Consider the following 278,388-nt stretch of genomic DNA (forward strand, 5'->3'; position numbering starts at 1 on the left):
TTTGGTATCCGCGGTGGGGTCCCGGAACCAATCCCCCATGGATTAAGGGGGCCGACTGTACAATATACGTCCTGAAATTCTTTTTCTTCACAGACATCCGCGAAAACAGGGGAGTGCCCCAAAGAATGAATAACAGTTTAATGTTAGAACTCTAAAGCCCCCCATCTCCTCCCCCCCACGCGTAAGCAACAGCAAGGCAATGACCCCCTCCCCCACCATCAAAAAAAGCATCGGCACCCCCACCGAGCACTCAAGTGTGCAGCGAAGCATCAATAAAGACACAGACTTGCAGTACCCCAGAAACTACTCGTTCACCCAGTATTTGACATACCACAGGCTCTCTCTCTCCCTAATAAGGGAAAAAGAGATGTCTCCGTTTCACAGTGAGAGGAGAGACATAACAAAACAACTTGCTGTAAAACAGTAACAGAATACAGAATAAAGCCTCACAGATTCAGAGAGAGTACAGTGTAGGTGACAATAAGGTAAGTTGTGAAGATAAGAGTCCATCCATCTGGGTAACAGTGTCTTCCCACAGGCTGGGACACGAATGAATACCCTGCCACCACCACGGTCTCATTATGAGGACAGCGAGCTGTTCACTGGTTACCTGTGCTGCACACTATATGCATTTTGAAATACATTTTATTAACTTATTTATGGTAATAGCTTGAATTGTATTTCATTAATGTATTTGTAGTAATATTTAAATTTATGTGCTGTGTCTGATATATGCATTGTGGGTGCTTGTGGTCCAGAGGAATGTTGTTTCGTTTGGTTGTATTTATGGGTTGTCTGTCATGTCCGACAATGACAGGTAACCCTCTGCAGGAGAGTTTCTACAGTGGAAGAGCCATTGTACTGGGGAAGTTCCACTCTCTCGACCTCAGAAGTCTGGGCTCATCCAGTGGTACGAGTATCTATCAGCACTGGGGTTGCAGAGGATAACCACGACATCCTTTGTGCCTTGTCCAGCTGCCAGAGGAGGTGTTGAAATCAGATGAAGTCACTGTGTGAAGAGGCATTTAGACAGACGCTGAAACAGGCCGCTTGGAATTGAAATTACTGTAACACGTACCGAGATACAGTGACAAGCTTATCTTGTATTCTGTTCATACAGATTATATTAGTGCACGGGGGGGGGGGGAATGGTAAAACAATAACAAGATGAAGTGTTACAGTTACAGAGAAGGTGCAGGCAGACAGTAAAGTGTAAGCCTAGGCTGTGAGGTTGTGACCATCTTATCATACCAGGGAACTATTTAACAGTCTGATAACAGTGGGACTGAAGCTGTCCTTAAGCCTGGGGGTGGGGAGGGGGTGTATGTGCTTTCAGGCTTTTGTATCTTCTGCCGGATGGAAGAGGGGGGGACGAGAGAATGTCCGGGGTGGGTAGGGGCTTTGATTTTGCTGATGGTTCTACTGAGGCAGTGAGGAGAGTAGACAGAGTCCAGGGAGGGGAGGCTGGTTCCTGTGATGTACTGAGCTGTGTCGACAGCTCTCTGCGGTTTCCTGCGGTCACTGGCAGAGTGGTTTCCGCGCCGAGCCGTGATGCGTCGATACAGAATGCTTTCGATGAGAATGGTGAGGGTTGGCGGGGACACGCTGAATTTCCTTAGCCTCCTGAGGAAGTAGAGGTGTGGCTGAGCTTTCTTGTCCCTGACATCAGCATGGTGATGTTCACACCTGGGAACTCGAAGCTCTCAGCCCTCCCAACATGAACACCACTGATGCAGACAGGAGCACCACTCCCACCCCCTTCCTGAGGTCAATAAACAACTCTTTAGTGCTGTTGACACCGAGGGAAAGTTTGCTGACATGACACCAAGTCATTAGACTCCCTGTCTCCTTCCTGTACCCTGGCTCATTGTCACCTGAGATGGGCACACGGCGTCAGTGCTGATGAATAAAAAGATCAGCATGGACGAGATGGTCCGTAGGGCCTATCTCAGTGCTGCACACTCGATGTTCCTCTGGTCTCTGTACTTTGTACCACCCACCTCCTGAAGACGTGCTGGCGTGGTTAGCGTAACAGTATATGTGTTGGTGCATGGCCAAGTGGTTAAGGCGTTCGTCTAGTGATTTGAAGGTCACTAGTTCGAGCCCCAGCTGAGGGAACGTGTTGTGTCCTTGAGCAAGGCACTTAACCACACATTGCTCTGCGACGACACTGGTGCCAAGCTGTATTGGCCCTAGTGCCCTTCCCTTGGACAACATTAGTGTCGTGGAGAGGGGAGACTTGCAGCATGGGCAACTGCTGGTCTTCCATACAACCCTGCCCAGGCCTGCGCCCTGGAAACCTTCCAAGGCGCAAATCCATGGTTTCATGAGACTAACGGATGCCAATAAAAAATGCCTATCACAGCGCTAGCTGTGAGATCGGGTACATTTCCTACCGCTCTCCCCGAGGAGTTTGTACGTCCCCCCTGTGGCTGCGTGCGTTTCCTCCAGGTGCTCCAGCTTCCTCCAAAATCCCAAACATGTATGGGTCAGTAAATTGTCCTGTCATTAGCACTGGCAACCATCGATCAGGCTTCAAATTCAGCCGCTGTCTGTAAGGAGATTTATGTTCTTCCCGGAACAGCGAGGGTTTCCTGCAGGTGCTCTGGTTTCCCCCACAGTCCAAACATGCCAGTGACTAGTGGTGTTCCTCAGGGGTCAGTATTTGGACCGCTGCTTTTCACATTGTCTGTCAATGATTTAGATAATGGAATTGGTGGTTTTGTGTCAAAGTTTGCGGATGATACAAAGATAGGTGGAGGGGTAGGTAGTGCTGAGGAAGCAATGCGATTGCAGCAGGACTTAGGCAAATTGGAAGAATGGGCAAAAAAGTGACAGATGGAATACAGTGTTGGGAAATGTATGATAATGCATTTTGGTAAAAGGAACAATAGTGCAGGCTGTTATCTAAATTGGAAGAAAATTCAAACATCAGAGGTGCAGAGGGACTTGGGAGTCCTCGTGCAAAACTCCCAGAAGGTTAATTTACAGGTTGAGTCTGTGGTGAAGAAGGCAAATGCAATGTTGGCATTTATTTTAAGGGAAACAGAATATAAAAGCAAGGAGATAATGCTGAGCCTTTATAAGACACTAGTCAGGCCACACTTGGAATATTGTCAACAATTTTGGGCCCCATATCTCAGAAAGGATGTGTTGTCGTTGGAGAGAGTCCAGAGGAGGTTCACAATGATGATTCCAGGAATGATGGGGTTAACATATGAGGAATGTTTGGCAGCTTTGGGCCTGTACTCACTGGAATTTAGAAGAATGCTGGGGGATCTCATTGAAACCTACCGGATGTTGAAAGGACTGGATAGGGTGGATGTGGAGAGGGTATTTCCTCTGGTGGGGGTGTCCAAAACTAGAGGATACAACCTCAATATTGAGGAGCCACTCTTTAGAACAGAGGTAAGGAAGATTTTTTTAGCCAGAGAGTAGTGAATCTGTGGAATGCTCTGCCACAGACTGCGGTGGAGGCCAAGGGTGGAGCTAGAGGGTGGTGAATTTGTGAATTTGTTGCCATGTGCAGCTGTGGAGGCCAGGTCGTTGGGTGTATTTAAGGCAGAGATTAATAGGTTCTTGATTGGACGTGGTATCAAAGGTTACGGGGAGAAGGCCAGGAACTGGGGTTGAGGAGGAGATAGAAAAAAGGGATCAGCCATGATTGAATGGTGGAGCAGACTTGACGGGCCAGATGGCCTAATTCTGCTCCTATGCCTTATGGTTTTATGGTCTAAACCCACGGGTATATTTAAGACAGAAGATGATCGTTTCCTGATCAGTCAGGGCATCAAAGGTTATGGAGAGAAGGCAGGTGAATGGAATTGAATGGGATCTGGGATCAGCCATGATGGAATGGCAGAGCAGACTCGATGGGCTGAATGGCCTGATTCTGGTTCTATGTCTCAGGATCTAAGATGTTTGGGTAGGGTTGGTGAGTTGTGGACTGGAAGTGTGGTGACACTTGCAGGCTGCCCCAGTGCTTCCTCGCACTGTGTTTGTCGTTGATGCAAACGACGCATTTCACGGTACACGTGACAAATAAAGCCAATCTCTGAATCTTTATCTTCATGTAGTGTTGTGTTTTCCCGGTGTGAAGGGAGACGTGCTTTGTCCATTTAGCTATGACAAACGGCCTCAGGTGGCAGATAGCCAGTACATTTGCTGCTTGGGCAGTTTCCAGATGAGACAACAGTGGAAAGCAGCAACTCAGTGAAGAATGAATATTAAATTATTACAGAATCAACCTTAATTTAGCTGCAGGGCTGAGGAATGGCAGCTGTAAATGTAATTACTGATGCAAGCAGGTGGGTTGTGTACAAGGTTAATGCTGTTACTTCAATAAAATACCTTCAAACTTCCTCACAGCCTGTGTGCTTTCACTCCTCTCCAGCGAGGACTGGACGGGCAAGTCATAAACACAAGAGTGAGTCTACGGATGCTGGAATTCCAGACTCACACACACAAAATGCTGGAGGGACTTAGAAGGTCAGGCAGCGTCTGTGGAGAGGAATGAAGAGTCGATGTTTCGTGCCGAGTCCCTTCATCACAAACTGGAGTCTGAACTGAGTGACAAGCTGGAGGCAGCAGGAAGCAGAGGAGATTTTCCAGGATGCTGTCTCAATTACAGAGCCTGCTGTATGAGCGAGCTCGGGCTTTTGTCTTTGGAGCGGAGGAGGATGAGAGGTGACTTGATAGAGGTGTACAAGATGATAAGAGGCATAGACAGAGTGGCCAGCCAAAGACTTTTCCCAGGACAGAAATGGCTCATACGAGGGGCCATAAGTTTAATGCGATTGGAGGAAAGTATGGGGGGGATGTCAGAGATTGTTTTTTCACAGAGAGTGATGGGTGTGTGGAACAGGCTGCCGGGGTGGTGGTAAAGGCAGGTACATCGGGGGCATTCAGGAAACCTTTAGATAGGCACACGGATGATAGGAATCATGGAGGGCCATGCGGGAGGGAAGGGTGAGGTTGATGGTGGAGTGGATTAAAGGGTCAGCACAATATCATGAGCCAAAGGGCCTGTTCTATGCTGTAATGAGAATGGAGCGAGCGAGAGAGAGAGAGAGAGAGAGAGGAGAGAGAGAGAGAGAGAGAGGAGATAGAGAGGAGAGAGAGAGAGACATACAGATCAGAGAGTATCAGTTGTGGGGAAGATAAACGTAGAATGTGGAACTAGCCCTTTGGCCATCGTGTCCGAACTGGCCAATGCACCTGCCTACCACTCATCCTAATCCCAGAGAACACACACCAGGCCACATCGAGGTGTCAGCGGGGGAAAGGGTGAGCATTTTCAAGTTCTCAGGCATCAGCATCTCTGAAGATCTATCCTGGGCCCAACATACTGAAGGCATGCCTGTGGTTTGAGAAGGTTCGATGTGTCATCAAGGACATTGGCAGGTTTCTACTGATGTACCGTGGAGAGCTTTCTGTCTGGTTGTATCACCGTCCGGTCTGGAGGGGCCACTGCACAGGATCGGAAAAAGCTGCAGAACATTGTAAACCCAACCAGCTCCATCATGGACACTGGCCTCCCCAGCATCGAGGATATCTTCAAAAAGAAGTATCCATCATCCAGGACGTGCCCTCTTCTCATTGTGACCATCAGGAAGGAGACTGAAGACACACTCAACAATTGAGGAGCAACTTATTCCGCTCGACCATCAGACTTCTGAATGGACAATGAACCCATGAACACTACCTCACTATTTTCCCTCATTTTTTGTTTGTTTATATAATCTTATTTTAATGTACTGTGATTTCATATGTTGCATTGTACAGCTGCTGCAAATGAACAGATTTTATTCTGCTGTCTTCCTCCTTCCCTTCCAGTCCTGATGAAGGGTCTCATCCCAAAACATTGAGAGTTTATACCCCTTAATAGAGCTGCCTGACCTGTTGAGTTCTTCCAGCGTTTTGTGTGTGTTACTCTGGATTTCCAGCATCTGCAGAATCTCTTGTGTTTAAAATTTCGTGACATACCTGTATGTCGGTGATAATAAATTTGATTCTGATTCTGGTCCCTCCACTCGCTCCCTGGTCTAAGTGCATAGTACACATCACTATTTTACCGGCTCACACCGCCTCACCTGGAGGCTGATCCAGACACCCACTGCTCGTGGGTGAACACACTGGCGTAGGAGAGTTCAGTGAGGGGTCGGGCAAAGCCAGCCTGGACTTTATACACGGAGATCACACAGGATAACTTTACAGGAATTGTTTTCAGGAGATTTCTGGGGCATTTACAGTAACGGTAATCATAGGGTAAACACAAGCAGGATTTTCCCACTGAGGGTGGGTGAGACTAGAGCTAGAGGTCATGGGTTAAGAGTGAAAGGTGAAATGCTTAAGGTGAATTTGAGGGGGAACTCCTTCACTCAGAGGGTGGTGTGAGTGTGGAACGAGCTGCCAGTGGAGGTGGTGGACGCAGGGTCGATTTCAACATTTAAGAGAAGTTAGGATGGAGGGAGGATGGAGCACTTGGTCCAGATGCAGATTAATGGTTTAGCGCGGACTAGATGGGCTGAAAGTTCAAAGTGAATTTTTTATCAAATTACATATATGTCTTCATAAAAGACCCTGAGATTAATTTTTGTGGCATACTCAACAATCCAAATTACAATAATAACCATAATAGAATCAATGAAAGATACATCAACTTGGTCACTCAACCAGTGGGCAGAAGGCAACAAACTGCAAATATAAGAAAGAAAGAAATAATAATAATAGTACTAAATAAATAAGCAGTAAACGTCAAGAGCATGAGATGAAGAGTTTTTGAAAATCAGTCCATATGTTGCGGGATCATTTCAGTAGTGGGGCAAGTGGAGTTAAGTAAAGTTAACCCCTTTGGTTCAAGTGCCCGCTGGCTGAGGGCTTAGTAACTGTTGTTGAACCTGGTGTTCTGAGTCCTGAAGCCCCTTGTACCTTCTTTCTGATGGCAGCAGCAAGAAGAGATCATGTCCCTGATGATGGATGCTGCTTTCCTGCAATAATGCTCCATGTAGATGTGCTCAATGGTGGGGAGGGCTTTAGCCGTGATGGTCTGAACTGTATCCATTACCTTTTGTAGGATTTTCCATTCAAGGGCATTGGTGTTTCCATACCGGGCTGTGATGCAGCCAGTCAATATAGTCTCCACTGCACCTCTATAGGAGTTTTGTCAAAGTTTTAGATGTCATGCAAGTATATGTATCTTTGCTGTCCAGATGTCCCAGGGTTGAGTAAAGAGCCAGTCAGATGGCATCTGCTGTGGACCTGTTGTGCTGGTAGGCGAACTGGAGTGGATTCAAGTTGCTTCTCAGGCAGAAGTTGATGTGTTTCATCACCAGCCTCTCAAAACACTTCATCACTGTGGATGGAAGTGGATGATAGTCATCGAAAAATGTAAACACCAGGAATTCTGCAGATGCTGGAAATTCAAGCAACACACATCAAAGTTGCTGGTGAACACAGCAGGCCAGGCAGCATCTATAGGAAGAGGTACAGTCGATGTTTCGGGCCGAGACCTGAAACGTTGACTGTACCTCTTCCTAGAGATGCTGCCTGGCCTGCTGTGTTCACCAGCAACTTTGATGTGTGTTAATAGTCATTGAAAGGCCTGTTTCTGAACTGTACTGCCTCTATAAACCCCAAATGTTCACATGACACTGCGAGAGTCACCATCAACATTATCTACTGTGTCATGTGATGTGGGTGATCATGGTCTCTCTGTGACCATGATTGTTCTAGGAGTTTTTTTCTGCAGAAGTGGTTTGCCATTGCCTGCACTGGGCTGTGTCTTTACAAGACAGGTGACCCTGGCCATTATCAATACTCTCCAGCAATTGTTTATCTGGCATCAGTGGTGCATAACCAGGACTTGCGATAAGCACCAGCTGCTCATATGACCATCCACCACCTGGCTTCACGTGACCCTGATCCAGTTGGGAGGTGAGGGGTTAAGCAGGTGCTACACCTTGCAGGCTAGCGGAGGGAAGGAGTGCCTTACAGCTCCTTTGGTAGCGACATATCTCCACACTGCCACCCTAAGTGTAACACAGTGAAAACACTGGAGGAACTCAGCAGGTCTGGCAGCATATATGGAGAGGAACAAACAGTCATCGTTTCCAGCCAAAACCCCTCACCTGGACTGGAGAGGAAAGGGGGAAGATGCCAGAATAAGAAGGTGGAGGAGGGAGGACCGGGTGGAGGACAAGCTAGAAGTAGCTAGGTGAAACCGGGTGGATGAAGTAAGAAACTGGGAGGTGAGAGGTGGAAAAGGCAAAGGTTTGAAGGAGAAGGAATCTGATAGGAGAGGAGAGTGGACCGTGGGAGAAAGGGAAGGAGGGGATAGGCAGGTGAGGAGAAGAGAAGTGTAAGAGGGGAGCCAGAGTGGAGAATTGAAGAAGAGGGAAGGGGGAATGGGGAATGGGGAATGGAGATCAGTCCCGATTAAGAATCTCAGCCTGAAAGGTTGACTGCTTGTTCATTTCTAGAGATGTTGCCTGACCTCCTGAGTTCCTCCAGCATTTTGTGAGTGTTCCTCCGGATTTGCAGCATCTGCAGAAACTCTTGTGTTTATGGTTTGAGGTAATTTCTGATGTGGTAGTGTGTTGGTATAGTTTACGTGATTGATAAGACACCAGAGGGGAGACTGCTCCGAAAGGTTCGGGCCCATGAGACCCATGGCCAGCTGGTGTAGTGTTTCTCCGACCGAAGCTGTAACTGATACTCTGTTGAGAGGTGCTGCCGGACCCGTGGAGTGTTTCTACATTTGCTGTGTACTTACTCCCAATGGTGACTTAATTTTGTACACCTGTACATCAGCTCGTTAATCTGAATATCTAATCAGCCAATCATGTGGCAGAAACTCAATGTATAAAAGCATGCAGACATGGTCAAGAGGTTCAGTTGTTCAGACCAAACAGCAGAAATGTGATCTAAGTGACTTTGACCGTGGAATAATTATTGGTGCCAGACAGGGTGGTTTGAGTATCTCAGAAAGTGCTGATCTTCTTGGATTTTCACACACAACTGTATTGGAGTTTACAGAGAATGGTGCAAAAACAAAAAACTTCCCGGGAGTGGCAGTTCTGTGAGCAAAAGTGCCTTGTTAATGAGAGAGGTCAGAGGAGAATGGCCAGACTGGTCAAGCTGAAGGAAGGCGACAGTAGCCACGTGTTACGTCAATGATGTACAGACGAGCAAATCTGAATGCACAACACGTCAAATGTTGAGTGGATTAATAAAAGATCACAAAAATATTGTGATCACCACGGTGGGGGAGGGGTGTGATTGTGACTGTACTGTAGTCACCACACTGTGGGTGGTGTGATTGTGATTGTGACTGTACTGTGATTGGAGCAGAGTCGTTGTCTGGCAGGGATGGTGGAGCAGGTTTTGCATCTTTGAACAAGCAGCTGGTGAGATTGCAGCCATAAAGTTTCTCCCTCTCTTTAGGTGTTTCAGTTAATTGCACTGCAGCACTTTCACCATAAACCAAGTAATGGAGAAACTAGTAGAACAATAATGTTAAGGATGTGGTTGTAAATAAAAATGATGCAGTTGACTGTTTCGACGTACTGGTGATAAGTAAGTATGTCTGATCAAGAGCTGAGTACAAAGTCAGGTCCTCAAGCCCTGGCAGCATCCTTGTACAAAGTACATTTTCTCTGCACACTTTCAAACTTGATATCTGTCCTGTAGTAGGTGACCAGAACTGCACACAAGTTCAGCCTCACCAACGTCTTCAACTTCCGATCTGAATACAACTCTGCCAATGTTAGTGTCATCAGCAGACTTACTACTGAAAACACCTACATCTGTGCAAGTTCCTTGCATATGTACAGACAGCAAAGGTTCCAACACTGATCCCTCTACTAGTAGCTGTGTGATCTCTCCACTTGACTGCAATTATTCCCTTCATGGAGAACGTCTGTGTGTGGGGTTGTTTACCGTGGGGAGGCTGGTGCACGGACAGCCACTACACCGTCCTTGACAGATCAGGGTCAGGGACCAGTGCACGGAGCGCAAGGTGACTGAGGACCCTTCACTGCTGCAGCCTTCCTCCTCGTCCACTGTCCTCATCTTCCACCAGCTCCACCACAGATCCCGTTTGGCTTGTCTTTGTCTGGAACCTTCCCTCGAGCTTACCAGCATGGGTGACCCAATCAGGATCTAAGCTCCAGATGGCACCACCCTCAGGGTCTCAGGACCAGATAAGCCTCTCCACCACGACAAGGTGACAATCCTTGAAGAAGACCGCTGAAGTCCACCACTGGTCACAGACTTCCATCTTGTCCGCACTCCCCCACCCCCCGCCTCCTAGGGTGGCTCAGTAACGTGGCGGTTAGCATGTGGCTTTACAGCTTGAGTGATCAGCAACCCGAGTTCAATTCCTGCCACTGTCTGTAAGAAGTTTGCACGTTCTCCATGTGATTGCAGGGTCTCCTCTGAGTGCTCTGGTTTCCTCGCACATCCCAGAGCTGGATAGGTCAGTAAGTCGTAGGCACGGTCTGTGGGTGCCAGAAGCATGGTGATACTCCCAGGCTCCCCTCGGAGTGTGTTGGTTGTTAACGTAACTGACACATATCACCCTATGTTTCAATGTACATGTGACAAATAAAGATAATCTTTGTAATCTATCACCAAGTCAATTTCAGATCCAGTTCGCCAACGTGCCTAGAATATAAGAAGATGTAATGTTGAGGTTCTATAAGGCACTCATGAGACCATAGCAACTTTCCGAATGTTAAAAGGCCTGAACAGATTAGATATGGCAAAGTTATTTCCCATGGTGGGGGATTCTAGGGCAAGAGGGCATGACTTCAGAATTGAAGGATGTCCGCTTAGAACTGAGATACAGAGAAATTACTTTAGTCAGAGGGTGGTAAATCTGTGGAATTTGTTGCCACGAGTGAGGTCAAGTAATTGGGTGTATTTAAGTCAGAGATGGATAGGTTCTTCATTAGCCAGGGCATCAAAGGGTATGGGGAGAAGGCAGGGGAGTGGGGATGACTGGAAGAATTGGATCAGCCCATGATTGAATGGTGGAGCAGAATCAATGGGCCGAATGGCCTACTTCTGCTTCTATATCTTATGGTCTTATGGTATCCTATGCGCCTTCAGTAGGTTGGAAACAGACAGGCAGAGTACATTAGAAATGGCCAGAGATTACTTATTTAAGCGTATTACCCCTACCGAAACAGCAGTTCGCTGGAGTCCTCTCTCCTCGGCCAGACTTTCAAATTGTCCTCAGGTGGAGCCCATCTTCAAAGACCCTTCCTCTCCCAGGGACGGGGTCTTTGGAGCTTCTGTTGGTGTTTCTGTCGCTCTGGGTTTTTACGGGATGGGATTGCTAACCCCATGTACAACCCTCCTCCTCTCACAGCCGGACTTGGCACCGTTCGTGGCAGAGTTGGTGAGAGACTGGCATGTTTGAGCGTGTGTCCACCAGTCACTGCAGATTAACATGTGGCTACAGTGAGCACATGGCCTTGCTTTGTTGTTGTTGCTTGCCTTATTCAGCTGGGCACGGTGGCATGCCGTGCTGTGGTAGAACACGTGGGCTGCCCCCCAGCACATCCTGAGCTGCTAACACAAGCCACACTTTTCACGGTATGTTTTGATGTACCTGATCAATATCTGCATCTGAACCTGAATCGGAATCTGCAGCCTTGCAGACTGGGCCTGGAGGTGGAACTGAGCACAGACTCCCCCGACACACATTAACACCCACCTGGGGTGCCTACATCCCACCATCTGCATCCCACCCTGGTCAGACCAAACAGAGCCATCTGCTCCTCCCTCAGTAACTCCTCCCACAGTGTGACCCTCCCTCAGTACCACCCGTCCCACAGTGTGACCCCCCCCTCAGTACCAACCCTCCCTCAGTGTAACCCTCCCTCAGTACCACCCATCCCACAGTGTGACCCCCCCTCAGTACCACCCCTCCCTCAGTGTGACCCTCCCTCAGTACCACCCATCCCACAGTGTGATCCCCCCTCAGTACCACCCCTCCCTCAGTGTGACCCTCCCTCAGTACCACCCATCCCACAGTGTGACCCCCCCCCTCAGTACCACCCCTCCCACAGTGTGACCCCCCCTCAGTACCACCCATCCCACAGTGTGACCCCCCCCTCAGTACCACCCCTCCCACAGTGTGACCCTCCCTGTTTATCAAGCAGTGTCTCTGAACATTGTGGTGATGTTCCCTCCCTCTTGCTCTCCTCCCCTGCCCTGCGCCTGCATTGATTTACAGAGCCTGGTAGTTCAGTGCCGAGGTGAGTGGTGAGCCGTTGTGGCTGTGAGGATCTGGAACAGAACCGGATGTGTCGGTTATACTCGGTGGCTGGGGAAGGGCTGGAAGCAGAGCTGATGCTGGGGCCTGACCGATGTTAAATACATCACATCGCCTCGTTCATCTGCCCCTCTGCCTCCTTCTCGGAACGCCAGGGCAGTATTACTGATCTCTGTCTCTCTTGTCTTGTAAGGCATGAAAATGCCCGATGCTGGCCTCTCAGGCCTGAGTCAACGTCATTGTCGTCGTCGTCGTCATCATCATCATCATCATCATCATCACCATAAACATCATCATTATCATCATCATAAACATCATCATCATCATCGCATCATTATCATCATCGTCTCTCGTGCTGGATTCCCTAAAGGCTAACTTGTAGGTTGAGTCGATGGTAATGAAGACAAATGCACTGTTAGCATTCATTTCAAAATGACTAGAATATAAAAGCCAGGATGCAATGCTGATGCTCAAAGGCCTTGGCCTGACTGCAGTGTCAGAGTAGAGTTTGCATGTTCTCTCTGAGATTGCAATATGTCTTCTCCAGGGGCTTTGGTCTCATCCCACATCCCAATGGCTGGCTGGGTCTGTGGGTTACTTGGTCACTGTAAATTGCTCCCTCTGTGTGCATGTGGGTATGGAATTTGAGGGGAGTTGGTGGGAATGTGGGGAGAATATGTTTTTAGTGGACAATGAGATTGCATAGTGAACCGGCAGACTCAATGGGACAAATAGCCCATCTCATAAGGAAATATGCTAAAGAAATATGAAACTACTGGGATTTCCTGCAGCCCATTGCTATCCCCCTCTCTATTGCCTTGGTTTATCCACAGTGTTGGGAGATTTAGCCCTGTACTCTCAACATCACAGAGCTCCCCACACTGACCCCCAGATTTTTCCCAGATCCTTTTCCCCTCTCAGCTCCAGTCTCCTGTCTTCTTCCTGTATCCCTTCATGTCCTGACCAATCCAGGATATAAGGTGGGGTCCATCCATCATTGAGACCCATTGTTCACCAGCTGGGGTTACTGAGGTGACCAGACAGAATTGTGAGCACCTCGGTATCCCCACAGGGCAGGTGTGGATGAACACAGAACACAGAACACGTTATAAAACAAAGAACATAGAATGCAACAGCACAGCACAGGCCCTTTAAAGTCCAAAGTAAATTTTATTATCGAAGTACATATATATCACCATATACAAACCTAAGTTTCATTTTCTTGCAAAATAATTTCTATAAAACAATAATAATAACAGAATCAATGAAAGACCACCCAACTTGGGCATTCAACCAGCAGGCAGAAGACAACAAACTGTGCAAATACAAAAAGAAAAAAAAGACAAACATACATACATACATACATACATACATACATACAAACATACATACATACATACATACATACATAAGTAAGTACATATAACCCTTGGGCTCGCCCAGCTCGTGCTCGTCTGGGGGAAATCAGCCTCTGGCCCTGCCAAACTGGGAAATCACGATTGTGTGGATGCTGTGTAATGTACCCTCCAGTTACAAACCCACAACGCAAAATATCAGACAGTACACCATATGCAATTAAATGATTGAACTTTATGAATCTTAATCTGAATATAGGGTTAGTAATGAAAATAAAAAAGGACCCAATTCAAGGAAAAATCCAAAGTTCACGTTGGAGCTCACTCAGTCGTCATTCTTCCACCATCGACCTCCCCCGAGCGTCGCTGACCTTCGGACCCTCAGATCCCAGTCCACTCCATCCGGTGGTCTACCAGCTCTCTCCACACGCACCTTCCCTCTTCATCTCTCCTCGACAAAGACTGCAAAAAAACATCCGTCCAGATTCACAAGACAGAGCAACAATCTCTGATTGGCTAACATGCATAACCACAATCCTGTTATCTCCAGCCATAACCCAAACATTGCTGCTACAGGGAAATCGTTACCTCAGCAGTGAACATTACAAAGAAGCCATTACATTAGCAGTGAAACCTTACAGCGTGTTACATAAGCAATAAATACTTAGGTCATGAGATGAAGAATCCTTGAAAGTGAGTCCATAGGTTGTGGGAACATTTCAATGATGGGGGGAGTAATGTTGAGTGAAGTTATCCCCTCTGGTTCAAGAGCCTGATGGTTGAGGGGTAATACCTGTTCCTGAACCTGGTGGTATGAGCCCTGATGTTCCTATACATTCTTCCTGATGGCAACAACGAGAAGAAAGCATGTCCTGGCTGGTCGATGCTGCTTTCCTGCGACAGTGTTTGGATCATAAAACCATAAGACATAGGAGCAGAATTAGGCCATCTGGCCCATCGAGTCTGCTCCACCATTCAATCATGGCTGATCCTTTTTTCTATCTCCTCCTCAACCCCAATTCCCGGCCTTCTCCCCGTAACCTTTGATGCCACATACAATCAAGAACCTATCAATCTCTGCCTTACAGAGGAGATTTACCAGGATGCTGCCTGGTTTAGAGAGTATGGATTATGATCAGAGATTAAAGGAGCTAGGGCTTTACTCTTTGGAGAGAAGGAGGATGAGAGGAGACATGATAGAGGTGTACAAGATAATAAGAGGAATAGATAGAGTGGATAGCCAGCACCTCTTCCCCAGGGCACCACTGCTCAATACAAGAGGACATGGCTTTAAAGTAAGGGGTGGGAAGTTCAAGAGGGATATTAGAGGAAGGTTTTTTACTCCGAGAGTGGTTGGTGCGTGGAATGCACTGCCTGAGTTAGTGGTGGAGGCAGATACACTAGTGAAGTTTAAGAGACTACTAGACAGGTATATGGAGGAATTTAAGGTGGGGGGTTATATGGGAGGCAGGGTTTGAGGGTCGGCACAACATTGTGGGCCGAAGGGCCTGTACTGTGCTGTACTGTTCTATGTTCTATGTTAAATACACCCAACGACCTGGCCTCCACAGCTGCATGTAGCAATAAATTCCACAAATTCACCACCCTTTGGCTAAAGAAATTTCTCCGCATCTCTGTTTTGAAAGGGTGCCCCTCTATCCTGAGGCTGTGCCCTCTTGTCCCAGACTCTCCCACCATGGGAAACATCCTTTCCACATCTACTCTGTCTAGGCCTTTCAACATTCAAAAGGTTTCGATGAGATCCCCCCTCATCCTTCAGAATTCCAGTGAGTACAGACCCAGAAGCATCAAACATTCCTCGTATGATGACACTTTCAATCCTGGAATCATCCTTGTGAACATCCTCTGGACCCTCTCCAATGCCAGCACATTTCTTCTAAGATGAGCGGCCCAAAACTGTTCACAATACTCAAGGTGAGGCTTCACCAGTGCCTTACAAAGCCTCAACATCACATCCTTGCTCCTGTATTCTAGACCTCTTGAAATGAATGTTAACATGGCATTTGCCTTCCTCACCACCGACTCAACCTGCAAATTGACCCTCAGAGTGTTCTGCACAAGGACTCCCAAGTCCCTTTGCATCTCAGAATCCTGGACTTTCTCTCTATTTAGAAAGTAGTCTGCACATTTATTTCTACTACCAAAGTGCATGACCATGCATTTTCCAACATTGTATTTCATTTGCCACTTCCTTGCCAATTCTCCTAATCTGTCTAAGTCCTTCTGCATCCTGCCTGTTTCCTCAACACTACCTGTCCCTCCAACAGTCTTTGTATCATCTGAAAACCTGTCAACAAAGCCATCTATTCCATCATCTAAATCATTTGTATACAGCATAAAAAGAAGTGGTCTCAACACTGAACCCCGCAGAACACCACTAGTCACTGGCAGCCAACCAGAAAAGGATCCCTTTATTCTCACTCGCTGCCTCCTACCAATCAGCTGATGTTCTAACCATGTTAGTAACTTTCCTGTAATACCATGGGCTCTTAACTTGGTAAGCAACCTCATGTCTGGCACCTTGTTAAAAGCCTTCTGAAAGTCCAAATATACAACATCCACTGCATCCCCTTTATCTGTCCTACTCTTGTAATCTCTTCAAAGAATTTCAATAGGTTTGTTAGGCAGGATTTTCCCTGAAGGAAACCATGCTGACTTTGTACTATCTTCTCCAGTGTCACCAAGTACTCCACCACCTCATACTTAACAATTTCCCAAACACCCAAGTCAGTCTAACTGGTCTATAATTTCCTTTCTGCTGCTTTCCTCCTTTCTTGTACAAAAAGGACGGGTTACACTTGAATCCTAGGGGGACCAATATCCCGGCAGGGAGATTAGCGGGGGCTACTGAGGTGACTTTAAACTAGAATGGTTGGGGGGTGGGAATCAAATTAAAGAGGCTAGGCGTGAGGAGGTTAGTTCACAACAGGAGGATGGGAACCAGTGCAGAGACACAGAGGGGTGTAAAGTGAGGGTAGAAGCAAAAAGTACGAAGGAGAAAAGTAAAAGTGGCAGGCCGACAAATCCAGGGCAAGCTTTAAAAAGGGCCACTTTTCAGCATAATTGTATAAGGGCTAAGAGAGTTGTAAAAGAGCGCCTGAAGGCTTTGTGTGTCAATGCAAGGAGTATTCGTAATAAGGTGGATGAATTGAAAGTGCAGATAGTTATTAATGATTATGATATAGTTGGGATCACAGAGACATGGCTCCAGGGTGACCAGGGATGAGAGCTCAACGTTCAGGGATATTCAATATTCAGGAGGGATAGACATGAAGGAAGGGGAGGTGGGGTGGCGTTGCTGGGTAAAGAAGAGATTAACGCAATAGAAAGGAAGGACATAAGCCGGGAAGATGTGGAATTGATATGGGTAGAGCTGCGTAACACTAAGGGGCAGAAGACGCTGGTGGGAGTTGTGTACAGGCCACCTAACAGTAGTAGTGAGGTCGGAGATGGTATTAAACAGGAAATTAGAAATGTGTGCAATAAAGGAACAGCAGTTATAATGGGTGACTTCAATCTACATGTAGATTGGGTGAACCAAATTGGTAAAGGTGCTGAGGAAGAGGATTTCTTGGAATGTATGCGGGATGGTTTTTTGAACCAACATGTCGAGGAACCAACTAGAGAGCAGGCTATTCTGGACTGGGTTTTGAGCAATGAGGAAGGGTTAATTAGCAATCTTGTCGTGAGAGGCCCCTTGGGTAAGAGTGACCATAATATGGTGGAATTCTTCATTAAGATGGAGAGTGACATAGTTAATTCAGAAACAAAGTTCTGAACTTAAAGAGGGGTAACTTTGAAGGTATGAGACGTGAATTAGCTAAGATAGACTGGCAAATGACACTTAAAGGATTGACGGTGGATATGCAATGGCAAGCATTTAAAGGTTGCATGGATGAACTACAACAATTGTTCATCCCAGTTTGGCAAAAGAATAAATCAGGGAAGGTAGTGCACCCGTGGCTGACAAGAGAAATTAGGGATAGTATCAATTCCAAAGAAGAAGCATACAAATTAGCCAGAGAAAGTGGCTCACCTGAGGACTGGGAGAAATTCAGAGTTCAGCAGAGGAGGACAAAGGGCTTAATTAGGAAGGGGAAAAAAGATTATGAGAGAAAACTGGCAGGGAACATAAAAACGGACTGTAAAAGCTTTTATAGATATGTAAAAAGGAAAAGACTGGTAAAGACAAATGTAGGTCCCCTGCAGACAGAAACAGGTGAATTGATTATGGGGAGCAAGGACATGGCAGACCAATTGAATAATTACTTTGGTTCTGCCTTCACTAAGGAGGACATAAATAACCTTCCAGAAATAGTAGGAGACAGAGGGTCCAGTGAGATGGAGGAACTGAGCGAAATACATGTTAGTAGGGAAGTGGTGTTAGGTAAATTGAAGGGATTGAAGACAGATAAATCCCCAGGGCCAGATGGTCTGCATCCTAGAGTGCTTAAGGAAGTAGCCCAAGAAATAGTGGATGCATTAGTGATAATTTTTCAAAACTCGTTAGATTCTGGACTAGTTCCTGAAGATTGGAGGGTGGCTAATGTAACTCCACTTTTTAAAAAAGGAGGGAGAGAGAAACCGGGGAATTATAGACCGGTTAGCCTAATGTCGGTGGTGGGGAAACTGCTGGAGTCAGTTATCAAAGATGTGATAACAGCACATTTGGAAAGCGGTGAAATGATCGGACAAAGTCAGCATGGATTTGTGAAAAGAAAATCATGTCTGACGAATCTCATAGAATTTTTTGAGGATGTAACTAGTAGAGTGGATAGGGGAGAACCAGTGGATGTGGTATATTTGGATTTTCAAAAGGCTTTTGACAAGGCCCCACACAGGAGATTAGTGTGCAAACTTAAAAGCACACGGTATTGGGGGTAAGGTATTGGTGTGGGTGGAGAATTGGTTAGCAGACAGGAAGCAAAGAGTGGGAATAAACGGGACCTTTTCAGAATGGCAGGCGGTGACTAGTGGGGTACCGCAAGGCTAAGTGCTGGGACCCCAGTTGTTTACAATATATATTAATGACTTGGATGAGGGAATTAAATGCAGCATCTCCAAGTTTGCGGATGACACGAAGCTGGGTGGCAGTGTTAGCTGTGAGGAGGATGCTAAGAGGATGCAGGGTGACTTGGATAGGTTGGGTGAGTGGGCAAATTCATGGCAGATGCAATTTAATGTGGATATATGTGAAGTTGTCCACTTTGGTGGCAAAAATGGGAAAACAGATTATTATCTGAATGGTGGCCGTTTAGGAAAAGGGGAGGTGCAATGAGACCTGGGTGTCATTATACACCAGTCATTGAAAGTGGGCATGCAGGTACAGCAGGCGGTGAAAAAGGTGAATGGTATGCTGGCATTTACAGCGAGAGGATTCGAGTACAGGAGCAGGGAGGTACTACTGCAGTTGTACAAGGCCTTGGTGAGACCACACCTGGAGTATTGTGTGCAGTTTTGGTCCCCTAATCTGAGGAAAGACATCCTTGCCATAGAGGGAGTACAGAGAAGGTTCACCAGATTGATTCCTGGGATGGCAGGACTTTCATATGAAGAAAGACTGGATGAACTGGGCTTGTACTCGTTGGAATTTAGAAGATTGAGGGGGGATCTGATTGAAACGTATAAGATCCTAAAGGGATTGGACAGGCTAGATGCAGGAAGATTGTTCCTGATGTTGGGGAAGTCCAGAACGAGGAGCCACAGTTTGAGGATAGAGGGGAAGCCTTTTAGGACCGAGATTAGGAAAAACTTCTTCACACAGAGTGGTGAATCTGTGGAATTCTCTGCCACAGGAAACAGTTGAGGCCAGTTCATTGGCTATATTTAAGAGGGAGTTAGATATGGCCCTTGTGGCTACGGGGATCAGGGGGTATGGAGGGAAGGCTGGGGCGGGGTTCTGAGTTGGATGATCAGCCATGATCATAATAAATGGCGGTGCAGGCTCAAAGGGCCGAAGGGCCTACTCCTGCACCTATTTTCTATGTTTCTATGTTTCTATGTTTCTTAAAGAGTGCAGTAACATTTGCAATTTTCCAGTCCTCTGGCACCATGCTTTTGATTTTTGAAAGATCATTTGTAATGCCACTACAATCTCTAACACTGCCTCTTTCAGGGTCCGGGTGACTTGTGTACCTTTAGGTCTTTCAGCTTTTTGAACACCTTCTCTCTGATAACAGTAACTGCTCCCACTTCGCTTCCTTCACACACTATAACACCAGGCACACTGCTAGTGAAGACTGATGCAAAATACTCATTTAGCACATCAGCCACCTCCTTGTCCCCCGTTATTATTTCTCCTGCCTCATTTTCTAGTGGTCCTATATCCACTCTCATTTCTCTTTTACTTTTAACATACTTGAAAAAGCTTTTACTATCCACTTTGATATTATTTGCTAGCTTGCTTTCATATTTTATCATTTCCCTTCTAATGATTTTTTTTAGTTGCTCTCTGTAGGTTTTTAAAAGCTTCCCAATCGTCTATCTTCCCACGAATTTTTGCTTTGTGGTTTGCTTGTATCACGTCCTCAATTTTGGTGGACCTGTGCTGAGGAAGATTGTGGAGGAGATATTGTTGCCAATCCAAACTAACTGGGCTCTGCAAGTGAGGAAATCAAGAATCCAAATGCACGAGGAAGTATCAAGGCCAAGGTCTTGGAGCTTATTGATTAGTTTTGAGGGGATGATGGTATTGATAAAGAGCACCCTGATGTGTGTGTCTTTGCCGTCCAGATGTTCCAGGGTTGGGTGAGGAGCCCATGATGATGTGCCAACCCTTTAACATTCTCCAGAATCAATCTAACCTTCCCTCCCACAGAGCCTTCCATCTTTCTGTCATCCCTGTGCCTACCTGGTCTTGAATCAAAGGTTGGCAGGGAGCCATAGGGGGAGGTGAGCAGAGAGAGGGACGATTGGGATGATTTAGGGGAGAGAGAGAGTCTGTGTTTAAAAATCCATCACTCTCTTCATGTGAAACTCTACAGAGGATTCACACTGAGGTCCTGGAAGGTTCTGGAAACAAGGGCCAAGGAGCTGGGACTGAAGGACAATGGGGATGTTCATAAAACCAATCGCTTAGAAACATGAGGAGTACGGATAAGGTGGACAGTCACAGGTTTCCCCCAGAATTGCCAGAGGGCACAGATACGGATGCCGGAGAAGACAGGAGAGAGATCTAGAAGAGAACTGAGTGGTGACATCTTTACACAGAGGGTAGTGAGAACCTGGAATGAGCTGCCACGGGATGCTACTGCAACAGTTAAGGGTATTTAGGTAGGGAAACGGATGGGAGGGACGGGCCGAACGCAGGGAGGATGCTGTGGTCAGCATGGAGCAGTTGGGCCGAAGGGCCTGTTTCTGTCTGTATTGGACATTGGCTGTATGTAGGGGGCAAGGTCTGTGTACCTCCTCCCTTGCCTTCCGCTCCCACCACCCCGCTTGGCGGGACACCGGGTTGACACCTCGGGCTCGCTTCCGGTAAACTCGGTCTCCCCGTTCAGCCACACACAACGCGGGGAGAACAGATTCAACAGTCCGTGCTCAGGCGTGTGACTAACAGAGAGAGAGAGCTCTATCCCTTCTCAATGACATGACTCCTCACTGCAATTTAACAGACAAGCTATCACATTGAACAAATTTATGTTAAGAATAGACGCAAATGGCTGTGTTTAAAAATCCATCACTCTCTTCACGTGGAACTCTACAGAGGAGTCACGCTGAACAGTTGAAAGCCTTTATAAAACAGCTCTTTTATCAGAACCTGTCGAAATAATTTATTTTTAGATTTTTTTTTCCGCTGAAGTGGTATGTAAACGCATTGACTTCAGCGTTAAACACCGTTGTTTCATCTCTGGGCTGGCTCGCCTGCAGATCTGAGAGGCTCCCCTGGTGTCTCCAGCCGCCGGCTGAGACTTTAACACCGTCACGTCCTTTGATCTTCCACGTTGGAATGAATGAACACAGAACAAAGAACAGTACGGCCCTTCGGCCCACGATGATGTGCTGACTCTCAATCTACTCCAAGATCAATCTAACCCTTTCCTCTCACATAACCCTCCATCCTCCCATCATCAATTTGTCTACCTATGTGTCAGTAATCTATAGGATGTCCAGGGAGGGCGAGCATCTCCGGTGAAGGGGCTTGTTGTCTCCGATCTGGGGCAGCTCCTTCACCTTTGGGCTCCACCGGACACTCAGCTGTCACCTGTGGCTCAAGGTGAGCTGTCTGTCACACCCCGGTGGACTGCTTCGACAGGCGGGCTAAGCCGGGTGAGGGTAGCCGGCGGCCTCACACCCCGGTGAGACAGGGACCTGCTTGTCCCAGCATGCGAAGTCAGCTCCGGCAGGCTGGGCGGCTGAGAACTACGAGGATCCAATGGCCAGGAAGACAGTACTCTAACGCCCCGTGGAGAGCCAGGGGCAAGACTAGGCACAGGCGGCGTCACGGTCATCCACTGCAACCAAGGAAGACCACACTGTATGAGGCAACGCACACACAATGCTGGAGGAGCTCAGCAGGCCAGGCAGCGTCTGTGGAAAAGAGGAACAGTCGACGTTGCTCCTGTCTAGTTTGTGACGCTTGTTCGTACCGTGGGCCCGGACTTCTGAGCTCGACAGAGTGTAACTGCCCAAATTTCCAGGTTAAGAACTCTCCCGCACGTTTCCTGTCACTGTCAGACACGACGGGCAATCGCCACTCAGTGTATCTGCCCCTACCACCATCCCTGGCAGCACGCTCCAAACACCCAGCCTCTCAGAGCAAAGAACTTACCTCTGACTTCCTCCCTATACTCTCCTTAAAATCATGCCCCCTCATATTAGCCATCTCTGGCCAGGGAAAAAGTCCCTGACTGTCCACTCCATCATCATCATGTACCCCTCCATCACGTCTCCTCTCATCCTCCATTGCTCAGAAGAGAACAGCCCCAGCTCATTCAACCTTTCCCCACAGTACATGCTCTCTAACCCTGACAATATCCTGTTAAATCCCCTCTGCCCCGTCTCTAAAGCTTTCGCATCCTTCCTATAATTAGGTGACCAGAACTAGAGCTGCAATGTTACCTCATGGCTCCTGAAATCAATCCTCTGAGAAATAAAGGCCAACACACCACATGCCATCTTAATCATCCTATCAACTTGCACGGCAACTTTGAGCCATCTATGGACATGGATCCCAAGATCCCTCTGTTCCTCCACACCGCTGAGTCCTGTCATTTACCCTGTATTCTGCTTTTGAGTTTGACCTTCCAAAGCAAATCACTTCACACTTTCCTGAATTGAACTCCATCTGCCACTTCTCAGCCCAGCTCTGTACCCTATCAAAGTCTATTGTAACCTACGACAATCTTCCATGTGATCCAGCCTTCATGTTACCTGTGGTGTTGCTAACACACCCTTCCACTTCTTCATCCAAGTTTTATAAAAATCACAGAGGAGAGGTCAGACATCACTGACATTTGTCATGAACTTTGTTTGTTTGTGGCAGCAATACAGTATAATGTATCAAAAATTACTATAAATTGCAAAAAAAATAGTAGAAGAGGACTAGTGAGGTAGTGTTGGTGATTTCATGGACCATTCAGAAATCTGATGGTGAAGGGGAAGAAGCTGTTCCTGAAACATTGAGTGTGTGTCTTCAGGCTCCTGTACCTCCTCACTGATGGTAGCAATGAGAAGAGGGCATGTCCTGGGTGACAGGGGTCCTTAATGATGGCTGCTGTCTTCTTGAGGTATTGCCTTTTGAAGATGTCCTGATGGTGGGGAGGGTTGGATGAAGGAACTAGCTCTTTCAGCAGCTTGTTGTGATCCTGTGCATTGGAGCGTCCGTACCAGTCAGTGATGTAATCAGTCAGAACGCGCTCCATGGTACATAGTCGTAGTCATAGTCATACTTTATTGATCCTGGGGGAAATCGGTTTTTGTTACATTTGCACCATAAATAATTCAATAGTAATAAAACCATAAATAATTAAATAGTAATATGTAAATTATGCCAGGAAATAGGTCCAGGACCAGCCTATTGGCTCAGGATGTCTGACCCTCCAAGGGAGGAGTTGTAAAGTTTGATGGCCACAGGCAGGAATGACTTCCTATGACGCTCTGTGTTGCATCTCGGTGGAATGAGTCTCTGGCTGAATGTACTCCTGTGCCCACCCAGTACATTATGTAGTGGATGGGAGACATTGTCCAAGATGGCATGCAACTTGGACAGCATCCTCTTTTCAGACACCACCATGAGAGAGTCCAGTTCCATCCCCACAACATCACTGGCCTTACGAATGAGTTTGTTGATTCTGTTGGTGTCTGCTACCCTCAGCCTGCTGCCCCAGCACACAACAGCAAACATGATAGCACTGGCCACCACAGACTCGTAGAACATCCTCAGCATCGTCCGACAGATGTTAAAGGACCTCAGTCTCCTCAGGAATTAGAGACGGCTCTGACCCTGTAAAGATGTGCTAGAAACTTCGGTAACATACCAAATCTCCTCAAACTCCTAATGAAGTACAGCCACAGTCGTTCCTTCTTCATGCCTGTATCAATATGTTGAGCCAAGGACAGATGTTGACGCTCACCCTTTCCATCACTGACCCCACCTCCCCAATGAGGGCTCTTCCCTCCACTTCCCTTCCTTGGATTGAAATTCCAGCCAATCCATTGGGAGGACTCAGTGGATCAAGCAGTTTCTGGTGAGGGAGATAGACAGTAGATACTTTGGGTCAGAACCTCCATCTGGGCTGGAAGAGCAAGGGGGATGTAGCCAGTGTGGAGAGGTGGGGGAAGGGGTGAGGGGAGAGCTGGCAGGTCACCAGTGGATCAGGGTGAGGAGGGGGGATAGGTCATCAGTGAGGGGAGGGATAGGTCACCATCATCACCTCCTACAAAGAAACAATTGGGTTCAAGACGAAAAAAACGTCAGGATTGGTTTGATGATAACGACAACCTACTCCAACAACTCATCGACGAAAAGAGAAAAGCTTTCATCACCTTACGAAATGACCAACAATTGGCTACCAAAAAGAAACACTATCAGGAATGCAAGGCTGCAGTCCAGAAGAGCACCCGAAACCTGAAAAACCAATGGTGGAGGAAGAAAGCTCAGGAAATCCAACAACTAGCAGACGCCAACGACACTCGAGGCTTTTTCAACGTAACTAAAGCTATTTTTGGCCCATCCACGCACGGTCAAGCCCCTCTCAGAAGCAAAGATGGTTCAACCATCCTGAAGAGCAATGCTGACATCAATTCTAGATGGAGGGAGCACTTTGAACAACTGCCCAAGCCTTTAGCTGAGAAGATCCTTCCGGAGACACAAGCCGGTTTTAGACCATCACGTGGAGCAATCGACATGATCTTCACAGTGTGACAACTACAAGAAAAATGTCGTGAACAACTTCAAGCTTTGTACATGGCATTCATTGACCTCACCAAAGCCTTTAACTTGGTATCAAGGGAACTCCTATGGGATGTCCTATCCACCTATGGATGCCCTGAAAAGTACGTTCGAATCCGGAGACTCCTCCATGATGGCATGCTTGCCACAGTCATGGTCAGCAACAGTAACTGTGAGCCTTTTCAAGTTAGATCAGGAGTAAAACAGGGATGCGTGATTGCCCCAACTTTGTTCACCATCTTCATTGCGACAATCATCCGCATTATCAAGGATGACCTACCCCAAGGAATCGAAATTGTCTACAGAACAGATGGCAGACTTTTCAATCTTGCCCGTCTCAAGTCCAAGACAAAGACATCCACAAGTTCCCTCATCGAGTTCCAATACGCAGATGATAACAGTGTTGCAGCTCTTTCAGAAAACCACCTACAACAGATTCTGACTGCCTTCAACTGTGCATACACGAAACTTGGACTTACCATCAATTCTGAGAAGACTCAGATCATCTACCAACCATCACCAACTGAGACAAATCGGATAGGACCATCATTTCAACTTGGCAAAACAACTCTGGAAAACGTGAACAACAGGAATTCTGCAGATGCTGGAAATTCAAGCAACACACATCGAAGTTGCTGGTGAACGCAGCAGGCCAGGCAGCATCTGTAGGAAGAGGTACAGTCGACGTTTCAGGCCGAGACCCTTCATCAGGACTAACTGAAGGAAGAGTGAGTAAGGGATTTGAAAGTTGGAAGGGGAGGGGGAGATCCAAAATGATAGGAGAAGACAGGAGGGGGAGGGATGGAGCCAAGAGCTGGACAGGTGATTGGCAAAAGGGATACGAGAGGATCATGGGACAGGAGGTCCGGGAAGAAAGACAAGTGGGGGGGGGGGGGAACCCAGAGGATGGGCAAGGGGTATATTCAGAGGGAGAAAAAGGAGAGTTAAAGAAAGAATGTGTGTATAAAAATAAGTAACAGATGGGGTACGAGGGGGAGGTGGGGCATTAGCGGAAGTTAGAGAAGTCGAAGTTCATGCCATCAGGTTGGAGACCTAATCAGTTCCCCTCTACCACCACTCTGCTCCGTCTAGTGGAATTAGTCCTTACTCTTAATAATTTCTCCTTTGGCTCCTCCCACTTCCTCCAAACTAAAGGTGTAGCTATGGTCACCCATATGGGTCCTAGCTATACCTGCCTTTTTATTGGCTTTGTGGAATAATCTATGTTCCATGCCTATTCTGGTATCTGTCCCCCACTTTTCCTTCGCTACATCGACGACTGCATTGGTGCTGCTTCCTGCACGCATGCAGAGCTCGTTGACTTTATTAATTTTGCCTCCAACTTTCACCCTGCCCTCAAGTTTACCTGGTCCATTTTCGACATCTCCCTCCCCTTTCTAGACCTTTCTGTCTCTGTCTCTGGAGACAGCTTATCCACTGATGTCTACTATAAGCCTACTGACTCTCACAGCTATTTGGACTATTCCTCTTCTCACCCTGTCTCTTGCAAAAATGCCATCCTCTTCTCGCAATTCCTCTGTCTCCGCCGCATCTGCTCTCAGGATGAGGCTTTTCATTCTAGGACGAGGGAGATGTCTTCCTTTTTTAAAGAAAGGGGCTTCCCTTCCTCCACTATCAACTCTGCTCTTAAACGCATCTCCCCCATTTCACATACATCTGCTCTCACTCCATCCTCCCGCCACCCCACTAGGAATAGGGATCCCCTGGTCCTCACCTACCACCCCACCAGCCTCCGGGTCCAACATATTATTCTCCGTAACTTCCGCCACCTCCAACGGGGTCCCACCACTAAGCACATCTTTCCCTCCCCCACTCTCTCTGCATTCCGCAGGGATCGCTCCCTACAGAACTCCCTTGTCCATTCGTCCCCCCCATCCCTCCCCACTGATCTCCCTCCTGGCACTTATCCGTGTAAGCGGAACAAGTGCTACACATGCCCTTACACTTCCTCCCTTACCACCATTCAGGGCCCCAAACAGTCCTTCCAGGTGAGGCAACACTTCACCTGTGAGTCGGCTGGGGTGATATACTGCGTCCAGTGCTCCCGATGTGGCCTTTTATATATTGGCGAGACCCAATGCAGACTGGGAGACTGCTTTGCTGAACACCTATGCTCTGTCCGCCAGAGAAAGCAGGATCTCCCAGTGGCCACACATTTTAATTCCACATCCCATTCCCATTCTGACATGTCTATCCACGGCCTCCTCTACTGTAAAGATGAAGCCACACTCAGGTTGGAGGAACAACACCTTATATTCCGTCTGGGTAGCCTCCAACCTGATGGCATGAACACTGACTTCTCTAACTTCCGCTAAGGCCCCACCTCCCCCTCGTACCCCATCTGTTACTGATTTTTATGCACACATTCTTTCTCTCACTCTCCTTTTTCTCCCTCTGTCCCTCTGAATATACCTCTTGCTCATCCTCTGGGTCCCCCCCCCCCTTGTCTTTCTTCCTGGACCTCCTGTCCCATGATCCTCTCGTATCCCTTTTGCCTATCACCTGTCCCACTCTTGGCTATATCCCTCCCCTTCCTGTCTTCTCCTGTCATTTTGGATCTCCCCCTCCCCCTCCAACTTTCAAATCTCTTACTCACTCTTCCTTCAGTTAGTCCTGACGAAGGGTCTTGGCCTGAAACGTCGACTGCACCTCTTCCTAGAGATGTTGCCTGGCCTGCTGCGTTCACCAGCAACTTTTATGTGTGTTCCTGGAAAACGTGGACCACCTTCCGTATCTTGGAAGTCAGCTTTCCTCCAATGTCGACCTTAATGACGAGATCCAACATCATCTTAAATGCGTTGGAACAGCTTTTGGACGTCTCTGAACAAGAGCCTTTCATGATTGTGACATCCGAACAGACACCAAAATGTAGTGTACAAAGCAGTGGTAATCCCAATGCTCCTGTATGCATCAGAAACCTGGACAACATACTGACGACATCTGAAAGCACTTGAAAACTTCCATCAACGGTGTCTTCGAAACATCTTAAATATCAGCTGGGAAGATAGAAGAACCAACGTCAGTGCGCTAAATGAAGCAAAAACAACAAGCATTGAAGCCTATGTCATCAAGAACTAACTAAGATGGAGCGGTCATGTTGTTCGGATGAAAGACGAACGTCTGTCGAAACAAATCTTCTACTCCCAGCTTAAAGAAGACAAACGTAAAAGAGGCGGACAACAGAAGAGATTCAAAGACGTCTTAAAAGCCAACATGAAGAAATGTAACATTGACATCAACAATTGGGAAACCAATGCCAAGGACAGGAAACTCTGGCAAGCCATCATCCGAGAAGGAACAGCAACTTTCGAAGCCAACAGATGTGCAGAATTAGAAGAATAGAGAAGAAAATGGGAAGAGAGGCAGCAACAACCAAAGCCCGATCTGCCATCTGGAACCACCTGTCCTGAATGCGGAAGAACTTTCAAAGCCAAGATTGGACTCATAAGCCACTTGAGAGCCCATAAGCAGATCAACAGAACAAAGACCATCATCCTCGACCTCGAGGGATAGCCACGACGACGATAGGTCACCAGTGGATCAGGGTGATGTCATCAGTGGATCAGGGTGAGCAGGGGGGAAAGGTCATCAGGAGGGGGGATAGGTCATCAATGAGGGGGGATAGGTCATCAGTGAGGGAGGATAGGTCATCAGGAGGGGGGAATAGGTCATCAGGAGGGGTGATAGGTCATCAGTGGGGGGGATAGTTCATCAGGAGGGGAGAATAGGTCATCAGGAGGGGGGATAGGTCATCAGGAGGGGGGATAGGTCATCAGTGAGGGGGATAGTTCATCAGGAGGGGGGATAGGTCATCAGGAGGGGGGATAGGTCATCAGTGGGGGGATAGTTCATCAGTGGGGTGATAGGTCATTAGTGGGGGGGATAGTTCATCAGGAGGGGAGAATAGGTCATCAGTGGGGGGGATAGTTCATCAGGAGGGGAGAATAGGTCATCAGGAGGGGGGATAGGTCATCAGGAGGGGGGATAGGTCATCAGTGGGGGGGATAGGTCATCAGGAGGGGGGATAGGTCATCAGTGGGGGTGATAGGTCATCAGGAGGGGGGATAGGTCACCCGTGGATCAGGGTGAGGGGAGGGGATGGCAGATGGAGGATGGGAGGGTGGGAACAGTGAGAGGCTGGGAAGTGAATGTGCGGGTGACACAGAGTTTTTGTAGCTGCTGGGTGTAGGAGGAACCAAGGTCAACCTAACCCTTCTCTCCCATATAACCCTCCGTTTTTCTATCATCCATGTGCCTATCTAAATGTCCCCAGTGAATATGCTGCTCCCAGCACCCCTGGCAACACATTCCACACACACCCACCACTCTGTGTAAAAACCTACCTTGGACTCCCCTATGTTTTCCTCCAGTCACCTTAAAATGATGTCCCTTCCTATTAACCATTTCCACCCTGGGAAAAAGTTCCTGGTTGTCCATTCTTATCTTTAATACCTCTATCAAGTCACCTCTCATCCTCCTTCACTACAAAGAGAAAGCTCCTATCTCACTCAAACTGTCCTCATAAGATATGTTCTCTAATCTTGGTAGGTCTCCTCTGCACACTCCCTAAAGCTTCCACACCCTTCCTATAATGAGGTGACCAGAACGGAACACAATATTCCAGGTGTGGTCTAACCAGGGCTTTATAGAGCTGCAACATTACCTCCCAGCTCTTGAACTCAATACTTAGACTAATGAAGGTCAACACATCATACGCCTTCTTAACAACCCTATCTGCTTGCGTGGCAGCTTTGAGGGTCCCCATGATCCCTCTGTTCCTCCACACCGCTAAGAATCCTGTCATTAACCCTGTACTCTGCCTTCAGATTAACCTTCCTGAGTGAATCACTTTACACTTTTCCAGGTTGAATTCCATCTGCCACTTCTCAGCCCATCTCTCCATCCTGTTGATGTCTGGTTGTAACCCTCGACAACCTTCGACAGCTCCAGCAGCCTTCCCACCATCTGAACATCTCTCACCATTCCTCCACCGTCTCATGATCTAAACCCTACATCTCCCTCCCCACCTTCAGCAGAAGTGATTTAAGGAGACGGCTCACCCCACCTTCTCAGGGGCAATGGGGAAGACTATAAATGCTAGCCTTCCCAGCGATGTCCCGATCCCCAACTAAAGTGTAAAAGGAGCCTCCTGTAGAGACGCGAAACTAGAGACATCCATCACCACTGAGACTCCAGCACTGCAGTGAGTCAGAGCGGTTTGACAATCAGGATTTAATAGTTTGGGGACTTTGCTGGGCTGGGTTTTGCCCAACAGCCTCAAAACATTGCAAACTCTCAGTAGGCCCCGAACATCTGCTTCCGCTTCAAAGTTTTCAATCTGATGCCCAGATCTCTAGTTTCTGTGGGAATTAAATAGACATGTTACAGCCCAATACTTAATCAATGACCCAGATCTGACAAGAAACTGTAATTCCTTTAAAGGAGATGTGTGTAATTTCTTTTAAATTAGCTATCCACTCAGCCAGCTCAGATCCATATTTAATAACAGCACGATAATTCATCCACAGCCGTAGATTAACAGCTGCTCTCAGAACACTTGCGGCAGTTTAATCTCAGCTAGATTCATGTCAAAGACTCGCTGGTATCGCAGCCAATATTATCCTTCTCCTAATCAAAATATTTGTAGAACTTTAAAGGATTTAGCCTCGATTCCCACTGGGAGCTGCTGGGTTCTGTGTGATGCTTTTACTCGAACCCTCGATTCATGACGGAGTTTGTGATGCACGAGGCCCCTCAGGCCCCTCACACCAGCTTCCTCCCCCACTTACCTGTCCTCCCCTCCCATTCCCTTCCTTTCCCTCCCCTCCCCTCCCCTTACCTCCCTTCCCATTCCCTTCTTCCCCTTTCCCTCCCCTCCCTTTCCCTCCCCTCCCCTTGCCTCCCTTCCCATTCCCTTCCTCCTCTTTCCCTCCCCTCCCCTTGCCTCCCTTTCCCTCCCCTCCCCTCCCCTTGCCTCCCTTCCCATTCCCTTCCTCCCCTTTCCCTCCCCTCCCCTCCCCTTGCCTCCCTTTCCCTCCCCTTGCCTCCCTTCCCATTCCCATCCTCCCCTTTCCCTCCCCTCCCCTTGCCTCCCTTTCCCTCCCCTCCCCTCCCCTTGCCTCCCTTCCCATTCCCTTCCTCCCCTCCAGACCCGGAGAGGAGTGGAGGTGTAAGGAGGCAGAGAGTGAAGTGTGTGATGAGATGGTCAGAGAAAACAGTTCTCCACAGTGTGACAGGTTGCGTAAGCAGAAGGTGAACATAAGAACGTAAGAAATAGGAGCAGGAGTAGGCCATCCGGCCCATCGAGCCTGCTCCGCCAGTCAATAAGATCATGGCTGATCTGTCCGTAAACTCAGCTCCATCTACCTGCTTTTTCCCCATAACCCTTAATTCCCCTACTATGTAAAAACCTATCTAACTGTATCTTAAATATATTTAGTGAGGAAGCCTCAACTGCTTCCCAGGGCAGAGAATTCCACAGATTCACCACTCTCTGGGAAAAACAGTTTCTCCTCATCTCCGTCCTAAATCTTCTCCCCTGAATCTTGAAGCAATATCCCCTAGTTCTAGTCTCACCTACCAATGGAAACAACTTTCCTACTTCTATCTTATCTATCCCTTTCAAAATTTTGTATGTTTCTATAAGATCCCCTCTCATTCTTCTGAACTCCAGAGAGTACAGTCCCAGGCGACTCAATCTCCCCTCATAGGTTAACCCCTTCATCCCTGGAATCAACCTGGTGAACCTCCTCTGCACTGCCTCCAAAGCCACTATATCCTTCCTCAAGCATGGAGACCAGAACTGCACACAGTACTCCAGGTGCGGTCTCACCAGTACCCTGTATAGTCGCAGCATGACCTCCCTGCTCTTGAATTCAGTCCCCCTGGGTGTGTGTGGACACCAGGCACCGAAAGGAAAGCTCCATCCTCAGCAGGAAGACCGGGGGTAAGTGGACCTTTATCGGAAGAGGAGAATGACCGCCTTGCTTCAGCTCAAAGGGAGACACGTCTGTGGGCGGTTTGCTCTCCATGTCTCCGGAACCTTGTCCTTGCTGCAAAGGTTTACCAGCTGAGTCCCTGGAAGTACAAGGAGAGACTGGCCTATATTTTAGAAGACTTGAGATGAGACCTTATGAAAGCTCTTACAGAGGAGGTTACCAGGATGCTCCTGGATCAGAGAGCATGTGCAAAGAACAAGAGGTTGCACAAACTTGTGTTTTCTCTGGAGCGGCAGCGGCTGAGGGGAAATCTGATTGAGGTTTAGAAGGTTATGAAAGGCAGAGATGAACAAACTGTATCTTTTTCAGAGTTGAAATGTCTGATACCAGCGGGCATGCATTAAGGTGAGAGGGCTAATTTCAAAGGAATCAGAATCAGATTTAATATCACTGGCAAATGTCATGAAATTTGTAGTTATGTAACGGCAGAACACTGCAATACATAATAATAAATACTATAAATTACAGTAAATATATGCAGTATGTATAGTGACTATAGCAATTATTCACGCCCCTGGGAATTTTTCATGTTTTATTGTTTTACAACATTGCATCACTGTGGATCTAATTTGGCCTTTTTGACACTGATCAACAGAAAAAGACTTTTTCATGTCAAAGTGGAAACAGATCTCTGCAAAGTGATCTAAATTCATTACAAATATAAAACACACAATAATTGATTGCATAAGTACTCACCCCCTTTAATGTGACACAGCAAATCACCACTGGTGCAGTCAATTGGTTTTGGAAGTCACATAATTAATTAAATGGAGATGACCTGTGTGCAGACAAGGTGTTTCAATTAATTGTAGTAAAAATACACCTGTATCTGGAAGGTTCAACTGCTGGTGAGTCAGTATCCTGGCAAAAACTACATCATGAAGACAAAAGAACACTCCAAGCAACTCTGTGAAAAGATTATTGAAAAGCACAAGTCAGGAGATGGATACAAGAAAATTTCCAAGTCACTGGATATCCCTTGGAGTGGTAAATTCAGAGTGGGGTCAGGGGGTGGGTGGGTGGGTGGTAGATTCATAAGGGGTTAGGTGAGAGGGTGGTAAATTCAGAGGGGGGTTTGGTGGTGGGTGGTAAATTCAGAGGGGGGTTAGGTGGGTGGGTGGTAGATTCAGAGGGGGGTTAGGTGGGTGGGTGGTAGATTTGGGGGGGTTAGGTGGGTGGTTGGTAGATTCGGAGGGGGTTAGGTGGGTGGGTGGTAGATTCGGAGGGGGGTTAGGTGGTGGGTTGTAGATTCAGAGGGGGTTGGTGGGTGGGAGACTCAGTCAGTTCCATCACAGGGACAACCCCCCCCCCCCCACCATCAGAAGATAAGATGAGCTTTAGTTGCAACATATACATTGAAACATACAGTGACGTGGAGCATTTGTGTCAAATCAAATTAAAGATGATGTGCTGGGGGCAGCCCACAAGTGCCCATAAGTGTTTCTGGCGCCAACATAGCCTGCCCACAACTTGCTAACTTTAACCCATACATCTTTGGACGGTGGGAGAAAACCAGAGCACCTGGAGAAAATCCGTGTTGTTACGTGGCAAACATACAGATTCCTTACAGACAGTGGTGGGAATCGAACCCAGATCGGTGATTGTAGTGTGTAAAGTGGTTCTACAAACTGCTACACTACTGTGCTGCCCTTGATGTGATGCCTCAAAAGATGGCAGCCATCATTGAAGATGTTCACCATCCCGGACATGCCCAGGCATTCTGGAGATCTGAGAGAGGTATACAAAATTATGAAGGTATAGAGAGGGTAAATGCAAGCAGACTTTTTCCACTGTTGGGTGAGACTAGAACCAGAGGTCATGGGTTAAGGGTGAAAGGTGTAATGTTTGAGAGGAACATGAGGGTGGTAAGAGTGTGGAACGAGCTGCCAGTGGAAGTGATGGATGCCAGATTGATTTCAACATTTAAGAGAAGTTTGAATAGATACATGGATGGGAGGGGTATGGAGAGCTATATCCAAGTGGGGATCGATGGGCCTCGGCAGAACAACAGTTCAGCATGGACTAGAAGGGCCGAAGGGCCTGTTTCTCTGCTGTTGTGCTCGATGGGACAGTAACCTAAATCCTCTCGTTCTTGATTTTCCAACCATGGGAAAATATCTGGGACCATTCACCCTAACTATGGCCCTCATGATTTTACACACCCCTTATGATGTAGTGCTGAATGATTATATGACTCTAAACCCTGACTTTCAGAATCCCAGCAGCTTGTGGTTCTCTTGTGTCTTCAATAAAGGCCTGCCATCGTCCTTCCGCTCACCTTCCTGTCCAACAACATCATCCCTTGCTTTCCCCAACATCCTAGGACACAACTGGTCACTCCTGGTCACACCTTGTTACACCAGTCACACCTGGTCATAATAGTCACACCTGGTTATACTGGGCACACCTGTCACACTGGTCAAATTCCACCATTTATTCATTTCAGAAACTCCAACACCCTGTCCTTCATACTGTCGATTAGCTCCAAGATATCACTGTTCCTGAACTCACCTCCAACCAGAATTAGAATCACTGACATCTGTTGTGCAATTTAAACACAAGAGATTGTACAGATGCTGGAAATCCAGAGCAGCTCGTGTAGAATGTCAGAGGAACCTTCATATCCCGGCTTCTTCCCTTTTCCTTTCCAGTCCCAATGAAGGATCTCAGCCCGAAATGTCACTGTTTAATTCTCTCCTAGAGGGTGCTGGGCCTGCTGAGTTCCTCCGGCGGTTTCTCTGTCATAATATTTATTACTTTGTGGCAGCAGTACAGTGCAAGACATAAAAAATGACTATAAATTATAATAAGAACATATTTAAAAACAAATAATGGAATCGATGTATAGGGCAAAAATTATGCTGTTCTTTTGGAATCATCAGCTGCGAGGAGAGGGAGAGCCCGCCACATGGGCAGCAACTCACTGTCCATATCGTACTGCCCAGGCTGGCGTATCGTACTGCCCAGGTTCACGTATCGTACTGCCCAGGCTGGCATATCGTACTGCCCAGGCTCCCGTATCGTACTGCCCAGGCTGGCGTATCGTACTGCCCAGGCTGGCGTATCGTACTGCCCAGGTTCACGTATCGTACTGCCCAGGCTGGCATATCGTACCGCCCAGGTTCACGTATCGTACTGCCCAGGCTGGCATATCGTACCGCCCAGGCTCCCGTATCGTACCGCCCAGGCTGGCGTATCATACTGCCCAGGCTGGCATATCGTACCGCCCAGGCTGGCGTATCGTACTGCCCAGGCTCACGTATCGTACTGCCCAGGCTGGCGTATCGTACCGCCCAGGCTGGCGTATCGTACCGCCCAGGCTCACGTATCGTACCGCCCAGGCTGGCGTATCATACTGCCCAGGCTCACGTATCGTACCGCCCAGGCTGGCGTATCGTACTGCCCAGGTTCACGTATCGTACTGCCCAGGCTGGCATATCGTACTGCCCAGGCTCCCGTATCGTACTGCCCAGGCTGGCATATCGTACCGCCCAGGCTCCCGTATCGTACTGCCCAGGCTCCCATATCGTACCGCCCAGGCTGGCGTATCATACTGCCCAGGCTGGCATATCGTACCGCCCAGGCTGGCGTATCGTACTGCCCAGGTTCACGTATCGTACTGCCCAGGCTGGCATATCGTACCGCCCAGGCTCCCGTATCGTACCGCCCAGGCTGGCGTATCATACTGCCCAGGCTCACGTATCGTACTGCCCAGGCTGGCATATCGTACCGCCCAGGCTGGCGTATCGTACCGCCCAGGCTGGCGTATCGTACTGCCCAGGTTCACGTATCGTACTGCCCAGGCTGGCGTATCGTACTGCCCAGGCTGGCGTATCGTACTGCCCAGGCTGGCGTATCGTACTGCCCAGGCTCACATATCACGCAGACAGCTAGGATACAACATCCATGTTGACCCCAACAGAGGGCAAAATAGAGGGGTAGTGTACAAGTGTTCATTGTCTATTCAGAAATCTGATGACAGAGGGGAAGGAACGGTTCCTGAAATGTTGAGTGAGTGTCTTCAGGCTCCTGCACCTCCTCCTTGATGGTAGTAATGAGAGGAGGGCACGTCCCGGGTGGTAAGGGTCTTACACGATGGGTGTGCCTCCTTGAGTCTCCACCTCCTGAGGATGTCCTCCACGCTGGGGAGGCTGGAGCTGGCTGAATTTACAACGTTCAGCAGCTTTTCCCAAACCCCTCCTCAGCAGGCAGTGACACAATCGGTTAGATTGCTCTTCATGGCACCATAAGACACAGGAGCAGAATTAGGCCATTTGGCCCATCAAGTCTGCTTTGCCATTTCATCCTGGGTGATCCAATTTTCCTGTCAGCCCCAGTCTCCTGCCTTTCCCCTGTAACCCTTCATGCCCTGACCAATCAAGAATGTCAGCCTCTTGCCTTAATTATACATAAAGACTTGGCCCCCACAGCTGCCTGTGGCAATGAATTCCACAGATTCACCACTCTGGCTACAGATGGTACGTCTGTTCAAATTGACAGGGGTCTGGTGATGGACCAAATCTCTTCAAACTCTTAATGAAGTGGAGCCGCTGGCATGCCAGATAAATGCAGAGTGTTCCATTTCCCCCGTAGTGACCCAGCGGTCCACGGCTCCCCTTTCACAACCTCCCCATGTAGAGGACAGTCACTCTTCCTTCTGCATTGACATCGGTCCCCTCTCCACGTTTGGACCCAGGCTGTAGTGAGGGCCGGAGCCCGGGGTCCCAGGGAATGGCAAAAGTCCAAAAGCTCTGTCGCTGAGTGGACGACACGATCCAACAGTCAGGTATCTCGGGGGTTGGTGAATGAGGACCGGGAGAGAAAGAAACACTGAAAGAGAGGAGGAGAGAGGGAGAGAAAAGAGGAGAGACATGAGGAGGGAGTGGAGAGAGAGGGGAGAGGTTGAGGTGGGAAGGGGCTGAGTGGGTGGAAGAGAGTGAGGAGAGAAAGTGGAGCGGGACAAAATAGGGTAGAGAGAAAGGAAGGAGAGAGGGAGGTGGGGAGAGAAAGGCTAGGAGTGGTCAGAGGGGGAAGGAGAGGAGGGAAGGGGGTGAGAGGATGTGAGGGGTGACAGAGAGAGGGGAGGGAGTGAGTGAGGGAGAGGGGAGAGGGGAGAGGGGAGGGGGAGAAGGGAGAGGGAAAGACGTGGGAGAGGCCGAGTGGGAAGGAGTGAGGGGGGGAGGGGGAGAGGTGGAGAGAAAGATGCAGGAGAGGCCGAGTGGGAAGGAGTGAGTGAGGGAGAGGGGAGAGGGGAGGGAGTGAGTGAGGGATGGGACAGGGGGGGAGAGGCGAGGGGAGGGAGTGAGTGAGTGAGGGATGGGGCAGAGGGGAGGGGGAGGGGTGGAGAGAAAGATGCGGGAGAGGCCGAGTGGGGAGGGGAGGGGAGGGGGAGAGGTGGAGAGAAAGATGCGGGAGAGGCCGAGTGGGAAGGAGTGAGTGAGGGAGAGGGGAGTGAGTGAGGGATGGGGCAGAGGGGAGGGAGGGGAGAGGGAAAGACGCGGGAGAGGCCGAGTAGGGAGGGGAGGGGAGGGGGAGGGGTGGAGAGAAAGATGCGGGAGAGGCCGATTGGGGAGGAGTGAGTGAGGGAGAGGGGAGTGAGTGAGTGAGGGATGGGGCAGAGGGGAGGGGGAGGGGTGGAGAGAAAGATGCGGGAGAGGCCGAGTGGGGAGGGGAGGGGAGGGGGAGGGGTGGAGAGAAAGATGCGGGAGAGGCCGAGTGGGAAGGAGTGAGTGAGGGAGAGGGGAGAGGGGAGGGAGTGAGTGAGGGATGGGACGGGGGGGAGAGGCGAGGGGAGGGAGTGAGTGAGTGAGGGATGGGGCAGAGGGGTGGGAGGGGAGAGGGAAAGACGCGGGAGAGGCCGAGTGGGAGGGAGTGAGTGAGGAAGAAGATGTGGGTGCACTGAGGAGAGGTGTTCGGGTGTTGATGTTGGCTGAGAGAGAGAGGGTGGGGTGGGGAGTATTCTCTGCCGTCTGCAGCCCAGAACCTGCTGCCGGTCTCATTCACATTCCTGACCAGTGAAACAGCGGCTGCTCCCAACATCATTCCCAGGTAATAAAAACCAAACGGCTGCCATAAAGCACAGAGACTATTTAATCCTAACAACGTGAGATGATGTACTGAACTAAATGAGGAGATAGACAACGACTGGCAAGGACCCAGGGAATGGCGGGGGACTGAATCGCGCTGCCACATACTTTTTCCCAGAGCAGAAATGGCAAAAACGAGGTGATTGGAGGGAAGTTGCGGGTGTCAGAGGCAGATATATTACAGACAGTGCTGACTGCATGGAACACACTGCTGGGGGTGGTGGTACAGACGGATACATTAGGGACGTTTAAGATGCTCTTAGATTGGCACATGGGTAATATCAAAATGGGGGCTAGGTGGGAGGGAAGAGTTTGACTGATGTAGGAACAGGATAAAAGGTCGGCACAACATTGTGGGCTGAAGGGCCTGTAGTGAGCTGGGCAGACCTGTAATCAACTTGTGCTCGAATTAATGCTTATAAAGTGGTATCCTTATCCCTCTGATTGACGAAAGTTTCTTTCAACACCTTATTCACATTGCTGTTGAACACAGACACAGCTCAGGCCCTTCGGCCCACAATGTCGTGCCGACCCTTTAAACCCACTACCCCTTCCCTCCCACATAGCCTCTGCTTCGCTATCATCCATGTGCCCATCTAAGAGTCTGTTAAATGTCCCGAATGTATCTGACTCCACCACCAGCCCTGGCAGTGTGTTTCACACATCCACCGCTCTCTGTGTAAAAAAAATTACCGCTGACATCTAAAATCACCTTAAAATGATTTTAAAATCATGATTTATAAAAAGAATTGGGGTGCAGAGCACACTCATCATTGCCTGTGACAGAGGGTTTCATTTGTATGGAGGGATGGGAGAGGCTGTGTGTCACTCACAAACCCTCCTTCCCTATCTCCATCACTCAATACCCTCCCTCCTACCTCTAGCTAGGCTCCCTGTGTGTCTCCCTATCCCTCTCACAAACCCTCCTTCCCTATCTTCATCACTCAGTACCCTCTCTCCTACCGGGCTCCCTATCTCACTCACAAACTCTCCATCACTCAGTACCCTCTCTTCTACCTCTAGCCGGTCTCCCTGTCCCTCTCACAAACCCTCCTTCCCTATCCCCATCACTCAGTAGCCTCCCTCCCACCTTCAGCCTGACTGCCGCTCGGAGTGTTTATGCAGGGTGCTGTCGGGATGGCTGAGGGACAGACACACACCGATAAGTCTGGAATGTAAACACCAGGCTCATTTATTCCTGGGTCCAATAGCTTAAATCGGAGCCACAACAATATTCCCTCAGGCAGAAATCGCAGACAGATTCCCTTGCCTCGATACAGACAGCACTGGACACACAGGGCAGGGCAAGGGACAGTGAGGGGTCACTGAGGAAGATGAGGGGCCAGTGAGGGAGATTACCTGCCTCCAAGACAGACAGCCAGGCACTTCCCTGGGGCAGAGTCAGGCATGATGTTTCCTGCCTCTCCAGGAGTGAGACCTCCCTCAGTACGCTCCTCACTGTGACCTTCCCTCAGTACCTCCCCTCCAATGGAAAAGTTTAGAAGAATAAGGGGGGATCTCACCGAAACCTATCGCTCATTGAAAGTGAACGTGGAGAGGATGTTTCTTGTAGCGGGGGAAGTCTAAAACCAGGGGGCACAGCCTCAGGATAGAGAGACATCCCTTCAACACAGAGATGAGGAGGAATTTCGTTAGCCAGAGGGTGGGGAATCTGTGGAGTTCACAGCAGTGGAGAGCAAGTCACTGGGTGTGTTTAAAGCTGAGGTTGATAGGTTCTTGATTAGTCAGTTTGTCAAAGGTTACAGGAAGAAGACTGAAGAAAGGGATAATAAATCAGCCATGATGGAAAGGCAGAACAGTGAATGGGCTAAAAAGTCTAATTCCACTGCTAGGCTTTCCGGTTTTAAAATACTGTAACTGTTTTCTGGGCTCTCTCAAACATGGAGAACTGCTGACCACTATTGGAAGGATCTGGAATAGCATGTACCGGTGAAAACCTACGTACTTCGAACCCCCTGTAAATACCGAACACTCCCCGGCAACCCCTGTAAAAATCAACACACTCCCCGGGACCCCCTGTAAAAATCAACACACTCCCCGGGACCTCTGTAAATACCGACTTCCCTGCTATGTTTGATAGAATAGACACACATATCTCACTGGCCCACGGAATAGACAAGGTCACTTTGTGAGAGCATTTTATTGTGTCGCAGATGCAGTTTGCTGTGTCCACCCCATTCTGGATTGTCTGTACCCCAGGACACCCTCTGTACAGGAGTGAAGGCTGCGATGAAACCCTTGCCAGTGTTCGGGCTCCCTGTATGTCCAGGTGGACCAGGCACCGAGTAACCTCCCCCAGCCATCTCGCCCCTAGCCCCAAGACCCTCAGCTCTATCCCAGCCAGGCCTCAGCATGGGGCTGAACTAGTCCTGTGTCCGGCCTCCAATCTGTGCATTGGGTGTCTGGAGCCCGAACCAGCCCCGAGGCTCAGAGCTTGGGTCCGAGAGCTACCTGTGAATTCAGGGCTCTTCCTGAGACTGAGCTTTCGACAATCCCTGCCTCTGGGCCCGGCTTCCCTGCTGAGCTTGAAACTGGGGTGTGAGACCAGCAGCTTCCCATCACCCAGAAAGCGGCCTTGGTCCTGTATGTGGTTGAGGGGCCAAAGCTGCCCATGGTCCAGGGCCTGGCCTGGTGGATCCTGGTGGACCTGGTTTGGAGCCTGAACCTCTGACAAGCCAGGGTTCGGCACCTGGGCCTTGATCTGGAGCTGCTTGTCATCATGGGCTTGGGAATGGACTTGATCCTGGGGCCTGGTCTCCAGCAGGGTTTGTGTCTGGGCCTGTACGTGCCCATGGACTGGGGCCTAGGCCTGAGCCTGGGGCTGGGACTGCGACTCGGCCCTCCCCTCCATTCTCTGGCAGTCCATTGGTGCAGGACAAGGCCTCTGTCTGGACCTGGGCCTGGCTCTGGGATGGAGCCTGGGACTGAGGCTGCTTGTGGGCTGGGCCCTCCCCTCCTTTCTCCAGCAGCAGACTGGTGTGGGGCTGTGCCTGGGTTTGGTCATGGAGCTGGAGCTGGGCCTGGACCTGTATGTGGCTCTGGGACAGAGCCTACTGTTGGGCCTCAGCCTGGCCTGGGTCTGCCCCCCACCTGTTCAATTTGCCCTCCAGCTGACTGAGCCGGACGTTCATCTTGCGGAGGCTGGAATGGTGCTCCGCCATCAGCCGAGCGAGTCGCGTATGCAGCAAGTCCAGTGCAGTCTCCAGGCGTCCGGCCTTCCTCAGCAGCTGGTCCGGGCCCCCGTCCTCCTGGGCTGCCCCCTCCTCCAACATCCCCATCTTCTGTAGCATCACCCGGCCCCTGTCCTCCAGCGCCCTCCTTGCCTCAGGGAACTCCAGCAGCACCTCAGCCAGCTCACCCTTCCCCAGAACAAACAGGTCCGAGTACCCAAGGCTACGGATGCTTGCCGTCCTCCGGTTCCCAAACTTATTCCCTGCCGGAGTGAGGAGAGAAGACAGGGACAGGTCACCAGGGCAGCAACAACAACGGCCTGGAAGGGCAGGGCAGGGCTGAGATCTTGTGCACAGTGACTGGAGCCACCTGCGGCTTCCACTGCAACCCCTCCCCTCCCTCTGCCCCACCCCTCCCTGGCATCTTACTCATCCTCCCTCCACCCTGCCTCTCTATGTGTCTTCACTCCAACCTTCCTCACCATCCCCTCCCAACTCTGCACCTACCTCCTCTCACCCCCCTCAAAACCCCTTCCATCCTCCCCTCCCTCCCTCCCACCCCTTCCCTTCCCTCCCACCCCTTCCCTTCCCCTTCCCCACCCTTCCCTCCCCCTCCCTCACCTCCCCCTCCCCCACCCCTCTCCTCCTTCCCCTCCCACCCCTCCTCCTTCCCCTCCCACCCCTCCTCCTTCCCCTCCCCTCCTCCTTCCTCCCGCTCCCCTCCTTCCCTCCGCGCTCGATTACCCGGGATGTTGAGGATGCTGATCTCTCCGAAGTAACTGCCGTCCTGCAGCCTCGCCAGCTCGGTTCGCCCGTCCTGGGCCAACACGGCGAGCCGGCCCTCCTGCACGATGTACATCTCCCGGCCCACCTCGCCCCGGCGGCACACCAGGTCCCCGGGGCTGAACACCTGCAGCCGGAGCCGCGCCACCAGCTGCCGGAGGAGACCCGCCTCGCAGCTGCTGAACAGCCGCACCTTGCCCAGCGCCCGCAGGTGGACGTCGGCCGCCAGCAGCGCCCGCAGCCGGCCGGGCAGCACCCGCAGCACCTGCTCCTCGTCCGTGCGCTTGGCGTGGAGCCGGAGGTGCTCGGCCCAGCGGCTGACCCTCTGGGCCAGGGCCGGGTTCACGGCCTCCCTGCGCAGGTAGTCGCGCACCCGGCGGTGGTCCGGGAAGCAGCCGCGTTTCGCCCGCTGCATCTCGCTGACGGTGGACTCGACGCTGCCCACGATGCCGGCGAAGGTGAGCACGGCGATGAGTAGGTCGCCCACCATGAACAGGTACCCCGCCTCGCTGCTGGGCTGCGGGCTGTTGCCCATGGTGGTCAGGATCAGCGTGGCGAAGTGGACGCTGTACAGGTACTGGTGAGCGAGGCGGGGGTCGCCCCCGGGCGTCGACACGTTCGGGTAGACCCAGTCGTCGGTGCCGAAGCCCAGGCGAGCGGACAGGGAGAAGTAGGCGCAGGCGTTCCAGTGGATGGCCAGGACCAGGAGACCCATCACCCGGCCGACGCGCAGCGCGTTGGGGCGAGACGTGCGAGTCTCGGCCCGTTCCAGTAGCTCCAGCAGCCGCGGCAGCTGCACCAGCCGGTTGAGGCGGACGGCAGGCGAACAGAGGCCGAGCCACAAGGCCAGTAGGTCGGTGGGCAGCAGAGAGACCGCGTCCAGGCGGAAGGCCGACGAGTGCAGATACCTGCGAGCGATGCCCCGGCGGTCCGTCACCAGCACTCCCTGCTCCAGGTGTCCTGTGGGTGAGAGAGGGGTCTTAGGAAGGTGGGGCAGAACACTCACCCCACCCACTGCCCGGACACAAGAACCCCCCACCCTCATACCACTGACCGCTTCCGGGGTCTCCACACCCACTGACCGTTTCGTGGATCTTCCGTCTGACCGCTCCCGGGGTCTCTGCGGAGCCCTATATCCACTGACCGCTCCTGGGTACCGGGTACTTTGTGGATCCCGACACCCACTGACCGCTTCAGGGGTCTCTCTGGATCCCTTACACCCAGCTCCCATCCCAGTGTCTCGCTGGATCCCTCAGACCCACTGCCCACCCCGGGGGTCTCGCTGGATCCCTCAGACCCACTGCCCACCCTGGGGGTCTCGCTGGAGTCCTCAGGCCCGCTGCCCACCCTGGGGGTCTCGCTGGAGTCCTCAGGCCCGCTGCCCACCCTGGGGGTCTCGCTGGAGTCCTCAGGCCCACTGCCCACCCCGGGGGTCTCGCTGGAGTCCTCAGGCCCGCTGCCCACCCTGGGGGTCTCGCTGGAGCCCTCAGGCCCACTGCCCACCCCGGGGGTCTCGCTGGAGTCCTCAGGCCCGCTGACCACCCCGGGGGTCTCGCTGGAGCCCTCAGGCCCACTGCCCACCCCGGGGGTCCCGCTGGAGTCCTCAGGCCCGCTGACCACCCCGGGGGTCTCGCTGGAGCCCTCAGGCCCACTGCCCACCCCGGGGGTCTCGCTGGAGTCCACAGGCCCGCTGACCACTCCTGGGGTCTCACTGGAGCCCTCAGGCCCACTGCCCACCCCGGGGGTCTCACTGGAATCCTGCTGCTCTTATAGGACAGACTTCCTCTCTCTGAGCAACAAAACTCCCTGGAAATTCTGTGGTCCAGTTACTGTCTCTACCTCTGACAACTCACCCCTTCAGCTCCCAGTCGTACTTTATACTTTATTGTCACCAAGCAATTGATACTAGAATGTACAATCATCACAGCGATATTTGATTCTGCGCTTCCTGCTCCCTGGATTACTAATATTAAATATTAAAAATAGTAAAAATTCATAAATATTAAAAATTTAAATTATAAATCACAAACAGAAAATAGAAAAATGGAAAGTAAGGTAGTGCAAAAAAACTGAGAGGCAGGTCCGGATATTTGGAGGGTACGGCCCAGATCCGGGTCAGGATCCGTTCAGCAGTCTTATCACAGTTGGAAAGAAGCTGTTCCAAAATCTGGCCGTACGAGTCTTCAAGCTCCTGAGCCTTCTCCCGGAGGGAAGAGGGACGAAAAGTGTGTTGGCTGGGTGGGTCGTGTCTTTGATTATCCTGGCAGCACTGCTCCGACAGCGTGCGGTGTGAAGTGAGTTCACGGACGGAAGATTGGTTTGTGTGATGTGCTGCGCCGTGTTCACAATCTTCTGCAGCTTCTTTCGGTCTTGGACAGGACAACTTCCATACCAGGTTGTGATGCGCCCTAGAAGAATGCTTTCTACGGTGCATCTATAAAAATTAGTGAGGGTTTTAGGGGACAGGCCAAATTGCTTTAGTTTTCTCAGGAAGTAAAGGCACTGGTGGGCCTTCTTGGCATACTCACCTCCGTAGCATACCTTTTCTCTCCCACAACCCTCCCCAACAAATATAACATGTTTCACACAGTGACAGTAAACCTGATTCTCTTTCTGTGCTCTCCAAAGCCTCCACATCCCAAAATGAGGTGACCGGAACTACAATACTCCAAGTGTGGCCCAACCAGTTTTATAGAGCAGCAGCGTCACATTCTGACTCTTGTACTCGACAGCCGGACCAAGGAAGGCAAGTGTGCCTTCTGGGGTGGGGGAGATGCCAGAGCTGGGTTGGGGCTGGCTTCTCCGGTCAGTGCTGCCCTCCAGTGCTCGCTCGGTAGAAGGTGCAATACGTCTGTCTGCAGCGGCACTAGCGGCAATGAGAAAACGTTGCACCTTCAATCTACAGGCCACGGCTCTCGGGGACTTGGGCCATGTACACAGCATATCGCCATCCAACACCTCAGCACAGAAACAGGCTGTATGGCCCAGCTTGGCTTCTTCCCATTACACTACCGGTGTTTCAGGTGTCAATGAGGGGCCTCCATCTCTGGCGGTGCTCGGGGCTTCCTTCATCGTGTCAGCAGCCTCCTCGCCACTTCCACCACTGTCAGTCACAGAAGTCCCAGTGGAGACTCAGGAACACCGTCAGACTCAGATGTAGAAGGACTCTTCATTGCTGTTTCTGTAACAGTTTTGTTTTACTGGTCAGGGTTGTTAGCCCTGAGCTGAACCCCCGAACCTGGAGGACCGGTGGACCACTCTCAGTCTGACCTCTACCCTTTGAGCTGTTTAGCATGGGTGCCCAACTGAGAGCCAAAGCATAAAGCCCTGACTCCAGCCAACACAGCTCTCCGGGTCACTGGGGCCCACAAGCCTCCAAACCCAATGACAAGGTTGTGTCCTCTTGGAGGATTCAGCCCATCTAGTCTATGCCAAATTGTTATTTTCTGCCTAGTCCCCCTGACCTTCAGCCAGACCATAGTCCCCCACGCCCCTCCAGTGCATATATTTATTCAAATGTCTCTTAAACCGTCATTCACAGCATGTTTGCCTCTTTGATTTGAGTTCCCAAAGTGTATCTCCTCACATGTTCCATGATTAAACTGTATCTGCCGCTTCTCTGCCCATATCTGTAATGGATCCATACACTGCTGTATCCTATCCACAACACCACTAATCCTTGTGTCATCTGCAAACTTACTAACCCACTCTTCTACATTTTAATCCAGGACATCAGAGATCCCAGTATAGATCCCTGGGGAACACCACTAATCTAGCTATCTACTCTATCCAGAATAATTCTCATTGGTCACGACTCTCTGTCTTCTCGGTCAAGCCAATTTGAACATACAGTATGTTATGGTACAACCTGACCCCTGTGCACATGGGGTTAGAGGTCAACATCTGCCCCAGGACAACACTCCCCCTTCCCCACATGCACCCCAGAATCAGCATGAGTGGTTACTTTCTAACCAACAGGTGTACACACTGACCTGTGTTAAGCCTGACGACCATGTTTAGCAGGTAGATGAAGTCAGACAGGTAATCCAGAGCCAGCCAGCTGGACAGGTACCTGCACTGGAGATCACTGAAGCTGCACCTGAGGGCCAAGCACAGCGAGGGTCCCATCAAGCACGGAATACAGCGAGGGTCCGGCCGACCACAGGGAGAGTCCCTTCAACCACAAAGAGTGTCCCTTCAACCATAGGGAGGGTCCGGTTGACCGCAGTGAGGGTGCTATCAACCACAGAGCCCAGTGTGTAGTGACCCTATGCCTGTCCTCCCTCCTCCCTCCTCCCTCCTGCAGGCATCTCTCTAAGAACTCTCCTCCTGCCCCCACTCCACCTCTGTATACCTCCCCCAAAACACGGGAGTTCTCCCCCTCTCTCTGTACACCCCTTTCTCTCATTACACCTCTCCCTGGAACCCTCCTCCCCTTCCCTCCTTTCCTCCCCATCTCCCTGCACCTCTCTTTGGTCTTGGGCTCCCTTGGTTCCACAAGCCCACTGTGTTCCCAGTGCTGCACTTGCTGAGCTGGGGTTAAACTCACCCTCACACTAAGTGATGAGCAGGAGGCAGAGGCAGGGCTCACTCTCTGGGTCCCCTGCACTAACGTCACACCCCAGACCAGGCCTCAAGCCACAGGGTCACCCCGGGGACGGACACCGAAGGCGGTGTGGAGAGGACAGAGGCAGGGCAGGCATGCTGCAGTCGGTGCTGGTTGGGCCGGCCCCCAGTGGTGGCTCGGTGGATGCCAGCCTGTATTGCGTGTAAACTCTTCTCGGGTACAGGTTACAATTACAACCGACTTTTCCATGACAGACTGCACCACCTTCATGGTGCCTGGGCACGTCTAGTCTATTCTCGACTCCTGTCATCCGTCCCCTGATTGGTTAGTTCTCAACCAATCAGGTTTCCGCTGTCCCACCATGTTTAAAATCGTATTCCTTTGTCTTGTTAAAATTCTTATTCTCTCATCTTCTTTCCATGGCTTCCTCCACCAGGTGGTCCCCAAAGCATTGGCATGACCAATTGAGGACTAATCGAAGAGGAGGGATGGAGGATGACTGAAGTTGAGTATATATACCACCGGGATAGACATGCCAAGGCATCGTGGTGGAGACTGTCGTCAAAACATCAGTTAAGATGGATACTTGTCCTCGGCTGAAAGCCCAACAAGAGTCTATGTCACATACACCAGGACAGCACCGGATCCTGTTTTAACCTGGATTTGTCTGCTGACTGCTGACTGCTGTGGGCTTGTTCTTGCTCATGACATTCAAGCACCATCGGTCCACAGGACGTGACACAGAGGGACTGGGGCTACACTGCAGCTGTTGAATCTGAATGCATGCAGCGTACAGAATAAGGTAGAGGAGCTTGTAGTACGGTTACAGATTGGCAGATATGATGTAGGGATCACTGAATCATGGCTGAAAGAAGATTGTAGCTGGAGATTAATGTCCAAGGATACACATTGTATTGAAAGCACAGGCAGGAAGGCAGAGGGAGTCGCGTTGCTCTGTCGGTAGAAAGTGAAATCGAGTCACTAGAAACATAGAAAACCTACAGCACAATACAGGCCGTTCAGCCCACAGTGCCGTGCGGAACATGTACTTACTTTAGAAATTACCTAGGGTTACCCACAGCCCTCCATTTTTCGAAGCTGCGTTCCAACAGCACTTTGTGTGTGTTGCTTGAATTTCCAGCAACTGCAGATTTCCTCATGTTTAGATGAGGTAGAGTTTGTTAGGTGTGTTCAGGAAGGTACCTTGACACAATATGTAGATAAGCCTACAAGAGGAGAGGCTGTACTTGATCTGGTATTGGGAAATGAACCTGGTCAGGTGTCAGATCTCTCGGTGGGAGAGCATTTTGGAGATAGTGACCATAACTCTATCTCCTTTACCATAGCGCTGGAGAGGGATAGGAACAGCCAAGTTAGGAAAGCGTTTAATTGGAGTAAGGGGAAATATGAGGCTATCAGGCAGGAACTTGGAAGCATAAATTGGAAACCGATATTCTCAGGGAAATGAACGGAAGAAATGTGGCAAATGTTCAAGGGGTACTTGCGTGGGGTTCTGCGTGGATACGTTCCAATGAGACAGGTAAAGGATGGTAGGGTACAGGAACCGTGATGTACAAAGGCTTTTGTAAATCTGGTCAAGAAGAAAAAAAGAGCTTACGAAAGGTTCAGAAAACAAGGTAATGATACAGATCTAGAAGATTATAAACTAGCAGGAAGGAGCTTAAGAATGAAATTAGGAGAGCCAGAAGGGGCCATGAGAAGGCCTTGGTGGACAGGATTAAGGAAAACCCCAAGGCATTCTACAAGTATGTGAAGAGCAAGAGGATAAGACGTGAGAGAATAGGACCAATCAAGTGTGATAGTGGAAAAGTGTGCATGGAACTGGAGGAGGTAGCAGAGGTACTTAATGAATACTTTGCTTCAATATTCACTATGGAAAAGGATCTTGGTGATTGTCGGGATGACTTGCAGAGGACTGAAAAGCTTGAGCATATAGACATTAAGGAAGAAGATGTGCTGGAGATTTTGGAAAGCAAGTCAAGTCGTCACTTTTTATTGTCATTTCAACCATAACTGCTGGTACAGAACATAGTAAAAATGAGACAACGTTTTTCAGGACCATAGTGCTACATGAAACAATACAAAAACTATACTGAACTACATAAGAAAAAAAACACAAAAACTACGCTAGATTACAGACCTACTCAGGACTGCACAAAGCGCACAAAACAGTGCAGGCATTACAATAAATAATAAACAAGACAATAGGCACAGTAGAGGGCAGTAGGTTGGTGTCAGTCCAGGCTCTGGGTATTGAGGAGTCTGATGGCTTGGGGGAAGAAACTGTTACACAGTCTGGTCGTGAGAGCCCAAATGCTTCGGTGCCTTTTTCCAGCTGGCAGGAGGGAGAAGAGTTTGTATGAGGGGTGTGCGGGGTTTTGCTGTTTGCTTTGCGGATGCAGCGTGTGGTGTAAATGTCTGTGATGGCGGGAAGAGAGACCCTGATGATCTTCTCAGCTGACCTCACTATCCGCTGCAGGGTCTTGCGATTCGAGACGGTGCAATTTCCGAACCAGGCAGTGAAGCAGCTGCTCAGGATGCTCTCAATACAACCTCTGTAGAATGTGGTGAGGATGGGGGTGGGAGATGGACTTTTCTCAGCCTTCGCAGAAAGTAGAGATGCTGCTGGGCTTTCTTTGCTATGGAGCTGGTGTTGAGGGACCAGGTGAGATTTTCTGCCAGGTGAACACCAAGAAATTTGGTGCTCTTAACGATCTCTACGGAGGAGTCGTCGATGTTCAGTGGAGAGTGGTCGTTCCGTGTTCTCCTGAAGTCAACAACCATCTCTTTTGTTTTGTTCACATTCAGAGACAGGTTGTTGGCTCTGCACCAGTCAGTTAGCTGCTGAACCTTCTCTCTGTATGCTGACTCATCGTTCTTGTTGAGACCCACCATGGTTGTGTCATCGATGAACTTGTGGTTCAAGCTGTGTGTTGCAGCACAGTCGTGGGTCAGCAGAGTGAACAGCAGTGGACTGAGCACACAGCCCTGGGGAGCCCCTGTGCTCAGTGTGATGGTGTTGGAGATGCTGCTTCCAATCCGGACTGACTGAGGTCTCCCAGTCAGGAAGTCTAGGATCCAGTTGCAGAGGGATGTGTTCAGGCCCGGCAGTTTCAGCTTTCCAATCAGTTTCTGAGGAATGATTGTGTTGAATGCTGAACTGCAGTCTATGAACAGCATTCGAACGTACGTGTCTTTTTTGTCCGGGTGGGTTAGGGCCAGGTGGAGGGTGATGTCAATGGCGTCGTCTGTTGAACGGTTGGGACGGTACGCGAACTGCAGGGGGTCCAGTGAGGGGGGCAGCAGGGTCTTGATGTGCCTCATGACGAGCCTCGACACACTTCATGATGATGGATGTGAGTGCAATGGGACGTTAGTCGTTGAGGCAGGACACTGAAGACTTCTTTGGCACGGGGATGATGGTGGCGGCCTTGAAGCACGTAGGAACGATGGCGCTGCTCAGGGAGACGTTGAAGATGTCAGTGAGAATCTCTGCTAGCTGGTCTGCACATCCTCTAAGCACTCTGCCAGGAATATTGTCTGGTCCAGCAGCCTTCCGTGGGTTGACCCTGCACAGGGTTCTCCTCACATCAGCCACGGTAAGACACAGCACCTGGTCATTTGGAGGAGGGGTAGTCTTCCTCGCCGCCACGTCATTTTGCACCTCAAAATGAGCGTAGAAGTTGTTCAACGCATCTGGGAGGGAAGCATCACCAGCACAGGCAGGTGATTTTGTCCTGTAGTTGGTGATGTCCTGAATGCCCTTCCACATGTGCCGTGTGTCTCCGCTGTTGGATAAGTCACCGGGACCGGACGGGATGTACCCCAGGCTACTGTGGGAGGCGAGGGAGGAGATTACTGAGCCTCTGGCGATGATCTTTGCACCATCAATGAGGACGGGAGAGGTTCCGGAGGATTGGAGGGTTGCAGATGTTGTTCCCTTATTCAAGAAAGGGAATAGAGATAGCTCAGGAAATTATAGATCAGTGAGTCTTACTTCAGTGGTTGGCAAGTTGATGGAGAAGATCCTGAGAGGCAGGATTTATGAACATTTAGAGAGGCATAATATGATTAGGAATAGTCAGCATGGTTTTGTCAAGGGCAGGTCGTGCCTTATGAGCCTGATTGAATTTTTTGAGGATGTGACTAAACACATCGATGAAGGTAGAGCTGTAGATGTAGTGTATATGGATTTCAGCAAGGCATTTGATAAGGTACCCCATGCAAGGTTTATTGAGAAAGTAAGGAGGCATGGGATCCAAGGAGACATTGCTTTGTGGATCCAGAACTGGCTTGCCTACAGAAGGCAAAGAGTGGTTGTAGACGGGTCATATTCTGCATGGAGGTCAGTGACCAATGGTGTGCCTCGATCTGTTCTGGGACCCTTACTCTTTGTGATTTTTATAAATGACCTGGATGAGGAAGTGGAGGGATGGGTTAGTAAATTTGCTGATGACACAAAGGTTGGGGTGTTGTGGATAGTGTGGAGGGCTGTCAGAGGTTACAACGGGACATTGACAGGATGCAAAACTGGGCTGAGAAGTGGCAGATGGAGTTCAACCCAGATGAGTGTGAGGTGGTTCATTTTGGTAGGTCAAATATGATGGCAGAATATAGTATTAATGGTAAGACTCTTGGCAGTGTGGAGGATCAGAGGGATCTTGGGGTTCGAGTCCATAGGACACTCAAAGCTGCTGCGCAGGTTGACTCTGTGGTTAAGAAGGCATACGGTGCATTGGCCTTCATCAATCATGGGATTGAGTTTAAGAGCCAAGAGGTAATGTTACAGCTATATAGGACCTTGGTCAGACCCCACTTGGAGTACTGTGCTCAGTTCTGGTCACCTCACTACAGGAAGGATGCGGAAACCATAGAAAGGGTGCAGAGGAGATTTACAAGGATGTTGCCTGGATTGGGGAGCTTGTCTTATGAAAGCAGGTTGAGTGAACTCTGCCTTTTCTCCTTGGAGTGATGGAGGATGAGGTGACCTGATAGAGGTGTACAAGATAACGAGAGGCATTGATCGTGTGGATAGTCAGAGGCTTTTTCCCAGGACTGAAATGGCTAGCATGAGAGGGCATAGTTTTAAGGTGCTTGGAAGTAGGTACAGAGGAGATGTCAGGGGTAAGTTTTTTTTACACAGAGAGTGGTGAGTGCGTGGAATGGGCTGCCGGCGGTGGTGGTGGAGGAAATGATAGGGTCTTTTAAGAGACTCCTGGTTGGATATATGCAGATTAAAAAAATAGAGGGCTATGGGTAAAACCTAGGTAGTTATTAGGTAAGGACATGCTGGGCACAGCTTTGTGAGCCAAAAGGCCTGTATTGTGCTGCAGGCTTTCTATGTTTCTATGTTTCTAACCCTGTTATTACCTTTCCAGAATCTGTCTCCCTATCTGCTCCTCGATGTCCCTGTAACTATTGGGTGATCTGTTAAAAACACCCAGTAGAGTTATTGATCCCTTCCTGTTTCTAACTTCCACCTACAGAGACTCCGTAGACAGTCCCTCCGTGTCTTCCTCTTTTTCTGCAGCCATGACACTATCTCTGATAAGCAGTGTCACGCCCCCAACTCTTTTGCCCCCCTCCCTGTCCTTTCTGAAAATCTAAAGTCTGGCACTCAAAGTAACCATTCCTGCCTCTGAGCCATCCAAGTCTCTGTAATGGCCACAACATCATAGCTCCAAGCACTGATCCATGCTCTAAGCTCATCAGCTTTGTTCATGATGTTTCTTGCATTAAAATAGACACATCTCAAACCATCAGTCTGAATGCATCTCTTCCCTATCACCTGCCTATCCTCTCTCTCGCACTGTCTCCAAGCTTTCGTGACATAGGATTGGAAGGTGTTGAATCATTGTGGATAAAGCTAAGGAACTACAAGGGTAAAAAGACCTTGATGGGAGTTGTATACAGACCCCTGAAACAGAGGTAAGAATGTGGCCTACAAATTGCAACCGGAGATAGAAAATGCATGCCAAAAGGGCAATATTACAATAGTCTAGGGGAACTTCAATATGCAGGTAGATTGGGAAAATCAGGTTGGTGCTGGATTACAGGAGGGGAAATTTTTCCAGCGTGCCTGTGAAATGGCTTTTTAGAGCAGCTCATGGTTGAGCCCACTCGGGAAGCAGATATTCTGGATTGGGCGTTGTGCAATGAACTGGAATTCATTAACCGAAGGGTATATAAATCACCCAGGCCAGGGGAACTGCACCTTAATGTTCTGAAAGAGGTAGTGGCAGAGTATGTGGTGGCATTTGTAATGATCTTTCAAAAATCATTGAACTCTGGCATGGTGCCAGACGACTGGTAAATTGCAAATGTCACTCCACTCTATAAGAAAGGAGGAAGGCAGCAGAAAGGAAATTATAGACCAGTTAGCCTGACCTCAGTGGTTGGGAAGATGTGGGAGTCAGTTGTTAGGGATGAGATTACGGAGCACAGTGACACAGGACAATATAGGATATAGTCAGCATGGATTCCCAAGGGAAAATCTTGTCTGACAAACCTGTTGGAATATTTTGAGGAGATTACAAGTAGGATAGATAAAGGGGATGTAGTGGATGTTGTATATTTGGACTTTCAGAAGGCCTTTGACAAGGTGCCACACATGAAGCTGCTTACCAAGTTAAAAGCCCATGGTATTACAGGAAAGTTACTAAGATGTTTAGAGCATTGGCTGATTGGAAGGAGGCAGCGAGTGGGGATAAAAGGATCCTTGTGTGGTTGGGTGCCAGTGACTAGTGGTGTTCCACAAGGGTCAGTGTTGGGACCGCTTCTTTTAAGTTGTATATAAATGATTTAGATGATGGAATAGATGGCTTTGTTGCCAAGTTTACAGATGATATGAAGATTGTTGAAGGGGCAGGTAGTGCTGAGGAAACAGGTAGGCTGCAGAAGGTCTTAGACGGATTCGGAGAATGGGCAAGAAAGTAGCAAATAAAATACGATGTTGGAAAATGCATGGTCATGCACTTTGGTAGTAGAAATAAATGTGCAGACTATTTTCTAAACAGGGAAAAAATCCAGGAATCTGAGATGCAAAGGGACTTAGGAGTCCTTGTGCAGAACACCCTGAAGGTGAACTTGCAGGTGGAGTCGGTGGTGAGGAAAGCGATGTTAGCATTCACTTCAAGAGGTCCAGAATACAAGAGCAGGGATGTGATGCTGAGGCTTTATAAGGCACTGGTGAGGCCTTACCTTGAGTATTGTGAACAGTTTTCGACTCTTCGTCTCTAAGAAAATATATGCTGGCATTGGAGAAGGTCCAAAGGAAGTTCACAAGGATGATTCCGGGAATGAAAGGGTTATCATACAAGGATCATTTGATGGCTCTGGGTCTGTACTCGCTGGAATTCAAAACGATGAGGAGGATCTCATTAAAACCTTTTGAATGTTGAAAGGCCTAGAAAGAGTAGATGTGGAAAGGATGTTTTCCATGGTGGGAGAGTCTAGGACAAGAAGGCACAGCCTCAGAATAGAGGGGCACCCTTTCAAAACAGATGTGGAGAAATTTCTTTAGTCAAAGGGTGGTGAATTTGTGGAACTTATTACCACAGGCAGCTGTGGAGGCCGGGTCGTTGGGTGGCTAGATAGGTTCTTGATTGGCTACGGCATCAAAGGTTACGGGGAGAAGGCTGGGGAGTGGGCGGAGGAGGGGAAAAAAATGGGTCAGCCATGATTAACTGGCGGAGCAGACTCGATGGGCCAAAATGGTCTAATTCTGCTCCTATGTCTTATGATTAGAGAGCTTAAGGTAAAAGAACCCTAAGGGGCAAGTGATCATAATACGATCGAATTCACCCTGAAGTTTGAAAAGGGAAGCTAAAGTCAGATGTATCAGTATTTCAGTGGAGTAAAGGGACTTACAGAGACATGAGGAAGGAATGCTCAGAATTGACTGGAACTGATGCTGGCAGGGTAGCAATGGCTGGAATTTCTGGAAGCAATTCGGAAGGCACAGGATATATACATCCTAAAGAGGAAAAAGTATTCTAAAGGCAAGATGACACAATCACGGCTAAAATGAGAAGTCAAAGCCAATATAAAAGCCTAAATGAGAGGGCATATAATAGAGCAAAAATTAGTGGGAAGTTAGAGGATTGGGAAGCTTTTAAAAACCAACAGAAGGCAACTAAAAAATTCATTTAGAAGGTAAAGATGGAATAAGCTGGCCAGTAATATTAAAGAGAATACCAGACGTTTCTTCAGATACATAAAGTGTAAAAAAGTGGCAAGAGTGGATATCGGACTGCTGGCAAACGATGCTGGAGAGGTAGTAATGGACAAGGAAATGTCAGACAAACTGAGTAAGTATTTTGTATCAGTCTTCACTGTGGAAGACACTATCAGTATGGTGGAAGTTCCAGGTGTCAGGGGTCATGAAGTTTGTGATGTTACCATAACTAGGGAGAAGGTTCTTGGGAAACTGAAAGGTCTGGAGGGAGATACGTCACCTGGACCAGATGGTGTACTCCCCAAGATTCTGAAAGAAGTGGCTGAAGAGATCATGGAGGCATTAATAATGATCTTTCAACAATCACCAGGTTCTGGAAAGTTTCTGAAAGACTAGAAAATTGCAAATATCACTCTACTCTTTAAGAAAGGAGAGAGGCAGAAGAAAGGAAACTATAGACCAGTTAGTCTGACCTCAGTGGCCGGGAAGATGTTGGAGTCGATTGTTAAGGATGAGGTCTCAGTATATTTAGAGGCACGTGATAAAATAGGCCGTAGTCGGCATGGTTTCCTCAAGGGAAAATCTTGCCTGAAAAATCTGCTGGAATTCTTTGACGAAATAACAGGCAGGATAGACAAAGGAGAATCGGTTGATTTTCAGAAGGCCTTTGACAAGGTGCCACACATGAGGCTGCTTAACAAGCCACAAGCCCATGTAAATACAGGAAAGATTCTAGCATGGATAAAGCAGTGTCTGATTGGCGGGAGGCAAAGAGTGGGAATAAACGGAGCCTTTTCTGGTTGGCTGCCAGTGACTAGTGGTGTTCCACGAGGGGTCTGGGCTGGACTGATTCTTTTTACAATTTATGTCAATGATTTGGATGATGTCTTTGTGCAGAGTTTGCAGACGATATGAAGATAGTAGGAGGGGCAGGTAATTTTGAGGAAGTAGAGAAGCTACAGAAGGACTTAGATTAGGAGAATGGAATACAGTGTTAGCAGATGGAATACAATGTTGGGAAGTGTATAGTCATGCACTTTGGTAGAAGAAATGAAAGGGTTGACTATTTTCTAAATGGAGAGAAAACACAAAAGAAACTGAGGCAAAGGGACTTGGGAGCCCTTGTGCAGGATTCCCTAAAAGTTAGTTTGCAGGCTGAGTCTGTGGTGAGGAAGGCAAATACAATGTTAGCATTCATTTCAAGAGGACTAGAATATAAAAGCAAGGATGTAATGTTGAAGCTTTATAAAGCACTGGTGAGGTCTCACTTGGAGTATTGTGAGCAGGTTTGGGCCCCTTCTCTCAGAAAGGATGGGCTGAAACTGGAGAGGGTTCAAAAGAGGTTCACAAAAATGATTCCAGGATTGAATGGATAGTGATATGAAGAGTGTTTGATGGCTCTGGGCCTGTATTCATCAGAATTCAGATAATGATTGGGTGTCAGAGGTAGTTTTTTTTACACAGAGAGTGGTGGGTGCATGGAACGCTCTACCAGGTGGTGTTAGAGGACATTAAGGACATTTGAGAGCCTCTAGGTAGGCACATTGATGAAAGAAAAATGGCAGGCTATGTCGGAGGGAAGGTTTAGATTGATCTTAGAGTCGGTTAAATTGTTGGCACAACACTGTGGGCCGAAGAGCCTGCACTGGGCTGTGGTGTTCTGAGTTCTAAAAACAATATCTGACAAACAACTAATGTGTAAGAGGAGACAAACTGTGTGAATTTAAAAAAAGATCTTCACTCCATGACCTTTGGTTGTTGCCTCTGGGGAGACTCCCTGCTTCAGGATCCTTTGTGTCTTTCAATAAAACTCTGCTCACTCTGCTCTGCAGTAGAGTGGACCCCACCACCCACACTCTCAGACTCTGCACAGCCTGGGAGAGTCAGAACTGATCTCCAGGCTGAGGGCCTGCTGCCCTCTCGCTCACTGACCCATGTGATTTCACCTCACCTAGCAACCAGTGCAGTCCAGTTGTAGACGATAGGGACACTGGCGATGACCAGCCAGTAGTAGTAGACATCACCCATGGGGTCCAGAATCGAGGGAGAGCCGGCACTGTGAACACAAAGCCAAGAGTGTCAGAGGGAGAGGACAGCTCGGCTCACACATCCGTGACCACACATCCCTGACCACACATCCGTGACCAAACATCCGTGACCAGATATCCCTGACCACACAACCGTGACCACACATCCCTGACCAGATATCCCTGATCACACATCCCTGATCACACATCCCCGATCACACATCCCCGACCACACATCCCCGATCACACATCCGTGACCACGCATCCCTGACCACGCATCCCTGACCACGCATCCCTGACCACACATCCGTGACCACACATCCGTGACCACACATCTCTGATCACACATCCGTGACCACACATCCGTGACCACACATCCCTGATCACACATCCGTGACCACGCATCCCTGACCACGCATCCCTGACCACGCATCCGTGACCACACATCCCTGATCACACATCCGTGATCACACATACCTGATCACACATACCTGATCACACATACCTGATCACACATCCGTGATCACACATCCATGATCACACATCCCTGATCACACATCCCTGATCACACATCCCTGACCACACATCCCTGACAACATCCATGACCACACATCCCTGACCACTCATCCCTGATCACTCATTCCTGATCACACATCCGTGACCACACATCCGTGACCACACATCCCTGATCACACATCCCTGATCACACATCCCTGACCACACATCCCTGACCACACATCTGTGACCACACATCCTTGATCAGACATCCCTGACCACACAACCGTGACCACGCATCCGTGACCACACATCCGTGACCACACATCCGTGACCACACATCCCTGACCACACATCCCTGATCACACATCCCTGATCACACATCCGTGACCACACATCCCTGATCACACATCCCTGATCACACATCCCTGCCCACACATCCCTGATCACACATCCCTGATCACACATCCCTGATCACACATCCCTGACCACACAACCGTGACCACGCATCCGTGACCACGCATCCGTGACCACGCATCCCTGACCACGCATCCGTGACCACGCATCCGTGACCACACATCAGTGACCACACATCTCTGATCACACACCCGTGACCACACATCCCTGACCACACATCCCTGATCACCCATCCGTGATCACCCATCCGTGATCACCCATCCGTGATCACGCATCCCTGATCACACATCCCTGATCACACATCCCTGATCACACATCCGTGACCACACATCCCTGATCACACATCTGTGACCACACATCTGTGACCACACATTCCTGACCACACATCCCTGACCACACATCCCTGACCACACATCCGTGACCACACATCCCTGATCACACATCTGTGACCACACGTCCCTGATCACACATCTGTGACCACACATCTGTGACCACACATCCGTGACCACACATCCGTGACCACACATCCGTGACCACACATTCCTGACCACACATCCCTGACCACACATCCCTGACCACACATCCGTGACCACACATCCCTGATCACACATCCGTGACCACACATCCCTGACCACACATCCCTGATCACACATCCCTGATCACACATCTGTGACCACACGTCCCTGACCGTACACAGATACAGGAACACGAGACAGCTCTGCTCTCAATCTATGTGGATTGATTATAACATCTTCTCGCTGACAATCAACGCTGGTGCACTTCAGGGGTGTGTGCTTAGCCCACTGCTCTACTCTCTATACCCATGACTGTGTGGCTAGGCATAACTCAAATACCATCTATAAATTTGCTGACGATACAACCATTGTTGGTAGAATCTCAGATAGAGACAAGGGGGCGTACAGGAGTGAGATATGCCAACCAGTGGACTGGTGTCGCAGCAACAACCTGGCACTCAACGTCAGTAAGATGAAAGAGCTGATTGTGGATTTCAGGAAGGGTAAGATGAAGGAACACATACCAATCCTCATAGAGGGATCAGAAGTGGAGAGAGTGAGCGGTTTCAAGTTCCTGGGTGTCAAGACCTCTGAGGACCTAACCTGGTCCCAACATATCGATGAAATTATAAAGAAGGCAAGACAGCGACTATACTTAATTAGGAGTTTGGAGAGATTTGTTTTGTCACCGAAAACACTCAAAAACCTCACAAGTATACCATGGAGAGCATTCTGACAGGCTGCATCACTGAATCATATGGGGGTTGGGGGCTACTGTACTGGACCGAAAGAAGGTACAGAAAGTTGTCAAATTAGTCAGCTCCATCTTGGGTACCAGCCTTCAAGGAGCAGTGCCTCAGAAGGGCAGCGTCCATCATTACGGATCCTCATCAGCCAGAACATACTGCAGGGAACGCTCCCTCCATCATCGTCCGTTCATCCCTCCCCACTAATCTCCCTCTAGGTACTTATCCCTGCAAGTGACAGAAATGCCACACCTGCCCAGTCACCTCCTCCCTCACCTCCATTCAGGGCCCAAGCAATCCTCCAGGTGAGGCACCTCCAGGTGAAGCAACACACATCAAAATTGCTGGTGAACGCAGCAGGCCAGGCAGCATCTCTAGGAAGAGGTGTAGTCGACGCTCTCTACGTGACTCCCTTGTCCATTCGTCCCCCCATCCCTCCCCAATGATCTCCCTCCTGGCACTTATCCTTGTAAGAGGAACTAGTGCTACACATGCCCTTACACTTCCTCCCTTACCACCATTCAGGGCCCCAGACAGTCCTTCCAGGTGAGGCAACACTTCACCTGTGAGTCGGCTGTGGTGATATACTGCGTCCAGTGCTCCCGATGTGGCCTTTTATATATTGGCGAGACCTGACGCAGACTGGGAGACCGCTTTGCTGAACACCTACGCTCTGTCCGCCAGAGAAAGCAGGATTTCCCGGTGGCCACACATTTTAATTCCACATCCCATTCCCATTCTGACATGTCTATCCACTGCCTCCTCTACTGTAAAGATGAAGCCACACTCAGGTTGGAGAAACAACATCTTATATTCCGTCTGGGTAGCCTCCAACCTGATGGCATGAACTTTGACTTCTCTAACTTCCGCTAATGCCCCACCTCTTCCTCGTACCCCATCCGTTATTTATTTTTATACACACATTCTTTCTCTCACTCTCCTTTTTCTCCCTCTGTCCCTCTGACTATACCCCTTGCCCATCCTCTGGGATTCCCCCCCCTTTGTCTTTCTCCCTGGGCCTCCTGTCCCATGATCCTCTCATATCCCCTTTGCCAATCACCTGTCCAGCTCTTGGCTCCATCCCTCCCTCTCCTGTCTTCTCCTATCATTTTGGATCTCCTCCTCCCCCTCCCACTTTCAAATCTCTTACTAGCTCTTCCTTCAGTTAGTCCTGATGAAGGGTCTCGGCCTGAAACGTCAGCTGTACCTCTTCCTAGAGATGCTGCCTGGCTTGCTGCATTCACCAGCAACTTTGATGTGTGTTGCTTGAATTTCCAGCATCTGCAGAACTCTTCGTGTTTGCACAATACAGGCCCTTCGGCCACAATGCTGTGCCAAACATGTACTTACTTTGGAAATTACATAGGGTTACCCATTGCCCTCTAGTTTTCTAAGCTCCATGTACCTATCCAGGAGTCTCTTAAAAGACCCTATCATATTCTCTCCACCATCATTGCCGTCAGCCCATTCCACGCACTCACCACTCTCTGAGTAAAAACTTACCCCTGACATCTCCTCCGTACCTACGTTTGTACTTCCTAGCACCTTAAAATGGTGCCCTCTTGTGCTAGCCATTTCAGCCCTGGGAAAAAGCCTCTGGCTATCCACACGATCAATGCCTCTCATCATCTTATACACCTCTATCAGGTCACCTCTCATCCTCCGTCGCTCCAAGGAGAAAAGGCCGAGTTCACTCAACCTATTCTCATAAGGCATGCTCCCCAATCCAGGCAACATCCTTGTAAATCTCCTCTGCACCCTTTCTATGGTTTCCACATCCTTCCTGTAGTGAGGTGACCAGAATTGAGCACAGTACTCCAAGTGGGGTTTGACCAGGGTCCTATATAGCTGCAACATTACCTCTCGGCCCTTAAACTCAATCCCACGTTCGATGAAGGGCAATGCACCGTATGCCTTCTTAACCACAGAGTCAACCTACGCAGCTGCTTTGAGTGACTCCGACCCCAAGATCCCTCGGATCCTCCACACTGCCAAGAGTCTTACATTAATACTATATTCTGCCATCATATTTGACCTACCAAAATGAACCACCTCACACTTATCTGGGTTGAACTCCATATGCCACTTCTCAGCCCAGTTTTGCATCCTATCAATGTCCCACTATATCTCTGACAGCCCTCCACACTATGCACAACACCCCAAACCTTTGTGTCATCAGCAAATTTGCTAACCCATCCCTCCACTTCCTCATCCAGGTCATTTATAAACATCACGAAGAGAAGGGGTCCGAGAACAGATCCCTGAGGCACACCACTGGTCACTGACCTCCATGCAGAATATGACCCGTCTATAACAACTCTTTCCCTTCTGTGGGCAAGCCAGTTCTGGATCCACAAAGCAATGTCCCCTTGGATCCCATGCCTCCTTACTTTCTCGGTAAGCCTTGCATGGGGTACCTTATCAAATGCCTTGCTGAAATCCATATACACTACATCTACTGCTCTACCTTCATCAATGTGTTTAGTCACATCCTCAGAAAATTCAATCAGGCTCGTAAGGCACAACCTGCTTTTGACAAAGCCATGCTGACTATTCCTAATCATATTATGGCTCTCCAAATGTTCATAAATCCTGCCTCTCAGGATCTTTTCCATCAACTTACCAACCACTGAAGTAACACTCGCTGGTCTATATTTTCCTGGGCTATCCCTACTCCCTTTCTTGAATAAGGGAACAATATTTGCAACCCTCCAATCCTCCGGAACCTCTCCCATCCCCATTGGTGATGCAAAGATCATCACCAGAGGCTCAGCAATCTCCTCCCTCACCTCCCACAGTAGCCTGGGGTACATCTCGTCTGATCCTGGAGACTTATCCAACTTGTTGCTTTCCAAAAGCTCTTGCACATCCTCTTTCTTAATGTCTATATGATCAAGCTTTTCAATCTGCTGTAAGTAATCGCCAAGATCCTTTTCCGTAGTGAATACTGAAGCAAAATATTCATTAAGTACCTCCGCTGTCTCCTCTGGTTCCATACACACTTTCCCACCGTCACACTTGATTAGTCCTATTCTCTCACTTCTTACCTTCTTGTTCTTCACATACTTGTAGAATGCGTTGGGGCTTTCCTTAATCCTACCCGCCAAGGCCTTCTCATGACCCCTTCTGGCTCTCTTAATTTCACTCTTAAGCTCCTTCCTGCTAGCCTTAGAATCTTCTAGATCTCTATCATTACCTAATTTTTTTGAACCTTTCATAAGCTTTCCTTTTCTCCTGGACTGGATTTTCAACAGCCTTTGTACCCCATGGTTCCTGTACCCTACCATCCTTTCCCTGTCTCATTGGAATGTATATATGCAGAACACTACGCAAATATCCCCTGAACATTTGCCACATTTCTGCTGTACGTTTTCCCTGAGAACATCTGTTCCCAATTTATGTTTCCAAGTTCCTGCCTGATAGCTTCATATTTCCCCTTACTCCAATTAAACGCTTTCCTAACTTGTCTGTTCCTATCCCTCTCTAATCTCTAAAGGAGATAGAATTGTGATCACTATCTCCAAAATGCTCTGTCACTGAGAAATCTGACACCTGACCAGGTTCATTTCCCAATACTAGATCAAGTACAGCCTCTCTTCTTGTAGGCTTAACTACATATTGTGTCAGGAAACCTTCCTGAACACACCTAACAAACTTCACCCCATCTAAACCCCTTGCTCTAGGGAGATGCCAATCAATATTTGGGAAATTAAAATCTCCCACCACGACAACCCTGTTATTATTACTCCTTTCCAGAATCTGTCTCCTTATCTGCTCCACGATGTCCCTGTTACTATTGGGTGGTCTATAAAAAACACCCAGTAGAGTTATTGACCCCTTCCTGTTCCACCCATAGAGATTCAGTGGACAATCCCTCTATGACGTCCTCCTTTTCTGCAGCCGTGACACCATCTCTGATCAGCAGTGCCATGCTTTTAGGTCCAGGTTAGGTCCCCAGAGATATTGACACCCTGGAAATTGAAATTGCTCAATCCCTCCACTTCTGATTCCTCGAGGGTTTGTGTTCCCTCGTCTTATCATTCCTGAAGTCCACAATCAGTTCTTTGGTGTTACTGACATTGAGTGTAAGATTGTTGCTGTGACACCACTGAACTAACTGGTAAACCCTGCTTCTGTACGCCCTCTTATCAGCATCTGAGTTTCTACCAGCAATGGTTGTATCGTCAGCAAATTTATAGATGGTATTTGAGCTCTGCCTAGCCCCACAGTCATGGGTACAGAGAGAGTAGAGCAGTGGGCTAAGCACACACCCCTGAGGTGCACCAATGTTGATTGTCAGCGAGGTGGAGATGTTATTTCAAATCCACACAGATTGGAAATAACATGGAGAGCCAGTAAGATCGTATCTGCCGTAGAACCTATTGTGGCGATGGGCAAATTACAGTGTGTCCAGCTCCATGCTGAGGCAGGCGTTTTTTTTAATTTCAAAATATACTTTATTCAAAAATAAATATATACAATAAACCATTCAATAACCTTCCATCCTTTACATACGTTTCCTTTATAGTCAGTACACATCCGTGTTTATAGCCACCCACGTGGCACTACAGTAGTTCAGCTTAGCATCTCATTGTTGAGGGGTATACTCCTCGCCCACCGACCCCTCCCACTCTCCCGGGTGGAGAAACCTATACTGTGGTCCTTCCCCACCGGGCCCTTGCGGTGGCTGCACCGAGTTTCAGTGCGTCCCTCAGCACGTACTCCTGCAGCCGAGAATGTGCCAGTCGGCAGCATTCTCCCACGGACATCTCCATGTGCTGGTAGATCATCAAGTTTCGGGCCGACCAAAGAGCGTCTTTCACCGAGTTGATGATCTGCCAGCAGCACCGGATGTTGGTCTCCGTGTGCGTCCCCGGGAACAGCCCGTAGATCAGAGAGTCCTCTGTTACGCAGCTGCTGGGGATAAAACGTGACACTAGCCCGTCCATCCTCCTCCACACCCTCTCTGCAAACTGACAGTGTGCAAAGAGGTGGGTCACAGACTCCTCACTGCAGTCCTCCCGTGGGCAGTGGGGTGCGGAGACGACGTTCCAGGCGTACAGGAGGGATCTGACTGGAAGGGCCCCTCTCACTGCCAGCCAGGCGAGGTCCTGGTGCCTGTTGGTGAGATCTGGCGATGAGGCATTTTGCCAGATGAACTGGACGGTCTGCTCAGGGAACCACCCCACTGTGTCCATCACGTCCTTCTCCTGCAGTGCCTGCAGGACATTACGTGCCGACCACTGCCTGATGGCCCTGTGGTCAAAGGCGTTCTCCTGGAAGAACTTTGCTACGTAGGACAGGTATGCCGGCAATGACCAGCTGACTGGGGCGTTGCGTGGGAGTCGTGCCAGACCCATCCTTCGTAGCCAGGGCGACAGGTAGAACCTGGGCACATAGTGGTACTTGGTGCCCACATAACTGGGCTCTACACACAACCTGATGCAGCCACATACGAAGCTGGCCATCAGGGTGAGGGCGACATTGGGGACGTTCTTGCCCCTGTTGTCCAGGGACTTGTGCATGACGGTCCGTCTCACCTGCTCCATCTTGGATCTCCAGACGAATCTGAAGACAGCCCGGGTGATTTCCGAGCTGTAGGAGCGGGGGACGGGCCAGACCTGCGTCAAGTACAGCAGCCCTGAGAGCACCTCACACCTGATGACCAGGTTCTTGCCCGTTATCGACAGGGAGCGCCCTCCCCACAGTCCCAGTTTCTGTTTCACCTTGGCAGTCCGCTCCTGCCAGTTCTCGTTGCACGCCTCAGCCCCTCCGAACCAGATCCCCAACACCTTCACGTGGTCAGACCTGATGGTGAAGGGGACGCTGGATCGATCCAGTTGCCGAAGAGCATGGCTTCGCTCTTCGTGCGGTTGACCCTGGCCCCCGACGCTAGCTCAAACTGTTCGCAGATGTCAATCAACCTGCGAACTGACCTCGGATCAGAGCAGAAGACGGTGACGTCGTCCATGTGCAGGGAGGTTTTCACTTGGGTCCCTCCATTGCCTGGCAGCGTCACCCCTCTTATGCCCCCATCCCTCCTGATGGCTTCCGCAAAGGGTTCTATGCAGCAGACAAGACGGGGGGGGGGGGGGAACAGCCCTGCCTGACTCCAGATCTGATGGGGAAGCTGTCTGTTTCCCACCCGTTGACCTGGACTGCACTACGGATGTCTGTGTAATCCAATTCCGGATTCCCTCCCCAAATCCCATTTTGGAGAGCACGTCCGCCATGTACGTGTGCGATATCCTGTCGAAGGCTTTCTCCTGGTCCAAGCTGACCAGGCAGACGTCCACCCCCCTGTCCTGCACGTAGGCGATGGTGTCCCTCAGCAGCGCGAGGCTGTCTGAGATCTTCCTGCCCGGTACAGCACAGGTTTGGTCCGGGTGGATCACCTGTCCCAGAGCAGACTTGACCCTGTTGGCGATCGCCTCGGACAGGATCTTGTAATCCACATTCGGGAGAGAGATGGGTCTCCAATTTCTAATGTCCTCCCTTTCCCCCTTCCGCTTGTAGATGAGGGTGATGATGCCCTTCCTCATGGACTCAGACATACTGCCGGCCAGAAGCATAGCGTTGTACACTTCCAGCAGGTCTGGGTCCATCCAGTTCCACAGAGCCGAGTACAACTCAGCCGGTAAGCCGTTGCTTCCAGGAGCCTTACTGGACTCAAAGGAACGGATGGAGCCTGTCAGCTCGTCCAGGGTCAGTGGCTGATCCAGACTCTCCCGCTTGCCGTCGTCTAAGACCTGCGTGATAGACGACAGGAAGTTGCGGGAGGCTGTGGATTCTGTGGCCTTTTCGTCGTACAGACCGGCATAGAAGGACTTGCAGATCCTCAGTATGTTGGTCTGCGAGGACGTGACTGAGCCGTCCTCTTCCTTAAGGTTGTGGGTCACAGAGCTCCCCCTGTGCACCTTTTGGAAGAAGAAGCGTGAGCACGTCTCGTCCTGCTCCACGGTTTGGACCCTTGATCGGAAGATGATCTTGGAGGATTCAGCGGCGAGGTGCTGGGCTTGCCGGCCCTTCACCTCTCGCAATTCCTCCCTGACATCCACCCCCTTCGACTGCAGAAGGAGAAGTTGCTGCAACTCTGTCTGGAGTTTACGCAGTTCCCTCTGCTCCTGCCTTGCCTTCTGGATACCCTTGCGGATGGAGAACCTCTTAATGTTCTGCTTGGTGGCTTCACACCAGTGAACCGGGGAATTAAAGAAGGCTTTCAAGGTTCTCCAACCTGTGTACTCCCTCTCTCGTTCCTCGATGTTCTCTGGGGTCAGCAGCTTTACGTTCAGCTTCCAAGTCCCCCTGCCTGCCTTCTGGTCCTCCCGTAAGCGACAGGTGGCTCTCAGAAGGCAGTGGTCAGAGAAGAACACCGGCGTGACGTCGGTGGACCTGACCGTGAGGGACTCAGACAGGAAGAGGAAGTCGATCCGGGAGCGGGCTGAGCCGTCCGATCGTGTCCAGGTGGCTTGCGGCTGTGCTCCACCTGTGGGGGTGCCAAAGGCGTCGCGCAGCTTGGCTGTCTTCACCGTTACCCTCAGGAGTCTAGAGGTACTGTCCAACCTGCTGTCGGCACTGCCGGGTCCTCCAGCCGCATCAATGGTGCAGCTGAAGTCTCCAGCCAGAACGACCGGCTGGGACGTCACCAGCAGCTGTGGGAGCCGCTCGAAGACGGCCAACCGCTCGCTCCGCACGGGGGAGGCGTACATGTTGATCAGCCGGAGCGGAGTGCCCCGGTATTTGACGTCTGCTACCAGGAGGCGCCCCGCAACCACCTCTTTAACTTGGGTGATTGAGAAGTTGCCTCCCCGCAGCAGAATCCCCAGGCCGGAAGCGCGACAATCGTTGCCCCTCGACCACACAGACAAACCTTTTTTCCACCACCGTGACCACCTCCGGTAGTTACGGAGATGTGGTAGTCCACACTCCCGGAGGAAGGTCACATCGGCCTTTACAGTGTCCAGGTACTGGAGCGTGCTGACGCATCGCCCAGTACTCTTCAAACTTCGCACGTTCAAGCACACCAATTTAAGGTCTGCCATCGTTGTAAGTCTTTTATTTTGGCTGCTCTCCGTCCTCACCCTTGCCATCCTGAGCCTTCATTCCCACCGCCTTTGTGAAGTTTTCCACCTCCTGTGGGCTCAGGTACTGCTGGTAGTACTCCTCCGTGTGTGGCCGTTCTGGTTCTGGTTCTGGGCCCGGGGGGGTTGTTGACTTCCTGGGCTGCTTCCCCTTCCGGCTGCTGGGTGCCAGCCGTGGCTCTGCTCCCGGATTCCCGGAGCTCTGTGTGTCTGCTGCTCTCCGCCTCCTGTACTTGGGGGGTGGCCAGCAGACTTTCTCCCCTCTCTCTCCTCCTCTCCACCTGTTCTGCCAGCCGCTTCTTCCGCCGGGGCTGCTGGCCTCCCCCAACTCCTTCCTCCTCTGAAGAGGACAGGGTACCAGAGGCTGTGTGGTTCCCTTCCCTTTTCTTGCGTTGCTCCGCCTTCTGTCGCTTGGCCGCCGCCTTTTGGGTCTTTTTGCGTTTCACAACCTTCCATTCGGTTTCCACCTCAGCTCTCCCCTCCTCCATGGACTCCTGCTCGTCGTTTGCCTGGTCCTGGAGGGTCTGCAGTGGGGTGGCAGGTCTTGGGGTGCTTGCACCTTCCTCCCTGGTCTCGTCGGGTGCCTCGTCTGCAGCGCTGGCGGGTACGTCCGAAACTGCCTGGGCCCTTTCAGGGCCAGCACCTCCCCTGGTCGCCTGTGCGTAGGTGCCCCCACGCCTTGGCTAGGCTCTGTACAGGTGGCCAGCCTGTCCGCAGAGGTTGCAGGACTTGGCCTGCGTGCAGTCTTTGGTCAGGTGGCCTTCGTTTTTTCAGTTCTTGCACATCACCACCCTGCACTGGGCTGCGATGTGCCCTTCCTTGTCGGCACACCCTGGGTTGCCCCGCGTACACCGTGTACCCTCGGTTCCCTCCGATGGCGAAGACGGAGGGGGGGGTGGATGATGCCGCCGTTGGAATCCAACCTCAGCTTCACCTTCACCTGCCGTTTGCTGGTCCAGATTCCCAATCTGTCCTTCACGTCCGCTGGTGTTCCTACGCTCTCCACATACCGAGCGAGGAATGTAAGGACATCTACCACTGGCACGTGCGGGTTGAACATGTGCACCGTGATTGTCCGTTCCTGTTGCGTAGCCGTTGCAAAGAGGGGCTGTGCTTTCAGCAGCGACAGCGGCGCCTCTGTCCCCTTCAGCTGAAGCTGCTGGTACAGCTTCTGCCACCCTGCAGCCTGCCGGAAAGTGACATCGAAGAAACCTGCGAAGTCCTGGACGCAGTAGATGTCGTCGGGCGTAAATCCGCAGCATTCCAGCAAGACCTTCTGGATGAAGGTCTCTCGGGTGAAGCCAGTGCCCCCGTTCCGGTCCAGCAGACTTTCTCCCTCCTCTCTCCTCCTCTCCACCTGTTCTGCCAGCCGCTTCTTCCGCCGGGGCTGCTGGCCTCCCCCAACTCCTTCCTCCTCTGAAGAGGACAGGGTACCTGTTGGCGATAGTTTTTTTTTATATTTCAAAATATACTTTATTCAAAAATAAATATATACAATAAACCATTCAATAACTTTTCATCCTTTACATACGTTTCCATTATACTCAGTAAAATACCCGTGTTTATAGCCACCCACGTGGCACTCCAGTAGTTCAGCTTAGCATCTCATTGTTGAGGGGTATACTCCCCGCCCACCGACCCCTCCCACTCCCACGGGTGGAGAAACCTATACTGTGGTCCTTCTCCACCGGGCCCTTGCGGTGGCTGCACCGAGTTTCAGTGCGTCCCTCAGCACGTACTCCTGCAGCCGAGAATGTGCCAGTCGGCAGCATTCTCCCACGGACATCTCCATGTGCTGGTAGATCATCAAGTTTCGGGCCGACCAAAGAGCGTCTTTCACCGAGTTGATGATCTGCCAGCAGCACCGGATGTTGGTCTCCGTGTGCATCCCTGGGAACAGCCCGTAGATCAGAGAGTCCTCTGTTACGCAGCTGCTGGGGATAAAACGTGACACTAGCCCGTCCATCCTCCTCCACACCCTCTCTGCAAACTGACAGTGTGCGAAGAGGTGGGTCACAGACTCCTCCTCACTGCAGTCCTCCCGTGGGCAGTGGGGTGCGGAGATGACGTTCCAGGCGTACAGGAGGGATCTGACTGGGAGGGCCCCTCTCACCGCCAGCCAGGCAGGTCTTGGTGCCTGTCGTTGAGATCTGGCGATGAGGCATTTTGCCAGATGAACTGGACAGTCTGCTCAGGGAACCACCCCACTGTGTCCATCACGTCCTTCTCCTGCAGTGCCTGCAGGACACTTCGTGCCGACCACTGCCTGATGGCCTTGTGGTCAAAGGCGTTCTCCTGGAAGAACTTTGCTACGTAGGACAGGTATGCCGGCAACGACCAGCTGACTGGGGCGTTGCGCGGGAGTGGGGCCAGACCCATCCTTCGTAGCCAGGGCGACAAGTAGAACCTGGGCACATAGTGGTACTTGGTGCCCACATACCTGGGCTCTACACACAACCTGATGCAGCCACATACGAAGCTGGCCATCAGGGTGAGAGCGACATTGGGGACGTTCTTGCCCCCGTTGTCCAGGGACTTGTGCATGACGGTCCGTCTCACCCGCTCCATCTTGGATCTCAAAGTATTTCGTCACCATAGATGTGAGTGATAGTCATTAAGGCAGCTCACACTGCTCTTCTTGGGCACTGGCATAACCGCCACCAGTTGGTTAGCACAGATTCTCAAAGCCCTACTGGGTCCTCCATTGGAAGCAGAACCAAAAATACTAGAGATGATGGGGCAACGTGTTCAGATCTTCTTATAACCCATAGATAAGAAACATAGATAAATTTGCAGATAAGAGATAACCAATCAGATAGCCCATATTCAAATGAAGCTTCAGAATCATAGAAGGAATTGTAACCACTAGGGGGACACACTGAACAATCACTTATACATACTGTGACCACTAGGGGGCACACTGAACAATCACATATACATACTGTGACCACTAGGGGGACACACTGAACAATCACATATACATACTGTGACCACTAGGGGGACACACTGAACAATCACATATACATACTGTGATCACTAGGGGGACACACTGAACAATCACACATACATACTGTGACCACTAGGGGGACACACTGAACAATCACATATACATACTGTGACCACTAGGGGGACACACTGAACAATCACACATACATACTGTGACCACTAGGGGGACACACTGAACAATCACATATACATACTGCGACCACTAGGAGACATACTAAACAGCTACATGTATAAAGGTACAGTAGTTATATAAAATACAACCAGGCATAAATTGTTAAACTGCAAAGAAAATAACATTTAATCAGTCTAATCCAACACAGGAGTGGCCAGTCAAGCTTGGGGCAGAATTGACTTCCCCAACACACCACCGGAGTCAGGTCACTCATCTCTCTCAACTGCTCTGCCATTGAATGAGCTCTTGCTGAAAGCAAATGCATTCCCTCAGCAGCCCCACACCTCTTTGCTTCTCCGGACTTCCTCAGCCTTAAAGATGCCCAAAGCCTCTGCCTCCCCCCAGTCCTCCAAATAGTCCTGGCCCTCTGAGAAAAAAACATTCACAGGGAATGGCCCTCCACCCCTCCAACCACCACTACCTTATCATTTCCTGTCACAGTCACCTTATGGACAGACACTCCTGTGCCTAGTGTCACTTCATGGGCATACAATACAATTAATCTATGTATATAAGCTATCTTGTATTTAGGTTTATTGTGTGTTTTTTATTATTGTGTTCTTTATCTTATTGTGTTGTATCAGATATGGAGTAACGATTATTTCATTCTCCTTTACACTTGTGTACTGTAAATGACATTAAACAATCTTGAACCTTGGGAATCTTGAATCTTGAGTTTAAGAATATTTAGACATCCTCAGCAGATAATCCTTACAGATAACCACTGGCTCCTGTGTCTCCTCCCTCAAGCCCATACACTTTTATACAATACAAACTTAGCCAGTTCAACCTGTCCCCAGCGGCTACACTTCATTGGGAGTTTCAGGAGATTTGGTAGGTAATCAAAGGCTCTAGTCAATTTCTACAGACGTCCCATGGAGAGCATCCTAACTGGATGCTCCACTGTCTGGTGTGGAGGCGTCAGTGCACAGTATCGGAAAAAGCTGCAGAATAGTGTAAACTCAGCCAGCTCCATCACGGGCACTAATCTCCCCAGCACTGAGAACACCATCAAAAAATGATAGCCCAAGAAGATGGTGTCCATCATTAAAGACCCCCACCAACCAGGACATGCTCTCTTCTCATTAGGGAGGAGGTACAGGAGCCTGAACTTAGTGAATAATGAGGTAGTGTTCATGAGTTCATGGACCATTCAGAAATCTGATGAAGAAACGGTTCCTAAAACGTTGAATGTGTGTCTCCAGGATTCTGTAGCTCCTCTCTGCTGGTGGTGATGAGACAGGGGCATGTCCTGGATGGTGAGGGTCCTTAATGATACATGCCACCTTTTCAAGATGCCCCCAAAGGTAGGAGGCTTGTATCCGTGATGGCACTAGCTCAGTCTACAACCCTCTGCAGCCTCTTTCCTTCTTGCCCAGTGAAGCCTCCACACCAGATGATGATCTTGCCCATATTCTTGCCCAGTGAAGCCTCCACACCAGCTGATGATGCAACCATCAGAATGATCTCTGTGTAAATCTGCTAAAGTCTTTGGTGACAAACCAAATCTCAAAAACTCAGAAGTATATCACCAGCATATATTGTGAAACGTGTTCACTTTGTGGAAGTACTACAATACACTACATAGTAATAAAGAATAAAAACTAAATTGCAGTAAGTTTATTTATTAAATAGTTAAATTAAATACGATGTGAAAAAACGTAGAGATAAAAAAGTAGTGAGGTAGTGTTCATGGTATCAATATCCATTCAGAAATCTGATGGTGGAGGGGAAGAGGCTGTTCCTGAATCGTTGAGTGTGTGTCTTCAGGCTCCTGTACCACCTCCTTGATGGTAGCAATGAGAAGAGGGCATGTCCTGAGTGATGGGGTCCTTAATGATGGGTGTCGCTTTTTTGAGGCATCGCTCCTTGAAGATATCCTGGATTTTACAGAAGCTAGTTCTCGAGGAAAGAGGACCGGGTCGAGACAACAGAGACTTATGGAGAAGAGGAGTTCGGTGGGTAATAAAATGGACGAGTTGATGGCACTAGCTGGGCGTCAGAGAAGATCTCGGGAGAGCAGTGTTATGTGTTTCACTGGAACGGGGCTGCACGAGGACATACCCGATCAAAACTTCTCCATGGAGGGCTTCCAGACCGTTCGGGCTGACCGGAAATGCACTGAGAGCAGTAAGCGTAAAGGAATTGGGTGTCTTACTGTTCTGGTTAACAACAGATGGTGCAACCCTGGTCATATTACGATTGAGGAACGTGTTTGTAGACCGGATATTGAACTTTTTACTGTTGGACTTCGGCTACACTCCACCGAGATACAACACTGGGCGGCACGGGAGGTCGTTCCTGCCTGTGACCACCGATTGCAGCTCCTCCCGTGGAGGGTCAGACACCCTGAGCCAATAGGCTGGTCCTGGACCTATTTCCATCTGGCATAGTTTGCATATTGTTGTTTGATTGTTTGTGGTTTTTGTATTTCTATATTTATGCTCTGTACTTGGTTGGTGCGGCTGTAACGAAACCCAATTTCCCTCAGGATCAATAAAGTATATCTATCCGTCTATCTATGATGGACTGACTAATTTTACAACTCTCTGCGGCTTACTTCACTCCTGTGCAGTAACCACCACCCCCCTCCCCTCCCCCCCGCCATATCAGACAGTGATGCAGCCAATTAAAATGCTCTCCACAATACATCTGTAGAAATTTGCGAGTGGTTTTGGTGACAAACCAAATCTCCTCAAACCCCAAATGAAATATAGCCGCTGTCCTGCCTCCTTTATAGCTGCGTTGACATGTTGGGTCCAGGTCAGATCCTCAGTGATGTTGACACCCAGGAACTTCTGATGAGGTATGGGTGCCGGCACACCTTCATCACAATTGCCCCAAAGTTCAAACTAAAGGTTATTATCAAAATACAGATGTGTCACCATATACAACCCTGAGAATCAATGTCGTGGGCCTTTTCAATAAATCCAGTACCAACAATGGAATCAATGAAAGACCGCACCAAACTCTGCAAATACGAAAGGAAGAAATTATATTAATAATAAATAAGCTATAAATATCAAGAACATTCGATGATATGTCTTTGAAAGTGAGTCTATAGGTTGTGGGAATATTTCAATACTGTAATGGGGTAAGTGAAGTTGAATGAAGTTATCCCCTTTGGTTCAAGACTCTGACAGTTGAGGGGTAATAACTGCTCTTGAACCTGGTGGTGAGAGTCCTGAGGCTCCTGTACCTTCTTTCTGAGTGAGAAGAGAGCATGTCCTGGGATGCTGGGTCCCCGATGACGGATGCTGCCTTCCCGTGTAGATGTTCTAATGGTGGGGAGGGCTTTCCCCGTGATGGACAATGTGTTGTGCTGAGGACAGATTTCCCGAGACGTTGATGCCCAGGAATTTTATTTATTCATTTATTGAGATTACAGCATGGAATAGGCCCTTCGAGAAACACCGACCAGCAAACCCCGATTTAATCCTAGCCTAATCATCATGGGACAATTTACAATAATCAATTAACCTGCCAACTGGACTGGACTGGAGGAAACCCACGCGGTCACGGGGAGAACGAACAAACTCTTTACAGGCAGTGGCGGGAATCGAACCCGGGTCGCCCGTGCTGTAAAGCGTCATGCTAACCACGACGCTACCGTGCCGCCCCAACTCGAAGCTGCTCACCTTTTCTCCCACTGATCCCTCGAGGAGGACTGCTGTGCGTTCTCTTGACTTGCCGTTCCCGAAGTCCACGATCAATTCCTCCATCTTGCTCACTCTGAGTGCAAGCTTGCTGTAACAAGACTCAACCAGCCAATCTATCTCGCTCCTGTACACCTCCTTGTCACCATCTGAGATTCTGCCAAAACAGTTGTGTCATCGGCCATTTCGTAGAAGGTGTTTGATCTGTGCCTAGCCACACTGGGCGTAGAGAGAGCTAAGCACACTTCCTTCAGATTGTCTGGTGTTGACTGTCAGCAAGGGAGAGATGGTATTTCCGATGTGCACTGACTCTGGTCTTCCGGTGAGGAGAAAGCCCTTTCAGGAGCTGCAGTGACAGGAAGTACATCAAAGCTACCAGTGGGAGTCTGAGGGTTTGCAGTAGATATGAGTGGTAAGTCTACTCCTGAGATGGTGGAGGGAGCAGTCAGGAAAGACGACGTGAGGGGAGAGCAGGGTGGGAATTGAGAGCAGGACACTTAAGTAAGCTTAAGGAGACGGCCCCGAGTCCTCGGCTTTGCTTGTTGCTCAGCGGCTGGGGCGGGTCAAAGCGCTTGGCAGAGGATGATGCTCAGAGAGGCTGCGTCAGAGGGGCTGGTTGGAGGCTCGAAGTTCTCGGACGGACTCAGAGTCCGCTGCGGTCGGGTGCTTTCAATGGTGCTGCATCGGCAAGTTGGCAGCACTTGGAGGTTCATGGCGGGGAGAGTTCCTCCCTTCTGCCACCTGCGTGAGATGATGAGGGTACTGGAACTTTGAGACCTTTTAAAATCAAATTTCTTTATCAAATTATGGTATTGTTTTGCACTGTTGTAACTATATAGAACATAGAACATAGAATAATACAGCACAGTACAGGCCCTTCGGCCCACAATGTTGTGCCGACCCTCAAACCCTGCCTCCCATATAAGCCCCCACCTTAGATTCCTCCATATACCTGTCTAGTAGTCTCTTAAACTTCACTAGTGTATCTGCCTCCACCACTGACTCAGGCAGTGCATTCCACGCACCAACCACTCTCTGAGTAAAAAACCTTCCTCTAATATCCCCCTTGAACTTCCCACCCCTTACCTTAAAGCCATGTCCTCTTGTATTGAGCAGTGGTGCCCTGGGGAAGAGGTGCTGGCTATCCACTCTATCTATTCCTCTTATTATCTTGTACACCTCTATCATGTCTCCTCTCATCCTCCTTCTCTCCAAAGAGTAAAGCCCTAGCTCCCTTAATCTCTGATCATAATCCATACCCTCTAAACCAGGCAGCATCCTGGTAAATCCCCTCTGTACCCCTTCCAATGCTTCCACATCCTTTCTATAGTGAGGTGACCAGAACTGGACACAATTCTCCAAGTGTGGCCTAACCAGAGTTTTATAGAGCTGCATCATTATATCGCGAGTCTTAAACTCTATCCCTCGATTTATGAAAGCTAACACCCCATAAGCTTTCTTAACTACCCTATCCACCTGTGAGGCAACTTTCAGGGATCTGTGGACATGTACCCCGAGATTCCTCTGCTCCTCCACACTACCAAGTATCCTGCCATTTACTTTGTACTCTGTCTTGGAGTTTGTCCTTCCAAAGTGTACAACCTCACACTTCTCCGGGTTGAATTCCATCTGCCACTTCTCAGCCCACTTCTGCATCCTATCAATGTCTCTCTGCAATCTTTGACAATCCTCTACACTATCTACAACACCACCAACCTTTGTGTCATCTGCAAACTTGCCAACCCACCCTTCTACCCCCACATCCAGGTCGTTAATAAAAATCACGAAAAGTAGAGGTCCCAGAACAGATCCTTGTGGGACACCACTCGTCACAATCCTCCAATCTGAATGTACTCCCTCCACTACCACCTACTCCCTCCACCACCACCCTCTGCCTTCTGCAGGCAAGCCAATTCTGAATCCACCTGGCCAAACTTCCCTGGATCCCATGCCTTCTAACTTTCTGAATAAGCCTACCATGTGGAACCTTGTCAAATGCCTTAGTAAAATCCATGTAGATCACATCCACTGCACTACCCTCATCTATATGCCTGGTCACCTCCTCAAAGAACTCTATCAGGCTTATTAGACACGATCTGCCCTTCACAAAGCCATGCTGACTGTCCCTGATCAGACCATGATTCTCTAAATGCCTATAGATCCTATCTCTAAGAATCCTTTCCAACAGCTTTCCCACCACAGACGTAAGGCTCACTGGTCTATAATGACCCAGACTATCCCTACTACCTTTTTTGAACAAGGGAACAATATTCGCCTCCCTTCAATCCTCCAGTACCATTCCCGTGGACAACGAGGACATAAAGATCCTAGCCAGAGGCTCAGCAATCTCTTCTCTCGCCTCGTGGAGCAGCCTGGGGAATATTCCGTCAGGCCCCGGGGACTTATCTGTCCTAATGTATTTTAACAACTCCAACACCTCCTGTCCCTTAATATCAACATGCTCCAGAACATCAACCTCACTCATATTGTCCTCACCATCATCAAGTTCCCTCTCATTGGTGAATACCGAAGAGAAGTATTCATTGAGGACCTCGCTCACTTCCACAGCCTCCAGGCACATCTTCCCACCTTTATCTCTAATCAGTCCTACCTTCACTCCTGTCATCCTTTTTTTCTTCACATAATTGAAGAATGCCTTGGGGTTTTCCTTTACCCTACTCGCCAAGGCCTTCTCATGCCCCCTTCTTGCTCTTCTCAGCCCCTTCTTAAGCTCCTTTCTTGCTTCCCTATATTCCTCAATAGACCCATCTGATCCTTGCTTCCTAAACCTCATGTATGCTGCTTTCTTCCACCTGACTAGATTTTCCACCTCACTTGTCACCCATGGTTCCTTCACCCTACCATTCTTTATCTTCCTCACCGGGACAAATTTATCCCTAACATCCCGCAAGAGATCTCTAAACATCGACCACATGTCTATAGTACATTTCCCTGCAAAAACATCATCCCAATTCACATCCGCAAGTTCTAGCCTTATAGCCTCATAATTTGCTTTTCCCCAATTAAAAATTTTCCTGTCCTCTTTGATTCTATCCTTTTCCATGATAATTATAAAGGCCAGGGAGCGGTGGTCACTGTCCCCCTGATGCTCACCCACTGAGAGATCTGTGACCTGACCCAGTTCATTACCTAGTACTAGATCTAGTATGGCATTCCCCCTGGTCGGCCTGTCCACATACTGTGACAGGAATCCATCCTGGACACACTTAACAAATTCTGTCCCATCTAAACCCTTGGAACTAATCAGGTGCCAATCAATATTAGGGAAGTTAAAGTCACCCATGAGAACAACCCTGTTATTTTTGCACCTTTCCAAAATCTGCCTCCCAATCTGCTCCTCTGTATCTCTGCTGCTACCAGGGGGCCTATAGAATACCCCCAGTAGAGTAACTGCTCCCTTCCTGTTCCTGACTTCCACCCATACTGACTCAAAAGAGGATCCTGCTACATTACCCACCCTTTCTGTAGCTGTAATAGTATCCCTGACCCGTAATGCCACCCCTCCTCCCCTTTTTCTGCCCTCTCTATCCCTTTCAAAGCACTGAAATCCAGGAATATTGAGAATCCATTACTGCCCTGGTGCCAGCCAAGTCTCTGTAATGGCCACTACATCATAATTCCATGTATGTATCCAAGTTCTCAGTTCATCACCTTTGTTCCTGATGCTTCTTGCATTGAGGTACACACATTGAGGTACACACACATGTTATAATTATGTGGTTTTGTCAGTTTTAGTCTTGGTTTGTCCTGTGTTTCCTTGTGATATCATTCTGGAGGAACGTTGTATCATTTTTTAATGCATGCATTTCTAAATGACAATAAACGAGGACTGAGTGTCCTCATCATGTAAAAAAAAGTACAGGAGGCAGCACCAGTGCGGTCTCCAATGTACTGGAGAACGAGCTGAGGGAGTGGGCCCAAGAAGGAGAGAGATGAGGTGTGTTCCTGATGTCCCACAGAAAGATGGGTGCACCTTGGCCCTACTTGAGAACCTGTAACTACACCTTGGATCTGGAGTGATGGAGCTAACAGAAAGGTAGTGACTATGAATGAAGCAGTGGGGAGCAGAGGTGGGGGAAGGACAAGGTCATCAAAGTGAGAGAGGGCAGTGGGGTCAGGGGTTACCTGGGACCAGAGTTCAACATGGCGTCAGGACTGGTTGGCTGCCTCATTCAATTGTTTATACCCCTCAAAGATGCTGCCGTACTAGCTGAGTTCCTTCAGCATTTTGTGCTTGTTGCTCCAGTTTCAAAAGTTCTGAATGGTCTGATTCAGAGCTGTCTTTTTGATTCACAAACAGGAGAAGATCTGCAGATGCTGGAAATCCAAAGCAACAGACACAAAATGCCGGATGGACTCAGTAGGCCAGGGAGCATCTGTGGAAAAGAGTAAATCGCTGACGTTTTGGGCCAAAACCCTTCATTAGGACTGGAAAAAAAGATGAGAAGTCAGAGAAAGAAGATGGGTGGAGGGGAGGAAGAAGTAGAAGCTGGCGGGTGATGGTTGAAACCAGGAGGGAGGGAGGGGTGAAGTGAAGAGCTGGGACGTTGATTGGTGAAAGAGATACAGGGCTGGAGAAGGGGGAGTCTGATAGAAGAGGACAGAAGGTCATGGAAGAAAGAAAAGGGAGAGGAGCACCAGAGGGAGGTGATGGGCAGGTAAGGAGGTAAGGTGAGACGGGGAAATGGGAAAGGCGAGTGGTGAAGGGGGGGCAATTACCAGAAGTTTGAGAAGTCGATGTTCATGTCATCAGGTTGGTGGCTACCCAGATGGAATATAAGGTGCTGTTCCTCCAACCTTAGTGTGGCCTCATCGTGGCAGTAGAGGAGGCCGTGGACGGATGTGTCGTTATGGGAATGAGAAGTAGATTTGAAACGGGTGCCCACCAGGAGATCCTGCTTTTTCTGGTGGACGGAGCATAGGTGCTTGGCTAAGCGGGTCTCCCAATTACATCAGGGTTTCACCAACACACAGGAGGCCACACCGGGAACACCTGATATGGTAGATGACCCCGACAGGCTCACAGGTGAAGTGTCACCTCACCTGGAAGGACCATTTGGGGCCCTGGATGACAGTGAGGGAGGAGGTGTAGGGGCAGGTGTAGCACTTGCTCCACTTGCAAGGGTAAGTACCAGGAGGGAGATCAGTGCGGAGGGACAAACGGACAAGGGGATTGTGTAAGGAGTGATCCCTGCGGAAAGGGGGAGGGGGGAAAGAGGGAAAGATGTTCTTGGTGAGGGGATCCAGTTGGAGATGCCGGAAGTGACAAAGAATTATGTGCTGGATGTGGAGGCTAGTGGGGTGGTAGGTGAGGACAAGAGGAACCCTATCCCTGGTGGGGTGGCAGGAGGATGGGGTAAGAGCAGATATGAGTGAAATGGAGATGTGGTTGAGGGCAGCATTGATGGTAGATGAAGGGAAGCCCCTTTCTTTGAAGAAGGAGGATATCTGAAACATAGAACATAGAAATCTACAGCACATTACAGGCCCTTCGGCCCACAATGTTGTACCGACCATGTAACCTACTCTAGAAACTGCCTAGAATTTCCCTACCGCATAGCTGCATTACCTATCTAAGAGGATCTTAAAAGACCATATTGTATCTGCCTCTACCACAATCGCTAACAGTGCATTCCACGCACCCACCACTCTCTGTGTGAAAAACTTACCTCTGACATCCCTTTTGTACCTACTTCAAAGCACCTTAAAACTAAGCCCCCTTGTGTTAGCCATTTCAGCCCTGAGAAAAAGCCTCTGTCTATCCACACTATACACATCATCTTATACACCCCTATCAGGTCACCTCTCATCCTCCGTCGCTCCAAGGAGTAAAGGCCAAGTTCACTCAACCTATTCTCATAAGGCATGCTCCCCAATCCAGGCAACATCCTTGTAAATCTCCTCTGCACTCTCTCTATAGCATCCACATCCTTCCTGTAGTAAGGTGACCAGAACTGAACACAGTACTCCAAGCATTGTCTGATCAAGGTCTTATATAGCTGTAACATTACCTCACGGCCCTTGAACTCAATCCCACGGTTGATGAAGGCCAACACACTATAAACTTTCTTAACAACACTGTCAACCTGTACAGCAGCTTTGAGTGTCCTATAGACTCAGACCCCAAGATCCCTCTGATCCTCCACACTGCAAGAGTCTTACCATTAATACTATACTCTGCCATATTTGACCTACCAAAATGAATCACCTCACATTTATCTGGGTTGAACTCCATCTGCCACTTCTCAGCCCAGTTTTGAATCCTATCGATATCCCACTGTAACCTCTGACAACCCTCCAGACAATTGTATTTCTATGTTATATTGACTCTTCTGTTGTACATACTATTTATTATTTATTATAAAGTACTATAAATTGCACATTTAGACAGAGACATAACGCAATGATTTTTACTCCTCGTGTCTATGAAGGATGTAAGAAATAACATCAATTCAATTCACCACAACACCCCCAACTTTTGTATCATCAACAAACTTACTAACCCATCCCTTCTACTTCCTCATCTCGGTCATTTATAAAAATCACAAAGAGGAGGGGTCCCAGAACAGATCCCTGAGGCACACCACAGGTCACTGACCTCCATGTAGAATAGGAACCATCCACAACCACCCTTTGCCTTCTGTGGGCAAGCCAGTTCTGGATCCCGTGCCTCCTTACTTTCTGAATGAGCCTTACATGGGGAACCTTATCAAATGCCTTGCTGAAATCCATACGCATTACGTCACCGCCCTACCTGCATGAAGGTAGATGAAGTCATCTCATTGGTGGGATTTGGAGCCGGGCTCTGATTGGCTGGGTGATGCGCAGCAAATTTGAAAGGTGGGCGCACACGGCTAATCCCCTGACGTATGCGTCGGTGCGTGTTGCGCGATGACGTCACGTGTTGTCAATGGCGGCGCTGCGGCCCGTGGAGACGGAAGGTGAGTGAGAGCAGCGGGAGCGGGTTGGGATCGGTCCTGGTGTGGGTCAGGAGCGACCCCGGAGCGGGTCTGTAATGGGTTCCGGAGTTGGTCTGGAGCGATGCCCGAGTGGGTGATGGAGTGGTGTGGATTGAGTTCGGTCGGGAGCCGGTCCGAAACGGGAGAAGGAGCGATTCCCGAGCAGGTCCAGAGTGATTCCCGGAGCGGTTCCGTAGCGGGACTGGATCAGGTCTGAGTTAGTCTGGAGTGGGTTCACTGGTTCATCGTCCTGGTGCAGTCCCGACCTCGTCCCTGGTCCCTGGTCCCTGGTCCCTGGTCCTCCAGCCTCGGTCCGCAAACAGAGCGGTGCCGGTTCCCTTCCCCGGACCCGGATCCCCGATTGCAGTCCGAGGGAGGCTCCTGCGACAGGACTCCAACCGCGGACGCTGTCCCCTGATCCAATTCCCGATCCCTGCCATTTATCCCAAACCCTGATCCCATTCCCGATTCCTGCTCCTTATCCCAAACCCTGATCCCATTCCCGATCCCTGCTACATTCTAAAGCCTGATCCCATTCCCGATCACTGTAATTTATTTCAAACCCGGATACCATTCCCAATCCCAGACCCTTATCCCAAACCTTGATACCATTCATGATCCCAGTCCCAAACCCTGAACCCATTTTTGATTTCAGTCGCTTGTCCCAAACCCTTATCCCATTCTCGATCCTTGTCCCTTATTCCAAACCCTGATCCCATTCCCGATCCCAGTCATTCATCCTGAACTCTTGATTCCATTTCCCAATGTCAGTTCCTGATCCCATTCCCAATTCCAAACCCTGATCCACTTCCCCAATGTCAAACTTCCAGTCCCTGACCCCAATCCTTTTGCCTGATCCTAATACCCACACCCTGATCTGTGTACTGGTTACCCGTTCCTGATCCCTGTCCTTAATCCCAGTCCTCTGTCCTGGTCTCTGATCCTGAACTCTGTTCCTGATCCTTAACCTTAGCCCAGGATTGCAAACCAAACCGCCATCCACACTCCTCCCCCACCCACCTCAGCTACTTTCCTGGTCCTAAGACCGTAAAATATAGGAGCAGAATTAAACATCTGGCCCATCGAGTCTGCTCTGCCTGGCTAATGGCTGATTTATTATCCCTCTCAACCCCATTCTCCTGCCTTGTCCCCATAACCTGTGACACTCTGACTAATCAAGTACCTATCAACCTCCAACTTAAATATACCCAATGACTTGGTCTCCACAACCATCTATAGCAGTGAGTTCCACAGATTCCCCACCCTCTGGCTAAAGAAATCCCTCCTCATCTTCGTTCTAAATGGATGTCCCTCTATTCTGAGGCTGTGCTCTCAGGTCCTGGACTCCCCCCACTATAGAAAACATCCTCTCCACATCCATTCTACCTTGGCTTTTCAACATTTGATAAGTTTCAGTGAGACTCCCCCCCCAATTCTTCTGAACACCAGTGAGTTCAGGCCCAGAGCCATCAAACGCTCCACATACATTAACACTTTCATTCCTGGAATCACTCTCGTGAACCTCCTCTGGACCCCCTCCAATCCCAGCACATCCTTTCTTAGCTAAAGGGCCCAAAACTGCTCAGACTACTCCAAGTGTGCTCTGACCAATAACTTACAGTGGTGTTAGAAAATTCGTGACCCCTTTAGAATTTCACTATTTCTGCATAAATATGACCTAAAATGTGATCACACAAGTCCTAAAACTAGATAAGGAGAACGCAATTAAATAAATAACACAAAACATTATACTTATTCATTCATTTATTTATTTATTTATTGAGAAAATGATCCAATATTACATGTATTTGTTGGAAGAGTATGTGAACCCTTGCTTTCAGTAACTATTGTGCCCCCCCTTGTACAGTAATAACTTCAACCAAACATTCCCGGTAACTGTTGATCAGTCCTGCACATCGCCTTGGAAGAGTTTTAGGCCATTCCTCCTTACAAAACTGCTTCAACTCTGGGATGCTGGTGAGGTTCCTTGTATCAACTGCTTGCTCCAGGTCCTTCCACAACATTTCTGTAGGAGTAAAGTCAGGACTTTGACTCAGCCATTCCAAAATGTGAAATTCCTTCTGCTTTAACCATTCTTTGGTAGACTGACTTGTGAGTTCAGGGTCGTCGTCTTGCTGCATGACCCACTTACTCTTGAGCTTCAGTTCACAGACAGATACCCTGACATTTTCCTATAGACTTTGCTGGTACAATTCAGAATTTACAGTTCCATCAATGATTGCAAGCTGTCCTGGTCCTGGGAGCAAAGCAGGGTCAAACCATGACACCACCACCACCGTGTTTCACAGTTGAGATGGGGTTCTTATGATGCAATGCAGTTGTTTGCTTTTTGCCAAACATAATGCTTCTCATTTAAGCCAAAAAGCTCCATTTTGGACTCATCCATCCGCAGAACATTCTTCTGGCTTATCCACGTGGTCTTTAGCAAACTTTAGATGGGGTGTAATATGCTTCTTAAAGAGTAGTGGCTTTCTCCTGACAATCTGCCATACACACCATTGTTGTTCAGTGTTTGCCTAACGGTAGACTCATGGACACTGACATTAGCCAATACGAGAGGGGCCTGTCGCTCCTTAGATGTTACCCTGGAGTTCTTTGTGACCTCCTGGAATATTACAGGCCTTGCTCTTGGAGTGATTTTTGTTGGTTGACCACTCCTGGGGAGAATAATAACAGTGTTGGATTTCCTCCATTTGTACACCAACTGGATTGGTGGAGCCCAAACTCTTTACAAATGGTTTGTGTCCTTTTCCAGCCTGGTGAGCATCAACAACTTTTTTTTCTGAGATTCCCAGAAAATTCCTTTGATCGAAGCATGGCATATTTCCAAAAACCTGTGCGATAAAGGTCAGACTGTGATGGTGAAGACCCAGGTTTATGCTCTTTAAATAGGGCAGGGCCTCCCACACTCACACCTGATTGACAATCCATTGATTGAAACACCTGACTGTCATTTCCCCTTTAAATGAACTGATAATCCTAGAGGTTCATATACTTTTTCCAAAAATACATATAATATTCGATCATTTCTCTCAATAAATAAATGAAAGAGTATAATGTTTTTGTGTAATTTATTTAATTAGGTTCTCTTTATCTAGTTTTAGAACTTGTGTGAAGATCTGATCACATTTTAGGTCGTATTTATGCAGAAATAGAGACAATTCTAAAAGGTTCACAAACTTTCCAGCACCACTGTATATAAAGTCCATGATCTCAGCTGCCCTGAATTCACTTCCTGATTCCATCTCCATATCCCAGACTCTGACGTCTGCCGCTGATCCGTGTCCCCGACTGCTGGTTTGTGCTGCAGCTCCCAGTGGGGAATGTGCTTGCCTGTGGTCTGTGAGGAGAGACGGTTTTGTGGTTTTGTGGAGGAGGGTCTTCTGTGTTGGGGTGTGCAGTGATCTGCCTGAAAAAGAATCGATTTCACACACTGACCTTCAGCTGCTCAGGCCTGAGCTCTCTGTGACATCTCTGACCAACTCTCTTTGCAACTTAAACCATGTTTAAGGTGGTAAATTTGCTGATTGTGAAAGGTCACCGACCTGAAGCATAGAGTGTTCGTCAGCACAGAAGCTGACCGACTTGCTGAGTATTTCCAGCACTTTCTAAACACAAGAGATCCCTGTGTATATAAGCTATCTTATGCACCAGACTACCCGCCGTCAAAGACATATATACAGAAAGGTGCTGGAAAAGGGCCAGTAACATCATGAAGGATCCCACCCACCCTGCTCATGGACTGTTTGTCCCACTCCCATCAGGGAGGAGGCTACGTAGCATCCACACCAGGAACACCAGACTCAAAAGCAGTTACTTTCCCCAAGCAGTAAGGCTGATCAACACCTCCACCCACTAACCCAGCCCTCCACACCCCCAAACACCACTACTTTATCATTTCCTGTCAGAGTCACCTCATGTACAAACACTCCTGTGCCTAGCGTCACTTTATGGATATACAATCAATCAGTGTATGTAAGTTATGTATTTATATTTATGGTGTTCTTTTCATTATTGTGTGTTTTTTGTGCTGCATCAGTTCCAGAATAACAATTATTTTATTCTCCTTTACACTGGTGTACCAGGAAATGACATTAAACAATTTTGAATCTTGAATCCTGTAGATGCTGGAAATCGAGAGTAAATGCTGGAAGAACACACACAAGATACTTGAGGATCTCAGCAGGGCAGGCAACATCTGTGAAGGGATTGAAAACAGTCAACATTTCAGTCCAAGACCTGACAAAGTCCTGATGAAGGGTCTCAGCTAGAAATACTGACTGTTAATTCCTCTCCATAGATGCTGCCTGATCTGCTGAGTTCCTCTGGCATTTTCTGTTGTGTTGCTCCACCATTTTAAGTTTTGATTTACAAATCCAATAATGTAAGCTGTCCTGTGTCTGGAATTTCTGAGGGAAGATCCAGGAGATTCCCTGCTTAAACCTTGCTGAAACTGGGAGTTAAAAACATTCCTGGATTTATACAAACTCCAACTGCAAAATGCAGGACTCCCTCACCCTGCTGGACTGCCGCTGTGATGCGGTCATGGGTGCAAGCAGAGTGATAGGGTTGATCACTAACTCAATTGGTTCAGTACAACATTATGGGCTGAAAGACCTATTCCTGTCCTGTACTGTTCTATATTTAATGCTCTTTGAGAGGGAAAATAATTCAGTCACGATTGAATGGAAGAGCAGATTAAATGGGCCGACAGGCCTAACTGTGCTCCTGTATTTTATGGTTAAATGCTGCAGATCTTTCTGAGGAGAGATCATCACCCGAATTTTCATATATTTACGTATTTCCTTACAACTGTAGAGCTGGCCATTCTGCCCTTTGAGCCAGTGCTGGCTCTCAGAGCAATGCTGTCTTTGCCATTTCCCTGTAAGCATCTGTCTCTCGTGTGCCATTTAATACCTACTGCTGGTTCTGCCACCCACCCTCAGAGACGAGAGTCATAGAGAAGCACAGCACAGAAGCAGCCTCTTCAGTCTGTCTAGACAATGCCAAATCCATTTAGACTGTCTACTTCCATCGACCTGCCCTCCATACCCCTGTCCAAACTTCTCTTAAACTTTGAAATTGAGCTGGCTATTTAACCTACTGACCCGCACCTAGCTGGGATGTGGGAGGGAACTGAAGCCGCTAGGAGTGGGTGGGAGAAAGGGACGAGCAGGGGAATCCACATGGTCAGAGAGAGAAAGAGTGCAAACTCCACACAGACAGCGCTGGAGGAGGAGCCTGTCTCTGGGGCACTGTTACGGCTCAGGGCGTGAGAGTTCAATTGTGGCACAGTTTGTACATCCTCCTTGTGAACTGAATGGGTCTTCTCCAGATACCCTGGTTTCCTCCCCCATTCCAAAGGCGTACCGGTTGGTAGGTTAATTGGTCTTTGTAAATTGTCCTGTGATTAGGCTGGGGTTAACTCGGGGGTTGCTGGGCGGTGTGTCCCGAAGGGGGAGGAAGGGCCTGTTTCACGCTGTACTGTATCTGTAAATAAAATAAAGGAAGTGTTTAACAGCTGCACTACCTGTTGCACCGATACTTCTACCTGTAATAGATCAGCTGCTGCCTGACTCGTCCCAGAGAACTTCAGCTTCTCTCTTTATTTCTCATTCCCAGCGTCAGTGATTTTTTTTTTTACCTTTTACTTTATATGCCCTCAAGGTATTCCAGTGCATTTTAATGATTTGAATGTGTGCTTCTGAGGCAAACCAGACAGCAAGCCTCCCAAAGCTGTGATAATCAACATCAGGGAGTGTAGTCGAGCACCGTGCCATCCGCAGAAAGTGGAATTTCCCAGTGGCCAACCCTTTTAATTCCTATCCCCATTCCAGTTCTGACATGTCGGTTCACGGCCTCCTTATCTATAATGATAAGGCCACCCTAAGGGTGGAGCAGCAACACCTCAAATTCTGACTAGTTAGCCTCCAACCTGATGGCATGAACATCGATTTCTCCAACTACCGGTAACTTTCCCCCTTCCCGCTTCCTCATTTCCCCACTCTGGCCTCTTGCCTCTTCTCACCTGTATTCACGTCCCCTGGGACCTCTCCTTTTCCTCTTTCTCCCCTGGTCCACTCTCCTCTCCTATCAGATTCCTTCTTCTCACCCGTTTATCACGTCTCCCGGGACCTCTCCTGTTTCTCTTTCTCCCATGGTCCACTCTCCTCTCCTATCAGATTCCTTCTTCTCCAGCCTTTTCCACCTATCACCTCCCAGCCTCTTACTTCATCCCCACCTCCCCCATCCACCTGGTCTCACCTGTCACCTGCCAGCTTGTCCTTCCCCTTCCCCCACCTTTTTATTCTCCCTTCCTTTCCAGGCCTGATGAAGGGTTCTGGTCGAAAACATTGACTTTTATTCATTTCCATACATGTTGCCTGACCTGCTGAGTTCCTCCAGCATTTTGAGTGTGTTATTTTTATTCAGGGACTGGCAGACCTGCTTTTGTGATGTTGAAAGCTGTCAGTCAAAATTTCAGGGAGATCTTTCCAACCCAGTTGGAGAGCATGCCTTAGAAACGGTACAGTGTCCCACAGTGGGCTCACACGTCAGGCTACAAAGCTATTGCCTGGATTCGAGAGCATGCCTTATGAGGAAAGCTTGGGTGAGCTGGGACTTTTCTCTTTGGAGTGAAGGGTGATGAGAGGTGACTTGATAAAGGTGTACAAGATGATAATTGAATTGATTTAATTTCTTACATCCTTCACTTGAGGAGTAAAAATCTTTACGTTACGTCTCCGTCTAAATGTGTAACATGCAATCATAGTAATTTATAATAAATAGAACAGACAATGTAATATAGAAGTACACTCATATCAGCGTGAGTTAATCAGTCCGATGGCCTGGTGGAAGAAGCTGTCCCGGAGCCTGTTGAGGCTTTTATGCTGTGGTACCGTTTCCTGGATGGTAGCAGCTGGAACAGTTTGTGGTTGGGGTGACTTAGTCCCCAATGATCCTATGGGCCTTTTTTACACACCTGAACCATGCGTTGACAGAGTGGACAGCCTGACACTCCATTTCCCAGGTTGGAAATGGCTAATATGGGGGGGGGGGGGAATTTTAATGTGATTGGAGAAAAGTATGGGGGGGTGTTAGAGGTAGATTTTTTAGGGGTGATTGTAGAGGCAGATACATTTGGGAGCTATAAGAGACAGATAAGCACATGGATGATAGGAAATAGAAGCTATGTATGAGGGAAGGTTATAAGAGTAGGTTAACTTTGTGGGGTGAAGGGCCTGTACGGTGCTGTATTGTTCTGTGCTAACCCATCTCAGGTGTAGAGTGCAGAATGCCACGTCTGAGAACTGAAAGCTCTGCTCATGGAGGTACGAGAGACTCTGCACATTCTGGAATCTGAAGCAACACACAAACTGCTGCAGAAACTCAGTGGGTCAGACAGCCTGCCACCTTGACGTGGGGTTTCAACCTGTAACGTGGACAGTTCCTTTCCTCCAGCAGATTGCTTGTTGCTTCTGATAGTTCAGTCTGTCTGTCCTCCCAGAATCAGGTCTATTATCAGTGACATATGTTGTGAAATGTGTTGTTTTATGGCAGCAGTACAGTGCAATACATAAAAATACTATATATTACAATAAGAAATGTATATTTAAAATTAAGTAAATAGTGCAAAAATAGTGAGGTAGTGTTCACAAGTTTATGAACTATTCAGAAATCTGATGCCAGAGGTGAAGAAGCTGTTCTTACAACATTGAGTGTGTGTCTTCAGGCTCCTGTACCTCCTCCCTAATGGTAGCAGTGAGAAGAGGGCATGTCCTGGGTAATGGGGGCCCTTAATGATCGATGCCGCCTCTTTGAGGCATTGCTTCTTGAAGATGTCCTCAATGGTGATGAGGCTGGTGCCCTTAATGGAGTTGGCTGAGATTACAACCTTCTGCAGCTTTTTCTGATCATTGCAGTAGCTCCCTCAGCACTACACTGCTGGGTGTAGCAGCTCCCCGATATGAACCCTCTGACAGTGCAGCACAGCATTACCACTGTTGCAACTTTAATTCAAGTCCTGATGCGGGGTCTCTGGTTGAAACATCGTTTATTCCCCTCCCCATAGATACCGCCTGACCTGCTGAGTTTCTCCAGCATTTTGTGCGTTGCTCAGGATTTCTAGCGTCTGCAGAGTCTGTTTGTGTCTATGATTATCACTATTGGTGCAGCACTCCCTCCCCATTACTGCCCACCCAGCAGTAGCTCTGTCCCTCTGCACTGCCCTCTGAATGTGTGTGCACATTTCCCGACTGGCAGTGCTACATGTTGAGTTTGCTGGATTTGCACGCTGACGTCAGTGAGGGAGGACATACAACCAGTGTGTTTCAGTTAAACCGGGTTCTGATACAGCCGTGCCTGTACGTGCAGAACACTCCTTCTGTGTACACTACTAGGTCTGTGAGTCATTTCACTGCACAATCCCTCAGTGCCGGAGGGGAGGGAGGCTGAGGCACGCTTTAAAGTGAGAGAGAACAGTGTCAGTTCATCAGCACCTTCCAAACGTTAAAGAACTAATTTTGTACAATTCCCCAAAACTATTTAGTGATTCTTCAGTGGTGCAGTTGAAGAGGCAAGGTTTGCTGTACGGTGAGGGTCATTTGTAGAGTCATACAACATGGAAACAGTTCTACAGCCCAGCACATCCATGCAGACTGTGACGCTTGCTGAGATATCCCAACTGGCCACGTTTGGTCAATAATCCTCTCCTATCCATCTACTTATCAGATAGCTGTTAAACATTGCGAATATGACTACTATACCTCAACCACCATTCCTGGCAGTTCATTCCAAACGCGCACCGCCCTCTGTGTGAAGAAACTGTCTGATGTCCCTTTTAAATCTCTCATCTCTGATGCTAAATCTCTGCCCTCTTGTTTTTAGCACCCCCCCCTTGCTGGGAAAGAGTCTGTCTTCACCCTGTCTGTGCCCCTCGTGATCTTGTATACCTCTATCAGTTCAGCCCTCAATCCCCTACATTCCAGGGAATTGGCTCCAGGGTGACCAAGGATGGGAGCTCAACATTCAGGGATCAATATTCAGGAGGGATAGACATGAAAGAAAAGGAGGTGGGGTGGCATTGCTGGTTAAAGATGAGATTAACGCAATAGAAAGGAAGGACATAAGCCGGGAAGATGTGGAATCGATATGGGTAGAGCTGAATAACACTGAGGGTCAGAAAACGCTGGTGGGAGTTGTGTACAGTCCACCTAACAGTAGTAGTGAGGTCGGGGATGGCATTAAACAGGAAATTAGAAATGTGTACAATAAAGGAACAGCAGTTATAATGGGTGACTTCAATCTACATGTAGATTGGGTGAACCAAATTGGTAAAGGTGCTGAGGAAGAGGATTTCTTGGAATGTATGCGGGATGGTTTTTTGAACCAACATGTCGAGGAACCAACTAGAGAGCAGGCTATTCTGGACTGGGTTTTGAGCAATGAGGAAGGGTTAATTAGCAATCTTGTCGTGAGAGGCCCCTTGGGTAAGAGTGACCATAATATGGTGGAATTCTTCATTAAGATGGAGAGTGACATAGTTAATTCAGAAACAAAGGTTCTGAACTTAAAGAGGGGTAACTTTGAAGGTATGAGACGTGAATTAGCTAAGATAGACTGGCAAATGACACTTAAAGGATTGACGGTGGATATGCAATGGCAAGCATTTAAGGATTGCATGGATGAACTACAACAATTGTTCATCCCAGTTTGGCAAAAGAATAAATCAAGGAAGGTAGTGCACCCGTGGCTGACAAGAGAAATTAGAGATAGTATCAATTCCAAAGAAGAAGCATACAAATTAGCCAGAAAAAGTGGCTCACCTGAGGACTGGGAGAAATTCAGAGTTCAGCAGAGGAGGGCAAAGGGCTTAATTAGGAAGGGGAAAAAAGATTATGAGAGAAAATTGGCAGGGAACATAAAAACTGACTGTAAAAGCTTTTATAGATATGTAAAAAGGAAAAGACTGGTAAAGACAAATGTAGGTCCCCTACAGACAGAAACAGGTGAATTGCTTATGGGGAGCAAGGACATGGCAGACCAATTGAATAATTACTTTGGTTCTGTCTTCAATAAGGAGGACATAAATAATCTTCCAGAAATAGTAGGGGACAGAGGGTCCAGTGAGATGGAGGAACTGAGCGAAATACATGTTAGTAGGGAAGTGGTGTTGGGTAAATTGAAGGGATTAAAGGCAGATAAATCCCCAGGGCCAGATGGTCTGCATCCCAGAGTGCTTAAGGAAGTAGCCCAAGAAATAGTGGATGCATTAGTGATAATTTTTCAAAACTCGTTAGATTCTGGACTAGTTCCTGAGGATTGGAGGGTGGCTAATGTAACCCCACTTTTTAAAAAAGGAGGGAGAGAGAAACCGGGGAACTATAGACCGGTTAGCCTAACGTCGGTGGTGGGGAAACTGCTAGAGTCAGTTATCAAAGATGTGATAACAGCACATTTGGAAAGCGGTGAAATCATCGGACAAAGTCAGCATGGATTTGTGAAAGGAAAATCACGTCTGACGAATCTCATAGAATTTTTTGAGGATGTAACTAGTAGAGTGGATAGGGGAGAACCAGTGGATGTGGTATATTTGGATTTTCAAAAGGCTTTTGACAAGGTCCCACACAGGAGATTAGTGTGCAAACTTAAAGCACATGGTATTGGGGGTAAGGTATTGATGTGGATAGAGAATTGGTTAGCAGACAGGAAGCAAAGAGTGGGAATAAACGGGACCTTTTCAGAATGACAGGCAGTGACTAGTGGGGTACCGCAAGGCTCAGTGCTGGGACCCCAGTTGTTTACAATATATATTAATGACTTGGATGAGGGAATTAAATGCAGCATCTCCAAGTTTGCGGATGACACGAAGCTGGGTGGCAGTGTTAGCTGTGAGGAGGATGCTAAGAGGATGCAGGGTGACTTGGATAGGTTAGGTGAGTGGGCAAATTCATGGCAGATGCAATTTAATTGGATAAATGTGAAGTTATCCACTTTGGTGGCAAAAATAGGAAAACAGATTATTATCTGAATGGTGGCTGATTAGGAAAAGGGGAGGTGCAACGAGACCTGGGTGTCATTATACACCAGTCATTGAAAGTGGGCATGCAGGTACAGCAGGCGGTGAAAAAGGCGAATGGTATGCTGGCATTTATAGCCAGAGGATTTGAGTACAGGAGCAGGGAGGTACTACTGCAGTTGTACAAGGCCTTGGTGAGACCACACCTGGAGTATTGTGTGCAGTTTTGGTCCCCTAATCTGAGGAAAGACATCCTTGCCATAGAGGGAGTACAAAGAAGGTTCACCAGATTGATTCCTGGGATGGCAGGACTTTCATATGAAGAAAGACTGGATGAACTGGGCTTGTACTCGTTGGAATTTAGAAGATTGAGGGGGGATCTGATTGAAACATATAAAATCCTAAAGGGATTGGACAGGCTAGATGCAGGAAGATTGTTCCCGATGTTGGGGAAGTCCAGAACGAGGGGTCACAGTTTGAGGATAAAGGGGAAGCCTTTTAGGACCAAGATTAGGAAAAACTTCTTCACACAGAGAGTGGTGAATCTGTGGAATTCTGTGCCACAGGAAACAGTTGAGGCCAGTTCATTGGCTATATTTAAGAGGGAGTTAGATATGGCCCTTGTGGCTACGGGGATCAGGGGGTATGGAGGGAAGGCTGGTGCAGGGTTCTGAGTTGGATGATCAGCCATGATCATAATAAATGGCGGTGCAGGCTCAAAGGGCCGAATGGCCTACTCCTGCACCTATTTTCTATGTTTCTATGTTTCTAAGTCCTAACCTATGCAACCTTTGCATGTAACTCAGGCCCAAGTCCAGGCAATATCCTGGTAAACCTGTTCTGCACTCGTTTTAGTTTAATAACCTCCTTCCTGGAGCAGGATGACTAAGACTGTACACAGTACACAGACTGTACACAGTACTTCCAGTGCAGCTTCACCAAAATCTTACAAATCTGCAACGTATCTTCCCAACTCCTATACACAATGCCCCAACTAATAAAGGCCAGTGTGCCAAACACCTTGTCTACCTTATCTACCTGTGATATGGTGAAAGTAGTTTACTGTCTGGTTAGGCAGCTTACAGTACAGTGGGGTAGTTTACTATATACTTAAGCCAACTACTCTACTGGGTTTAGGCCAAAAGACAGAGGAGCAGCATTAGGCCATTCAGCCCATCAAGTCTGCTCTGCCATTCTACCATGGCTGATCCCGGATCATTCTCAACCCCATACACCTGCCTTCTTGCCATATCCTTTGATGCCATGACCGATCAGGCAACAATCACCTTCTACCTTAAATATACCCACAGACTTGGCCTCCACCGCAGTCTGAGGCAGAAGATTTCACTGATTCACTACTCGCTGGCTAAAAAAAAATTCCTTCTTACCTCTGTTCTAAAAGGTTGCCCCTCAGTTTTGAGGCTGTGCCCTCCAGTTCTGTATACCCTTACCTCTTCACATCCACCCTACTAGTCCCTTCAACATTCGGTAGGTTTCAATGACATCCCCTCGCTTTCTTCTAAATTCCAGTGAGGACAAGCCCAAAGCTGCCAAATACTCCTCATATGCTAACCCCCATTCCCAGAATCATCCTCATGAAGCTCCTCTGTGCTCTCTCCAATAACAAAACACAGGTGTATAAGATGATGAGGGGCTTTGATTGTGTGGATAGCCAGTGGCTTTTTCCCAGGGCCGAAATGGCTAACAATAGGGGGCATAGTTTCAAGGTGCTTGGAAGTAGGTACAGGGATGTCAGGGGTAAGCTTTTCCACACACAGAGTGGTGGGTGTGTGGAATGCACTGCCAGCAGCAGTGTGGAAGCAGATACAACAGGGTCTTTGAAGAGACCCTTAGATAGGTAAGTGGAGCTCAGAAAAATAGAGGGCTGTGCAGTAGGGTACAGCATAGGGCTATGTCCTAAGTCCCTCTGCACCTCTGATGTTTGAATTTTCTGCCCATTTAGATGATAGTCCGCACTTTCTTTCCATTTACCAAAAATACATTATCAAACATTTCCCAACACTGTATTCCATTTGCCACTTTTTTCAGAATCAGAATCAGGTTTATTATCACCGGCATGTGACATGAAATTTATTAATTTAGCAGCAGCAGTTCAATGCAATAGATAATCTAGCAGAGAGAGAAAAGTAATCATAATAATAATAATAAATAAAATAAAACATAATAATAAATAAACAAGTAAACCAGTTACATATATTGAATAGATTATTTTAAAATGTGCAAAAACAGAAATACAGTATATTAAAAAAGTGAGGTAGTGTCCAAAGCTTCAATGTCCATTCAGGAATCGGATGGCAGAGGGGAAGAAGCTGTTCCTGAATCACTGAGTGTGTGCTTCAGGTTTCTATATCTCCGACCCGATGGTAACAGTGAGAAAGGGACTGCCTTGGGTGCTGGAGGTCCTTTATAATGGACGCTGCCTTTCTGAGACATTGCTCCCTGAAGATATCCTGGGTACTTTGTAGGTTAGTGCCCAAGATGGAGCTGACTAGAATTACAACCCTCTGCAGCTTCTTTCGGTCCTATGCAGTAGTCCCTCCATACCAGACAGTGATGCAGCCTGTCAGAATGCTCTCCATGGTACAACTATAGAAGTTTTTGGGTGTATTTGTTGACAGGCCAAATTGCTTCAAGCTTCTAATGAAATATAGCTGCTGTCTTGCCTTCCTTATGACTACATCGATATGTTAGGACCAGGTAAGATCCTCAGAAATCTTGACACCCAGGAACTTGAAACTGCTCACTCTCTCCACTTCTGATCCCTCTATGAGGATTGGTATGTGTTCCTTCGTCTTACCCTTCCTGAAGTTCACAATCAGCTCTTTTGTCTTACTGATGTTAAGTGCCAGGTTGTTGCTGTGGCACCACTCCACTAGTTGGCATACCTCACTCCTGTACGCCCTCTCGTCACCACCTGAGATTCTACCAACAATGGTTGTATCATCAGCAAGTTTATAGATGGTATTTGAGCTATCCCTAGCCACATTGTCATGTATATAGAGAGTAGAGCAGTGGGCTAAGCACACACCCCTGAATTGCGCCAGTGTTGATCGTCAGTGAGGAGGAGATGTTATCACCAATCTGCACAGATTGTAGTCTTCTGGTTAGGAAGTTGAGGATCCAATTACAGAGGCCCAAGTTCTGCAACTTCTCAGTCAGGATTGTGGGAATGATGGTATTAAATGCTGAGCTATAGTCGATGAACAGCATCCTGATGTAGGTGCTTGTGTTGTCTAGGTGGTCTAAAGCTGTGTGAAGAGCCAAGGAGATTGCATCTGTTGTTGACCTATTGTGACGACAGGCAAATTGCAATGGGTCCAGGTCCTTGCCCGTTCCTTCAATCTATCTGACGCTCTCCCTTCCCTCTCCTAACAGTCACCCGTTTATCTGCCTCCTGTAGCCTTGGGGTGACTACCTCCCTGTAGCTCCTGTCAGTCACTGCCTTACTTTCCCTAACAAGCCGAAAGTCATTGAGCTGTAGCTCCAGTTCCCTAGCACGGTCTCTAAGGAGCTGCATCTTGATATACCTGCTGCAGATGTGGCCATCGGGGAGTTCTGGGAGTCTCCTGGAAATCCCAGATCTGACACCCAGAGCAGAACACTGGCTTTATAGACCTAACCCCTATATCCTCTCAAGATTTAAACAAGGAATAAGGAATGAACTCACCTTCTTACCTTGCCTCCGCCTGTTCTTGCCAAAGTCCCGTTGAGCCAAAGCCTCACTACTGTGCCTCTGACTGCTCCCACGATGACCGCTCCACTAGGTGGTACCTCTCTTTTATAGAGACTGTGGTTTTAAAACTCTTCACCAGACCTGTTTGGGAATACTTCGGTTGTGCCTGTGCAGTACTCAATCACCGACAGTAGCTCATCCTCTGTCCTGTACCAGTCTTTCATGTTGGCCCCAGGTATAGCCCATCTTCTTTGTGAATCCCTCCTCTCCCAGGGATGAGGTCTTTGTGAATCCCTCCTCGCCCAGGGATGAGGCCTTTGGAGCTTCTGTTGGCGTTTCTGTAGCTCTGAGTTTTTACTGGATGAGTTTGTGAGCCCCAGGCCCAACCCTCCTTTCACAGCCAGGTTTGGCACCGTTCATGGTGGAGTTAGTGTACTGCATGGTTTGATAGTTTACGGTATGGTGGGGTGGTTTACTGTGTGGTACGTGAGGGTAATTTCCTCTGCCATATGTGAGGGTACTAATCAGTAGTCACAAGGTCCTTGCCCAGGAATGGAAAATGGTGGATACGATCCAGACCGTCAGAGGGACAGCCCTCCCCACCATTGAGCATCCTCAAGGAGCACTGTTACTGTTACAGGAAAGCAACATCCATCATGAAGGCCCCACCATCCAGACCACGCTCGTTTCTCACTGCTGCCATCAGACGGGAGGTACAAGAGCCCTAGGTCCCACCCCACCAGGTTCAGGAACAGTTATTGCCCTTCACTATCAAGGTTTCATAAATTCTATTGTATTTCTTTATTTTCCTGTAAATGTCTGCAAGAAAATTAATCTTGAGGTACTATATGATAACATATAGAGTACCATGCAAAAGACACTTGCACAGTACTATACTGATTTTATGTATTGCACTATACTGCTGCCGCAAAGAAAAAATTCATCACATGAGTGATGATTCTGATATGGGTCTGTAATGTGGACTGAGAGAGAGAAGAAGGTAGGGAGAGGGGAATCATGGTTGGGAAAAAGGGAAGGGAGAGGGCAGGGAGCGAGAAGCACCAGAGAGACATTCTGTAATGATCAATAAACCAATTGTTTGGAATCAAATTACCTTGCCTGATGTCTCAGGGTTGGGTGTGTCTGCACCCATGCCATGCCCCTGCCCCGGGACTCTTTGTCTGCCACCTGTCCCACACCCCTTCCACGGTGCTCCATCTCACCATACCCGCCATCCTTTGCTCCCACCAGATTTACAAACTTGCTGTCCACTCCACGTTGACAAATACAGTACTGTGCAAAAGTCTTGGGCACACTAGCTATATGTATATGCCTAATATATTTGCAAAGTATTGTACCTACTTTGATAATAAAATCACTTTGACGTTGAGAGGTCATATTTCACGGTAGTAAATCTTCAGAACAACTGATTGTAGAGTTGAGCGGAGGCTTTGAACCCTTTTGCCTTGGAAATGAAACCGGTAAGACAACGTGTGTGGCAGGTTACTGCACAGAATCCGGGCTGCTGGAGGAACCTTTGTTCCTTCAATAGAGCAAGTTGCTCCTTTATCCCAGAGAAGCTGCCGGCGTCGGCCTAATGGATAGTGCATTAGTCAGGAAGTGATACCAAGTCATAAAGTGCCTTTATCCTTAGATCTGGTTCTATGTAGATTGCATATTTAATTACAGTGTCATGTTATGCTTCTAATGTAATGTGGAGTCTAGTCAATGCATGTCTGAACCTCTGTGACTGGCAATCTATTTGGCAGTATTGGGAAAGGGCCAGTTACATCATGTGCACCCACCCTGCTCACGGATTGTTTGTCCCATCAGGGAGGAGGCTACGTAGCATCCACACCAGGACTACCAGACTCAAAAACAGTTACTTTCCCCAAGCAGTAAGGCTGATCAACACCTCCACCCACTGACCCACCCCTCCACACCCCCAACCACCACTCCTGTCAGAATCACCTTATGTACAGACACTCCTGTGCCTAGCGTCACTTTAAGAACATGCAATCAATCTACAGTATTAGAAAGTTTGTGAACCATGTAGAATTTTCTCTATTTCTTTATAACTATGACCTAAAATGTGATCAGATGTTCACGCAAGTCCTAAGACTAGATAAACGGAACCCAATTAAATAGTAAAGGCATCCGTTAGTCTTGCGAGACCATGGATCTGCGCCTGGAAAGTCTTCACTCTCCAGGGCGTAGGCCTGGGCAAGGTTGTATGGAAGACCAGCAGTTGCCCATGCTGCAAGTCTCCCCTCTCCACGACACCAATGTTGTCCAAGTGAAGGGCATTAGGACCCATACAGCTTGGCACCAGCATCGTCGCAGAGCAATGTGTGATTAAGTGCCTTGCTCAAGGACACAACACGTTGCCTCGGCTGGGGCTCGAACTCACGACCTTCAGATCGCTAGTCCAATGCCTTAACCACTTGGCCACGTGCCAAATAACACAAAAACATTATACTTGTTCATTTATTTATTTGGAGAGTAGTGGTTTTCTCCATGAAGCCTTTCCTTAAACACCATTCTTGTTCAGTGCTTTTCTTATAGTGGACACATGAACACAGACTTTAGCAAGCTCTAGAGATTTCTGCAGGTCTTTTGTTATTGTGCTTGGGTTCTTTTTCATCTCCCTTCAGCATTGCACATTGTGCTCTTGGTGTGATCTTTGCAGGATGCCCACTCCTAGGGAGAGTAGCAACAGTACTGGAATTCCTCCATTTGTGGACAATTTCTCTTACTGCGGACTGATGAACACCCAGGTCTTTAAAAATGCTTTTGTAGCCTTTTCCAGATTCATGCAGCTCTACATTTCTTCTAAGGTCCTCTGAAAGTTGTTTTGATCAAGGCATGGTGTAGATAAACAGATTTTGAGAAATGCAGGCTCTGTCAGTAACCTGACTTTATGTGTCTTTTTTATAGGGCAGGACACCTCTCCAACCCACACCTCCATCTCATCTCATTGATAGGAACACCTGACTCCAAATAACTTTTGTAGAAGGCATTGCCCCAGAGGTTCACATACTTCTTCCAAGAAATACATGTAATATTAGATAATTTTTCTCAATAAATAAATGAATACTTATGCAAACACGAGGAAATCTGCAGATGCTGGAATTTCAAGCAACACACATAAAAGTTGCTGGTGAACACAGCAGGCCAGGCAGCATCTCTAGGAAGAGGTACAGTCGACGTTTCGTGTCTCGGCCCGAAACATCGACTGTATCTCTTCCTAGAGATGCTGCCTGGCCTGCTGCGTTCACCAGCAACTTTGATGTGTGTTCAATGAATACTTACAATGTTTTTCATGTTATTTATTTAATTGTGTTCTCGTTATCTAGTTTTGGGACAACGTGAAGACCTGATCACATTTTAGTTCATATTTTTGCAGAAATAGAGAAAATTCTACAGGGTTCACAAACTTTCTAGCACCACTGTATGTATATTTTATGTATTTGTACAATTTTATGTATTTCTATTTATTGTATTTTTTATTATTATGTTCTTTATCTTATTGTGTAACAATAACAATTATTTCATTCTCCTTTACACTTGTGTACTGGAAATGACATTATACAATCTTGAATTGAATTGAAACACCTTTCAAAAATTCCATACAGACACGTTAGGACAGGCATGTCCCTGATAAACTAACCAGTCAGTACTTAAAATGCTACTGAGTTATAGAATCATATTTCTCGTATTTGTTATGAACATGTAATCCTGCTCCCATCACTTTATAATTGTGCACTGGAAATTATATTAAAAAGTCTTGAATGTTTAATCTTGTATAATCTGTTGATTAGGTCTGATTTCACATGACTTTACCTCTGGTTTAATCATCTTCTACAGAAGTGCTTGTGGCCAGGGGCTGGCATCTCTGGTCTCTCGTCAGTTACTGCTGTGTTTAGGAACCAAGACCGAGTTGCAATAACGATGCTGCAAAAATCCCAGGGCTGTTTGATGAGCCAGTGGGACCTTGGGGAAAACAATCAACCAATGAAACTGGGGTTACTCACTTCTCTAGCAGAACTGAGACTAACTAGGAGGGAAGGGTTAGATTGATCTTGGAGTAGATGAAAAGGTTGGCCCAGCATTGTGGGGCCGAAGGGCTTGTACAGTGCTGTAACGTTCTGTTGTAGTTAGCCAAAGGATTGAGGAGAGCCACTTAACCAGCTGAATATCCAGCAGAAGAGATTCTGTAGGCACTGAAAATCCAGAGCAATACACACAAAATGCTGGAGGAACTCAGCAGGTCAGAAAGCACCAATGGAGAGTCCTGAAACGTTGACCCTTTATTCTATATAGGTCATAGGAGCGGAATTAGGCCATCTGGGCCATTGAGTCTGCTCCAGCATTCAATCATGGCTGATCCTTTTTTTTTCTCCTCAGCCCTGGCCTCCTCCCCGTAACCTTTGATGCTGTGGCCAGTCACGAACCTGTCAATACACCCAGCAACCTGGCCTCCACAGCTGCCTGTGGTAACAAATTCCACAAATTCACCACCCTCTGGCTAAAAAAATCTCTCCGCACCTCTGTTTTAAATGGATGCCCCTCAATCTTGAGATTGTGCCCCGTTGTCCCCACCATGGGAAACACCCTTTCCACATCTACTCTGTCTAGGCTTTTAAACATTTGAAAAGTTTCAATGAGATCCTCCTTCATCCTTCTGAGTACAGACCCAGAGCTATTAAATGTTCCTCATATGGCAACCCTTTCATTCTTGGAATCATCCTTGTGAACCTCCTCTGAACCCTCTCCAATATCAGCACATCTTTTCTTAGATGAGGAGCCCAAAACTGTTCACAATACTCAGGTGAGGCCTCACCAGTGCCTTATAAAGCCTCAGCATCACATCCCTGCTTTTGTTTTCCAGACCTCTTGAAATGAATGTTAACAATGTATTTGTCTTCTTCACCACCAACTCTACCACAAGTTAACCTTTAGGATGTTCTGCACAAGGACTCCCAAGTCTCTTTGCATCTCAGATTATTGGATTTTCTCCCTGTTTAGAAAATACTCTGCACACTTACTCTACTATCAAAGTGCACGACCATGCATTTTCCAACATTGCATTTCATTTGCCACTTTCTTGCCCATTATCTTAATCTGTCCAAGTTTTTCTGCAGCCTACCTGTTTCCTCAACAGTACCTGCCCCTCCACCAATCTTCATATCATGCAACAAAGCCATCTATTGCATCATCTAAATCATTGATATACAGCGTAAAAAGAAGCAGTCCCAACACCGACCCTTGCGGAACACCACTAGTCACTGGCACCCAATGAGACAAAGATCCTTTTATTCCCACTCATTGCCTCCTACCAATCAGCCAATGCTCTAATCATGCCAGTAACTTTCCTGTAATACTATGGACTCTTCACCCGGTAAGTAGCCTCATGTGTGGCAGCTTGTCAAAGGCCTTCTGAAAGTCCAAATATACAACATCCACTGTATCCTCTTTATCTATCCTACTTTTAATCTCCTCAAAGAATTCCAACAGGTTCAACAGAATCCCTTAAGATTCCCTTAATTCCTCTCCAAAGATGCTGCCTCACTGGCTGAATTCCTCCAGCATTTTGTGTGTGTTAACTACCTGAGTAACTAGCTAAAGATGAAATCTTTATCTAAGTAAGTAGTTGAGTTCAAAGTTAAAAGTAAATTTGTCATCAAAATACATATATGTCATCATACACAGCCCTGAGATTTATTTTCTTGTGGGCATTCACAGTAATTCAAAGAAACGCAGTAGAATCGATGAAAAACCACACACAACAGAGATGGACAAACAACCAACGTGCAAAAGACAACAATCTGTGCAAATACATAATAAAAAATAATAAACAAAAAGCAAGAAATATCAAAAACGCGGTGTAGAATACTTGAAAATGATTCTATAGGTTGTGGGAATTGTTCACTGTTCAGGTGAGTGAAGTCATCCCCTTTGGTTCAAAACCTGATGGTGGAGGGGTAATAACTGTTCCTGAACCTAATGGCGTGGGTCCTGAGGGTCCTGTACTTCTTCCTGATGGCAGCAGTGAGAAGAAAGCAAGGTCTGGGTGGTGTGGGTCATTGATGGTGGATGCTGCTTTTCTGTGACAACGCTCCGTGTAAATGTGCTCAGTCCTGGGGAGGGTCTTACTTGTGATGGACTGGGCCAAATCCACTTCTTTTTGTAGGATTTTCCGTCCAAGGTGTTTCCATACCAGTCTGTGATGCAACCAGTCAATATACTCTTCGCCACACATTATTAGAGGTTTGTCAGTGTTTTAGATCACTTGCCAAATCTGCGCAAATGTCTAAAATGGTAGAAATTTGCTGTGCCTGAGGGGGCAGGTTAACCAGCTGTAAAACCTATTCCCTTCCACAGAATGGAGGTTCTTGGTTGTAGGACGAGATTATCTCAATTTCACAATCAAGCACACTAATCCCCGCCCCATCTGCCCAAAACCAGGGTGAGGGCAACCTCACGGTCAGCTCCTCCCAACACTCTGACATTATCCAGTCGGAGGTATGAGTGCCGTCAGACCTGGGCAGGGAACGAGGGGCGATTCAAACTTCTACCCGAACCCCACCGTCTCTCGCATTCACTGCTCGATTTCAGCTATTGAAGCAGGTTGTTGCCCCAAGGGCTGCCATGAGTGATGGAAGCCTTCTAGCATCGAGGACACCTTCTAAAGGCAATGCTTCAAAAAGGCAGCATCCATCATTAAGGACCCCCATCACCCTGGACGTGGCCTCTCGCTACCATCAAAGAGGAGGTACGGGAGACTGAAGACACACACTCCATGATTCAGGAACAGCTTCTTCCTCCCCATCATCACTTATTTAATTTATTTTTTAATATATACTTCTTATGATTTATTGTTTTTTAAATTACTGTGTATTGCAATGTACTGCTGCCGCAAGCCAACGTATTTCATGACACGCCGGTGATTAAACGTGAAGGCGAGCAGTCTGCTACTGTACCAGCACTCAGGCGACAGGAAATTCCTATGCAAACTGTGGCAGGGAGGAGTCTGGCTGCACTACTCAAACATTCCCAGTTAATGACAGGAATATGGAAATACCTTGAGCTAGAGAGCTGTTTCACCCGTGTAGGGACTGGGAAAGGGGAATCCCAGGCAGCCTCTCACACTGTGCTGAGGTGGGTTGCTGTCAGTATAAACTGTGATAGTTATTTCTGAATTTAGTCAACATTATTTCATTGGGGTAGCACGCTGTTACAATGCCAGCAACCGGGTTGAATTCCACTGCTGTCTGTATTCTAGTTATCTCTCTCTCTATCTGTCTGTTTATCTGTTGAGAGATGCAGTGTGGAAGATGCACCTACTTCACCCTAGCCTAATCGCAGGACAATTTACGATGACCAATCAACAACCTAGCCAGACTGTGGGAGGAAACCAGAGCACCTGGAGGAAAAACACACACACACACACACACAGAGGAAGAGTTTACAAACTTTCTTACGGAGGACGCAGGAATTTAACTTCAAACTCCAACACCCCAAGCTGGAATAGTGTCGTGCCAATCACTACACCGCCGTGGCACCCAGTGACTGCTAGGGTTTCCTCCGGATGCTTCGGTTTCCTCTCACCGTCCAAAGACGTGTGGGGCAGTAGGTTAATTGGTCACATGGGCAGTGTGGGCTCGTTGGGCTGGAACAGCTTGTTACTGTGCTGTATCTCTAAATCAATAAATAAACACGTGGGAGAATTTCAGCTCAAAATCCTTCTCACTGCTTGGCATATCACGTTGGGAAAGCATGAGAAGAGTTGCCGCAGTTGGAGTGGGATTAGGAAGCGGCCAGAGTTCAGTCCAGACTGGAAGGACAGTGGCCTGTGATGGAAGGGTGGTTTGGTATGAGGCAGGGGCTGGCCGGGCTGCGATCTCAGCCCCTGCAGGGGAAGGTGGCACTGGTTCATCTTCTCAACAAAACCGAAAGAAAGGTGAGGGTAGTGTATTATATGAAGGGCTTCCTGAAGCACTTTAAGGCAGCAAACTACATCTGAGTTGGAATCTGAAGGCCCTTGTTTCTGGGCCATGTTACTCTGTGACTCTGAGTAGGTAATATGATAAGGACCATGTCTTCTATTTTAATGGTGTTAGTTGAGGGAAAAGCACTGGCCCAGGCATGTTGCAAACAAGCTGTTGGATCACTCTTCTTCAGAGCACTGCCAGGGAACTGATTACAGATGACAGAACAACCTTGCTGTAACATTTTGTCCAAAAGACTGTCCCTCTGACAATGCGCTCTCTCCGCAGAACTTTTCCTCTGGCAGTGTAGCACCTCCTCAGGGGTGTGTCTACTACAGAAAGGTGGTCTCTCAGTAACTTTCCTCCCATAGTGCGGTGCTCTCTCACTACAGCCCCTGCCACAGTGTGCTGCTCCCTCAGTGCTGGCCTGTGTGATCCTCCTCAGTAACACCCCTCCCTGATTAACTCCCCTCCCACAAGGTGACCCTCTGTCAATACCACCTCCTACAGAGTCCCTTCCTGAGTACCATCCCTCCTAGTGACCCTCCCATAGTACCTTGCCTCACCAGAACCACATGGGCCTCTCTCATTCCCACCCCCGCAACAGTGAGACCCTCCCTCAGTACCAGCCCTCCTACTGTACAGCCCCTTGTACAGTGTGACCCTCCAACAGGATGGCACTCCCTCAGTACCACCCCTTCCTGAGTACCATCCCTCCTAGTGACCTTCCCTGGGTGCCACTGTGTGGTGTGAGGCTGGAAGCCATGTCCTTCAGGTTTAACATAACACCACTGTGCAGTGCCAGCTCTCTGCAGTGTTAACTGTGGTTCCGCTGTTCTCATGTGGCCTTGAGATATTTTGGTTCAGGCTGAGAGTGTCTCTGAAAACAACACCAGCAGCTGTCTGCTTGTTAAGGCTTGAATTTCGCTGCCATTAACCTGTTATGGTTTATAGCTGTGGGACTGAACAGCCCAATCGCTCTCCCTCTGATGCAGCTGACTCACCCTCTAATTGCAGTGAGTGGGGAGGGGCAGGCACAGATCTGCCGTGAAATGGTGACTGCACCTGCTGCAGTATTGATGAGCACGCAGGGCTGGGCTTTGCACCGAACGCCTTCAGAGACGCTGGTGCAGTCACCACAGAAGCTGCTAGAAATGTTCACGGGGTGAGCCTCAGGCAGACGCATAAACAGCAGGGTCCGTGTTACAGGTGAGGGCTGCCTTGCACTGATAAACACAAGATGCTGGAAATCCAGAGTAACACACACAAAATGCTAGAGGAACTTAGCAGGTCAGCTTTTTTCAATTACCCTCCTAAACTCTGGAATTCAGTATCTTAAAACTATAAGGGACGCAGTTAACACTTTTAAATGCCAGCTCAAAGCCTATTTATTTAACCTTGCTTTTAACTAACGTCTTGTCATTCTTTTCATGTTTGTACTTTATCCCACTCTAAAGCACTTAGAACTACATTGTCTGTATGAAAAGTGCTCTATAAATAAGTGGTTATATTAATCTGTATGGAGGGGAATAAGCAGTTGATGTCTCAGGCCCAGACCCTTTAATAGAACTTGCATCAACGAGTAGCCTCCCCTCTGCCAGGTTGAGAACCGCTTCTGTGACAAGCTCAGATCCGGACACAGTTATTTATCGGTCACTGAGAGATAGCTGCTACCAACTGAGTACTAACTGCTCCTACATCGTGACCAGGCTGTGTCCGGGATTGTCAAGTCAGTGCATTCACTTGCTGCTGTAACTGCGTGCTCCCCTGAGCCACCCCGGTGACCACCTTGGCTTGGATTACGCTGCCAACCTCAGGTCAGAGAGAGGTGTTGTGGAAAGAACAGTCAGGGGTGATTTCAGTGCTTGTCCCAGTGGGTGCACCTCTGAAGGAGCTCAGCTCCTCCCTTTCAGTTTGAGGGTCCTGGCTCCCTAATTAATTAAACCGAGGGAGGGTCACCCTGTGGGAGGGGCAATACAGTGGGAGAGGTGCTACTGAGTGAGGTCACCCTGTGGGAGGGAGGGTCACAGTCTGAGAGGGGTGGTACTGATCGAGTTATTCAGACAATCCCTCAAATCTGCAGATGGATATAAAAGACCGCGTGGTGTTATTTAGAAGAGGAATCAAAGGTCGCTGTAGTGGCCTAGCCCTAGTGCGAGAATCTGATCCCACAACCATTAACCAGGACGTTATCACTTTTGGGTCAAAGTAAACTATGCTTTCTTGATTACAAGTGTTGGTGCATTTGTGAAAGAGAGTGTGTGCACTGTGCCTAAGTTCAACAGAATTCAGGAAAATGCAAAAGTGAAAAGAGGTACAGGTAAATACTTGCAGTGGAACTTCAAGGCATTTGCGGGAGATCCATCTTGTGAGACCACTCGGAAGCATCTTTCCAAGAGCTGGCATAAAATAGCCTGCTCATTAGATGAGGCATTATGAACACAGTGCTTCTTTCATTTTCTATAATTAACTTCTGCAACAGAATGAGGAGAAGATAGAGATCAGGAAGGACGAACCTTATAGACATTATAAACCGACATTCCTCCAGCATTTTGTTGTGTGCTGTTAAACAGGAAGCTGTTGGGGTAATGATAAACTTGCCGAGCTCATAGAGGAAGTTAGATCCCTCATGGCGGGCTGGTCTTGATATTAGGTCACATGGGATCCAAGGGTAGATTGGATTCATAATTGGCTCAGCGGTAGGAAGCAGAGGGTGATGCTCGACCAATGTTTCTCTGATTGGAGGCCTCTGACTAGGTATTCCACAGGGGTCTTGTTGTTTGTCATTTATGTAAAGATTGGGATGTGGTTGTACAAGGCATGGTTCATATGTTAGTAGAGGATACTAAAATAGTTGGTGTTGCAGATGGTGCAAATGTTTAGAATAAACTACAGGGAGTCTTGTTCTTGAGGACTGACAAATGGTTTTCAGAATCATATCACTGGCATATGTCGTGAAATTTGTTGTTTTGCAGCAGCAGTACACTGCAATACGTAAAAATAATACAAATTTCAACAAATATATATAAAAATACAATAAATTAAGTAAGTGTGCAAAAAGAGCAAAGAAATAGTGAGGTAGTGTACATGGGTTCATTGTCCATTCAGAAATCTGATGGTGCAGGGGAAGAAGCTGCTCCTGAAACATTGAGTGTGTGTTTTCAGGCTCCTGTACCTCCTCCATGGTGGTAGTAATGAGAAGAGGGGATGGCCTAGGTGATCCAGATAATTGTGAGGTATTGCATTTTGGGAAATCAGACCAGGGAGCAGGGTAGGAATTGTGCTGTGAATGGTAGGGCTCTGAGGAGTGATATGGCACAGGGGAACCGAAGAGTGTACGTGCATAGTTTGTTGAAAGTGGTGTTACAGGTAGACAGAGTGGTGAGTCTCTGAGGACCTATCCACCTTTATGTTCTTCAAGAGAACCAACCCCTCCTCCTCCTTGACAACAGAAGCAATGTTTAAGAGGTGATTAGTATGGCGTAACATGGTGTACTGTTCTATGTTCTGTGTTCAATCTAGAGAGACAGATGGGACTAGATTGCTGGGACTTGAGCACCTGAGTTACAGGGAAAGGTTGAACTGGTTAGCATTTAGGAGGCATAATTATAAGGTGATTGGAGGAGACTATAGGGGGAGATGCCAGAGGTATGTTCTTTACACAGTGGTGGGTGTGTGGAACACCCTACAAGGGGTGGTGGTAGAGACGGATACATTAGGGACATTTCACATCAACAGTGTGTGAAAAGAGCTGCTTTTTAATCAGGGTGATGATCTAGATTTCAAAGGCAGAGTTTTGCCACAGATTCTCTGAGCTGAGAAATGACCAATCCGCAAGAGGAATTCATTAGAGAGCGCCATTATTGGAGCAGACATTCCTTTGGAGACTGCCAGTCTTTAGAGTGGCTGTGGCTCTTCTGGCTTGGGTGAGGTAGATTGTCCTGTAAGTTACTCTCTCTCTTTTCTTATTTTTTTACTTCTCATCTATTAATGCACAGTATAGTGAGAATGGCTCTCTGGTCAGTGTTTTGTACTGTGTGTGAGATGAGGGAAGTCTGGGAGACCTCCATTCTCCCAGATAAACACATCTGCACCAGGTGCACCGAGCTGCAGCTCCTGAGAGAATGTATTAAGGACCTGGAGCTGCAGCTCGATGACCTTTGACTCATACAGGAGAATGAGGAGGTGACAGACAGGAGCTACCAGGGAGGCAGTCATCCTGAGCTTGCAGGAGACTGGTAACTGGGTGACTGTCAGAAGAAGGAGGGGGAATGCACAGCCAGTACAGAGTACACCTGTGGCATTCCCCCTCAATAATAAGTATATAAATTTAGATTCTATTGAGGGGGATGACTTACTGGGGCGAAGCCACAATGACCTGGTCTCTGGTACTGAGTCTGGTGATGTGGCTCAGAAGAGCAGAGAGGTGAAGAGGACTGCACCTCTACCCCTCTGATTCTCAACACAGGAGCCCCTCACGGCTGTGAACTAAGTCCCCTCCTTTACTCCCTATGTACCCATGACTGTGTCACCACCCACAGCTCTAATCTGCTAATTAAATTTGCCGATGACACTACGTTGATTGGCCTTATCTCAAACAATAACAAGGTGGCCTATAGGGAAGAAGTCATCTCTCTGACCCAGTGGAGTCAAGAAAACAACCTCTCCCTCAATGTCACAAACACAAAGGAGCTGGTTGTGGATTACAGGAGGAATGGAGATGGGCTAACCCCTATTGACATCAATGGATCTGGAGTTGAGAGGGTAAACAGCTTCAAGTTCCTCGGCATCCACATCACCGCGGATCTCACGTGGTCTGTACACACCAGCTGTGTGGTGAAAAAGGCACAACAGCCCCTCTTTCACCTCAGATAGTTGAGGAAGTTTGGTATGGGCCCCCAAATCCTAAGAACTTTCTACAGGGGCACAATTGAGAGCAGCACTTCCTGGTATGGGAACTGTACCTCCCTTAATCACAGGACTCTGCAAAGAGTGGTGCGGACAGCCCAGCACATCTGTAGTTGTGAACTTCCCATGATTCAGGACACTTACAAAGACAGGTGTGTAAAAGGAGCCCGAAGAATCATTGGGGATCCGAGTCACCCCAACCACAAACTGTTCCAGCTGCTACCATCCGGGAAGCGGTACCGCAGCATAAAAGCCAGGACCAACAGGCTCCAGGACAGCTTCTTCCACCAGGCCATCAGACGGATTAACTCACACTGATTTGAGGGCATTTCTATGTTACATTGACTGTTCTATTTATTATAAATTATAAATTACTATGATTACACATTGCACATTTAGACGGAGATGTAACATAAAGATTTTTACTCCTCATGTATGTGAAGGAAGTTAGAAATAAAGTCAATTCAATTCAATTCAGTGAGCATAAGAATGAGGTGACTTGGCAGGTGAATGTGTGGCTAAAGAGCTGATGCAGGGGGCAGCGGTTCAGTTTTATAGATCATTGGGATCTTTTCTGGGCAAGGTATGACTTATACAAAAGGGACAGGTTACACCTGAACAATACACACAAAATGCTGGAGGAACTCAGCAGGCCAGGCAGCATGTAGGAAAAGAGTACAGTCAATGTTTCAGACCAAAACCCTTTGGTGGGGCTGGAGATAAAAGCTGAGAAGTAGATTTAGAAGGTGGAGGGAGAAGGATGAAGTAAAGAGCTGGGAAGTTGGCCATGGAAGAAAGAAAAGGGGAGGAGCACCAGAGGGAGGTGATTGGTGGGCAAGGAGATAGGTGAGAGAGGGAAAAGGGGATGGGAAATGGTGAAGGGGGGGATGGGGGGCATTGCTAGAAGTTTGAGAAGTCAATGTTCATGCCATTAAGTTGGAGGCTACCCAAATGGAATATAAGGTGTTGTTCCTCCAACCTAAGTGTGGCCTCATTATGACAGTGGTGGAGGCCATGGATGGACATAGCGGAATGGGAAAAGGAAGTGGAATTAAAATGGGTGGCCACTGGGAGATCCCACTTTTTCTGGCGGATGGAGCATAGGGCGTGGTGAGGCGGCCTCCCAATTTACGTTGAGTATACAGGAGGCCACATTGGGAGCACCAAGCACAGTATATGATCCCAACAGACTCACAGGTGGAGACTGCAAGGATAAGAGCCGGGAGGGGAGTAACGAATGGACAAGGGAGTCGCGTAGGGAGCGATCTTTGCGAAAAGCAGAAGGGGGGGGAGGGCAATGTGCTTGGTAGTGGGATCCTGTTGGAGATGGCGAGTTACGGAGAATTATGTGCTGCGTCACCTCTAAGTTTCACCTTAGTGTTTCTGTCTCCCCTCCCACCACCTTTTAAATCTACTTCTCAACTTTTTTTTCTCCCGTTCTGCCGAAGAGTTTTGGCCCGAAACATCGACTGTACTCTTTTCCATAGATCCTGCCTGGCCTGCTGAGTTCCTCTAGCATTTTGTGTTGCTCGGATTTCTGACATTTGCAGATTTTCTCTTGTTTTTGATTAGGTTACACCCGAACCCGAGGGGTCCAATATCCTTGGCGGCAGGTTGGCTAGGGTTGTTAGGGTGGGTTTAAACTAATTTGGCAGGGGATTGGGAACTGGAGTGATAGTGCCAAAGATGACATAGTTAGTTTACAGAGGCAAAGTGCAGTGAGACTCCAAGCAAGGAGAGGCTGCTAACAGGGCAAGCTTGCAGTCAACAGGATGAATTGTATTGTAAAAGGCGGACAAATACAGGACTGAAGGTGTTATGCAAACACGAGGAAATCTGCAGATGCTGGAATTTCAAGCAGCACACATAAAAGTTGCTGGTGAACGCAGCAGGCCAGGCAGCATCTCTAGGAAGAGGTACAGTCAATGTCTCAGCCCGAAACGTCGACTGAGGGTGTTATATTTGAATCTGCACAGTATACGAATAAGGTAGATGAACTTGCAGCAGAGTTACAGATTGGCAAGTACGATGCTGTAGGCATCACTGAATCATGGCTGAAAGAAGATTATAGTTGGGAGCTTAATGTCCAAGGACATATATTGTATTGGAATGATAGGCAGGAAGGCAGAAGGGATGGCGTGACTCTGTTGGTAAAAAAATGAAATGAAATTATTTAGAAGAGGTAAATAGGGTCATAAGGTGTTGAATCATTATGAACTGAGCTAAGGAATTGCAAGGGTAAAAAGACTCTGATGGGAGTTCTGTACAGACCCCCCAAACAGTAGAAAGGATGTGGTCTACAAATTACAACGGGAGATGGAAAATGCATGCCAAAAGGGTCATTGGGGATTTCGATATGCAGGTAGATTGGGAAAATCAGATTGGTGCGGGAGTCCAAGAGGGGAAATTTCTAGAGTGCCTACGAGATGGCTTTTTAGAGCAGCTCATGGTTGAGCCCACTAGGGGATCAGCTATTCTGGATTAGGTGTTGTGCAATGAACCTGAATTGATTAGAGAGCTTAGGGACAAGTGATCATAATATGATTGAATTCACCCTTAAATTTGAGAAGGAGAAGCTAAAGTCAGATGTATCAGTATTAAAGTGGAGTAAAGGGAATTACAGAGGCGTGAGAGAGGAGTTGACCAGAATTGGCTGGAAAAGAACACTGGCAGAGATGACAGCAGAGCAGCAATGGCTGGAATTTCTGGAAGCAATTTGGAAGGCACAGGATAATACTGTACATCCCAAAGAGGAAGAGGTATTCTAAAGGCAAGATGACACAATTCTGGTTAACAAGAGAAGTCAAAGCCAACATAAAAGCCAAAGAGGGGGCATATTTAGAGCAGAAATTAGTGAGAAGTTGGAGGATTGGGAAGCGGAGGCCAAGTCTCTGGATGCTTTCAAGAAAGAGATGGGTAGAGCTCTTAAAGATAGCGGAATCAAAGGTTATGGGGATAAGGCAGGAACTGGATACTGAATGTGGATGATCAGCCATGATCACAGTGAATGGCGGTGCTGGCTCGAAGGGCGGAATGACCTACTCCTGCGCCTATTGTCTATTGTCTATTTAGAAGGCAACTAAATAGTCATTAAGAAGATAAAGATAGAATATGAAAGTAAACTAGCTAATAATATTAAAAAGAATTCCAAAAGTTTCTTCAGATGCAAAGTGTAAAAGGGAGGTGAGAGTGGATAACGGACCGCTGGAAAACAATGCAGTAGAGGTAGTAATGAGGGACAAGGAATTGGCAGACAAACTGAGTAAGTATTTTGTATCAGTCTTCACTGTGGAAGATACTAGCAGTATGGTGGAAGTTTCAGGTGTCAGGGGTCATGAAGTGTGTGAAGTTACCATTACTAGGGAGAAGGTCCTTGAACTGAAAGGTCTGAAGGTAGATAAGTCACCTGGACCAGAGTCCTGAGGGAGGAGGCTGAAGAGATTGTGGAGGCATTAGTGATGATCTTTCAAGAATCACTGGATTCTGGAATGGTTCCGGAAGACTGAAAAATTGCAGATGTCACTCCACTCTTCAAGAAGGGAAAGAGGCAGAAAAAAAGGAAATTATGGGCCAGTTAGTCTGACCTCAGTGGTTGGGTAGATATTGGAGTTGTTCGTTAAGTATGTGGCTTCAGGTACTTAATAAAATAGGCCGCAGTCAGCATGGTTTCCTCAAGGGAAAATCCTGTCTGACAAATCTGTTGGAATTATTTGAACAAACAACAAGCAGGGTTGACGAAGGAGAATCAGTTGATGTTGGGTACTTGGATTTTCAGAAGGCCTTTGACAAGGTGCCACACATGATGCTGCTTAACAAGCTATGAGCCCATTTTATTACAGGAAAGATTCTAGCGTGGATAAACCAGTGGCTGATTGGCAGGAGGCAAGGAGTGGGAACCAGCCTTTTCTGCTTGTCTGTGGTGACCAGTGGTGTTCCACAGGGGTCTGTGTTGGGACTGATTCTTATTACATTCTGTGTCAATGAGTTGGATGATAGAATTGATGGCTTTGTTGCAAAGTTTGCAGACAATACAAAGATAAGTGGAGGGGCGAGTAGTTTTGAGGAAGTAGGGAGGCTACAGAAGGACTTAGACAAATTAGGAGAATGGACAAAGAAATGGCAGATGGAATGCAGTGTTGGGAAGTGTATGGTCATTCACTTTGGAAGAAGAAATTAAAGGGTTGACTATTTTGTAAGCGGAGAGAAAATACAAAAATCTGAGGCTCAAAGCGATTTGGGAGTCCTTGTGCAAGATTTCCTAAAGGTTAATTTGCAGATTGAATTTGTGGTGAGGAAGGCAAATACAACGTTAGCATTCATTTCAAAAGGGCTAGGATATAAAATAAAGGATGTAATGTTGAAATTTTATAAAGCACTGGTGAGGTCTCATGTGGAGTATTCTGAGCAGCTTTGGGCCCCTTATTTTAGAAAGGATGTGCTGAAACTAGGGAGGGTTCAAAGGAGGTTCACGAAAATGATTTCAGGATTGAATGGTTTGTCATATGAAGAGCGTTTGATGGCTCTGGGCCTGTATTCACTGGAATAAAGAAGAATGAGGCGTGACCCAATTGAAACCTATCAAATGGTGAAAGGCCTTGACAGAGTGGATGTGGAGAGGATGTTTCCTAAGGTGGGATTGTCTAAGACCAGAGGACACAGCCTCAGAATAGAATGCCGTCCTTTTAGAATGGAGATGAGGCAAAATTTCTTTAGCCAGAGAGTGGTGAATCTGTGGAATTCATTGCCACAGACAGCTGTGGAGGCCACGTCTTTATGAATATTTAAGGCAGAGGTTGATAGGTTCTTGTTTGGTCAGAACATGAAGGGATATGGGGAGAAGGCAGGAGATTGGGCTGAGAGGAAAATTGGAACCGCCATGAAGAAATTGCGGAATAGACTCAATGAGCCAAATGGCCGGGTTCTGCTCCTAGATCCTATGATGGTCTTTAGAGACTTTAGAGATAGGCACATGGATGATGGAAAAATGGAGGGTTATGTGCAAGGGAAGGGTTAGATTGATCTTGGTTAAAAGGCTAGCACTACACTGTGGGCTGAAGGGTCTGTACTATGCTGTACTGCTCTATGTTTATTCCCTGGAGTGTAGGAGAATGAGGGGAGATTTGATAGAGGTATACCAAATTGCAAGAGGCCAATGCAAGCAAGCTTTTTCCATTGAGGCTGGGTGAGACTGGAACTAGAAGTCATAGATTAAGGGGAAAGGTGAAATATTTTAGGGAAACTCAGGAGGAGGGGAGGAATCTTCTTCACTCAGAAGGTGGTGAGAGTGTGGAAGGAGCTGCCAGCAGCAGTGGTGGATGTGGGTTCAACACTTAAGGAAAGTTTGGATAGGTGTATGGATGGGAGGAGCATGGAGGGCTATGGTCCAGGTACTAGGCAGAATAACAGTTCTGCACAGGCTAGATGGACGGAATGGCATGTTTCTCTGCTGTAGTGCTCTCTGACTATGACAATGGCATCATGTTTGGCACAGATATGGTGGGTCGTAGCGCTGGTTCCTGTGCTGTACTGTTCTCTGTTCTGTGAACTGTGGAACCTTTGTTTATTTCAAGCTTGATGAAAAGGTCTCACTTATCCCACCCTGTCATTTAATTATCAGCCGTGCATTGAGGAAAGGCTATTACAGCAGTAAGACGTACCCGACTCATTCACAAAGCATTGCGACAGAGGTTGAGATGCATCTCTGTGATGAGACATGAGAATGAGTCACTAAAAACTTGGTCAGAGAGAGGAACATGGGGAAACAATTAAAAGAGGAAGCAGAGAGGTTTGGGGAGTGTACATAGGTCATAGAACACTATACCAGAGTAACAGGCCCTTTGGCCCATCATGTTGTACCAAACTAACCCTAGTAATTAAATGGCCAACTAAACTAATCCCTTCTGCCCAAACAATGTCCATATTCTTTCATTTCCTGCACTTTCTAGGAGCCTTTGGAATGCCTCTCTCATTTACCTCCACTACCACCCTAGACAATGCATTTCAGATACCCAAAAAGCTTGTTCCTCACAACTCCTTTGAACCTATCCGCTCTCACCTTAAATGCATGTCCTCTGGTATTAGACATTTCAACCCTGGGATGTTTGTACATTCTTCACGTAATCGTGTGGGCTTCCTCTGGGTGTTCTGGTTTCTTCCCACAGTCCAAACACGTACCAGTTGGTAGGTTAATTGGTCAGTATATATTGTCCCATGATTAGGCTAGGGCTAAAATCAGGGTTGCTATGCTTGCAGCTCAAAGGGCCAGAAGGGCCTACTCCGCACTGTATCTCAATAAAATAAGAATAAAATCAAATATCAGTGAGCTGTCTGTCTACTCTATCTTTATTACTTTATTACTTTATACTTTATTGTCGCCAAACAATTGGTACTAGAACATACAATCATCACAGCAATATTTGATTCTGCGCTTCCCACTCCCTGGATTACAAATATTAAATATTATAAATATTAAAAATAGTTAAAATTAGTAAATATTAAAAATTTAAATTATAAATCATAAATAGAAAATAGAAAAATGGAAAGTAAGGTAGTGCAAAAAAACCGAGAGGCAGGTCTGGATATTTGGAGGGTGCGGCCCAGATCTGGGTCAGGATCCGTTCAGCAGTCTTATCACAGTTGGAAAGAAGCTGTTCCCAAATCTGGCCGTACGAGTCTTCAAGCTCCTGAACCTTCTCCCGGAGGGAAGAGGGATGAAAAGTGTGTTGGCTGAGTGGGTCGTGTCCTTGATTATCCTGGCAGCACTGCTCCGACAGCGTGCGGTGTAAAGTGAGTCCACGGACGGAAGATTGGTTTGTGTGATGTGCTGCGCCGTGTTCACGATCTGCAGCTTCTTTCGGTCTTGGACAGGACAACTTCCATACCAGGTTGTGATGCACCCTAGAAGAATGCTTTCTACGGTGCATCTATAAAAATTGGTGAGGATTTTAGGGGACAGGCCAAGTTTCTTTAGTTTTCTCAGGAAGTAAAGGCGCTGGTGGGCCTTCTTGGCAGTGAACTCTGCTTAGTTGGACCAAGTCAGGTCATTTGTGATATTGACCCCGAGGAACTTAAAGCTTTTGACCTGTTCCGCTTGCGCACCACCGATGTAAATTGGGTCGTGCGGTCCGCTACTCCTTCTGAAGTCAACAACCAATTCCTTCATCTTGCTGACGTTGAGGGATAGGTTATTGTCTTCGCACCATGCCACCAGGTTATTAATTTCCTCTCTGTACTCAAACTATCATTACCCGAGATACGGCCTACAATTGTGTCATCAGCAAACTTATATATTGAGTTTGATGGAAACTTGGCTACACAATCATGGGTGTACAGTGAGTACAGCAGGGGTCTAAGTACACAGCCTTGTGAGGCACCGGTGCTCAGAGTGATTGTAGAGGAGAGCTTGTCCCCTATTTTTACAGCCTGGGTCCGGTCTGTGAGGAAGTTGAAGATCCAGCTGCAGATCTGAGTGCTAAGGCCCATGTTCCGGAGCCTAGGAATCAGTTTATTTGGAATGATGGTATATTAAAGGCAGAGCTGTAGTCAATGAAAAGGAGCCTTACGTATGCGTCTTTATTCTCCAGGTGTTCTAAGGAGGAATGTAGGGCCAGAGAGATGGCATCTGCCTTTTATAATTGTATAAACCTCTATCAGATCTCCCCTAAGCTTCCGACACTCTCAGGAGAACAACATGAGATTTTCCAATCTCTCCTTATAGCCTGTGACCTCTAATTCAGGCAGCATCTGGGTAAACCTCTTCTGCATTCTCTCTGAAGCTTCAATTTCTCTCCTATAATGGGTGACCAGATGCAATACTCCCGATGCGGCCAAACTAAAGTAAGATAGAGGCAGGAGAGTTGTTTCCACTGGTAGGTGAGACTAGAACTAGGGGACATGGCCTCAAGAGTCGTGGGGGTAGATTTAGGACGGAGATGAGGAGGAACTACTTTTCCCAGAGAGTGGTGAATCAGTGGAATTCTCTGCCCAATGAAGCAGTGGAGACTACCTCAGAAAAGGTTGGATAGATTTTTGCATAATAGGGGAATTAGGGTTATGGGGAAAAGGCAGGTAGGTAGAGATGAGTCCAAGGCCAGATTGACCATGATCTTATTGAATAGGAGATCAGGCTCGACGGGCCAGGTGGCCGACTCCTGCTCCTATTTCTGATGTTCTTATGTTTATAAAGCTGCAACAGAACTTCCTGACTTTTGAACTCAATACCTTGACTAAAGACAAGCATGCCATATGCTTTCTTGACCACCCTATCAACTGTGTAGCCACTTTCAGGGAGGCATGAACTTGGACCTAAGATCCCACTGTTCATCAACACCATTAAGGTCTTGCCCTCGACAGTGTATTGACTCTTCACATTTGACCTACCAAGGTGCAACATTTCACATTTGGCAGTGATAAACTCCATCTGCCATTTCATCACCCATATCTGCAACTGGTATATATCCCACTGTATTCTTTGCCAGTCTTCTTCGCTATCCACAACACCACCAATCTTCGTATCTTCTGTAAACTTACTAACGCATCCATTTTTGTTTTCATCCAGGTCATTTTTATACATCACAAACAGCAGAGGTTCCAGGACAGGTTCCTGTTGAACTCCACTAATTACAGGTCTCCAGTTAGAATAAGTCCTTTCTACCACTACCCACTGTCTCTATGGGCAAGCCAATTTTTAAATACTCTGCACACGTCATTAGCAGACTTGCCTAAAGACAGCTGTTCCCAATACTCAGAAGAATACGGCTCAGGCAACCAAGGACACAGCAGGCAGTGATGATGGGACCATTAAACTTGGTTAGGAAAAGGCCAGAATTGGAATAAGGTGGAGAACCTGCAATTTGTCGGGTAGGAGGAGGTTAGAGGGATTAGGAAGGCTGAGAGGCATGGAGTGATTTGAAATCTCATTATTACCAAATGGGGAACACACATAAAATACTGAACATTCAACAATATGAGCTGAGACTGGCTGAATAAATATCGTCAGTTTATTCCCTTCCAAAACTTCTGAACCGAGTTTAATATCATCAGCATGTGTCATGAAATTTGTTGTTTTACAGTAGCAGTACATTATAATATATAAGTAAAATACTATAGATTACAGTAAGAAATATATATAGAAAATTAAATTAAGTAGTGCAAAAAGAGAGCAAAAAAAATGAGGTAATGGTCATAGGTTCATTGTCCATTCAGAAATCCATAGAACCTGCCTGACCTACTGAGTTCCTTCCTGAGTTATGTTGTGTGTGTTTCTCAAGATTTCCAACATTTGCAGAATCTCCTGTGTTTATTACCAAATAGGGTGTGAGATTGGGCAGTGATCAGAGATTAAGGGAGCTAGGGCTTTACTCTTTGGAGAGAAGGAGGATGAGAGGAGACATGATAGAGGTGTACAAGATAATAAGAGGAATAGATACAGTAGATAGCCAGCGCCTCTTCCCCAGGGCACCACTGCTCAATACAAGAGGACATTGCTTTAAGGTAAGGGATGGGAAGTTCAAGGGGGATATTAGAGGAAGGTTTTTTACTCAGAGAGTGGTTGGTGCGTGGAATGCACTGCCTGAGTCAGTGGTGGAGGCAGATACACTAGTGAAGTTTAAGAGGCTACTGGACAGGTATATGGAGGAATTTAAGTTGGGGGCTTATATGGGAAGCAGGGTTTCAGGGTCAGCACAACATTGTGGGCCGAAGGGCCTGTACTGTGCTGTACTATTCTATGTTCTATGTTCTGTGAACTTAATGGAAATGGGGATGTAATCCTGAAGCTTTATAAGGCATTTGTCAGACCACATGTGGAGTATTGTGAGCAGTTTTGGGCCCCTTATGTAAGAAAGGATGTACTGGCATTGGAGATGGTCCAGAGGAGGTTCACGAGAATGATTCTGGGAGTGAAAGGGTTAACATATGAGGCGTGTTTGATGGCTCTGGGCCTGTATTTGCTGGGGTTTAGAAGAATGAGGGGGGGATCACATTGAAACCTATTGAATATTGAAAGGCCTAGATAGAGTGGATGTGGAGAGGATGTTTCCTATGGTGGCAGTGGGAGGAGTGGGTTAGGACCAGAGGACACAGTCTCAGGTGAGTAGAAGGAGGGTGAGATGCAGGGAAACGTAGACATGGACGAGTTTCAGAAGCGGAGAAGCTGAGGTGGACAGAAAGGTTCCGTGTTAGGGAAGTGAGAAGAGGTACTCGTGGACTGGAGCTCCTACCATGACTATCAGAGGAGAGCACGGGAGGGGAGGTGGAACTGGTAGCTGGGGACTGGAATGTAGAAGACAATGGATTCAGTCTTCCTGATGTCCCAGTGCAGAACATTCCACGCATGCATGGAACATGAACTCCTACGGGTCACAGGGATGGCAGGCAGCCCTGGAATCCAGGAAGTGGTTTCAAGATTAGCTGCACAGCACTGCTGTATGCCGTGCTGTCCAGCACACGTCTTCAGTGCAGATGGGAGGCACTCCTGCACAGAAAGGCCTCCACTGGCAAGTCCAGTTTCAAACTTACCATCACCTGGCTGTACATGTTTACAACCAAATGAAACGGCGTTCTCTGGACCACAGTGCACCCACAAAACATATATCACACACAAAACAAAATATTACCATAAATAAGTTGAAATATAATTCAAAATATATGCAGTGTGCAGCAGAGGTGAACAGTAAACAGCTTGCTGTCCTAGTGACAAGGTGGCAGGGTATTCATTAGTCTCACACACTGAAAGAAGAAGCTGTTACCCAGTCAGGCAATCCTAGTCCTGATGCTCCTGTACCTCCTTCCTGATGGTAGTGGGTCAAAAGATTGCGGTGATCCTCAAAAGTGCTTCAGGCCCTTCATATACAGCACTCCCGGTAAATGTTACAACCGGGGGAAGGGAGGCACCGGCAATCCTCTCGGTGGTTTTCACTCTGCTCCAGGTTCCCATGGTCTGATGCCTTGCAGCTTCCATAGCACACAGTGATGCAGGGCACTCTAGTCAGACGGCAGAGCAGGCCTTCGAGCTGTGACTGCACGGTAGATGAGAGTGAGGAAGCGAGTCGTGTGCTGGAGCTCTCTGAGCTGTATGAATGGCTCACAGAGATTTTCACTGTACCTTGGTACACGTGACAGGAAAGAAAGATTAGTTTTATTTGTCACATTTATATGGAAACGTACAGTTTGAAGTTTTGTGGGGGCAACCTGTAAGTGTCAGCACACTTCTGGCCCCCACATTGCATGCCCACAGTTTACTGACCCTAACCAGAGCCAGTCTCTGGAATGTGGGAGGAAACCAGAGCACCCGCAGGAAACACGAGGTCAAGTGGAGGACGTGCAGACTCCTTACAGACAGCTACGGGAATCGGCCCGCAGTCGCTGGCACTGTGGAGAACTGTGCTACTGAGCCGCCCTGAGAATAAACCTATCAGTAATTTCTGAGAGCGAGCGTCTGCTGCATGGGACCGGATCGCAACAACTGGACTGCAGTCTGGGTCAGGTGAGCCATTCTGTCCAAGAATGGGTTAGGATCGCCTCACGGCAGCTTCTGTGACAGGACGGCCGAAGGCTTTGGCCGTGAACCGGGCAGCAGAGAGCTCGTTCCTCCACAGTTCAGGCTGTTGCTTCATCCTGACACCTAGCAGCTCACACACAGCCCTTCACTAGTGGGTGAAAATTCCCACTGGACCCAGCCATGTCCCAGACACTGACAGAGCCCCAGTAAAAGACAGGCCCCACCTTAGCATAGTGTGGCTAATGCTTACAGATAGGAGCAGTGTGTCTGATCAATGCCTCTGTCCTGGGGTGTGAATGGGTCAGTACTGAGGGAGTTTCACTCTGTCTCTGACTCTGGGAGTGTGTGATGGGACTGTGTGGTGGGAGCTTCACTCTCTGTCTAACCCCGGGACAGTGTGGCGGAAGCTTCACTCAGTGTCTGACCGGAGGAGTAAGTGAATAGGACAGTATAAAGAGAGCTTTTTTCTCTATCCAACCCTGGAGTATATGATGGGTCAGTGTAGAGGGAGCTTCACTCTGTGTCTGACCCCGGGAGTGTGTGATGGGACAGTGAGGAGGGAGCTACACTCTGTGTCTGACCCTGGGACTGTGTGATGGGACAGTGTGGAGGGAGTTTCACTCTGTGTCTGACCCCGGGAGTGTGTGATGGGACGGTGTGGAGGGAGTTTCACTCTGTGTCTGACCCCGGGAGTGTGTGATGGGACAGTGTGGAGGGAGCTTCACTCTGTGTCTGACCCCGGGAGTGTGTGATGGGACAGTGTGGAGGAAGTCTCACTCTGTGATTGACCCTGGGAGTGTGTGATGGGTTGGTGTGGAGGGAGCTTCACTCTGTGTCTGACCCCGGGAGTGTGTGATGGGACGGTGTGGAGGGAGCTTCACTCTGTGTCTGACCCCGGGAGTGTGTGATGGGACGGTGTGGAGGGAGCTTCACTCTGTGATTGACCCTGGGAGTGTGTGATGGGAGGGTGTGGAGGGAACTTTACTCTATCTGACCTTGGGAGTAGGTGTTCGGACAGTGTGTGGGAGCTCCGCTCTGTGTCTAAACCTGGAACCTGGTTTGATAGTGCCTGTTTTATCTCTGAGTGAAGTATTCTGTGCTGTACTTTTCTGAGACTCTGTTCTGTCTGTAACCTGTGTGAACTCTGTCTTGTGATCCACACCCATTTGGTGACAGCAGTTCTGCGAGTTACTGACGTTGTGCCAGGTAATTGCAAAAATCAATTATAAAGCCGGTCTCCTGATTAATCGCTGCACTTTATAATAAATTTGCCGCGGCGCAGTGTTCCTGTCACTTGGACTGTTTTCAAGGTCATTCCATTCCTGTGCCAGATGAAATCGGCACTGCCTTCTAGTACAGCAGTGAGACAGGCCATTCAGACTATCGTGTGCATTCTAACCCTCATGCCCATGTACACCAATCCAATTTGGATTCAGACTGCATTTTTCAATGCTTTGCCTATTTAATTGTCTGTCTAAATGTCTTTTAATTATATTGATATATCTGTATTCACCATCTTCTCTGGCAGCTCATTGCATATATCAACAACACACAGTATTAAAGCACTTCAGGCTTTTTTAATGTCATTTCCTGTACACAAGTGTAAAGAATTGTAACTACAGATCTGAAGCAGATCAACAAGGTAAAGAACGCAAGAATAAAAAACACAATAAATATAAAAACATAAGGCAGCTTATACTGATTGATTGTACGTCTATAAAGTGACACTAGGCGCAGGAGTGTCTGTACATAAGGTGACTGACAGGAAATGATAAAGTAGTGGTGGTTGGGGGTGTGGAGGGGTGGGTTAGTGAGTGGAGGTGGTGATCAGCTTTGCTGCTTGGGGAAAGTAACTGTTTTTGAGTCTGGTGGTCCTGGTGTGGGTGCTGCATGGCTTCCTCCCTGATGGGAGTGGGACAAACAGTCCACGAGCAGGGTGGGTGGGATCCTTCATGGTGTTACTGGCCCTTTTCCGCAATGTACTTATATATGTCCTTTGATGGCGGGTAAGCTGGTGTCAATAATCCACATACTCTCAGATCCACTTGAAAGCTCCTTTCTCTCACTTTAAACCAGCGGTCTCTAACCACTGGGCCGCACAGCATGTGCTACCGGACCATGAGGAAACTGTGTGAGTCAGCTGCACCTTTCCTCATTCCCTGTCACGCACTGTTGAACTTGAACATAGGGTTGCCAACTGTCCCGTATTTGCCGGGACATCCCGTATACTATATATGTATGTACCTGTATGTCCCATATGGGTCGCCCTTGTCCCATATTTCCCCCGCTAAGGTAGAGTGTTCCTATGAAACCTTTCGTGCCAAAATGACGTAAAGCAAAAAAGCAATTACCATTAATTTATATGGGAAAAATTTTGAGCGTTCCCAGACCCAAAAAATAACCTAACAAATCATACCAAATAACACATAAAACCAAAAATAAATAACACTAACATATAGTAAAAGCAGGAATGATATGATAAGTACACAGCCTGTATAAAGTAGAAATAATGTATGTACAGTATAGTCGGGAAGATGAAGGCCAAACCGATTTGTGAGGGGAAAAAATCGGCATGTACGCGCAGTGCACATCACATGCGCACGTCACGCATGCGCACACAGGTGCCCACGCAAGGCTTCATGGTCATGGTAGTCTTTCCTGGGGTAAAGTGTCCCGGGATTTGACTACTACTTTTGTCCCTTATTTGGGAGTGAGAACGTTGGCAACCCTAACTGTAAAAGACATCTTGAGGTGAGTTTAACCCTACTTGGACGCCCTCCCCCGGTCGGCCAGTCCGTAGGAATATTGTCAATATTAAACCGGTCCGCGGTGCAAAAAAGGTCGGGGACCCCTGCTTTAAACCCATACCCTCAGTTTTATGTTCCCTCACTATGGGGAAACGATTCTGGCTGTCTTCTATCTATGCCTCTTAAAACCTCTATCAGGTCAGCTGTCAGGCACACAGCACAATAAAACTACCAACAGCAGCATGCCCGGACTGAGAGGAAAGAACTCATTGGGTCATCCGAAGATAATAATCATTTAAGATAGTCACTGATGCAATTTCAGGACCCACAGTTTAGCTGACTGTGTTGGAAGTTTGGAAAGATATTGCTTCAGAAATGAAAGAGATTCTGCAGATGCTGAAAATCCAGAGCAATATGGACAGATTATTGGAGGAATTCAGCAGGTCAGGCAGCCACTACAGAGAGGAATAAACCTTTGACATTTCGGGCTGGGACCTTTCATCAAGCCTGCAAGGGAAGGGGGAAAACACCAGAATAAGAGGGAAAGGAGCACAATCTATGGGTGAAGCTAGGTGGGTGGGAGTGGGACAAAGTGAGAAGCTGGGAGGTGATTGGAAGAAAAGCTAAAGGCCTGAAGAGGGGATGTGATAGGAGAAGAGAGTGGATCATGGAGAAAGGAAGGGAGGAAGGGCATTGGAGGAGGTGATAGGCAGGTGAAGAGAAGAGTTAAAAGGCTGGAGTGGAGAATTGAAGAAGAAGGAAAGGGGAGGGAAAAAAATAACTAGAAGGTGGACAAATCGATGTTCATGCCATCAAGTTGGCATGCTTTAGAAATGCTTCACCTTCCTACGTGTAATTTTGGATTTGTCTCTACGCACATCAAGATGATCAGAATCAGGTTTATTATATCACGTGAACATAGAACATGAAATTTTATGTTTTGCGGCAGCAGTCCAATCCAAAGCCATAAAATTACTGTAATTACAAATAAATAAATAGCGCTATCTAAGATATTACAATGTAGTGTTCATGGACTATTCAGGGATCTGATGGTGGGGGGAAGAAGATGATCCTAAAACATTGAGTGTGGGTCTTCAGACTCCTGTACCTCCTCCTCGATGTTTGTAACGAGAAGAGGACATGTCTTGGCTGGTTGAGGGTCTTTTGTGATGCATACCGCCTTCTTGAGGCCCTCAAGTTGAAGCCTTCTGCCTTTCACACTCCAGAACATAGAACAGTACAGCACACTACAGGCCAAAATGTACTATTCAAAAGGTTCAAAGGAACGTCTAAACAAGCCTGATGCATTTTGGAAACGTCCTGTGGACTGACGAAGTTAAAATAGAACTTTTTGGCCGCACTGAGAAAAGGTATGTTTGGAGAAAAAAAGGGTGCAGAATTTCATGAAAAGAACCTCCTCTCCAACTATTAAACACGGGGTTGGATCGATCATGCTTTGGGCTTGTGTTGCAGCCAGTGCTATAGGGAACATTTACTGATAGAGGGAAGAATGAATTCAATTAAATACCAGCAAGTTCTGGAAGCAAACATCACACCATCTGTAAAAAAGTCAAAGATAAAAAGAGATGGCTTCTACAACAGGGTAATGATCCGAAACACACCTCAAAATCCACAATGGACTACCTCAAGAGGCGCAAGCTGAAGGTTTTGCCATGGCCCTCACAGTCTCCCGACCTAAACATCATCGAAAATCTGTGGATAGACCTCAAAAGAGCAGTGCATGCAAGACGGCCCAAGAATCTCACAGAACTAGAAGCCTTTTGCAAGGAAGAATGGGCGAAAATCCCCCATACAAAAATTGAAAGACTCTTAGCTGGCTACAGAGAGTGTTTACAAGCTGTGATACTTGCCAAAGGGGGTTTTACTAAGTACTGACCGTGCAGGGTGCCCAAACTTTTGCTTCAGGCCCTTTTCCTTTTTTGTTATTTTGAAACTGTAAAAGATGGAAATAAAAAAGTTTTCTTGCTTAAAATATTAAAAAAATGTATCATCTTTAACTTTATGCCTTTTGGAAATCAGTTCACCTTTTACTCACAGTAACAGAAATTTTGACCGGGGTGCCCAACTTTTGCTTGCCACTGTATATGTGTCTATCTAAGAGTCTTTTAAGTGTCCCTAATGTCTCTGCTTCTACCACCGTCCCTGGTAGTGTGTTCCATGCATCCACACTCTCTGTGTAAAATGAATCTACCTTGGACACCCTTTATACTTTCTAACAATCACCTTAAAATCATGCCCTCTCATGTTAGCCACCCCATTCCCCACACTCCCACGATGGCCACACTGCTTAAACTGAACTTTTTTTTATTGCTCCTTACCATACACAATCCAATGTCTGCTTCAGACTGTAGTGCACAAAATGTGCCAACTGCCCCGCTCACATCTTTTAAACTCCTTTCTCCTCTATACAATCCAGTGTCTCCTTGGGACGGTGGCACAAAAAATATTAAATTAGTATTCATTTTGCGAGGACTAGAATTCAAAAGCAAGGGTGGAATGCTGAGACTTTGTACAGCACTGATTAAACTGCACCAAGTATTGTGAGCAATTTTGGGCCCCTTAAGAAGAGATGTGCTGGCTTTGGAGAAGGCAGTGAGGAGGTTCATGAGAATGATCTCAGGAATAAAAGGGTTAACATGAAGAGCATTTGATGGCTCTGGGCCTGTACCCACTGAAGTTTTAGAAGAATGAGAGGGAATCTCATAGAAGCCTATTAAATATTGAAAGGTCTAGACAGAGTGGACATGGAGAGATGTTCCCTATAGTGGGGAAGTTGAGGACCAGAGGGCACAGCCTCAAAGTAGAGGGATGTCTAGATGAAGAAGGATTTCTTCAGCCAGAGAGAGGGTGGTGAATCTGTGGAATTCATTGCCACAGACGGCTGTGGAAGCCAAGTCTTTGGGTGTATTTAAAGCAAAGGTTGATAGGCTCTTGATTAATCAGCATGTCAAAGGATACAGGGAGAAATCAGGAGAATGGGGTTAAGAGGGATAATGGATCAGCCACGAAGAAATGGCGGAGCAGACTATATTTATACACTTCTATATATGTGTGTGTGTGTGTGAGTTGTATATATAATTCTAATTTGTAATTTGTATTTTTTAATTTTGTATTGCACTGTACTGTTGCTGCAAAACAGCAGATTCACAACGTATGCCGGTCTTATTAAACCTGCTTCTGATTCCTGCAGCGAATGACCGTTTCCTCCATCGTCCCAGTCCGCCTCCTGCCACAAAACATACCGTTTCTCTACACATTCTTCAGTATAAATGTGTCACCAATTGTGAACAGGTGTGATCGCATGTTACACACCAGCACACACCCCAGCTAGAGAGGAATCTGTTCTCTTGCAGGGTCTGACTCCAGCAGGGAGCCACAAAGCCTTTTACGAAAGTACATCCCTTTTGAGAGAAAATACAATGGCATTCAGGAAATTCTCAGGCTCTCCTGGGACCTCATTCTTTGGAAGTGTTGGTGGGAGGAGGTTATCTCGTGTGTGTGGGATTCCCTCTGGGGGTGTGCGCTGGACACACTGTCGACAAGGAGGGTGTTACGTGGTGCTCAGGAAGGAGAGTGCGGATGGGAGAGGGAATGCAGGGAGATGCAGCTCTGGAAAAGAATGACGTGTGCGTGGTGATTAATACAATCGCTTGTCGCCCCATTCAGAATACCTGGCAGTGGGGCTGCAGTTCTCTGCTCACGGGGGCTCTCACTGCCGTGGGATTCAGCTGCTGCAGACGGGGCTGAGTATCTCCTTGCCGGGCAGCAAGGGGAGACGTGTTTTCTTCTGGGAAGCAGCACAGCTACTGAGAGCCAGCATCAGACCCGTCACAGTGACATAACGGTGCTGTGAATGAAATCCGGCCTCCTTGCACTGACACCGCGGGCCTGTACCTACCGTGAGGCGTAAGCTGTGTCCTCTGGGATGGGGGAGGGTGTGTCGGCATGTGAAAGTGTGTGTTCTTGTGTCTGAGAATGGTTGTGGATGCTGTGTAAGTGTGGGAATGTGTAATGTGTGTTGAGTCCTCAGTCTGCCTGTGCTAATGGGTGTGGGGAGGCAAATGTGTTACTTCATGGATGGTGATATGTGTGTGAGGGTGTTTAGTTTGTGTGTGTGTGTGTGTGAGCGCGCGTGCGTGCGCAATTGGCTTTCTGTGTGCTTGATTGTGTGTGAGAGGGCAATTGGTTTGTGTGTGTCTGCAAGCATGTGGACACGAGATCACAGGTTCCCAGGGAGAGTGTCAGTATTTAAAGAACCCCTGGGAGTTTGTCAGTATTTACAGAGGGTCCCGGGCAGTGTGCCATTACTTATAAGGGGTTCCGGGGAGTTTATCAGTATATAGAGGGGCCCTGGGAGTGTGTCAGTACTTACAGTGGGTCCCGGGGAGTCTGTTGTTATTTATAGGAAATTCCGGGGGGTGTGTCAGTATTTATAGGGAGTTCTGGGGAGTGTGTCATTATTTGCAGTGAGTTCCGGGGAGTATGTCAGTATTTATAGGGAGTTCCAGGGAGTGTGTTGTTATTTATAGGGAGTTCCAGGGAGTGTGTTGTTATTTATAGGGAGTTCCGGGGAGTATGTCAGTATTTATAGGGAGTTCCAGGGAGTGTGTTGTTATTTATAGGGAGTTCCGGGGAGTATGTCAGTATTTATAGGGAGTTCCAGGGAGTGTGTTGTTATTTATAGGGAATTCCGGGGAGTGTGTCGGTATTTATAGGGAGTTCTGAGGAGTGTGTCAGTATTTATAGAGGGTTCCGGGGAGTGTGTTGTTATTTATAGGGAGTTCCGGGGAGTATGTCAGTATTTATGGGGAGTTCCGGGGAGTGTGTTGTTATTTATAGGGAATTCCGGGGAGTGTGTCGGTATTTATAGGGAGTTCTGAGGAGTGTGTCAGTATTTATAGAGGGTTCCGGGGAGTGTGTTGTTATTTATAGGGAATTCCGGGGAGTGTGTTGTTATTTATAGGGGGTTTCGGGGGGATTGTGTTATTAGTTAAGGAGGGTGCACTTAATGTGTTCGTATTTACAGGAACTTCTGGGGATGTGTCAGTGTTTACAGAGATTAACTGGATACGTCAAGGTTCACAGCAGGATGCCAGCGTGTCAGTATTTACGGTACCTGGGTCCACAAGAAATTGCCATGTTTACAGGGTTTTATGACTGAATTGGATAACCATTTCTTTTTAAAATGTTCTCAGTGCGTATCCCCATGGCCCTGACTGTCCTGTTGTGCATTTATAAAGGTTTGTTGGGTTTTGTGGGAAGTTTGCATTTGTTAACAAACTTCTGGTGGTGGGCACATGTCTGTCCTGTCTCCCTACCGGTGAATTAACCCTGCCCTCTCTGTTTCAGTGTGATGTGACTGAGGGGAGATGGAGGGGAGGCACCTACAAACGGGATGATCCTGGCTTCCAAGAGGAATCTGACTGGATAGACAAAGACACGCCTGAGTGGAGTTGACCCTTCACTCCCCCCCTGAACCCACCATCCCCAACCATCCCCCACACCCACCCCACCCCAACCCCGGTCTCTCCCACCCAGTGTCCAGTCTGCGGAGCGTGTGGAAAGAATGAGCTGGCTGAGTAGGCTGAACCCCAGGAGCAGCGGGAACAGGGCGACCCCTTCCACACGACAGCAGAGCCCCGTTACTGCCGACCCTGAGACCTGCTTCATGGTGTTTAGGAATCACTGGGTCCAGGTAAGAAATGGACGTGCAGAGGATGTTTCCAGTGGTGGCAGAGTCCTGGACCAGAGGGTACTGCCTCAGAATACGAGGAGGTGTACAGGTGTTTAGAGAAGAGATGAGGAAGAATCTCTTTAGGCAGAGGGTGGTGAATTGCCCCAGACGGCTGTGGAGGCCAAGTCATTGTGTATATTTAAAGTGGCGATTGATAGGTTCATGATTAGTCAGGGTGTCAGTGGCTATGGAGGGAAGACAGGAGAATAGGGTTGAGGAGGAAAATGATGGAATGGTCGAGTCAATTGGCCTAATTCTGCTCCTATGTCTTATCTCTCAGGCTAGGGCAGGACTCACTCCCAGTCCACTTCTGTGGCCTCTCAGCTGTGCGGGTGTTGGTGAGACCCCACGTGGAGTAGTGTGTACGGTCTTGGTCTTGCCTTGCTGAAAAGACCTCATTAGATCACACCAGTTTGTACGTTCACGTGTGGATTTCCTCCAGGCACTCTGGTTTCCTCCCACGTTCCAAAGACCTACTGGTTAGCAGGTTCATGGATCACATGGGTGTAATTGAGTGACTTGGGCTCGTTGGCCGGAAGGCCCTGTGAACGTGATCTAATCTCTAAATAAATCAAATAAATGAGGCTGGCAAGAGGGCAAAAATTTACCAGGATGTTGCTGGGACCCGATGGCCTGAATTATAGGGAGAGGTTATGCAGCCTGCGATTTTATTGCTTGCCATGTAGGAGACTGAGGGGTGATGCATAGAGCCATGAGGGTGAATGTGCACGTTGTTTTTCCCAGGGAAAAGAAACCAAAAGTGACATGGTCATAAACTAAACTTCTGTCCTTTATAAATCAAAGTATTGAGTGCGGCAGCTGTGATGTCATGTTGATGCTGTAAAAACATTACTGAGGCCTCATTTAGAGTATTGTTTGCAGTTCTGGTCACCTACCTACTGGAAGGATAACAATAAGATTGAAAGAGTACAGAGAAAACTTACAAAGTAGTTGGGACTTGATGACTTGAGTTACACGAAAAGGTTAAATAGGTTCGGGCTTTATTCCCTGGAGCGTAGGAGAATGAGGGGAGATTTGATAGAGATATACAAAATTATGAGGGGTATAGGAGTAAATGAAATCAGGCTTTTCACTGGGGTTGGGTGAGACTAGAACTAGAAGTCATGGGTTAAGGGTAAAAGGTGAAATGTTAAAGGGAAACATGAGAAGGATCTTCAGTCACAGAGTGGGAGAGTGTGGAACGAGCTGCCAGTGGAAGTGGGGGATGCACTTTCAATTCCAACACTTGAGAAATTTGGATAGGCTGATGGAGAGGAGAGGCTAGCGTCCTAGTGTAGGTTGATGGCACAGGCTGGATGAGTCAAGGGCCTGTTTCTGTGCTGTAGTGTTCTTTGACTCTATGGCTCTGTTGAAATATTGTGTTCTGTTCTGGTCACCTCATTATAGGAAGGATGTGGAAGCTTTAGAGAGAGTGCAGAGGAGATTTACCAGGATACTGCCTGAATTGGCGAGCAAGTCTTATGAGGAGATATTGAGCGAGCTGGGGCTTTTCTCTTTGGCGTGAAGGAGGATGAGAGGTGATTTAATAGAGGTGTACAAGATGATAAAAGGCATAGATTGAGTGGACAGTCAGAGACTTTCCCCCGGGATGGAAATGTCTAATATGATGGGGCATAACTTTAATGTGATTGGAGGAAAATATAGGGCGGATATCAGAGGTAAGTTTGTTACACAGAGAGTGGTGGATGTCTGGAATGTGCAGCCAGGGATGGTGGTAGAGGCAGACACATTAGGAGCATTTAAGAGACTCTTAGATAGGGACATGGATGATAGAAAAATGGAGGGCTATGTAGGAGGGAAGGTTCGATTGGTCTTGGAGTAGGTTAAAGGGTCGGCACAACATCATGGGCTGAAGCAGCTGTATTATGCTGTAATGTTTCATGTTCTTTGTTGTGTGTCTTAAAAACTAGAGGGCATCAGGTATGGGTTAAGATGGAGAGATTTAAAAGGAACCTGAGGGTGGTGAGGAAATGGAATAAGCTGCCAGGGGAAGTGTTTGAGGTAGGTACGTACAGTAACAACATTTAAGAGACACCATGAATGCATCGTAGAACAGAGAGACGTAGAGTATAAGTACTTAGTTCTCTAATAACAGGAACACTGGGAGAGAAGGTGGGAGAATGCGTACAGCAAGCCTGCCTTTATCAGCTGAGATACTGAATATAGGAGTTTACGATGTCCTGTTACTGTTGGCTAAATTGTTAAGGATTTTTGGGTTTGATGTTGAACATTCTGTGTGTTATTTGCTCGCTTTTTGTTCCTTTTGTTCATGCTTTGTATGTTTGACGTTTTCTTTCGACGGGTGTATCTGTCTTTCATGGCTGGCGGCAGGAAGACAAATCTCAGAGTTGTATTCTGTATACATACTTCGATAATAAATGTACTTTGAATCTTTGGAAAATATCGCAAGGCAGGGAGTACTAGATGCTTTTCAGGTCACCATACTATGGAAAAGGTGTGTGAACGCAAGAGAGTGCATGAAAGGATTTTGCCTGGTCCTGAGGGCCTGAGTAATAATGAGACCAAATAGACCATATCTATTTTCCCCGGAGTTAAAGAGGCCAAGGGATGAACTTAGAGGTTTATAAATTTATAAGGAGCATAGATGATCTTTTTCCCCAGGGTAAGGGAGTCGAAAACTAGAGGGCACAGCTTTAAGATGAGAGGGAAAAGATTTTGAAGGACCAGTTTTTCACACACAGGGTGATGAGTACATGGAATGAGCTGCCGGAGGAGGTGGGAGAGTAGGTTCCGAAACCAATCAAATGAGGTTAACTTAGGCATCTTGGTCGACGTGGATTAAATACAAAAGCTAGGAGATCCATCGAACAGAGGTTAGGGCATGGTAGTGGGCAGGCTTTGGTGAGCCAGGTGATGTTTGGCTCCATTTTGCCGATTAAGGTTCCCATTGTTCACCAGTTAAAGGGGCGAGGGAGATTGAAGCATTGAAGTGAGTGCAGAGAGTGAGCACTGGCTGCTTACCTCTTGGTCAGTTGCTCAGGGGAGAGCCTGCTGCTGCACCCAGAGAGTGTTGCCCAGGATTTTTCTGCATGTTGGATGTGTGCTTTAGACTAGTCACTCTTCTTTCAGCCTTATCATTTTAATAGTCTTTGTTTACTCACCCTATCTCTTGGTTTTTTTGCATGGGGAGAGGGATTTGGGGGTCGATGTGCCTGTTCCATTTTTGTTTTTTTTGCACAGAGGGGGGATTTGGGGATTGAAGATCATGCTGCCTTTCTTTTCTTTCTTGGTTTCATGGCTTCAGAAAGAGCGGAAGAATTTCAGAACTGTATACTTTAATAATGAATGAACCCTTGAACTTTTGGATCTCAGTTTGGACTGCAGGAGCATGGCCCATCAGTATGCAGAGCACCCTTGGAAGAAGTGCACAGCAGACTCAGCAAATTACCTCATGGCTGAATGGTTAAGCAGGTTCAAACCGTGCGCACATGCTTTGGAGGTTTGAGAGGTGTTCCAATGGACAGCAGGGATAACCTTGTCTGTCCATTAGAGATGGTCTAATGGACAACACGGATGACCCTGTCTGTAGAGTTTTGAGAGGAGTTCTAATATTTAGCAAGGATGTCCTTGTCTGTGGAGAATGGACAGCACAGATGACCATGTCTGTTAAAGTTTGGGCGGTGTTGCAATGGACAACACGGATGACTTCCCTGTGGAGATTTGAGAGGTGTTCCAGTGGATAACATGATTAACCTTGTCTGCGGTGGTTTGAGAGGTGTTCCAGTGGATAACATGATTAACCTTGTCTGTGGAGGTTTGAGAGGTGTTCCAGTGGATAACATGATTAACCTTGTCTGTGGAGGTTTGAAAGGTGTTCTAATGGACAGAACGGATGACAATGCCTGTGAAGTTTTGAGAAGTGTTCCACTGGACCACACGGATGTCCTTGTCTGTGGAGGTTTGAGGTGTGTTCAAATAAGCAGCACAGATGACCATCTCTATGGAGGCTTGAGAGGTGTTCCAATGGACAGCACAGATGACTCTGCAGTGCAAGTGTTTGAGGGCTGTTGTATTAAACAGTACAGATGACCTTGTCTGTGGAGGTTTGCAAGGTGTTACTTGGGCCCACGATGGAGGTGGCTGAGTTTACAACGTTCTGCAGCTTCTTCCAAACCTGTGCAGAGCACCCCCCCCCCGCCCCCATACCAGGCAGGCGGTGATGCAATCAGTTAGAATGCTCTTTGCAATACATCTGTAGACATTTGCACATGCCAAGTCTCCTCAAACTCCTTATGAACTATAGCTGCTGTGCCTTCTTTGTAATTACATCAATATGTTGGACCCAGGGTAGATCCTCAGATACTGTATGTTACCCAGGAACTTGAAGCTGCTCACCCTTTCCACTGTGTGAAGGGCAGCGGGTGAATGCCACCATCTGCAGGTCCCCTCTCCTCCACACCACATGCCCCCTCTCCTCACTGCTGGGTCTGCGTCCCTCCCAGTGGTACCATGAGACCCCCTTCCCCTGATGGACTGGTGTGGAACAAGAAAGGAGCTCATCCCGACCACTTCCAGGGCAGGTAGAATTAGCAGTGACCCCTGCTATGGCTGTGGTGCCCAGCTCCCATCAGTAACAGAGTTCCTGCTTTTGGGGGGGGCGGGGTGCGTAGGCAGGGAGGAGTTCATCTGCAAATATCTCCCCCCACCCCAGAGGGCAATGTCGACCCACAGCTTTGTCCACAGCCCACAGCTTAAACTTCAAGAAGCATTTTCATAGAGAGGGGAGCTGGGGAGTTTTGGGGTGGAAGTGCACACCAGACAGGAGCTGTTGACTGGATGCCAGACTCTCTCCCTCTTTCCCCTCCTGAACCCCTACCACAAATCCTCCACCCTCCAGTCTCCCCACCCCTCTTCTCTCCCCTCCGCTCTCCCTCTCTGCTCCTCCCATCCACTCCTCTCCCTCTCTCCCTCCCTCTCCCTCTGTCACTCTCCTCTCCCCTCTCCCCAGTTCTACAATCCCTTTCACCTCCCACTGCCCTATCTCCCCCTCTTTTCCCTCCTTCGCCATCTCTCTCTCCTGTACCCCTTCTCTCCTTTCTTTCTTCACCCAACCCTCACTCTCTTTTCCCCCCTCTTATTATTTCCCCCGTCTTTTCCCCCTCTCACCTCCCACTCTCCCCTCTCTCCCCTCTCTCCCATTTCCTCCTGTATCTCACCCCTTACCTTTCACTCTCCCCTCTGTCTCCTTCCTCTACCTCTCACTACCCCTTTCCCTGTTCTTCCTCCATCTCCCATTTCCTTTTCCCTCATCCTCCCTCCCCTGCCCCTCTCCTTCCAACCCTTCCTGTCACCTCCCTCCACCTGATCCTCTGCTCCAACTGACGTGCCACCATTTGGTGTTACAGGTGAGCCGTATCTTGGAACAGCGGGACCCACGGATGGCGGATGAGGTGAGCGCCGTGCGCAACCACACTGACCAGATGGTGTACCTGCTGGCGGAGGAGCGGGCGCCCGAGGGGAGAGGAATGGGGCCCATCCTTGAGCTGGTGATACTCGAGGACGTGCTGGACCAGCTACTGTGCTGGACTCTGCGGCGGCAACCTGATGATACCGGCAAGATGGAGCAGCTCAAGCTGTTTGACCTGCTGGTCAGCCAGTCACAGCAGCCCCTCCTGCGGCACAAGCCCATCCTCAACGCCCTGACGAGGCTGTTGGGGGCATGCACAGAGCCACACTCTCCGTCCCTGGAAAACAGCCTCGTGCTCCTCCTCAATCAGGTGTGTGTGTCACTCTCCAAGGAGCCTTCCGTCCTCGAGCTCTTCGTCCACACTGAGGCCAGCCAGCGCCCCGCCAACCTCCTCATCTTCTCCATCCTTGTGCCGTTCATCCATCGCGAGGGCCTAATCGGGCAGCAGGCGCGCGACGCGCTTCTCCTCATCATGGGAATGTCTGCCGGCAGCAGCACCGTGGGCAGCTACATCGCCAACAACTCCTACTTCTGTCCTGTGAGTGAGCGGGTCGGCCTGGTGGGAGGGGAGTGCAGCATGGATGTCGCCTGGGGACAGGGCAGGTCCAACGGTGAGGGGAGGGGGGTCGGTTGGGCAGGAATAGGAGAGAGGGAGATGAAGGGAGCGATGGAGGGAGGCAAGTGAGGGGAAGGAGGCGGAGGGGAGAGGAGCGAGGGTGGCAGGGAGGGTTGGTGCGCGACAGAGTAAAGATGGGGAGGGGCAGTGTTTTCCTCCCATGTGCCCTTCTCCCCTGACCTGCTGTCTCCTCCCCCAGGTGCTTGCCACAGGGCTGAGCGCACTATACTCATCGCTGCCGCGGAAGATCGAGGTGCGGGGGGATGACTGGCACGCACTGCGCCGTGAGGACTGGGTCGGCGTTCCCTCCATTGCTATGTTCATGAACTCGCTGGAATTTTGCAATGCTGTAATCCAGGTAGGAACCGTCAGCACCACACTGTTCACTCGCTACCACGCCAGTGGGCTTTGCAGCATCAGCAACCCGGGTTCAGGGTCTGCTGGTCTCTGTAAGGAGTTTGTGCACGCTCCCCTTGACTGTGAGGATTTCCTCTGAATGCTCTGGTTTCCTCCCACAGTCCAAAGACAGACAGGTGAGGGTTAATGAGTTGTGACACTGGAAGCATGGCGATACTCGCAATCTGCTCCCAGCACATTGTCGGACTGTCTTGGTCATTGACACAGACAACTCATTTCACGGTGTGTTTCAATTCAATTAACATGTAACAAATTCATTCACAGGGTGATGGTTTCATCAGTAGCATAAGAGATCTCAAAATAGGCTCTACAGTGAGTGTATACACTCAGTAGGCACTTTATTGGGTAGACCTGTACACCTGCCCGTTAATGCAAATATCTAATCAGCCAATCCTGTGGTAGCAACTCAGTGCATAAAGCATGCAGGCATGGTCATGAGGTTCAGTTGCTGTTCTGACCAAACATCAGATTGGGGAAGAAATGTGATCAAAGTGGTGCTGACCACGGAATGATTATTGGTGCCAGATGGGGTGGTCTAAGTATCTCAGAAGCTGCTGCTCTCCTGGGATTTCCATGCACAACAGCCCCAAGCATTCATAGAAATAGGTGCAAAAAACATCCGGTGAAATGGCAATTCTGTGGGTGAAAATGACTTGTTAATGAGAGAGCTCAGAGGAGAATGGCCAGACTGTTTCAAGCTGACAGGAAGGTGACACTAACTTGAGTAACAACAGTGGGGTGCAGAAGAGCATCTCTGAATGCACAATATGTTGAACCTTGAAGTGGTTGGCAGCAGAAAACCACACCAGCCACTGAGTGTATATATACACAGATTACCAGATCTTCACAGTAACTAATCCTGACATATAATGAACAACAGATCCCCAGGAGTGGGTTACAGGCTGGGAGCTAATCCAGGGGTTTGGGGTTTATATGTAGAAAACATATCCCCAGGTGTGTGTTACAGGCTGGAATCTAATCCATGGGTTTGGGGTTTATATGTAGAAAAACATATCTCCAGGAATGGATTACGGACTAGGATCTAATCCAGTGGTTTGGAGGTTTAAACTAATTTGACAGGGGGGTGGAAACCGGAGTGATGGGACTCAGGATAGGACAGGTGGTAAAAAAGCAAAGATAGCATGCAGTCAGACTGTCAGGAAGGACAGGCAGGACAAAATTGCAGCCAGCAGGGTGAATATCAGTGCATTGGGGATGCAGAATCAAAAAGGGTAGCAATTACAGTACTCAAAGTGTTATACAGGTTTCCCCCGCCATTCGAAGGTAGAGCGTTCCTATGAAACGGTTCGTAGGCCAAAATGTCGTAAAGCGACGAAGCAATTACTATTTATTTATATGGGAAAATTTTGTGAGCGTTCGCAGACCCAAAAATAACCTACCAATAACACATAAAACCTAAAATAACAGTAACATATAGTAAAAGCAGGAATGATATGATAAGTACACAGCCTATGTAACGTAGAAATACTTCTCTACAACGATTGCCTGCACAGATCTCCGTAGCGAAAATCTCACGCAAGCGCTCTCGACAGAAAACCTCACGTAAGCGCTGTTGGCATAAACGTGCTCTCCAGTAACCTTTAAGCTATGAGGCTGCCAAATCTACCAAATAACACGTAAAAATACGCAGCCTATATAAAGTAGAAGTAATGTATGTACAATGTAGTATCACTTACTGGAATTGGGAAAACAGCGCCGAGCACACTGATGATGGTGTGTTAGACGGAGTCGTCGCAGGTTGGGGTGGTGCAGTGGCCCCCACCGTCCAGGCCGCCGACCGATACACTGGCACGAAGCATGCAGTGGTGCGGTAGCCGGGAGGCACACAGCACATCTTTAAGAAAAAAGCCAAAATAAACATGCTAATTAATTAGGTGCCGCCCGACACGTAATTGTCGGCCCAGATCAGTGCCGATTTCCGATTGCGTCGTCTCTGATCTGGGCTGACATTTACGTGCTAGGTGGCACCTAATTAATTAGCATGTTTATTTCGGCTCTTTTCTTAAAGATGTGCTGTGTGCCTCCCGGCTACCGCTGCATTCTCTGCAAATCAGTATCTGTCCGGGGCCCGGGTGTTGGGGTGGTGGGACACTGGGGTGTCATCTCATCGTCAATCAGGGCAGGCAGCTCACCTTCTCCTATGACTGCCCGCCTCGACGTCGAAGGTCGAGGTTCGTCGTCTGCTGTGGCTGATGTGGAAGGCTTGCTTAACTGCTGAGCCTCGCACATTTTTCTATCATACAGTTCTTTATAAGCACTCAAACCATCCTGTAAATATCCCCTAAACCTACGTACCCTTTCAAAATTAAAGACGTACTTTATCATTGCAGCGAAAATCTCACGCAGTTGCTTCACTTTCTGCATTCGGTTGCATTCGGTTTCGATTGTTATCCTTTCCTCTTCCAATTGCATCAGCTCTTCATCTATCAGTTCTTGGTCATGGGATGCCAAAACCTCTTCAGCATCATCTTTGTCAACTTCCACAAGCCAAACTCACTTTGTCCTTGCTTCGTTCACCACGATCGAAACGCTTAATTATGTCTAGTTTTACGCTACGTGTAACACCCTTACTGTTTCAGGCTTTTCTGACACCTTAGAACTCATCTTGCTAACGGCTGCTCAATGCAACGTGTTAAAGCAATGCCGTTCCTAATCCGGGGGAGAGCGGCTGCTTGGGGCGCACGCTGCCTTTCATCGCGCACTGATTTTTTATCGCGTGCTGTCTTTCTTCATAACAGTGAAAACACCTTCTGAAAGCGAAAACAGGATACTAATGTAGATTTTTTGTAACAGTGAGGTTTCGTAAAGCGAACATTTGAAAAGCGGGGGACACCTGTATCTCAATGCACAGAGTATAAGAAACTTGTTGCACTATTACAGATTGTCAGGTATGATGTTGTGGCCATCACTGAATCGTGGCTGAAGGATGGTTGTAGTTGGGAGCTGACTATCCAAGTTTACATGTATTGGAGGGACAGGAAGGTAGGCAGAGGGGGTGGTGTGGCTCTGCCGGTAAAGAATGGCATCAAATCAATAGAACAATGTGACATAGGATTGGAAGATGTTGAATCCTTTTGGGTTGAGTTAAGAAACTGCAAGGGTAAAAGGCCGCTGATGGCAGTTATATACAGGCCTCCCAACAGTTGCTGGGAGGTGGAACACAGATTACAACAGGAGATGGAAAAGGCAAGTCAAAAGGGCAATGTTACGGTAGTCATGGGAGATTTTAACAGGCAGGTCGATTTGGAAAATCAGGTTGGTAATGGATCTCAAGAGAGTGAGTTTGTTGAATGCCTACGAGGTGGCTTTTTAGAACAGTTTGTCATTGAGCTTACCAGGGGATCAGCTATACTGGATTGGGTGTTATGTAATGTATGAGAGGTGATTAGGGAGCTTAAGGTAAAAGAACCCTTAGGAGCCAGTGAACACAATATGATTGAAACTTGAAATTTGATAAGGAGAAAGTAAAGTCTGACATAGCAGTATTTCAGTGGAGTAAAGGAAATTACAGTGGTATGAGAGAGGAGTTGGTCAAAGTAAATTTGAAGGAACTGCTGGCAGGGATGACAGCAGAGTAGCAATGGCATGAGTTTCTGGGGGAAATGAGGAAGGCACAGGGTATATTCCAAAAACAAAGAAATACTCGAATGGCAAAATAGTACAACAGTGGCTGACAAAAGAATTTCGAGCTAATGTAAAATCAAAAGAGAGGGCATACAGCAAAGCAAAAAATAGTCGGAAGACAGAGGATTGGGAAGCTTTTAAAAGAATCATTAGGAGTGAGAAGAGGAACTATGAAAGCAAGCTAGCAAACAGTATCAAAGTGGACAGTAAAAGCATTTTCGAGCATATAAAATATAAAAGAGAGATGAGAGTGGATATAGGACTGCTAGAAAATGAGGCCGGAGAAATAGTAACTGGGGCCAAGGAGATGGCAGATGAAGTAAATGAGTATTTTGCATCGGTCTTCACCGTGGAAGACGATGGAAAACAGGACAAAGTCAGCATGGTTTCCTTCAGGGAAAACCCTGCCTGACAAACCTGTTGGAATTCTTTGAGGAGATTACAAGTAGGATAGAGAAAGGGGATGCAGTGGATGTTGTATATTTGGACTTTGACAAGGTGCCACACGTGAGACTGCTTACCAAGTTAAGAGCATGTGGTATCACGGGCAAGTTACTGACATGGTTAGAGCGTTGGCTGATTGGTAGGAGGCAGCGAGTGGGAATAAAAGAATCCTTTTCTGGTTGGCGGCCAGTGACTGGTGGTGTTCCACAGGGGTCAGTGTTGGGACCACTCCTTTAATGTTGTTTATGAATGATTTAGATGATGGATTAGATGGCTTTATTGCCAAGTTTTCAGATGTTACGAAGATTGGTGGAGGGGCAGATTGTCTTGAGGAAACACATAGGCTGCAGAAGGATTTAGACAGATTAGGAGAATGGACAAGAAGTACAATGTTGGAATATAAATGTGCAGACTATTTTCTAAACGGGGAGAAAATCCGAAAATTTGAGATGCAAGGGGACTTTAGGAGTGAAAAGAGGAACTATGAAAGCAAGCTAGCAAACAGTATCAAAGTGGATAGTAAAAGCTATCCACTTAATAGTAAAAGTGAGGAAGGCAAATGCAATGTTAGCATTCATTTCAAGAGGTCTAGAATACAAGAGCAAGGATGTGATACTGAGGCTTTATAAGGCACCGGTGAGAACTCACCTTGAGTATTGTGAACAGCTTTGGACCCCTCATCTTAGAAAAGAAGTGCTGATATGGGAGACGGTCACGGGAGGTTCACAAGGTTTTTTTTTCCAGGAATGAAAGGGTTATCTTACGAGGGAAGTTTGATAGCTCTGGGTCTGTACTCGCTGGAATTCAGAAGGATGGGAGGGGGATCTCATTAAAACCTTTGAAATGTTGAAAGGCCTAGACAGAGTAGATGTGGAAAGGATGTTTCCCATGTGGAGGAGTCTAGGACAAGAGTGCACAGCCTCCGGATGGAGGACCATCCATTTAAAACAGAGCTGCAGAGAAATTTGTTTAGCCAGAGGGTGGTGAATTTGTGAAATTTGTTTTGACAGGCAGCTGTGGAGGCCAGGTTGTTGGGTGTATTTAAGCCAGAGATTGATAGGTTCTTGATTGGACACAGCATCAAGGGTAACTGTGAGAAGGCCGGGGAATGGATCTGAGAAGGGGAAAGAAGGATCAGCCATGATTGAATGGCGGAGCAGACTCGATGAACCAGATGGCCTAATTCTCTCCTTTGTCTTATGGTTTATATTTAGAATAACAGGGATTAAGGCTGGGATCTAATGCAGGGGTTTGAGAGGTTTATATATAAAATAAGAGATCCCCAGGAATGGGTTACAGGCTGGGATCTAATCAGTGGATTTGGGGATATATCTGTATGTAATAACAGATCCCCAGGAATGGGTTATAGGCTGGGATCTAATCCATGGGTTTGGGAGGTTTATGTATAGAATAACAGATCCCCATGAGTGGATTACAGACTGGGATCTAACCCGTGGGTTTGGCGATCTTCAATGCCTATTAAAAGTATTCATCCCCCTTGGAAGTTTTCCTGTTTTGTTGTTTTACAACATTGAATCACAATGGATTTAATTTGGGGCTTTTTTGACACCAATCAAGAGAAAAAGACTCTTCTGTGTCAAAGTGAAAACATCACTACAAAGTGATCTAAATTAATTAAAAATATAAAACACATTACATAAGTATTCAGCCCCTTTAACATGACACACCAGATCATCACGGGTGCAGCCAGCTGGTTTTGGAAGTCACATAATTAGTTAAATAGAGGTCTGTTTTTGGAGACCTGTGCGCAGTCAAGGTGTTTCAATTGATTGTAGTAAAAATACACCTGTATCTGTAAGGTCCAACTGCTGGTGAGTCATTATCCTGGTAAAACCTACACCATGAAGACAAGAGAACACTCCAGGCAACTCTGCGAAAAAGTTATTGAAAAGCACAAGTCAGGAGATGGATGCAAGAAAATTTTCAAGTCACTGAATATCCCTTGGAGTACAGATAAGTCAATCATCAAGAAATGGAAAGAATATGGAACAGCTGTAAATCTGCCTCGAGTAGGCTGTCCTCAAAACCTGAGTGACTATGCAAGAAGGGGACTAGTGAGGGAGGCCACCAAGCGATATATGACAGCTCTGGAGGAGTTACAAGCTTCAGTGGCTGAGATAGGAGAGACTGCGACTACAACTGTTGCCTGGGTTCTTCACCAGTCACAACTTTATGGGAGAATGGCAAAGAGAAAGGTACTGTTGAAAAATATCACGTGAAATCTTAGCTAGAGTTTGCCAGAAGGCATATGGAAGACTCTGATGTCAGCTGGAAGAAGGTTCTATAGTCTGATGAAACCAAAATTGAGCTTTTTGGCCATCAGCCAAGCATGACATGTCATCAAAAACACATCTTCTCTACCGTGAAGCATGGTGGTGGCTGCATCATGCTGTGGGGATGCTTCACTGCAGCAGGCCCTGGAAGACTTGTGAAGGTAGAGGGTAAAGTGAATGCAGCAAATACAGGGAAATCCTGGAGGAAAACCTGATGCAGTCTGCAAGAGAACTGCAACTTGGGCAAGATTTGTTTTCCAGCAAGACAATGACAAGCATAAAGCTACAAATGAATGGTTTAAAAGCAACAAAGTTAATGTCCTGGAGTGGGGAAGTCAGACTCCAGACCTCAATCCATTAGAGAATTTGTGACTGGACTTGAAAAGGGCTGTTCACTGACAATCCCCATGCAATCTGACAGAATTTGAGCAGTTTTGTAAAGAAGAATGAGGAAAAATTGCAGTTTTCAGATGTGCAAAGCTGATAGAGATCTATCCACACAGACTGAAGGCTGTAATTGCTGCCAGAGGTGCATCTGCTAAATACCGATTTAAAGGGGGTGAGTAATTAAGCAATCAATTATTTTGTGTCAGTCTGAAATCCCAACTAAAAGTTTGGAGGGTTGATACATAGAGTGGTTACAAGTTGAATACTGTATACAGCAAAGCCTCTTACCAAAGCCTTATTAAGCCTCAGCATTATATCCTTGCTCTTACATTCTAGTCCTCTCAAAGTGAGTGCTAAAATTGCATTTGCCTTCCTTGCCACCAGCTCTACCTGCAAATTAACCTTTAGGGAATCTTGTACGAGTTCTCCCAAGTCCCTTTGCACCACAGTTTTTCAAAAATTATCTCCCCATTTAGAAAGTAGCCCGTGCCTTTATTCCTTCTACGAATGTGCATGACCATACACTTCCCTACACTATATTCCATCTGCTACTTCTTTGTCCATTCTCCCAATCTGTCCCTGCCACTCCATCTACAAACTTGGCCACAAAGCCATCAATTTATCATTCAAACTGATGAAATATAACGTGAAAAGAAGCAGTTCCAATACCACCCCCTGTCGAACACCACTAGTCACCAGCAGCCAATCAGAATAGATGCTCTTTAAACATAGAATAGAAACATAGAAAACCTACAGCACAATAAAGGCCCTACAGCCCACAAATCTGTGCCGAAAATGTCCTTACCTTAGAAATTACCTAGGGTTACCCATAGCCCTTTATTTTTGTAAACTCCATGTACCTATCCAGGAGTCTCTTAAAAGACCCTATCGTATCCGCCTCCACCACCGTCGCCGGCAGCCCTTTCCACGCACTGACCACTCTCTGCGTAAAAAACTTACCCCTGACATCTCCTCTGTACCTACTTCCAAGCACCTTAAAACTGTGCCCTGTTGTGTTAGCCATTTCAGCCCTGGGAAAAAGCCTCTGATTATCCACACGATCAATGCTTCTCATCATCTTATACACCTCTATCAGGTCACCTCTCATCCTCTGTCGCTCCAAGGAGAAAAGGCCGAGTTTATTCTGACTCTTCGTTTCCTGCTAGTCAGCCAATCTTCTATCCATGCTAGTATCTTTCCTGTAATACTATGGGTTCTTTCCTTGTTATGCAGCCTTATATGCAGTGCCTTGTCAAAGGCCTTCTGAAAATCCAAATAAACAACCTCCCAGGTGCCAGGGTACGGGATGTCGCGGATCGGGAGCAGAGTATTCTGAAGGGAGAGGGTGAACAGCCAGAAGTCTTGGTACACGTTGGTACCAGTGACATAGGTAGAAAAAGGGAGGAGGTCCTGAAGAGAGAATTTAGGGAGTTGGGTAGGAAGCTGAAAAGCAGGACCTCCAGGGTAGTAATCTCAGGATTGCTGCCTGTGCCACGTGCTAACGAGTGCAAGAATATCATGATCAGACATGTTAATGCATGGCTGAGAGACTGGTGTGGGGGACAGGGCTTCAGGTTCCTGGATCATTGGGGCCTCTTCTGGGGAGGTACGATCTGTACAAAAAGTACAGGTTACACCGGAACCCAAAGGGGTCCAATATCCTAGCGGGCAGGTTTAATAGAGCTGTTAAGGAGGGTTTAAACTAGTTTTGCAGGGGGATGGGAACCAGAGTGAGAGGGCTGAGCAAGGGGAAAACAGAAATAAATCAAAGATAGCGTGCAACAGAGATGATAGAAAGGATGGGCAGCAGATGAGGCTTAATCACAGCTGTGGGATGAGTTACAGGGCAATAGAGGTGTGGTGCAGTTAAGGCAGAAAGCAACAAATACTGGACTGAAATTGTTGCATTTTAATACACGCAGCGTAAGAAATAAAATGAACAATCTTGAAATTCAGCTACAGATTGGCAAGTCTGACGTTGTGGCCATCTCTGAAACTTGGCTAAAGGATGGCTGCCATTGGGAGTTGAATGTCCAAGGATATACAGTGTATCGGAAAGATGGTTTAGTAGGCAGAGGGGGTGGTGTGGTCCTGTGTATAATATTAAATCATTAGAAAGGGATGACATAGGATCAGAAGGTGTAGAGTCTCTATTGGTTGAGTTAAGAAATGGCAAGGGTAAAAGGACCCTAATGGCAGTTGTATACAGGCCTCCAAACAGCAGCCGGGATGTGCATTACAAATTACACCAGGAGATACAAAAGGCGTGTCAGAAGGGCAATGTCATGATAAACGTTGGGGATTTTATTATGAAAGTGAATTGGAAAAACCAGGCCAGTAGTGGACCTCAAGAGAGAGAATTTGTAGAATGTCTAAGGGAGGGCTTTTTAGAACAGCTTGTTGTTGAGCCCACTGGGGGATTGGCTGTGCTGGATCGGGTGTTGTGTACTGATCAGAGGTGATAAGAGAGCTTAAGGTTAAGGAACCCCTAGGGAACAGTGATCACAATATGATCGAGCTCACTTTGAAATTTGAGAAGGAGAAACTAAATTCCAATGTGTTGGTGTTTCAGTGGAATAAAGGAAATTACAATGGCATGAGAGGGGAACTGGCCAAGGTCGACTCGAAAGGGACATTTGCAGGAAGGACAGCAGAGCAGAAATGACGAGTTTCGGCAAAAATTGAGGGAAGTGCAAGACAGATGTATTCCAAATAAGAAATTTTCGAATGGAAGAAGGACACTACCATGGCTGACAAGTGAAGTCAGAGCCAAAGTAAAAGCAAAAGAGAGGGCATACAAGGAAGCCAAAGTTAGTGGGAAGATAGAGGATTGGGAAGCTTTTAAAAACTTGCAGAAGGAAGCTAAGAAAGTCATTAGGAAGGAAAAGATGAATTATGAAAGGAAGCTGGCCACTAATATCAAAGAAGATACTAAAAGCTTTTTTAAGTATATAAAGGGTAAAAGAGAGTTGAGGGTAGATACAGGACCAATAGAAAATGACACTAGAGATATGTAATGAGAGACACAGAGATGGCAGAGGAACTGAACGCATATTTTGCATCAGTCTTCACAGTGGAAGACGTCTGCAGTATACCGGACATTTAAGAGTGTCAGGGAAGTGAAGTATGTGCAGTGAAAATTACAGCTGAAGAAGGTGCTCAAAAAGCTTAATGGTCTGAGGGTGGATAAATCACCTGGACCTGATGGAATGCACCCTCAGGTTCTGAAGGAAGTAGCTGGAGAGATTGCAGAGGTATTAATAATGATTTTTCAAGAATTGATAGATTCTGGCATTGTACCAGATGACTGGAAAATTGCAAATGTTACTCTGCTATTTAAGAAGGTTGGGAGGCAGCAGAAAGGAAACTATAGACCTGTTAGCTTGACATCAGTGTTTGGGAGGTTGTTGGAATTGATGGTTAGGGATGAGATTACGGAGTACCTGGAGGCACATGACAAGGTAGGCCAGAGCCAGCATGGCTTCCTGAAAGGAAAATCCTGCCTGGCTAACATACTTCAATTTTTGAGGAAATTACTAGCAAGGTAGACAAGAGAGATGTAGTAGATGTGGTGTACTTGGATTTTCAGAAGGCCTTTGACAAGGTGCCGCGCATGAGGCTGCTTAGCAAGATAAGAGCCCATGGAATTACAGGGAAGTTACTAGCATGGGTGGAGCATTGACTGATCAGCAGAAAACAGAGAGTGGGAATAAAGGGATCCTATTCTGGCTGGCTGCTGGTTACCAGTGCATTTCTACAGGGGTTGGTGTTGGGACCGTTGCTTTTTACGATATATGTCAATGATTTGGACTATGGGATAATGGATTTGTGGCTAAATTTGCCGATGATACAAAGATGGGTGGAGGAGCGGGTAGTGTTGAGGAAACAGAGAGCCTGCAGAGAGACTTAGATAGTTTAGGGGAATGGGCAAAGAAGTGGCAAATGAAATACAACATTGGAAAGTGTATGGTCATGCACTTTGGTGGAAGAAGTCAATGGGCAGACTATTATTTAGATGGGGAGAGAATTCAAAATGCAGAGATGCAAAGGGACTTGGGAGTCATTGTGCATGATACCCTAAAGGTTAACCTCCAGGTTGAGTTGGTGGTGAAGAAGGCAAATGTAATGTTGGCATTTATTTCTAGAGGTATAGAATATAAAAGCAGAGATGTGATGTTGAGGCTCTATCAGGCACTAGTGAGACCACACTTGGAGTATTGTGTACAGTTTTGGGCTCCTTATTTTAGAAAGGATATACTGACATTAGAGAGAAGATTCACAAGAATGATTCCAGGAATGAGAGGGTTACCGTATGAGGAACGTCTGGCAGCTCTTGGGCTGTATTCCCTGGAGTTCAGGAGAATGGGGGTGGGGTGGGGCGGAATTTCATAGAAACATTCCGAATGTTAAAAGGCCTGAACAGATTAGATATGACAAAGTTATTTCCCATGGTAGAGGATTCTAGGACAAGAGGGTACAACTTCAGGATTGAAGGACGTCCTTTTAGAACAGAGATGCGGAGAAATTACTTTAGTCAGAGGGTGGTAAATCTGTGGAATTTATTGCCACGAGCGGCTATGGAGGCCAAGTCATTGGGTGCATTTAAGGCAGAGATAGATAGGTTCTGGATTAGCCAGGGCATCAAAGGGTATGGGGAGAAGGCAGGGAAGTGGGGATGACCAGAAGAATTGGATCAGCCCGTGATTGAATGGTGGAGCAGACTCGATGGGCCGAATGGCCCGCTTCTGCTCCTATAGCCTATGGTCTTATGGTCTTACTGACTGTCCTGTGTCTATCCTGCCTGATATTTCTTCAAAAAATTCCAACAGATTTCTCCTTAAGGAAACTATTTTGACTTTGGCCTATTTTATCATGCACCTCCACGATTCCCAAGACCTCATCCTTAATAATGGACTCCAACATCTTTCCAGCCACTGAAGTCAGTTGAACTGGCCTTTCTCCTGCTTTCCAGGGCAACTTGTGTGGCAGCAGAACTCTCTATGGATATGATTAAATATTCTTGTTTCAGCCTGATACAGCTAAAAAACACAACTGCTTTCAAGGTCAGTACAGTTAACAAAGATGTGTTAATGAGATTACATGAACTATCGCTGCCTGAAACTGACGGAAACAAGGCAGATTGTGGACATACTCTTCGCCGGATTCCACAGAGGAAACATGAGTGCAGAGTGGGGTTACAAGTGCGTTTAAGGAAACAGGGATTTAAACTCCCAAAACTGACTATCTTGCTGGCAAATGTGCAGTCTCTGGTGAATAAAGTCAATGATCTCAGAGCCAGGGTGCTGAATCAGAGGGACATTAGGACTGTGTGCGTCTTTTGTTTCACGGAATCCTGGTTAACACCTTCCGCACCGGATGCAGCGATCCATATCAACGGGTTTACTGTACACCGTCAGGATAGATCTACAGAGTCTCTCAAAAGCAGAGGTGGAGGAATATGCCTCATGATCAACTCTTCTTGGTGCACAAATATATCAGTGCTGTCTCAATTCTGCTCACCAGACCCGGAATATCTAGCAGTAAAGTGCCATCCATTTTACCCACCATGGGAGATTTCCGGGATCATTTTGGTAGCAGTATACCTTCTGCCTCAGGCCAATGTCCATCAGGCTTTAGATGATCTGAGCAATGGGATCAACACGCACGAAACAGCGCACCCTAAAGACTTCACCATCGCTTTGGGAGATTTTCTTCTTCTTCAGTCTGAAAAAATCACTAAGCATTTACCATCTACAGATCACTTGCAATACCAGACGAAACTATACACTGGACGATTGTTACACCACCATCAAGAATGCCTACTGTGCTGTTCCACACCCTCACTTTGGGAAGTCTGATCACCTGGCTGTACTTCTACTCCCTGAGTATAGGCAGAGACTGCAGCACCAGTAGTGAGAATCATGAAGGTATGGACAAGGGAAGCACAGGAGCGCCTATAGGACTGCTTTGAATTGGTGGTCTAGACCATATTCAATTATTCATCTTCAAATCTGGATGAGTATGCTGCAGTTGTTACCAACTTCATTAAAACCTGTGTGGATGAGTGTCTGCCCACAAAGGCTTACTGTACATTCTCACCAAAAGCCGTGGATGAACCAGGAGGTACGTCATCTGCTGAAGGCTAGATCTGTGGCATTCAACGCTGGTGACTCGGGTCTGCACCAGAGGGCTATTTCAAGGGCGAAGGGACAATTTCGAATGAGGTTAAAGGCGACATTGGATGTACGACAACTCTGGCAGGGTTTGCAAGACAGTAATTCCTACAAAGCGAAACCCAATAGCATGAATGGCAGTGATGCTTCACTACCAGATGAACTCAATGCCTTCTATGCCCACTTTGAAAGGGAGAATATAACTACAGCTGTGAAGATCCCTGCTGCACCTGATGACTCTGTGATCTCTGTCTCAGAGGCCGATGTTAGGCTGTCTTTAAAGAGGGTGAACCCTCGCAAGGTGGAAAGCCCCAACGGAGTACCTGGTAAGGCTCTGAAAAGTTGTGTTAGCCAACTGGCGGGAGTATTCAAGGACATTTTCAACCTATCACTGCTATGGTGGATGTTCCCACTTGCTTCAAAAAGGAAACAATTATACCAGTGCCTAAGAGGAATAATGTGAGCTGACTTAATGACTATCGCCCAGTAGCACCCACATCAACAGTGATGAAATGCTTTGAGAGGTTGGTCATGACTAGACTGAACTCTTGCCTCAGCAAGGACCTGGACCCATTGCAATTTGCCTATCGCCACAATAGGTCAACAGCAGATGCAATCTCAGTGGTTCTCCACACGGCTTTAGACCACTTGGATAACACAAACACCTACATCAGGATGCTGTTTATCGACTATACCTCAGCATTTAATACCATCATTCCCATGATCCTGATTGATAAGTTATAGTACCTGGGCCTCTGTACCTCCCTCTGCAGTTGGATCCTCAACTTCCAAAACGGAAGACCACGATCTTTGTAGATTGGTGATAATATCTCCTCCTTGCTAACGATCAACACTGGCACACCTCAGGGGTGTGTGCTTAGCCCATTGCTCTACTCTGTCTATACCCATGACTTTGTGGCTCGGCATAGCTCAAATACCATCTATAAATTTGCTGATGATACAATTATTGTTGGTAGAATCTCAGATGGAGACGAGAGGGCGTACAGGAGTGAGATATGCCAACTAGTGGAATGGTGTCACAGCAACAACCTGGTACTCAACGCCAGTAAGACGAAAGAGCTGATTGTGGACTTCAGGAAGGGTAAGACGAAGGAACACATACCAATCCTCAGAGAGGGATCAGAAGTGGAGAGAGTGAGCAGTTTCAAGTTCCTGGGTGTCAAGATCTCTGAGGATCTAACCTGGTCCCAACATATCGATGCAGTTATAAAGAAGGCAAGACAGTGACTGTACTTCATTTGGAGTTTGAGGAGATTTGGTATGTCATCAAAACTACTCAAAGAGTGCTGTAGCTGTATCGTGGAGAGCATTCTCATGGGCTGCATCACTGTCTGATTGGGAGGGGGAGGTGCTACTGCACAGGACCAAAAGAAGCTGCAGAGGGTCATAAATCTAGTCAGCTCCATCTTGGGTACAAGCCTACAAAGTACCCCGGACATCTTCAAGAAGCAGCGTCTCAGAACGGCAGCATCCATTATTAAGGACCTCCAGCACCCAGGGCATGCCCTTTTCTCACTGTTACCATCAGGAAGAAGGTACAGAAGCCTGAAGGCACACACTCAGCGATTCAGGAACAGCTTCTTCCCCTCTGCCATCCAATTCCTAGATGGACATTGAACCTGTGAACACTACCTCACTTTTTTAATATATGTTATTTCTGGTTTTGCACAGTTTTTAATCTATTCAATATATGTGTACCGTAATTGATTTAATTATTTATTAATATTTTTCTTCTATATTATGTATTGCATTGAACTGCCACTGCTAAGTTAACAAATTTCACGACACTTGCCGATGATAATAAACCTGATTCTGATTCTCTGTCCCTTCTTGAAGAGTGGAGTGATGTTTGCAATTTTTCAGTCCTCTGGAACTGTCCCAGAATCTGGTGTTTCTTGAAAGATCGTTACTAATGCCTCCACAATCTCTTCAGCTGCCTCTTTCAGAACCCTGAGGTATCGTCCATCTGGTCCAAGTGGTTTATCTGTCTTCAGCTTCCCAAGCACCTGCTCCTTAGTAATAGCAACTATACTCATTTTTTCAGCCCCCTAACATACTCATGTTCCTGGCATACTGCTAGTGTCTTCCATAGTGAAAACTAACACAAAATACTTGTTCAGTTCATCTGCCATCTCTTTGCCCCCAATTACTACCTCTCCAGCATCATTTTCCTGCGATGAAATATCTACTCTCACCTCTCTTTAACTCTTTGTATATCTGAAAAAATCGTTTGGTATCCTCTTTTATATTATTTATGAGATTAACTTCATATTTAATCTTTATTCTCCTTATGGTTTTTCTCGTTGCCTTTTGTTGGTTTTTAAAAATTTCCCGATCCTCTAACTCCCCACTAATTTTTGCTCAGTCATATGCCCCCTCTATTGCTTTTATGGTATCTTTGACTTTCCTTATCAGCTATGGTTGTGTCATTATCCCTTTAGAATACTTATTTATCTTCTGGATGTATCTATCGTGTGCCTTCCAAATCCCCACCAGAAACTCTGGCGTCGTTTTTCTGCCGTCATCCCTACTAGTATCCCCTTCAAATCAACTTTGGCCAGCTCCGGATGAAGTGCCTCAGCCAGAAGCATAAGAACATTAGAAATAGGAGCGGGAGTAGGCCATCTGGCCTGTCAAGCCTACTCCACCATTCAATAAGATCATGGCTGATCTGACCATGTACTCATCTCCGCAAAAATCTATCCAACCTTGCCTTAAAAATATATTTACGAGGTAGCCTCCACTGCTTCATTGGGCAGAGAATTCCACAGGTTCACCACTCTCTGGGAAAAACAGTTCCTCCTAACCTCCGTCCTAAATCTACTCCCCCAAATCTTGAGGCTATGTCCCCTAGTTCTAGTCTCACCGACCAGTAGAAGCAACTTTCCTGTCTCTACCTTATCTATTCCTTTCTTAATTTTATATGATTCTATAAGATCACCTCTCATTCTTCTGAATTGCAACAAGTGCAGACTCAGGCGACTCAATCTCTCCTCATAGTCTAACCACCTCATCTCTGGAATCAAACCGATGAACCTTCTCTGCACCATCTCCACAGCCGGTATATCCTTCTTCAGGTAAGGAGACCAGAACTGCACGCAGTGCTCCAGGTGCAGCCTCACCAGTACCCTGTACAGTTGCAGCATAACCTCCCTGCTCTTCAATTCAATCCCTCTAACAATGAAGGCCAACATCCCATTAGCCTTCTTGATAGCCTGCTGCACCTGCAAACCAACCTTTTGTGATTCATGCACAACCACTCCCAAGTCCCTCTGTACAGCAGCATGTTGCAGTTTTTTACCATTTAAGTAATAATCTGCTCTTCCATTTTCTCTTCCAAAGTGGATGACCTCGCATTTACCAACATTGTATTCCATCTGTCATACCCCTGCCCACTCACTTAACCTATCTATGTCTCTCTGCAGATTCTCTGTATCTTCTGTACAATTTGTTTTTCCACTCAATTTAATATCATTAGCAAACTTAGATACACTACACACGGTCCCCTCTTCCAGATCGTTAATGTATATTGTGAACAGTTGTGGGCCCAACACCGACCCCTGTGGCACATCACTCACCACTGACTGCCAACCAGAGTAACACCCATGTATCCCAACTCTCCGCTTTCTATTAGTTAATCATTTCTCTATCCATCCTAAAACATCACCCCCAATCCTATGCATCCTTATCTTATGGATAAGTTTTTTATGTAGCACCTTATCGAACACCGTCTGGAAATCCAAGTAAATAACGTTCATCTGTTCCCTTCTATCCACTGCGCTCATTATATCCTCAAATAACTCCAGTAAGTTTGTCAAACAGGACCTGCCTTTGCTGAATCCATGCTGCGTCTGCCTGATGGATCCATTTCTTTCCAGATGCCTCACTATTTCTTCTTTAATGATAGCTTCAAGCATTTTCCCAGCTACAGGTGTTAAACTAACTGGCTTATAGTTACCTGCCTTTTGCCTGCATCCTTTTTTGAACAGTGGTGTGACATTCGCCGTCTTCCAGTCCGTTGGGACCTACCCAAAGTCCAGAGAATTTTGGTAAATCATCACCAAAACCTCTACTATAACTTCTGCTATTTGATAAGGTACCCCATGCAAGGCTTATTGAGAAAGTAAGGAGGCATGGGATCCAAGGGAACATTGCTTTGTGGATCCAGAACTGGCTTGCCCACAGAAGGCAAAGAGTGGTTGTAGACGGGTCATATTCTGCATGGAGGTCGGTGACCAGTGGTGTGCCTCAGGGATCTGTTCTGGGACCCTTACTCTTCATGATTTTTATAAATGACCTGGATGAGGAAGTGGAGGGATGGGTTAGTAAGTTCGCTGATGACACAAAGGTTTAGGGTGTTGTGAATAGTGTGGAGGGCTGTCAGGGGTTATAGCGGGACATTGATAGGATGCAAAACTGGGCTGAGAAGTGGCAGATAGAGTTCAACCCAGATAAGTGTGAGGTGGTTCATTTTGGTAGGTCAAATATGATGGCAGAATATAGTATTAATGGTAAGACTCTTGACAGTGTGGAGGATCAGAGGGATCTTGGGGTCTGAGTCCATAGGACACTCAAAGCTGCTGCGCAGGTTGACTCTGTGGTTAAGAAGTCATATGATGCATTGGCCTTCATCAATCATGGGATTGAGTTTAGGAGCCGAGAGGCAATGTTGCAGCTATATAGGACCCTGGTCAGACCCCACTTGGAGTACTGTGCTCAGTTCTGGTCGCCTCACTATAGGAAGGATGTGGAAACCATAGGAAGGGTGCAGAGGAGATTTACGAGGATGTTGCCTGGATTGGGGAGCATGCCTTAGGTTGACTGAACTTGGCCTTTTCTTCTTGGAGCAACAGAGGATGAGAGGTGATCTGATAGAGGTGTATAAGATGATGAGAGGCATTGGTCGTGTGGATAGTCAGAGACTTTTTCTCAGGGCTGAAATGGCTGCCACAAGAGGGCACAGTTTTAACGAGCTTGGAAGTAGGTACAGAGGAGATGTCAGGGGTAAGTTTTTTACGTGAGTGCGTGGAATAGGCTGCCAGTGATGGTGGTGGAGGCAGATACAATAGGGTCTTTTTAGAGTCTTCTGGATAGGTACATGGAGCTTAGAAAAATAGAGGTCTATGTGTAACCCTAGGTAATTTCTAAGGTAAGGACATGTTTGGCTCAGCTTTGTGGGCCAAAGGGCCTGTATTGTGCTGTAGGTTTTCTATGTTTCTTTCAGTAGCATGGGATGCATTCCATCAGGACAGGGGACTTAACTACCTTCAGGCCCACAGGTTTGCTCAGCAATACCTCTTTAGTGATAGCTATTGTATGGAGGTCCTCACCTCCCATCGCATCGATAATATCTCTCTTTGGCGTGTTTGATGTGTCCTCCACCGTGAAGACCGACACAAAATAGTCATTCAAAGCCTCTGCCTTTTCCTCATTACTCAATATCAATTACCCCTTCTCATCCTCCGAGGGACCTACATTCACCTTAGCCACCCTTTTCCGCTTTATATAATTATAAAACTTTTACTATTCATTTTCATGTTTTGTGCTAGTTTATTTTCATAATCTATCTTCCTTTTCTTTATTGCTTGCTTTGTGGTTCTTTGTTGCTTTTTAAAGTTTTCCCAATCTTTCAGTTTCCTGTTACTCTTGGCAACTTTGTATGCATGAGCTTTTAGTTTGATGCCTTCTTTTATTTCCTTAGTTATCCAAGGCCGGCTCTCCACATCCTTACTGTCCTTGCACAGGACCAGATCTAAGATAGCGTGTTCCCTTGTAGGTGCTGTTCAAGAAAGTCATCACGGATGCACTCTATGGAGCCCTCCTCAAGACTGTCTCAACCAACTTGATTCACCCACTCAGGATCCGAATCAGGTTTATTATCACCGGCGTGTGTCGTGAAATTTGTTAACTTTGCAGTAGCAGTTCAATGCAATACATAATATAGAAGAAGAAGAAGAAGGAGGAAATAAATAAATAAATTGCAGTATACGTATATTGAAGCAAATCAAAATACTTTATACTTTATTGTCGCCAAACAATTGATACTAGAACGTACAATCATCACAGCGATATTTGATTTTGCGCTTCCCGCTCCCTGGAGTACAAATCGATAGTAAATATTAAAAATTTAAATTATAAATCATAAATAGAAAATAGAAAGTAGTGCAAAAAAACCAAGAGGCAGGTCCGGATGTTTGGAGGGTATGGCCCAGATCCGGGTCAGGATCCATTCAGCAGTCTTATCACAGTTGGAAAGAAGCTGTTTCCAAATCTGGCCGTACGAGTCTTCAAGCTCCTGAGCCTTCTGTCAGAGAGAAGAGGGACGAAAAGTGTGTTGGCTGGATGGGTCGTGTCCTTGATTATCCTGGCAGCACTGCTCCGTGCAAAAAACAAATAATATGTATTTAAAAAGTGATGTAGTATTCATGGGATCAATGTCCATTTAGGAATCGGATGGCAGAGGGGAAGAAGCTGTTCCTGAATCACTGAGTGTGTGCTTCAGGCTTCTGGACCTCCTACCTGATGGTAACAGTGAGAAAAGAGCATGCCCTGGGTGCTGGAGGTCCTTAATAATGGACACTGCCTTTCTGAGACACTGCTCCTTGAAGATGTCTTGAATACTTGTAGGGTAGTACCCAAGATGGAGCCAACTAAATTTACAACCCTCTGCAGCTTCTTTCAGTCCTGTGCAGTAGCACCCACCCCCCAATATCAGACAGTGATGCAGCCTGTCAGAATGCTCTCCACAGTACATCTATAGAAGTTTTTGAATGTATTTGGTGACATACCAAATCTCTTCAAACTCCTAATGAAGTATAGTCGCTGTCTGTAACTTCTTTATAACTGCATCAATATGTTGGGACCAGGTTAGATCCTCAGAGATCTTGACACCCAGAAACTTGAAACTGCTCACTCTCTCCACTTCTGATCCCTCTATGAGGATTGGTATGTGTTCCTTTGTCTTACCCTTCCTGAAGTCCATGATCAGCTCTTTCGTCTTACTGACGTTGAGTGCCAGGTTGTTGCTGCGACACCACTCCACTAGTTGGCTTATCTCGCTCCTGTACACCCCCTCGTCTCCTGCTGAGTTCCTCCAGCATTCGTGTACGTTGCTTGGATTTCTAGCATCTGCAGATTTTCTGTAGGTTGTGATTGTCGTTATTACATTCCTTTTCTATCTCCTGTTGTATTTTGTGGCTACTGTTCAGGGGCTTGTGTATAACGTCCTTCAGCGTCTTTTTCTCCTTGCAGTTCTTAACTCTACCCATAAGGATTATACGTCTTCTCATCCTATGTCACCTCTTTATAAGAATTTGATTTCATTTTTTACAAAAATGCCACCCCACCTACTCTGCCTAACTGCCTGTCCTTTCAATACAAAGTGTATTCTTGGACAGTAAGCTGCCAACTATGATCTTACTTCAGCCACGACTCGGTGATGCCTGCCACACCCTAACCGCACTTAAAGATCCTCAGCCTTTCCTCTATCTTCGTATCTATGACGAAGATGCAGGACAGATATATCCCAAAAATGAAGAAATACTCTAATGCAAAATAATACAACCGTCGCTAACAAGGGAAGTCAAAGCTGAGGTAAAAACAAAAGATGGGCATACAACTAAGCAAAAATTAGCGTGAAGATAGAGGATTGGGAAGCTTTTAAAAACCTACAGACAGCAACTGAAAGAATCACTAGAAGGGAGAAGATGATATATGAAGGGAAGCTAGCAAACAATATCAGAGTGGATAGTAAAGGCTTCTTCAAGTATATCAAAAAAATAAAAGAGAGATGAGAGTGAATATAAGACTCCTAGAAAATGAGGCGGGAGAAATAATAATGAGGGACAAGGAAATGGCAGATGAACTAAATAAGTATTTTGCATCCGTCTTCACTGTAGAAGATACTAGCTGTGTGCAGGTGTTGTAGTGTGTGAAGGAAAAGAAGTGTGTGTAGTTACTATTACAAAAGAGAAGGTGCTCAAAAAGCTGAAAGACCTCAGGGTACATAAGTCACCCAGACCAGATGAACTGCACCCTAGGGTTCTGAAAGAGGTAGCGTTCGAGATTGTGGCAGTATTAGAAATGATCTTTCCAAAATCATTGGACTCGGGAATGGTACCAGAGGACTGGAAAATTGCAAATGTCACTCCATTTTTTAAGCAAGGAGGAAGGCAGCAGAAAAGAAATTATAGACCAGTTAGCCTGACCTCAGTGGTTGGGAAGATGTTGGAGTCAATGTTAAGAATGAGATTGGCCTATGTCACCAAGTACTCAAAGTCAGCATGGTTTCCTTCAGGGAAAATATGGCCTGACAAAGCTGTTGGAATTCTTAGAGGAGTTTACAAGTAGGATAGATAAAGAGGATGTAGTGGATGTTGTATATTTGGACTTTCAGAAGGCCTTTGACAAAGTGCCACACATGAGGCTGCTTACCAAGTTATGAGCCCATGATATTACAGAAAAGTTACTAACATGGTCAGAGCATTGGCTGATTGGTAGGAGGCAGCGAGTGGGAGTAAACGAAGGGTCTCGGCCTGAAACTTCGACTGTACCCCTTCCTAGAGATGCTGCCTGGCCTGCTGCGTTCACCAGCAACTTTTATGTGTATTGCATAAAAGGATCCTTGTCTGGTTGGCTATCAGTGACTAGTGGTATTCCACAGGAGTTGGTGTTGGGGCCGCTTCTTTTTATGCTGTATATCAATGCTTTAGATGATGGAAAGGATGGCTTTGTTGCCAAGTTTGCAGATGATATGAAGATGGTGGATGGGGAGGTAGTGTGGAGGAACAGGTAGGATGTAGAAGGTTTTAGACAGATTAGGAAAATGGACAAGAAAGTGGCAAATGAAATACAATGTTGGAAAATGCATGGTCATGCACTTTGCACATTTACTTCTACTACCAGAGTATTTTCTAAATGGGGGAGAAAATCCAAAAATCTGAGATGCAAAGGAACTTGGGAGTCCTTGTGCAGAACACCCTAAAGGTTAACTTGCAGATTGAGTCAGTGGTGAGGAAGGCAAATGCAATGTTAGCATTCATTTCAAGAGGTCTCGAATACAAGAGCAGGGATGTGATGCTGAGGCTTTATAAGGTACTGGTGAGGCCTCACTTGAGTATTGTGAACAGTTTTGGGCCTCTTATCTAAGAAAAGATGTGCTGGCTTTGGAGAGGGTTCAAAGGCGGTTCACAAGGATGATTCCGGGAACAAAGGGTTATCATATAAGGAACACTCGATAGCTGTGGGTTTGTACTTGCTGGAATTTAGGAGGATGAAGGGGGATCTCATTGAAACCTTTCAAATGATGAAAGGCCTAGAAAGAGTAGACGTGGAAAGGATGTTTCCCATGGTGGGGGAGTCTAGGACAAGCGGGCACAGCCTCAGGATAAAGGGGCACCAATTTAAAACAGAGATGCAGGGAAATTTCTTTCGCCAGAGGGTGATGGAATTTGTTACCACAAGCAGCCGTGGAGGCCAGATGATTGGGTGTATTCAAGGCAGTGCTTGATAGGTTCTTGATTGGACACAGCATCAAAAGAGAAGGTGGGGCAGTAGGGCTGAGGAGGGAAGGAAGGATTAGCTGTGATTGAATGGCAGAGCAGAGTTGATGGGGCTAATTCTGCTCTCATGCCTTATGGACTTATTATATACACTGTGCATTCAAGTATAACACCTTCAGTCCTGTGTTCAATGGTTCAATTTAATTATGAGTGTTCAACCTGAAATTCTTACTCTTAGCAGACATTCGCAAAACAGAGAAATAAAACCCCAAAGAATGAATGAAAGAAAAAATGTTAGAACCCCAAAGCCCCCTTCCCCCCACACACAAGAAGCAGCAAAAGCATCAACTCTCCCCGTGTCCTCCCCCACCCCACGTACTCCAGCAAAGACATCAGCTCCCCCCCCCACCCACCAAGCAATAGCAAGCCGAGACCATGATCTAGAGTCCATCAGAATCCATTGTCCATCTCAACACTTTGACCTCACAGCAGGCCCTCGCTCCCAGTAATGAGGGACAGAGAGATGTTGCTCCTGTCTAATCGAGAGCGGGGGCCAACAGCTCTCTGTTTTAATGTTACAATCTGCAGTGTCTTTTATTCAAGTCCCTCTGATTCGAGAATCGGTAAACTCTCTCTCACCATCGAGAGAGCCGCATCCTCTGTCTCGATGTTTCAATTTCTCATGGTGTTTCAGTCGGCAACATCGGCGAGGAATCAGCTCATCCACAGGGCTGCACCCTGAAGGCATATGTCTTCCAGACTGCTCGTGGAGATCCCGGAACACCAGGAGAGTTCCAAAGAGTGCGAACCCACCACCCATGAAGAACATAGTTTGAGCGCAGCTGTAGATCGTGGACTCCAACAGGACCCCAGCCACCTTGGAAACAGGAAAAGAGACATGAAGACAGGAGGTTTAACCTGTTTCGCAGTTGAACTGGAAAATGCCACCCATGTCCGCAGAAACCTCTGGCACCATCTTTAACTCATCACTCTCTTTGAATTTTCCTCCATGTTACGCCACACCTCATTCCACCGGCTGCAGTTTTGTCCTATCATCTTCCTGTCCTTCCTCACAGTCTCACTACACACTGTATTGACTTGTATACCAACTGCCCCACCCTCAGCCCTATTACTGCGGTTCCCAGCCCCCAGCTAGCTTACAACAGCTCCAGCAAACCTGCCCATGGTGGCTGTCACGTGACAGAGTGCTGTGTGTGTTGTCCACCACTGATTTGGGACTTACTGATACACTCCGAAACTGTGGAATTCAGTATCTAAAACTATAAGGGATGCAGACTCAGTTAACACTTTTAAATGCCAGCTCAAAACCGACGTATTTAACTTTGCTTTTAACTAACATCTTTTTTATTTTCTTTATTTCTTTAATTTCAATAGTTTCAATCGTTATATTTATTTACAGACTGTATACAATATACACCCTGAGTTTTTTTTTCTTCGCAGATATCCACAAAACCAGAAATGTCCCAAAGAATGAATGACAGTTAAAACATTAGAACCCCAAAGCCCCCTACTCCCCCCTCCCATGCACAAGCAGCAAAGCGATGACCCTCCTCCCCCACCCCCACAAAAAAGCATCAGCACCTTCCCTCCACCCACCAAGCAAGCAATAGCAGAGCCCCCAGTCAAGACCATGATCTGCAGTACAACAAAAACTAATCGTCCACCCGACAATTCGACATACCACAGGCTCTCTCTTCTTAATAAAGAGCAGGGGTGTCCCCTTTCACAGCGAGAGAGGAGACATAACAAAACAACTCACTGATTTATGGTGTTAACATTTTCATGTTTGCACTTTAAACCCATTGTAAATCAATTTCAACTGCCTTGTCTGTATCAGAAATGCGCTATAATTATTATTAGGGTGCCGTGGTAGTGTAGGGGTCAGCGCAACTACGACAGCTCGGGGCATCAGAGTTCAGAGATCAACTCCAGCTGCATCTGTAAGAAGTTTGTACGTTCTCCTTGTGTGCACGTGGGTTTCCTCAGGGTACTCTGGTCTAAAGATGTACCGGTTAGTAGGTTAATGGATCATTGTAAATTGTCCTGTGAATAGGCTGGGGTTATGTAACTGGGTTACTGGGTGGCACGGCTGAAAGGGCTGGAAGGGCCTGTTTCGTGCTGTATCTCTAAATAAAGTTATTATTATAGTCACTGAGATTTCAAAGGTGTCTGGGAAGTTGAGCTGGTGTGGGGCAGGTGGATGATCTCTGGTGCCTCGTGACATGATGTCTTCCTACTGTTTGCTCTCTCTAGGTTGCTCATCCTCTGGTGCGTAACCAGCTGGTCGAATACGTCCACAATGGGTTCTTGGTGCCTGTCATGGGGCCTGCCCTCCACAAGGTAAACTGAGAACTGCTTCCCCACCACACGGCCGCTTTGTCCCCACAGCCTCACACCTCCCCTACTGCTCCTGCCCTGCTCCGTTCTCCGGCTTCATGTGCGTCCCTCCCCACCGCCCACCACCACATGCTGTGACCTTGCTCCCTAATAAACTGAAGGAGGGATGCTACTGTGGGAGGGAGGATGCTGAGGGAGGGTCACACTGTGGGAGGCGTCGTACTGAGAAAGATTTACACTGTCAGAGCTCTCCAATGGTTTTGGAGTCTGCCAGAGGACTTTGGCAGTGTGGAATATCACTTCGGCAGCGGACTGAAACAGTTTCCTTGCCTGGAAGGATTCTGTTCGGTGATTTTTTTAGTCCGTGTCTCTCGGCGCTGAGCAGTAGGTGTGGCTGGCGGATTGCCAAAGTTTGAGTCTGACTTTGTCGGGAGCGGGGATGGAATACCCCTCCCTTTCGGAATGCCGAGTCCAGGGGGACTGGCTGGAGAGGACTTTGGACTTTGGAGCAGTTAGAGGAACAGCGGACCAGCCTGGAAAAGTGTTCGTTGTTCGCAGCTGCACGGACGGCGCTGATGTTTTTAACATCACACGGACCTCCCTGCCGATCCACCCCTTTTTCTGTTCCGTCCTGTCTGGTGTCTGAGGTGTTTATTTTTGCCTGTTTGCTGGTGTTCCGCTGGGTGTAATATCCCAGTGGCGGTGTTGAACTTTTGAATTCCAACTGCGGCATGGCGGGGTGCGGCTCTAAGATATCTGGGCTGAAGTCTTACGCAGAGTCTGCGGGGTTGGGAGTTGCAGCTGACGAACAGGGCTACCTGTTCAGATTCCTGACTTTAAAGTGCGCTGTACAGTGTACTGTGCCTACTTCAGTCTGTAGGAATGCCAAGCCATGGTGGAGACTGTTGGGGTTTGTGAGGGGATTGTTGCAGCAGTGGTTTTGGATGGGAAGACTATCTTCTATTTGAAGTCGGCGATGGGTATGTTTTTGGCCCTGAGTCAGGGGTTAAGGGTGGGAGGGTTTTTATGTAGGTGGAGCAGGTGCGGGTGATAATACTCCCTGACGTCCACCCCCACTATCCCTGACAAGGCCCTCTTTCCCTATCTGCGCTCCGTCGGCAAGGAGCGATTGAAAATAACCCCAATACGGTACAGAGCACCTCTGCAGGGTTATGACCACCTATTCCCATTTCAACGCTGTCTGCTTGTCTGAATCAGTTTATTATCACTGGCATGTGCCGTGAAATTTGTTCACTGAGCAGCAGCAGTTCAATGCAATACATAAAACAGAAAAAGAAGAAAAAAATAATAATAATCAATAAATAAGTAAATCAATTTCAGTATAAGTATATTGAATACATTAAAAGTCGTGCAAAAAGTAGAAATAATATTTACAAGGAGACTTACAAGGATGGTGTAAATGGTAGGCGTGCCTTATGAGGATAGGTTCAGTGTACTTGGCCTTTTCTCCTTGGAGTGACGGAGGATTAGAGGTGTATAAGATGATGAGAGACATTGATCGTGTGGATAGCCAGAGGCTTTTTCCCAGGACTGAAATAAGTAACACGAGGGGGCATAATTTTAAGGTGCTTGGAAATAGGTACCAAGGGGATGTCAGGGGTAAGTTTTTCACACAGAGAGTGGTGGGTGTGTGGAATGCACGGTGGAAGGGATACAATAGGGTCTTTTAAAAGCCTCTTAGATAGGTACATGGAGCTTAGAAAAATAGAGGGCTTTGCGCTAGATAAATTCTAGGCAGTCTCTAGAGTAGGTTACATGGTCGGCACAACATCGTGGGCCGAAGGGCCTGTAATGTGCTGTAAATTTCTATGATCTATGTTTGTTCCATAATATATATTAAAAAAGTGAGGTAGTGTTCACGGGTTCAAGGTCCATTTAGGAATCGGATGGCAGAGGGGAAGAAGCTGTTCCTGAATCACTGAGTGTGTGTCTTCAGGCTTCTGTATCTCCTACCTGGTGGTAACAGTGAGAAAAGGGCATGTCCTGGGTGCTGGAGGTCCTTAATAATGGACGTTGCCTTTTTGAGACACTGTTCCTTGAAGATGGCCTGGGTACTTTGTAGGCAGGTACCCAAGCTGGAGCTGACTAGATTTACAACCTTCTGCAGGTTCCTTCAGTCCTGTGCAGTAGCACCCCCTCCTCCCCCACCCCCCCGCCGCCATACCAGATGTAGGCTGTCAGAATGCTCTCCACGGTACATCTATAGATGTTTCTGAGTGTATTTGATGACATACCAAATCTCTTCAAACTCCTAATGAAGTATAGTCGCTGTCTTGCCTTTATAACTTCATCGATGCGTTGGGACCAGGTTAGATCCTCAGAGATCTTGACACCCAGGAACTTGAAACTGCTCACTCTCTCCACTTCTGATCCCTCTATGAAGATTGCTACGTGTTCCTTCATCTTACCCTTCCTGAAATCCACAATCAGCTCTTTCGTCTTACTGATGTTGAGTGCCAGGTTGTTGCTGCGACACCACTCCACTGGTTGGCATATCTCACTCCTGTACGCCCTCTCGATTCATAGATGGTATTTGAGCTATGCCTAGCCACAAAGTCATGGGTATATAGAGAGTAGAGCAGTGGGCTAAGCACACACCCCTGAGGTGCACCAGTGTTGATCGTTAGCAAGGAAGAGATATTACCACCAATCTGCACAGATTTTGGTCTTCCGGTTAGGAAGTTGAGGATCCAATTACAGAGGGAGGTACAGAGGCCCTGGTTCTGTAGCTTCTCAATCAGGATTGTGGGAATGACGGTATTAATTCGTGAACTATTATCGATGAACAGCTTCCTGACGTTGGTGTTTATGTTGTCCAGGTGGTCTTAGGCCGTGTGAAGAGCCATTGAGATTGCGTCTGCCGTTGACCTATTGTGGCGATAGGCAAATTGCAATGGGTCCAGGCCCTTGCTGAGGCAGGAGTTCAGTCTAGTCATGACCAACCTCTCTAAGCATTTCATCACTGTAGGTGTGAGTGTTACCAGGCGATAGTCATTAAGGCAGTTCACATTATTCTTCTTTTGCACTGGTATAATTGTTCCCTTTTTGAAGCACGTGGGAACTTCTGCCCATAGCAGTGAGAGGTTGAAAATGCCCTTGAATATTCCCACCAGTTGGTTGGCACAGGTTTTCAGAGCCGTACCAGGTACTCCATCAGAACCTTCCGCCTTGCGAGTGTTCACTCTCTTTAAAGACTGCCTAACATCGACCTCCGAGACAGAGATCACAGGGTCACTGGGTGCAGCAGGTATCTTCACAGCTGTAGTTATATTCTCCCTTTCAAAGCGGGCATAGAAGGCATTGAGTTCATCTGGTAGTGAAGCATCACTGCCATTCATGCTATTGGGTTTCACTTTGTAGGAATCACTGTCTTGCAGACCCTGGCAGAGTTGTCATGCATCTGATGTCGCTTCCAACCTCATTTGAAATTGTCTCTTCACCCTTGAAATAGCCCTCTGCAAATCATATCTTGTTTTCTGGTATGGGCCTGGGTCGCCAGACTTAAATGCCAAATACCTAGCCTTCAGCAGATGATGTACTTCCTGGTTCATTCATGGCTTTTGGTTTGGGAATGTACAGTAAGCCTTTGTAGGAACACACTCATCCACACAGGTTTTAATGAAGTCGGTAACAACTGCAGCATACTCATCCAGGCTCGAAGATGAATCCCTGAATACAGTCCAGTCCACCGATTCAAAGCTGTCCTGTAGGCACTCCTGTGTTTCCCTTGTCCAAACCTTCTTGGTCCTCACTACTGGTGCTGCAGTCTTCAGTCTCCGCCTATACTCAGGGAATAGAAGTACAGCCAGGTGATCAGACTTTCTGAAGTGTGGGCGTAGAATAGCATGGTAGGCATTCTTGATTGTAGTGTAACAATGGTCCAGTGTGTAGTTTCCTCTATAATTGCAAGTGATCTGTTGATGGTAATTGCTTAGTGATTTTTTCAGACTGGCCTGGTTAAAATCTCCCAAAACAATGGTGAAAGTGTTAGGGTGAGCTGTTTCGTGCATGTTGGTCACATTGCCCAGATCATCTAAAGTCTGATGGACATTGGCCTGAGGTGGAATGTAAACTGCTACCAAAATGATCCCAGAGATCTCCCATGGTAGGTAAAAATGACGGCACTTAACTGCTAGATATTCCAGGTCTGGAGAGCAGAATTGGGACAGCACTGATATATTTGTGCACCAAGAAGAGTTGATCATGAGGCATATTCCTCCACCTCTGCTTTTGAGAGACTCTGTAGATCTATCCTGATGGTGTACAGTAAACCCGTCGATTTGAATCACTGCATCTGGTACAGAAGGGGTTAACCAGGATTCCGTGAAACAAAGAACACACCTGGACCTAATGTCCCTCTGATTCAGTACCCTAGCTCTAAGATCATCAATTTTATTCAGCAGAGACTGCACATTTGCCAGCAAGATAGTCGGTATTGGGAGTTTAAAACCCCATTTCCTTAAATGCACTTGTATCCCTGAACTGCAGCCACTTTTTCTACGTGCAATCCAATGAGGAATCCATCCACACTTGGCATTATTCCCATCAGTTTTAAGCAGTGATAGTTTGTTTAAACACATTAAGACATTTTTGTTGACTGCACTGACCTTGGAAGCAGTTGTGCTTATTAGCTGTATGAGGGTGAAATGAGAATATTTAATTGTATCCATTGAAAGTTCTGAGTCACCGCGAAGTGCCCCAGAAGTAACTGGAGCAGGGTGGGGATGTTGGGGGGAGGCTTCAGTTTTATTTTCAGGGGCATTACTATGCTATCCCCTGATCTATGGGTCGCCCGAGGTGCCATCCCTGTAAAGAGTTTGGGCACATTCGGAAGAATTATCTGAATTGTCAGCAGACGACTCCGCCTCGGAGGCACAGGGTGATACTGCTGGGCCTTCCTCTCCGGCTGTCCCTCCTCCCCGTTACCACCCCGTGTCACTGGCTGTGGAAGTCGTGTCTGGCCACGGGGCAGGTGACAGAGAGGGGTGGGTTCAGGTGGTGGGCAAGAAGGCAAAGAAGAAAATAAAGCGTCTGAAGGCTTCTCCCCCAGAGAAGGAGCAGGTTGTTGCTGTTGAACCGAGCCCAGAGGGTCCCGTGGCTCCCAAAATCCAGCAAAAGCCTGGGGAGTTCGAGGGAGGGGAGGTAGTACCTCTGAGATGGAGGTCAACGTGCCTCAACACGTCTGCGGCCTGAAACGGCGGAGGGATGTGTCCCCTGAGACCAGGGTTCAGGACCCACAGGAGGAGGAGGACATACTCGGTAAAGACTGTATGTGCAGAGTGTGTCCCCCTGGAGCAGGAGGATAGCCCTGTTGTACAGGGGCTCTCTGCTAGGGAGGCATCTCTGGACCATGCTGTAGAGGGGCCATGTGAGCAGGTGGACTCGCCTTCAGTTGAGGCTGCATACTTAAAGCCCCGTAGAACAGATATCACCTGGGGGTGGAGGGTCATCAGTGGGATTAGTTTCCCAGATTGTTGCCTCTATTCAGGCCAAGTGCCCTGCTGAGGAGCGTCTAGTCCACGAGGGGGACCAGAGCAACTCTGGATCGCCCTCCCATGCAGCTAGTCAGAGGGAGCATGTGCCAAGGAGCGAAGAGGGTGACGAGGGTGTGGAGGTGGGTTCTGCCCAGGATGTGGGAGGAATTCTGCATCCAGAGGTGGTGAGGCCTCCCTCTGTCACTGGTCCTGGGGACGGGGTAGAGCCCGTGGTCTGGTCTCCCAGTAGGACCACAGGGAGGGGTGGCGTCACATGCAGATGATGTCCGATTGGAGGGTGACAAGCGCGTTGGATGCAGTGAGGACGGAGATGGCCGACTTCCGCAACCCCAGCAATGAGTCACAGCCCATCTCTCTTGAGGAGATCCGGCAGTTTGTGGGGGATTATTGGAGGAAACCTTTTCAAGGCCCAGTTGGCCACTGATCACTGGGCGGGTCTGCAAGGGGTGGTTCAATCTATTCGGACTACCCTCCAAAAGAAGGGGAAGGCTGCTGAGGTAACCCAAAAGGAGAGCTGCCAGTTTGAGAGACTCCTGAAGAAGAGTTATAGGGCGAAGACAGAGAGGCTCAACAGAGAACTCTGCTAGTTCAGTGTCTTAATAAGGTGTGCCATGAAGTTATGCGGTCCTTAACATTAGAGGCAGTAGGGGATCTCTCCTTAGATTCCATCATCACCCTGTCCTCTGGGATGGGAGATCTGTGGTGAGCTTCTTGCAGGAAACCTGCACCATACCAGTGGTGAGTCCACCTGCCTCCTGCAATGGCGAGAAGGGGGCCCACAAGAGCCACCTCAGCTCTACTTCCAGCAGAGTAGCCATCTTGTTGGCCCCTTGTTTCTAGCCTGGAGCACCTAGCAGGAAAAACAGGGGACTTGCCCCTCCCTGAGGCTGAGGAACTTGTGCCAGGCCACCTGCTTCACCTCATCATGCGCCAGGATGGTGCGCCAATGCATTTTGTAAATGTGTAGGCCCCTGAGCCCGGCCCAATGCAGTCGCGGCTTTTCTGAGAGGCGTCTGCATTGCTGGGGACCACAGATCATGGTGAGTGGGTTACCCTGGGGAGGGATTTCAATTGCACCCTCAAGGAGAGGGATCGCATCAGTCCTCAGAGAAGTCAAGCATCAACCATGTTCACTTTCAGTGGGTGCAAGACTGCCAGTAGGTCTTCACAACTGTGTCCTCTGCAAGGGTCAACAGGGAAAAGTGTGTGGGCCCCTTGGTGGGTCGGTGGCAGGTGGACTCCCTACCAGAGGGGTTGAGGGCATTTGCGTGGAGCACCACACACCTCATCTATTTGGGGGTCTACCTGAGCTCGGCTAGGAGGCCTGTCTGGCGAACTGGTGGGATTTGGACACAGAGATCTCTGCCCAGCTCGTTCACTGGTCAGGCCTCCTTCGTGCAATCTCATACTGGAGAATGGCATGACTTATAAATCAGCTGGTCGTCTCCATGATATGGTACCGGCTGATTACTTTAGTCCCACCACTGCTTTTGCCTCCAGGACCCAGAAAAGGCAGGTGGACTTTCTCCACTGGGGATGCTGTCTCCCTCAGGACCCTGTAGAGTTACCTGTACTGTGACCAGCCTCTGCCGGGGATGCTCTCTCCCTCAGGACCCTGCAGAGTTACCTGTACTGTGGCCAGTCTCCGAGGCAGCACGCGCTGGCGATGCACTCTCTCCACTGGGGGCACTACCTGCAGGAGGGCACGCGACTTCCAGCGGACAGCATCAGCTGTGATGCTTTGAGGGAACTGCCTCACTTTTACTGAGAGCTATTGAGGGTCTGGGGCTTAGTCTCATCCAGGCAGGGTGCTCCCGTGCCGGTGGGGCTCGGTGCTCTAGCTGCGAGGGGGAACTGGTCCAATACTATCATGGTGGGTGTTGAGGAGGTTTGTGGGGTTACGACTGCACCACCGCCTGATGGGCCGGAAGTGTTCGTTGGACCCAGGCCTCAGGATACCACTCGGGAGAGGGTCCCACACAACGGGAGCCGTCTCACGGGAATGCCCACCATGCCCTTCTGTGATGCTTCAAAGCGTTTCCTGTACGGGCTGCTTCTGCTCACCTTTCACTTCCTCACCTTTGTCTGCTGACCGGACACGCCCTGGCGATCCGTGTTACCGTCAGGCAGCAGAGGAGGTCCCCAGTGGAAATCTCTTTACACTGGGGTCCTTCCCCTGTACAGTGGGGACCTGGGGTGGAAGGTGTTGCATTGGGCAGTCCTGTACAACAGGTTCCTGAGCAGGTTCACTGACACCCCGTCCACCTGTCCATTCTGTGGCCAGGAGTCAGTGTACCATGCGTACACAGAACGTGAGAGGTTTCAGCCCCTGTTTGAGTTTCTGAAAGGGCTGCTACTCAGGTTCTGGCTGCACTTCTCATATACGGGCACCCAGTACAGAAGGGGGTAGGTCTCGAGGAGGATCTCCTGGTGGGCTTGGTCCTGGGCCTGGCCAAGATAACCATTCATGGGTCCTGGGCCTGGCCAAGATGGCCATTCACGGGTCCTGGGCCCGGCCAAGATGACCATTCACGGGTCTAGGTGGCGAAAAGTGGAGGGCTGTGCCAGAGACGACTACCTGCCCCTCTTCCGAGGATACGTCCGTGCCCGTCTGTCCTCGGAGAGGGGACATGAGGTCACAAATCCCAGGGAGATTTCTGGGACCAGAGTGCCCCTTAGGGAATTGACTGTTTTATAGACAGAAATAATCATATTTTAATTTGAATTTATTTACTGTCTTGTAACTACTGAATGTTTGTATTTTTATGTATTTGTTGTGTAAATAAACATAGTTTTGTGGAAATAGGGTGGTACTGAAGGGCTCACACTGTGGGAGGGCTGGTACTGAGCAGCACTCTGTTACGCATTGTGGGATGTGAAAATACTGGCGGCGAATTCATTGGCTGCAGCTGTTTGTCTGTAGGTGCTCGTTCCTATTTTGTGTGTGCGGGCCTGATTCTCGCGTTGCGTGTCACTGAAACTGCAGTGTATCGGGTGCCATGGTTGTTAGGCTGTGTGTAGACATTTGCACTGTCGGATCTGGAGACTGTGTACGCTGTGTTCTCAACAGAGCTCCATCGAGGAAATGATCGCCAGCACAGCCTACCTGGACCTTTTCCTGCGCAGCATCACTGAGGTGGCTTTGCTGAAAACTTTCCTGCGCTTCATTGTGCTGCATCGGCATGAGGGCAGCACGATCCTCGACACACTGACCGGCCGAATCAACAGCAACTCCCGGGTAGGTTATCCCTCCGCACCTTTGTGGCAAGGAAGGCAGGTGCAAAGTTCGCATTAGTTTTGAGAGGACTAGAACATGAAAGCAAGGATGTAATGCTGAGGCTTTAGAAGGCACGTAAGGCATATAAGTTTGCAGACAATATGGAGATATGTAGGTGGAGGAGCAGGTAGTGTTAAGGAAGCAGAAAGATGTGGACAGATTAGGAGAATGGACAAGGAATTGGCAAGTGGAATACAGTGTCAGAAAGTCGAGGATAAGGGAGTCCTCTTGCAGGGCTCCCTAAAGGTTAATTTGCAGGTTGAGTTGGTGGTGAGGAAGGTAAATGCCATGTCATTCATTTCAAGAGGACTAGAATATAAAAGCAAGGCCTATTAGGCACTGGTGAGGCCTCAGTTGGAGTATCGTGAACAGTTTTGTGCCCCTTTTCTGAGGCCTAGATAAGATGTGCTGACTTTGGAGGGGTTCACAAGAATGATTCTGGGAATGAAAGGGTATCATATGAGGAGCATTTGATGGCTCAGGGCCTGTGCTCACTGGAGTTTAGAAGGATGAGTAGGATCTCATTGAAACCAGTCGAATATTGAAAGGTCTAGAAAGAGTGGATGTGGGGAGGATATTTCCTGTAGTGGGGGAGTCTAGGACCAAACTGCACAGCCTCAGAGTAGAAATACATCCATTTAGTACAGAGATGAGAAGGAATTTCTTTAGTCAGATAGTGGTGAATCTGTGGTATTCATTACCACTCACGGCTGTGGAGGCCGTCATTGGGTATATTTAAGGTGGAGGTTGATTGGTTCTTGATTTGTCAGGGCATCAAAGATTATGTGGAGAAGGCAGGAAAGTGGAGTTGAGAGGGATAATCAATCAGCCATGATGCAATGACGGAGCAGACTCGATGGGCTGAATGCCCTAATTATGCTCGAGTGGTCTTATGGGATTAGTTTCTGTGTGAGCGGGGTTGGGTTGTGTGTGGGGGGGTTGGGCTGTGTGCGAGGGGGGGTTGGGTTGTCTTGAGTGGTGACGGGTTGTGTGTGGGGGGGTTGGGTTGTGTGGGGGGGGTTGGTTTGTGTGTGAGTGGGGTTGGGTTGTATGTGAGCGGGGTTTGGTTGTGTGTGAGTGGGTTTGGGTTGTGTGTGAGCGGGGTTGGGTTGTGTGAGTGGTGTTGGGTTGTGTGTGAGTGGATTTGGGTTGTGTGTGAGCGGGGTTGGGTTGTGTGAGCGGGGTTGGGTTGTGTGAGTGGTGTTGGGTTGTGTGTGAGTGGTGTTGGGTTGTGTGTGAGCGGGGTTGGGTCGTGTGAGTGGTGTTGGGTTGTGTGTGGGGGGTTGGGTTGTGTGAGCAGGGTCGGGTTGTGTGAGTGGTGTCGGGTTGTGTGTGAGCGGGATTAGGTTGTGTGTGGGGGGGATCGGGTTGTATGAGTGGTGTCGGGTTGTGTGAGTGGTGTCGGGTTGTGTGAGTGGTGTCGGGTTGTGTGTGAGCGGGGTTGGGTTGTGTGTGTGGTGTCGGGTTGTGTGTGAGCGGGGTTGGGTTGTCTGGTGTCGGGTTGTGTGTGAGCGAAGTTGGGTTGTGTGTGAGTGGTCTCGGGTTGTGTGAGTGGTGTTGGGTTGTGTGTGAGTGGGGTTGGGTTGTGTGTGAGCGGGGTTGGGTTGTGTGAGTGGTGTTGGGTTGTGTGAGCGGGGTTTGGTTGTGTGTGAGCGGGGGGTTGGGTTGTGTGTGAGCGGGGTTGGGTCGTGTGAGAGGTGTTGGGTTGTGTGTGAGCGGGGTTGGGTTGTGTGTGTGGGGGGGTTGGGTTGTGTGTGAGCGGAGTTAGGTTGTGTGAGTGGTGTCGGGTTGTGTGTGAGTGGTGTCGGGTTGTGTGTGGGGGGGTTGGGTTGTGTGTGAGTGGAGTTAGGTTGTGTGAGTGGTGTCAGGTTGTGTGTGAGTGGTGTCGGGTTGTGTGTGGGGGGGTTGGGTTGTGTGTGAGTGGGGTTGGGTTGTGTGAGTGGTGTTGGGTTGTGTGTGGGGGGGGTTGGGTTGTGTGTGAGTGGGTTTGGGTTGTGTGTGGGGGGGGTTGGGTTGTGTGTGAGCGGAGTTAGGTTGTGTGAGTGGTGTCAGGTTGTGTGTGAGTGGTGTCGGGTTGTGTGTGAGCGGGGTTGGGTTGTGTGTGAGCGGGGTTGGGTTGTGTGTGAGTGGGGTTGGGTTGTGTGAGTGGTGTTGGGTTGTGTGTGGGGGGGTTGGGTTGTGTGTGGGGGGGTTGGGTTGTGTGTGAGTGGGTTTGGGTTGTGTGAGTGGTGTCGGGTTGTGTGTGAGTGGGTTTGGGTTGTGTGTGGGGGGGGTTGGGTTGTGTGTGAGGTGGAGTTGGGTTGTCTGGTGTCAGGTTGCGTGTGAGCGGAGTTGGGTTGTGTGAGTGGTGTTGGGTTGTGTGTGAGTGGTGTCGGGTTGTGTGTGAACAGGGTTGGGTTGTGTGTGAGCGGGGTTGGGTTGTGTGAGTGGTGTCGGGTTGTGTGTGAGCGGGGTCGGGTTGTGTGTGAACAGGGTCGGGTTGTGTGTGAGCGGAGTTGGGTTGTGTGAGTGGTGTCGGGTTGTGTGTGAGCGGAGTTGGGTTGTGTGTGAGCGGGGTTGGGGTGTGTGTGAGTGGGGTTGGGTTGTGTGAGTGGTGTTGGGTTGTGTGTGGGGGGGTTGGGTTGTGTGTGGGGGGGTTGGGTTGTGTGTGAGTGGGTTTGGGTTGTGTGAGTGGTGTCGGGTTGTGTGTGAGTGGGTTTGGGTTGTGTGTGGGGGGGGTTGGGTTGTGTGTGAGGTGGAGTTGGGTTGTCTGGTGTCAGGTTGCGTGTGAGCGGAGTTGGGTTGTGTGAGTGGTGTCAGGTTGTGTGTGAGCGGGGTCGGGTTGTGTGTGAACAGGGTCGGGTTGTGTGTGAGCGGAGTTGGGTTGTGTGTGAACAGGGTTGGGTTGTGTGTGAGTGGGGTTGGGTTGTGTGAGTGGGTTTGGGTTGTGTGAGTGGTGTCGGGTTGTGTGTGAGTGGGTTTGGGTTGTGTGTGAGTGGATTTGGGTTGTGTGAGTGGTGTTGGGTTGTATGTGAGTGGTGTTGGGTTGTGTGTGAGTGGATTTGGGTTGTGTGTGAGTGGAGTTGGGTTGTGTGAGTGGTGTCGGGTTGTGTGTGAGTGGTGTCGGGTTGTGTGTGAGTGGATTTGGGTTGTGTGTGAGCGGAGTTGGGTTGTGTGAGTGGTGTTGGGTTGTGTGTGAGTGGATTTGGGTTGTGTGTGAGCGGAGTTGGGTTGTGTGAGTGTTGTCGGGTTGTGTGAGTGTTGTCGGGTTGTGTGTGAGTGTTGTCGGGTTGTGTGTGAGCAGGGTTGGGTTGTGTGTGAGTGGATTTGGGTTGTGTGTGAGCGGAGTTGGGTTGTGTGAGTGTTGTCGGGTTGTGTGTGAACAGGGTTGGGTTGTGTGTGAGCGGAGTTGGGTTGTGTGAGTGGTGTCGGGTTGTGTGTGAGTGGGTTTGGGTTGTGTGAGTGGTGTCGGGTTGTGTGTGAGTGTTGTCGGGTTGTGTGTGAGTGGTGTCGGGTTGTGTGTGAGTGGGGCTGGGTTGGGAATAACTGACTGTAACTGCGTGCTTGGCCTTTCACCAGCTCTGCATGGTGTCTCTCAGTCTCTTCAGGACCCTGCTCACTCTCAGCTGTGAGGACGTCATGCTGCAGCTCATTCTCAGGTACAACGTGGGGCGGAACATTTTCACTGGCCATAGGGTGGGCCAGGGGCTGGCTGTGCTGGCCAGACACAGATTGAGGGTCCGGTCAGAAGAAAGGAGGCACGTGTCAAGGATAAGCAGCTCAGGTGAAGCAAATCCCTCAAGGAGTACACTCAGAAAGGAACGCAGGAGGGCAGCAAAAGGCCTAGCGAAACCCCTGGTAGGTGCAGTAAAGATAAGCCCAAAAGGATTTTTAGGTATGTTCTGTGAAAGGAAGGTCAGGGGCAGAATGGATCCCTTTAAGGATCAGACAACAAAGGGTTAACAGAGAAAGGGATGTCACAGGTAGATAGGGTCATTTAGAAAGCTTTTGGCACATTGGCCTTTATAAATCAGAGTATCAAGTACAGGAGTTGGGATGTTATATTGAAGTTGTATAAGATGGTGGTGAGACCTAATTTGAAGTATTGTGTGCAATTCTGGTCATCTACCTACAGGAAAGATACCAATAAGATTGAAAGAGTACAGAGAAAATGTACAAGGATGTGTCCCGAGTTATGGGAGAGGGTTGAAAAGGCAAGGACTTTATTCCCTGGGGCATAGGAAACTGAGAGGAGAATTGATAGAGGTATACATAATTATGAGGGGTAAATGCAAGCAGGCTTTTTCCACTGAGGTTGGGTGAGACTAGAATGAGAGGTCATGGGTTAAGGGTGAAAGGTGAAATGTTTAGGGAACATGAGGGGGAAGTTCTTCACTTAGAGAGTGGTTCAAGTGGGAGATTATCTGACAAGTGGAAGTGGAGGATGCAAGGTTAATGTCAACATTTGGATGGAAGGGGTATGGAGGGCCATGATCTGGGTGCAGGTTGATGGGGTGGCAGTATAACAGTTCGGCACAGACTAGCTGGGATGAAAGGCTTGTTTATGTGCTGCCATGTTCCATGACTATCAGTGTGATCATCTATTTGTGGAGCTACAGGACTTAAGAGGGTACTTATCTGTATTTACTGTTTAGAAGGACATGGAAATGAGGGAGTATGGGAAGGGCACAGTGATATCCTGGAATTTCATGACAATACACCAATGCTCGAGATCTTGAAATGGATAAGGGTGGATAAATTCCAGGCTTGACTGTGTGAATGTTGTGGGAAGGAAAGGAGGAAGGTGTTGGAATCTGCTGGGTGGGAACTTATGTAGATACGTAGATTAGTTTTATTGGTCACTTATCCAGAGGTTTTAGTATCTTCGTTGAGTATGAGTGAGGTACCGGAAGGCTGGAGGGGGTAACGTTGTGTCTTTATTTTGCAAGGACATGCCAGGGAACTGCTACGCAATGAGCCTAATATCAGTGGTGGGAAAGTTAGTGGAAGAGATTCTGAGAGATTATCCCTAACCCAAACTCTACCTTCATTTGGAAAGGCAAGGACTGATTAGGGAAAGTCAGCATGGCTTTGTGTGTGGGGAATCACGTCTTGTGAATCTGATGGAGTTTATGGAAGTGGTGACCAAGAAGGTTGATGAGGACGTGGCTGAGGGTGTTGTCTACATGGACTTTAGTGAAGGCTAGTCCAGAAGTTTTATTACAGGTCCAGGGTGAGCTGGCCAGTCGGATGCAACATTGACTTGGTGGAAGGAGGCAAAGGGATGTGATCTTCTATTTTCTACTCTGGCCTCTTACCTCTTCTCCTCACCTGCCCATCTTCCCCCGCCCCCCCCCCCACCACCACCTCTAGTGCCCTTTCTTCCCTTTCTCCCATGGTCCACTCTCCTCTCCAGCCCTTTGCCTTTTCCTCTTGTCACCTCCCAGCTTCTTACTTCATCCTCCTTCCCCACCCACCTGACTTCATCTGTCACTTTCCATACAGTGAAGTGCATCTTTTGCATCAACAACCAACACAGTGCCAGGATTGTGCTGGGTGGCTCGCAAGTGTCGGCACGGTTCCGGAGCCAAGATAGCACGCACACAACTTACTAACCCTGACCTTAACCTGTAGGTCTTAGCGATGTGGGAGGAAACTGGAGCACCATGTGGTCACGGGGCAAACCTGCGTGGTCAGGGGAGAACGTACAGGCAGTGGGAGAATTGAACCCAGTCGCTGGCACTTTAAAGCATTAAGCTAACTGCGATGCTACCATGCCAATAGCATATGTATGATGCTCAGGTATCTTACAGCGAAGGGTTGTAATGTAAACCGGGTGTTACTGTAGAGTCAGGCTGATGTTTGGACCTGGTACAACCCTGTAGGAGTGAGGACACGTTGGTTAACCAAATCTCATCACAACACCGGCAGGTATCTGATTCCATGCAATCATGTGATGCTAAGCCAGCGGTGTGCCGTTAAGGATCAGGATTTCTACGGGAAGACGGCCGATAAGTTCCTGTCCCTGATCCCAGAATGCTGTAAGCCTGAAAACCTGGGCTTCTTCGAGAGGGAGGAGGAACACGCAGTGTGGTCTAAAGGTGAGAGGGGCATGGGTTGTGAGGAGAGCGTCCTGGACAGACTGGGCAGTGGGTGTCGGGTAAGAGAGGGAGGTGAAGATAGCCATGGTACGGGCAGTGGGCTGGAGACAGATCATCAGGATGGCAAAGGGACATGGAGGGGAGCAGAGAGAGATGGAGGGGAGCAGAGAGAGATGGAGGAGCGTAGAGAGAGATGGAGGGGAGCAGAGAGAGATGGAGGAGAGCAGAGAGAGATGGAGGAGAGCAGAGAGAGATGGAGGGGAGTAGAGAGAGATGGAGGGGAGGAGAGAGATGGAGGAGCGTAGAGAGAGATGGAGGAGAGGAGAGAGATGGAGGGGAGCAGAGAGTTGTGCAAGGGAGATGAGACTCTCTCACAGCAAGATGCCTCAGCTCGGTGTGTATATTTAGTGGAAAAGTGCAATTGATGGAGAGACTACTTCAGGAGCGTGAGTACATAGAAAATAGAACATAGAACACAGAAACTTGTACATAGAACGTTCCAGTACAGTACAGGCCATTAAGCCCACAATGTTGTGCCAACTTTTTAACCCACTCTAAGATCAACCTACCCCTTCCCTCCCACATAACCCTCCGTCTTTCTATCACCCATGTGTCCCGAATGTATCTGCCCCTACCACCATCCCTGACACCCACTGCTCTCCGTGCAAAAATCCTACCTCTGACATTCCCCCCCCCCCCATACTTTCCTTCTATCACATTAACGTTATGCCCTTGGTATAGCCATTTCCACCCTGGGAGAGCGTCTCTGGCTGCCCACTCGATCACTGCCTCTTACCATACTCTTTGCCTGGCCCATCTCCAGTAACCCACGGCCCTCTGGTGTGCAGGAGCTGAGCTCCTGCCCCCTCTTGTGGCTAGTGCAGGGATTTCAGACAAGTCTCATGGAATATTGAGCCGCTTTGTACAAGCACGACAAACAAACAAGAGTGCAAATGCAAAAAAAGAGAATAAGAAATAAGCAATAAAAATGAGAATACAAATTGTAGATTTTTTTAAAATGAGAGTTTACATTGTGGGAACATTACAGTGGTGGGGCGAGTGAAGTTATCCCCTCTGGTTCAAGAGCCTGTTCCTGAACCTGGTGGTATGAGTCCTGAGGCTCCTGTACCCGCTTCCTGATGGCAGCAACAAGAAGAGAGCAGGTCCTGGGTGGAGGGGTCCCTGATGACGGATGCTGCTCTCCTGTGACAACACTCCATACTGATGTGCTCAGTGGTGGGGAGGGTTTACCCGCGATGAACTGGGCCGTATCCACAACTTTTTATAGATTTCGTGTTTCCATACCAGGACACGTAGGTGGTCATTTCCCCTCCACTGGATGACCGGGGTGAGTGATGTTGGGGATAGTGTTGTGGTGTGGGACTGTGCTATGTGGGCGTGTGACTGTACTGATACAGCCCCTGTGTTTCTGTAGGACCTGGGGTGTGGGGTGTGAATGTGTACCTGTTACCCCTCACTGCACGGATACAGCCCGTGTTCCTGTAGGACCTGGGGTGTGAGTGGGAGGGTTTTGATGTGTGAATGTGTATACTGTTACCCCTCACTGCACTGATACAGCCCCTGTGTTCCTACAGCCCACGGGAGCCCGAGTATTGACACGTCCACAGTGATGACTGCCGTGCCAAAACCCTCGACCCCCTCACGCATCTCCCTCTTCTCGCGACAGCAGAGCACGGGCTCGGATGGAGGGATTCCCCCCCGGTCACCCGGCGAGGCTCCGAGCGACCCCACCACCTGCAGCCCCTCCCACGGCCGATGGGACGAGGTGTCCGAGCTGGACTCCAACTACCTGGAGTACTTGCAGGACGCCCGCAGGCATATTGACCTCTGCGTCAAGGCATGTGGCAGGTGGTCGGCTCCGTACGATGGCCAGGAACCGGATCCCCTCTCCGCTCAGCCCCTCCCAGAGGATGTCGACACCATCCGCCTGCACATGGACCACTTCGGAGCGGATCGGACCCGGACCAGCTCTGTCCCGGGGCAGGGCCAGCTCAGATCGGACCCCTTTGGCAGGAGGGAGCCCCTGGAAAATGGGGACTGGGTCAGTACCACGCCACGCAGTAAGAAGCGCAGTCTGCGGAGGGAGAGGGTGAAGGCTGCCCCCCCTAAGGGCAGAGGGCTGAGGCCCGACAGAGACCAGCTGGGCAGGGTGCACGCAGAGGGCAGGGTCTCCCTGCTGAACGGCGGGAGCAGCAGTGGCCCGGGTCTTCCTGGGCGGGCCGACAACTGCCTGGCGGTGAAGAAGGTACGGAGAGACAGGCCCCAGCGAAGCCACCCCAGGAGGGAGGTGACCGGCAGCCGGAGCGGGGTCCCTTGTGAGCCCCACATATCATTGGCAGAGGGTGGGGAGGAGGAGGGCCGGGCAGGGAGCAGGCCCGGCCTGGACACACTGGCAGGTGGCAAGTCCCTCGACAGCCTGATTGACGAGCTACTGGACCAAGCTCCCGCGGAAGCCAACGGCAGAGGCCTCAACGTGGAGAAGTTCTCCCAGGAACTGCTGGAGATGGAGGCCGAGATGGGAGGCTGGCATCGGATGGAGGAGAAGGTTGCCAGCGGAGGGGACCCACTCACTGAGGAGGAGGCGGAGGATGAGGACGGAGAGGAAGAGGAGGACGAGGACGACAGTTACCAGCTGGTCCCCGGGAGTAGGACTTTAGCAAGAGTCCAGGCGCAGGTGCCTGTCAGCAGCCATCTCCCTGAGCCAGCACAGGACCTGCCCTCCACAGGTAAGAGCAGCGTCAGGCTGGATGATGAGGGGTCTAGAGTAGAGGGCTGAGGTTTAAGGTGAGAAGTAAGAGGTTTATGGGAGCATCTGAGGAGGAACCTGCCCTCCGGAGGGAGGCTGGGATCTGGAACTCACTACCTGAGGGAGGTGCTGTGGGTAAAGATTCTCACAACGTGAAAGTTGTACCTGGACTCCATCCACAGCTCAGTGAATGTATCAGTAGATAAGAAGCTCTTGGAGTAGTAACCTTCAGGGCCATGACTGTAAGAGGGTTGCAGCTACTAAAGGATCTTGACAGATTGGGAGAGTGGGCAAAGGTATGGCAGTTAGAGTATAGAGTCGGGAAGTGTGTGGAAGGAATAAAGGTGTGGACTATTTTCTAAATGGGGAGAAAATTCAAAAATCAGAGATGCAAGGAAACTTGGAGTCCACATGCAATATTCCCTAAAGGTTAACTTGCAGGTTGAGTCGATGGTGAAGAAGGCAAATGCAATGGTAGCAATGTTTTTGAGAGAAAGGATGTAATGCTGAGGCTTTACAAGGCTGCCTTTAGAGTATGTGAGCAGCTTTACGTCCCTTATCTAAGAAAGGACATGCTGGCATTGGAGAGGGTCCAGAGGAGGTTCATGAGAATGATTCCGGGAATGAAAGGATTGATGTTTGAAGAGATTGGTGACTCTAGGTCCGTACTAACTGAAGTTCGGAAGAATGAAGATCTCGTTGAAACCTACCAAATATTGAAAGGCCTAGATAGACTGGATGATGAGAGGATACTTTTAATAGTGGAACAGTCTAGGACCAGAGGGCACAGCCTCAGAATAGAAGGATTTCCCTTTAGAACAGAGATGAGGGGGAATTTCTTTAGCCAGAGGGTGATAAATCTGTGGAGTTTACTGCATTGCCACTGACAGCTGTGGAGACCAAGTCATTGGATACATTTGAAGCAGAGGTTGATAGGTTCTCGGTTAGACAGGGTGTTGAAGGTCAACCTTGATGGAACGGTGGAGCAGACCCGATGAGCCGAATGGCCTCGTTTTGCTCCTGTGTCTAGGGTCTAGTAGCCTGGAGAGGCAAGCAGGGGGTAAAGTGGATAAATCCCCTGGTTCAAATGGATAACCCATTCCAATAAAGAGCCTTGGACCTAGAACATTAACTCTGTCTCTCTCGACAGGTGCCACTTGACTCGCTGAGTGTTCCCAGCAGCATCTTCTGTTTTCATTTCAGATTTACGTTCTTTAATCTTCATGAGGGAATTCAGGAGGGCATTGCAGAAACCTTGCCATAACCTGTAGATCCGAGGCCATGTTTGACCACTGCTCTCCACTCCCACTTCTGCTCAAAAAGACAATGTCGGGACAAGCATGGCAACGACAGACCAGTCAGCTTAACCTCAGGGGTGGGGAGAGTTCTAGAAACAATACTCAGGGATCTCATTAATAGCCTCTTGGACAAGTGTGGATTGATTGGATTTGTTCAAAGTGACAACATATAACAAACAATCGGATGAACCAACGGGCAGGGTAGATTGGGGAAATGTGGTTTAAAAAGTCACAGAGCAATGCAGCAGATTTACAGGTCCTTCAACCCATCCAGTCCATGCTGACCACGCTGTTCACCCAGCTAGTCCCGATGTCCCGCACTCCCGTCATCTCCCAGCCTCCATACTGACGAGGCTTTCAGACAGAACTTAGGACTTATTTAATTACTTGACCCTGAACTCCTGCCTGTGTGACCATAACATGTAGGAGCAGAATTAGGCTATTCAATATTTGGTAGGTTTCACTGAGATTTTCCCTCATTCTTCCAACTTCAGCGAGTACAGGCCTAGAGCCGGCAAACGTTCCACATATATTAACAGTTTCATTCCTGGAGTTACTCTTGTGAACTTCCTCTCGACCCTCTCCAATGCCAGCACATCATTGCTGCTGACAATATTAACATTGGTGATTAGGGGTCAACCCAGGTGTCTGAATGACTCGGCCAGAGGTCCTGGTACCCTCCAGTAACTCAGCCTCTGCACCCCTACACCCTGACACATTGCCTGGCTCACAGCAGCCCTTCTCTCCACTGTCTTGGTGTCACCTGCAAGACCAGCAATTATTTCCCCCCTGACACCCATCCCCTCTATATTCCCATCCAAGTTCTTCCTAAATGATCCTATTGTACCCGCTGTGAACACTCCCACCGCTGCCCGTAAGAAGTTTGTGTGTTCTCCCTGTGACTGTGGGTTTCCTCTGGGTGCTCTGGTTTGTGTGTTCTCCCTGTAGAATTAGATAGCATGTTTGCCGGGTTAGTGCTTTGTTCAGGGTGTCAGATGTGGGAATTCTGGGAGACCTCCAGTCTCCCTGATGGCCACATCTGCGCCAGGTGCACCGAGATGCAGCTCCTCAGAGACCGTGTTAGGGATCTGGAGCTGCAGCTAGATGACCTACTGCTTATCAGGGAAAGTGAAGAGGTGATAGACAGGAGCTACAAAGAGGTAGTCATCCCTAGGCTACAGGGGTCAGAAAACTGGGTCACTGGCAGGAGAGGAAAGGGAAATGCCCGGATACTGGAAAGCACACCTGTGGCTGTCCCCCTCAGCAACAAATATTTTGTTCTGGATGCTGTTGAGGGGGATGACCTGACAGGGGACGCCCACGGTGACCGGGTCTCTGGCGCTGTTGTGCAGGAGAGAAGGAGGGAGAAGACAAATGCGGTAGTCGTGGGGGATTCCATAGTCAGGGGAACGGACAGGAGATTCTGCGAGCCTGATAGAGATACCCGCATGGTGTTTTGCCTCCCAGGTGCCAGGGTACAGTATGTCTCAGATCGGGTCCTGAATATTCTGAAGGGGGAGGGTGAGCAACCAGTTGCCTTGGTATATGTTGGTACCAATGACATAGATAGGACAAAGGAAGAGGTCCTGAAGAGAGATTTCTGGGAGTTAGGAAGGAAGCTGAGAAGCAGGACCTCCAGGGTAGTAATCTCGGGATTGCTACCTGTGCCACATGCTAGAGAGGGCAAGAGTAGTCGGATCAGGCAGATGAATGCGTGGCTGAGAGACTGGTGTAGGGGGCAGGGCTTCAGATTCTTGGATAATTAGGATCTCTTCTGGGGGAAGTATGACCTGTTCAAAAAGGACAGGTTACACCTGAACCCGAAGGGGACCAATATCCTGGCGGGAAAGTTTAATAGAGCTGTTAGGGAGGGTTTAAACTAATTTGGCAGGGGGATGGGAACTGAAATGATAGAGCAGGGGAAGGGGAAAACAGAAATAAATCTAAGATAGTGAGCAGTAAAGGTGTCAGGAAAGACAGGCAGGTGATGGGGCAAATTTGTAGCCATTGGGGTGAGTTGCAGTGAAATCAAAGCGAAAAGTACCAAATACTGGTTTTAAGGTGTTATATTTAAATGCACACAGCATAAGGAATAAGGTGGATGATCTTGTTGTACAGCTACAGATTGGCAGGTATGATATTGTGACCATCACTGAGACCTGGCTAAAGGATGCATGTCTCTGGGAGCTGAACATCCAAGGATACACGGTGTATCGGAAGGATAGGAAGGTAGGCAGAGGGGGAGGTGTGGCTTTATTGGTAAGAAATGACATCAAATCATTAGAAAGAGGTGATATAGGATCGGAAGGTGCAGAATCTTTATGGGTTGAACTGAGAAATTCCAGGGGCAAAAGGACCCTGATGGCAGTTATTTATAGGCCTCCAAACAGCTGCAGGGATGTGGACTACAAATTACAACAGGAAATAGAAAAGGCTTGTCAGAAGGGCAGTGTTATGATAATTGTGGGGGATTTTAACATTGGAGTGGATTGGGAAAATCAGGTCAGCACTGGATCTCAAGAGAGAGAATTTGTAGAGTGTCTGCGAGATGGCTTTTTAGAACAGCTTGTTGTTGAGCCCACTAGGGGATCGGCTGTACTGGATTGGGTATTGTGTAATGAACCGGAGGTGATTAGAGAGATTGAGGTGAAGGAACCCTTAGGAGGCAGTGATCATAACATGATTGAGTTCACTGTGAAATTTGAAAAAGAGAAGCCGAAATCTGATGTGTCGGTATTTCAGTGGAGTAAAGGAAATTACAGTGGCATGAGAGAGGAACTGGCCAAAGTTGACTGGAAAGGGACACTGGCGGGAAAGACGGCAGAGCAGCAGTGGCTGGAGTTTATGTGAGAAGTGAGGAAGGTGCAAGACAGGTATATTCCAAAAAAGAAGAAATTTTCGAATGGAAAAAGGATGCAACCATGGTTGACATGAGAAGTCAAAGCCAAAGTTAAAGCAAAGGAGAGGGCATACAAGAAAGCAAAAATTAGTGGGAAGACAGAGGATTAGGAAGTTTTTAAAAGCTTACAAAAGGAAACTAAGAAGGTCATTAAGAGGGAAAAGATTAAATATGAAAGGAAGCTAGCAAATAATATCAAAGAGGATACTAAAAGCTTTTTCAAGTATATAAAGAGTAAAAGACAGGTGAGAGTAGATATAGGACGGATAGAAAATGATGCTGGAGAAATTGTAATGGGAGATAAGGAGATGGCGGAGGAACTGAACGAGTATTTTGCATCAGTCTTCACTGAGGAAGACAGCAAGATACCGGACACTCAAGGGTGGCAGGGAAGAGAAGTGTGCACAGTCACAATTACGACAGAGAAAGTACTCAGGAAGCTGAATAGGCTAAAGGTAGATAAATCTCCCGGACCAGATGGAATGCACCCTCGTGTTCTGAAGGAAGTAGCTGTGGAGATTGCGGAGGCATTAGTGATGATCTTTCAAAAGTCGATAGATTCTGGCATGGTTCCGGAGGACTGGAAGATTGCAAATGTCACTCCGCTATTTAAGAAGGGGGCAAGGAAGCAAAAAGGAAATTATAGACCTTTTAGCTTGACATCAGTGGTTGGGAAGTTGTTGGAGTTGATTGTCAATGATGAGGTTACAGAGTACCTGGAGGCATATGACAAGATAGGCAGAACTCAGCATGGATTCCTTAAAGGAAAACCCTGCCTGACAAACCTATTACAATTTTTTGAGGAAATTACCAGTAGGCTAGACAAGGGAGATGCAGTGGATGTTGTATATTTGGATTTTCAGAAGGCCTTTGACAAGGTGCCACACATGAGGCTGCTTAACAAGATAAGAGCCCATGGAATTACAGGAAAGTTACATACGTGGATAGAGCGTTGGCTGATTGGCAGGAAACAGAGAGTGGGAATAAAGGGATCCTATTCCGGTTGGCTGCCGGTTACCAGTGGTGTTCCACAGGGATCAGTGTTGGGGCCGCTTCTTTTTACATTGTACATCAACGATTTGGATTATGGAATAGAGGGCTTTGTGGCTAAGTTTGCTGACGATACAAAGATAGGTGGAGGGGCCGGTAGTGCTGAGGAAACAGAGTCTGCAGAGAGACTTGGATAGATTGGAAGAATGGGCAAAGAAGTGGCAAATGAAATACAATGTTGGAAAGTGTATGGTTATGCACTTTGGCAGAAGAAATAAATGGGCAGACTATTATTTAGATGGGGAAAGAATTCAAAGTTCTGAGATGCAACGGGACTTGGGAGTCCTCGTACAGGATACCCCTAAGGTTAACCTCCAGGTTGAGTCGGTGGTGAAGAAGGCGAATGCAATGTTGGCATTCATTTCTAGAGGAATAGAGTATAAGAGCAGGGATGTGATGTTGAGGCTCTATAAGGCACTGGTAAAACCTCACTTGGAGTACTGTGGGCAGTTTTGGTCTCCTTATTTAAGAAAGGATGTGCTGACGTTGGAGAGGGTCCGGAGAAGATCCACTAGAATGATTCCGGGAATGAGAGGGTTAACATATGAGGAACGTTTGTCCACTCTTGGACTGTATTCCTTGAAGTTTAGAAGAATGAGGGGAGACTTCATAGAAACATTTCGAATGTTGAAAGGCATGGACAGAGTGGATGTGGCAAAGTTGTTTCCCATGATGGGGGAGTCTAGTACGAGAGGGCATGACTTAAGGATTGAAGGGCACCCATTCAGAACAGAAATGTGAAGAAATTTTTTTAGTCAGAGGGTGGTGAATCTATGGAATTCGTTGCCACGGGCGGCAGTGGAGGCCAAGTCATTGGGTGTATTTAAGGCAGAGATTGATAGGTATCTGAGTAGCCAGGGCATCAAAGGTTATGGTGAGAAGGCAGGGGAGTGGGACTAAATGGGAGAATGGATCAGCTCATGATAAAATGGTGGAGCAGACCCGATGGGCTGAATGGCCGACTTCTCCTTTGTCTTATGGACTGTGTGGGTTTCCTCTGGGTGCTCCGTTTCCTCCCACAGACCACACTGGTCGGTAGGTTCGATGGTCATTGTAAACTGTCCTGTGATCAGGCTGGGGTAAAATCGGGAGGTTGCTGGGTGGTTCGGCTCGAAGGGGATGGAAGAGCCTGTTCCGTGCTGTATAAATAAAAGAACAGTGCCCCAACCTGACAAACTTCTCCCTGTAACCTTACACAGTTACCTCATTTATTGATTTGATTTTATTCAGAGATTCTGCACTGTAGCAGCACAACAAGCCCAGTTACACCCACTGACCAATTAAACTACTCTCTCCCTCCCCAGTCTCCCCTGCCATTCCCTGTGTTGTATTGCTCTGACTTTGTGATGATGCCTCCCTCTCTCCCTCTTCCCTCCATTAACCCTGTGGTCTCACCCTGACTTTGTGACGATGGGTCTCTCTCTCCCCTCCCTTCCCTCCCTCCCTCCCTCTCTCCCTCTTCCCTCCATTAACCCTGTGGTCTCACCCTGACTTTGTGATGATGGGTCTCTCTCTCCCCTCCCTTCCCTCCCTCCCTCCCTCTCTCCCTCTTCCCTCAGTTCCCTATTGTGTCACCCTGACTTTGTGATAATGGGTCTCCCTCTCTCCCTTCCCCTCCCTCCCTCCCTCGCTCTTCCCTTCATTCCCTTTGTCATAGAAACATAGAAAACCTACAGCACAATACGGGCCCTTCAGCCCACAAAGCTGTGACGAACATGTACTTACTTTAGAAATTAACTAGGGTTACCCATAGCCCCTATTTTTCTAAGCTCCATATACCTATCCAGGAGTCTCTTAAAAGACCCTATTGTATCCAGCTTCACCACCATCGCCAGCAGCCCATTCCATGCACTCACCACACTCTGCATAAAAAAACTTACCCCTGACATCTTGACAGCTCCCCTGTACCTACTCCCAAGCGCCTTAAAACTGTGCCCTCTCGTGTTAGCCATTTCAGCCCTGGGGAAAAGCTTCTGACTATCCACATAATCAATGCCTTTCATCATCTTATACACCTCTATCAAGTCACCTCTCATCCTCTGTCGCTCCAAATAGAAAAGGCTGGGTTCACTCAATCTATTCTCATAAGACGTGCTCCCCAATCCAGGCAACATCCTTGTAAATCTCCTCTGCACCCTTTCTATAGTTTCCACATCCTTCCTGGAGTGAGGCGACCAGAACTGAGCACAGTACTCCAAGTGGGGTCTGATCAGGGTCCTGTATATCTGCAACATTAGCTCTTGGCTCTTAATCTCAATCCCACGGTTGATGAAGGCCAATACACTGTATGCCTTCTTAACCACAGAGTCAATCTGCTTTGAGTGTCCTATGGACACAGACCCTAAGTTCCCTCTGATCCTCCACACTGCCAAGAGTCTTACAATTAATACTATTTTCTGCCATCATATTTGACCTACCAAAATGAACCATCTCGCACTTATCTGGGTTGAACTCCATCTGCCACCTCTCAGCCCAGTTTTGCATCCTATCAATGTCCCGCTGTAACTTCTGACAGCCCTCCACACTATCAACAACACCCCCAACCTTTGTGTCATCAGCAAATTTACTAACCCATCCCTCCACTTCCTGATCCAGGTCATTTATAAAAATCACGAAGAGTAGGGATCACAGAACAGATCCCTGAGGCACACCACTGGTCACCGACCTCCATCCAGAATATGACCCGTCTACAACCACTTTTTGCCTTCTGTGGACAAGCCAATTCTGCATCCCATGCCTTCCTACTTTCTCAATAAGCCTTGCTAAAATCCATATATACTACATCTACTGCTCTACCTTTATCAACTCAGGCTTGTAAGGCATAGCCTGCCTTTAACAAAGCCATGCTGACTATTCCTAATCATATTATGTTTCTCCAAATATTCATAAATCCTGCCTCTCGGGATCTTTTCCATCAACTTACCAACCGCTGAAGTTGACTCACTGGTCTATAATTTCCTGGGCTATCTCTACTCCCTTTCTTGAATAAGGGAACAACATCCACAACCCTCCAATCCTCTGGAACCTCTCCCATCCCCATTGATAATGCAAAGATCATCACCAGAGGCTCAGCAATCTCCTCCCTCGCTTCCCACAGTAGCCTGGAGTACATCTCATCCGGTCCTGGTGACTTATCCAACTTGATGCTTTCCAAAGGCTCCAGCACATCCTCTTTCTTAATATCTACATGCTCAAGCTTTTCAATCCACTGTAAATCATCCCTACAATTGCCAAGATCCTTTTCCATAGTGAATATTGAAGCAAAGTATTCATTAAGTATCCATGCTATCTCCTCCAGTTCCATACACACTTTTCCATTGTCACACTTGATTGGTCCTATTCTCTCACGTCTTATCTTCTTGCTCTTCATATACTTGTAGAATGCCTTGGGGTTTTCCTTAATCCTGCCCGCCAAGGCTTTCTCATGGCCCCTTTTGGCTCTCCTAATTTTATTCTTAAGCTCCTTACTGTTAGCCATATAATCTTCTAGATCTCTATCATTACCTAGTTTTTTGAACCTTTCGTAAGCTTTTCTTCTTGACTAGATTTACAACAGCCTTTGTGCACCACGGATCTTGTACCCTACCATCCTTTCCATGTCTCATTGGAACGTACCTACTCAGAACCCCACGCAAATATCCCCTGAACATTTGCCACATTTCTTCTGTACGTTTCCCTGAGAACATCTGTTTCCAATGTGTGCTTCCAAGTTCTTGCCTGATAGCCTCATATTTCCCTTTACTCCAATTAAACGCTTTCCTAACTTGTCTGTTCCTATCCCTCTCCAATGAGATAGAATTGTGATCACTATCTCCAAATGCTCTCCCACTGAGAGATCTGACACCTGACCAGGTTCATTTCCCAATACCAGATCAAGTACAGCCTCTCCTCTTGCAGGCTTATCTACATATTGTGTCAAGAAACCTTCCTGAACACACCTAACAAACTCCACCCCATCCAAACCCCTTGCTCTAGGGAGATGCCAATCGATATTTCAGAAATTAAGATCTCCCACCACGACAACCCTGTTATTATTACACCTTTCCAGAATCTGTCTCCCTATCTGCTCCTCGATGTCCCTGTTACTATTGGGTGGTCTATAAAAGCACCCAATGTTAGCGGAACAAGTGCTACACATGCCCTTACACTTCCTCCCTCACCACCATTCAGGGCCCCAGACAGTCCTTCCAGGTGAGGCGACACTTCACCTGTGAGTTGGCTGGTGTGATATACCCGATGGCATGAATATTGATTTCTCTAACTTCCGTTAATGCCCCTCTTCCCCTTCTCACCCCATCCCTTATTTATTTCTTTCTTTCTTCCTTCCTCCCTTTCTTCCTTCTTTCTTTCTTTCCTTTTCTTTCTTCTCTTTTTTCTCTCTCTGTCCCTCTCACAATAACTCCTTGCCTGCTCTCCATCTTCCTCTGGCGCACCTGTCCCCCTTTCTTTCTCCCTAGGACTCCCGTCCCATGATACTCCCCCTTCTCCAGCCTTGTATCCCTTTTGCCAATCACCTGTCCAGCTCTTGGCTTCATCCCTCCCCCTCCTGTCTTCTCCGATCATTTTGGATCTCCCCCTCCCCCTCCCACTTTCAAATCCCTTACTACCTCTTCTTTCAGTTGGTCCTGACGAAGGGTCTCAGCCTGAAACGTCGACTGTACCTCTTCCTAAAGATACTGCCTGGCCTGCTGCGTTCACCAGCATTTCGTGTGTTGCTTGAATTTCCAGCATCTGCAGATTTCCTGGTGTTTACCCAATGTTGCTCTGGCTTTGTGATGATGTCCTCTCTCTTTTCCCACTGTAGGTTCGTTCATTGCAGTGCTCTTCGCCAAGCTGGAGAACATGTTGCAGAACTCGCTCTATGTGAATTTTTTGCTCACCGGGATCATCGCTCAGCTGGCCTGCTACCCCCAACCCCTGCTCCGCTCCTTTCTACTCAACACCAACATGGTCTTCCAGCCTAGTGTCAAGTCCCTCATCCAGGTAGGCCAGAGCTCTCCGCCCCATAGCCTGCCCCACCAGCAAAGGCAGGCTGAGCCTCACAGGGCTCTCCGCCCCGTATCCTGCCCCACCAGCGAAGCCCCTCACGGGGCTCTCCGCTTCGTATCCTGCCCCACCAGCGAAGCCCCTCACGGGGCTCTCCGCCCCGTATCCTGCCCCACCAGCGAAGCCCCTCACGGGGTTCTCCGCCCCGTATCCTGCCCCACCAGCGAAGCCCCTCACGGGGCTCTCTGCCCCGTAGCCTGCCCCACCAGCGAAGCCCCTCACGGGGCTCTCCGCCCCGTAGCCTGCCCCACCAGCGAGGCCCCTCACCAGCGAAGCCCCTCACGGGGCTCTCCGCCCCGTAGCCTGCCCCACCAGCAAAGATGGGCTGAGCCTCACAGGGCTTTCCTCTGGAACGAAGGGGGATGAGAGGTCTTGATCGAGGTGTACAGGGTGATAAGAGGCATAGATCAAGTGGATAACCGGGCACGTCTTCCTAGTAGAGGGGGCCCCGAGGGAGCACTACACTGTGGACAGTAGACAGGTTGACCAAGCGGCGGATGTCCGGGATCGATCAGCTTGAGAAGGAGCTGGTCGACCTGGAGTCTCGGCTGGGGCTGACCAATGGGGACCAGCCCCTCTGGGATGAGTACCAGCGGAGGAAGGAGGCACTGAGGCACCTGCAGCTCGAGAGGTCCTGAGGTGCTTACGTGAGGATCTGGACCATGCCTCGCCCTTCTTCTCTCTCTCTCTCGAGGGGGAAGGGTGTCCACAGGCAGCTGGTGGAGTTGCTAGCAGAGGATGGTTCCTCCGTCACGGATCCGGTGAAGTCCGTTCCTTTTACGAGGCTCTCTTCTCACCAGACCAGTGCAGTGAGGGTGCACACAGGGCTCTGTGGGAGGACTTGCCGAGGGTCAGCACTGGGGAGTGATCAGCTCGATACACCACTATCTTTAGTGGAGCTGACTAGTGCCCTCAACCAGCTGCCGAGAAGCAAGTTCCTGGGACTAGATGGGTTCATGATGGAGTTTCTCCAGGCCTTCTGGGACATCCTAGGGGCTGATTATGCAGGGGTATTGGGGGAGAGCATGGTGACAGGGGAGAAGCCCCTTTCTTGGGGCAAAGCAGTCGTGGCCTTGCTGCCACAGAAGGAGGATCTCTGTAGCCAGTGGAATTGGCACCCAGTATCCCTCCTCAGCGCAGAGTACAAGGTCTTTGCCCGGGTCTGGGCTCTGTGCTGGCAGAAGTGGTCCACCCTGACCAGTCCTACACGGTCCAGGATCTGATTTCCCTGTACCGGGGGGCTGGTCTGTCGGTCGCCTTTCTCTCTCTCTCTCGATCAAGGGAAGGTGTTCGATAGGGTGAACCACGAGTACCTTTTTTGAGACTGCGAGCGTTCGGGCTCGGGCTACATTTTGCAGCCGGTATCCGACTGCTCTACGCCACCACAGGGGGCCAGATGAAGATGAACAGGTCCTTGACAGCACCCTTTTGCTTTGGGAGCGGGGTGCGTCAGGGGTGCCCCATGTCAGGGCAGTTGTACTCAGTCTGTGTGAAGCCATTCCTCTGCCCTCTCTGTAGGAGGTTAACGGGTTTGGTTCTACGCAAACCAGACATGGAGGTCGTCCTTTCGGCTTACACTGCTGACGTCCTCTTTATGGTCACCGATCATGTTGACTTGCAGAGGATGCAAGACTCCCTCTTGGTGGGTCAGTGGCAGGGTTTGGAGACGAAGATCTCTGCCCGGCTGGGGCCTCCTTTGTGCGATCTCGTACTGGGGGAGGGCTTTAGTGATCAATCAGCTGGTCACCTCCATGGTGTGGTACTGGCTGACTGCATTGATCCCTCCCACAACGTTTGTGTCCAGGACCCAGAAGAGGCTGGTGGACTTCTTCTGGGGCAATAGGAGGCATTGGGTCTCTGCAGCAGTCCTGAGTCTTTCGATCGTGGAGGGCAACCAGTCATTGGTGTGTGTTAGCACTCAGCTGGCAGCTCTCTGCCTCAGGACCCTGCAGAGTTACCTGTACTGTGAGCAGCCTCCGCCGGGGATGCTGTCTGCAGGAGTGAATGCAAATCCTGGCAGACGGCGTCAGCCGTGCCACTCTGCGGGATCTACCCTGCTTCTATTGGGAACTGTGGAGGGTCTGGGGTCTTGTCTCATCCAGGCAGGGTGCTCTCGTGCCAGTGGGGCTCGGTGCTCTAGCTGCGAGGGGGAACTGGTCCAATAATATCATGGTGGGTGTCGAGGAGGTTTGTGGGGTTACGACTGCACCACCGCCTGATGGGCCGGAAGTGTTCGTCAGACCCAGGCCTCAGGATACCACGCGGGAGAGGGTCCCACACAACGGGAGCCGTCTCACGGGAATGCCCACCGTGCCCGTCTGTGACGCTTCAAAGCGTTTCCTGTACGGGCTGCTCCTGCTCACCTTTCACTTCCTCACCTTCGTCTGCTGACCGGACACGCCCTGGCGATCCGTGTTATCGTCAGGCAGCAGAGGAGGTCCCCAGTGGAAATCTCTTTACACAGGGGTGCTTCCCCTGGACAGTGGGGACCTGGGGTGGAAGGTGTTTCATTGGGCAGTCCTGTACAACAGGTTCCTGAGCAGGTTCACTGACACCCCGTCCACCTGTCCATTCTGTGGCCGGGAGTCAGTATATCACGTGTACACGGAATGTGAGAGGTTTCAGCCCCTGTTTGAGTTTCTCAGGGTGCTGCTGCTGAGGTTCTGGCTGCACTTTAGTCCTTTGCTCCTTGTATAGGGGCACCCAGTACAGAAGGGGACGGGGCGTGGGGAGGATCTCCTGGTGGGCTTGGGCCTGGGTCTGGCCAAGATGACCATTCACAGGTCTAGGTGGCGGAAAGTGGAGGCTGCTGCCCGAGACGACTGCCTGCCCGCCCCCCTTTTCCGAGGATACGTCAGTGCCCGGCTGTCCTCGGAGAGGGAGCATGCGGTCGCGATGGGTACAGTGGGGGATTTGCAGGAATGGTGGGCCCCCAGGGAATTGAGTGTTTTATAGAAAGTGGTAATCATATTTTAATTTGAATTTTTCATTGTCTTGTAAATACAGAATGTTTGCTTTTTGGGTAAGTAAACTTGTTTTGTAAAACAAAATGGCAGTACTGAGGGAGAGTCGTACTGTGGCGGGGGGTGGAATGATAAAGGGAGGGTTGGGACCTTGAGGAGCCCAACAACAGTTGGAGCATGAAGCCAGTTGACGTTTCTGCCACCTCTGCCCCATCCCCATGTCAGCCCTGGATGTGTTCGGACACAGGGACAGCAGCATGGTCCTGCAGGGTGCTGCACCTGCCCCTGCTCACCTCGGTTCCTACATTATGTTGACATGGCTTTGTCCCGCCCTCAGGTCCTTGGGTCAGTCAAGAACAAGATCGAGGTGTTCGCCGCATCGCAGGAGGACTTCCCCATGATGTTGTACAAAGCCAGGAAATACTTAATCGCCCGCGGGAAGCTGGATTGGTCTGACTCCCCCAACTCGGTGCCCCCACTGCGACGCTCCGACAGCTTGGGTAACTCAGACCGCCCGGATCGGCAGGAAGATGGGTACCCGAGGGCTGGACCTTCACCTCTGCCCCGCTCCCCTCTCCCGTCCCCACTGTCCCCGGCCACGGCCCCGGTTCCTCAGCCACGGGGGTATCACGGGCATCAACGGCACTGCAGTGTGAGCCACCAAGTGTGTAACAGTGTGCAGAAAGCACAACAGAAAGAACCGGGGAGAGGAGCTGGCCACGTTTCCACTCCACTTCTCTGATCCCCCACTTCAGCCCCTGTCTCCTGCACTAATCTCAAATCCCTCAAAAAACGTAACGCTGAGCTGTTGGTCAGGCAGACTTGGAGAATGTGAGTGGTTTTGGTCTCCTCTGTGAAAGGATGGGATGGCATTAGAGAGGGTCCAGAGGAGATTATCAGGGAATGAAAAGGCTAATTTATGAGCGATTGGTGGCTCTGGGTTAAACTGGAGTTTAGAAGAACAGCGGGGGGATCTTGTTGAAACCTATCAGATATTGAAAGGCCTAGATAGAGTGGATATGGAGAGAATGTTTCCTATATTGGGGGAGTCTAGGACCAGAGAACACAGCCTCAAAATAGAGGGACATCCCTTTAGAACAGAGAGAGATGAGGAGGAATTTCTTTAGCCAGAGTGGTGAATCTGTGGAATTCATTGCCACAGACAGGTGTTGTCATTGGGTATATTTAGAGCAGAGGTTGATAGGGTCTTGATTAGTCAGTGTGTCAAAGGTTACAGGGAGAAGGCAGAAAAATGAGGTTGAGAGGGGAAATAAATAAATTAGTCATGATGAGATGGTGGAGCAGAAATGGCCTAATTCTGCTCCTGGGTCTTACGGTGGGGCTTTTGTGCCATGGACTCTATGATTTTAACCAAGGGATCTGTGAACCCCAGGGTGGGAACCCCTGTCTTATGGTCTACTTCATATCCGAAACTCTTCCTGTTCTCAGCCGCTGAGCCTGCTGGATTGCAAATTGTAAATCTCACCCCTGTCGGTGAAGGCACTGAGATATCTGTTCTGAATTTTGAGACTGACATTGAGATAATGGGTAATGTGGAGAGGAAGGGGTGGTTGTCAGATGCATGGCGCATGAGGGTCGCTAAATCTCCAGAGTCAGACCAGATCGATCCTAAGATTCAGATTCATTTATTTATCACGTGTACATCGATGGTTTGTGTTAACAGCCAACACAGTCCGAGGTTGTGCTGGGGGCAAGTGTCTCCACACAGCCTGGCGCCTGCAAGTATGTTCTCAGTGTCTGACAGAACAACACGGAACATAACAGAACAACAGCAAAAGGGACCAGTTCCAACCCACCCATGGAGTGGGAGGTGTGGGTCCCTAGCGGAGATGATCTTTGTTAGCCACAGACGAGATGCCGGAAGTCTGCAGGGTACCCACTGTTGTTCCTTTACTTCAGAAAGATGGCAGGTGTTAACCAGATAGCTACCGGTCTGTGAGCCTTTGGCAGTCGTCGTCGTCATCATCTGCCGTGCTGTATGATGTTGTCAGCCATGCTGTTAACAATTTTTTCTCCAGAAGTGGTTTGCCATTGCCTCCTGGACAGTGTCTTTACAAGACGGGTGACCCCAGCCATTATCACGACTCTTCAGAGATTGTCTGCCTGGCGTCAGTGGTCACATAACCAGGACTTGTGATATGCACCGGCCGCTCGTTCGACCATCCACCACCTGCTGCCACGGCTTCACGTGACCCTGAGCGGGGGCTCAGCAGGTGCTACACCTCGCCTGCAGGCTAGCAGAGTGAAGGAGCACCTTACACCTCCTTTGGTAGAGACGTATCTCCACCCCGCCACTCCTTACGGCAGTGGTAAACAAATTATAAGACTTAGCTTCTTTTAGAAAGACGGGATTAGAGGGCTGATATGCAACCTAATCAAGGTTTAGAAAATTAAGGGCCTCTGTTGGTCGAGGTTGACCATGGAGGCTGCGTCTATGGGATACGCAAGCCAGCGCAGTACAATATAGAACAAGCTGTTGCCCGTGCAGCAGGCTCCCCCTCTCCACACAGCTGATGAATGCAAAGGAAGGGCAGGGACCAATGTAGTTTGGCAGCAGCAGCGACGCAGGAGTTGCCGAAGAGTAGGATTCCAGCTCCGGATATTTCTTGGGGGTTTACTCCCAGAGCCTTCCCAGTGAGCGGGTAGAGACACAAGGCAGTGCAGGTTTGAGACCAGTGTTACGGGAATGTCTAAGGTGGCTGCCTGGATTAGAGAGCATGTCTTGAGGAAAAGTTGAGCGAGTTAGGGCATTTCTGCGGAGGGAGGGAGGATGAGAGGTGACTTGATCAAGGTGTATAAGATGATAAGAGGCATAGATAGAGTGGACAGCCAGAGACTTTTCCCAGGGCAAGAATGGCTAATACGAGGGTGCATCATTTTAAAGTAATGAAGGAAAGAATAGGGGGATGTCAGAGGTCAGTTTGCTATGCAGAGTGTTGGTGTGTGCAACTCACTGGCGGGGTGCTGGTAGGATGTACATGGATAAAGGGGGAATGGAGGGTTATGTAGGAGGAAAGGGTTACAGTAGGGTAACAGGTCAGCATAACATTGTGGGCTGAAGGGTCTGAACTGTTCGACAGTGACAGCTTTTCCCCAAGGTAGGGGAGTCGAAAGCTCCGGTGAGAGGAGGAAGATCTAAAGGGAACGTGAGAGGCAAGCTATCCCCACAGACGGTGCCAGGTTTGTGGAACGAGCTGCTCGAGCTGGGTACAACTCCAACACTTAAGAGACCTTTGGATAGGTATGTGGACAGGAAGGTTTAGAGAAAGGCTTCCCAGACGTTTTTATATGCCATGGGCCACTACAGTGAACTGAGGGGGTCTGTGGAGCCCAGTTTGGGAACTCCTGCTGTAGAGGAATGTGGGTGAAACATGGGCAAATGGGGCTTGGTCAGCGTGGATGAAGACAGTATGATGGACATCGCCAAGATGAACTTTGGTAATGTCCTGCTTGGAGGACTGGTCCAGCATATGAGGGACTTGGGATCCAGGGTGAACTGGTGAATTTGAATTTGGGTAAAGGGCAGAGGGTGGTGATAGAAGGACTGGGGAATTGGCATCAGTGGGTTGCCAGGACCCTGCTGCTTGGGGTGGACAGTAAAGACTCAGATGTGAATGGTGCTCTTATACTCCATTCTTCATTCTCAGAGCATCGCCACCCTTTTTCAATTATTTCTCTCTCATTAACAAGTTCAGGATCATGTTCACAGTGTAACCTTGTCTCCATGACAACGATGGAGTTACATCCATGTGGCCACTAATTCATCCACTTTGTCACTGCTGTCTCCTTCTCATTCCTGTTCCAAATGGACGCCCCTCTAATCTGAGGCTGTGCCCTCTGGTCCTCGACTCCCCCAGTACAGGAAACATCCTCTCCATGACAACTTGAAGTAGATTAAAAGGTTGTCACGACATTGTGAGCCAAAGGGCCCAAATCTGCTCACAGTACTCCAAGCGTGGTCTGACCAATGGCTTATAAAGCCTCAGCATTACATCCTTACTTCTGTATTCTAGTCTTCTTGAAATTAATGCTAACATTGCATTTGCCTTCCTCACCACAGACTAAACATGCAACCTGCCCACCTCCCATCCCCATAACACCATCTCAACCCACACTCACTGTCTCAGCAGCAACATTTGGGGTACAAACAGACTTGTCACAAAACACTTTTCCGTTCTGCACCGGGCATGTGTGTCTGCTCAGGGAGTGGATGTGTCAAGTCAGGATAAATATATGCTCACATAGAAAGGGTGTTAAAATGGTGAGTTTGTATAGTGTGTGTGTGTCACATGGCCTCGCTTTGCCCCTCACTGAAGCTGCTGTGTTTGAATGTGTCTCTGTGTTTGAGTGTGAGTGTTGCCCCTCATTGAAGCCGCTGTGTTTGAGTGTGTGTAAGTGTGTGAGCGTTGCCCCTCACTGAAGCCGCTGTGTTTGAGTGTGTGTAAGTCTGTGAGCATTGCCCCGACTGAAGCTGCTGTGTTTGAGTGTGTGTGTCTGTGTTTGAGTGTGTGTGAGTGTTGCCCCTGACTGAAGCCGCTATGTTTGAGTGTGTCTCTGTGTTTGCGTGTGTGCCTGTGTTTGAGTGTGTTGGAGTGTGTGTGAGTGTTGCCCCTGACTGAAGCCGCTGTGTTTGAGTGTGTCTCTGTGTTTGCGTGTGTGTGCCTGTGTTTGAGTGTGTTTGAGTGTGTGTGAGTGTTGCCCCTGACTGAAGCCGCTGTGTTTGAGTGTGTGTGAGTGTTGCCCCTGACTGAAGCCGCTGTGTTTGAGTGTGTGTGAGTGTTGCCCCTGACTGAAGCCGCTGTGTTTGAGTGTGTGTGAGTGTTGCCCCTGACTGAAGCCGCTGTGCTTGAGTGTGTGTGAGTGTTGCCCCTGACTGAAGCCGCTGTGTTTGAGTGTGTGTGAGTGTTGCCCCTGACTGAAGCCGCTGTGTTTGAGTGTGTGTGAGTGTTGCCCCTGACTGAAGCCGCTGTGTTTGAGTGTGTGTGAGTGTTGCCCCTCACTGAAGCCGCTGTGTTTCCCCAGCAGTGAAGAGCCGGAAGCCGTCGCTGGGGGAGCTGATCCTGCGCCACACCAACAGTCCGACCAGAGCCCGGCAAGCTGCCCAGCTCGCCCTGCAGCACGTCCGCGAGGGTCAGGTCCTGCACACACTGACTGGCAGCTCCATCTTCAAGAGCTCGGCCGAGAAACAGAATGAGGCCCTCCGGGTGAAGAATGCCGTGTACTGCTCCCTCATCTTCTCCGAGTTCCTGAAGGAGCTGGCAGCCATTGCTCAGGAGCATGCAGTCACCTCACCCTTTCTGCTGGAAGACAGGGAGGAGTGAGGGAGCCGAGGGAGAGGCGTGGCTCCACTCCCCACCAATGGACAGGACACCCCGGTCAGCACTCCGAACCCCATCCCACAGAATTCCTCGGCAGCACCTTGGATCAGAATGTATCACTCGATCCTCTCCATCAGTGTCCACGGATCCTGGCTGTTTGAGGTTCCCTCCTCTACACACACACACACACACACACATCTCTCTCTGGGCATAGTGCAAGCAGGCACGCCCCTCTGCAAGCGGGCTGTCCACAGAGGGAGAGAGAGGGGCAGTGTTGGACAGCCCTTGGGGAGGACGGGTGCTGCATTCACACATACACTCTATCGATGATGTAAGGCAGAGATTACTGCCATGTAAATATTGCAATATTTTTATAAGAAAAATTGGTTTACGGGAGTTCATTCAGGTCTCTTCTTCCTGCTGCTTCTGAATGTTGGAATGGTAGTAAGAGTCCATTGTAACAGGCTGTTCAGCCCATTGTGTTTGGGCTAGTCAACAAAGAACACAAAACACTGGAGCATTGTACAGGCCCCTTTGGCTCACAATGTTGTGCCAAACTTTTAATCCGCTCCCACATGCTCCTCCACTTTACTGTCATCCATGCGCCTAAGAATTTAAATGTATCCGCCTCTAGCACCACCCCTGGCAGTACGTTTCCTGCACCCGCCACTCCCTGTGTAAAAAAAACACTTCTGACACCCCCCCCCATACTTCCCCCAATCACCTTAAAATTATGCACTTTTATAACCTCTGTCCCGGTTACCGTGTACACCCTCCCTGGTTACACTCGGTTACCCTGTACACCCATGCCTGGTTATACTCCGTTACCCGGTTACCCTGTACCCCCTCCCTGGTTACACCCGGTTACCCCGTACGCCGACTTTCATTCTCCCCCTCCCCCTCCGCCACCCTGAATCGGGGATCCGTATCAATTCCTTTACTAACCGCCTTCTGAAATCCCATAATCGCTGGCCCGGAGTGAAACGTGTGAGCGCAAACCGGAGATTACTGTCAAGTCTCAGGGAAAACGCTCTTTTATTATTTCGCCGGAGGGAGTTTTGCGCAGCGCCCCGCTCTGTCCGCCTTCTCCTCTGCCTCCGACTCGGATGAGTTGGGCTCCATGTGCCTGAGGGAGCGGATGATGGAATTGGCTGCGGGCCCCGGCCTCGCTGCTGCCGCCCAGTGTCGCTCCCACTCCAGCTCGTAGGGACAGACGGCCGCCCGCAAACCTGGGGCGGCGCCGCAGCACGGGCACCCCGCGGGGTCGGAGGGCGGCGGGCGGCGATGGCGCGGGCCGGGCGGAGACTGGGCCAACGGTGGGATCTGCGGGAGCAGTCCGGCCGGGATATCCCCCTCCAAATCGGAGAGAGTGACCGGGATATGGCAGCGTGTCTGCTGGAGGACGGGAGCGGTTCGAATGACTTCCTTGGGTGGTGCGAGCTGATAGGGGGGAGGCCGAGTGGCCTCTCTCAGCGGGATAGGAGGAGAGTAGCCGGGCTGAACAGCCTCCTTTAGCGGGTCGTATAAAAAGGCGGGGGAGTGGGAGGGCAGTTGATCGTTGTCCTTGTGCGGATTGGAGGAGGGAACGGACAGACTGCAGATGGGCCGAGCGGTCTCCCTGAACGTGCTGGGCAGAGCGGACTGAACAGCCGCCCTGAGCGAGGAGGAGGGCAGCCTGCTGATGGGCCGAGCGGTCGCCTTGTCTGGCTGACGGGGGCAGGGCTCCGTTGAACTGCTGGAGGTGGACGTCCCGGGCGCCGGTTGTGGGCTCGGCCCTCGCCTTTCCTGGGCCCACGGGGCGCCGCAGGTTTGGTCGAGCCCCGGCTGGCGAGCGGCAGGCGGAGGCTGACTGATGCTGGAGCGGGACGGCGAGCGCCCGGACAGGACGATGGCCCGCAGGATATCGATCAAGTCCTGGATGGTGAGCATCAGTGCCGAGGAGTCGATGCCGTGCTCCCGGTACCGGGGCTCGGATGGACGTGTGGTACAGAGTCGGGATCTGCTGCTGGAGCTGGAAGACGAACTGCTGCTGAGACGGGCGGGGGTTGGTGGCAGGCAGGCAGGCAACTCCGTGTTCGCAAAACGTCGGGGTGCAGCCACTGGTCGCTGCGGCACCGTGGATCCCGCAGGAGCCTGGGGTGGAAGCGGATTCTCCGCAAGTGAGTCTGACGAGGGAGCAGTTTCCGCAACTGTCTGTTGTACAAGAAGGGGTTCGGGAACTGACAGTGGTAAATTAATAAAGTCCTCGGTGCTGTGCAGAACAAACGGATTCTCCGGAATTGAGTCGGACGAGGCAGCAGTTTCCGCAAATGTCTGTTGTACAACTTGTTTGCCATTTGACTGCGGTAAGGCAGAAGTTCCTGGGACTTGCTGCAGTGAATGGGGAGACTGGGACGTGGCAGAAGATGTCACCACTTTCCTGGGGACAGCGAGGGAGTCTGCAGCAGAGGGAGAGGGGACTGAAGTTTCCGCAACCTTTTCCATTACTGTCATGGTGTCGAAAGTCTGCGGCGTAGACTGAGTGCCGGCCTCACGAAGAGGCGGGTGAGACAAGCGTCCACGGGCCGGCGACGAGATTCTGGCCCATGTGTTGTGGACGCGGAACGGCGTGTTTCTCTCCGCCGCCGCCCGCTCCGTGTTGCGAGGCCGAGATATTCGCGACATCAGGTTCTTGGGATTTATGGGTAAAGGGGAAGCCAGGGAGATCCAAGGGCTTCTGCCTGGCTTCGGGGTCGGTGTGTTGGATGTGCTGCAGGAAGAGCAGGTTTTGTCCGAATGTCCGCCATCCGACGAACCCTCTTCTGGCGATGAGGAAGAGTTTGCCTGAATGGAGCCCAAAACATTCGTGGTTGATCCCGATTGCGCCGGTTCCTGGGATTTCCGATTACCGTGGCTCCGAGACGCACAGCATTCTGTAGGGGCAGAGAACAGACGCCGTACAGTTTGTATTCGTGGCGGTAAAGGGGCCGCGAAAACAGCACCGAGCAACGGCCTGATAGACACCCATCCCCGTCCCCGCTACCCCGAAATCACGGGCCCTCAAGGACCGAACGAAACTCTCGCAAACTTCCATAGATGTACCCTGGAGAATATTCCGACTGGTTTCGTCACCGTCGGATTCGGAAACGAGATCGAGAAAAGCTGTAGCGAGTTGGAAACTCAGTCAGCTGCATCACGGCACTCGCCTCCACAACATCGGGGACACCTTCGAAAGGTGATTCCCTAAAATCTATCATGACGGATCCCGTCACTCAGGACATGCCCCGCTTCTCATTATTTAATTTATATATATATATCTCCCCCCTTCCCCCTCCAGTTCAACATGTGGACGAACAACACAGGCTACCACTATCTACATCCCTTCCTTGCCCTGCACCTACCATCCACACCTCCAAATACCAACTGCTAAAGTCCCGATCTTCACCGCCCCCCCAGCCCTCACCTTCCGTCAGCTCCCCTGTCACCATGGACTTACCTTCACTACGGAGCAGGTGAGACGGGCTCTGGGGAAACTCAGACATGGCAAAGCACTGGGACCGGATGGTGTGAACCCCAAGGTCCTGAAGGAGTGTGCTGAGCAGCTGTGTGGAGTTCTCCAGTGCATTTTCAAACGGAGTCTCAGCCTGGACAGGGTCCCGACTGTGTTGAAAACGTCATGTGTGGTCCCAGTATCCAAGAAGGGCCAACCAAAAGTCTTGAATGACTACTGTCCAGTGGCCCTAACCTCACACACCATGGAGAGAGGCTGGTCCTGGCTCAACTCCGACCCCCAGTCAGATCAGCCCTCGATCCCCTGCAGTTTGCCTACCAGGAGCACATTGGAGTCGACGGTGCTGTCGTCTACCTGCTGAACAGAGCCTATTCCCATGTGGATAAGCAGGGTAGCACTGAGGATCATGTTTTTTTTTTAATCCTCAAGTGCCTTCAATACCATGCAGCCCTCATTGCTGGGGGAAAGCTCTGGTCAATGCAGGTTGACACTTCCATTGTATCCTGGATAATGGACTACCTGACTGGCAGACCATAGTTTGTGTGGTTTCAGAGCTGTGTGTCAGACATGGCTATAAGCAGCACCGGGGCCCCACAGGGGTCTGTATTGGCTCCCTTCCTGTTTACCCCGTATACCTTGGACTTTAGATACAACACTGAGTCATGTCATCTACAGAAATTCTCTGATGACACAGCAATGGCTGGGTGTATAAAGGGAGGACAGGAGGATGAATACAGGGCCCTGGTGGAGGACTTTGTCAAATGGTTCAAACTGAATCATCTGCAGTTCAACATCAGTAAGACAAAGGAGATGGTGATGGACATTAGGAAGACTGGGCCTGCAATGCTCCCTGTTACTATTGATAGTGAGGGCTTGAATATGGTGAGGACTACAAGTACCTGGATGACAGATGAGTAGACACCAACACAGAGGCTGTGTACAAGGGCAAGAGTTTCCTCTACTTCCTGAGGGACTGAGGTCCTTTGGAGTCTGCAGGTCTCTCCCTCACATGTCCTACCGGTCTGTTGTCGCAGGTACAGTCTTCTATGTGATGGTGTGCTGGGGCAATGGCATCAACAACCGTGAAGCCAACAGTCTCAATAAACTGATTAGAGAGGCTGGCTCTGTTATAGGAGTCAAACTGGACACACTGGAGGTGGTGGTAGAACAAAGGACCTTACAGAAAATCCTGGCAGTTCTGGACAATGTTTCTCACCCTCTGCATGCCACCTTGGCTGAACAGAGGAGCACTTTCAGTAATAGACTAAGACAACTGAGCTGCTCCAAAGAGCGCCTAATGATGTCATTCTTACCCTTGGCCACTAGGTTCCATAGTGAGTCAACCTACAGGTGGGGAGGTGATGACTCCTCCTGTTAGACTGTTTGTGGTAACTTATTTTTTATTCTCTCTTACTTCTCTTCCAATATTTGTATATCTGTGCACTTTTAATGAATTGTAACTCTGTAATTTCCTTTGGGATCAATAAAGTACCTATCTTACTGTAATTTATAGTTTGTATTGTAATATATTGCTGCCACATAACAAATTTCACAACTTATGCCAATGATATTAAAGCAACACACATAGAAGTTGCTGGTGAACGCAACAGGCCAGGCAGCATCTGTAGGAAGAGGTACAGTCGACGTTTCAGGCCGAGACCCTTCGTCAGGACTAACTGAAGGAAGAGTGAGTAAGGGATTTGAAAGTGGGAGGGGGAGGGGGAGATCCAAAATGATAGGAGAAGACAGGAGGGGGAGGGATGGAGCCAAGAGCTGGACAGGTGATTGGCAAAAGGGATACGAGAGGATCATGGGACAGGAGACCCAGGGAGAAAGAAAAGGGAGAGGTGGAGGGGACCCAGAGGATGGGCAAGGGGTATAGTGAGAGGGACAGAGGGAGAAAAAGGAGAGAGAGAAAGAATGTGTGTATATAAATAAATAACGGATGGGGTACGAGGGGGAGGTGGGGCATTAGCAGAAGTTAGAGAAGTCAATGTTCATGCCATCAGGTTGGAGGCTACGCAGACGGAATATAAGGTGTTGTTCCTGCTGCATTCACCAGCAAATTTGATGTGTGGTGCTTGAATTTCCAGCATCTGCAGAATTCCTCGTGTCCAGTGATATTAAACCTGATTGTGATGCTACTCACTGTTTCCCCATTCCTATTTTAACCGACATATACAGCACCATACAAAGGTCTTAAGCACCCTTGATAGATATATTTAAATGTTCCAAAGACATTTGCACAGTGTCAGTGATATTCAACCTGATTCTGATCTTGATAAAGCAGTCCAGACTCAGCCTTCTCGCTGAGGAGTAATGGTGGAAGCACGTATGACAGGGCTGTTCCAGGGGCTTGCAAACAGGCACATAGCTGTGCAGAGAGTGAACACTGTGTAGGTGGAAGGGATTTGATTAGTTCTGAGATTCTGCAGATGCTGGAAATCCAAGTAACACCCACAAAATGCTGGAGGAACTCAGCAGGTCAGGCAGCATCTATGGTGGGGAATAACCTGCTGAGTTTCTCCAGCATTTTGTGTGTGTTGCTCCATTCCCATCTGCAAAATCTCTCATGTTTACGAAATGCTGGAGGAAGTCTGCAGGAGAGGAATAATTATCTGATGTTTTTGGCCGAGACCCTTCTTCAGGAGTGGAAGGGAAGGGGACAGTAATCTGTACACTCACTCCAAGTAGTCAACATATCCATCCTGGGTCCCCTGCCCGGACCAGGGACGGGCTTCGGGACAGGTCCTGGGCATCAGGATTAGCCCCCCTGTGGGGAAGGCACCGTGTTCTCCTGCAGTACCAGGACCAGAGACAAGTGTAGCGCGATGTTGCGGGCAGTCAATTCAGAGAACAGACAGACTGGGACCACAAGCTGCAGCATGTGGGATGTTTCACTTCAGTCAATCATAGAGCAGTTACAGGGCAGAAACGGCCGTTTGGCCCATCTAGCCCATAAAATATAGGAGCAGAATTAGGCCATTCGGCCCGTCAAATCTGCTCCGCCATTCCATCATGGCTGATTTATTCTCCCTCTCAACACCAGTCTCCTGCCTTCTCCCCGTAACCTTTCACACCCTGAATAATCAAGAACCTATCAAACTCCACTTTAAATAAACCCAACGACTTGGCCTCCTTCTAAAAGGATGTCCCCCTATTCTGAGTACCAGTCGCAGAGCAGCCAGTAGCTGTGACAGCTTATGGGTCACCAACACCGCTTCCCGTTGAGCACCATAAACAGAATGGAATGGGTATGTCACTACCCCGACAGCCTCCAGTGCACCTGATTCCAGTTATCATTATGGACACAAGATCAGCCTTACAGAGAGTGAACCGTGGATAACATCGAGCTCCGATGGTGTTCCTGAATGGACCAGGAATCTCCAAGTAGGACCTGAGGCACAAACTACCAAGTGGATCACCGGTGTCTCCCTCATCTCTACTTGTGACATTTACCGGGAGTGGTGCAGATGAAGGGCCTGCAGCTTTGTTGAGGATTCCTACCACCCATCCCACAATCTCTCTGACCCACAACCATCAGGAAAGAGGTACAAGAGCATCAGGACCAGGACTGCCAGACTGGGTAACAGTTTCTACCCTCAGGCTGTGAGACTAATGAATATCCTGTCACCACTGAGGTCTCGTCACTAGGACAGTCAGCTATTTACTGTTTACCTGTGCTGCACACTACATGCATTTATATAGTCATATTCTATTAACTTATTTATGGTAATATTTTGGATTATATATTGTGTGGGTGCACGGTGGTCTGGAGTAAAGTTGTTTTGTTTGGACATGTACAGTCAGATGACCACCATGAACTTGAACTTGAGGTGCATATTGACCCAGGTCTCTGGAACCGTAAGGTAGCAAGACTACCCGCTGCATCACAGCGCTGTCAAATTTCTTTGGCGCTACTTTTGTTGGTATAGCTTCCTCTGTCCTTGATAATCCCTGGGGTTTGAGCTCCACCTCCTTCCCTCCCCTCAAGTTACACCCAGTCCTCATTTCCCAGAGCTATCCCACTCTACATCCCCTGGGTCACCAACAGGGGCAGGTTTCTGGCTCCTACTGGCCCCACCTCCTCCACTGGTCCCAGAAGTCTAGGAGCTGGAAAACTTTCCCGCTCCCCACCCCCACCAGCACCACCACCCTCCCCCACTGAGCGCAGATTCACCATCACTCTACTGTGGCAGCAAGGCACCATCTCTCCCCTCCTCTTCCTTACCTCTGCTCTCCTCCCTCCTCTCTGCCTTCCTCCTTCCCTCTTTCCCTTCTTCTCCCCCTCCCCTACCTCCTATCTCTCCCAGCTCCCGTCCCCAACCCCCTTGCCCTCTCCCCCTCCTCTTACCCATCCCACTCCCCCATAATGTCCCCCTCGCTGCCCCAACCCCACCCAGTCCATCTGCTTTCTGCCTTCAGTCAGGGAAGATCGTGGAGGTGGAGACATTTGGCCAGGTGTGTGATCTGGAGGAGCAGTGGGCTACACCATGTGCGCAGGAGGGGAGAGGGTTTGGTCAGGTCGTCAGGTTCTGGGCAGCAGCCAGAGCTCCTCGGTTCCAGTATGTGTTGTGGGTGGTGAGACCATCAGCATACATTGAATTGGCTCTCGGGAGAAAATGTGCCAACATCAGCCCCCCCCACTTGGAACGCTTTCGGTACCTGGTAGAATGCATCGGAAAAAACTTCTGTCATCCTTACAAGTTGCTGGAGTGCCTGCGGCTTTACTTTGATCCTGGATGACCACCTGGCGATAAACTCCAGAGGAAGATCTCACAAAGTTGGCACTCTTTGGTGACCTCCTCATGGCCAACTCGGCACCAATCAGCCCCGTCGACTCCAACTTGAACTTCCTGCAGAGAAAGCCAATAGGAATCCTGCTCTCTGATTTGTACCGTTGGGTCAGTTTACTGTCTGTCACCAGGAGCTGGATGTTGGTGGTGTAAACTTCACAAATGATGTAGATACTCCTAACAGAGCAGATCCAGGGCATGGTGTCTGACACCGTCAGCAACCTGGGCTTAAGGAAGAACAGTGAAACTTCCTTGTTGATATCTTTAGCAATCAGCTTAATGGATTTTAATGAGCCTTCGTCAATAACCAACTCCTCATAGTCAAAATCCTTTATGTATTCCGTTTGGCGCTTTACTCGTTTCTCCATCGTCTCAAATGTCCTGCTGTTGATATTGACCAAGATCTTCTGTAAAGGTCCCAGGGGGAAGAAGCTTTTCCGCTGAAGGAGGCGGGAGCTCGCCTTCTCAGACTTCTCCAGGAGTACATTCAGCAGATGGTAATGCTCCGCATCTTCCAGGTATGGCACGGGGACGACGTGCACGCCCAGGTAGGTGGAACACACCTGGAGAACAGGTAGAGTGCAGAAGAGCACTGGTGAACACATGGTACTTGGAGGATTAGGAGCAGTTTTGGGTCCCATACCTAAGAAAAGATGTTCTGTCATTGGAGAGGTTCAAAGAAGGTTTATGAGAAGGAATGGGTTAACATATGGTATGAGGAATGTTTGATGGCTCTAGGCCTGTACTCACTGGTGTGAGTGTGTGTGTGTGTGTGTGTGTGTGTGTGTGAGAGAGAGAGAGAGAGAGAGAGAGAGAGAGAGAGAGAGGGAGTGTTTATGTATGTATGAGCTTCTATGTGTATGTGTGCTTGTGTGTGTGTTTATGTATGTATGTGAGCGTGTGTGTGCGTGAGCATTTGTGCATGTGTAGACATCTGTTTGTGCAAAAGCAGGTGTCCAATTGGGAGTGTGTGAGCGTCTCTGTGTGTTTGTAAACGTGTGCACGTAGGGGGTGGCTGAATGTGATCCACACTGACCGCCCAGGGTATAGATCCTCTCACAGCCCTGGGCCACCAACATCTCAGACACAGACACAATGATAACTGACAACAGTGCTGTATCTACACCATTATATTCGATGGACACAGTGCTGTATCTACACCGTGGTATCCGATGGACACAGTGCTGTATCTACACCGTGATATACAATATATACAGTGCTGTATCTACACCGTGATATACAATATATACAGTGCTGTATCTACACCGTGATATCCGATGGACACAGTGCTGTATCTACACAGTGATATACAATATATACAGTGCTGTATCTACACCGTGATATCCGATGGACACAGTGCTGTATCTACACAGTGATATACAATATATACAGTGCTGTATCTACACCGTGATATCCGATGGACACAGTGCTGTATCTGCACAGTGATATACAATATATACAGTGCTGTATCTACACCGTGATATCCGATGGACACAGTGCTGTATCTACACCGTGATATCCGATGGACACAGTGCTGTATCTATACCGTGATATCCGATGGACACAGTGCTGTATCTACACCGTGATATCCGATGGACACAGTGCTGTATCTACCCAGCAATATCCAACAGACACAGTGCTGTATCTACACAGTGATATCCAACAGATCCAGGCTTTATCTACACAATGATAACTGACAGATACAGTTAAAATATAACCTTCTGACTTTTGAACTTGGTGCCTTGACTAATAAAAACAAACATTCCATAAGGCTTCTTAACCACCTTATTGACCTGTGTAGACATTTTCAAGGAGCTATGAACTTGGATCCCAAGATCTCTCTGCTCAGCAATACTGTTAAGAATCTTTGCTTAACAGAGTGCTGCCTCCTTGCATTTGCCCTTCTGCGGTGCAACACCCCACTTATCTGGGTTAAACTCCATCTGCCATTTCTCTGACCTAGATCATACTGTATTCCTTGCCGGTCTTCTACACTATCCATAACTCCACCAATCTTGGTATCTCCTGCAAACTTACTAACCCACCCACCTACATTTTCATCCAGGTCATTTATATACATCACAAATAACAGAGGTTCCAGCACAGATCCCTGCAGAACACCACTAATTTCAGATCTTCAGCTCAAATAAGTCCCTTCAACCACTGCCATCTTCCTACGCGCAAGCCAATTCTGAATCCAGACAGCCAATTTGCCGCGGATCCCATGCATCTGAATCTTCTGGATTAGCCTCCCATGAGAGACTTTATCAAATGCCTTACCAAAATCCCTGTAGACAAGATCCACTGCCCTGCCCTCATCAGTCTCTCTTGTCACCTTGTCAGAAAACTCAATCAAGTTGGTAAGGCACGACTTGTCCCACACAATGCCATGCTGCTCTCCCTAATTAGCCCATGGGTTTCCAAATGCTCATATATCCTATCACTAAGAATTTTCTCCAGCAATTTCCCAACAACTGATGTGAGACTCACCTCACCGATCTGTGGTTCCCAGGACTTTCCCTTGTTCCCTTCTTAAATAGAGGTACAACATCAGCCACTCGCCAGTCCTCCAACAGCTCGCCTGTGGCTAGAGGACACAAACTTACTGGTCAGGGGCCCAGCAATATCGTCTCTTGTCTCCTTCAATAACCTGGGGTAAATCCCATCAGGCCCTGGGGACATCCATCCAAATATTCATTAGGAGGCCCAACACTTCCTCCTCCTTGACATTGAAATGCCCTAATGTATTTATACACTCAGCACTGATCTCCTGGTCCTCCATATCCTTTTCCTTGGTAAATACTGATGCAAAGAACTCATTAAGTACCTCCCTCACATTCTCCGTGTCCAAGCAAATGTTCCCCCTTTATCCTCGAGCGGTCCCAGCCTCTCACTAGTTACCCTCTTACTTTTCATGTATGTATAGAATGACTTGGCATTGACCTTAATCCCACTTGCCAAGGACTTTTCATGTCCCCTCTTGGCTTTCCTAATTCCCTTCTTTAGTCTTTTTCTAGCTTCTTTATACTCCCCATGTGCTCCATTTGATCGTAACTTTCAAAGCTTTACATACTTTTCCTTTTCCTTTTTGACTAAATTCACCACCTCTCTGGGTTTCCAAGATTCTCTTATCTTTCCATCCCTATCCTTCCATCTAACAGGAACGTGCCTTAGCTGTAATCTGTGCAACTGATCTTCAAACAACATATGTCTAATGTAGACTTGCCAGAGAAAACGTGTTCCCAACTAACGCTTTATAGTTCCTGTCTAATGTCCTTGTTGTTTGCCCTACCCGATTTAAAACTCTCCCACAAGGACCATAGCTATCCTTATCTATAACTATCCTGAAAGAGCAGGCGTTGTGGTCAGTGAGCCCTAACTGTTCACCCACTGAAAGGTCAGTCACCTGGCCAGGCTCATTCCCCAACACCCGGTCCAGTATGGCACTTCCTGTCAATGGACTGTCCACATATGGGTTAAAGAAACCTTCCTGGATACACTTAACAAACTCAGCTCTATCTAAACCCTTTGCACTAAGAAGGTCCCAGTTAATATTATCGAAGTTGAAATCCCCCATGACAACAACCCTATTGTTTTCACACGCTTCCTTAATCTGATTACATATTTGTTCCTCAATGTCCCAGTGGCTACTCGGGGGTCTGTAGTACAACCTCATCAGTGTGATTGCACCCTTCCCACTCCTGAGTTCCACCCGAATGGACTCATTCTGACCCCTCCAGTACGTCTCCCCCCAGTGTAGCTGTGATATTGTCCCTGATAAGCAGTGCAACTCCCCCCCACCCCCACTGCCTCTTTTACCTCCTCCTCTATCTTCTCTAAAACTTTGAAAACCTGGAACATTAATCACCCATTCCTGTCCCTCTCTCAACCAACTTTCAGTAACGGCTACAACATCATAGTTCCATGTACTACTGATCTATGCTCTAAGCTGTAATTTATAGTTTTATTATTATTAGGAAGCAGTGATCATAATAATATTGAATTCATACTGCAGTTTGAGAGGAAGAAGCACAACTCACATGCATCGGTATCAGAATGGAATAAAGGAAATTACCATAAGACAGAGGAGCAGAATGATGCTGATGAAGTCGAAATGGGGGACAAAAAATGGCAAATGAACTTAATGAGCACTTTGCTTCGGTCTTCACTGCGGAAGACACTAGCAGTATGCCAGAGATCCGTGAGGTGAAGTGTTAACATGGAACAAAATCAAAATGGGTGATGAATACAGGTCTGTAGGTGTTACATTTGAATGCACACAGTGTACAGAATAAGGTAGATGATCCTGTAGGACAGTTAGAGATTGGCAGAATTGACATTGTGGGTATCACAGAGACAATTGTAGTTGAGAGCTTAACAGCCATGGATACACAGGCTGGTAGGTGGAGGAGGATTGGAGCTGCTGGTAATGAATGAAATCAAATCTTTAGAATGAGCTGACACAGGACCAGACGATGAAGAATCCTTGTGGACAGAGTTAAGACACTGTAAAGATAGGGAGACCCTGATGAGCGATATTTACAGGCCCCCAAACAGTAGCCAGGATCTCCAAGTTATAGTGGGAGACAGAAAAGGCATGTCAAAGAGCAATGTTACATTAGCCATAGGGGATTTCAACATGCAGATAGATTGGGAAAATCAAGTTGATGCTGGATCCTGGGAGAGAATTTGTGGAATGCTTCTGGAACAGCTTGGGGATCAGTGGTTGTCGACTGAGTGTTGTGTAAAGAACCATTATGATTAGGGAGCTTAAGGTAATGGAACCCTTAAGTAACAGTCACAGAGTAAGAATCATAGAAACGTACAGCACAGAAACAGGCCCTTTGGCCCATCTAGTCCATGCTGAGCCTTTTAGTCTGCATACTCCCATCGACCTGCACTGGGGCCTTAGCTCTTCATACCCTCTACCATCGATGTATCTATCCAAACTTCTCTAAAACATTGAAATCCAGCTTGCATTCACCACTTCAACTGGCAACTCGTTACACACTCTTGCAACCCACTGGTTGGAGAAGTTTCTCCTCAAACTTCTCACGTTTCACCCTTAACCCATGACCTCTAGTTGTAGTCCTACTCAACCTCAATGGAAAAAGCCTGCTTGCGTTTACCCTATCTATACCCCTCATAATTTTATACACCTCTATCAAATCTCCTCTCAATCTTCTACATTCCAAGGAATAAAGCCCAAACCTATCCAGTCTTTCCATATAACTCAGGTCCTCCAACAGCCCTGTAAATTTTCTCTGCACTCTTTCAACCTTTCCTGTAGGTTGGTGACCAAAACTACACACAATACTCCAAATTAGGCCTCACCAACGTCAACATAACATCCCATCTCCTGTACTCAATACTTTGATTTATGAAGGCCAATGTGCCAAAAGCTTTCTTTACGACCCTTTCAACCCGTGATGCCACTTTTAATTAATTATAGACCTGTATTCCCCAATCCATTTGTTCTACCGCACTCCTCGGTGCCCTACCAATCATTCAGTATGACCTACCCTTGTTGGTCCTACTGAAATGCAACATCTCACACTTGTCTGCATTAAATTCCATCTGACATTTTTCAGCCCATTTTTCCAGCTCATCCAGATGCAAGCTTTGATAGTCTTCCTCACTGTCCACTACACCCCCAATCTTGGTGTCATCCGCAAATTTGCTGATCCAGTTAACCACATTATCATCCAGATCATTGATATAGATGGCAAACAACAACGGACCCAGCACTGATCTCTGTGGCACACCACTAGTCCCAGGCCTCCACTCTGAGAGGCAACCACCTACAGTCCTGATTTCAGGCCTCGGCCCGAAACATCGACTTGTTTACTCTTTTCCATAGATGCTGCCTGGCCAGCAGGGTTCCGCCAGCATTTTGTGTATGTTGCTTGGATTTCCAGCTTCTGCAGATTTTCTCTTGTTTGTGATTGGCCTATAACCACTCTCTGGCTTCTCCCACAAGGCCAACGTCTAATCCAATTTACTATCTCATCATGAATGCCAAGCGACTGAACCTACCTCCTTAACCAACCTCTAATGCAGGACCTTGTCAAAGGCCTTGCTAAAGTCCATGTAGACAATATCCACTGCCTTGCCTTCATCAACTTTCCTGCTAACTTCCTCAAAAAACTCTATAAGATTGATTAGATAGGACCTACACACATAAAGCCATGCTAACTCTCCTAAGACAGTCCATGTTTATCCAAATATTCATATATCTGGTCCCTTAGAATACTTTCCCAATAACTTTCCCACTGCTGATGTCAGACTCACCAGCCTATCATTTCCTAGTTTATTTTTACAGCCTTTTTTAAATGGCAGAACAACATTAGCTGTCCTCCAATCCTCTGGTACCTCACCTGTCGCTAAGGATAGCTTAAGTGTCTCTGCTAGAGCCCTGGCAATTTCTGCATTTGCCTCCCTCAGGATCTGAGGGAACACCTTGTCAGGCCCTGGAGATTTATTCACCATAATTTCCTCCACCTCCTCCTCTGTCATCATAATATGATAGAATTTGTGGAGCAATTTGAGAGGGAGAAGCTAAAGTCAGATGTATCAGTATTACAGTGGAGTAAAGGGAATTACAGAGGCAGGGGGAGGACCTGGCCAAAGTTAATTGGAAGAGACACTAGCAGGGATGAAGGCAGAGCAGCAATGGCTGGAGTTTCTGGGAGCAATTTGAGAGCACAGGATAGGTATGTATCAAACAGAAAGTATTCTAAAGGCAGGATGATGAAAACCATAGCTGACAAGGGAAGACAACGGCAACATAGAGCAAGAGAGACAGCATATAATAGAACAAAAACTACAAGGAAGGTAGAGGATTGGGAAATTTTTAAAAACCAACAGAAGACAAAATTAAAAAACCATAAGGGGAAAAGATGAAATATGAAATAACCTAGCCAATAATATCAAGAATGATACCGAAAGTTTTTTTTCAGATATATAAAGAGTAAAAAACAGTTGAGAGTAGATATTAGACAGGTGGGAAATGATGCTGGAGAGGTAGTAATGGGGGACAAGGAAATAGTTGATAAACTGAATAAGTATTTTGCATCAGTCTTCACTGTGGAAGACACTAACAGTACGGTGCAAGTTTGAGAGCGTCAGGTGCAGAAGTGAATGCAGTTGCTATTACTAGGGAGATTGTGCTTGGGAAACTGAAAGGTCTGTAGGTAGATAAGTCACCTGGACCAGATGGTGTACACCCCAGGGTTCTGAAAGAGGTGGCTGAAGAGATTGTGGAGGCATTAGTAATGATCTTTCAAGAATCACTAGATCCTGGAATTGGTTCCAGAGCACTGGAAAATTGCAAATATCACTCCACATTTCAAGAAGGGAGAGAGGCAGAAGAAAGGAAATTAGAAGCCAGTTAGCCTGACCTTAGTGGTTGGGAAGATGTTGGAGTCAATCGTTAAGGATGTAGTTTAGGGTTACTGTACTTGGAGGCACATGATAAATCTGCTCCGCCATTCCATCATGGCTGATTTATTATCCCTCTCAACCCCATTCTCCTGCTTCTCTCTGTAACCTTTGGCACCTGGTCTTTCAATATTCAATGGATTTCAATGAGATTCCCCCCCCCCCCATTCTTCTGAAGTCTAGTGAGTACGGACCCGAGCCATCAAACCCTCCTCACACGTTAACCCTTTCATTCCGAATTATTTTTGAGAACCTCCCCAATGCTAACGCATCCTTTCTGAGGTAAGTGACCCAAAACTGCTCACAACAGTCCAAGAGCGGTCTGACCAATGCCTTATAAAGCCTCATCACATGGTGATATACGATTATTCCACTCCCAACCCGCAACAGCAGCAGCATGCCCGTGGACTCGAGGGAGAGACGTGGAAACGGGCGGAATCCGGGATTGGAGTTTAACCCACACAACGATCCCAGGAGTCGGGGAGTCGGTACATCGCTGCGCACGGCATCCAGGGAGAAGGAGATAGATGGGCAGAGAGGGGCCGATCGGCCTGCCGTTCTACCCCCGGGAGCTCACCACGTGCCGGACCAACACCCAGTAGTCGTCCGCTTGCTGCCGGTTGATCTGCAGCAGCTGCTGTCCGCTCTGGCTCATGCTGCGCCGGGCTGCAGGTCGGGTCGGCCAGCCGCCGGGACGGGCGTGTGCAGGGCTTCTCTCTCATCTCATCCCCCGAGACAGCGACAGTCGCCTCCCCTCCGCTCCCCGCACACGGCCGCTGAGCGCCAGCCGGCCACTCCCGCTTTCGCCCTGACCTCACACTGGTCATTGTTACGCTGCCCCGGTCCCGGAGAACCGAGCGTCGCCGCGCTCACCGCGCACTGCTGTCCCAGCGCTGACCAAGACCGCGGCAGCAAGTGGCTAACGACCACTGTCCAATTGGATCCAGTGGCCACAGTAACAAGTGACCGGTCAGTGACCGCTCAGTAACTGTTAGTGATCATCAAATAACCAAACTGACTGCAGAGCGATCAATGGGCACTGAGGGACCAGTTAGTAACCAATTAATGACCACCCAGTGACCAGTATGCCTATTGTAGTGCACGGATCTCTGTCTTTCAGCGCAAAGACTCCTTAGCACTAATTATTGACTGATAACTTACCCATGTGCATTGATTGATTGGTAGCTCTCTCGGCAAAGTGACGATGCAAGTTAACCACTTCCATGTGTGTGCTTTCATTTATTTGATATGTCCAGACACAACAAATTGGTGCTGAGCCAATATCACCAACTGCACCGACAGTCACAAGATAACAGAACTCGGAGGAAGGGAGAGGGGCAGTGAGAGGAAAGAGTGAACTAGTACAGTGAAGGCAGTCACGGGTGCTAGTGCAGGGAAGCACTAGTGACAGAGAGCATGAATCACAGTGACAGAGTGCACGATACACGGTGACAGAGTGCACGAATCACAGTGACAGAGTGCACGATACACGGTGACAGAGTGCACGAATCACAGTGACACAGTGCACGATACACGGTGACACAGTGCACGAATCACAGTGACAGAGTGCACCATACACAGTGACAGACACACCACTGGCAAAGGTAAAGTGAAAATAACGTGACAAAGACTTAGTCAGGGAGGTTAACAAATTTGATAGTGCTGATGAGGACTGGGAATCGTGTTGAGAGGATTGAACTGTATTATAATACTAATGATGTGGATAAGGAAAAGAAAGTCTCCACACTTCTTAGCTTACTGGGTGCTAAAACTTACAGTCTCTTCTGCCAGCAAGCAAGACGTTCGACAAAATTGTTGACATTTCACGTGCCCAAAATCACCGTGTAGGTCTTTAGCATCACTGAGGTCATTTCTAATTCATGGCTCCGTCTGTCTAAGTAGACAATGGATGCTCCCGGTTTTTCACCGGGGTGCAGACCTGGGCGATGAATATGGAGATCCCGGGCTGCCCAGACATCAAGATCCCCCTCTCGGCCTCGCGGAAGTGGTCCAAAGGAATGCGAAGCGGTACATTTGGCATCAGCTTGGCTGCAGGAGCTGCCGGGAGGTGACATGATATGTCACCCAACCGCCTTAGGGGCTCCACTCTGGATTCGTGTCGAGTTTGCTCCTGAGCCTTCTCTTCTCCCGAAGATACCCACAAGACAGTGGGATCTGTAACCCTGGTTAGGGGCCCATACCGGGTACTGTCAGCCGGAGCCAGCTGAGCCCGGGACTCGTGTAAGGCAGGGTCGTCACGCCCTGTAGTAGAGACATATGGAGCCATTACCCACTACCTGCTCATGGTAGCTTAGAAAACAGTCTGTTGTAGTCATCACCGGAAGAGGCTTCGCAGTAGTGAATTTAAAAGCAAACAACAGGAATTCTGCAGATGCTGGAAATTCAAGCAACACACATCAAAGTTGCTGGTGAACGCAGCAGGCCAAGCAGCATCTGTAGGAAGAGGTGCAGTCGACGTTTCAGGCCGAGACCCTTCGTCAGGACTAACTGAAGGAAGAGTGAGACTGCGACAACTGCTTAATGCCCATGAGGAAGTGTTTGAGAAGGGTTTTGGTAAACTCAAAGGCCAGGATTGTACTGGATGAAGCACACCAAGATTCCATAAAGCACATCCAGTGCCTTACACACTATGTCTGAGAGTGGATGCTGAACTGCAGAGCTTGGAGGCATCTGGAATCCTCTCCAAGGTTGAGTGGAGTGATTGGGCCAATCCCATTGTCCCGGTGGTCAAGAAAGGGAAGGCTGGAGCTGTTTGCATATGCAGGGATTTCAAAATGAGTATCAGCCCTGTGATGTGTGGTGTGCAGTATCCCCTGTCATGAATAGAAGACATCTTTGTGTCTTTGGCAGGCGGGGAGAGGTTTTCAAAGATTGACTTGTCACAAGCCTGTCTGCAAATGGAGATTGAGAAGTCAAGCAGGAAGTTCCTCACAATCAACACCCACAAGGGACCATTCCAGTATAATCGTTTTGCCTTTGACGTAAGAAACATAGAAAACCTACAGCACAATACAGGCCCTTTGGCCCACAAAGTTGTGCTGAACATGTTCCTACCTTAGAAATTACTAGGCTTACCCATAGCCCTCTCTTTTACTAAGCTCCATGTACCTATCCAAAAGTCTCTTAAAAGACCCTATCGTATCCGTCTCCACCACCATTGCCGGCAGCCCATTCCACGCACTCTCCACTCTCTGAGTAAAAAACTGAACCCTGACATCTCTTCTGACACCTTAAACCTGTGTCCTCTTGTGGCAACCGTTTCAGCCCTGAGAAAAAGCCTCTGTCTATCCACACAATCAATGCCTCTCACCATCTTATACACCTCTATCAGGTCACCTCTCATCTTCCATCGCTCCGAGGAGAAAAGGCCGAGTTCACTCAACCTATTCTCATAAGGCATGCTCCCCAATCCAGGCAACATCCTTGTAAATCTCCTCTGCACCCTTTCTCTGGTTTCCACATCCTTCCTGTACCGAAGCGACCAGAATTGAGCACAGTACTCCAAGCGAGGTCTAACCAGGGTCCTATATAGCTGCAACATTACCTCTCAGCTCCTAAATTCAATTCCATGATTGATGAAGGCCAATGCACCGTATGCCTTCTTAACCACAGAGTCAACCTGCGCAGCTGCTTTGAGCATCATATGGACTCGGACTCCAAGATCCCTCTGATCCCCCACACTGCCAAGAGTCTTACCATTAATACTATATTCTGCCATCATATTTGACCTACCAAAATGAACCATCTCACACTTAACTGGGTTGAACTCTATCTGCCACTTCTCAGCCCGGTTTTGCATCCTATCAATGTCCTGCTGTAACCTCTGGCAGCCCTCCACACTATCCACAACACCTCCAACCTTTGTGTCATCAGAAAACTTACTAACCCATCCCTCCACTTCCTCATCCAGGTCATTTATAAAAATCACAAAGAGTAAGGGTCCCAGAACAGATCCCTGAGGCACACCACTGGTCACCGACCTCCATGCAGAATATGACCCGTCTACAACCACTCTTTGCCTTCTGTGGACAAGCCAATTCTGGATCCACAAAGCAATGTCCCCTTGGATCCCATGCCTCCTTACTTTCTCAATGAGCCTTGCAAGGGGTACCTTGTCAAATGCCTTGCTGAAATCCATATACACTACATCTACTACTCAACCCCAGCAATTTGGCAAAGAGCAAAGGACCCAAGTGCTCCAAGATATCCCAGGAACACAATGTTACCTTGATGAAATCGTCGTGACTGGCAAGAATGATGAAGAGCACCTCCAGAACCTCGGTAAAGTGCTTACTAGTCTGGGTGAGTACGGCTTACGTGCAAAGAAGGACAAATTGAGTTTTTCAAGAATGAAATCCCATATTGTGGACATGTCATTGACAAGCAGGGCTTACATAAGTCACAAGAGAGGACTGAAGCAGTGCTACAGGCTCCCAAACCAGAAAACGTGTCACAACTCAGGTCATATGTGGGCCTTGCAAATTACTACCACCAGTTTCTCCCAAACATTGCTGCAGGTGCTGCACTCATTGACTGCACCGTTACAGACAGGAGCAAAGTGGGAATGGTCAGAAAGATGTGAAAAAGCATTCAAGGAAACAAAGAAATTAATAACATCAGATGAACTGCTCACCCATTATGATCCATCCCTGCCCAGCAGACTGGTGTGTGATGTGTCCCCTTATGGCATTGGTACCATTTTGTCACACACTGTGAAAGATGGATCTGAACATCCAATTACATTTGCTTCATGCTCACTGGTGAGTACTGAACACAATTAAGCACAGATTGACCGAGGGCCCCTTAGTCTAGTATGGGGAATAAAGAAGTTCCACCACTACCTTCATGGACAGAAGTTTATGCTGGTGACAGATCTGCAGCCCTTTGTGTCCATTTTCAATCCCAGGAAGGAAATCTCAGTAATGACTGTTACCCAGTTACAATGTTGGGCACTATTCCTGGGAGCCCATTCTTATGACATGTAGTTCAAGGATACCAAAAAAACACAGCAACGCTGATGGCTTGTCATGTCTTCCACTACTGGCAACTGAAGAAGAGAAGCCTTCATATCTGTGACCCAGCAGAAGTGTTCCACTACATGGACCAGGTGCCAGTAACAAATTCAGAAATACAAAGGGAAACAAAGTATGACCCGACATTGTCAAAAGTCCATGACATCAACATGCTCATGGTAATCCTGTGATTCCAGAGTCCTCAGTGAGACAAAACCAACTGTTTGTATGTCAAAGAATCCCGATTTGTGGATCTCGTGTTGTGGTTCCCTCCAAACTATGCACCAGAGTGTTAGAGAATCTGCACGAAAGACATCTAGTTACAGTCAAGATGAAGAGTCTCACCCAGATCTAAGTGTGGTGGCCAGGAATAGATAAGCAGATTGAAGACTTGACCAAAAGTTTTAAGAGACTTTTGGACAGGTACATGGAGCTTAGAAAAATAGAGGGCTATGGGTAACCCTAGTAATTTCTAAGGTAGGGACGTTCGGCACAGCTTTGTGGGCCGAAGGACCTGTATGGTGCTGTAGGTTTTCTATGTTTCTATGTAAAAGTTGTTCGGGATGCCACAAAGTTGAAAATGCACCCCCCACAGGCACCATTACACCCGTGGGAGTGGCCAGCATCGCCATGGCAAAAGAGTGCATATTGATTTTGCCAGGCCATTCATGGGACTCCGCTGTGGATGCTCCTTCAAAGTGACTGGAGGTCATACCAATGAAGACAACTGCATCGGGGAAGACTGTCTCTGCCCTGAGAACTATCTTCACCAGAAATGGCTTACCTGAACTAATTGTGAGTGATAACAGATAACAATACACATCAGAAGAGTTCAGAAGAAAAATGGCATCAAACATTTCAAGTCAGCTCCTGACCACCCAACAACACGAGTTACCTGAAAGGTTTATCGAAATATTAAAGAAGTCTATTAAAGCAATGGACAAGGAAGACGTTTCTCTACAGCACAAGGTGGATAACTTCCTTTTTGTGTTTCGGAGCTCTGTTCATGCGATGACAAATCAAACACCTGAAGTGCTGTTCATGAACTGGAGTCTGAGATCTCACATAGACCTCCTGAAACCAGATCTATGGAGGGAGGTGCAGAATAAACTGATCAGCCAGTTGCCAAGTGAAGCAGCAAGGAGCTTTGAGATTGGACAGGAAGTTCTAGCACTTGATTACCGAGAAGACAAGTGAACACCCGGTAGGATATCTACAAGAACCAGACCATTGGTGTACACTGTAGATGTTGGAGATCATATATGGAGACATGCAGAGTTATCTGCAGCAAAATGTAAAAAAGACTTAAGGAGCTGGTGGTAGACCTGAGGAGAGCTAAGGTACCGGTGACCCCTGTTTCCATCCATGGGGTCAGTGTGGACATGGTGGAGGATTACATATACCTGGGGATACAAAATGACAATAAACTGGACTGGTCAAAGAACACTGAGGCTGACTACAAGAAGGGTCAGAGCCGTCTCTATTTCCTGAGGAGACTGTGGTCCTTTAACATCTGCCGGATGATGCTGAGGATGTTCTATGAGTCTGTGGTGGCCAGTGCAATCATGTTTGCTGTTGTGTGCTGGGGCAGCAGGCTGAGGGTAGCAGACACCAACAGAATCAACAAATTCATTTGTAAGGCCAGTGAAGTTGGGATGGAACTGGACTCTCTGACGATGTGTCTGAAAAGAGGATGCTGTCCAAGTTGCATGCCATCTTGGACAATGTCTCCCATCCACTACATAATGTACTGGTTGGGCACAGGAGTACATTCAGTCAGAGACTCATTCCACCGAGATGCAACACAGAGCATCATAGGAAGTCATTCCTGCCTGTGGCCATCAAACTTTACAACTCCTCCCTTGGAGGGTCAGACACCCTGAGCCAATAGGCTGGTCCTGGACGTACTTCCTGGCACAATTTACATATTACTATTTAACTATTTATGGCTTTATTACTATTTATTATTTATGGTGCAACTGTAACGAAAACTAACTTCCCCCGGGATCAGTAAAGTATGACTATGACTATGACTATGAGAATCATGTGACCAGATATTGGAAGCTCAACTGAAGAACACACCTGGGTCGTCTGCATCCAACAAGATGGACACATTACAGCTATTGGACTTACCCCTCAGTGATGATCATGTCACTAACAGCAACGTGACACCAGAAACCGAGAACGTTGTCTTAGACAAGACACCTGGCAAACCAGATGTCACTCCACAGGTCCAGAGTTGCTATCCTGAAAGAAACAGAGAGCCACCCAAAAGACTGGATCTTTAGTATAGTCAAGTTAGTTCAAAGTTCAGAATAAAATTTATTATCAGAGTACATACATGTCACTGTGTACAACCCTGAGATTCCTTTTCTGCGGGCATACTTAGCAAATCTATAGAACAGTCATTGTAAATGGGATCTGTAAACTGTAAACATCAAGAACTGTAAATTGTTAACAAACTGCAAATGCAGATATAAATAAATAGCAATAAATAACAAGCATGGAATAACAATATAACAGAGTCCTTAAATGAGTGTAGTTATCCCCTTTTGTTCAGGATCCTGATGGTTGAGGGGTAGTAACTGTTCTTGAACCTGGTGATGCGAGTCCTGAGGCTCTTGGACCTTTTACCTGATGGCAGCAGCGAGAAGAGAGCATGGCCCGGGTGCTGAGGATCTCTGATGATGGATGCTGCTTTTCTATGGCAACGTTTCTTTTTTTAATTTTATTTTTTATTTGGATAAGGTATTCACAAGTAATACACAAACTTTTTTTACATTATATAACCTTTTCCATTTTTTATGTGAGTAAATCTATATTAATTTGTACATTCACAAGTGCACATTGAGATAATATAGAAAATAATTAGGCACTCAAATAGATGTTGATGTGCAATTGTAATTCCACACTATTAAACTAAATAATGGTAATAGTAGTTATAAAAATGTTAATAATAGTGGTTGAATACTAATTTCCATGTATCTCTTCTGGTCCATTTCCTTCTGGTCCAAAATTTCCCCAGATCTTTTATTTACTTGAGTTAATTCCACATTTTCCAAAAAAAGGACAGTAAACATTCGAGCCAAGGGTGCTTACGTTAACACTGTTACTATGTTGGTGAGACAAACAGTATAAACCATTGGGAGAGTCATCTACAGTCTGCTCGCTCTGGGATTATAAATTCAATCCATTTATTCCAAATTTGATAAAATTTCTCCTTTTGAATTCTCGGGGAGTAGGTCATCTTTTCCATTTTAAATATTTCCAAGATGATTTCATGCCAAACTTCTAATGTAGGTGATGCTGGATTTAACCACTTTCTGGTGATTGATTTCTTACTTGCTGCTAAAAGGGCCTGCAGCAGCTTTATATCTTTCTTCTGTTCCAAAAACAATACATGCCCCAAGTATAGAGTCTCAAAGTTCAGAGGTATCTGAGTCTTAAATACCCTAACTAATGTTCCGTGAGTACCTTCCCAATATAAACTTAATTTAGGGCAATCCCAAAAAATATGGAAATGATTTGCCTCCTTGGAGCCGCACCTTCTCCAACACGCAACGTTTGTGCCTTTATATTTTTCCTGGTATAGGGTCTTGAAGTATCTCATAATATTTTTCCAACAATATTCTCTCCAAATCAAAGAGTTAGTCGAAGACCATTGAAAGCTGCAGATTTTCCCCCAAGCCTCCTCTGGAAGAATTAACCCCACTTCTGTCCCCCGCTTCTCTTTAATATACAACGTGTTTTCATTTTTGGCATGAGAGAGGTCATTATATATTCAAGAAACACACATCAAAGTTGCTGGTGAACGCAGCAGGCCAGGCAGCATCTCTAGGAAGAGGTACAGTCGACGTTTCAGGCCGAGACCCTTCGTCAGGACTAACTGAAGGAAGAGTGAGAAAGGGATTTGAAAGTGGGAGGGGGAGGGGGAGATCCGAAATGATAGGAGAAGACAGGAGGGGGAGGGGGAGGGATGGAGCCAAGAGCTGGACAGGTGATTGACAAAAGGGATATGAGAGGATCATGGGACAGGAGGCCCAGGGAGAAGGAAAAGGGGCTGGGGGTGGGAAACCCAGAGGATGGGCAAGGGGTATAGTGAGAGGGACAGAGGGAGAAAAAGGAGAGAGAGAAAAAGAAAGTGTGTATATAAGTAAGTAGATAACGGATGGGATACGAGGGGGAGGTGGGGCATTAGCGGAAGTTTGAGAAGTCAATGTTCATGCCATCAGGTTGGAGGCCAACATATAATTCTCCATAACTTCTGCCACCTCCAACAGGATCTCACCACTAAGAACATCTTTCCCTCCCCCCGTCTCTCTGCTTTCCACAGGGATTGCTCCCTACGCGACTCCCTTGTCCATTCGTCCCCCCCATCCCTCCCCACTGATCTCCCTCCTGGCACTTATCCTTGTAAGTGGAACAAGTGCTACACATGCCCTTACACTTCCTCCCTTACCACCATTCAGGGCCCCAGACGGTCCTTCCAGGTGAGGCGACACTTCACCTGTGAATCGGCTGGGGCGATATACTGCGTCCGGTGCTCCCGATATGGCCTTCTGTATATTGGCGAGACCCGACGCAGACTGGGAGACCGCTTTGCTGAACACCTACGCTCTGTCCGCCGGAGAAAGCAGGATCTCCCAGTGGCCACACATTTTAATTCCACATCCCATTCCCATTCTGATATGTCTATCCACGGCTTCCTCTACTGTAAAGATGAAGCCACACTCAGGTTGGAGGAACAACACCTTATATTCTGTCTGGGTAGCCTCCAACCTGATGGCATGAACATCGACTTCTCTAACTTCCGCTAATGCCCCACCTCCCCCTCGTACCCCATCTGTTACTTATTTTTATACACACATTTTTTCTCTCTCTCCTTTTTCTCCCTCTGCCCCTCTCACTACACTCCTTGCCCATCCTCTGGGTTCCCCCTTCAGCTTCACTGCCCGACGTCACACGCCTGCGCAGTCCCGCCTCTCTTAACGCCAATCAGAAAAAGAACAAATCAAAATGGCTTCTGCCGCACCCCAGTTCTCATCCACAGTCTTTGTTCACTCTCCCTGCCTACAGCTTACCCAGTTGTCTGTTGTGTTCGGTCTCAGTCCTCCCTTGTTCTGTGGCCCCTCGTGGTGTGTTATTGAACCCTCTCACCAGGCTCATATGCAAACTCAGCTCGATAGCCGACTCGCCATCAGCTGGGTGACTCAGTGCTCAGAAGATCTCTTTTCATAAGCAGTACACGTCTAGGGGCAGTATGATTTGGGGTTCAACCAAAAAGGAAAGCTGGGATGTTCCGATTAACAAAACCCTGATTTGAGCAAATGCTCTGTAAATACTACCCATACACAGCTGGCAAGAAATAACAGATTGTACACTGCATAAAGTTATAAAGAAACTATATGTACTAATTTCAGCTTTATCAAACAGTTATTAAGAGAAAGAAAAGAAAAAATAAAAGGGCCCATTACAGTTAATTCAGTCTAAACGTGTACATCGTTAGAGCGCGTATCTTCCAAAAGCTGAATTCTCATCACCAATCATCAGTAGAGTTTCCTACCTTGGACTCCCTCTCACAAAGTACTCCTTGCAATTGTGTGTTCCTGTCCGACTGAATCCTACAGGCGTTTTTCTGGATAACCTCTTCCCTGCATCTCCTGCCAAAAATACCAATGACCCCACCAGTGTCCACCGCAAATCTCTCTCTGCACAGCTCTCTCCAGAACTTCTCCCAATTCCACCGTCCTGTTCAGCTGACAATTTCCTAATTTGCCCCTTATCTTTACTTGAAACCAAAACATACTACCGGCCAGGACACACTGCTTTTACATTTTAATGTAACACCCCACAGAATTAGCAATAGCAGGCCATTAAATTATTTCCAGTCTATTATTAAAGTTATCATTTACTGCTAAATCATCTCTGCTGCTCTGCGTCTGGGTCAAACCTCCTTAACATTTCCCAAAAGACCTAGTTAAGGCTTTTAACTTGCAGAGGTGGGTACCAGAGGTAACCTGACAGAGATGTACAAGATATAAGAGGCAAAGATAGAGTAGACAGCCAGAGAACTCTCCCCTGGGCAGAAATGGCTAATGTGTGGGGGCATAATTTTAAGCTGTTTGGAGAAAAATATAGTGGGGATGACAGAGATAGTTTGTTTTTTTTCTACACAGACTGGTGGGTGTGTGGAACACATTGCCAGGGTGATGGTGGAGGCAGATACATTTGGGACATTTAAGGCTCTTAGATAGGAACATGGATGACAGATAAATCGAGGGTTATGTGGGAGGGAAGGGTTAGATTGATCTTAGAGTAGGGGAAGTGTCAGCACAACATTATGGGCTTGAAGGGCCTGTACTGTGCTGTAATGTTGCCTGGACTGGGGAGCATGCCTTACGAGAATAGATTGAGTGAACTCAGCCTTTTCTCCTTGGAACGACGGAGGATGAGAGGTGACCTGATAGAGGTGTACAAGATAATGAGAGGCATTGATCGTGTAGATAGTCAGAGGCTTTTTCCCAGGGCTGAAATGGCTAACATGAGAGGGCACAGTTTTAAGGTGCTTGAAAGTAGGTAGAGGAGATGTTAGGGAGATGTTTTTTACACAGAGAGTGGTGAGTGCGTGGAATGGGCTGCCAGTCACTGTGGTGGAGGTGGAAATGATAGGGTCTTTTAAGAGACTCCTGGATAGATACATGGAGCTTAGAAAAATAGAGGGCTATGGGTAACACTAGGTAGTTCTAAGGTCAGGACATGTACGGCACAGCTTTGTGGGCTGAAGGGCCTGTACTGTGCTGTAGAGTTTCTAATGTTCCAAGTTCTACCTTCCTCTGGCAGGTTGTTCCATCCAATCAGCAGCCTCTGTGTGTGCAAGCCTCGCTCTCAGAGAGGGCTCAGCACTAATCCAGGCTCTATGGAGTAACATCAGCAGGTGAGGGAATACTTCCAGCAATACCCTCTTCCCTCCCTCCTGCCTACACCCTCCGCACTCCATTCATCCCAGAGGAGCGGCCATGGCACATCACATAGTGAGTCAGGTCATCGATATGTGATGGTGAGTGGTCCCTGGTGCTACGACAAGACAAGGACAGGGTTCCAGTCAATGCCACACCATCTACCTATGCTTATTGTCTTGTACACCTCCAGCAAGTCACCCCTCATCCTCCTTTCCTCCAAAGAGAAACGCCCTAGCTCGTTCAACCTATCCCCTCGTTCCCCTTAAACTTCTCACTTTTCACCCTTAACCCATGACCTCTGGTTGTAGTCCCACCCAACCACAGTGGGAAAAAATGCTTACATTTACCCTAATTACCCCTTAGCGTGTAGCTGTAAATGGGTTAATGAATTAAACCAATTCTTCAATAGGTTTGACAATTGCCCTCCTGATCACCCCTCCCCCATCAGCACACCAGTTCAGGTGCCGAAATGCTCCCTCAGCACAATACCTCCCCTCCTCCCTCAACACGTGGACGAACAACACAGGCTACCACTGTCTACATTCCCTCCTTGCCCTGCACCTGCCATCCACACCTCCACATACCAACTGCTAATGTCCCGATCTTCACCCACACCCCAGCTCCCCAGTCATCATGGACTCACCTTCACTACTGAGCAGGTGAGACGGGCTCTGGGGAAACTCAGACATGGCAAAGCACTGGGACCGGATGGTGTGAACCCCAAGGTCCTGAAGGAGTGTGCTGAGCAGCTGTGTGGAGTTCTCCAGTGCATTTTCAATCGGAGTCTCAGCCTGGACGGAGTCCCAACTGTGTGCAAAACATCATTTGTCGTCCCAGTATCCAAGAAGGGCCAACCGAAAGTCTTGAATGACTACTATCCAGTGGCCCTGACCTCACACATCATGGAGAGAGGCTGGTCCTGGCTCAACTCCGACCCCCAGTCAGATCAACCCTCGATCCCCTGCAGTTTGCCTACCAGGAGCACATTGGAGTCGACGGTGCTGTCGTCTACCTGCTGAACAGAGCCTATTCCCATGTGGATAAGCAGGGTAGCACTGAGGATCATGTTTTTTTTTTAATCCTCAAGTGCCTTCAATACCATGCAGCCCTCATTGCTGGGGGAAAGCTCTGGTCAATGCAGGTTGGCACTTCCATTGTATCCTGGATAATGGACTACCTGACTGGCAGACCATAGTTTGTGTGGTTTCAGAGCTGTGTGTCAGACATGGCTATAAGCAGCACCGGGGCCCCACAGGGGTCTGTATTGGCTCCCTTCCTGTTTACCCCGTATACCTTGGACTTTAGATACAACACTGAGTCATGTCATCTACAGAAATTCTCTGATGACACAGCAATGGCTGGGTGTATAAAGGGAGGACAGGAGGATGAATACAGGGCCCTGGTGGAGGACTTTGTCAAATGGTTCAAACTGAATCATCTGCAGTTCAACATCAGTAAGACAAAGGAGATGGTGATGGACTTTAGGATGGCTAAGCCTGCAATGCTCCCTGTTACTATTGATGGTGAGGACGTGGGTGTGGTGATGACCTACAAGTACCTGGTGGTGCACCTGGATGGCAGACTCGAATGGAATACCAACGCAGAAGGGCCAGAGTCAGTCACCTCTTCTTCCTGAGGAGACTGAGGTCCTTTGGAGTATGCAGGCCTCTCCTTCACATGTTGTTGCCAGTACAATTTTCTATGCAGTGGTGTGCTGGGCAATGGCATCAACACAGGTGATACCAACAGGCTCAATAAACTGATTAGAAAGGCTGTCTCTGTTATAGGAATCAAACTGGAGGCTGTGGTAGAACAAAGGACCCTTTGGAAAATCCTGGAAATTCTGGACAATGTTTCTCACCTTGACTGAACAAGAGGAGCACTTTTAGTAATAGACTAAGACAACTGCGCTGCTCCAAGAAGTGCTATAAGAGGTCATTCTTACCCTCGGCCATTAGGCTCCATAGTGAGTCAATCTAAAGCCGGGGAAGTGATGGGCTGTTTGAAGTAACTTTTTAAAAATTCTTTCTTACTTCTCTTCTAATATTTGCGTATTTGTGTATCTGTGTACGTGTAACGCTACGTGTAATCCTTCGGGATCAATAAAGTATCTATCAATCAACCTACTCCTCATAATTTCAAAGGTTCACAGGTTCATTTATTATTAAAGCATGTATTCATGTGCAAATCTGAAATTTGTAGATATCTGTCAGTGCCTCTGAACCAGACTACTCAATACCCATACTAATCCGAGTCCCATTAACACAGTAACCAGTTTCAAAGCCTCAACGGCAACATAACACGGTGGAGGGTGTCAGCGGGTCAAGCAGCAGCTGTGGGAATGGTGAGAGGTTCAGATCAGACCCACGCCGATGCTGCTCGACCTGCTGAATTCCTGTCGCGGGTTTTTGTCACGGAACCGCGCCCCTGCACTTTCCAGCGGGTCTGCAGTAACCGCGCAGGGAGCGGACGTTAACTGGTTAATCCAGTATCGAAACTAATGTTTGCGGCACTGCTAAGTGACCCTGTTCAGTAACTAGGCAATGGTTTGGCAGAACGGGCAGGTATTCCCCACGTGGCCAAGCTCCGCGGTTGCCGTGGGGAGGGAGGCGGGTTGGACAGGTTCGCGCAGGTTTGCCGTCGTCAGGAGCGACTCCGCGCCGAGCGGGACGGGAACGGCGACCCGCAGCCCACAGGTAACTCACACAGTTCCACTCGCAGCGCGTCGCCTTACACACACACACACACTGACACAGGTGTACATACCGACACGTACACACACACTGACGCAGGTGTACATACCGACACGTACACACACACTGACGCAGGTGTACATACCGACACGTACACACACACTGACACAGGTGTACATACCGACACGTATACACACACTGACACAGGTGTACTCATGTGAAACGCGTGAGTACACACAATGTCTATGCACACACAGATGTTCACACACATGTACACACACACATGCACACTGATATATGCGCGCGCACGCACAAATACAGATCATCTGACACACTGAGATCAATTTAAACCGATCTTTCGCTGTGGCTTCGAACCTGCGGTCGAGTTGAGAGGGATGGGAGAGTCAGAGAGGGAGCAGGTACAGTCCCACCATTGGAAAACCTGCGAATATCCAGCCACACACTGTCAAACGACTGACTGACGTGTCTGGGACAGAGGCGCAGAGGTGAACGAGGGGTGCAATGAACAGGGGGAGTGGGGGTGGTGCGAGTTGGAAATCCAACTCCGATCCCGTCTGATTGAAAAGTGAGGGGTTGTTTGTAGACGACACAGATATTGGTGATGCTGTGGATAGCGAAGACTGGCTAAGAGTGCCGCGGGATATACCGGTTACCGATATGAGCGGAGGAATAGCAGATGGAGTTTATCCCGACCGAATGTGAAATGTTGCACCTTGGTAGGTCAAATAAAAAGAGTCGAGGGCAAGACCCGTAACAGAGGGACCTTGGGGTCCAAGTTCACAGCTCCCAGAAAGTGGTTCTCAGGGTGGTTGAGAAAGCATATGGCCTGTTTGCCTTCGTTCGTCGAGGCGTTGAGTTCAAACGATAGGCAGCTTTATAAAACTCTAGTTCGGCCGCATCTGGAGTATTGCAAACAGTTCTGCAAGGCTGTCGAGGTTTCAGAGAGGACGCAGAAGAGATTTACCAGGATGAGAGGGCATGTGCCATGAGGAGAGAATGGACAAACATGTCTTGCTTTCTCTGCAGCACTGAGGATTGAGCAGAGGCCTGAGAGAGATTTCTAATGTTATGAGAGGCATTGATAGCCACTGGTGTCTTTTCCCCGGGGTCGAAATGCCCAGCACTAGAGGGCATCCATTTATAGTGATGGGGAGGGAACTTTACAGAAGATCTGAGGGTCAAGTGTGCTTTTAACAGGGTGGTAGATATCAGTGTTAGGGGTGTGGAACCAGGTATGATAGAGTTTTAGACAAAGGGGGTATGGGGTGTCCAGGGAGGGCTAGCACCTCTGCTGAAGGAGCTTGTCGGGTCCTTTCTGGGGCAGATCCCGCACCTTTGGTCTCCACCGGACACTCAGCCCTCACCTGTGGCTCCAGGTAGCTGTTTGTATGCGACAGTGGCCACACCCCAGTACACCAACAGGCGGCCTCATGCCCCGGAGAGATAGGGACATGCCTGTCTCAGCGTGTGAAGCCCGCTCTGCCAGACTGAGCGGACGAGATCCCACAGCCAAGCAGATGGTGTAGCAACACTTCGTGGAGAGCGAAGGGCACGGCCAGGCACGGGAGATGTCATAGCCATCCATTACAACGGAGGAAGACCCCAGTTTTGATGAATACTCATATCACTGGACCCAGACTTCCGAGGTTGAGAGAGTGGAACCACATGGGTCTCCTGTCATCAGCGGACAGCATGGACAGCCAGCGGGCACATGGATGATAGAAAATTGGAGGTTATGTGGGAGGGAAGGGGTAAATAGATCTCAGAGTAGGTTAAAGTGTTAGCATAACATTGTGGGCCAAAGGGCCTGTACCCTGCTGTGAATCACAGAGTATAGAAACAGGCCTTTCAGCACAGCACATCCGTGCTGACCAAGGTGTCTACCTGAGTAAGTCCCATTTATCTGCATTTGGCCCATATCCTTCTAAACCTTTCCAATCCATGTAGCTGTTCAGATGTCCTCTCCACAGAAGCTGCTTGACCTGCTGAGTTCCTCCAGCATTTTGCGTGTGTTTCTCTGGATATAATCTCTTGTGTTAATGTCTTTTACATGTTATTGTAGCTGCCTCTACTACCACTCCCTCTGACAGCTCATTCCATAAACCCACCACCCTGTGTATGACAACTTTCCCCTCAGTTGCTTGTTAACTCTCTCCTCTCTCACCTTAACCTGTGCCTTCTAGCCTCCCTACCCTGGGGAAAGGACGATGACTGTCTATTTGTCCAAGGATCCTGCTGAGTTTGGTGAGTGTGCCCAGAGTCTCTCCTTGAACCTGTGGTCCATCTGGGTTCGGAGCTCCCTCCCACCTGCCAACAGAATTTATGTATGTTTAATTTGAATGCACATGGGGCCAGCTCTGGTTTCAGATGCCGAGACTGCCCACAGTCATTTCATTGTTTGGTCAGGAAAGTATGACAAGAATTTGCAGTTACAATGAAGTAATCCCTGCCGGAAGATTGGCTTGCGTTGGGTTCTTGCATTTCAGGTTGGAGGCGGCTGGTACAATCTGTTCTCTCTTACCTCACCACCTTGAGCCTGGGTTACCCTGGAGCAGCGCGCACCGCACCAACAGTGCATGAGACCATGAGATACAGGAACAGAATGAGGCCATTTGACCCATCGAGTCTGCTCCACCATTTCATCATGGCTGATCCGTTTTCCTCTCAGCCCCAATCTCAGGGCTGAAATGGCTAACATGAGAGGGCATAGTTTTAAGATGTTTGGTAATAGGTACCAAGGGGATGTCAAGGGTAAGTTTTTCACACAGAGAGTGGTGGGTGTGTGGAATGCACTGCCGGTGGTGGTGGTAGAAGCAGATACAATAGGGTCTTTTAAGAGCCTCTTGGATAGGTACACAGAGCTTGTAAAAATAGAGGGCTGTGCGTAGGGAAATTCTTGGCAGTTTCTAGAGTAGGTTACAAAGAGCTGGTAATGTGTTGTAGATTTCTATGTTCTACTTCCTCAGGAGTCTGTGGATATTTGGCATGTTATCGAAAACCTTGACAAACTTTTACAGATGTGTGGTGGAAAGTGTGCTGACTGGCAGGGGAACGTCAATGCCTTTGAGGGAAAAATCCTACCAAAGTTAGTAGATTCAGCCCAGTACATCACAGGTAAAACTCTCTCAACCATTGAGCATTGACATGAAACATTGCCTTAGAAAAGTAGCATGCATTCTCATGAAGTCTACAATCAGTTCCTTGGTCTTACCACAGAGTCTGTTGTTATTACACCACTCAGCTAAGTTTTCAATCTCCCCCCATACGCTGATCCATCACCACCTTTGATACAGCCCACAACAGCAGTGCCATCAGAAAACTTGTATATGGTGTTGGAGCTGTACTTAGCCACACAGTCATAGGTGTAAAGCCAGTATAGCAGGGGGCTAAATAAACAGCTCTATCCACAATTACTCTATGTCACCTTCCGATTGTATGTCACCTCTTTCTAAGAGTTTGATTTCATTTTTTACTAACAGAGCTATCCACCCCCTCGCCTACCTGTCTGCCCTTTCAATACAATATGTATCATTGGACATTAAGCTCCCAGCTATAATCTTCTTTCAGCCACAATGTCATACGTGCCAATCACTAACTGTGCGGCAAGTTCATCTACCTTATTCTGTATACTGCATGCATTCAAATACGACACCTCCAGTCCTGTATTCACTCCCGTTGATTTTGTCCACATTTACATTGCAACTCATCCTGCTGTCACCATGCTCTCCTTACTAACAGTCTCATTACACACTGTCTCTGTAAACCAACCACAATATCCTCAGCCTGACCACTCTGGTTCCCACAGCTCTCTCAAATTAGCTTAAACCCTCCCAAACAGTTCTAGCAAGGATATTAGATATTACCCCCCCACCACCACCTTGGTGTCCCTCTCCACTGTGGACTCACCCCACAGTACACCCAGAGCCAGTGCAGGAAGCTGGAGCAGACGGGCAGCATCTGTGGTCAAGGTCCTGGGGCAGGACACTGCATCAGGTCTATTGGGGTTGGGTGAGACTAGAACCCAAGGTCGTGAGTTAAGTGTGAAAAGTGAAATATTTAAAGGGAACATGAGAAGTTTGGATGTGTCCGTGGATGGGAGGGGTATGGAGGCTATGGTTTGGTGCAGGTTGGTGGGACTAGGCAGATTAATGGTTTGGCGTGGGCAAAGGTGTTTCTGTGCTGTCGTGTTCTATGACCTTGTGACTGAGAGTATAGAGGGCAAATAGCCAGTGCAAGGGAGGGGTGGAACCAGGTGGGGTGGGGGGGGAAGATGATAGACAGATGGAGCTAGGTGGGGTAACATGGGTGACTGAGGGGGCAGGTAGGGAGGTTGATATTAATGAGGCCGAGAGAACATGGATGTGTCAGAGGAGGAAGATGGTATGGAGAGTGAGTCTCAGGACCACAGGGTTGTAGAACATGAGGTGAAGATCCTCTTGATGATGGACAAAGAGGGCAGGGTGGGACCGGGAAGGGAGTTGAAATAGCATGTACTGGGATCTTGGAATGGCCTCTGTGGACAGAGAGCAGGTGCTTGGCAAAGCTGTCACCCAGACTGTTCCCGGGATCACCAATACAGAAGCCCCCGATGCAGTGGAGGAGATTGGAAGGGATTTAGGCAAACACCAGCCTATTCCCCACTCTGGCCTCTTACCTCTTCTCCCCACCTGCCTATCACTTCCCCCAGTGCCCCTCCTCCTCCCCTTTCTCCCACGGTCCACTCTCATCTCCTTATTCTCTGCCCTTTACCTTTCCCACCTATCATTTCTCAACTCCTTCCCCCAACCACTTGGCCTCACCTGTCACCTTCTAGCTTGTACTCTATCCCCTCCCCTCCATCGACCTTTTCATTCTGGCTTTTCCCCTCTTCCATTCCAGTCTTGATGAAGGTTCTCAGCCCGAAGCATCAACTGATTATTCCCTTCCATAGATGCTGCCCGACCTGCTGAGTTCCTCCAACATTTTGTGTCAGTTACTCTCTGTTTATGTCCCTGGATGGTGACGACAGACAGGCATTCACTTGCTATTGTTATAGGGGACAGTGTCAGGGAGGCAGGGGGTCACGGAGAAAGTGGTCCCTGCAGAGGACAAGAAGGGGTGGCTGGTGGTGGGATCCTACTGAAGGATGCCAAGTCCGGCTGTGTGAAAAGCAGGGGACGCCTATCTCTGGGCTGTGCACAGAAGGGTGGAGCAGGAGCTGCTGTGTCAGCAAATGTAGAGGCGGCTTGACCCAACTGCAGAGCAGCAGAGACGATTTAGTGGTGATTAACTTTGATAATAAACGGCAAAATAACAAACCATGGGGGGTGGGGGAGGGTCACAAAACTAGAGAGAACAGATCATTAACACAACAAGGCAATTGAAGGCTAGGAGCAACTAGTTGAGGCTGGCTGATTTCTATGAGTGAACAAGGGTTTTGGATGAGGCCTGGGTTTAAATAGGCTGCAGGTGATGAGCAGCAGATAAGGACGGCCTTAGGGACTCCAGCTCCAGATATTTACCTCAAGGTTTTACTCCAAAAGCCTTCCCCCTGTGTGGGTACAGCCACAAGTGGAGGCTTGAGATCAGAGTTTTCCTTCTCCTAGATGAAAACCACAGCTGATGAGCCCTGTCTGCCTGAAGTGACTGGCTTTAAGGCACCAGTCACCACCACCACCACCCCCACCCCCCCACCCCCGTCCTTTCCCCTGTCAGTTGAAACAGTTCTGCTAGGCTTAGTAGCTAAGCCAGACTTGAAGGCCAGGAGCTGGATCTTGGTTGTCAGAGGCTTTCTGGGATACAAGCCACTGAGAGCATTTAATAGGTAGTGGGAACCTATTCCAAATACCTATCCCGGCTATAACGACCTGAAGGAACCAAGTGATGGATGCCACTTTTTTGAGGCACCACCCTTGAAGATGTGCTCACTGGTGGGGAGGGTTGTGCCTGTGATGGAGCTGGCTGAGTTACCAGCCTCTGGCAATCCCGTGTGTTGGAGCCAACACTTCAGACGGTGATACAACCACTCAGAATGATCTACACAAGTTTGTAAGAGTCTTTGGTGACAAAACAACCCTCCTCAAACTCCTAATCAAAGAGAGCCACTGGAGTGACTTCTGCACGATGGTAGAAATGTCTTGGTCACAGGACAGATCCTCCGAGATCTGACTGCCTCGAAGTAGTCGCTCAAGTTGACATGCTGTTAAGAAGGCTTATGGTATGTTGGCCTTCATTGAGTTCAAGAGCCATGAGGTAACATTGCAACTCTGGTGAGACCACTCGCGGAGTATTGTGTTCAGTTCTGTTCTTCTCATTACAGGAAGGATGTGGAAGCTTTAGGGAGGATGCAGAGGAGATTTACCAGGATGCAATCTGGATTAGGGAGCATATCTTATGAGGAAAGGTCGAGTAAGCTGGGGCTTTTCTCTTTGGAGTGAAGGAGGATGAGAGGTGACTTGATCAAGGTGTACAAGATGATAAGAAGCATTGATAGAACATTGAAGCATTGATTGGACAGCCAGAGACTTTTCCCCAGGGTGGAAATAGCTAATACGAGGGGGCATAATTTTAAGGTGATTGGAGGAAAGTGTAGGGGTGATATCAGAGATAGTTTTTTTGCAGAGACTGGTGGGTTTGTGAACACATTGCCAGGGGAGGTGGTAGAAGCAGATACATTACTGCCAGGGGTGGGGGTAGAGGCAGATACATTAGGGACATTTAAAAGACTCTTAGATGGATGAAAGACAAATGGAGGCTACATGGGTGGGGAGATCTTCGAGTCGGTTAAATGGTTGACAGTACATTGTGGGCCGAATGGACTGCAATATGCCATACCGTTCGATGTTCTATATCCTTATGCAGGGAAAGCCAGGTGGCCGTAAAATGGAAGTCACCTCAAGTGTGAGGTGTTGTAACAAGTAAAGTGAGCTTTAGGCACATTGGCCTTCAGAAACCAAAATATTGAGTACAGGAGTTGGGTCATTATGTTGAAGTTGAATAAGACTTTGGTGAGGTTTAATTTGGAGTATTGTGTGCAGGAAAGATATCAATAAGGTTGAAAGAGTGCAGAGAAAATTTACAAGGATGTTGTCAGGACTTGAGAACTTGAATTAAAGGGAAAAGTTGAATCAGTTGGGATTTCATTCCCTGGAGTAGGAGAATGAGGAGATTTGATAGAAGTGTACAAAATTATGAGGAGTATAGATAGGATAAATACATGCAGGTTGGGTGAGACTAGAAGTAGAAATCATAGGTTAAGGTGAAAGGTGAAATGTTTTAAGGCCAACCTGAGAGGGGTACTTATTCATTCAGAGGGTGGTGAATGTGGATTTGATTGTAATGCTTAAGAGAAGTTTGGATGAATACATGGATGGGAGGGGTATGGGGGGTTGTGGTCCAGGTGCAGGTCGATGGAAGTAGGCAGATTAATGGTTTGGCACGAACTAGATGGGCCAAAGGGCCTGTTTCTGTGACAAAGATGAAGCTTTTTGGCATCAAATGATGTAATGCAGTATACAGTAATTGCCAGCAGAAATGACAGATGTGGTTTTGATTTCAACACTTAACAGAAGTTTGGCTAAGTATACAGATAGGAGGGGTATGGTCCAGGTATGGGTCAATGACACTAGGCAGAAGAACAGTTTGGCATGGACTAGATGGGCTGAAGGGCTTGTTTCTGTGCTGTGACTCTATGTCCTGGAGTGGTGGAGACACGGGGCGAAAGGGGCGGCGTCCTTAACATGAGGAAACCTGGGGTGGAAGGGGTGGGGGGTCGCTTTGAAGTGAAGTGAGTAGCCAAAGGTAGCAAGATAACTGATTGTGATGTCCCCTCTGCAGGAAGGGAGTGAGACCCACTCGACGTGTCCCAGCATCACCTCACCCCCAGCCGAGCGATGACAGAGGATTACACCGGCCTGTTAGCCCAGCTCAAAGAGGCCTACCAGGGGCTTGAGGAAGTCCGATGCAGTAGCGTTGAAGAGCATGAGAGAGTCCTCTGCTGGTCAGAGGAGACCCGAGGCTGCATTCAGCAGCACGGAGAGGCGGCCCTCGCTGCAGTGCACGAAGAGCTAGCCGAACTGACGCAGCAACTAAAGGATTTGACTCGAGCCAACCAGACCAGCCTCCAGGAAGGTGTTGCCAGAATCCAGGTGAAACAGGACCAGATTTCTGCACTCTCCCGTGAGCTGCAGGCTTTGGTCTCGCGAGGAGCTGAGACCGGCGGTGCCGACATTCACCGGCAGGCTGCCGACATTCTGTCCCTGGAGAACAGGTTTGTCATCCTGCTAAAAAGGCCCTGTTTTGTCCCTCGGCTGCCGTGTAGCCCAAAGCTGGGGGAGATCATTTCCGAGGAAAGGCCCACCCACTTCTCCGACCCCTCCCCATGCCTGGGCGCTGAGGCAAATGGTAGCTTGGCTGTGGAGGAGTTGAATGGTAGCACAGACATGCAGAGCAGAACCAACTCGGAGCGAGCTACGTTTACACGGACACTGCACATTCATTGCACCTCACTGCAGAGGGGAGACCACCAGAAGCGGACTCTGACAGAAGGTCCTATGGCGGGAGACGCCACGGGCGTCCCCTTACTGAGCCGCAAGGAGAGCGAGGGAGATGTAGAGACCATCCACAGATCAGGGAACAAGACGCCCACAACGATGACCGATGAAGTGACCTCTCCCTCTCCATACGTGGGGAAAGCTGCAGGTGAAGCTCCCGGCCTGGGAGTAGGCTGTGCCTGGTTCCAGTCCCCTTGCCCTACAGAAACGGGAGGCATTCCAGAATCCCAGCCGGGGACAGAACCTGCTGCCGATCCCTCTCCCAGTGGGATCACTGGAGCGATGTGGAGGGACAGCGCATTGTCCATTCAGTGGGAGCAAGCCTCGAACAGCACTCATCTCTCAACCACTCCTTGCCTCCCAGCCCAAACGTCAGGCAGTCCGCAAGGAAACCCTCCTGCGGACCCAGCACCCATGGGTGTCTCCCACCCCGAGGGAGAAGAGGTGCCTATGATAGTGCTGGCCACTCCGGGCTCTGTCAGCAAGCTCTCGACCACATGGGTCCACCAGAAGACCTCGGTACACACCACCAATCTTCACCAACCTTTCCTACAGGTACGAAGCCATCACAGCACCGAAACGGCAACACCAAAGCCAAATGATGACGAGGGCCACCTCAGCGAGAATTCCTTGCCTCGGTCACAGACTCCCCACCCATCTGATTGTGGGTCCGTTTTCAAGGCAACCGCCGTGTTCATCTCCGACGAGGACTCGGACGAGAAGGTTGGTGCGGCCGATGCAAACCGGAGGCGGGTGGAAGGAGTCCCCAGACTGCGTCAGTCACCAGCAGTCACCCACCCTCCCTGTGCTTGGCAGGGGATCAGTTCTCCAACAACGTCCCGCTGGAGGCCAGAGACCAGCAGCAGATCCCTGGCTGAGAAAGGCTGCAGCGGGAACTCAGCAAGGGGCAGAGCAGCCTCAGGCGCCAGGAGGTTTAAACGGAGAGAGTTCAGTAAGAGCTGCCTAGACCTGAGCAACACTGAACCACCAGAGCTTCAGCAGCGGCCATGGGAGTGCCTGGAGCAAACTAACCTCACCCAAAGGTCCTCTTCCTTCGACTCCACCGAGACCTTCCTCATCGACTCGCCTCGAGGCTTGGGAGAGAGGAAGGAAGGAGAGGTCGTGACAGCCAGTAGGGTTCAGGGACGCCCAAGGTCTGCGGCCCACCAAAAGAAGCCTCAGATCAGGACCACCGGGCATGGGGGAGCCCCGGGCGGGACAGAAAAGGGCAGGAGCCAGCCGGCTTGCTCGGGCAGTTACTCACATTCAGAGCCCAAGCAGAGGGTGAAGTCGCCAGGCCAAAGACTGCCGTTTCAGCCAAAACCAGTGGTGAAAGGAGACGGCAAGGTGTCCTCGCCCAAGGGTTCAGGCTCCCACTCTGGCAGGGATCTCCGTCTGGGCTCCCACCGTGCTTCCCCGGAGGAGCACAGACGGAACAAAGTCCCCACTGTCGACTCTCGGATGGCGGCCCCACTCTTCTCCTTCAGGACCAGCAAAGCTCGGAGCAGAAGCGAGGCCAATCTGAGCCAGGCCTGGCAGCGGGCGGGACCGTTCTACAGGAATGAGCTGGTTGGCCAGTTCGGGAAATATGGCACTGGCTGGGGAGACCTAAACCTGCCCTATGGGGTCCACGCCGCCACCGCAGGTACTCTGTACGTGGTGGATTACGGCAACAGGCGGCTACAGGTGATGGACAGGACCGGGGACACGGTACAGCAGCTGAAATTGGATCGGGGCATCTACTTCGACGTGGCGGTGAATGGCGACGGCCTGGTTGTTCTAACCAGCATCTCACACCGGTCAGTCGATGTGTACAACAGACACGGTGAGCTCCTGACTGTCATCACCGGTGCCTTCCAAAACCCCCGTGGCATTACCGTCAACAGCCAGGACCAGTTCCTCATCACGGACACCAAGCAGGGCACTGTCTCGGTGCTGACCCTGGACGCGGACACCGGCCAAACCCAGGGCAGCGACGCGGTGCCTGGCTTCCACAAGCCTTATTTCATCAGCGCTAACAGAGGGGGCCGGGTGGCCGTGTCCGAGAGAGCCTTCGACGGGGGCTGCTGTGTGAAGGTACTGGACGGTGAGCTGCGGCTACTGACCGTGCTGGGCGACGGCAGCTCTGGCCTCGCAGTCCAGCTCTCCAATCCCTGGGGCGTGTGTATTGATGGCCAGGACAACGTGCTGGTGGCGGACTGGGGGCGGAGACATTCCCTCATCCTCTTCCCGGCGCAGGGCCCCGCCTGTGTGCTGGTGGAGAACGGGCTGAGCAGTCCGCGGGGCCTGGCACTGCCGCGGGACGGCCACGTCGCCGTGGTGGACAGCATGCACAACTGCATCAAAGTTTTCCGCTACCGATAGTCCCCCTCCCTGCAGCCCACCCTCCACCTCACCAGTCAGATCTACTCTAGGGGAGTAGGGGCAGTGGGGAAAGGTCTGAGCTCCTCCTTATGCCATTGGCCTTATCCCAATGTGTGTCCCATGGGTGGAGCACCCAAAAGGGAACGTGGAGTTGATGATCTTCCGTGGGAGCTGAGTGTGCACATTGTGGTTGCTGAATGGAGACGGGTCATTGGGTATGTTTAAGGTGGAGGTCGATAAATTCCTGATTAGTCAGGGTGTCAAAGGTTACAGGGAGAAGGCAGGGGAATGGGGTTTAGAGGGACAATGAATCAGCCATGGTGGAATGATGGAACAGACTCGTTGGGATGAATGGCCTAATTCCACTCCTATGTCTTGTGGTCTTATGTCTTCTCCCATGCTTATCTGTAATGATTTTATCTTCTGTATGACCTTGATTTTATGTTCTTATCCAAGACCTGGTTAAAGCCAAATGTAAATAGCCAGCTATCTGACCTGTGTCCCCCCTGACTGTGACAGTTTCAGCGTACTGAGGCCGAGAGGGTGAGGTGTCGGGCTTGCCAACATGTCCAAAAACCAGTTCAGGTGCAACCTACTGTCTGCCAACAGGTTTTCAAGTTTTGAGGGACATATGTTTAAAATTTATGATACGGATCCTGTCCTCTGAGTTACCATTCATCACCTTCCTAAATCCAGTGCCTGCTTTGTCTCGGAACTTTCAGAATCCTTATTCTCTGTTACATTGAACTACAACAGGACTCTCAGCTCTGCTGATTTTAATATTCACATTAATTATCTCTCAATTGCAAACTCATGAGCTTACTAGACAGCCGAGATCCTACCCAGCAGGTCACTGAGCCCAGGCATCGACTTGGAAGTACACTTGATTTAGTAATGACAAAAGGCTTACATATTGTTACTGCCTCTCTGTCTGGTACCACTATCTCTGATCATTTTTGTGTACTTTTTGATGTCCTCCTAGCCGGAACCAACCCACAAAAGGAATTACATTTTAAAAATGGTTTCTTGATACCGGAACACATTTCTGAGTGGAGTTCTCAGAGCTGGCTAAGTTTTTCTGAGCTGAGTTCTCTGAGCTGGCTAGTTTTTCTGACCCATGTGATCTAAACTGCTAAGTAAGTGGTTGATTCTTTCAATGTTAAAGTGACAAATATATTAAACACAGTGGCCCCACTTAGCACTAAAAAGAAATCACTTAGTAAAACAAAATCATGGTTAAGCTCAAGGGAACTCCACAAACTCAAGAGATCATGCAGAGTAGCTGAGAGAATATGGAGGAAAACTGGTCTAGAAGTCCATGGTAATATTTTCAAGGAAAAACTAAGCTCCCCTAATGCTGCTATATGCTCTGCAAGAAGAACCCATTTTCCCAAGATTATTACAGAGAACAGAGGAGATTCAAGAATATTGTTGAACTATAAACCGATTGTTGAACCCTACTCCAATCTATAAATATCAGCATAGCAACTGCAAAAAAAGTGACAAATTCCCATTATTTTTTATCAATAAAATTACTTGCATTAGGGAGAAGTTAGTTACAGATATTGGTAACCAATCTTGTAAAAAGACAATACAGCCAATCTCATACAAAGATAGCAACTATGTCAAAATTTACAGTATTTCTGATTCATAACTCTGAGATTGTATCAAGAGTAAACTGTCTACTTGCTGTCTTGCCCCTGTTCCTCCCACACTTTTTAAGAACTCCTTCAATAGTTTTTCAATTCTGTTTGAAAAATTCTTAATACTTCCCTTGAAACTGGAGTTTTTCCAGGTGCCTTCAAAACTACGGCTGTCAAAGCCCTGCTTAAAAAGTCAAACAACAGGAATTCTGCAGATGCTGGAAATTCAAGCAACACACATCAAAGTTGCTGGTGAATGCAGCAGGCCAGGCAGCATCTCTAGGAAGAGGTGCAGTCGACATTTCAGGCCGAGACCCAGTCAAACCTTGATAATAAGATATATGTAGCTAACTACAGACTCATAAAATCTTCCCTTCCTGGGCTAGGTTCTTGAGAAAGTAATTTTCAACCAATTCAACAAGTTTCTGAATGAGAATATTCTAGAAACATTTCAGTCAGGCTTTAGAGCAAACCACAGCATGGAGATGTCCCTTCCCAAAATTGTCAGAGACCTTAGGCTCAGCACCGATGCCAACAAGATCCCAGTTCTCATTCTTCAAGATCCAAGTGCTGCCTTTGACATAATTGACCACGACATTCTCCGAGATCACCTGGAGAACTGGGTTGGTCTCTCTGGTAGTGCCCTTAATTGGTTTTGTTCATTTATCTGAGAGGATTTTTTTCATCTGCCTTGGAGACCCATTCTCTAGGAGATACGATGTAGCTTTTGGTGTGGCTCAGGGAAGCTCTCTTGGTTCTCTCCCGCCCAACTCTTGTCCTTATGCTTGCCCCCCATCATTAGAGAGCATAAAGCCCATTTGCACAGCTATACAAATGACACAGTCGTATATCTCAGTTGAGCCTGATGACGTTAACACCCCATCTTCTCTGACATTTGGTATGGCTCCAATAAACAAATGGATGAGCAATAATTTCCTAAAACTCAAAGAGATCAAACTGAAGTAGTTCCGGTTGGTCCCAAAGCCAAAAGAGATAAATTTCCTGATCAGCAACACTCACAACACACTGGAGGAACTCAGCAGGTCGGGCAACATCCGTGGAAAAGAGTGTTGCTTTGACCCCAGCATCTACAGATTATTTTGTGCTTAAATTTTCTGATGAACTTGGGAACTTGGCTCCCTTTGTAAAATCAGAAGTAACTAGTCTGGGTTTTATCCTTCGTCAGATTTGAATTTTAAATCCCACAGAAAGTGTCCAGAGCAGCATTTCCTCACTTAAGAAATGTCCATTCTTGGTCACTCAAAGGTATGTCCATTCTTGTCATATAACGATACTGAAAAGCTAATTCACGACTTTAGATTGAATAGACTAGATTACTGCTATGCACCGTCTACTGGTGTTCCAAAGCAATCTATTGCTAAACTCTTAACCAAAACCAGATGTGGGAGCATATCACTCCCGTCCTAGCTACTCTGCATCAGCTTCCTGTACTTTTTAGAATTGATTTTAGAGTTCCCTTACCTGTTTTTAAAGCTCTCAGTAGTCTGGGAGCAGAGTACATCACAGAACCGTTTTCATTTTATAATCCTGCTCGAACTCCAACTTCTCTTAAATTCAAACAATCTCCCTCAAAAGATCATTGTCAGGTCAGCTATTCTGAACTACGCTCCTAAACTGGAACTCAATGTCTAAAACTATAAGGGATGCAGACTCTGTTAACACTTTTAAATACAAAAGCAAGTATGTAATTCACAAACAAGGAAAAATCTGCAGATGCTGTAAATCCAAGCGATTATTTAGATACCAGTTCAGTGGAGCAGGTACAAGCTGAAACAATAGGTCTACCTGGACAAGCGGGTTTGTGGATCTTGAGTAGGAGGTAGAAACAGTTTTAAAAATGGAGGTAGAAACACATTGTGTTTCTCTCTCCCCAGCCTTTTTTTTTCCTTCAGTCCTACTGAAGGGTCTCAGCCCAAAACATCAACTGTACTCTTTTCCATAGGTGCTCCCTGGCCTGCTGAGTTCCTCCAGCATTTTGAGTGTTGTTTGTAGAATGTAATGTTGAGCCTTCATAAAGCACTGGTGAGGCCTCACGTGGAGTATTGTGAGCAGGTTTGGGCCCCTTATCCCCAAAGGATGTGCTGAAACTGGAGAGGGTTCAAAGGAAATTCATGAAAATTATGATTCCAGGATGGAATGGCTTGTCATGTGAAGAGTGTCTGATGGCTCTGGGCCTGTATTCATTAGAATTCAGAAGATTGAGGGAAGACCTCATTGAAACCCATAGAATGGTGAAAGGCCTTGATAGAGTGGATGTGGAGAGGATGTTCCCTATAGTGGGGGAGTCGAGGACCAGAGGACACAGATAGAATGGATGTGGAGAGGATGTTTCCTATAGTGGGGAGTCGAGGATCAAAGGACACAGCCTCAGAATCAAGGGGCGTCCTTTTAGAATGGAGATGAGGAGGAATTTCTTTCGCCAGAGAGTGGTGAATCTGTGGAATTCATTGCCACAGGCAGCTGTGGAGGCCAAGTCTTTATGTATATTGAAGGCAGAGGTTAATAGATTCTTGATTGGTCAGGGGATGAAGGGATACGGGGAGATGGCAGAAGATTGGGGCTGAGAGGGAAATGGATCAGCCATGATGAAATGGAGGAACAGGCTCGATGGGCCAAATGGCCTAATTTTGCTCCTATATCTTGTGGTCTTAAACACCAGCTCAAAGCCTGTTTATTTAACCTTGCCGTTAATGAACAGCTTTTTGTCCTTTATTTTTGTGTTATTTTTTATTTTCATGTTTGTGCTTTTATCCCATTGTAAAACACTTTGAACTTCTTCATCCCTGTGAAAAGTGCTCTATAAATAAAGTTGTTGCTGTTGTTATTCTCCTAGTGATACCTACCCACGCCCCACGGGAGAGGAGTGGGGAGGATGGATTAAGGTGGGGGGTGGGAAATTGGGTTGCGATGATACCACAAGTTCAGTAAGGACGGTGGGATTGGGGGGCACGTTAGGCATGAAGTCACACACTGAAACTCTCAAGGAACACTACACTGCCCACCCCTCCCTCCAGCGAGTCAACGGAGACGTAGGAGACCGCAGAGGCCATGATGATCCCACGCACGTGAGGTTCCCATAACTGCACACTTCACTGTGGTCTCCCACCCTGGGCCGAGCTACAAGGGTGAGGTGGATCAGAAGGGACAGGAGGTCTGGCAATGTTCACATCCGGGCTGCGGCAGGAAATGTAGAGGAGGTTTGGCCCAAAGGAAGAGCAATGGGGATGATTTAGTGGTGAGGGATCGCTTTAACAATAAACTGCAAAATAATGAGCATGAGTTGGTCTCAAACAAAAGAGAGAACAGATACTTAATACAAAGCAACAAACTAACTGAAGTTGAGGGGCAACTGGCTGAGGCTGGCCTGTTCGATGGGTGAACCAGGACTGTGAATAAGAGCTGGGTTTAAATAGACTGCAGGCGATGAGATGGAAACGAGTGGCAGGTGACTCCTGTTAGCTGGATGGAGACCGGCAGGTGCCTTCCTGTCAGGCTGGGTGCAGACAGTGTGTTTTCCCTCATCCCCATGCCCTCCAGCTAAGGAGTCTGGGACCTGGGGCATTCTCAGGGTGAGGACACTGCTGGTTAGGACAGAGATAGGAAGGAATGTTCTGTGTGAGAGGCTGGTGAACCTGTGGAATTCTGTATCTTGATGTGGCAGAGAGGTGGCCACTGATTTCTGGATGATTATGTGATACGGGGAAAGGGGAAGAGGGAGGGGGAGAGGGTAAAGTTGGACTCATATCAGGTTGAGGGGCTGAATGGTCTCCTCCTGCCTCTGAGGTTCTTAAAACTGGTATGAGGATATTAGTTCTAAGGAGTCAAAAAAAAAACCGGAAGCATTGGTGTGTCCCTCCTGTAGACAGAGCAGGCAGTTCAGCCTGTTGTGTCTATGCTAACAACTATGGCAGATTAATCTAATTCTCTTCTGCCTGCCCATGGTCCATACCGCGTAAACATATGTCAGTCTGACAACCAATATCTATCTCCACCAACCCCTAGAAAAGCACAGAACAAGGTTTTGCTGAACCAATTAAATATGTAATCAAGTGGCCAACTGAACTAATCCTTCTACTTTCCTCACATTCATGTGCCTGTCTAAACAGCTCTTAAAAGTCTCTAATGTATCTGACTCTGCCCCCATCCCAGGCACCCACCACTCTTACATTAAAAATAAAACAACTTTCCTGTCACATCTCATTTGAAATTATCCTCTCTCACCTTGAATGCACAGCCTCTGGTATTAGAATCTTTCTCCCAGGGTTGAAATGTTTGTTTATTTTCCTGTGCCTCTCATAATCTTATAAAACCATCTTATGGAACCACAACCAACCACAATTACTTCCAAGGTCTCTTCATCTCATGTTCTTGATACTTATTTCTTATTTATTTATATTATTTTTTTTTAGTACTTGCAGTTAGTTCCCTTTTGCACATTGGTTGTCCATCCTGTCGGTGTGGTCTTTCATTCATCTGTTATGGTTATTTGACTTATTGACTTTGCCTGCAAGAAAACAAATCTCGGGGCTGTATATGGCCACATATATGTACTTTGATAATATACATACTGTATATGGCAACATATATGTACTTTGATAATAAATTTACTTTGAACTTTGAAGCCTCTGCTGCTCCAGAGAAAACAAACTGTTTGTCCAACCACTCGTTATACCACATGCCCTCTAATCCAGGAAAACCTCTTCTGCACTCTCTCCAAAGCCTCAACATCCTTCCTATAGTGAGGCAACCAGACTGTATGCAGTACTCAAGATGCAACCTAACTAGAGATTCATAAAGCTGCAACGTAACTTCCTTTTTGAACTCAATGCCTCGACTAATAGTCGTACATGCCATATGATATTTTTAAACCACTTCCCCAGCACCCACCAGTGTGTAAAACAAAAACTCACCCCACGCATTCCCTCTAAACCTCCCCCCTCTGCCCTGCAGCGTTCACCATTGCCACTCTGGGACAAAGCTGTCAATCCCAGACACCCGCATGATGCAGAGGGTGGTGGGTATATGGACTGAGCTGCCAGCGGAAATGGTTGAGGCAGGTACAATAGCATCATTTAAGCAGCACTGGAATAGGTACGTGGAGGGACAGGGCTTAGAAGGATACGAACTGAAGGTAGGAAATTCGGACGAGGTGAGTGGTTACTGCGGTCAGCATGGGCTGGTTGGCTGAAGGGCCTGTATTCGTGTTGTATTCCCATGACTCAGACCCGCTGACACCTGCAGTGGAGACGTGAATGAATAACTCATCCTGAATTATCATCTGTCTGTGGTGACCAGACGAAGTGTGAATCAGAGTGTACGTACACAGGGCGCTGCCTGGGTGAATACGTCTGTGTTCTGAAATCACATCAGTCACCTCCAATAAACACCATTGCAATGTGTTCCTGGGCCAGTTTGTCTCTGGCCTGCTCACTGGACAGCGAATTCAGCAGGTTGGCGGAAGGCGGCAGTCCACCCACACATACAACACATTCACACCCAAACACACTCACACCCAAACTCTGCCTCTGAAGGCAGTGGAGGCCAATTCTCTGGATACTTTCAAGAATGAGCTAGATAGAGCTCTTAAAGATAGTGGAGTGAAGGGATATGGGGATAAGGCAGGAACTGGATACTGATTGTAGATGATCAGCCATGATCACGGTGAATGGCGGTGCTGGCTCAAAGGGCCGAATGGCCTACTCCTGCACCTATTGTCAAACACACACACACTCACACACAAACATACACACATTCAAACCCAGACACACACACATCATCCTTTAGGAATCAGAACTCCAACACCTCATCAGGAAAAAGTGGCATCTTTGATCGATCTCTGGTCCACGGGGGGGGAGGGGGGGTTCTCATGGGATCGCCATCGACAATTGTAGCAGTGAGAGACGTGTGACAAGACATAGCAGGAAGGGCAGGTGCAAGACTTGAACCTCCCATGCAGAGCGTGGTGGCAACAACACACAGACAGCACAGCCAGGTGTAATCACACATAAAGTGTGGAGGGAGGAGGAAAGGAGGACAAGATGGCAAGTGATAAGTGAGACCAGGTGAGGGGGAAAGTGGTGGGTGGGGATAAAGTGAGAATCTGGGAGGTGATTAGTGGAAGAGGTAAAGGGCTGAAGAAGGAGGAATCTGATAGGAGAGGAGAGTGGACCATGGGAGAAAGGGGAAGGAGGAGTGGAACCGGGGTAGATGGGAACCAAAATGGGGAATGGGGTCAGAGAGAAGTGGGATGGTACATTTCAACCTTAGCACACCACTGGCCAATGAAACACCCTGATGTGAACATCACACTATCGTACCCACTCAGTTCACATCACACCCGGGAAGCTTATCAATGCCTTGGGCACAGAACCCCAATTTTCCCCAGGCAATACGAGGCCGTGCAACGCCCCTCAGTTCTGCATGGGGGGTGGTGGTCTGCAGGGGCAATACAAGGCTGCACGGGGTGCGGTGGGGATAGGGTACCAAGGGAGACAACATGGCACTGACATCTGTCCCTTATCACTACATCAAGATGGGCCAAAAGCAAGAAACTGGCATGTGTCCAGTGGCCACTCGCTCTCCTCTAGTGGGAAATATTCATTTCCAGAGGACTAGGATATAGAAGAAAGGATGTAATGCTGAGGCTTTACTAGACACTGGTGAGGCCTCACTTGGGAGTATTTTGAGCAATTTTAATGTATGAAGAGCATTTGATGGCTCTGGGTCTGTACTCACTGAAGTTTAGAAGAATGAGGGGAATCTCACTGAAACCTATTGAATATTAAAAGGCCTAGATACAGTAGACTTGGAGAGGATATTTCCTATGGTGGGGGAGTCTAGGACCTGACGGCACAGAGAGAGTGGATTTGGAGAGGACGTTTCCATGGTGAGAAAGTCTAGGACCAGAGGGTACAGATAGAGTGGATTTGGAGAGGATGTTTCCATGGTGGGGGAGCCTAGGACCAGAGGATACAGCCTCAGAACAGAAGGATGTCCCTCGATCGGTTGTTGATTAGTCAAGGCAACAAAGGTTATGGGGAGAAGGCAGAGAATGGGATTGAGCGGGATAAAAAATCAGACATGATGGAATGGTGGAGCAAACTCGATGGGCTGAATGGCCTCATTCTGCTCCCATGCCTTATGGTGTACAGACTCAAAAACACAAGAGACACAGTTATATCCAAAATCTTTGTATTTGTCCGAGTGGGAGAAACAGCCTCGTGAAGGAAGTTTTGTCCAATGCAATTACTTGTATCAAAACCATAACAAGGCACCACAGGGCATATTCGGCTGTTACCACTGTGTCAGACCCCGCCCCCCCCCCCCCCGTATAAAACAACAGCACCAGTTTTTTTTTAAATCACTCCCATCCCTCTCACAGGATACGGTCAGGAATGTTCAAGAGCACAGGAAAACTATGGCTCACTAGTAGATCAGAAAAGTACCCTTGGGGCTGAGGCCGGAGCCTGGGCAGCTGCTCCCAGTGAACTGGCACATCTCTGGACAGTGCATCCCCGCAGCCCACCCCATCACCGCAAGGACCCTCACTCGTCAGTCCCCACAGGGTCTTCTTGTCGCTCAACAGGCTCCCCGGAACTTCCCCAACCCCCATCCAAGTGGATAGAAAGCAGGATGAAGAACAGCGATGCTCCATCCCCCTACTCATCCTACAGCAGCAATGAGGAGGAACTTCTTTAGCCAGAGGAAGGTGAATCTGTGCAATTTTTCTTGCCGCAGATGGCTGTGGAGGCCACGTTAGTTTCTTGATTAGTAAGGGTGAATGGTGTTGAGAGGGATAATAAATCAGCCATGATGGAATGGTGGAGCAGACCTGATGGACCAAATGACTCCTATGTCCGGTGAGAACTCAGCACCCATGGGACGGGCTGCACCAGTGGACCCAGACCCACCGGCAGTAGGACAAGATCCTCGAGAGATGCGGCCCACCCACGGGTGTGGGGCACGTTGTCGGCCGGGTCCCATCCTGGAACTCACCCACCCCCTCCTTCCGGGCAGTGTGCAGGGACCATGGTTGTCCTGTGCGGACTCTGGCTGTAGCAGTCCTCTTCCCACTGCGTCGCCCACCCACCTTGTGCTGTGAATGGCAGGGGTAATTGTCCAAGGCTCTCGGGGAAAGTGGTACCGGAAGACTTGGTTATAACGTACTGCGATTGCCCAGACCCAGTGGGGAGGGGTAGGAAGCCCCTGTACATACACAGTCAGCCTTCTAAAGACAGACTGTTCCCACCGACGTAACCCAAATAAGTGCTGTCTTCACACGTACCCTTCACCAAACGTCTCTTTACCACAGTCCATCCCTCCAAAATGCAGCACTTTCCCCCGAAGATACAACGTCCTCCCGAACAGAGCAACTTAACTCATTGACCCGGACACTGCTGACGAGAGAAGAGTGGCCAGGGAGTGACACTGCCCTATCGTACTGGACCATACATGGCCCTGCCGGGGAACCGTCACTGACCAAAGGCCAGGGGAAAGGGCCTTCGATACCACACTGCACCGGCCCCCCATGTCCTGCAAGGCTGGCCGCTACCAAGGGCATGACCCCAGCTCAATACTTTATATTCAATTCCTGGGAGTGTTTTGAAAGAAATAAAGTTAGAAATTGCATCCTGATTATATCAGGAGAAGCCCTGAATACTTTTACGGACCGTTTAACACCACACACCAGGGTTAAACATACCACAGGTTGCCAAATATATTACACTATACATCTGGAAAGCAGATTATTGAGTGAAGTCCCTCATGCTCCTGAATTACGTAGTGTTTTTCCTCAGAGGACTGTCCCTGAAACAGCGCAGGAGGGGTCTGTCCCATGCAGGGCACGAGCAGCAGCAGCCAGAGGCAGGAGAGAACATCCCTCGTCCGGTCGGAGCCCAGCGACCTGCGGCCTGCAGAGAGACACACGGACACAGTTCAGAGTCTGCTGTCGTTCCAGCGTCGCCACCCGACAGCTGACCATCCAACTCCCCCACCTCCCGTGTCCGAACAGGAGCGCCACGCTATCACGCCCTGGAATTCCAGAGTTCCACTGCTGTGAGGAGTTTGTACGTTCTCCCCATGACCGGGTGCTCTGGTGCCCTCCCTCAGCCCAAAGACGGACCAATTACTGGGTTAATCGGTCATTGTAAATTGTCCCGATCAGGCTGGCGTTAAATATAGTCGGTGAGTTGCTGGGCAGTATGGCTCACTGGGCCTTTTCCACATGGCATCTCGAAATAAGTAATTAAATAAAATACATATCGAGTGGACAGTCAGAGACTTTCCCCCAGGGCAGAGTTGCGTAACACGAGGGGACATCATTTTAAGGTGATTAGAGGAAAGTATAGGGGGATGTCAGAGAGTGGCGGGTTAGTAGAATGTACTGCCAGGGTGGTGGCAGAGGGAGATGCGTTAGAAACATTTAAGAGATTCTTTAGATGGGCAGGTGGATGACAGAGAAACAGAGAGTGATGTAGGAGGGAAGGTTAGATTGACCTTGGAGCCCGTTAAAGGGTGGGGACTGGACAGTGCTATACTGCTCATGCACAAATAGAACCAGCTCAGGTAGGTAACTTGGCCAGCAGAAAACACGTGGGCAGAAGGGCCTCTTTCTGTGCTGTTCCCGTTATGACTGAGACAGTGGGGAGGGAGGGGGGCACTTCGCTGATGAACAGGCACATTGCACCTGAGACAAAGGAATTGGAAAGGGGGGGGGGACTCAGGATCACCGCTCCTTGCACTCCCCACCCTCAGCTTCCGACCCAGCCGCGTCTTTCCCATTCCTGCCAGTTCCTCGCCACCCACCCAGACAGTCACCTCACCCCTCCCCGGCACTCACCCATCACAACGGGGTCTCCTTCTTGCAGATGAGTCCGCTGCTTGGGCCCTCGAAGCGGAGTTTGACAGCCTGCTTGAGGTTCAGCTCGGGGTCCAGCGTGGTGATGTTGATGAGCGGCTCAGGCCGGACGCGGCGGGCCAGACCCCCGGCTCCTCCTTTGCCCACTTTCCGTGGGGAGTAGACCGGGCTGTTGCCCGGCGTCCCGTTCCGCTTCTCCTCCTCCGTCACCGGCGCCGTGCCGGGGGTCCGTGCTAGCTCGGGCTGCGGGGAGAGCGCCGCGGGTCCCAGGCCGGGGAGGGTCGAGTCGGGCGAGGCCAGCGACGAGCGGCGGCCCCGGCTCCGCGGCAGCGAGTGCTGCTGGATCTGCTGGGTGAAGCTGAGCCTGTCGATGGGCACGGTCTGGGCGGTGGCCAGCGAGTGGCCGGTGGAGGAGGCCTGGGAGCTGCGCGGGGAGCTGCTGGAGGCCGGCGAGTGGCGGGGCCCGGCCGTGGAGCCGGGCGAGCCGGAAGGCGAGCTGGGAGCCGCGGGCCCCGCCTCCGGCGCCGGGTACCCGTTGAAGGCCGGCGCGCCGTAGCCTTCCAGCAGCCGCATGATGTCCGTGTGCCCGCGGCGCGCCGCCACCCGCATGGGAGTGCGGCCGTAGCAGTCGGCGTGGTTGGGGTCGGCGCCCTTCTCCAGCAGCAGCCGCACCACGTCGGCGTGGCCCTCCTGCGCCGCAATGCAGAGGCCGGTGGCGCCCTGGTTGCAGGCGTGATCGACCGCCGCGCCCTTGTCCAGCAGCAGCTCGGCCACGGCGGCGTGGCCCCGCCAGGCGGCCGAGTGCAGAGCCGAGCGCCTCTCCCTGTCCAGCGCGTCCACCCGCGCCCCGGCGCCCAGCAGCAGCCGCACCAGTTCCAGCTGCCCCTGCCAGCAGCCGACGTGCAGCACGGTGCGGCCCTCCGCGTCCTGCGCCTCCAGCTCGGGCCGCGCCGCCGCCGCCTCCGCCTCCAGCAGCAGCTGCACCATCTCCAGCCGGTTGTCGAGCGCCAGCAGGTAGAGCAGCGGCCGCCCGTCCGCGTCGCTCCCGCCCGCGCCCCCGCCCCTGGCCAGCAGCAGCCTGACCAGATCGCCATGCCCGGCCAGTGCCGCCGCCCACAGCGTGTTGCGGCCGTCATAGCCCCGTGCCTCCAGCGGCGAGCCGTACTCCAGCAGCAGCCGCAGGCACTCCCCGTGGCCCTCCTGCGCGGCCAGGATGGCCGGCACCCTCCCCTCGCTGTCCAGCTCGGACACGCGGGCACCCTGCTCCAGCAGCGCCCGGCAGGCGGCGTCGTGGCCCTCGAAGCAGGCCGAGTGCAGCGGCGTCCAGCCCAGGTGGTCCCGGTGATTCTCGTCCAGGCCGCGGTCCAACAAGGCCCGCACCACCCGGGCGCTGCCCTGGCAGGCCGCCACGCCCAGCGCCGTCCGGCCCTCCCCGTCCACGGTGTCCACCTCGGCGCCCCACAGCAGCAGCGTGCTGACCACGGCGACGTGGCCGGCGGAGGCGGCGGCCAGCAGCGGCGTGCGCCCGGCGCCGTCCGCCTCCTCCACGTCGGCGCCGGCTTCCAGCAGCAGCTCCACCACGTCGGCGTGGCCCTCCAGCGCGGCCAGCAGCAGCGGGCTGAGGCCGTCGCGGTCGCGCTGCCCCACCTCGGCGCCCCAGTCCAGCAGCAGGCCCACCACGCCGGCGTAGCCGCGGGAGGCGGGCACGCACAGGGCGGCCACCGACAGCGCCGAGCGCCCGTCGCAGTCGCGGTGGTTGACGCGGGCGCCGTGCTGCAGCAGGATCTCCGCCATCTGCCGGTGGCCCATGTAGGCGGCGGCGATCAGCGGCGTGCGGCCCTCGCGGTCGGTGCGGTTCACGTCGGCGCCGTGCCGCAGCAACGCCAGCGCGATGTCTTCGTGTCCGCCCCAGGCGGCGGCGCGCAGCGCCGTCCGGCCCTCGGCGTCCGCGCTGTCCACCTGCGCGCTGCTCGCCTCCAGCAGCGCGCTCACCGCCTCCGCGTGCCCGCCCCAGGCAGCGGCGCGCAGCGCCGTCCAGCCCTCCCGGTCGGCGTGGTTCACGTCGGCGCCGTGCGCCATCAGGCAGTGCAGCACCCGGGCGTGGCCCATGCGGGCGGCGGTGATGAGGGGCGTCCGGCCGCGGTGGTCTTGCGTCTCCAGCTCGGCCTGGCGCGCCAGCAGCAGCTGCACCACCTCCAGGTTGCCGGTGTGCGCGGCGCTGGCCAGCAGCGTGCGGCCGCCCGCGTCCTGATGGTGCACGCTGGCCCCGCTCTCCAAGAGTGCCCGCAGCGAGTCCTCCCGCTCCAGCGCTCGGTGCAGCAGCGCCGGCCCCGGCTCGGGCTCACCCCCGCCCCCGTACACGCCGGCCTTCAGCAGCAACTGGATCACCTCCTGCTCGACGGGCGGACCGCAAGCCAGCGCCTCTCCACCCACCGGCACCCCGCACCACACCATCCACAGGGCCAAGCCCCAGGGCTCGGCCTGCAGCCTGGAGCGCACCAGATGGAGAGCCAGTTCCAGCACCTCGGCCGGGCCCAGGCCTGGTGCCTGCAGGCTCAGGCCCATGGCCAGCATAGCGTGCCCCTGCGCCGCGTCACACAGGAACCGCTGCGTGCAGTGCTTCACGTCCAGGAGCCACTCGGCGAAGCTGTGGTGGAAGAGAAGGCGGGTGTCGTTCGGCCCGGCCCGCAGCAGCCGCGCCACAGCCTCCAGCCGCTGCCCGAACTCGGCCGCTGTCAGGCCGCCACAGCGGCTCCACACCGCCTGGAAGAGCTGGCGCGGTGTGAGCGGCCGGCGGGCGGCCAGCAGCACGTTGAGGATAGGCTGAACGCGGGTGAAGAGCTTGCGGGTGAAGAGGCGTTGACAGAGCCAGAGGTACAGGCCGTACAGGGTGCCGGGGATGTGGCGGATCTCCCGCAGGGCGATGAAGCCGTCCAGGACGCCGTTCAGCACCCGCTCCAAGTACAGGAAGCAGCCGGTGCTCTTGATGTGCAGCTGGTTCAGCATCTCAGCCGTGTCCCGGCTGAGGTGGCGGCGCAAGGTCTCCTCACGGTCCAGCCGGCTCAGGATGTACTGTTGCACGTCCCGCACGACGTGTGACCGCCGCAGGTCGTCCAGGCACAACTTGCGAAACCCTGTGGGTGAGTGGACAGAAGTGCGGGTCAGTGGCAGTGCTCGTGTCCTGCAACCCACCCTCCTGGGACCCGGGCCTCCCATTCCCCAGCCCCAGCTCTTTAATCATAAGACCACAAGAATCAGGCCGTTCGCCCATCGGGTTGCCTCACATGGCTGATATATTAACCCTCTCAACCCCATTTTCCTGCCTTCTCCCAGTAATCAAGAATATATCAACCTCCACTTTAAATATACTCAGTGCCTGGCCTCCACAGCCGTCTGTGGCACTGAATTCCACAGATTCACCATCCTCTGGCTAAAGAAATTCATCCTCCATCTCTGCTCTAACTAAGCGTCCCTCTATTCTGAGGCTGTGCTCTCTGTAGCTAGACTCCCCGACTATAGGAAACATCCTCTCCACATCCACTGTATCCAGACCTTTCAATATTCAATGAGATCCCCCACGTTCTTCTGAACACTAACAAGTACAGTCCCACAGCCTGTCCTTGTCGGTCTCACTATACAGTAGGTGAAGTTAGCTCCTCTGGTACCAGAGCCATCAAACACTCCTCATACATTAACCCTTTTCTTTCCCAGAATCATCCTCATGAAGCTCATCTCAACCGTCACTAATGTGAGTACATTTTTTCTAATATAACAGGCCCAAAACTGCTCACAATGCCTTATAAAGCCACAGCTGAATCTGACAATCGCCCCCCGCCCCCCCTGTAGAACCCTCCTCCGCCCCCCCAGAACCCTCTTCCAACCCCCACGCCCTAATATAACCCCCCTCCGACCCCAGACCCCGATATAACCCCCCTCCGACCCCACACCCCGATAAAACCCCCCTCTGACCCCACACCCCCATATAACCCCCTCCGACCCCACACCCCCATATAACCCCCTCCGACCCCACACCCCGATAAAACCCCCCTCTGACCCCACGCCTCCATATAACCCTCCTCCGACCCCACGCCCCGATATAACCCTCCTCCGACCCCACGCCCTGATTTTACCCCTCTCCAACCCCCACACCCCGATATAACCCTCCTCCCACCCCACACCCTGATTTTACCCTCCTCTGACCCCCACACCCTGATATAACCCTCCTCCGGCCCCACTGCCCCATTCCCCACACCCCGACGTTGCCCTCGCGCTCACCTGGGAACTGGTGGCTGGCGCTGGGGCCGAGCCGGCGAGTGGTGCAGACCAGCAGAAGCCAGGTGGGGAGCAGCTGCCGGTGTTGGGACAGCAGGTCACCGATCGTACAGCTGCGTTCACACGCTTTCCACTCCCCCTCCCGACCAGTCTCGCCTTCGTCGATGGAGTCGACCACCAACAGCAGACCCTGGGTCGGCGGCTCCAGGTCCAACAGCGGCAAAAGAACAGCCCTGTAATGGCAGGACAGGCAGTCAGTGCCAAGCAGCGGGTAGCCTCACCCATTGGGTGCCATGATAGAGTAGTACATAACACAACTCTAGCACGGCTGGGAGCACTGGGTTCAAATCAGTCACTGTCCGTAAGGAGTTTGTACATTCTCTCCGAGACTACGCGGGTCTCCTCCCACATTCCAAACACGGTGCGGTTGGTGGGTCAATTGGTCATTGTAAATTCTCCTGTTATTTGAGGCCCTCCATTGGTCAGAGTGGTTGCGTCACAGTTGCCTGCAGCTCACAGCAGGCAGTACAAGCTGTTTCCCATCAGTAAACTCGCCGGTAAATCAGTGGGTTGCTGCCCAGTGCAGCTCATTGGGCTAAAGCCACACTGGATCTCAAATTCAAAAGGGACCTGTTCCACACTGGATCTCAAACTCTAAAGTAAAATAAAAGCCCCAAAGAGCGCAAACAGTCAGCACCCGGCTCCCGGCACAGGGTGGAGAATGAGGGGACAGGGTGGAGATGACGGGAACGGGGTGAAGATGACGAGATGGGGTGGAGATGACGGGAACGGGGTGGAGAGAGGGGATGGGGTGAAGATGACGAGACGGGGTGGAGAGACGGGACGGGGTGGAGAGACGGGACGGGGTGGAGAGACGGGACGGGGTGGAGATGACGGGAACGGGGTGGAGATGACGGGAACGGGGTGGAGAGAGGGGACGGGGTGAAGATGACGAGACGGGGTGGAGAGACGGGACGGGGTGGAGAATGAGAGGACGGGGTGGAGAATGAGGGAACGGGGTGGAGAATGAGGGGACGGGGTGGAGATGAGAGGGGACGGGGTGGAGATGAGAGGGGACGGGGTGGAGATGAGAGGGGACGGGGTGGAGATGAGAGGGGACGGGGTGGAGATGAGAGGGGACGAGGTGGAGATGAGAGGGGACGGGTGGAGAGAGGGGACGGGTGGAGAGAGGGGACGGGTGGAGAGAGGGGACGGGGTGGACGGAGGTACAAGTGGAGCAGGAACGTGAGGTAAGCAAGAGGGGAGGAGATGGGAACACTCTCTTTTACTAAAAGTGCATTTACATAGCAATCACACAAACTACAAATTTATTATTTACAAGACAGTGAGGACACTCAGATTAAGATATGGTTACTACTGTCTATAAAACAGTTAATACCCCAGGGGGGGCACTGCTCCCAGAAATCCCCCACTGTACCCATCGCGACCGCATGCTCCCTCTCCAAGGACAGCCAGGCACCGACGTATCCTCGGAAAAGGGGGGCGGGCAGGCAGTCGTCCCGGGCAGCAGCCCCCACTTTCCGCCTCCGAGACCCGTGAGTGGTCATCTTGGCCAGACCCAGGACCAAGCCCACCAGGAGATCCTCCCCACGCCCCGTCCCCTTCTGTACTGGGTGCCCCTATACAAGGAGCAAAGGACTAAAGTGCAGCCAGAACCTCAGCAGTAGCACCCTGAGAAACTCAAACAGGGGCTGAAAACTCTGGCATTCCGTGTACAGGTGGTACACTGACACCTCCCGGCCACAGAATGGACAGGTGGACGCGGTGTCAGTGAACCTGCTCAGGAACCTGTTGTACGGGACTGCCCAATGAAACACCTTCCACCCCAGGTCCCCACTGTCCAGGGGAAGCACCCCTGTGTAAAGAGATTTCCACTGGGGACCTCCTCTGCTGCCTGACGGTAACACGGATCGCCAGGGCGTGTCCGGTCAGCAGACGAAGGTGAGGAAGTGAAAGGTGAGCAGGAGCAGCCCGTACAGGAAACGCTTTGAAGCGTCACAGACGGGCACGGTGGGCATTCCCGTGAGACGGCTCCCGTTGTGTGGGACCCTCTCCCGAGTGGTATCCTGAGGCCTGGGTCTGACGAACACTTCCGGCCCATCAGGTGGTGGTGCAGTCGTAACCCCACAAACCTCCTCGACACCCACCATGATATTATTGGACCAGTTCCCCCTCACAGCTAGAGCACCGAGCCCCACTGGCACGAGAGCACCCTGCCTGGATGAGACAAGACCCCATACCCTCCACAGCTCTCAGTAAAAGCGAGGGAGTTCCCTCAAAGCATCACAGCTGATGCTGTCCGCTGGAAGTCGTGTGCCCTCCTGCAGGGAGTGCCCCCAGTGGAGAGAGTGCATCGCCAGCGCGTGCTGCCTCGGAGACTGGTCACAGTACAGGTAACTCTGCAGGGTCCTGAGGGAGAGACTGGTCACAGTACAGGTAACTCTGCAGGGTCCTGAGGGAGAGACTGGTCACAGTACAGGTAACACTACAGGGTCCTGAGGCGAGAGCTGCCAGCTGGGTGCGCACACACACCGATCACTGACCGCCCTCCGATGTTGAAAGACTCGGGACCTCAGCAGAGACCCAGTGCCTTCTGATGCTGTAGAAGTAGTTCACCAGCTTCTTCTGGGTCCTAGAGACAAAAGCAGAGAGTGGGAGGAAAGTAATCAGCCAGTACCACACCATGGAGGTGACCGGCTGATAGATCACTAAAGCCCTCCCCCAGTACGAGATCAGTGTCCCAGCTGGGCAGAGATCTCTGTCTCCAAATCCCACCAGTTCGCCAGACAGGCCTCCCCTGTCAAGCTCAGACAGACCCCCAAGTAGAGGAGGTGCATGGTGCTCCACGCAAATGCCCTCAACCCCTCCCATAGGGAGTCCACCTGCCACTAACCCACCAAGAGGCCCACACACTTTTCCCAGTTGACCCTTGCAGAGGATGCAGCCGAGAAGGCCTACTGACGGTCTCACATCCTCTACAAGTCAACCGAGTCGGTGACAACCAGGAGGACATCATCAGCGCAAGCCAACAGGACAACCTCCGTGTCTGGTCCGTGCAGAGACAAGCCCGTTAACCTCGTATGGAGGAGGAACAGGAATGCCAAACTGAGCACAGCTGTCCCGACCTGGGGCACCTCTGATGCACCCCCCTCCCAAAGCATGAGGGAGCTGTCAACGACCCATTGACCTTAACAAGGCACCCGACAGCGGTCCGACGCCGGCCACAAAACGTGACCAGAAAGGTACCCGTGGTCCACCCTGTCAAATGCCTTCTCTAGGTCCAGTGCAGAGAAAAGTGTCTGACAGACCAGCCTCCAGGCACGGGTAAATCAGATTAGAATCAGGTTTATCATCACCATAATTTGTGTTGAAATATGTTAACTCAGCAACTGCAGTTCAATGCAATACATAATATAGAAAAAAAATAAGTAAATCAATTACAGTATATGTATTTTGAATAAATTAAAATAGTGCAAAATCAGAAATAATATATATTAAAAAAGTGAGGTAGTGTTCACGGGTTCAATGTCCATTAAGGAATTGGGGGAAGAAACTGTTCCTGAATCTCTGAGTGTGTGCCTTCAGGCTTCTGTACCTCCTACCTGAGAGAAAAGGGCATGCCCTGGGTGCTGAATAATGGACGCTGCCTTTCTGAGACATCGCTCCTTGAAGATGTCCTGGGTACTTTGTAGGCTAGTACCCAAGATGGAGCTGACTAAATTTACAACCTTCTGCAGCTTCTTTCAGTCCTGTGCAGTAGCCCCTCCATACCAGACAGTGATGCAGCCTGTCAGAATGCTCTCCATGGTACATCAATAGAAATTTTTGAGTGTATTTGTTGATATGAAAAATCTCTTAAAACTCCAAATAAAGTATTGCCTTCTTTATAACTACATCGATATGTTGGGACCAGGTTAGATCCTCAGAGATCTTGACACCCAGGAACTTGAAACTACTCACCTCTCCACTTCTGATCCCTCTATGAAGATTGCTACGTGTTCCTTCATCTTACCCTTCCTGAAATCCACAATCAGCTCTTTCGTCTTACTGACGTTGAGTGCCAGGTTGTTACTGCAACACCACTCCACTAGTTGGCATATCTCACTCCTGTACACCCTCTTGTCACCACCTGTGATTCTACCAACAATGGTTGTATCGTCAGCAAATTTGAGCTGTGTCTAGATGTACAGTCATGGGTATATAGAGAGTAGAGCAGTAGGCTAAGCACACACCCCTGGGGTGCGCCAGCGTTGATTGTCAGTGAGGAGGAGATATTATCACCAATCCGCACAGACTGTGGTCTTCCAGCTTGGAAGCTGAGGATCCAATTGCAGAGGGAGGTACAGAGGCCCAGGTACTGCAACTTCTCAATCGGGATTGTGGGAATTATGGTATTAGATGCTGAGCTATAGTCAGCATCCTGACCTAGGTGTTTGTGTTGTCCAGGTGGTCTAAAGCCGTGTGGAGAGCCATTGGGATTGCATCTGCCGTTGACCTATTGTGGCGATAGGCAGATTGCAATGGGTCCAGGTCCTTGCTGAGGCAGGAGTTCAGTCTAGTCATGACCAACCTCTCAAAGCATTTCATCACTGTCAATGTGAGTGCTACCGGGCGATAGTCATTAAGGCAGTTCACATTATTCTTCTTAGGTACTGGTATAATTGTTGCCTTTTTGAAGCAAGTGGGAACTTCCACCCCTAGCAGTGAGAGGTTGAAAATGTCTTTGAATACTCCCACCAGTTGGTTGGCACAAGTTTTCAGAGCCTTACCAGGTACTCCATCGGGACCTTCTGCCTTGCGAGGGTTCACTCTCTTTAAAGACAGCCTAACATCGGCCTCCGAGACAGAGATCACAGGGTCACTGGGTGCAGCAAGTATCTTCACAGCTGTAGTTATATTCTCCCTTTCAAAGTGGGCATAGAAAATGTTGAGTTCATCTGACAGATCCAGGACAAGGTGAATATTGTCCTGGATTGACTGCCCTGGGACCATGTAGTACTGGTCAGGGTGGACCACTACTGCCAGCACAGAGCCCAGACATTGGCCATCAGCTGGGCAAAGACCCTGCACTCTGCGCTGAGGAGGGATACTGGGTGCCAATTCCGCAGGCTACAGAGATCCCCCTTCTGTGGCAGCAAGGCCACGACTGCTTTGCAGCAAGAAAGGGGCTTCTCCCCCGTCGCTATGCTCTCCCCCAATACTCCTGCATAATTAGGCCCTGAGATGTCCCAGAAGGCCTGGAGAAACTCCACCGTGAACCCATCTAGTCCCAGGAACTTGCCTCCCGGCAGCTGGTTGAGGGCACTGGTCAGCTCCACTAAAGATAGTGGTCTATCGAGCTGATCACCCCCCAGTGCTGACCCTCGGCAAGTCCTCCCACAGAGCCCTGTGTGCACCCTCACTGCACCGGTCTGGTGAGAAGAGAGCCTCGTAAAAGGAACGGACTTCACCGGATCCGTGACGGAGGAACCATCCTCTGCCAGCAACTCCACCAGCTGCCTGCGGACACCCCTCCCCCTCGAGAGGGAGTAGAAGGGCGAGGCGTGGTCCAGATCCTCACGTAAGCACCTTAGGACCTCTTGAGCTGCAGGTGCCTCAGTGCCTCCTTCCTCCACTGGTACTCATCCCAGAGGGGCTGGTCCCCATCGGTCAGCCCCAGCCGAGACTTCAGGTCGACCAGCTCCTTCTCAAGCCGATCGATCCCGGACATCCGCCGCTTGGTCAAGCCGTGCGCATATTCCCTGCAGAACAGTCAGATGTGAGCCTTGCCCACATCCCACTAGAGCCTCAGGGAGGGGAAACTCCCCGCTTCTCCTGCCAGGACTCCCAAAACAACCGGAACGCACCCTGGAACCGGCCGTCCTCCAGCAGCCGGTTGTTGAAATGCCAATACACGGACCCCGCCCATGCAGGCAGCACACTCAGCTGCATCCACACCAGGTGGTGGTCCAAGCACGTAACCGGCCACATGGAGACAGCCAACACCCAGGAGACGTGCGCCCTAGTTATCGATCCGCGAGCCTCCTTGAGAAAGCACACAAGTCAGGGTGAAGGCTCCAGCAGACATCGACCAGGTCCGATGACACGGCCAGCTCCCAGAGGATCAGGCCAAGCTCAGGGGCGTACACATTGACAAAGGGCATTGGTACGTCACCCTGATGCAGAGCGAGGTGAAGCAGATGGCCTGGCACGAGTTCTTGGACCTTGATTACGTTGGGCAGGTAAAAGAGGGCATCCCTACCCTGCTCCAGCTGCATAAGCAGACGGTGCTGGAATGAGAATAGGTGCTCATAGCCCCACGGAGGTGCCCTATACCATATCGGGGTTATCTTTGAACACACCTTGCCGATGGAGCACAGATAGGGAAATAGGGACTTGTCAGGGAGATGAGGGTAGACGTCAGGGAGTATTACCACCTGCATGGGGCTCCACCTACATAAAAACCCTCCCCACCCTTAACCCCTGACTCAGGGCCAAAACCACACCCCTCAGTGACATCAACTGGAAAGTAGTTTTCCCATTCAAAACCGCTACCGCAACAATGCCCTCACGGCCTCCAACAGACTCCGCCATGGCCTTTATGGCAGCATTCCTACGGACTGAAGTAGGCACAGTACACTGTACAGCGTTCTTTAAGGTCAGGAATCTGAACGGGTGGCCCTCTTCGTCAGCTGCCACTCCTGAGCCAGTAGTTTGCATGTAGGACTTAGGCCGCGCCATCTTGGAGCCGCGCCCAGCCATGACGCAGTTCAAGTTCAAAAGTTCAAACAGTACCGTTGGGGGGGGGTGGGGAACACAGTCTACACCCAGCGGAACACCAGCAAACAGTTAAAAATACCATTCAGAGATGAAACTGGACCAGACGGGAGGAGAAAAGGAGTGGATGGGCAGGGAAGTCCGTGCAATGTTAGAAGAAACCTCAGCGCCCTCTGCGCAGCAATCACGAAGAGATGAAAGGCAAATTGAATAGGAATAAGGAACCTTGGTTCTCAAGGGATATTGCAACTCTGATAAAGAAGAGGAGGGAGTTGTATGAAATGTATAGGAAACAGGGGGTAAATCAGGTGCTTGAGGAGTATAAGAAGTGCAAGAAAATACTTAAGAAAGAAATCAGGAGGGCAGAAAGAAGACATGAGGTTGCCTTGGCAGTCAAAGTGAAGGATAATCCAAAGAGCTTTTACAAGTATATTAAGGGCAAAAGGATTGTAAGGGACAAAATTGGTCCTCTTGAAGATCAGAGTGGTCGGCTTTGTGCAGAACCAAAGGAAATGGGGGAGATCTTAAATAGGTTTTTTGCGTCTGTATTTACTAAGGAAACTGGCATGAAATCTATGGAATTGAGGGAATCAAGTAGTGAGACCATGGAAACTGTACAGATTGAAAAGGAGGAGATGCTTGCTGTCTTGAGGAAAATTAAAGTGGATAAATCCCCGGGACCTGACAGAGTGTTCCCTCGGACCTTGAAGGAGACTAGTGTTGAAATTGCGGGGGCCCTGGCAGAAATATTTTAAATGTCGCTGTCTACGGGTGAAGTGCCGGAGGATTGGAGAGTGGTTTATGTTGTTCCGTTGTTTAAAAAAGGATCGAAAAGTAATCCGGGAAATTATAGGCCGGTGAGTTTAACGTCGGTAGTAGGTAAATTATTGGAGGGAGTACTAAGAGACAGAATCTACAAGCATTTGGATAGACAGGGGCTTATTAGGGAGAGTCAACATGGCTTTGTGCGTGGTCGGTCATGTTTGACCAATCTGTTGGAGTTTTTCGAGGAGGTTACCAGGAAAGTGGATGAAGGGAAGGCAGTGGATATTGTCTACATGGACTTCAGTAAGGCCTTTGACAAGGTCCCGCATGGGAGGTTAGTTAGGAAAATTCAGTTGCTAGGTATACATGGAGAGGTGGTAAATTGGATTAGACATTAGCTCGATGGAAGAAGCCAGAGAGTAGTGGTAGAGAATTGCTTCTCTGAGTGGAGGCCTGTGACTAGTGGTGTGCCACAGGGATCAGTGCTGGGTCCATTGTTATTTGTCATCTATATCAATGATCTGGATGATAATGTGGTAAATTGGATCAGCAAGTTTGCTGATGATACAAAGATTGGAGGTGTAGTAGACAGTGAGGAAGGTTTTCAGAGCCTGCAGAGGGACTGGAAGAGTGGGCTGAAAAATGGCAGATGGAGTTTAATACTGACAAGTGTGAGGTATTGCACATTGGAAGGACAAACCAACGTAGAACATACAGGGTTAATGGTAAGGCACTGAGGAGTGCAGTGGAACAGAGGGATCTGGGAATACAGATACAAAATTCCCTAAAAGTGTCGTCACAGGTAGATAGGGTCGTAAGGCCTTTATTAATCAAAGTATTGAGTATAAGAGCTGGAATGTTATGATGAGGTTGTATAAGGCATTGGTGAGGCCAAATCTGGAGTATTGTGTTCAGTTTTGGTCACCAAATTACAGGAAGGATATAAATAAGGTTGAAAGAGTGCAGAGAAGGTTTACAAGGATGTTGCCAGGACTTGAGAAACTCAGTTACAGAGAAAGGTTGAATAGGTTAGGACTTTATTCCCTGGAGCGTAGAAGAATGAGGGGAGATTTGATAGAGGTATATAAAATTATGATGGGTATAGATAGAGTGAATGCAAGCAGGCTTTTTCCACTGAGGCAAGGGGAGAAAAAACCAGAGGACATGGGTTAAGGGTGAGGGGGGAAAAGTTTAAAGGGAACATTAGGGGGGGCTTCTTCACACAGAGAGTGGTGGGAGTATGGAATGAGCTGCCAGACGAGGTGATAAATGCGGGTTCTTTTTTAACATTTAAGAATAAATTGGACAGATACATGGATGGGAGGTGTATGGAGGGATATGGTCCGTGTGCAGGTCAGTGGGATTAGGCAGAAAATGGTTTGGCACAGCCAAGAAGGGCCAAAGGGCCTGTTTCTGTGCTGTAGTTTCTATGGTTCCCTGGCCAGTCCACTGCTTGAAAGTCCAAAGTCCTCTTCACCGAGCTGCCCTGGGCTAAGCACTCCGAACAGGAGGGGCATTCCGTTATTTCAAACGGAATAAATCGGTCCCTGTTCCCGGCAAGGTCAGACTTGCACTTTGGCAAACCGCCAGCTGCACTCACTGCTGAGCGCTGAGAAAACTTCACTGAAGCAAATCCTCCCAGGCAAAGAAACTGTTTCAGTCATTGCCGAGGTGATATTTCACTCTCCCAAAGTCTCCAAAACAGTTATCTGGCAAATTTTGCCACAAATTCTAACTTTAGGGGAGAGAGCTCCCACAGTGTGAGCCTCTCTCAGTACCAACCCCCCCCCCCCACCTGGATGTCGCCCCAGGTGGGCTGTGTCTATCTGACAGAACCAGTGAACGAGAGACAAAGGGGGCGACCTTGGGGACGGTGGGGTAATTGCTGACCCTGTCCCTCTCACTGAGCCACAGTGAGAGTTCAGTGACTGACACAACCTTACACACCAACGTATGTGCAGTGTGTACACGTGTGTCCTGCACATGCAGGAGCCTGTGGGCACACGGACAGGTTATTCCAGCTCGGTGGGTCACACCCACTGCAGGTGACAGGGTGAATTTTATTCATTTAGAAATACAGAACGGAACTGGCCCAACGAGCCGCACTGCCGGCAACCTCTGATTTAACCCAAAACTAATCACAGACAAATGAACAATTAACCTACCAACTGGTACGTCTTTGGACTGTGGGAGGAAACCCACGTGGTCACAGGGAGAAAGTCCTAACTCTCTACAGAAGTCGCTGGAATTGAACTCTGAACTCTGACATCCCAAGCAGTCATAGCTTCGCGTTAGCTGGTACGCTGCCTGGTGCAGTCAGAACCTTTCTGTTCCTCGTCCTCGCCCCCTGCACGCACTCCCCGCCATCTCGGTCACAGCTAACAGCCTCACTAACACTGAGCAGAACACGTGTTGACCCTCCACACCATTGACCTCAGTCTCTCTCACTGTGAATAATGAGTATAGTGAAACCTCCAGACAGACAGACACACACACACACACACACACACACACACACACACACACACACACACACACACACACACACACACACACACACACAATGCCAGAGGAACTCAGCAGATCAGGCAGTGTCCATGGAGAGGAATGTACAGTCAGTACTTTAGGCTGAGGCCCTCCATCAGAACCGGAAGGGAGAGTGAAAGAACCAGAAAAAGAAGGTGGGGTAAAGGAGGAGTACAAGCTGGCAGGTGATAGGTGGGAGCAGGTGAGGGGGTCGGTGGGTGCGGAGGGTGGGTGAAGTAAGAAGCCGGCAGGGGATAGGTGGGACCAGGTGAGGGGGTAGGTGGGTGCGGATGAAGTAAGAAGCTGGCAGGTGGGACCAGGTGAGGGGGCAGGTGGGTGCGGAGGGCGGATGAAGTAAGAACCAGCAGGGGATAGGTGGGACCAGGTGAGGGGGTAGGTGGGTGCGGAGGGCGGATGAAGTAAGAAGCCGGCAGGGGATAGGTGGGACTAGATGAGGTGATAGGTGGGACCAGGTGAGGGGGTAGGTGGGTGCGGAGGGTGGATGAAGTAAGAAGCCGGCAGGGGGAGGTGGAAGAGGTGAAGCGCTGGAGAAGAAGTTCAGTTGTGGTGTCCTCTGTGAGCAAGTTTGTACGTTCTCTCTGTGACCACGGGGGTTTGCTCTGGTACTCCGTGTTCCCCCCACACCCCAAAGACATAGGTTAAATGGTCCTGTGATTGGGCGAGGGTTAAGTAGATGGGAGCTGGGTGGTGCAGCTCTGGGGCAAAGGGTCTGTTCCACACTGTGTTGTATTTGTCTCCAAATAAAAAATAAGAGGACAGATTGATCAGCGAGGAGAGTGGCCCATGGGAGAAAGGGAAGGAGGAGGGGAACCAGGGGGAATGATGGGCAGGTGAGAAGAGAAGTGGTGGGAGGGGAGCTAGAAGGGGGAATGGAAAAAGAGAGAAGGGGAAGGGGAAGGGGGAGAAATTACCGGAAGTTAGATGATGTTCATGCCAAAAGAGAGTGAGTTTAATTCCTCAGTCACCACTTCAACCAGAGTTCTCTGGAGCCTTACAGACCCCAGCTGTCTCCTGTTCCCCAGGATCACAGCAGACATCCCTTCCACACCTTCTCTCACCACCACTCCCTGCTCTACATCTTACTAACCACACATACTGCCTTGTTTCCACATTCCAACACTGCCTTACCTTTATAAAGTTATCTGACATAGGAGTAGCATTAGGCCCATCAAGTCTGTCCACCATTCCATCATGGCTGATTTATTATCCCTCTCAACCCCATTCTCCGGCCTTCTCCCTGTAAACTTTGACACCCTTACTAATCAAGAGCCTATCAAACTCCAATTTAAATATACCCAATGATTTGGCCTCTACAGCCATATGTAGCAATGAATTCCACAGATTCCCCACCTTCTGGCTAAAGAAATTCCTCCTCATTTCTGTTCTAAATGGATGTCCCTCTATTCTGAGGCTGTGCCCTCTGGTCCTAGATGCCCCCACCACAGGAAACATCCTCTCCACATCCACTCTATCGAGGCCTTTCATATTCGATAGGTTTTAATGAGCTCTCCCCGCATTCTAAACTCCAGTGAGTACAGGTTCCTCATACATTGACCCTTCCATTCCTGGATTCATTCTCGTGAACCTCCTCTAGACCCTCTCCAATGACAGCATATCTTCACTTAGATACGGGGCTCAAATCTGTTCACAACACTCCACGTGCCTTATAAAGCCTCAGCACCACATCCTTGCTTTAATGTTCTAGTCCTCTTTAACACTGCACTTGCACCCTCACCACCGACTCAACCTGCAGATTAACCTTTAGGATCTGCACAAGGACCCGTAAGTCCCTTTGCATTTTCTCCTTACACCTTCATTCGTTTTACCAGAGTGCACGACCATACACTTCCCAACACTGTATTCCATCTGCCTTGTTAGCTGCCAGTCTTCTCTCATCAGCAAGCTTTGAAATTGCATCCTGTACACACAGACTCTGACTTGGCACTGGGATATATATATCTCCCCCTCTCCCTGTCCCTCTCTACAGCAAATGATCAGCACGTGAGCACAAGGAACTGCAGAGTTGTGGACACAGGTCAGCACATCAAGAAAACCAGCCTTCTGTCCATGGACTCTGTCTACACATCTCACTGCCTCAGTAAAGCAGCCAGGAAAATCAAAGCCCCCACCCACCCCGGACATCGGGACATTCTCTCTTCTCCCCCTCCTATCAGACAGAAGGTACAAAAGCCTGAAGGCACGTTCCCTCCCCCCCCCCCGCCGGCTCAAGGAGAGCTTCTACCCGTCTGCTTTACGACTATGAATGGTTTCCTAGTACGATAGATGTACTCTTAACCTTACAATCTACCACATTATGGCCTTTGCACCTTATTGTCTGCCTGTACTGCACTTTCTCTGCAGCTGTTACACTTTGTTCTGCATTCTGTTCTTGTTTTTCCTCAATGTGCTGATGTGAGGAAATGATCTGTGTGGATATATCCAAAATAAAAACTTCCATTCTGCCTTGGACATTTACTAGTTTCATACAACACAGAACATTATAGCCCTTCAGCCAATAATGCTTTTTTTTGTGTGTGCCATGCTCTGCCAGAGCCTCGGCAACCACTCCTCAAGTGGCTGTCTTGCGGGAAAGATTCTGTGGGTGGTCCCCCCACCTTCTTCCCACAGTGCAGTTTTTACTTTTTTACGCGGCTGAGTTGCGAGCTCGAGACTCAACCCGGCACGGATGGAAAGCATGCCCAGGAGCGGCCCGACTGGGTTCGAACCCGGGAACCTCCGCTCCGGAGTCCGGCACTGACATCACTGCGCCACCAGTCAGCGCTATAATGTTATACTGACCTTTTAATCTAGTTCTAAGTAAATTTATTATCAAAGTACATATATAAGACCATGAGAGATACATGTCACCATATACAACACTCAGATTTGTTTCCTTGCGGGCATACTCAGTAAATGCAAGAACCACGATGGAATCAATGAAAGACCAGACCCAACAGGACAAAGAACAACCAACGTGCAAAGGACAAGGAACTGAGCAAATATAAAAGTATAATAATAAATAAATAAGCTTTAAATATTGATCGCATACAATGAAGAGTTCTTGAAAGTGAGTCCATAGGTTGTGAGAACAGTTCAGTGTTGGGGTGAGTGAAGTTATCCCCTCTGGTTCAAAGACCTGATGGTTGAAGGGTAATAATTGTTCCTGAACCTGGTGGTGTGGGTCCCAAAGCTCCTGTACTTTCTTCCTGATGGCAGCAGTGAGAAGTGAAAATGTCCAATCAATCTAACCATTCCTTCCTACATAGTCCACCATTTTTCTATCATCCATATGCGTATGTACGAGCCTCTTAAATATCCCGAATGTATCTGCCTTCATCACCACCCTTGGCAGTGTGCTCCACGTGCCTCCGACATACTTCCCTCTAATCACGTTAAAATTATGTCCTCTTGTATTAGCCATCGTCACCCAGAGAAAATCTCTGGCTGTCCACTCGATCTATGCCTCTTATCATCTTATACACCTCTATCAAGTCACCGCCAAAGAGAAAAGCCCAAGCTCGCTCAACCTCTGCTCATAAGACACGCTCTCTATGGGAAGAGAGAGTGGGGAGGGGGGAAGGAAGAGGCAGAGAGGGTGAGGGGGGACAGGGTGTGGGGGGAGAGGAGAGAGGATATCTGGGAACTATGGAGGGAGAGAGAGATTGGGGCTGTAAAAGGAGAGGGGGGAGATGTGGGAACTGGGGAGGGAGAGAAAGAATGTGAGAGAGTGTGATGTGGGAACTACTCCTGCCTCACCGTTTGAAGGTCTCGTCAGGATTCCTCTCGCACTCGCTGGGCTCCAGTGCTGTCCGCACGGCGCTGTCTTCCAGCCTGTCCCGGTATCCCTGTAGCAGCGAGCACCTCTCAATCTGACGCACCAGGCTCAGCACGAAGCCGCTGACAGACAGGGTCCCGACATCCTGCGCCTGACAGAAGTGGTGGGCCAGGACCCTGGTGGACAGCTCGGACCGCTGGCCGTGCTCGGACACTGGCCACAGCACCTCGGTGCAGAGCGCTGTCTTGCCGCTGCCAGGACCGCCGGTGATGAGAACCCCCCTGCTCTGGCCACTTGAGCAGGTGTCCAGGTGGTGCTGCAGCTTACGCAGGGCCCACTCCCGGCAGTAGAACGTCTTCCCCCGCAGCGGGCTCTCAGTCATCGCTCAGTCCCGTCCGCGCTCCCACCGACACTCCTCAGGCATGCTGCGCCCCAGGGTCCACACCGGCCCCAATGGAGCCCAATCCTGGACCCCCACACTGCTGCACAGCAGCTGTGGCTCCGTCTCACGGCATCTGGGAACCGCTGGTGGGGGGGGGGGGGGGAAGAGAGAGAGAGAGAGAGAGAGAGTGAATGAGAGAGGGGGGAGAATGAGAGAGAGAGAATGTGAGAGAGAGAGAATGAGAGAGAGAAAGAGAGAGGGAGGGAGGGAGAATGGGAGGAGAGAGAGAGATTGTTTAATCATTTCCAGTACACAAGCATAAAGGAGAACAAAATAATTGTAACTCCAGATCTGATGCAGCACAAAAAAAAAGATAAAGTACGCAATAATAAAAAAGCAATAAATTTAAGTACATAACATAACTTACATATCTGGATTGATAGTATGTCCATAAAGTGACTCTAGGCAGAGGAGTGTCTGTACAAATGGTGACTCTAACAGGAACTGATAAAGTAGTGGTGGTGGTGGTGTTGATCAGCCGTACTGCTTGGGGAAAGTAATTCTTTTTGAGTCTGGTGATTCTGGTGAGGGAGTGGAAGGAGAGAGGGAGACAGGGAGAGAAAACAAACAAACATGTGAGGACTGTGGAGGGAGAGGGAAACAACTGCTCCAGCCTCTGACAGACGACTCTGCACCTTCCAGCCATTCAGTGCGAGGATTAGCTGTGCATTTCCATCTCTGGGCCAGAGGTCTTCAGTGAGAATTCAAGTGATAGGGTAAATGCAAGCAATCATTTTTCACTGAGTTTGGGTGGGACTAGAACTAGAGGTCATGAGTTAAGGGTGAAAGGTGAAATATTTAAGGGGAACCTGAGGGGAAACTTCTTCACTCAGAGGGTGGTGAGACTGTGGAACAAGTGTGGTGGATGTGGGTTCGATTTCAGCATGTGAGAGAAGTTTGGATAGGTACATGGATGAGAGGGGTGTGGGGGGCTATGGTCTGGCTGCAGGACGATGGGGCTAGGTAGAATGGGCTTGGCACAGGCTAGTTGGGCTGAAGGGCCTGTCTCAGTGCTGTAGGACTCTGTGACTTTAAAGGACCCAACTCAACAGAAGGGAAGTTGAAATTCTGTGACTTTGATCACATGGAATAAATTTGGTATTTCCGGTAAAGGTTTTAACGGTTGAAAGAAAATGCCGTCTGAATCTCTGTCATGTGCCTGTGCTTGTCTGTGCAGTAGCACAGGTCTGACTGAGAACGGGGCAGGGCGAGGTGAGCACACACCTCACCACAGTAAATGAATCAGCCAAGCCAGGCAGAGGGAAAGCACCCTCTTCTCACTCACCCCATCACTGAAATGTTCCCACAGCCTATCCACTTATTTTCAGGGACTCCTCACCACATGCCCTCAATATTCATTGCCTATTTATCATTATCTCCTTTCTTTCCTTTTGTATTTGCACGTTGTTTGCCCAGTTGATTGTGGTCTTTCATTGATCCAATTGTTTTTCTTGTATTTACTGTGAATGCCCACAAGAAAATGAATCTCAGGGTAGTTTGTGGTGACATAAATATACTGCGATAATAACTTTGCTTTGAACTTTGAACTGCCATGTATTAGACATTCTGTGACCTAACAAGCAAGAAGCTTAACTCCATATCTACCCTGTGTTGTCCCTGCCCTGGGAGTGGGTGACTGTAGAGAGGGGAGGGAGCTTTACTCTGTACCTGCAGACCCAGCCCTGTGAGTGTGTATCCTGTAGATTGGGAGGGAGTTACTCTGTGTCTAGTCCATACAAATCCTGATCTGGGAGCTTGCGATGGGAGTCAGTAGCTTATTCAATGCAGTGGAATGTGAAGATGATTCAGATGCTGTCTGTACACACCAGCAATCCTGAGTCCCTCTGCACAACAGTGTGCTGCAATCTTTCATCGTTTAAAGAATAAACTAATCTTCTATCTTTCCTTCCAAGTGGATGACTCTGTACTCTGTCTGCTAAATTCTTGACCTCTCATTACACCTATCTATATCCCTCCGTGGACTCTGCACAATTTGCTTTTACAAATGCCTAATGCCAGAGGGCACCACTTTAAGGTAATCAGAGGAAGGCCTGAGGATAGGGAGGTGTCAGAGGGTTTACACAGAGACTGGTGGGTCTGTGTGGCCAGGGGTGGTGGTAGAGGCAGATACATTAGGGACTTTGAAAAGACTCTTAGATAGATATATGGGATAGAAAAATGGAGGGAAGGGTTAGATTGACCTTAGAGCAAGTTCAAAGGTTTGCCCAACATCATGGGCCAAAGGCCCTGCACTGTGCTGTAATGCTCTATGTTCAACTTAATGTCAGCAGCTACACCCAGTCCCCACCCTCAATGCAAAATTCCCCGAAGTGGAAGCTGGTTCCATTAATTGGACAACAGAAACAGAAAGGAACGGAGCAAACAGGAAAGAGCAGGGCCAGTGAGTTCAACACTGGTCAGTGGGAAGCAGGAAAGAGCAGGGGCCAGTGAGTTCACCACTGGCTGGGGCTGGGGGAATGATAACTGTTATTATTTAAGAAACCATAGCAAGGACTCATTGAAAAAGTCAAGGGGGAAGTATGTTTAAGCGTTTAATTGGAGTACTTTGAAGAAATAGCATGTGGTGTGGATAAAGGTGAACTTAGATTTCCGGAAGGAGTTGATGCTGTGCCAGCTAGTGTAGAGGGGAGTGGGCCAGCACGGATGACATTGGTTGGTTGAAAGTGAAGAGTCGGTTAAACTCTGCCGAGGACCGTCCCAAGCCTGGCTGTGAGAGGAGGAGGGTTGTACATGGGGCTAGCAACCCCATCCTGTAAAAACCCAGAGCGACAGAAACACCAACAGAAGCTCCGAAGACCCCGTCCCTGGGAGGGGAAGGATTCACCAAGAAGATGGGCTGGCTACACCGGGAGACAATGTGAAGGACTGTCCCAGCACAGAGGACTGGTGAGCTGCTGGCCTCTGCCCCAACAGGGGTGAAGGGACGATATAAGTCAGCAGGTCAAACTTGGGATCAGGCTTAATATCACCGGCAAATGTTGTGAAATTTTTGTTTTGTGACAGCAATACATTACAATACATAATTAAAACTAAATTACAGTAAGTACATGTATATTAAAAACATTAAATTAAATAAATAGTGCAAAGAAGTAGTGAGGTAGTGTTCTTGGTTTCAGTGTCCATTCAGAAATTCGATGGCAGAGGGGAAGAAGCTGTCACTGAAATGTTGGATCGTCAGGCTCCTGTACCTCCTCCCTGATGGTAGCTGAAAAGAGGGCACCACCTGGGTGATGGGGGTCCTTAATGACAGATGCTGCCTCTTTGTGGCATTGCTTCTTGAAGATGTCCTGGATGCTGGGGAGGCTAGTACCCGTGATGGAGCTGGCTGAGTTTTCACGAATCAGTTACGAAAGCTTTTGTATCTTTTGCCCAAAGGAAGAGGGGAGAAGAAAGAATGACTGGCTTGACAGCCCGCCCCACCGAGCTCAGGGACAGTTTCAATCCTGCTCTTTTCAAACTCTTGAATGCATCTCTCATAAGCTAAACTGTAAATTCCTGCTCTCCCAATTTACCTTGTTGTGCTCCTTGCAAAGAACGAAGGAACTGATCGTGGACTTCAGAAAGGGTAAGATGAGGGAAGACACACCAGTTCTCATAGAGGGATCAGAAGTGGAGAGAGCGAACAATTTCATGTTCCTGGGTGTCAGGATGTCTGTGGACCTAACCAGGACAGAACATATCAACGCAGCTATAAAGTAGAAAGGACAGCAGCTCTATTTCATTAAGAGTTTGACTGGATTCAGTATGTCACCAAAAACACTCACAAATTTCTACATAGGCACCGTGGTGAGCGTTCTGACTGGTTGTGTCACCGTCTGGTGTGCAGGGGTAGGGAGCTATGGCCCAGGATCGAAGTAAGCTGCAGAGAGTGGTAAAATTAGTCAGCTTCGTCATGGGTACCAGCCTCCATAGTATCCAGGCAATCTTCAAGGAGCGAAGCCTCAACAAGGCAACACCCATCATTAAGGACCCCAGCACCCAGGACATGCCCCCTTCTCATTGCTACCATCAGGGACGAGGTACAGAAGCCTGAAGACACACACTCTGCGATTCAGGAACAGCCTCTTCCTCTCTGCTATCTGATTTCTGAATGGACATTGAACCCATGAACACTACCTCACTATTTTTAATTTCTTTTTTTTTTTGCATGACTTATTTAACTATTTAATAAATATACTTATTATTATTCACAGTTTATTTTGTCTCTATTATTATTTATTCCATTGAACTGCTGCTGCAAAGTTAACAAATGTCACGACACATGCCGGCAAATTTATCCGGATTCTAATTCTCTGTAACTGTAACACATTTTACTTTTTGTCTGTCTGGTTGGTACACAAACAAAAGTTCTTCACTGTAAACACGAGGAGATCTGCAGATGCTGGAAATTCAAGCAACACACACAAAATGCTGGTGGAATACAGCAGGCCAGGCAGCATCTCTAGGAAGAGGTACAGTCGACGTTTCAGGCCAAGACCCTTCGTCAGGACTAACTGAAAGAAGAGATAGCAAGAGATTTGAAAGTGGGAGGGGGAAGGGAGAGATCTGAAATGACAGGAGGGGGAGGGATGAAGCTAAGAGCTGGAAAGTTGATTGGAAAAAGGGATAAGAGGCTGGAGAAGGGGGAGTAACATGGTACGGGAGGCCTAGGGATAAAGAAAGGGGGAGGGGAGCCCAGAGGAAGATGGAGAGCAGGCAAGGAGTTATTGTGAGAGGGACAGAGAGAGAAAAAAAGGGGGGAATGAAGGAACGAACAATTAAATAAATAAATAAATAAATAAATAAATAGATAAGGGATGGGGTAAGAAGGGGAAGAGGGGCATTAACAGAAGTGAGAGAAATTATTGTTCATGCCATCAGGTTGGAGGCTACCCAGATGGAATATAAGGTGTTGTTCCTCCAACCTGAGTGTGGCTTCATCTTGACAGTAGAGGAGGCCGTGGATTGACATGTCAGAATGGGAATGGGACGTGGAATTAAAATGTGTGTCATATGAAGCTCTTCACTGTATCTCAGTACATATAAAATGTTCCAGCCCTGTACTAGCCTTTCAGCACACGACATCATCCAAGCTTTACACCTACTCTAATCTAAGATCAATCTACCCCTTCCCTCTCACATCTTCAATCATCCATGTGCCTGTCTAAGGGTCTCTTAGACCTTGCTAAGGAAGGTGCAGGCAGACCACTCCTCACTGCACAGAAACAGCTTCTCCGTGGAGAGAGGCAGGAGCACCAAGTTTCTGGGAGTGCAGAAAATGGACAATCTCACCTAGTCCCTCAACATCACCTTTTTAGTCAAGAAAACACAGCAGCATCTCCTCTTCCTGAGGAGACTGAGGCCCTGCACAGGCTAGGCTCCACCCCTCATCCCACCTTTCTAAACAATTTTTACAGAAGCACCATCGAGGGTCCTGATCAGCTGCATTACCGTCTGGTATGGGATTTGCAAGACATCTGACTGCAAGACCCTGCAAAAGCAAGTCTTTTATCAAGTCACCTCTCATCCTCCTTCGCTCCAGAGAAAAGCCCTAGCCCGCTCAACCTATCCTCATAAGACACACTCTGTTATTCAGGCAAGGGCTGCTAAGAGTTCTCTCTCACACCCATCTCAGGTATTTATCAGTAGCGCTGCGTAGCATCGTCAATGATCTCTCCCATCCGTTCCACAATCTCTGTGACCCCCACCAATCAGGCAGGAGGTACCATAGCATTAGGACAAGAACTGTTAGAATGGGAAACAGCTTCTTCCCCCAAGCTATGACTACTGAACTCCCTGCCACCGCCCAGGTCTCATCACGTATGAAACACCAGCAGCGTTATACTGTGTTGCACATACACCTCATGCTCAATGTCAATCTTCTGGAATATATTTGTTAATTTCTTTGAGTTACTTTGTGTTGTGTGTGAATTGTACATACTGTGCTGTGCACATTAGTCCGGAGAGATGTTGTTTTGTTGGTAGTATACATGTGTATCTTCCTCTACCACCACCCTTGGCACACCCACCACGTAAAAAATACCTCTGACATCCCCTATACTTCCCCCAATCACCTTAAAATTATGTCCACTCGTATTAACCATTTCCATGCTGGGAGAGGTCTCTGACTGTCCACTCAATCTATGCCTCTTACCATTTTACACACCTCTATCAAGTTACCTCTCATCCTCCTTCCCTCCAGAGAGAAAACTTCTGGCTCACTCAACCCATCCTCATAAGACGTTCTGTTTAACCAGGCAGCATCCTAGTAAATCTCCTCTGCACCCTCTCGAAAGCTTCCACATCCTTCCTATAATGAGGTGACTAGAACTGAACACAGTTCTCCATGTGTGCTCTAACCGGGGTTTTATAGAGCTGCAACATTACCTCGTGGCTCTTGAACTCAGTCCCCCAACTAATAAAGGCCAGCACACCACACACTTTCACAACCACCCTATCAACGTGCACGGCAACTTTGCAGGATCCATGAATGTGCACCCCAAGATCCCTCTGTCCCTCCAAACCACTAAGGATCTTGTCATTAATTCCGTATTCTGTCTATAAGTTTGACCTCCCATAGTGAATCACTTCACACTTTTCCAGGTTGAACTCCATCTGCCACTTCTCAGCCCAGCTCTGCATCCTGTCAATGTCCCGTTGGAACCACGACAACCCTCTAGCACCACCAACTTTTGTGTCATCTGCAAATTTATTAACCCACCCTTCCACATCCAAGTCATTTGTAAAAAGTCACTGTTTCTCAGTACACACGGCAATGATAAACCAATACGTTTCAGCTCTGCAGGGTTTTGCAAACATCACATCTGGAGTCAGTTGTACAGCATTGGCTGCCTTTTCTTTAGGATTTTAGTGAGGTGGGAGCAGTTCAGAGACGGTTTATTACACCAGGGCTGGATGGCTGATGAGAAACGGCTTGTATCTGCTGCAGGTCAGCAAAGTGAGAGAGATTTCTATTGCAATAGTTAGGGTCAGAGTCACAGAGCTCAGGAACAGGACCTTCGGCCCATCTGGACAATAAGACACAGGAGCAGAATTAGGCCATTCAGCCCATCGAGTCTCCTCCACCATTCCTCTCAACACCATTCTCCTGCCTTCTCCCCATAACCTTTAATACCCCAAATAATCAAGAACTTCTGAACCTCCACTTTAAATATACCCAATGACTCGGCCTCCAAAGCCATCTGTAGCAATGAATTCCACAGATTCACCACCATGTGGCTAAAGCAATCCCTCCTCATCTCTGTTCTAAACGGATATCGCTCCATCCTGAGCTTGTGTCCTCTGGTCCTAGACTCCCCTATCACAGGAAACATCCTCAGCACATCCAATGTATCCAGAGCATTCAATACTCAAAATATCCGTGCTGAACTGCTATTCTGGCCAGGCCCATCAAGTGGAAGAAAAGAAAGATGAGCTTTAGTTGCCACATGTACATAGAAACATACAGTGAAATGTCCGTTGTTGTCAAATTAACTCAACCAGGGGAATGCTGGGCAGCCCACAAAATATCGCCATGCTTCCAGTGCCAACATAGCATGCCCACAACTGTCTAACCCTAACCTGTACGACTTTGGAAAGTGGGGGGAAACTGGAGCACCACGCATTCCCAGAGAGAATTGAAATCCGATCGGTGATCGAGAACACTAACCGCCACACTGCGGGGTCACTCTCTCTCCCCCTTAAACCCTCCTTATCCCCGGGGCCTCTATCTCTCCCCCCCCCCAATCCACCTTACGCGTCAGAGTCACTCTCTTTCCCTGAACACTCTTTAACCCAGAGTTCCCTCCAACCTGGACCCTCCTTACCCACAGAATTCCCTCCACCCTGACCCCTCCTTACCCCAGGGTCCCCTCCACCCTGAACCCTCCTTACCCACAGAGTTCCCTCCACCCTGACCCCTCCTTATCCACAGTTCCCCCCACCATGGACCCTCCTTACCCCCAGAATTCCCTCTACCCTGAACCCTCCTTACCCCTGGAGTTCCCTCCTGAACCCTCCTTACCCCCAGAGTTCCCTCCACCCTGAACCCTCCTTATCCCCAGAGTTCCCTCCACTGTGGCCCCTCCTTATCCCGAGTCCCCTCCACCCTGAACCCTCCATACCCCCCAGAGTCCCCTCCTGAACCCTCCTTACCCCCAGAGTTCCCTCCACCCTGAACCCTCCTTACCCACAGTTCCCTCCACCATGGACCCTCCTTACCCCCAGAATTCCCTCCACCCTGAACCCTCCTTACCCCTGGAGTTCCCTCCTGAACCCTCCTTACCCACAGAGTTCCCTCCACCCTGACCCCTCCTTACCCACAGTTCCCCCCACCGTGGACCCTCCTTACCCCCAGAATTCCCTCCACCCTGAACCCTCCTTACCCCTGGAGTTCCCTCCTGAACCCTCCTTACCCCCAGAGTTCCCTCCACCCTGAACCCTCCTTATCCCCAGAGTTCCCTCCACTGTGGCCCCTCCTTATCCCCTGAGTCCCCTCCACCCTGAACCCTCCATACCCCCCAGAGTCCCCTCCTGAACCCTCCTCACCCACAGAGTTCCCTCCACCCTGAACCCTCCTTACCCACAGTTCCCTCCACCATGGACCCTCCTTACCCCCAGAATTCCCTCCACCCTGAACCCTCCTTACCCACAGTTCCCTCCACCGTGAACCCTCCTTACCCCCAGAATTCCCTCCACCCTGAACCCTCCTTACCCACAGTACCCTCCACCGTGAACCCTCCTTACCCCCAGAATTCCCTCCACCCTGAACCCTCCTTACCCCTGGAGTTCCCTCCTGAACCCTCCTTACCCCCAGAGTTCCCTCCACCCTGAACCCTCCTTACCCACAGTACCCTCCACCGTGGACCCTCCTTACCCCCAGAATTCCCTCCACCCTGACCCCTCCTTACCCCCAGAATTCCGTCCACCCTGACCCCTCCTTACCCCAGGGTCCCCTCCACCCTGAACCCTCCTTACCCACAGTTCCCTCTACCCTGACCCCTCCTTACCCCTGGGTCCCCTCCACCCTGAACCCTCCTTACCCCCAGAGCTCCCTCCACCCTGAACCCTCCTTACCCACAGTTCCCTCCACCGTGGACCCTCCTTACCCACAGAGTTCCCTCCACCCTGAACCCTCCTTACCCACAGTTCCCTCCACCGTGGACCCTCCTTACCCCCAGAATTCCCTCCACCCTGAACCCTCCTTACCCCTGGAGTTCCCTCCACCCTGAACCCTCCTTACCCCTGGAGTTCCCTCCACCCTGAACCCTCCTTACCCCTGGAGTTCCCTCCTGAACCCTCCTTACCCCAGAGTTCCCTCCACCCTGAACCCTCCTTATCCCTAGAGTTCCCTCCACTGTGGCCCCTCCTTATCCCCTGAGTCCCCTCCACCCTGAACCCTCCTTACCCCCCAGAGTCTCCTCCTGAACCTTCCTTACCCCCAGAGTTCCCTCCACCCTGAACCCTCCTTACCCACAGAGTTCCTTCCACCGTGGACCCTTCTTACCCCCAGAATTCCCTCCACCCTGAACCCTCCTTACCCCAGAATTCCCTCCTGAACCCTCCTTACCCACAGAGTTCCCTCCACCCTGACCCCTCCTTACCCACAGTTCCCCCCACCGTGGACCCTCCTTACCCCCAGAATTCCCTCTACCCTGAACCCTCCTTACCCCAGAATTCCCTCCACCCTGAACCCTCCTTACCCCAGAATTCCCTCCACCCTGAACCCTCCTTACCCCTGGAGTTCCCTCCTGAACCCTCCTTACCCCCAGAGTTCCTTCCACCGTGGACCCTTCTTCCCCCCGGAGTTCCCTCCACCCTGAACCCTCCTTACCCACAGTCCCCTCCACCCTGACCCCTCCTTACCCCTGGGTCCCCTCCACCCTGAACCCTCCTTACCCCCAGAGCTCCCTCCACCCTGAACCCTCCTTACCCACAGTTCCCTCCACCCTGAACCCTCCTTACCCCAGAATTCCCTCCACCCTGAACCCTCCTTACCCCAGAATTCCCTCCACCCTGAACCCTCCTTACCCCAGAATTCCCTCCACCCTGAACCCTCCTTACCCCTGGAGTTCCCTCCTGAACCCTCCTTACCCCCAGAGTTCCTTCCACCGTGGACCCTTCTTACCCCCGGAGTTTCCTCCACCCTGAACCCTCCTTACCCCCGGAGTTCCCCCTCCCACGAACACTCCTTATCCCGGAGGGGCAAGAAAACGAATCTCTCTCTCCCCTACCCCACCCTCAGCCTTGCTCCACTCCCTTCTCACCTGCAGGAGCGGTGCCACTGCAGCGGGGAAGCCCTCCACGGGGCTGTGGGCGTGCGGGAGTCCGAGGCTCGGGCCTGCCGGCTTGGCCGCTGCTTACGGAAACAGATGGAGGCCCCAGACCGGGCCCTGATATTCGGTTCCGGGACACTTTCCGCCGGTCACCCGAGAGCCACAGGAAACGGGGCTGCGGCCTGTAGGAGGCGGTCCCCAGGGCGGAGCCGCGCCGTGGAGCCCGGTCCCCAGGGCGGAGCCGCACCGTGGATTCCCCCGTTCTCAAGGCGGATCCGCCCCATTTAGCCCCGACCCCAAGGCGGAGCCGTACCGTGGAGCCCAGTCCCTAAGGTGGAGCCCAGTCCCCAAGGTGGAGCTGCACCGTGGAGCCCAGTCCCCATGGTGGAGCTGCATGATGAAGCGCCATCCCCAGCATGAAGCCTCACCGTAGCACAGCATCCCCAGCATACAGCTGCTCCTCGGAGCCTTGTCCCCAGTGCGGAGTTGCGATTTGCCCCTAACCCTGTATCTCATGCCCTGTTGTCT

The 278,388-nt window shown here is 48.9% G+C and overlaps 4 protein-coding genes across 10 annotated transcripts; 2 read left to right on the forward strand and 2 right to left on the reverse strand.

The window, feature by feature from the left end:
* Positions 1-40,894: 40,894 nt before the first annotated feature.
* On the reverse strand, positions 40,895-67,136 carry LOC140200633 (cyclic nucleotide-gated channel alpha-4-like). Its single transcript, XM_072264205.1, is given in 5 exon segments — positions 40,895-41,610; positions 42,092-43,090; positions 46,123-46,229; positions 56,846-56,950; positions 66,988-67,136. Coding segments are annotated over 5 exon segments (2,076 nt in total).
* Positions 67,137-80,919: 13,783 nt separating this feature from the next.
* fhip1b (FHF complex subunit HOOK interacting protein 1B) lies at positions 80,920-197,292 on the forward strand. 6 transcript variants are annotated; one of them, XM_072262445.1, is made up of 12 exons: positions 80,920-80,971; positions 128,238-128,583; positions 134,010-134,609; positions 134,887-135,045; positions 159,843-159,929; positions 168,513-168,680; positions 172,278-172,357; positions 174,630-174,799; positions 176,395-177,546; positions 187,618-187,796; positions 191,160-191,322; positions 195,866-197,292. In XM_072262445.1, exons 2-12 carry the CDS (start codon positions 128,455-128,457, stop codon positions 196,162-196,164), a joined length of 3,186 nt encoding a protein of 1,061 aa, XP_072118546.1. In that variant the 5' UTR covers positions 80,920-80,971; positions 128,238-128,454; the 3' UTR covers positions 196,165-197,292. The 6 variants fall into 6 exon arrangements, with proteins under 6 accessions (XP_072118546.1, XP_072118549.1, XP_072118551.1 ...); XM_072262448.1 differs by having other exon boundaries at positions 195,869-197,291; XM_072262447.1 differs by lacking the exon at positions 80,920-80,971 and adding an exon at positions 104,855-104,921.
* A 29,217-nt stretch (positions 197,293-226,509) lies between these two features.
* On the forward strand, positions 226,510-242,831 carry LOC140199948 (uncharacterized). Its single transcript, XM_072262451.1, has 2 exons — positions 226,510-226,575; positions 234,409-242,831. Exon 2 carries the CDS (start codon positions 234,465-234,467, stop codon positions 237,486-237,488), a length of 3,024 nt encoding a protein of 1,007 aa, XP_072118552.1. The 5' UTR covers positions 226,510-226,575; positions 234,409-234,464; the 3' UTR covers positions 237,489-242,831.
* A 3,650-nt stretch (positions 242,832-246,481) lies between these two features.
* ankrd50l (ankyrin repeat domain 50-like) lies at positions 246,482-278,166 on the reverse strand. 2 transcript variants are annotated; one of them, XM_072262453.1, is made up of 6 exons: positions 277,852-278,166; positions 267,954-268,107; positions 267,126-267,669; positions 253,284-253,513; positions 248,991-252,142; positions 246,482-248,061 (listed from the first exon to the last, which is right to left on the reverse strand). In XM_072262453.1, the coding sequence occupies exons 3-5, from the start codon at positions 267,524-267,526 to the stop codon at positions 248,994-248,996; spliced, it is 3,780 nt and encodes a 1,259-aa protein (XP_072118554.1). In that variant the 5' UTR covers positions 267,527-267,669; positions 267,954-268,107; positions 277,852-278,166; the 3' UTR covers positions 246,482-248,061; positions 248,991-248,993. The 2 variants fall into 2 exon arrangements, with proteins under 2 accessions (XP_072118554.1, XP_072118553.1); XM_072262452.1 differs by lacking the exon at positions 267,954-268,107.
* Positions 278,167-278,388: the final 222 nt, after the last annotated feature.

The sequence above is a fragment of the Mobula birostris genome, chromosome 7 (assembly GCF_030028105.1).
Source record: "Mobula birostris isolate sMobBir1 chromosome 7, sMobBir1.hap1, whole genome shotgun sequence".
Taxonomy (NCBI): Eukaryota; Metazoa; Chordata; class Chondrichthyes; order Myliobatiformes; family Myliobatidae; genus Mobula; species Mobula birostris.

What these genes read in the sequence shown, in the direction of transcription:
- LOC140199948 (XM_072262451.1), top strand. Translation starts at nt 234,465, where the DNA reads ATGACAGAGGATTACACCGGCCTGTTAGCCCAGCTCAAAGAGGCCTAC.
- fhip1b (XM_072262445.1), top strand. Translation starts at nt 128,455, where the DNA reads ATGAGCTGGCTGAGTAGGCTGAACCCCAGGAGCAGCGGGAACAGGGCG. An exon ending in TGGGGCCTGCCCTCCACAAG is followed by an intron (nt 159,930 to 168,512) that starts GTAAACTGAGAA and finishes TGTTCTCAACAG; the next exon opens with AGCTCCATCGAGGAAATGAT. An exon ending in ACACGCAGTGTGGTCTAAAG is followed by an intron (nt 174,800 to 176,394) that starts GTGAGAGGGGCA and finishes GTGTTCCTACAG; the next exon opens with CCCACGGGAGCCCGAGTATT.
- ankrd50l (XM_072262452.1), bottom strand. Translation starts at nt 267,526, where the DNA reads ATGACTGAGAGCCCGCTGCGGGGGAAGACGTTCTACTGCCGGGAGTGG. An exon ending in CCTGACGAGACCTTCAAACG is followed by an intron (nt 253,514 to 267,125) that starts GTGAGGCAGGAG and finishes CTGCCATTACAG; the next exon opens with GGCTGTTCTTTTGCCGCTGT. An exon ending in CGCCAGCCACCAGTTCCCAG is followed by an intron (nt 252,143 to 253,283) that starts GTGAGCGCGAGG and finishes ACTCACCCACAG; the next exon opens with GGTTTCGCAAGTTGTGCCTG.